At 43.3% G+C, this 243,793-nt stretch overlaps 3 protein-coding genes across 5 annotated transcripts; 1 reads left to right on the top strand and 2 right to left on the bottom strand.

The window, feature by feature from the left end:
- Window positions 1-1,221: 1,221 nt before the first annotated feature.
- Window positions 1,222-20,731, bottom strand: xrcc3 (X-ray repair complementing defective repair in Chinese hamster cells 3). The gene is made up of 7 exons (XM_084151055.1): window positions 20,533-20,731; window positions 13,100-13,237; window positions 5,382-5,594; window positions 4,950-5,104; window positions 3,085-3,297; window positions 2,635-2,681; window positions 1,222-2,291 (listed from the first exon to the last, which is right to left on the bottom strand). The coding sequence occupies exons 1-7, from the start codon at window positions 20,603-20,605 to the stop codon at window positions 2,057-2,059; spliced, it is 1,074 nt and encodes a 357-aa protein (XP_084007181.1). The 5' UTR covers window positions 20,606-20,731; the 3' UTR covers window positions 1,222-2,056.
- A 292-nt stretch (window positions 20,732-21,023) lies between these two features.
- On the top strand, window positions 21,024-143,086 carry brf1b (BRF1 general transcription factor IIIB subunit b). Its single transcript, XM_084151534.1, has 19 exons — window positions 21,024-21,262; window positions 21,701-21,909; window positions 40,978-41,058; window positions 47,291-47,464; window positions 52,650-52,681; window positions 57,648-57,720; window positions 75,130-75,279; window positions 76,939-77,032; window positions 77,502-77,628; window positions 78,150-78,189; window positions 78,482-78,577; window positions 78,949-79,254; window positions 108,804-108,865; window positions 109,217-109,298; window positions 109,921-109,973; window positions 111,459-111,742; window positions 128,923-128,974; window positions 140,216-140,405; window positions 140,806-143,086. Exons 2-19 carry the CDS (start codon window positions 21,726-21,728, stop codon window positions 140,841-140,843), a joined length of 2,118 nt encoding a protein of 705 aa, XP_084007660.1. The 5' UTR covers window positions 21,024-21,262; window positions 21,701-21,725; the 3' UTR covers window positions 140,844-143,086.
- Window positions 59,622-64,614, bottom strand: btbd6b (BTB (POZ) domain containing 6b). Of its 3 annotated transcripts, none has more exons than XM_084151537.1 (5): window positions 64,497-64,614; window positions 62,766-63,060; window positions 62,511-62,601; window positions 62,083-62,201; window positions 59,622-61,615 (listed from the first exon to the last, which is right to left on the bottom strand). In XM_084151537.1, exons 2-5 carry the CDS (start codon window positions 62,969-62,971, stop codon window positions 60,583-60,585), a joined length of 1,449 nt encoding a protein of 482 aa, XP_084007663.1. In that variant the 5' UTR covers window positions 62,972-63,060; window positions 64,497-64,614; the 3' UTR covers window positions 59,622-60,582. The 3 variants fall into 3 exon arrangements, with proteins under 3 accessions (XP_084007663.1, XP_084007662.1, XP_084007661.1); XM_084151536.1 differs by lacking the exon at window positions 64,497-64,614 and adding an exon at window positions 63,315-63,605 and having other exon boundaries at window positions 59,815-61,615; XM_084151535.1 differs by lacking the exon at window positions 64,497-64,614 and having other exon boundaries at window positions 59,815-61,615; window positions 62,766-63,301.
- Window positions 143,087-243,793: the final 100,707 nt, after the last annotated feature.

Raw genomic sequence — 243,793 nt, 5'->3', positions numbered from 1 at the left:
GCCGTGGCATACTGCATACTTTTTACTAAACATGATATCATACATAGTATGCGAAGATGAGTACATACTATGCAGTTTAAATATGTAGTACGCTAGTATGGGTATTCGGACACACACAGCGTTTTCCACCACCATCAACAAAACACCAAATTAGGGAATTTCTTGTGGAAGAATGGTATCGCATCCCTCCAATAGAGTTCCGGACACTTGTAGAATCTATGCCAAGGTGCATTGAAGCTGTTCTGGCTCGTGGTGGCCCAATGCCCTATTAAGATGCTTTATGTTGGTATTTCCTTTATTTTGGCAGTTCCTTGTATGTATAACAGTGGAACAGCACAGTTAAGAGCTGATACCACCTCTGTAACAGTGGAACAGCACAGTTCAGCCTAATTTATCAGAGAATCAGACCCATTGCTACTAGCGTTAACACAATGATATGCTAGCTGTTCCCATAGACTTCCAGTCATTGAGCCAATGACTAACCATTTAAAAGTATGTCTCAGCAGAAATATATACAAAATATGACATTTTTTGCAGGACACACACAGGGACTTAAAAAGACGCACAGCCGTACACACGGACATAGGGTCGCCATCAATAATGGCTGATCCCTGGCCGTGACCCCAGGGTGTATCAGGGGGAGTGGGATATGCAAAAAACTAATTGCCAATTCACACGTGTATAATATACACTTGTACATGTTAGGTATTACTGTTAGGTATTACTGTACTGTTGGAGCTAGGAACATAACCGCAACATCTGCAAAATATTTGTACGCGATCAATACAATTGAATATGATATAGAGCAGGACTGCCCAACCCTGTTCCTGGAGAGCTACCGTCCTGTAGGTTTTTGCTCCAACCCTAATCTAGCACACCTGATTCTAATAATTATCAGGTTGATAAAATCAATCAGGTTAGTAACACCTGGGGTTGGAGCGAAAACCTACAGGAGGGTAGCTCTCCAGGAACAGGGTTGGGCAACCCTGATATAGAGGAAACACTGTACAGTTATGATATTCCAATGTGGTCCTTCACCATCAAACACATTTTCCTTTCCACATTTGTTACCGTTTTGATAGAACCAGTGGTTTAATGGCGAGTAAATGCACGGAAATGCCATTTACTCACTTTGTTTGTGTGCAAGTGTTTACCCACCTATCAGGGAAAAATGCATTGAAAGTATAGAAAGCGTTACTTCACTCACCACCAACGGCGATCAGCGTTTACCCACCAATTTTATTTACCACTACACCACTGGATAGAACGTCATGTAACATATGAAACACTTTGGCCAGAATTAAATAATTTCAGATAGTTTTTTGCACTGTGTTTTCAGAAGTGCATTTGACTTCCAGAGTAGCATCTCTTGGTTGGAATGAAATTACACTATTTAGAAACCGGCAGTGCTGTTACTAGGATGTTCTGCAAACTTCTCAGCCAGGTTTACTGTCAGAACTGATTGGCATACACCACAGTCCTGCCGATTTCTAAATCAAGTGTCGGCTCCCTCCAACAGGCACACACTGCTGTGCAAATCAAACTTCAGAAGTGTCGTGCGAAAAACAACAACTTTTGCAATAGTCTATATTCAATTCTGTTGTGAAAAGAGAAGCAGAAAAATGTCTGCTGCTAAAAACTGAATTAGATTTTTTTAAAGGTATAGACATGGTTTGTCAGGAGGATTTCCATATCATTTGACTCACCATACTTCCATACTTTTTATACCATCTCTCTCCTTTTAAATGCATATAGGCTTCACTATGGAATGTCGAAGCACAAGGTAAGGCAACAGTCCTGCCATCCTGCAGTGTCCACTCTCCTCCAGTGTGCATGCCTTGCTGGAATCACCCCTGAAACCCCTGATAAAGTCCCTTTGTGGTTACAATATTGCCAAGACCAAACTACAGAGAGCATCTAAACAGTGTGCGGGTCCCTATCATTTTCACATTTGACACTTTTCTGTATCCTGCAACTGTAAAGGTTTGTCGGATTTAGGTACACTCGTTCAGTCCCACTTCGCTTGTGGTTTCAAGTCTCTTTGTAATGCTGTCGGTCACGGACCGGGGTCTGTGTTTGGCAGCCCTCTCACTCCTTCCTCCCACACCCCACACAGGCAGCTGACTCTGGGGAGGTGGGGGGCGAACACCACCTCCAGCCTGCGGGGTGCGCTGCTGCCGCCATGCTCCCCAGTGCCCACGCAGCCCGGGAGGCGGAGCAGCATCAGCCTCACCATCACCTGGTTGGCCCAGGCCATGCCCAGGGCGGGCAGCACCTTATTGTCCACCAGCCTGGGAAAGAAGTGCGCGCACACACACACACACACACACACACACACACACACACCGTCAATAATGTCTGATCCCTGGCCGTGACCCCACTCTCCGTGGGTGTCTCAGGGGGAGTGGGATATACAATCAACAAAATTCCAATTCACACATGTATTAACACACACTTGTACATGTGTGAAATAGGACAAATGTAAGCACCCAACTTATTACTACTACTACTACTATTATTCGAAGACACACACACCACACAGAGGTGCACACGCACACACACTAATGATACATGGGATCTATACTTGTATCTCTCTATGCTAGTAAATATAATCAGGAGACTCAAACAGCTTACCCAAAGTTACAGTGTGCTGGATCTGGGCCATCAATTACATCAGTCACCTGAAGAGGTACGGTGCAATAACTCATTACATTATTCTGAACATGCTGCTAGCTTTTGTTTATCTATAGGGTCAGGCTACTATAACAAAATTATATCATGCAATATCAATAGAACACATCCAACAACACATTATTAATTTGATATATCCTTTATTTAAACAGCAAAGTCACATTGAGATAAACATCTCCTTTTCAAGTGAGCCAAGAAAGCATAATACATAATCTAGGTTTGACATGCATGTGTAGCAGAACTGGGTGAAATACATGAAGTTTACGTATATACTCGAGTTTGCACTTTTGGAACTATTTCAGTGTTTCCCCTACTAGTACCAGGCAAACCTAAATAGTCTTTGATATAGTGCATTTAACCCGGGTCTGCTGAGCAGTTAAGGCTCTTCCCTACCTGGTTGATGCACAGCACCGGGGTACTGTAGTTGTGACTCAGGCGGTGGAGAGTGGCAGCAAAGGTCAGCATGTGGCGGGCTCTCTCGATGCCCTCGTCCGCCTGGAACTCGCTGCGGAACAGGGCCGCCACTGAGTCCACCACCACCAGCCGGACCAGGCCCCGGGAGAGCAGGATGGGCACCCGCTGGGACACGCAGGCCTGCAGTGCACCCTGTTGGGACAGCACAGAAACACTGGTCACATGTACAGTGCCTTCGGAAAACTGAAATACCTTATTTACATAAGTATTCCGACTCTTTCCTATGAGACTCAAAATTGAGCTCAGGTGCATCCTGTTTCCATTGATCATCCTTGAGAGGTTTCTACGACTTGGAGTCCACCTGTGGTAAATTCAATTGATTGGACATGAAAAGGCACACGCCTGTCTATATAAGGTCCCACAGTTGACAGTGCATGTTAGAGCAAAAACCAAGCCATGAGGTCAAAGGAATTGTCCGTAGAGCTCCGAGACAGGATTGTGTCGAGGCACAGATCTGGGGAACGGTACCAAAAAATGTCTGCAGCATTGAAGGTCCCCAAGAACACAGTGGCCTTCATCATTCTTAAATGGAAGAAGTTTGGAACCACCAAGACTCTTCCTAGAGCTGGCCGTCTGGCCAAACTGAGCAATCGGGGGAGAAGGGCCTTGGTCAGGGAGGTGACCAAGAACCCTATGGTCACTGACAGAGCTCCAGAGTTCCTCTGTGGAGATGGGAGAACCTTCCAGAAGGACAACCATCTATGCAGCACTCCACCAGTCAGGCCTTTATGGTAGAGTGGCCAGACAGAAGCCACTCCTCAGTAAAAGGCACATGACAGCCCGCTTTGAGTTTGCCAAAAGGCACCTAAATACTCTCAGACCATGAGATTCTCTGGTCTGATGAAACCAGGATTGAACTCTTTGGCCTGAATGCCAAGTGTCACTTCTGGAGGAAACCTGGCACCATCCCTACGGTGAAGCATGGTGGTGGCAGCATCATACTGTGGAGATGTTTTTCAGCGGAAGGGACTGGGAGACTAGTCAGGATCGAAGCAAAGATGAACGGAGCAAACTACAGAGAGATCCTTGATGAAAATCTGCTCCAGAGCACTCAGGACCTCAGACTGGGGGCGAAGTTTCACCTTCCAACAGGACAACGACCCTAAGCACACAGCCAAGACAACGCAGGAGTTGCTTTGGGGCAAGTCTCTGAATGTCCTTGAGTGGCCCAGCCAGAGACCGGACTTGAACCCGATCGAACATCTCTGGAGAGACCTGAAAATAGCTGTGCAGCAACGCTCCCCATCCAACCTTATAGAGCTTGAGAGGATCTGCAGAGAAGAATGGGGAAACTTCCCAAATACAGGTGTGCCAAGCTTGTAGCATCATACCCAAGAAGACTTGAGGCTGTAATCGCTGCCAAAGGTGCTTCAACAAAGTACTGAGTAAAGGGTCTGAATACTTATGTAAATGTGATATTTCCATTATTATTTTGTTTTAAATATAAATTAGCAAAAATGTCTAAAATCCGGGCCTCCTGAGTGGCGCAGTGGTCTAAGGCACTGCATCGCAGTGCTAGCTGTGCCACTAGAGATCCTGGTTAGAGTCCAGGCTCTGTCGCTGCCGGCCGCGACCGGGAGACCCATGGGGCAGCGCACAATTGGCCCAGCGTCCAGGCTAGGGAGGGTTTGGCCGGCAGGGATGTCCTTGTCCCATCGTGCTACATATCTACGTCTGGAAAGCCAATTCTATGCGGACGCGTCATGAACTGCTCTCAACCTGTGCCAGTGGCGTTTTATAGGAATTCTCCACTACAGTGGGTGTCTGTTGCACCACTGTCTTACCAGATCGGCAGCGTGCTCTATATAGATGTTGTCGCTGAAACGGATGCTCCGTATCAGGGCCTGGGGAAGCTCTGGCCGCAACCGAGCCTGCTGGGTAATGAGCTGCCACAGACGCTTGATGGGAAACGAGTCCTCTGTGCAAATATACACAGCTCCTGCAGGTGTAAAGACAAACACACATACAACATTTCATGCCATAAGCAGCACTATCTGACAATAATTAAAAAGTTACAATATTTAGGCAATATGGGTTTACAGGCAGAACATCAGGACAAAATACTGTCAACAAAGAGCTGGGTCACGTTTATTAGGACATGCAATGGAAAACGTTTTCAAATGTTTTGCAACCGAAATTAAAATGAGTGTTCCTTATTGGACAGGCTAGTCCAGTTTGTCCCTCCCCGATTCAGTCCGATTTATCCATTAGGTCACCTGAATTGAGCCCTCCATACTCCAGTGGGTACTGCACAGAGAGACACAGCTGCAAGCCAAACTGGGTCTTTCCTGCACTGCTCTCCCCTGCCAGTTCTGTGATGCCGCTCAACGGTACACCACCTCGCAGTAGAGCGTCCAGAACGGGGCAAGCCAAACTTAGCTTGTACCCAGTTTCCAAAGAGGGAAACTCTCCGCGGTGCACTTGTAAGGCTGTGTGAAAACAAACAGATAATCAGTTAGTTTGAATAATAGACTATAACTTGTTTGAACCTAGGATTGTAAAGCCTAGGCTACAATCACTTCCGGGTGGCTAGATACAGTGATAGAGTGAGACTCCAACTCTGGTCCTCGTGAGTTACTGGGTGTGCAGGCTTTTGTTAATTAAAGCAATGCTGCAGAGGACTGAAAACAACTTTGTTACTTTTTAAACCTCCTGTTTTGGACTCAACCTTAAATTAACTAGGCTACTTTTCCATTCGCTAGTCAGAAGAAAAAAAAAGTATGCCCTGCCCTCTCCCACTAGAATGAACTATATGCATCTTCTAGCGATCTATTGATAGGACAGGGACATGTCAGTCACAAAGCGAGCGATGACAGGGAAACACTGCTGGTTTGACAGTCTGGCCCCCCGTCCCGCCTCCCAGTACCTATGGGCAGTGTGATTTGTGTGCGCTGTGGTTGGCTGCAGTCAAATTTCTTTACATGGAGGAGGAGGAGAGCATGATGCTCCTTCATCGTCTCTGTGAGTACATTTCAGGGCTCTACAGTGCGACCATTTTACTCGCATATGCGCCTAAAAATAGATGTGTTCGAACTGAAAAAGTAAAAAGTATGACCAGGTGCGAGTTGTGATTTATAGCAAACAAAAATCCTGCCGTAGCTATTTTCAAAGTATTTCTGCCGTTTTGTTTCATAGCTGGTAGCAAATGACACAAACATAGAAATAAGAATGATTTCTTATTTCTATGCAAAGAACTACGTAGAGTCCCATATATTCCACCTCGTGTGCAGCATCTTTCTTAGAGAAGAGAAAGAGCAGGCGAGCCAGCGAGGGTGGGAGAGGGGCAGGCAGACAACCAGAACCGTGCGCATAGGCTATATCTTGGTAATCTTTATCGCAATGTCTTGCAATGCCTAGTAAATACACCAAAAGTATATTAAAGTACAGATTTTACTATCAATGTGTATGGGCTAATATATTTTACATAGTGCCAGTGAATTGAAGTTGAACATTGCCCAATGAGACAGTTTAATTAGGCCTAAATGTTAACTGTATATTATCCATGTCCATGTCACCCATGCCTCCAAGAAGCATAGCATAGTTCAATTCTTAATGTCCCGTTGATAGGATAGTCTCAAACGTAGTTCGTCCAGTTTATTCTCCAGCGATTGCACATTTGTCGATAGAACAGAGGGTAGAGGCGGTATATTCACTCACCGCCATAGTCTCATCAGGGTTACTGCACGTCGGCCCCTATAGCAACCGTCTTTTTCACTTCCAAGTGTCAGGGATGAGCAATATATGTCCTGTGCCGAAGACTCATTGAAGGATCCTTTCAGACCACTGCAATTTATCTCATACACCATTGAAATTTAAATTGAATTGACATTTTAACTTGTAGTTACTACCACAGACGGCCGCCGGTCCACCCACCGTCGAAAGTCAACATAAATGGTCATGTCTATTATATTATATACATTTCAGTTTCCTATTGAGGATTGACAGTATAATTTAAAACAGATACAGTGCCTTCGGAAAGTATTCAGACCCCTTGACTTTGTCCACTTTTTGTTACAGCCTTATTATAAAATGGATTAATTAAATAAGAATCCTCAGCAATCTACACACAAAACCCCATAATGACAAAGCGAAAACAGGTTTGTAGAAATGTTTGCAAATGCATTACAACCTGTAATTTAAATGGATTTTTATTTGGATTTCATGTAAAGGACATACACAAAATAGTCCAAATTGGTGAAGTGAAATTCAAAAAATTACTTCTTTCAAAAAATTATTTAGAAAATAATGGAAATGTGGTGTGTGCATTAGTATTCAACCCCTTTGCTATGAAGCCCATAAATAAGATCTGGTGCCACCAATTACCTTCAGAAGTCACATAATTAGTTAAATAAAGTCCACCTGTGTGCAATCTAAGTGTCACCTGATTTGTCACATGATCTCAGTATATATACACACACCTGTTATGAAAGGCCCCAGAGTATGCAACACCACTAAGCAAGGAGCACCACCAAGCAAGCGGCACCATGAAGACCAAGGAGCTCTCCAAACAGGTCAGGGACAAAGTTGTTGAGAAGTACAGATCAGGGTTAGGTTATAATAAAATATCCACAACTTTGAACATCCCACGGAGCACCATTAAATCCATTATAAAAAAACTGAAAGAATATGGCACCACAACAAACCTGCCAAGAGAGGGCCCCCCACCAAAACTCAGGGACTAGGCAAGGAGAGCATTAATCAGAGAGGCAACAAAAAGATCAAAGATAACCCTGAAGGAGCTGCAAAGCTCCACAGTGGAGATTGGAGTATCTGTCCATAGGACCACTTTACAGAGCTGGGCTTTACGGAAGAGTGGCCAGAAAAAAAGCCATTGCTTAAAGAAGAAAATAAGCATACACATTCGGTGTTCGCCAAAAGACATGTGGGAGACTCCCCAAACATATGGAAGAAGGTACTCTGGTCAGATGAGACTAAAGTGGAGATTTTTGGCCATCAAGGAAAACCCTATGTCTGGCGCAAACCCAACAACTCTCATCACCCCGAGAACACCATCCCCACAGTGAAGCATGGTGGTGGCAGCATCATGCTGTAGGGTACAAAAAAATGTCTGCAGCATTGAAGGTCCCCAAGAACAGTGGCCTCCATCATTCTTAAATGGAAGAAGTTTGGAACCACCAAGACTCTTCCTAGAGCTGGCCGCAGGGCCAAACTGAGCAATCGGGGGAGAAGGGCCTTGGTCAGGGAAGTGACCAAGAACCCGATGGTCATTCTGACAGAACTCTAGAGTTCCTCTGTGGAGATGAGAGAACCTTCTAGAAGGACAACCATCTTTGCAGCACTCCACCAATCAGGCCTTTATGGTAGAGTGGCCAGACGGAAGCCAATCCTCAGTAAAAGGCACATGACAGCCCGCTTGGAGTTTGCCAAAAGGCACCTAAAGACTCTCAGACCATGAGAGACAAGATTATCTGGTCTGATGAAACCAAGATTGAACTCTTTGTAAAAATTGTTTGAACTTAGACTTTTTTTTGGAAGTACACTACATGACCAAAAGTATGTGGACACTCGAACTGCTCGTCGAACATTTCATTCCAAAATCATGGGCATTAATATGGAGTTAGTCCCCCCTTTGCTGCTATCACAGCCACTCTTCTGGGAAGGCTTTCCACCTGACGTTGGAACATTGCTGCGGGGACTTGCTTCCATTCAGCCACAAGAGCATTAGTGTGGTCGGGCACTGATGTTGGGCGATTAGGCCTGGCTCGCAGTAGGCGTTCCAATTCATCCCAAAGGTGTTCGATGGGGTTGAGGTCAGGGCTCTGTGCAGGCCAGTCAAGTTCTTCCACACCAATCTTGACAAACCATTTGTGTATGAACCTCGCTGTGTGCACGGGGGCATTGTCATGCTGAAAAAGGAAAGGGCCTTCCCCAAACTGTTGCCACAAAGTTGGAAGCACAGAATCGTCTAGAATTTAATTGTGTGCTGTAGTGTTAAGATTTCCCTTCACTGGAACTAAAAGGGCCTAGCCCGAACCATGAACAACAGCCCCAGACAATTATTCTTCCTCCACCAAACTTTAAATATTTGCACTATGCATTGGGGCAGGTAGTGTTCTCCTGGCATCCGTCAAACCCAGATTCGTCAGTCGGACTGCCAGATGGTGAGGCGTGATTCATCACTGCAGAGATTGCGTTTCCACTGCTCCAGAGTCCAATGGCGGTGAGCTTTACACCACTCCAGCCGACACTTGGCATTGCATATGGTGATCTTAGGCTTGTGTGTGGGTGCTCGGCCATGAAAACCCATTTCATGAAGCTCCGGACAAACAGTTATTGTGCTGACATTGCTTCCAGAGGCAGTTTGGAACTCGGTAGTGAGTGCTTCAACCGAGGACAGACGATATCTGTGCGCTTGTGTGGCCTACCACTTCGCGGCTGAGCTGTTGTTGCTCCTAGACGTTTCTACTTCACAACAACAGAACTTACAGTTGACCGTAGAAATTTGACAAATTGACTTGTTGCAAAGGTGGCATCCTATGACGGTGCCACATTGAAAGTCACTGAGCTCTTCAGTAAGGCCATTCTACTGCAAATGTTTTTTATGGAGATTGCATGGCGGTGTGCTCGATTTTATACACCTGTCAGCAACAGGTGAAATAGCCGAATCCAATAATTTGAAGGGGTATATATATATATAGTTTTTGTATATATAGTGTATATTTTATGGAAAATACATACAAGGTTTCTGAACAACGCATCATGCTGCTTCAAGGCATTGTTGACATGACAGAGCAGTGCAGATTATTATTAGATTTGAGAAGGGTGCTCATGCCTCTCTGCTTTTGCCCGTTCACGTTACAATATTTTTACCATGGCAAAAATGAAAACATGAAGCAGACCAAACCCTTTTGTCATTTAAAAACCTGCTGTATGTAAAAATCAGGGGTGCACATGGCCCCCTCCACATTCTGAAATTGCATTTTTGTCCCCCCCAGTTTTATCATTGAAATGTGATACAAAACGAGGCAACAGTGTGCTTTAGGAACATGCAAACGCCTCTGAGCGGTCGGGTAGGCTGTTTGGAGTGTTTATCCGACAAAAAACTAAACAAAAAAACACTTCTATAGCTTGGAAAATGTATAAATGTAACTCTGGAAGTCAACATAATGTTTCCAACATTAGGGCTGTTTTCCTAAAGAAGAAGTAGTTAATAGGAATGAGACTTTTAGATCGCATAAACGTCTATTCATACACGTCAGATTTCAATACTGGCCAATTTCATAACGCGGGAGGTTGTCTATTTTTGCGATATTCCTACCTCGAGAAATGTGTAATTTAACAGAGGGTCCACCACATTACTCCCATTTGTCTGCCTCTTCAGTCAGCGTGTATTGTATGGTGCCGTTGCGAATGTCAGACTCTACTCTGCGAGGCACATCGATCTGCAGGTTGAACATGGTTAGATTATAGACTCCTACATTTATAGTGCAGTTTGTTTAGGCGATTTTATAGCTAACTAGCTACTTCACATGCTGATATTGACTGGTATTATTGTATTGTACCATCACATATTTAAAAACGGGAGGCAACAGTCATAATATAACTGTCTTAACAGCCAATGTGTATTATTTAACACTACCATTAAAATAGTACTCACTTACAGGAATGGGTAATTGTTTACAAGTTGCTAACTATCCCATAAAGCCATCACCGAAAACCACATATTGTCATCTTCTTCTGTGGTTTGGTAACTTCCTGTTCTTCGAGTTTGAAAGATTTAAATGTATGCAGCGTCCGTCTCGCAATGAAGCCTTCAACAGCAAGGGGGTATTGCGACTCCATTCCATTGAAATGCATGACATCCGGCGCAACTTAACTGAGTGCTTATGGGTAATGTGAATGAGGCGAGCAATATCCACCAGCTGGAATGTGAAGCTGAACCTGGTTAGCTTTAGAAAACCCTGATTAGATCTAGCTTGTTTGTAGGATACCCCTCAGGTGTTGTGACATACCTTTGAGTTATTTAGCAGACGCTCTTATCCAGAGCGACATATCGTAGTGAGTGCATCCATGTTCATATTTTGTTTTTACTGGTCCCCAATGGGAATCGAACCCACAACCCTGGTATTGCAAGTGCCTTGCTCTACCAACTGAGCCACACGGGACTGTGTGTATATCAGACATCAGGCTTTAAAGGGTTAGCCCGCACTAACACACCTGTCTAAACGTAGCTAGTTACAGTTGAAGTCGGAAGTTTACATACACCTTAGCCAAATACATTTAAACTCTGTTTTTCACAATTCCTGACATTTAATCCTAGTAAATATTCCCTGTCTTAGGTCAGTTAGGATCACCACTTTATTTTAAGAATGTGAAATGTCCGAATAATAGTAGAGATAATGATTTATTTCAGCTTTTATTTCTTTCATCACATTGCCAGTGGGTCAGAAGTTTACATACATTCAATTAGTATTTGGTAGCATTGCCTTTAAATTGTTTAACTTGGGTCAAACGTTTCAGGTAGCCTTCCACAAGCTTCCCACAATAAGTTGGGTGTATTTTGGCCTATTCCTCCTGACAGAGCTGGTGTAACTGAGTCAGGTTTGTAGGCCTCCTTGCTCGCACACGCCTTTTCAGTTCTGCCCACAAATGTTCTATTGGATTGAGGTCAGGGCTTTGTGATGGCCACTCCAATACCTTGACTTGTTGTCCTTAAGCCATTTTGCCACAACTTTGGAAGTATGCTTGGGGTCATTGTCCATTTGGAAGACCCATTTGCGACCAAGCTTTAACTTCCTGACTGATGTCTTGAGATGTTGCTTCAATATATACACATAATTTTCCTTCCTCATGATGCCATCTATTTTGTGAAGTGCACCAGTCCCTCCTGCAGCAAAGCACCCCCACAGCATGATGCTGCCACCCCTGTGCTTCACGGTTGGGATGGTGTTCTTCGGCTTGCAAGCTATCCCCTTTTTCCTCCAAACATAACGATGGTCATTATGGCCAAACAGTTCTATTTTTGTTTCATCAGACCAGAGGACATTTCTCCAAAAAGTATGATCTTTGTCCCCATGTGCAGTTGCAAACCGTAGTCTGGCTTTTTTATGGCGGTTTTGGAGCAGTGGCGTCTTCCTTGCTGAGCGGCCTTTCAGGTTATGTCGATATAGGACTTGTTTTACTGTGAATATAGATACTTTTGTACCTGGTTTCCTCCAGCATCTTCACAAGGTCCTTTGCTGTTGTTCTGGGATTGATTTGCACTTTTTGCACCAAAGTACGTTCATCTCTAGGAGACAGAACACGTGTCCTTCCTGAGCGGTATGACGGCTGCGTGGTCCCATGGTGTTTATACTTGCGTACTATTGTTTGTACAGATGAAAGTGGTACCTTCAGGCGTTTGGAAATTGCTCCCAAGGATGAATCAGACTTGTGGAGGTCTACCTTTTTTTTTTGGTTGATTTCTTTTGATTTTCCAATGATGTCAAGCAAAGAGGCACTGAGTTTGAAGGTAGGCCTTGAAATACATCCACAGGTACACCTCCAATTGACTCAAATTATGTCAATTCGCCTATCTGAAGCTTCTAAAGCCATGACATCATTTCCTGGAATTTTCCAAGCTGTTTAAAGGCACAGTCAACTTAGTGTATGTAAACTTCTGACCCACTGGAATTGTGATACAGTGAATTATAAGTGAAATAATCTGTCTGTAAACAATTGTTGGAAAAATTACTTGTGTCATTCACAAAGTAGATGTCCTAACCGACTTGCCAAAACTATAGTTTGTTAACAAGAAATTTGTGGAGTGGTTGAAAAACAAGTTTTAATGACTCCAACCTAAGTGTATGTAAACTTCCGACTTCAACTGTAGCTAGTTGGTGTGTTAGTGCTGGGCTGGAATCAAAACCTGCAAACCCAGTAGCTCTCCATGTTCGGAGTTGGAGAATCCTGCAATAGAATAGAGCATGCCTACCTGTTACAGGCGAATGTCTGCGGTAAGAGACAGCAACAGCTGTGTGCAGGTGTTGCACGTCTGACTTTGACAGGTGGGTGAGTCGTTGTAGATCCGGACCCGAGAGACTGAGAATCTCCCTCGCTGATTTCACATTAGCTAAGATCAACATAAATTCATTATGAGCAAAGACGCACCTACAGCATGCATTTTAACAACACAACGTTGACTAGCAAAGCAAAATGTTGTACAGTGCCTTCAGAAAGTATTCACACCCATTGACTTTTTCCACATTTGTTGTTGTTATAGCCTGAATTTAAAATAGATTACATTGATATGTTTCGTCACTGGCCTTCACACTATACACCATAATGTCAAAGTGGAATTATGTTTTTCAAAATGTTTCAAAATGTATACAAAAATGAAAAGCTAAAATGTATTGAGTCAACCCCTTTGTTATGGCAAGCCTAAATAAGTTCAGGAGTAAAAATGTGCTTAACATGTCACATAATAAGTTGCATGGACTCACTCTGTGTGCAATTAGTGTTTAACATTATTATTTTATGACTCATCTCTGTACCCCCCACACACAAAATTATCTGTAAGGTCCCTCAGTGGACCTCAATGACTAGTGAGGTTTTCCAATCCCTCGCAAAGAAGGGCACCTATTGGTAGATGGGTTAAAAAAAAGATGACATTGAATATCCATTTGAGCATGGTGAAGTTATTAATTACACTTTGGATGGTGTATCAATATACCCACTCACTACAAAGATACAGGCATCCTTCCTAACTCAGTTGCCAGAGAAGAAGGAAACTGCTCAGGGATTTCACCACGAGGCCAATGGTGACTTTAAAACAGAAAAAAGTTGAATGTGACAGGAGAAAACTGAGGATGGATCAACAACATTGTAGTTACTCCACAATACTAACCTAATTGAGAGTGAAAAGGAAGCCTGTACAGAATAAAAAATATTCCTAAACATTACATTTACGTCATTTAGCAGATGCTCTTATCCAGAGCGACTTACAAATTGGTTTAAACATGCATCCTGTTTGCAACAAGGCACTGAAGTAATACTGCCACAAATGTGGCAAAGAAATTAACACTTTGTACTCAGGACAAAAAGTTGTGATTGGGGCATATCCAATACAACCCATTACGGAATACCACTCTCCATATTTTCAAGCATAGTGGTGGCTGCATCATGTTATGGGTATGCTTGTAATCGTTAAGAACTGGTGAGTTTTTCGGGATAAAAAGAAACGGAATGGAGCTAAGCACAGGCAAAATCCTAGATGAAAACCTGGTTCAGTCTGATTTCCACCAGACACTGGGAGATGAATTCACCTTTAAGCAGGACAATAGCCTAAAACACAAGAAGACAGTGAATGTTCCTGAGTGGCCGAGTTACAGTTTTGACTTAAATCTATTTGAAAATCTATGGCAATACCTGAAAATGATTGTCTAGCAATGATCAACAACCAATGACAGAAATTGAAGAATTTTTTAAAGAATAATGGGCAAATGTTGCTCAATCCAGGTGTGGAAAGCTCTTTGAGATTTACCCAGAAAGACTCACAGCTGTAATCTCTGCCAAAGGTGCTTCTACAAAGTATTGACAAAGGGGTGTGAATACTTATGTAAATGAGATATTTCTGTATTTCATTTTCAATAAATGTGCACAAAAAATCTAAATACATCTTTTCACTTTGTCATTATGGTGTATTGTTTGTAGATGGGTGAGAAAAAAATTATATTTAAACAATTTTGAATTTAGGCTGTAACACAACAAAATGTGGAATAAGTCAAGGGGTATAACATTAGCTAAGTTTCCAAGTCATATGGCAATACAACTCAGGAGGTTGGTGGCACCTTAATTGGTGAGGACGGGCTCATGGTAATAGCCTACCACAGTATGATTCTGATGAGTCATAACACCCATATAACCTAGCGGTCAAACACAAATGGTTCCAATCGTTTTTCCACCATTCATTTTATCCATTGTGAATTTTAGAAACATTTAAAATAAGGGCTGTGTATCTGGCCCCACGGGGGGCCAGTATGAAAAATGTATGCACTCACTAATTGTAAGTTGCTCTGGATAAGAGCTTCTGCTAAATTACTAAAATGTCAATTGGATCACTAAATGTAGGCTTACCCTGGCGTGACGTTTTCATAACCATGTAAATCTCTCTCAGACAAGGTGACTTGCATTTATTTACCCCTCCAAAATTAAATGCTAATTAGCTGCTAATGTGGCTATCATACAGCACTACAAATGCCCGTCTCAAGCTTCACATCACTCACCAGGGCCATGATGACCTGGACGAGACTGTCGAATCGAGGTAAAGGTAAGAATCTCTGGATTAACTATCTAATGTTAGCTAAATGTATTAATAAATTGGCTAAAGTTGTTTAAATGGACAATTCTGTGAACTGTCTTAGGCAAGTTTTAAATTGAAAATGCCTGTTATCTAGCTTGCTAGCTCACGGTCAGCTAGTTAGCAACATTAGTCTGGCTAGATGGCTATTGTGACAAAACAAGCAAGCATAGTGTTGAGAATCATTGTACCAACTAAAACGCTGTGAAATATATTTTCTATAACCAGAAATATTGTATTTCAGCGGGAAGCATAGCAATAGCGCACATAGAACAGCTTTACTGCTACTTAGACTTGCTTTCAATGATAATGACAGATCTATAACTCCCATTTCTTTGGGAATTTGGTCCGGTCGCCCCAAAGGTTATATATTGCAGCTTTAATACAGCAGTGCATTCTGACACCATGAATTGAAATTGATTTGATATAGTTGGCAAAAATTATAAGCAATTAAATAAAGACCTCCACTGGGTGAAGGAGAAGAGGATCTGGTAAAATAAGGGTATGTTGCTAATATAATCTAGATCGGTCACTAGCTAAATAGCTTCGTTGCTAAATCTAGCCTCGTATTCATGGCATATTATTTTTACATTTTAGTCATTTAGCAGACGCTCTTATCCAGAGCGACTTACAGTTAGTGAGTGCATACATTTTTCATACTGGCCCCCCGTGGGAAACGAACCCACAACCCTGGCGCCGCAAACGCCATGCTCTACCAACTGAGCTACACAGAGCCATTTTATACACTACATGACCAAAAGTATGTGGACACCTGCTCGTCAAACATCTCATTCCAAAATCATGGGCATTAATATGGAGTTGGTTCCCCCTTTGCTGCTAGAAAAGCCTCCACTCTTCTGGGAAGGGTTTCCACTAGATGTTGGAACATTGCTGCGGGGCTTGCTTCCATTCAGCCACAAGAGCATTAGTGAGGTCGGGCACTGATGTTGGGCGATTAGGCCTGGCTCGCAGTCGGTGTTCCAATTCATCCCAAAGGTGTTTGATGGGGTTGAGGTCAGGGCTCTGTGCAGGCCAGTCAAGTTCTTCCACACGGACTTCGACAAAACATTTCTGTATGGACCTCGCTTTGTGCACGGGGCATTATCATGCTGAAACAGGAAAGGGCCTTCCCCAAACAAGCACAGAATAGTCTAGAAAATCATTGTATGCTGTAGCGTTAAGATTTACCTTCATTGGAACTAAGGGGCCTAGCACGAAACATGAAAAACAGCCCCAGACCATTATTCCTCCTCCAACAAACTTTACAGTTGGCACTATGCAGTCAGCGTTCTCCTTGCATCTGCCAAACCCAGATTTGTCCATTGGACTGCCAGATGGAGAAGTGTGATTCATCACTCCAGAGAACGCGTTTCCACTGCTCCAGAGTCCAATGGCAGAACGCTTTACACCACTCCAGCCAATGCATGGCATTGCGCATGGTGATCTTAGGCTTGTGAGCGGCTGCTCGGCCATGGAAACCTATTTCATGAAGCTCCCAATGAACAGTTATTGTGCTGACGTTGCTTCCAGAGGCAGTTTGGAACTCGGTAGTGAGTGTTGCAACTGAGGACAAATTATTTTTTACATGCTTCAGCACTCGGCAGTCCCGTTCTGTAAGCTTGTGTGGCCTACCACTTCACGGCTGAGCCGTTGTTGCTCCTAGACGTTAACACTTCACAATAACAGCACTTACAGATGACCGGGGCAGCACTAGTAGGGCAGAAATTTGACGAACTGACTTGTTGGAAAGGTGGCTTCCTATGACAGTACCATGTTGAAAGTCACTGAGCTCTTCAGTAAAGCCATTCTACTGCCAATGTTTGACTACGGAGATTGCATGGCTGTGTGCTCGGTTATATATACACACACCTGTCAGCAACGGGTGTGGCTGAAATAGCCGAATCCACTAATTTGAAGGGTTGTCCACATACATTTGTATATATCGTGTATCTGACTTCTAGTAGGATAGTATTCTGTACAAGACCAAAAGCATAAGACAAATATTTAAAAATATAAAACGCAACATGTTCATTTAAGGAAATCAGTCAATTGAAAAAGATGTATTAGGCCCTAATCTATGGATTTCACGACTGTGAATACAGATATGCATCAGTTGGTCACAGATATTGTCCAACTCCTCTTCAATGGCTGTGCAAATTTGCTAGATATTGGAGGGAACTGGAAAACGCTGTCGTACACGTCACGTCCAGAGCATCCCAAACATGCTCAATGGATGGCATGTCTGGTGAGTATGCAAGCCATGGAAGAACTGGGACATTTTCAGTTTCCAGGAATTGTGTACAAATCCTTTCGACATGGGGCTGTGCACTCATGCTGAAACATGAGGCGATCACGGCGGATGAATGGCACCACAATGGGCCTCAGGATTTCGTCACGGTAACTCTGTGCATTCAAATTGACATCGATAAAATGAAGTTGTGTTCGCGGTCCATAGCTTTCGCCTGCCCATACCATAACCCCACCATGGGGCCCTCTGTTCACAACGTTGACATCAGTAAACCGCTGCCCCACACGATGCCATACGCTGTCTGTCATCTGCCTAATACAGTTGAAACAGATTAATCCGTGAAGAGCACACTTCTCCAGCGTGCCAGTGGCCATCGAAGGTGAGTATTTGCCCACTGACGTTGGTTGCGACCCTGTTGAGGACGACGTGCACACAGATGAGCTTCCCTGAGATGGTTTCTGACAGTTTTTGCAGAAATTCTTTGGTTGCACAAACCCACAGTTTCATCAGCTGTTCGGGTGGCTCATGTCAGACTATCCCGTTGGTAAAGAAGCCGGATGTGGAGGTCCTGGGCTGGTGTGGTTACACCGTGGTCTGCGGTTATTAGGCCGGTTGGACATACTGCCAAACTGGCTAAAACTATGTTGGAGGCGGCTTATGGTAGAGAAATGAACATTCAATTCTCTGGCAACAGCTCTGGTGGACATTCCTGCAGTTAGCATGCCAATTGCACGCTCCCTCAAAACTTGACATCTGTGGCATTGTGTACATTTTAGAGTGGCCTTTTATTGTCCCAAACACAAGGTGCACCTGTGTAATGATCATGCTGTTCAATCACTTTCTTGATATGCCACACCTGTCTGGTGGAAGGATTATCTTGGCAAAGGAGGAATGCTCACTAACAGGGATGTAAACAAATTTGTGGGCAAAATTAGTGAGAAATAAGCTCAAGCATGAAAAGGGGGTGAATGCCCACATGCAGGAACGCCCCGAATTGCGGGCTGGCAGTTGCACATTATTGAGTTGGAATGCAGCTATACCACGATCAGGACAGTGCAGAGCTGGCCACGATATGGCTCAGAAAATGTACCTCAGTCCAGGGATGGGAGATGGCAGTGTACTTCTAATTATCCCAACTGACAAATCTAGAAGTTTGAAAAATTCTCGTCAGCATGCTAGCCTAGCTAATGCTATAGCAGACCATTGAATTCGACAACACTTTCGAGTAACTGCTCACCAACGCTAGTCGTCGCATTTTCATGGAATCCAATGAGCTGCTATAGCATTAGCTAGCCTTGCATGTTGACGAAAAATGTGCTGTATTTCCATCTTCTCAATTTGCCAGTTGGGATAATTAAGGACTGAAGTACGTTTTCTGAGCCAGATCCACGCTGTCCTGATCTTGGCATAGTCGCGTTCTGACTAGAGAATGTTTAAGTGATAATGTCCGAGAAGCCGGTGTTTGGAGGATATATTGCCAATAAAATTTGTTTTGATATTGGCACGGGTGTTAGCAGCAAACCGTGTCAATATATCCTCCAAACACCGGCTTCGAGGGCATGATTAATTTGATACAATTTTGATTAATTGATTCGTACTATTTCATCCTTCCACAAGATACAGTCCCGACACAAATCTAGGGCTGCTACCCAAGCTGGCTGGTCATTCATTCTATCGGTTCGGTTGCCAGCGACATGACCCAGTCGTTTTGTTGCGTATCTATGGACGCGATCCAGTCGTTCGTTCTAAAATGTTCCATTGCCATACTGGCTGGCAACGTTCTTATCCCTTGCTTGCTAGCTAGCCAACTACCTTACAGTCACGTCAAAAAGTGCAGCCAGAATAATAGCAAAGTAGCAGCATTTGCATAAGCTGTTTTCTAGTGACATTTATTTGGATACATGTATAACAATGAGCTAATGATCCGCGATTTTGCCTGGCATAGAAAATGTGCTCTCTCGTCAGGACACTGTTGTTCAGAGGAGCTAGCCAACAACACCGCTAACACAATCACTGGAAAGACAGCAAACTAGCTGCATTTCGTTTCACCTGTTTTCTATTGACATTTCTTTGTAAACATCCATCAAAATGATGCCAGCTGATTCATGATTTCAACTGGCTGACTAGATGCCTGTCCATCTCGTCCCGACACGTTCATTACTATGGGACAGCTGGAGATCGAATTTCAATATTGAAACAATGTTGCAAATGTCAGAGACAGAGAGCAAGGTTTAAACATATCTCTGCTGTTGAAAATCAAACGCTAGTCTAAACGAAATGGGAGATACTGTCTAGATGCTTTTTGTAGTGGAGATCAAATGTATAAATTGGCTGGCTGGGCTGATGACAGTGGATTGCGCAGTGAGATGGAACAAAGTAAATAGGCATTTCAACGTCATAGCTTTAGCTGGTGGTAACTTGTGGATTATAAAACAGTGGTTCGAGCCCTGAAAGCTGATTGGCTGACAGCCATGGTATATCAAACCGTATACCATGTGTATGACAAGACATTTCACTGCTCTAATTACATCAGTAACCAGTTTATAATAGCAATAAGGCACCTCAGGGGTTTGTGGTATATGGCCAATATACCACGCTAAGGGCTGTATCCAGGCACTCCGCATTGAGTCATACATACTAACAGCCCTTAGCCGTAGAATATTGGCCATATAGCACACCCCCTCGGGCCTTATTGCTTAATTATAGACACCGGCTGGTTTTAACCAATCAGCATCCAGGATTAGTCCCACCTGTTGAATAAAGTTAGCTAAATAACATCTAGTCGAATTATGGCTAGCTAGCTAACGTCCGTTTCTTTTACCTTTCTTTACGGCTGCTATAATCCTTGGGTTGAGCTCCAATTGTTCCCAATCCATATTTCCCACAAATACCATTTAGTCTGGGATACATTTCGCCATTCTGTGAGGCATCAGCAAGCAAAATGTGAACCGCTTGCTGGCTAACTATTGTGGCGGCAAAGAGCCTGGTGGACAGACGTGCGAAATACCCGCCCACAAATCGTCATCACAGAGCGCGTCGCACCCGGATTCGTGATGGAAGGAACTACATATAAATTTAGGGGTGTACATTAAAACACTTTTTTAAAAAGCAAAAGTAACTAACTGTAAAGTGATTACATTGGTTTTCGGTGTACATAATAATTGGGATACATAAATAAGGATACTCTGTGTACATAGTTTCAATAAATACAATGAAATACTCATCCTGAAGTTGTCATCCTTACCCTGAAAATAAACTATTTGGTTTAACTTACGCCGAGTAGGTTTTGCGAGTCAAAACACCAAAACATTAGCTACCTCGTCGAATGGGATATTATGAAATTTGCTAACAATTATCTTTTTAAAGGGCATATCGTTTTATCACGTGAACATATTTTGATAACAAGCTTTTAGCATATGCAGTCTTTTCACTATGAGAAACGAGCTAGCTAAGTATCAATAGCGTCTGAAGTGTTTCCTCCTGTCCTGGATTTCTTTGTCGCCATACAAGAACTAGCTACCGCGCTGGTATTAAACTTTGAATAACGTCAGGTAGCTAGCTAAATATAAAGATAGTACTAAGCTTATTGCTTTGAAACTTCAACGTAACCATATTTTGCCATGCATGTCTCCCCTTCTGCACTACATTACAGTAGTGGGCGTGTGATATCTAGTAGCTAGCTACACATGAAATGGGTTAGCTAGTTATAATCTTGATTTTGGTACGGTCTGCTGTGACATTCATGAACGCAAACCATGTCCCACGTTACTGTGATCTCATGACTTGCATGCGTTGTCCTCTGAACTAGTTCAGTAATAGCATGCAAAATCTTCTCTAAACTAAAGCAAAGTTCAGCAATGCAGAAATATATTGTTGGCTTGTCAATAGTGGCCTACTAGTATAATCAACACATTGCATGGGGAATGTGTAAATACGATTATGTAGCCAACGTTACACAGAAGTGACAAATGATCCTCTTTTTAATACAGGTTTATTTGGGCTGACACCGCAGACATGACTTCCCGCATATGCAAGAACTGTGGTTGTTCCGAGATCGACCTCGACCAGGCTCGGGGCAATGCAGTATGTACGAGCTGTGGGTCTGTGCTGGAGGACAACATCATCGTGTCCGAGGTGCAATTCGTGGAGGGCAGTGGTGGGATTTCGTCAGCCGTGGGGCAATTCGTCTCAGCAGATGGTAGGACCTGCATATTGCACAAGATTTCATTGTCATAAAATATATGTATATATCCTGTGATGAGGAATAGAGTGTACCACTATGCAGTACCACACAAATATCCTCTGCCCAGAGCCAAATTTAGAGATGCTAAATATTGCATAATATTTGTGAAAATGAACCATATTACATGCCAGCTTGTCTCCAATGTTATGCAGACAATGTAAGAAAAGTGTCACAAATAGAAAGACAACTGTTCAAATAAGCTTGACGGTATAATACAATTTGGAAGAATTCCTTGCAGTTAGATTAAACAAAAAGTATTTATAGTACATAATGTAATGTCTTCATAAGCACTAGGCTGCACAAATCAAAAAATAGCATTAGGCTACGACTGGTGCTTTGCTAAATATGTCATCAACCCCTTTAATATAGTATGAATAATTTGAGAAATATTAACTTCATAATGGGTTTGTGAAGAGTTTGACACCCAAGTGTTTCCCCTCCTTGAAGTTGGAACAAAATATACTTCAGTTTTAAATTGTGTTATGGTCAAACATTACAAATATTCAACATAAATATGGGAATTTTAAATAAATGAAATGCATATGGTTTTGAAGTCTGCAACCTTGTCACTAGCCCAATATTAGACCTCTGATTAATTAATAAGACAAGGTTTAAGGGCATTCCATAGCGACTGCGTTTAAGAACTCGCGGTCCAATGACTACCTGCTAGCAGCGTGTGCCCCATGTCCATAGCTACATCCATAAGATCGGTAGACTGTTCTGATAATAAAAAAAAGTCAGTGGTTCACACCGGTCTTAGCTAATGAGTCCCACAAAACGGGCAGGTGCTGCCCCAGATGAGAAGTAAAGGAAACACGTACGTGCAAAGCTAGAACAAAACGTTGGGATCCATATTAGATTTGGGAAGGGGACAGCATCTCAAAACTGGGTTTAATAGTTATTTACATTTTAGACATTTAGCAGACGCTCTTATCCAGAGCGACTTACAGTTAGTGAGTGCATACATTTTTCATACTGGCCCCCCGTGGGAATCGAACCCACAACCCTGGCGTTGCAAACGCCATGCTCTACCAACTGAGCGACACGGGGCCTATGTTCACTGCTCGGTGATGCAAATGGCGATTCTCCAATCAGAACCGTCCACCGATTACGAATGTCACTTCGGATTCAGAACACATGCTGCTAGCAGGTAGTCATTGTACCAGAAGTTCTCAAACGCAGTCGCTATGGAATGCCCTTAGACCTTGTCTCATTAAAATCAGAGGTCTAATATTGGGCTAGTGGCAGGATTGCAGACTTTGTCTTAATGAAATAGTTAAGAGATCTAATATTGTGCTACCCTGCAACTTCGTTTGCTATACTAAGATGGCTAGGGCTGGAAAAATATAACTCAAATGCAGAGATGGCGCTATAGTTTAACCATATTTTGAAGCTATACATTGTTTAAGACATTGTTTACAATGGTGTAAAACAACCCTATATTTTGGGTTATGAGCCAGTTTAATTAAGTGCATGAGGCATTTAAAAGTGACATTGAATCAAGGGGGCGTAAATGATTTTAATTTAAAATGGCTGTATATACGGCTGTAAGTTCACAGTGGGCCTTTAAACATAACAGTCTTGTCCAGAAATTCATTATACATTTCATTGACATGTTATTTCCACTAGGGTCTTCATCTTAGTTATCAACTTATTTCTATTCACTTTTTGTATGATGCTTAATTTACACTGAATATTAAGAATTAGCTCACATGACTTTTTAAAGATTAATATAGTAAAGATTAGTCCTAGAACCATGCAATATGTAGCCTAGAAACCCAGTCTGTGGGCTACATTTAGCTTACGTTCCAATCGAAAAATCATTGCGCTCGAATAGACAAGGTTAAATTTAAGAATGTTAGACTAAAATGCTCCAACAGAGCAAAATCTGAAATGGAATTGTATTGCAATAGAATATCTTGATAGGCATGGAAGATTCCCCAGTTAGCAACATTATCCTAGAGGAAAAATTGACAAGTTAATTTTGAGTAATGTTCCAAGGTGCTCAGCTCACCTTGGCTTTTTAACTTCATTGGCCACGCTTACCTGTGGGTGGAATACAAATTAAATGTTACAAAAGGTTCCACATTTTATATTATCCAGAAATTATGGCTACACAAGCACATTTTCAAAGCAAACTACTTGTGAAAATAAGATAAGCAATCTGCTTTGATCACTGCTATAGTCTAGTGCTTCATTATGATAATTATAGGACAGATTGCTTACCTCTCAAGATGCCTTCATGCACGCTACCACCGTAGCGGCCTGGGCCACTGCTCCTGGGGTTTAGAGGGTTATTTGAACTTGGCCCAGAGTTTTCATGTGATCCATCAGCATCAATATGGTTACCACTGATGACTTTGAGCAGGTTTGGATCTTGTCCTTTTTCTGTAGAGATGTAGTTCAAGTTGTTGGGATTATTCTCAGCTCCACCTTGGGTGCCTTTGAGTCTAGACAAGTACCCATGGTGATCTGAAAGAGTTTGTCCACTACCAAGACGGTTTGCACCATACTGACTATGTGGATGAAGGGTGCTAGGAGTGTTGGGGTTTCTGTCTCGTTGGATATTGCCTGTTTGTACAACCCCATATCTTGGTGATTGAACACTGGTTATTGATAAAGGTTTCTTAGCACTACCTTGAACAGCTCTATAGAAGCTTAAAGGTGACCCATGTTGACTACGATCAGGTTGGCCATTGCTGCCCTGGGCATTTTCATAGGCACTATTAGCCGATTGGACATCGCCGTAAGCATTCTTGCTATTACCATCTTGGTATTTACTGTAATGGCTGGAAGCTGGTTTTACTTGGCTGGGTGACAGCTGGGCACTGGCAAGCTGTGCAGACCCAAGGTGGCCTAGTGCAGTTTTACCTCTGTTTAATGCTTGACTATGACCACCATGCTGCACAGGCTGATGGAGGTTAGAAGTGGTTCCATGAATGGGGTCAGGTTGGCCATTTATGTTCCCACCCTGAGATGTTGGTTGGAAATGGCTGGGGGAATAACGGACAATGTTGCTCGGGGCAAAGTTCTGTTGCGTTTCCACTGATTGGGCACTACCACTTTGGGCTGACCCTTGGTTGAACAAACGATCAATAGGACTGACACGGCTGGGATTGTCTTGGGCACCAGTGTCTTGAGAAACAATAAGCTGGCCTCCACGGCTATCTTTTATAAAGTTTGAATTTCCTCCAGAGTTGCCCAGGGAACATTCCTCACAAGGGTCTGATCCATCAGAATCAACATGGCTACCACTTATGACTGCAAGCGGATTTCGCTCTTGTCCTTGTGCTGCAGACTGAACAGTAGCCTGTTGGATGCTGTGGTGTTGAGGGTTAGTATACTTGTCAGTGGCAGATTCATTTCTACCACTTTGTGAACCTTGATGTTTGTTTGGAGCAGGTTTGACACCGATCTTTTGAACAGCACCATACTGGCTAGAAGATTGCTGGCTGAGGTTACCTTGAGAAGGAGCATACCTGCTGGTTGTAGGTTTAACACTGATGTTTATTGGACCCCTGTCCTGGTTTGTAGCTGGTTGGATGATCTGTTGAAAAAAGTTAGCCCTTGTTGGAATAAGGTCAACACTGCTGCTTTGTGAGCCCTCATACTGGCTGGGCACTGGTTGATATCCACGTAGGGAAGCTATTTCATCACTGCTTTGGTGACCACCAGTAGTTGGTTTAACATATTGAACAGTAGACTGGATTGGAATAGGTTCAACTCTGTCACTTTGTGCACCATATTGGCTAGGCACTGGTTGCAAAGTGTTCGGAGCAGGATTAGCACTGCGGTTTTGAGCGGCATCATGGCCAGTAGTTTGTTCGCTGTTGTGATGTTGAGTGGTATTATACTTTCCTGTGGCAGGTTCATCTGTACCATCTCTAGGTTTGAAGCCTAAGTATTGAGAAGCACCATACTTGCTAGGAGCTGAGGTTACTCTGTGGCTTTGTGAACCTCCATACTGGCTTGTAGCTTGTTGGTCAATGTTTAGGTGAGAAGAAGCATACTGACTGGGAGAGGGTTCCCTTACGCCACTAGTGGCAGGTTGGATACTGATCTGTTGAGGTGGTGCTGGCTCAACTCTGTAGCTTTGTGAACCTCCATACTGGCCAGTAGCTTGTTGGTTGATATTACTTTGAGTAGGAGCAGACTTGTTGGGAGTAGGTTTAACGCTGACATTTTGTGGACCCCTGTCCTGGTTAGAAGTACGATGTATGATGTTCTGTTGAAAAAGACTAGTCCCAATAGGGGCTTGGTCAACTCTGCTGCTTTGAGAACCTTCATACTGGCTAGGCACTGATTGAGATGTGCTTGGGGCAGGTTTAGCACTACTGCTTTGAGAAACATCCTGGCCAGGAGCATGTTGGATGCTGTGGTGTTGAAGGGTTACATACTCGCTAGTAGCAGGTTCAACTCTATCACTTTGTGAACCTTGATGTTTGCTAAGGGCAGGTTTGATTGCAGTGTGTTGAGTAGCACCATACCGGCTAGTAGTGGGTTGGACGTTATGTGGTTGAGAGGCAGCATGCAGGCTAGTAGCTAGTTTCTGCAAAGTTCCACTGTACTGACCAGGTGTAACAATCCTGGTTTGCATTCCCACATACTGGTTAGAAGCTGGTTGGACATGATTGCTTTTGGAAGCATCATACTTGCTAGCCACAGGGACATACTTTTTGTCCTGGCTGGTTCCATAGAAGCTAGAGGCTGCACTACTATCAAGTTCGCTGCTTTGGCATGTACCATAGTGAACAGGTTTTGCATTACTTGGGTGAAGTTGAGTGATACTTCCCATTTGTGCAGGCTGATGGCGATGAGGGGTAGACTGGACATTGTCTAAAGATTGGTAGACTGTGCCCTGTGCTGTGTTGTAATAGTCTGTGTTAGGTTTTGCGCCACTGTGGACAATTTCAGTCCTGCCAACTGAGGCTCCATAATGGCCAGAAGCAGGCTTGGCATATTGTCCCTTGCTAGGTCCATATTCATTTACAGAAAGTTGGCTAGGTACAAGGATCTTAATTGGTGCCCATTGGGCTTTGGTGGGCTTCACTTCTCCTAAGGTGGTTTCATCATGGCCGAGACCATCATGACCAGGAACTTGAGATAAACCACTTTGGTTATCCCCATACATGCTGTATTCAGGGACTTTGCTGGTGGTAGGTTGACAATCTACACCTTGGACAGCAAAGTGGTCTTTGGAAGCAGGTTTCACATAACTTGAGGTACCCTGGGCATGGTCACCTAGTGGGACCTTGTGACTGGGGACTTGCTGGAAGCTGTTAGTTACTTGAGAAGAACCATACACATTATCAGGAAGGACTTGTTTCACACCAAAATGCTGGGCATATGTGTTGTAGTTGGAACCAGGTTGTAATTTAGTATTCGGGTTAACATAGGAAGCAGGGAAAGGGTTTACTTTGCTTGGAGTGTCATAGTGTCTTGGGGTCTTGACAATGTCAGGAGTATATTGTTCACTGGCTGGCTTGACATATTGCTGGGGGGTAGATATGCCATCAGACCTTTGCAAAACACCATATTGGCTATAGCGTCTTAAGCCAGAGAGGACATTACCTCCAGAATACTGCGGTGTGCTGCTACTTTGTGCAGTATAGTCACTTAAAGTGGCCTTATTGTTCACCGTTTGGACAGTTGCATGATGGCTTGGGGCTGGTTTGCTCAACTTCGCAGATTGTACAGTATTGTACATCTCCTGTTGGGCAGAATTGCTTGGTCTCTTACTCCCATCATTGTAGTTTGGGTGAGGTCTCAAATGTTCCTGTGCATTTTGAAAGCTGCCACCAGGAGTACTGTTTAAGTGGCTGGGAACTGGATTGACAACACTAGGAGGTTGGACATTGATAGTCTTTGCAGATGTAGGCCTATAGTGGCCTGGGATATCTTTGATCCCTCCAACCTGGACAGGGCTGTGGATGGGGAATTGCCCATATCCACTGAGCCTGCTGCCTCCATCAGTTTCAGGCCTGATTCCCATACCCTTTCGATGTGGAGTATTACCATCCTGGGTGGATCCATAAACGTTAAGGGCTGGGGTGTCATTATCACTTAAGTTGTGTTGGCCAGTACCATAAGCACTTCCACCTTGCACAAGTCCATAGCGATTCAGAACACTTTGTACATTGCTGGATGATTGTGGGGCACCACTGCCTTGGAGTGTAATGGAATGGCTGAGAGAAGGATCCAGGGTGTTGTCAGCAGTTGAAGAGCCATAGTTGGTACTATAATGCCCCCCTGTCTGTGACACCTCATGATTGCTTGGAGAAGGTTGTGTGCTGATAACCTGGACACTGTCAGTGTTGGTGGGAACTTGCTGGGGACAGCCAGGCACTGGTTTATTAGTTGCGCCATCTAAACAGAAAAGCATTTATTTTTAATTTCTCTCAAAAACATACTACATGTAGTTGTGTAAACCAATCTTACCTTTGGTGCTCCCTGTGAATTTGATTGAGCCAAACCCAGGCATTTCAGATTCGAAAATCATGTCCACAAATAGCCTACTGACTGAGTGGAGTGGGTAGAAGCATTGCACTGTGAGTCTGTAAAGAAGGAAAAGTAATTAGAGATGTGCCATATGCAATCACAGTTAATCCACATTTCTTGATCAGATTTATAATAATATGCCATTTAGCGGACGCTTTTATCCAAAGCGACTTACAGTCATGTGCGCATACATTTTAACGTTTATTAATGACATTTGGGACTACATGAATTTGACATGATCTGATTATTCACACCTAGGTCACCTACTGTATTCTTAAGTAGCTTATTGCACAAATAATCAAGTTACCATCTTCAGATCAGGGCATTGTATAATGAAAGTGACAGCATTGAAATGCTAAGATCGATCATGTTCCCAAATAACTATGACTGATCTTTACCTGAATTTAGAATCCCTGGAGATGAAAGAATTGCTGTCAGGTATGAGCTCCCTATAAGACAGGATCTCGTTTTCATACACTACAAAAGAGTCTTCAACCTATAAGACAAGTGGAAACTGCTGTTACTTTATAATGAGTAGCTCAAGTCAGTCAAAAGCTCATAACTGAATTTTCCCGCCATCAAGCCTATAGCATTATCATACAGCGTTTATTGTTCTATGGGATTGTCATTTAGGCCTAGATAATGTTAAAATCGAAACACCTCTCCCCCTCCTAATAAATTGTTTAAATCAATTAGGCTGACCTTTCAAATTCTGCTAAAAAGACTGAATTCACTATAACTAACAAAATTCCACAGGCTCCAAGCTTATATTCTAAATGAGATCATACCGTAACCGTGGTCCCGCACGTGTTCAAGCCAAACTCAAACAGAACTCTTGAGTCGTCCGATAATTTTGGTTTACAGGTTCTGTCCAAGAGGGTAGTACTGGCTGGAGTCACTGCAGGCCAGGTAGTTTTTGTACTGGTCACCACAGTCATGGTCCCGTCAGTTGAACAGACTGGAAAGACAAAAGGTCCATTGAAGAAGACAATACAAAAACAAAGCATGCGTGTTACGGATGGATACTCACTTATAAGCTGATCACGTCTGAAAAGACAGCGCGTTGCTGTTGCTGTCTGGATCTCCAAAGTCTTTGAATCTCTTGAGAGTACTTCAAATGTGCCATAAAAATGCCTCAAGTTGATATCCTGAAATGCAAATAAAAAAGTTTTGGCCCAAAGCAGTGAAGTAGGCCTATAAGCAGCTATTAAAGTGAGGGCAATGTCCTGCCAAATTTGGTTGATAGTCATGCCTTAGATCAGTGGTTCCCAAACTTTGGGGGGAGATTAACAAATGCCATTTAAAAATTAATTAAACTAGTCATTTTACCTTAAGCCTCTAGGGGGCGGCATAGTTTCAAAGCCGATGTAGTGGGCCGAGTCAATATTTTAACTTGTCGACCACCTTCCCAAATTGGCGCAAATGTTCTAACTACACTGAACACAAATATAAAAATGCAACATGTAAAGTGTTGGTCCCATGTTTCATGAGCTGAAATAAAAGATCCCAGAAATGTTCCATACACACAAAAAGCTTCTCTCAAATTCATTTACATCCCTGTTAATGAGCATTTCTCCTTTGCCAAGATAATCCATCCACATGACAGGTGTGGCATATAAAGAAGCTGATTAAACAGCATGATCGTTACACATGTGCCCCTTGTGCTGGGGACAATAAAAGGCCACTAAAGTGTGCAGTTGTCTCACAACAATGGCACAGATGTCTCAAGTAGAGGGAGCGTGCAATTGGCATGCTGACTGCAGGAATGTCTGCCAGAGCTGTTGCCAGATAATTTAATGTTAATTTTACTACCATAAGCCGCCTCCGTCGTTTTAGAGATTTTGGCAGTACGTTCAACCGGCCTCACAACCGCAGACCACATGTATGGTGTCGTGTGGGCGAGCGGTTTGCTGATGTCAACGTTGAGAACAGAGTGCCCCATGGTGGCGGTGGGGTTATGGTATGGGCAGGCATAAGCTATGGACAACGAACACAATTGCATTTTATTGATGGTAATTTGAATGCACAGAAGTACCATGATGCGATCCTGAGGCCCATTTTTTTAAAAAGGTATCTGTGACCAGATTAATATCTGTATACCCAGTCATGTGAAATCCATAGATTAGGGCCTAATTAATTTATTTCAATTGACTGATTTCCTCATATGAATTGTAACTCAGTAAAATCTTTGAAATTGTTGCACAGTTTCATTTTGTTCAGTATAGCTACTGTTCTCAGAGTCTGACACAGTTTAGCAAAATATGGACCGGTGGCTGATTGAAAAATAAAAGACAATCCAACCATTAATGAGGGTGAATCTACAACTGATTAACCGCCATCTGATAATGACACTGACCCTAGGCCGAGCGAGGCCGGTGGGAGCTGAGCCTAGGCCGAGCGAGATGCCGGCGGGAGAGACCCTAGTGCCAGTGGGAAAGACACTCAAGGATAAGCTGGCACTCTCGAATTCAGCAAAGAGATAAAGGTGATTACATTCAGTATGGTTTCATGTCTCATGGTCAATGGGGATCCACATCCACAATGCGTTGCGTGTTTAATGTGCTAGAAAATGAGTTTGAAGCCAGTGAAACTGAAGACATTTACAGAACACTGATAAACCGGTGGATTTTGTCTATCGCAAAGAGCAAGATATGCGTGGCCAAAAGCAGGTATTGACCACAAACTACAACCAAAGCCCAAGCTGCTTGCTATGAAAGTGTCATGATATTGCAAAATCTAAAAAGCCACATACTAATGAGACTCCTCGCAGCAATAGGCATGGTGAGAAAATAGCGAGTCAGCTCAAACAAATCCCGCTGTCTGATAACACCGTTGCCCAGCGGATATATATATTATGGCAAAAGACAAAGCGTCAGCTTATTGATCAAAAAAAAAAAAAAAGCATGACATTTGCTCTACAACTAGATGAGTCAATTGATGTCACATGCAGCTCAGCTTCTCGTATTAGTCAGATACTGCTATGAGGGGAAACTACATGAAGCGCTGTTATTTTGCAGTGCGCTTGAGGGGCCATTCAACAAACTTGATGAAAAGATGCGGGACGAGGGGCTGTGTTGGGAGAATTGTGTGGGTGTGTGTACAGATGGGGCTGGTACTATGATGGGTAAACATAAGGGTCTGAATGCAAAGGTACACGCCGTTGTGCCAAACATAGTATTCCCTCATTGTGTTATACACAGGGAAGCTCTTTCTTCCAAGGCCCTTGAAAATGAGCTTAGTAGCATGCTTCAAACAGCAATAAAAATGGTGAACTTCATAAAGGCACGCCCCATGTATACCAGACATATGCTGTCCTGTGCAAAGAAATGGGATCTGAGCACGAATCGCTACTGTTGCATACTGAGGTCAGGTGGTTGTTGTGAGGTAAAGTGCTGCTGCGTCTACTTGAAATGAGAGATGAAGTGTGCCTATTCATACTGGATACAGAGTCGCCCAATGCAGAATGCCGGTGATCCTAAATGGCTGGCAAACCTGGCAGACATTTTTGATAGACTGAATGGACTTAAGATGTCACTGCAAGGCCCCAATACCAACATTATGTCATTGGCCAACAAAGTTGGGGGGTTTGTAAAGAAGCTGGAGCGCTTGGCATGGGGTGGGGGGAGTGTGGAGATGTTCACTGGTCTCAGATTGAGGAGAATGAACTGCACCTGGATGACGCAACAAAAAGCAAGGATCACTCATCAACTCCGAGGACTTATTGGACATTTCAGGAGTACTTTCAAGAGGAGACACGAAAACCACGACTGGAGCCAATAACCGTTCATTGCCACCACCGCTGGCAGCTATCTGTCATCGGAGCTACAGTAGTCATTCCTGGAACTATCCAGTGACAGGACCTTGCGTGCAGCCTTTGCCACAACCCCGCTGGTTGAATTTTGGCTGTCAATCGCAGGAAAATAACAGGGATTATCTGAAATGTCATTGGATAAACTGATTGCTTTTGCGTCGACCCATCGGTGAAACTACTTTTTCCACACTTACATATATTAAAACAAATGGTTATGACTCACACGAGTGGAAGATGAACTACTTTTAAAATCGGTGTCAAGCATAAAGCCCAGAATACAAAATGCTGTGTTCCCAGCATCAGGCTCAATCTCATTAATTCGAGTGAGTATAGATTGATTAAGAACAGGTTTATGTCTAGAGAGATTCTGGTAATTACCCATGTTTATGGCCAAATAAAATTCAAACAAATATGTCTGTATGGATTTGAGAATAGGTGTACTGAGATTCTGGTAATTACCCATGTGAATGACCAAATAAAAGTATGAAGTGAAATGCAAACAAATATATCTGTGTATACATCATTGTACAGCGATTTCAAATATATAAATGGACATTTAAATATGAACACGTGAGTGCGTCGGGGGACACAAGCTGTGACCCAAATGGATAAGGGGGGCGTGAGCCAAAAAGTTTGGGAACCGCTGCCTTAGATCAGCGTCTCAATCCATTCTTTAGGGAGCCCAAAGGGGGTGCACATTTTTGTTCTAGACCACCATCAACACAGATACAGCTAATTACAGGCTTGGCAAATACCTGAATCAGTTGTGTTTTAGTGCTGGGCTAGACCAAAAATGTGTGCCGCTTGGGGGTCCCCCCAGGAATGCATTGAGAAACAGCGCTTTAGAATTGACAACATACTGTACCTCATAAGTGTAGCCAACAGTGAACAGTGGCACCTCCAAGGTCAAACTATGGCTTTCGTTTCGCAGGTTGTACCCTCTTTCAGCCACCAGCTCCGGTGTTAGAGGGTCATGCCCGACCCCGATCTCCCACAGGTATCCCAGTCTTGGCTGGTTCATGTCAAAGACAATTCCTCTTCCTGTGCAAACCCCTTTCAGCTCAGGAGGGACTGAGGGGGAAAATGCAGATTTTTTAAAAGCAAGTTACTTTGAAGACCTTGTTAAAGTAAAATGTTATGCTTGAAGTAAAATATAAAGACTTACATGCGTCGCTGAGCTGTTCCACAACAGAGGCTAGATGGTAGTAAGCCTCTTCCTGGGGCATGATGCTTAACGTGTAGTTTATGTCCATGGAGTACTGGAGGAGCCCCTCACCTAAGTACTATTGAGAAAAAAATAAATTTTTTGAAATCTCATATTATTTCAAAAGTTGGAATTCATGACTATAAGCTCAATTTATGGAAATGTGTTTGATCTAAAATGTACTCACTGTCCTATAAACAGCCTTGTCGTCAAAAGGAACCCTGAGAGTATAGGCATGAGTGCCATTGGCATGGGCGACCTTACTGATGGTGTAACCATGTTCTGCAGCGTCAGATACAGAGAACTGCTTTTCATTCAACTTCACTTCAATCAGAGCCACGTCGTGAGGAATGTTCCCCAAGTACACGTTGAACGCATGTTCTTCAACGCTGGTCTCTGGAGGAGTAATGGGAGGAAATAGTTAAGTAGCCAAGTAACCAGGATTAACAAGAACTCAGCAATGCCACAAAGCACATTGGAAATGACACCTCAGTCATTGTAACTATATGTTTATGTGCGAAAAGGATGAACATACTGTGGTATGGAGAAAGGGCATCGACATCAACAGTGAAGGGGTGCCGGCACAGCAATGGAGTGTCCACTACCCTGAGCAGCCGGTGTCTCGTTTCAACAGTGCTACCATCAGTGTAGACATGAGAGAACACATGCTCATAGAACAGGAAAGCCACGTACATCTCCCGGTAGATATTGTTTGTCACCAAACTCTAAAAATACACAATTTACTGTGTTAACTTACACTTCAAGCTGTCGTGAATGAGCAACGATCTAGTTAAATAATTCATTTAAAAAACGCACACTAGGTAAACGTTGTCCTATGAATATATTATACTGAACAAAAATATAAAAACGCAACATGTAAAGTGTTGGTCCCATGTTTCATGAGCGGAAATAAAGAGATCCTAGAAATGTTCCATATGCACAAAGCTTATTTCTCGTTTGTGTACACATTTGTTTACATCCCTGTTAGTGAGCATTTCTCCTTTGCCAAGATAATCCATCCACCTGACAGGTGTGGCATATCAAGAAGCTGATTAAACAGCATGATCATTACATAGGTGCACCTTGTGCTGATACAATAAAAGGCCACTCGTGCAGTTGTCACACAACGCCACAGATGTGTACATTTTGAGGGAGCGTGCAATTGGCATGCTGACTGCAGCAATGTCCACCAGAGCTGTTCCCAGAGAATGTAATGTTAATTTCTTCACCATAAACCGCCTCCAACGTCATTTTAAAGAATTTAGCAGTATGTCCAACCAGCCTCACAACTGCAGACCACGTGTAACCACGCCAGCCCAGGACCTCCACATCCGGCTTCTTCACATGCAGGATCATCTGAGACCAGCCACCCTGACAGCTGATGGAGTATTTGTCTGTAATAAAGCCCTTTTGTGGGGAAAATCTCATTCTGATTGGCTGGGCCTGGCTCCCCAGTGGGTGGGCCTATGCCCTCCCAGGTCAGCAGCCCTGCCCAGTCATGTGAAATCCATAGATTAGCGCCTAATGAATGCGTTTCAATTTACGGATTGTAACTCCGTAAAAGTCATTGAAATGTTGCATTTATTTTTATTCACTATAGATCAGGTCTCCCAACTCCAGTCCCAGAGAGCTACTTGGTGTAGGCTTGTTTCAGCCAAGCACAAAAATACTTGCTCAATTGTGGTCCAGATGAAAGATTAGGCCTAGTTGATTTATTTAAAGGCCCAGTGCAGACAAACTAGATTTTCCTGTGTTTTATATGAAATATAACAATTATAATGCCCTTTAGTGCAAGAGCTGTTTGATAAGTTTCAGCTTGTTTTGGTGGGATGAATTTTTGCCTTCCATGGTGACGTCACCATGCGGTAAATTACTTAGACCAATAACATTTTTTTCCAAACCTCTGCCAATAATAGCTAATTTTCAGATTTCCCCTCCCCACTCAGACCACTCCCACACAGTACTAGCAAAATGATTTCTTGAAAGATTGCCCTTTGCTAAGAAGCCATTTGTTTCTTTAAATCACAAAAATGTACTTAAATTGTTACCAAGAAATTGTTTGATATTGCGATAAAAACATCAGCAATGGACCTTTAAACAGGCATTAGCCTAGTGCTGGGCTGGAGAAAAAAAAGCCTTCACACCCAGTAGCTCGCTGGGGCCGCAGTTTGAAAACACTGCACCAATTGAATCTAGCCTGGTCCCAGATCAGTTTGTGCTTTTGCCTACTCCATTGTCAAGCTATGTTTGGCATGGCAACTCCTTATGGAATTGTCAAGAAAGCAGACTGTCACCCAGGCTAAGCTGAACCCAGATCGAGCTAAAGTCCACAGTGGCCTTTACCTTCCTATATCCTCCTTTGGCACCAAAGGGGATACCCATCTGTACCATGAGCCCGTTGACTTCTAGAGTGTAGCCCCTGGCCCTCGCCGTGCCCTCATCCAGCAGTTGGCTCTCCACACCCACGTTGATCTGCTTGCTCTCAAAGCCAACGCCGCTGTGAACCAAGGGGGTCATGATCCTGGGGGTGTCCCAGAGTAGCCTGGCCCCGTCAAAGTATCCTGGGTCTGAGAGCGAGAAAGCAATACAAAAGCCTTTAGAATGGTAGACACAGAGACGGATTTAGAGTTTCATTATCAGGTAGAACGGAACCAGTAGTAGGCCTAGTCCGGACCTCCAGGCTCAGATTTTAATAACCCTGGTTAACAGTGTAGGGATGAGCACAAGTACTCGATTGAAGGTTTGTACATGATCACTGAATGAGTACTCTATTTTCAAATGCCACTACGTGCTCACAGTAGGTAGATTACTTTAAACATGCAAGTACTCGAGTAGGCTAATTGAAATAGTTCAGAGATTACAACATAATTTCTTTCAAATGCCCATACCTTCTGCCTTTCAAGAAGCAGTGGATGATTGATTGTATTTACAGCAGCTATGTTTCCATCCAATTGGCAACAGATTTTCATACGAATATTCTAAAATCTGCATAAAACAATATGCCCATTTCTCCAGAGATTTTTCCAGCAAATTGATTTGTTGCAGATGTAAGGCTGTGCGTGATGACATAGTTCATATAAAAATACCCTTTGCAGTTAAATCCCCATGTACTGAATAAAAAAACAAGTTAAATGGGTTTCCATTGCATTTTCAACTAATGGTTCTCAAAAGAAAAATGTGTTATAAAGAGAGCATGCCCACTCTGGTATTGGCACGTTCTCTCTAGCCAAAGCACGCAGATGCTGCTGTTGGCTAGAGCACACGTATAGCCTACATGAATACTATTAATATCATCATCAAAAGAGCGACTAATTATTTGTCAAACGGAAGCCAAGCGTCAATTATCATGTCACCAGAATAAGACCCTCGATATTTATTGGAAAGGAGCGTCAAGCTCACCACCTTATACTTTCAACACCCTGTGAAGTTCATTTATTTCATAAGTAGCCTAATAAACTGTGTGCTTACCCGATGAGTTGTAGTGGGAGGACCACACAACATGCCATCACCTGACACGTTTTCAATATGGTTATTCTATCAATATTTGTGCCTAAAAGAGTTTGACATTTCTCACATAATTCATTCCGACAAAAAGATCCCGCCTTGTCTAGCGTATTTTGTTTTGTCAACATATGGAAAGTTCAACGAAAAATGTTCAGTTTCCATCAGGCCTGTCATTACATTTTTTTACCCTAGATGTACTTTACTTGCATTATATAAAAAGGTTGTCTGGAACCCTGGTTGTTGATGCACAATTCATGGCTTATCTAAAGAATTCAGAAATTATTAATCTACAGTTGTCTTGAATTATTACTTGCATCATCTTTGAATATAAACATTTGCATGGCGTTATCAAAAGTCTGCTGCAGCTAATGGCATTCTTAAAGACCATTCTTTAGCGATATAGGGGAGTAGAAATTAATGTACTTATGGTGCAGGCCACAGATATGTCAATCATGACCACCATCATTTTCTGACGGAAGAACACTGTCCCATGAATGACCTCCACCGCAACACCGGCAACCTGAGAGGAGAAAGACAATGTGGTTGGGAAAAGGTCCTGCCAGTTTTAGGCCTTAAAATGACTTCTATTTTAGTAGTTCAACGTTTCTTGCTTTTCCTCATCTTTCCTTCATCTGCACTGATTGGGAATAATACACTGCTATAAGAGCAAGCATCTCGAGGGCTTCCACCATATATTTTTCAGATCAGCGCAGACGAAGGAAAGGACATGAGAAGAGGAAGCCGTTTCAGAGTACTGAAACGCATAGCATTTCTTGAAATACCCACCATTACGATTTCCGAATGGTTTTGTCTGTAGGGACAGCGGAAAACAACCCTTTTCGGAGTGGCACTCAGCTCGTAACCCAGTTGATGGGCTTCGGCGACAGGCATGGCGGCCATTTTTTCCTCATTCTTCAGGAACATTATCTGCCATGCAGAATTTGCCATCTTTTGGGCCTAAGAGGATTCAGTATTGAGTCAACATCAAGCTTGAACACGTTTCAATGCACAGATTATACTTTTAAAAAAACATGTTGAATGCTTCTAAAGGATGTGGCTTACAACAGAATGGGCTGCCCTCCATGCTTCCTTTGAGGTTCCTTCAGAGGTAGTACAAGGAACATCTCTCCCCACAGTTACCTAAGGGACATAGGACCATATGTCAATAATCTTGGGTGGCACATAGGAGGGGTCATCTAACTTTGTGTAGAAGAAAATAATTTGATGGATTTCTGGTGCTGGAGGCCCACTATATGCCAGCCGTAGTTCTAATCAAGCAATTAGTTTGAATCTTAAACGCTTAATTAATGGTCAAAAATCAACTTACTAATTTGAGTGGGTATTTATCAGAGTTCATCTGGCAAAGCAATTTGCGTTTCTGTTCAGTTGGTGTGAAACCCAGTATGCACACTGGGCCAGGCCCCCAGGACCAGGATCAGAAAAGGCCGCTTTACTGTACCTCCATGTAGTCCTCTTCACATATAACCTCCCGTTGGGACCAGGGCAGTGGCAGGGAGCAGGTCTGATACAAAGGGTAGCGCGACTGTTGGTCCTTGGCATCCGTGACAATGACATTGAACTGGAAGGTGAATACCTCATCATTCTGAAACGACAAATAGTTATTTGTTATCAGGTTTGATCAGCTCAGCAAGATGATACAAACAGGGTCCTCAGTTTGCACCTTTTTGTTCCATTCCTTAAACCAACACACCCGATTCACCACCACATTAAAAAAAAAAATCAAACCACCCTTGATTAGTTGAATGAGGTTTATTGAGTCAGTTGAATCAAGTTGGGCTAAGACTTTAGAACTCTCCTGCCCTAGAGTGAGACATAGGGTATGTCCCAATTCTCTCTCCTTTTTCCCCAAAGTGTGCACTTATGGTGGAAACTCCCACTAGCCCATGCCTCCACCAATCCAATGCTTTTAGATTTGCAGGAAGTAGTGAATAAGTGCACACTTCAGGAGGAACGAGATATTGGGATGCACCCATAGGCTACCTGGTTGTCAGTGTGACAGGAGAAGTAGGAAGCCCTGAGAGTGGTGTAGCCATCCATCTTGAAGGTGCTGATGGTGTAACCACACCGGGAAGCAGTCTTTTCATCTATGGGATGCACACCAGCCACACCTGCAGAGTAGAGGACATTACATTTCACTCTGCGCATCAATTACGTTAAACAAATGGCACATATACTCCTACATCAGACTATAGGATACTTATAGCCTACTATATCCTACTACTATCCCACTCATAGTTCACTAATGTTAATATTGAGGACCCACTATCTAGGACTGAGGGCACCAAATCTTTCAATCATAAACAGTTGAAATCAACTTGAGCCATACTTTAAGCAAGGTCTAAAGTAATACAACTAAAATACTAAAACCTTATGTCATCACCCCACCTACAGCCTCAAACTGAGGCGCGTTGCCAGACGAACCAACATGCACCCATAGGTATCGATCACGACATTCTGACTGTACGGCCACTCCTACACAAGAGAATACAGGTTAGGGTAAAATGAATAAATACCTGTGATATTGAGTCGGTTTTGTGAATGAACAGAGATTTATCTCTGCTTACATTGATAGTCCCCTGCAGTGGCTCACATGCCTGACGACTATTGTTTTTAGTACAATATTTGTGCTTGGGTACATTAACTTGATAAGACTCATGCAGACCATGATCAATGAAAAGAACTCAGCATACCTTCTGGAATACTGTAACCGTCGGGACTTCCAAGAACCCCCAAATAAAGGAATGATAGTCTGGGAGAAAGTTACATTAATGCCTGCCATTTCTCACTGGTAAAATCATGGAGAACCACAACACATCAAAATTGTTTTGCATTTTTCCAAATGATTTCCAACTCAGAATTTAAGAAAATCAAACTTACCCAATACTTACGCCAAGACTTGCAGCCATCATTTGGCTATAAAAATCCCCAGCTTGACTAAACAATACTAGTACTAGTCAGATAGTAGCAGAAAATAAAGACAGCAAAACTAGTTGCTTTGAAACTCCCTTGCTACTAACCAAAGGGCCAAACAATTTTAATTCAGTCACAGGTAGACTAATCACCACCGGAAGGAGGCGGAATGGAACCCAGGTGTGACTGATTGAACTTGATTGCTTTGTAAACTTTTGATGACTTCCATTGGCACCGTTGTCCTACGAAAGGAGTGAGGCTTATTTGGGTATGCATAGCCAACTGCACAAAATGTTATATTTGGTGGTTGAATATGAAATTGATTTAGCCTAGCACTACACAGCTGATTCAAATAATCAAAGCTTGATGATGAGTTCATTATTTGAATCAGCTGTGTAGTGCTAGGGCAACAACCAAAACGTGCACCCCTTGGGGTCCCAGGACCGAGTTTGGGAAACGCTTGCCTAGTAGAAGCAAAATGGAGGAGTTTTCCGCCTTTAGTGGTTGGGTTTGTAATCTTATGTTCATCACTGTAAATAGCCAGCAGAGGGAGGTAAATTGTCATAAGCCTGCATTTTATCTAGTCTCTTGCTGAGCTGTGCTGTCTAGCTATCCCAAACCACCAGATGGCAATGTTAATTGGTTTTACACCCTGAGATTTAGAACACAAACACAAACTTCTTCTGTAAATTAACATTGTTTTGCATATGCTGATTAAAAATAAACTCATTCAAAATAGACTAAATGTTTGGTAAAAGATATGGTCTCTCTTCAAATATGCTGAGTGGTTAGTGTAGTTATAATTTGCAATAATGACCTTTTAATTTGACAGAACATTTTTGTCAGCTCTTTTGTGGGTTTGACATCAGAAAGCGAATGGCTGCAGTGGCATTAGCCAGGTAGGTGCTTCCACACATTGGTAGTGGATGATGGTAGTTCTCCCCAATACAATGAAAAGTGCTTTGAGTACCTGAATTTTTTTTAAATAAACCCAAATCTATTATTGTGATTGTTATTATTTTATTTTGTATTATTAGTATTATTATAAATGATTAATATATTAATATCCTTCCAGGTCCAGTGAAAGCCCCAGTCCTGGGTACTGGGTTCCACACCAGCCTTGGAAAGGAGTCCCGTGCTCAGACGCTGCAGAACGGTGAGTCCTTAACTAAACCCACCATGCCCTCTCTCCTCAAAACATCTGGGGCTTGATCAGCATGTTGGAGATAGAAGTTCAACACATAGAGTGGACATTATTCTTTATTCCAACTAATATACATTCTTGGGTGAATCCTGCCACTTAAGACCTATTTTCACTTAATGCATTGATGCCAATGGGAGATTAAGTGAAAATGTGACTTAAATGGAATTTGGGATTCACACCTGTATGCATAACTCTTACTCTGGGGACCAAACAAAACCTGTTCAAGCAGGAAACGGAATGATTGGTTGTGAGATAGTGAGTGAAATTAACCAGGATGTTTTTGGTCTCATGTTTCCTGTTATCATATAAAATCTGAGATTACATCTTGGGAAGTTGGTTTACTTGACAGTTTCATATCCAATCATTGTATAGAAGACGGTTTTATGGAGAGGCCAGTTTGGTGCATGTCTCAAATTGGTGTGTGTGAGAGAGAGAGTAGCTAATAAAGCCCATGAGAGAAAGAGAGAGAGAGACTGAGAAACTGAGAGAGTGAGAGGTTTGATGAGAAATGTTCCCGGCCTTGAGGATTTATAGTTTGTGGTGATCACTGTGAACAAGCACATCCCTGTGAGAAAACACTGTGTTCTCAGAGCACACACCACACCTGGACCAACAGCAACACACACACACACACTGTCCCTCTCTCTATCACATTCACTTATTCGCACGCACCACACACACGCACACACAATCCGCCTCTAATCCGCCACTTTCTGTCATCCAAACACACCGGGATTAAACTGTCCTGAGGGGAGTTAGTGGGGTGGGGGTGGGGGAGGATACACACACAGAAACACGCACCAGTAGTCGCGTACACACGGTGGTTAGTTGTATACACAAACACATGCACACACAGCGGTTCCAGAATATAACAATTAATGCTCTTAAAAGCTTTTTGGTTTATTTCTGGCGCTGGGTTGGATGGTACGCTGACACTGGTGACCGGGCTTCACTCCACTCTGCATTCCAGATCAACCTGCCTGACACACAAACACACACACACACACACACACCCTTGGCGTTTTTCCTATTTTGTTGCATTACAACCTGTAATTTAAATGGATTTTTATTTGGATTTCATGTAATGGACACACAAAATAGTCCAAATTGGTGAAGTGAAATGAAAAAAATAACTTAAACTCAAAAAAATTAATAACGGAAAAGTGGTGCGTGCGTATTCACCCCCTTTGCTATGAATCCCCTAAATAAGATCTGGTGCAACCAATTACCTTCAGAAGTCACATAATTAGTTAAATAAAGTCCACTTGTGTGCAATCTAAGTGTCACATGAACTGTCACATGATCTCAGGTATATATACACCTGCTCTGAAAGGCCCCAGAGTCTGCAACACAACTAAGCAAGGGGTACCACCAAGCAAGCGGCACCATGAAGACCAAGGAGCTTTCCAAACAGGTCAGGGACAAAGTTGTGGAGAAGTACCCTACCTATGGCCTCCATAATACTCATCCCGTCCCGTCCCGTCCCCCATGCCCACAATGCATCTATGATTACCAGTCCCTGTGCTACCCAGCTATGCCACTAGCAACCTGCTGCTCCAGCTGAGGACTATGACAACCAGGCCTCCCCTGCTGAAAAGGTTAACCAACCTTGCCCTGCATTCCTCAGAACCACCTTTCAAAGCCACCATTCATCCTTCCTTCACCAGCCGTCAAGGATTTTTAAAACTCTCATATGGTAGTATAACGATAATGGTGTTAGGGCAGTTTTTGTAATTTTAAAGTTTCTTGTTTGAAGAGTGACTGAGTCTGATTTAATGAATAAACGGTTAGCTAGCTGCGCGGCATGGCTAGGCTGCTGGTGGCGTTAGCTCTGGCTGTGAGTTTCAGGAGTAGCTAGCCTCGTCTGATATGCAGCTACGGTAATATACTAACTAACTAACTAACTAACCACAGCTAGGAAAAGGACAAAAAAAGATGTCCACAGCCAGCCAACCCACTAGTCAGCATGGGGATGCTGTTGTTCTGACACTGTGTGGACCCATCACCCAGAACACACATCCCACTCCTCATGTCAGTATGAAAAATGTATGCACTCACTATAACTGTAAGTCGCTCTGGATAAGAGTGTCTGCTAAATGACTAAAATGTAATGTAAATGTAAATCTAAGTACAGATCAGGGTTGGGTTATAAAAAAACATCCCACGGAGCACCATTAAATCCATTATTAAAAAATGGAAAGAATATGGCACCACAACAAACCTGCCAAGAGAGGGCCGCCCACCAAAACTCACGGACCAGGCAAGGAGAGCATTAATCAGAGAGGCAACAAAGAGACCAAAGATAACGCTGAAGGAGATGCAAAGCTCCACAGCGGAGATTGGAGTATCTGTCCATAGGACCACTTTAAACCGTACACTCCACAGAGCTGGGCTTTACGGAAGAGTGGCCAGAAAAAAGCCATTGCTTCAAGAAAAAAAAATGTGTTATGAATAGTTATGCACGCTCAAGGTTTCAGTTTTTTTGTCTTATTTCTTGGTTGTTTCACAAGAAAAAATATTTTGCATCTTCAAAGTGGTAGGCATGTTGTGTAAATCAAATGATCCAAACCCCCCAAAAATCCATTTTAATTCCAGGTTATAAGGCAACAAAATAGGACATATGCCAAGGGGGGTGAATACTTTCGCATGTCAATGTACACACACATCCTGTGTGCATGCACATCCGACTCACACACACAACAGTATGCGTGAACACATTTAAATCAAATCAAATTTTATTGGTTGCATACACATATTTAGCAGATGTTATTGCGGGTGTAGCGAAATGCTTGTGTTCCTAGCTCCAACAGTGCAGTAATATCGAACAATACACGTGAATCTAAAAGTAAAAGAATGGAATTAAGAAATATATAAATATTAGGACGAACAATATATATACACTACCGGTCAAAAGTTTTAGAACACCTACTCATTCAAGGGTTTTTCTTTATTTTTACTATTTTCTACATTGTAGAATAATAGTGAAGACATCAAAACTATGAAAGAACACATATGGAATCATGTAGTAACCAAAAAAGTGTTAAACAAATCAAAATATATTTTATATTTGAGATTCTTCAAAGTATTTTGGGTCATTGTCCTGTTGAAAAACAAATGATAGTCATACACACAATACCCCATAATGACAAAGCCAAAACAGGTTTTTATACATTTTTACAAATGTATAAAAAATGTAAAACTGAAATATCACATTTACGTAAGTGTTCAGACCCTTTACTCAGTACTTTGTTGAAGCACCTTTGGCAGCGATTACAGCCTTGAGTCTTCTTGGGTATGACGCTACAAGCTTGGCACACCTGTATTTGGGGAGGGTCTCCCATTCTTCTCTGCAGATCCTCTCAACCTCTGCCAGGTTGGATGGGGAGCATTGCTGCATAACTATTTTCAGGTCTCTCCAGAGAAGTTCGATCGGGTTCAAGTCCGGGCTCTGGCTGGGCCACTCAAGGACATTCAGAGACTTGTCCCGAAGCCACTCCTGCGTTGTCTTGGCTGTGTGCTTAGGGTCGTTGTCCTGTTGGAAGGTGAACCTTCACCCCTGTCTGAGGTCCTGAGCGCTCTGGAGCAGGTTTTCATCAAGGATTTCTCTGTAATTTGCTCTGTTCATCTTTCCCTCGATCCTGACTAGTCTCCCAGTCACTGCCGCTAAGAAACTTCCCCACAGCATGATGCTGCCACCACCATGCTTCACCGTAGGGATGGTGCCAGGTTTCCTCCAGACATGACACTTGGCATTCAGGCCAAAGAGTTCAATTTTGGTTTCATCAGACCAGGGGGGGGGGGGGGTGGTGAGTGTGTGTATGCAAGTGTTAGTGTGAGTGTGTAAGAGTGTCAGTGTAGGCGTGATATGCGGATATACATGTAAACAAGGCTGAAAAGTGACTGGTAGCAGGAATATATAAATACTTATGGTAATATAATAATGGTAATACATGTAAACAGGAGTTACCAGTAAAAGGATATATAGATAGATGCTAATGGTAATGGAAGGCAATAATCAATGAACAGCAGCGTAGCGGTAATAATAAATCTAATCAATAATCATTTTAGCAGCAGCGTTGGTGTGACAGGGAGCAGTAGTTGTTATCCATTTAACAGTCTTATATGGAACGCCGTTTGGGTCTTTGCGTGTCAAAAAAGATACACATCAAATAACACTATTTGACGCGTCAAATAACAATATGCAAACTATATGCAAATGTTGGCCAATCACAAATAAGGCGCATGTGAAGCCAGCTATATGAAAAACATCTCATTCATCGTCAATCATCATCACCAACAAACAAGTAAGTAATGTCGAACCTTGAAAACATGAGAGACCGCTTTTTAAGTACAACCACCTTCACAACCACCCCAGCAGGATCGGGTGGTTCAAAGGTAGGATTAATTATTGTTGGTAATACCTGGCAAAAGTCAACATTGACCGGCACAGCGCCCCCCTTTCCATTATTAGCCTATCTAGCTAGCTATGTTATCGTTTGTTATTTAATAGTATGTCAGTTCGAGTAAACTAGGCATTTCTATTGCTGTTATGTTGTGTTATGATTTCGTTGACGTTTTCTTCAAATATCGCTTGAGAGAATGAGCAGTTATAGAATTGGGCGGAGTCCGAACAACCTTTATGCAAATGAGGATCATCAGTGACAAAATCTATGACTCATAGCACACATATAGGTGAATTGCTGTGACATATGACAAACGAGTGATAGTGTAATCAATGTGTAATAACTACGTACAAAATTTATGAACGTGTTAAATGATTATGTGATGTGCAGTCATATTCAGGTCCTGATTGGTCAACAAGCTTATTTGACGCGTCAAATAGTGTTATTTGACGTGTATCTTTTTTTACACGCAAAGACCCAAACGGTGTTTCATAGTCTTATGTCCAGAGGATAGAAGCTGTTTAGGAGTCTGTTGTTCTGAACCTTAATGCACCGGTACAGATGGTGATACAACCAGTCAGGATGCTCTCGATGGTGCAGCTGTAAAAGTTCTTAAGGATCTGAGGGGCCATGCCAAATCGTTTCAGCCTCCTGAGGGAGAAGAGGTACTGCCGTGCCTTGTTCACGACTATGTTGGTGTGAGAGGACCATGATAAGTCCTCAGTGATATGGATACAGAGGAATTTGAAGCTCTTGACTTGCTCCCCTGCGGCCCAGTCGATGTGGATGGGGGTGTGCACCCGTCCCTGTTTCTTATAGTCCACGATCAGCTCCTTGGTCTTGCTGACGTTGAGGGAGAGGTTGTTGTCCTGGCACCACAGGTCTCTGACCTCCTCCCTGTAGGCTGTCTTATCGCTGTTGGTGATCAGGCCTACCACTGTCGTGTCGTCAGCTAACTTGACCACGATTCTGCCTTGACTGCTCTAGAAGCCTAAAGTGTTTAGAAAGTGTGTTCTGTCCTTATTGTTTAAAATTCTGAGTCTTCCATCTCCCATCTTTGTGTAAAAGAAATGTCAATTGAGACGTGTTTATTGATAGCCTAACACAAATATAGCCTACTACGGGGAATGGAACTGAACTGGCATATGTTTTTATAGTAAAGGCCTATGTTTGTGTTTGGACTAGAGTTGCGGTATACAGTCTGTGTGTTCTGTATTACCATCTGTGTGGTCATGGAGTTTGCTTATTTGCGTGTCTGATATTGTGTGTGTGTGCGCCTGTGTATGTGTTTGCAAGCATACGTGTGTGTGTGTGTGTGTGTGTGTGAGGCTGTGCTGCAGATGGCTAGGCCTCCTGTAGCTCAGTTGGTAGAGGATGGCGCTTGCAATGCCAGGGTTGTGGGTTCGATTCCCACGGGGGGCCAGTATGAAAAATGTATGCACTCACTAACTGTAAGTCGCTCTGGATAAGAGCGTCTGCTAAATGACTAAAATGTAAATGTAATGGCTTCTCTCTGGTAAGTACACAGCTGTCTGTCTCTCGCTCTGCCTGGGGGAACCACAGGGGCAGTTTGTCAGGCCCTATTAACAGGGCCTGTCTGGCCCGCTCATGACATCACCGCTACTGGCAACCCAAAACACTAGTAGTCTAGTGTGTGTGGGTATACTATTTATCCGTGTGTGTGTGCATGTGCGTCTGTGTTTGTGTGTGTGTGTGTGTTACTACCTACCCATGTGTGTGTAACTATATACCCTAACGTGTGTGTGTGTTTCGGTCCACAGGCAAGCGGCAGATCCACAACCTGGGCAGCCAGCTGCAGCTCAACCAGCACTGCCTGGACACAGCCTTCAACTTCTTTAAGATGGTGGTGAGCAAGCACCTGACGCGCGGACGCAAGATGGCGCACGTCATCGCTGCCTGCCTCTACCTGGTCTGCCGGACTGAGGGCACACCCCGTATCCTTTGGACTGGGACGGCACCCCCTGCTGCCCTGAAGGGGGCCAAAGGGGGGGAGATTGTCTTTTACCATAGGGGGTTTGGGTGAGGGTGTTTCCAAGGCTAATCAATGGTTACAGATTAACATGTGTGAGTGTTTTTGAGTACTGTATGTGTGAAAGAAATGGTCATCTCTGTTTACCCAGATGTAAAATCTTTGGTCAGCTGCCTGATTAACTTCCGTGTTCATATGTGTTAGAAATTATGACAAAAACAAAGTCTCCACCCTCGCTAAAGGAAACTCTCATCCATGTGGGTACATGCGTGAAGGACTCGAAGTGAAGCACTCGAGGTTAAGCACCACCTTCGCCCAATCCAGATACATCAAAATAACCAGTGACGAAAACCCAAAAACCAAAACTAATGCTGTTCGTTATCTCTCGCATCTCATTCAGTCCCGGCAGATTCTTCGGTCTACACGCAGAATCTGCCCATTGGAGATTAGTGAAAGGGAGAAGGATTGTATTTGTGACGTATCATCTGTGTGTGTTATTGTGGATGTGTGTGTGTGCGTGTTATTGTGGATGTGTTTGTGCATCCATGTGTGTAATAGAGAGGGTGTGTTGTGTGAGTTATTGTGGATGGATGTGTGTGTAATAGAGAGGGTGTGTTGTGTGAGTTATTGTGGATGGATGTGTGTGTAATAGAGAGGGTGTGTTGTGTGAGTTATTGTGGATGGATGTGTGTGTAATAGAGAGGGTGTGTTGTGTGAGTTATTGTGGATGGATGTGTGTGTGTAATAGAGAGGGTGTGTTGTGTGAGTTATTGTGGATGGATATGTGTGTGTAATAGAGAGGGTGTGTTGTGTGAGTTATTGTGGATGGATATGTGTGTAATAGAGAGGGTGTGTTGTGTGAGTTATTGTGGATGGATGTGTGTGTAATAGAGAGGGTGTGTTGTGTGAGTTATTGTGGATGGATGTGTGTGTAATAGAGAGGGTGTGTTGTGTGAGTTACTGTGGATGGATGTGTGTGTAATAGAGAGGGTGTGTTGTGTGAGTTATTGTGGATGGATATGTGTGTAATAGAGAGGGTGTGTTGTGTGAGTTATTGTGGATGGATATGTGTGTAATAGAGAGGGTGTGTTGTGTGAGTTATTGTGGATGGATGTGTGTGTAATAGAGAGGGTGTGTTGTGTGAGTTATTGTGGATGGATGTGTGTGTAATAGAGAGGGTGTGTTGTGTGAGTTATTGTGGATGGATATGTGTGTAATAGAGAGGGTGTGTTGTGTGAGTTATTGTGGATGGATGTGTGTGTAATAGAGAGAGTGTGTTGTGTGAGTTATTGTGGATGGATGTGTGTGTAATAGAGAGGGTGTGTTGTGTGAGTTATTGTGGATGGATGTGTGTGTAATAGAGAGGGTGTGTTGTGTGAGTTATTGTGGATGGATGTGTGTGTGTAATAATAATATAATATGCCTTTTAGCAGACGCTTTTATCCAAAGCGACTTACAGTCGTGCGTGCATACATTTTTGTGTATGGGTGGTCCCGGGGATCGAACCCACTACCTTGGCGTTACAAGCGCCGTGCTCTACCAGCTGAGCTACAGAGGGTGTGTTGTGTGAGTTATTGTGGATGGATGTGTGTGTAATAGAGAGGGTGTGTTGTGTGAGTTATTGTGGATGGATGTGTGTGTAATAGAGAGGGTGTGTTGTGTGAGTTATTGTGGATATGTGTGCTCAGCACGTGCTTCTACACACCCATGTCCCAGAGACCCATTATTCCGATCAGGTCCAACGACACACCTCCTCCCGCTATCCAGCCACCTCAAACGCACACACACACACACACACACACACACACACACACACACACACACACACACACACACACACACACACACTGATATCCAGCCACCTCTTCTCTCCACGGCGCACCCAAGTCCTTTGAACATTTCCCAATCCCAAGGCAGCAGAAGACCTGGAATGTTTACTGCAGCGTCCAGATCAAACCGCTCGGTGATCAGAATGCATTATAAGCTTCCCCTCCCCCAATTCTAACCTTAACCATTAGTGGAGGAAATGCAAAACTGACCTAAGATCAGTGTCTACTAGGGGCAACGTCACCCTACTCCACATTATAAATCACAGAGGCTGTGTTTACACAGGCAGCCCAATTCTGTTATTTTTTCACTAATGTTTGCATACATTTTGAGTTGTGGCCCCAGCGGGGATTGGACCCATTATCCTTCGCGTTGCAAGCGCCATGCTCTACCAAATGAGCCACACAGGACCACCATAAGTAGATCTACATCAGAGGAGGCTGGTGAGGGGAGGACGGCTCATAATAATGAATGGAATGGAGTGAATGTAATGGTATCAAACACCTGGAAACCAGGTGTTTGATGTGTTTGAGACCATTCAATTAACTCCTTTCCAGCCATTACTATGAGCCTGTCCTTCCCATTTTAAATGTCACCAGCCACAACTGATCTACGTCAAGGATATTCCAATATAAGCCTGAAGGTCTGGAGTACCGCTGTTTGTCTTCCTCCCCTGGCAGTGAATTGATTAACGTCACAGTGATTGGTCGTGCTCAGTAGTACCTTTTGCAAAGGAACATGAAAATCTTCTTACTGACCAGCGTTTTCTTCGTATGTGTGTGTGTTTGCATGGACTCTTTTAGAATAACAAGGGTAGGACCAAATACGTTGTAGATTCTATTCTATTTACAGTCGAGGTAACCACATATGGTTAAGTGATAGGGAGAAAGGAATTACTGTACCTTACAGTGACTTGATGATGCCAGTATCTGGCCTACCTCTAGCCATCCCTCTCAGGTCGCTGTTGGTGTTAGGTTCACAGTGTAGTGATACTAAATCTTCATTTGTCGCTACAGTAGCCCACCCAGGTTCTGTACCGCCGTAACGTTCAATAATAATAATAATAATAATAATAATATGCCAAAGCGACCTACAGTCATGTGTGCACACATTTTTACGTATGGGTGGTCCCGGGGATCGAACCCAATACCCTGGCATTACAAGCGCCATGCTCTCCCAATTGAGCTACAGAGGACCACATTGAGCTACAGAGGACCCCATTGAGCTACAGAGGACCACATTGAGCTACAGAGGACCACATTGAGCTACAGAGGACCACATTGAGCTACAGAGGACCACATTGAGCTACAGAGGCCTGTACTAAAGAGCAAAGTGTTTGTATAACACCAGAGAATCTCACTAGTTGTCTGTGTATTGTGGCATTGCTGGGAGAAGGGTGCACACACACAGACAAAATGGGTGTAGCTCTCTTTCCTTGGGGGTTAGGCCGGGTTTGGGTTGGGCTCCTCCTGTTAGTCACAGGGGACTGAAATAGAAAGTGTCTTCATTCAATCCTATTGCTTCACACACACCCACACCCTTTTATTCGACTACAATACACACAGGCAACCATTGAAGGGAACCGTGTAGTCTTATCTACATGGATTCATCCTGTAACATTGACACAACTTGCCCAAAGGTGAATGCGTTATACAGGTTCGTCTAACCAATCACTCTCCTTGATATTGGGGGGGGGGGGGGGGGGGGTACGACGACAATTATTTAGCACATTTTGACAGCAAGGAAATATAACACATGTTCAGTGCAACCCTCCGGAAATCATTGAAGAACGAATTTGGCCCCGGGGGCACATTTTTTGAAACACCCCTACATTAGTGCATTCATCTTAAGATTGCTAGGTGTGACAACAACATATCCCAATCGTAGCAAGTATATTTTCTGTCAAAAAAGTAGTTATCAGTGCTAGTAGGAAAATATAAGTGCCTACACTACTTTTGACCAGTGCCCATAGGGCTATCTAGGGAATAGGGTGCCCTGGTCAAAAGTAGTGCACTAGTAGGGATAGGGTGCCATTTGGGGCACATCCCTAGTGTGTGAGGTTTAGCGACGGTGTGCATTATCTGTCGATGGTGGCGGCACTATCAGATTATCCTTTCCCTTTCTGTGGCGCTAATCTAATCTCACCCTGCTGGGATTAATGGGCCCTGTAATCTCGTGCTACGTGTGTGTCACCTCAGGTGTCTGTGTGTCCGTGTGTGTGTTGTTCAGGTACGAGCTTGTGTGGGTAGGTGGGAGGGCGGAAGGGAAGTGTGTATTTTCAACTGGCAGTTGGATTGTTTTCATGTAGCCTATCAAGTGTGTGTTGTTGGTGAGTGTGTGTGTGCGCGTTTCTTGGCTGTTGTTTGTTTGTAATGGTAAATAAGGGGTTGGTCAGGTGTGTGTATGGCTGTGAAGTTTGCAATGTGTATAGTAGTCGTATACACTAGGTATGTAGTAATTTACAGTATGTGTTTGTGTTCCAGGTGTGTTCGTGTTCCAATTAGTAGTGTTTGTTCCAATCTGTGTGTATGTCTGTGTGCGTGCTTGCACACTTCCGTCCGTTCGCAGCATTGTAAGGTGAGCGTCAGCCGACAGTCTTCCCGAGTCAATCCACCTCGCTCCCTCTCTCCTGTCTCTAGGTGACCTCGTCTGCAGGTTGCTAGGGTGGAGCTGAGGCACTGCGGGGCCAGTTCTATATTTAGCCGCGCATCGGCAGCTGAAGGGGCCAAGCATCAGGGGAGTTTGAGTCACCCGACGCTTGACTGCAGAAAGACCCGGCATCAGCGTATGCACCGTCTCACTCACCGTAGTGATTGGCAAGAAACAAACCCAGTGCACAATTCTAAGGCCCTAGACTTGTGTTGACGGTGTTAACTGAGCTTACTTGTCTAGAACACCGGATTTCATGTTTTTACATTATTTTCAGTGTTTGAAAGGACAGCATTCTCTTTTTAGATTTATTTTTCTTCTCAGTTTTGTTGATGGAAAATTACATTGCACCCCTTACTTAGCATTATTAAGCATAAATTTTTTAGGTTATTCTTAGAATGTTATTGACAGGTCGATTTGGGCCATTTCAGCAAAAAAATAGCCTTAGTAGCCTTAGGCTTTTTGAATACTTTGCTCTGAACAGTATTTGTAAGTGCTGAACCCATTGAGAAATGGGTCATGCTACTTAGTTCATATAGTACCCTGCAGTTTCAGACCATTTATTTTCGGTTTAGTGCCTACTGAACACAACCATTGTGTATCTCGTGCTGTTCTTTGCAGTAAAGCCCTTGTTGCTGTCACCTTTACTTCCTTAACGCTCCCTCCCCCTTCAGACATGCTTCTGGACCTGAGTGATCTCCTACAGGTACGTTTAGTCTCTGTCTTCGTCCATTACAAAGACACGATTCTCTACCCTTTTCCAGATGTGTGCACTTCACTCCTCATGCATTTACAGTGCATTCGGAAAGTATTCAGACCCCTTGACTTTTTCCACATTTTGTTACGTTACAGCCTTATTCTAAAATTTATTAAATTGTTTTTTTTCCCCTCAACAATACCCCATAATGACAAAGCAAAAACAGGTTTATAGAAATTGTTGCTAATTTCTAACAAATAAAAACTGAAATAATACAACTACGTAAGTATTCAGACCCTTTACTCAGGACTTTGTTGAAGCACCTTTGGCGGCGATTACAGCCTCAAGTCTTCTTGGGTATGACGCTACAAGCTTGGCACACCTGCATTTGGGGAGTTTCTCCCATTCTTCTCTGCAGATCCTCTCAAGCTCTGTCAGGTTGGATGGGGAACGTCGCTGCACAGCTATTTTCAGGTGTATCCAGAGATGTTCGATCGGGTTCAAGTCCGGGCTCTGGCTGGGCCACTCAAGGACATTCAGAGACTTGTCCCGAAGCCACTCCTGCGTTGTCTTGGCTGTGTGCTTAGGGCCGTTGTCCTGTTGGAAGGTGAACCTTCGCTCCAGTCTGAGGTCCTGAGCGCTCTGGAACAGGTTTTCATCAAGGATCTCTCTGTATTTTGCTCCGTTCATCTTTCCCTCGATCCTGACTAGTCTCCCAGTCCCTGCCGCTGAAAAACATCCCCACAGCATGATGCTGCCACCAACATCCTTCACCGTAGGGATGGTGCCAGGTTTCCATCAGACGTGACGGTTGGCATTCAGGCCAAAGAGTTCAATCTTGGTTTCATCAGACCAGAGAATCTTGTTTGAGTCCTTTAGGTGCCTTTTGGCAAACTCCAAGCGGGCTGTCATGTGCCTTTTACTGAAGAATGGCTTCTGTCTGGCCACTCTACCATAAAGGCCTGATTGGTGGAGTGCTGCAGAGATAGTTGTCCTTCTGGAAGGTTATCCCATCTCCATAGAGGAACTTTGGAGCTCCGTCAGAGTGACCATTGGTGTTCTTGGTAACCTTCCTGACCAACGCCCTTCTCTAGGAAGAGTCTTGGTGGTTCCAAACTTCTTCCATTTAAGAATGATGGAGGCCACTGCGTTCTTGGGGACCTTCAATGCTGCAGAAATGTTTTGGTACCCTTCCCCAGATTTGTGCCTCGGCACAATCCTGTCTCGAAGCTCTACAGACATTTCCTTCGACCTCATGGCTTGGTTTTTGCTCTGACATGCACTGTCAACTGTGGGACCTTATATAGACGGGGGTATGCCTTTCCAAATCATGTCCAATCAATTGAATTTACCACAGGTGGACTCCAATCAAGTTGTAGAAACATCTCAAGGATGATCAATGTAAACAGGATGCACCTGAGCTCAATTTCGAGTCTCATAGCAAAGGGTCTGAATACTTATGTAAAAAGGTATTTCTGTGTTTTATTTCGTTTTTATAAATTTGCAAACATTTCTAAAAACCTGTTTTCTCTTTGTCATTATGGGCTATTGTTTGTAGCATGGCTGGAGGGAGTTCCCACCTTATTATTGACACCAGTCGATTTCTTTTAAATCCATAAGGGGCTGTGTTCGAGTGTACACTTTGTGAGAGGGGTAGAGAAACAGAATGTAGCCATGCAGGACAACCATTCAGGGATCCTAGATCAGCACTCCTACTCTGAGATGCTTAAAACATATGGCCCCAGGTGATATGTATTATCCACATACTAATGCCATTGAGTATAGCCTCATCACAATGAATTATGTTGTCTGCAGGGAGTGTGACACAAGCAAGACTGCTAACCACCAAATTAAACAACTGACCTGCCTACCAAAAATGTTGCATTTGTAAAGAAAAACCAAATGATGTACAGATTAAGGATATTTTAAATTTATCTGTCATAACCAAACCATTTTCATTTCAGCTCCTCACGTATTAAAACCTCCCAAAACATCATTAAATGTATGAAGAACAAAGTCCTAATCTCCCATGGGGTATCCAGCCACTAGAAGACAGAGGGAGTATGTCAATTCAGTGCAGGGAATTTAATGTTGAGTTTTTGGGTCCCTGGGGGAAGCGTTTCTGTCCTACACAGCTGGCGCAGTGGGTTATTTTTACCCCCAGTCCAGGCCAGCTGTCCTAGGAGCACGGCCCCCACCCTAGACTCACCCCTGTCTGGTATTGGAAGGCCGTGGTCAGGCAAGGGTGGAGCCTCCCCAGAAATATGCCACCAATGCACTGAATTCCTTAGCCTGGTCCCAGATCTGTTTGTGCTATATAGTCCACTCCCATAGTGGCTGTCATGCCATTGATGCCAATTAACGAACATATGACTTTGCAAGAAAGCACAAACAGATTTGAGACCAGGCTACGGAATCCTCAGTGCTATGTGGCCCGTGTCCACCAAGACTGGACAGTGGACATACCTCTGCTCTGGGTCCTATGTTTCCCATAGACACTGATCTGGGAACAGCTCATGCTCCCCATAGCCTATCCTTAACCGTTAGCCGGGGAATACAAAATTGACCTTAGATCAGTGTGTACAGTGTGGGGGCAACTTCTCATGACACTCCAGAATTACTGGGCAACTGGAGGCTAAGGCACAGGGTGGAAGTGTTTTGAGTAATGTGCTCTTCACCCCCCTACACACTTTACGTCTATGAATATAATATAAACTTACTTTCTCTACCTACTCCAGTTCCATATACAATTCCCCAATTGTGCTGCTTTGAAATGTAATTAACTTTCATATGACTACAACTATTAAGCTTTAAATGATAATTAGCCTACAGCAAAGCAATCTCCCTTCCTTGTAGAAATCACTGATCTGCCAAGGTTTGATTGGACAAAGTAATTGGAAACATTGCCTTCACTTATCTACCCATGTACAGTTGAAGTCGGAAGTTAAGGTTGGAGTCATTAAAACTCATTTTTCAACCATTCCACAAATGTCTTGTTAAAAAACTATAGTTTTGGCAAATCGGTTAGGACATCTACTTTGTGCAGGACACAAGTCATTTTTCCAACAATTGTTTACAGACAGATTATTTCATTTATAACTCACTGTATCACAATTCCAGTGGGTCAGAAGTTTACATACACTAAGTTGACTGTGCCTTTAAACAGCTTGGAAAATTCCAGAAAACGATGTCATGGCTTTTGAAGCTTCTGATAGGCTAATTGACATAATTTGAGTCAATTGGAGGTGTACCTGTGGATGTATTTCAAGGCCTACCTTCAAACTCAGTGCTTCTTTGCTTGACATCATGGGAAAATCAAAAGAAATCAGCCAAGACCTCAGAATAAAATGTGTGGACCTCCACAAGTCTGGTTCATCCTTGGGAGCAATTTACAAATGCCTGAAGGTACCACGTTCATCTGTACAAACAATAATACGCAAGTATAAACACCATGGGACCACGTAGCCGTCATACCGCTCAGGAAGGAGATGTGTTCTGTCTCCTAGAGATTAACGTACTTTGGTGCGAAAAGTGCAAATCAATCCCAGAACAACAGCAAAGGACCTTGTGAAGATGCTGGAGGAAACCGGTACAAAAGCATCTATATCCACAGTAAAACAAGTCCTATATCGACATAACCTGAAAGGCCGCTCAGCAAGGAAGAAGCCACTGCTCCAAAACCGCCATAAAAAAAGCCAGACTACGGTTTGCAACTGCACATGGGGACAAAGATCGTACTTTTTGGAGAAATGTCCTCTGGTCTGATGAAACAAAAATAGAACTGTTTGGCCATAATGACCATTGTTATGTTTGGAGGAAAAGGGGGGACGCTTGCAAGCCGAAGAACACCATCCCAACCGTGAAGCACGGGGGTGGCAGCATCATGCTGTGGGGGTGCTTTGCTGCAGGAGGGACTGGTGCACTTCACAAAATAGATGGCATCATGAGGAAGGAAAATTATGTGGATATATTGAAGCAACATCTCAAGACATCAGTCAGGAAGTTAAAGCTTGGTCGCAAATGGGTCTTCCAAATGGACAATGACCCCAAGCATACTTCCAAAGTTGTGGCAAAATGGCTTAAGGACATCAAAGTCAAGGTATTGGAGTGGCCATCACAAAGCCCTGACCTCAATCCTATAGAAAATGTGTGGGCAGAACTGAAAAAGCGTGTGCGAGCAAGGAGGCCTACAAACCTGACTCAGTTACACCAGCTCTGTCAGGAGGAATGGGCCAAAATTCCCCCAACTTATTGTGGGAAGCTTGTGGAAGGCTACCTGAAACGTTTGACCCAAGTTAAACAATTGAAAGGCAATGCTACCAAATACTAATTGAGTGTATGTAAACTTCTGACCCACTGGGAATGTGATGAAAGAAATAAAAACTGAAATAAATCATTCTCTCTACTATTATTCTGACATTTCACATTCTTAAAATAAAGTGGTGATCCTAACTGACCTAAGACAGGGAATTTTTAGTAGGATTAAATGTCAGGAATTGTGAAAAACTGAGTTTAAATGTATTTGGCTAAGGTGTTTGTAAACTTCTGACTTCAACTGTAGATACAGATAATTGATTACCTCGAAGGAAGGAAAGATGTGTTTCAAAATTATTGGAACAGGGGCCAAGGCCCTGTTTGAATACTTTAAAAACAACCTTCCTTCCTCCGTTCCTTGACATAATCACTGATCTAACACAAATCGATAGGTCTAAGCAACGGTTCTATCACATAGCTTTCACTAATCCAGCCACGTCAGATCAGGGATTTCTTAAAAGAAGGGAGGCGGGAAGGATGTGCATTCTTTCCTTGATGTAATCACAGATCTAACACAAATTGATAGGTGTGGGCAACGGTTCTATCACATGGCTTTCACCAATCCAGCCATGTCAGATCAGGAATTTCTTCAAGGTAGGCAGGCAGGAAGGATGCATTCTTAAAGTTTTGGAACAGAGCCCAACTCTCCTCCGCTTTACAGGTGAACGTGTACATCCTAGGGAAGACCTTCCTCCTGCTGGCTCGAGAGCTCTGCATCAACTCCCCAGCAATAGGTAAGATCTAGGATCAGCTTCCACTCCCCTAATCCTAACCTTAACCATTAGTGGGGAAAATGTAAAACTGACCCAAGATCATTGTCTAAGGGCAACGTCACCCTACTCCTTATTTTAGCTCAAGGGCTGAATTCCAAAATCGATCCATAGCCCTCCAACCTGGGCAGTGGGCACTTGTTCAGATCTGGAAGAGATTGGATAGGTATAAGCAATATGGTACTTACTTAACTTCTGATAGGCTGGGTGGAACTTTGCCTTGTTGGTCACAGCTATCCAATCCTTTTCAACTGTAAACATATTTCACTCATCGTTTTCTTTAACAAAACAACTGAAAGCTAAACGGCTGTTTTATGTCCCTACACTTTAAATGACCTAAAATACCTTACGTATCTATTTCATTTCAATTATGGCCACTGAAGGAAGACTGGATAACAGATAGGTATTCTGGATAGATTAGTCATCTTCTAGAAAGGGAAAGAAACTATTGAAGTACGGGACACATCACAGTGAATCACAACAGAGTTTGTAAACCCAGAGGCGCAACATGAGACTTCCGGGAAAGCTTACGAAGCAGACCAGTCTGGGGTTTGAGAAGTCAAGGAGAGAAGTGAAAAATTCATCCATAGCTGTTCATTTTCTCGAAATCTAAAGGAACAACCTAGATTCGAGCCAATGTCTTAAGTAGTTGAACATATTACTCCAACCTCATTGTGACAAACTGACATGTTAATGAAGATATGTATTTGAATGGGGGTAGATGCTATGTTGGATCCTTGGGACATCCCTACCCTGAACCCTAACCATTTTAAATTTCAACTTCAATGGGGTGAAGTCAGAGTTGGACGTCCCAAGGATCTCCCTTAAGACTTTTCCATTTGAATAGCATACACACTGTGCAAGACAAGTGCAGTACCTCATATTACCATTTGACCAGTGGGGGCACTGTGTCCCATGTCTTTCAAGTGCCCGCCTCCCATCCCCTCCCATAAAAGATCAACATCTCTGCTGTGTTCTCATCTGACTAATGTAATGAGAGGGGTACAGAGCGTAAACAAGGGGTAATCATCCAAGTACACAACCTGGGGTTAATAGAATTAAAATCCCTCCAAGAATTATACCCCCCCCATATAATCTTATTCAGAGCGTCTGCTAAATGACGTAAATGTAAATTATGGTCTAAAAGGAAAAACTGATCCTATATCAGCAGAACTACTCTGATATGCTCTTTGAATACAGACCCAGAGAAGGAGTGCTGATCTAGAATAATAATACATATGGTGGGTGCTTATATTTGTCCTATTTCACACGTGTATTATATGCATGAATTTGAAATGTGTTTTTTGCGTATCCCAACTCCTCCTGAGACAACCATTATCAACGGCGAACCTGGAACAATTAGGGTTAAGTTCCTTGCTCAAGGGCACATCGAAAGATTTTTCACCTTGTCGGCTCTGAGATTCTAATAAGCGACCTTTCGGTTACTGGCCCAACGCTCTAACCGCTAGGCTACCTGCCGCCATAATATGTTCCCCCCTGTCCATAAATTAATATAGCAGAAAATGAAAAACAGTTCACTCCTACTCTGAAACTGTGAATATGGGCCCTGATTAGCAGGTCAGTGTGTCTTCCCTGCTAGGTGATTCCTATCCAGCTGCCTGTCAGCAGAAAGTCTGCCATTTTACAGTCTCCAACCTGCTCTAATGTTTACCCCTCATTAGAATGATGAAAGCACTGCAAGCACATTCAATAGGTTGAATTCAAAAATCCATCTCCCACTTTCACTTCACAACTTTGAGAGGTGGCACCCAACCAGAAAGATGAGCCAGAGTACCCTGAATATGTTGGAGGTGTGAGTAAAAAGCGTCGGTTGAAACAGGAAAAAAGGGCACTGCGAGTCGCTTCGTCGCCTCCGCAATTTATGCAAATAACTCTGTTTCGATTACAGAGCGATTATGTTGTTCTGTGGAACACTTGAAATCACAGCATGAGAGAAACGTATGAATCCGTTGTGATTTGTCAGGATTGTGCGAAAGTCATTTGCCTTTCAAGTTTAAATTGGTGATCAAACCCTCCTAAAAAGGCACAAGTGGCAAGCCAAAACATTGATTTTACTGTTAAAGCAATAACATGTCACTATAGAGGTCGTCAGCCTATTGGAAATGGAGTATGCTGCAGCATAATAAAGGGTAATATTCCGTTAGGCCTCATTTTGTGTCAAAAAATACATGACTGAGTATTTCAAACTCCAGACTACATGGTATGTGTCATTTCGCTACTGGAAGAGGTGGAGATTATGTAATGCAAGAAAATGGTTCCCTGGTGAACTGGTGACCTATAATTCTCTCTCATTGTCTCACCAAAGAACAAGTATCAACACCTTTGAGTTTGAGTCACAAAAACGTTTTCTTTATGTTCTGCAGTTCCATAAAGCTGCGCACTAAATACAAGACATGTCATTTGTCAGCCAACCTCAAGCTGTAAACAAATTAGCCTCAAGTTATGTACAAAAAACAACAACACGCTAACGGGGAGTGGCCCAGTAGGAGTGCAATAATACAACTTCTCTATTATTTACACCAGGCTGCATGCCACAGCGCTCAATAGTCAAAATCATAGGTTTTATCTATATCTCAATAAATAAAAACGGAAAGAGCATTCCTTCACTCAAACATTTTGCCAAAGGACTAACAGGCATGTTCACATTTACATAATTTCTCGCTGCTGCTGCTACATTATTGAAGAAGTCAAAGGAACTCTTTTGCTTTTGGACCCTCTAATAATCCCCAGCATATTCAACGAATCCAGTGGTAGAACGCAATTCCACGCAGGGGGAGGGGATGTGTTACAGACAAACCCCAGGGTTCATGCATAGAAGACCAGTTCAGGGATCTGCCCCCCCTGCACGCCCGTCCCATTGGTACTGTCCGAGGAGCACTGGTACTGGAATGTCACTTTCCCGCATTGCACCTCAGTCATGCCCTCCTGCCCAAAGTAGCTCAGCTCGTTGCCGTCCAGCACAACGCTGACCGTGTAGAAGGTGTCCTGTTCCACTTGGACCGGGTGCTCGAACCACACTGAGAATGTGCTGCTGGAGCCGTCCGACACGAACTTGGTGAGGTTCTGCGCCAGTGTGGCACCCTGCCGCTTCAGTTCAATCTTGACACTGTACTCAGCCTTGCCGCCGCTCGAGCCATACAGGCCCAGGCCGGCAATGAAGATGCGCTTGTCTACGGCGAACTGGATGCTGTCGCAGCGGCCCCGGTAGCGCCACTGGTTGCTCCGGTAGGCCGATGACTGGAAGCGATGGCACCGCTGCGGCGTCAGGCCCGTCCGCTGAGCCAGCGGGAACTCCAGCTTGGGCTTGTTGGCCGCTGTGTACCACAGGAAGATGTCGTGTGTCTCCTCCAGGGTGAGCACGTCCGACTGTGCCGCGCCGTCGGCAAACTCCTCCAGCGTCATGGTGGGGAGGCGCACCAGGTACAGTACCTTGCCCAGCACCGCCCGCTTGTTCCGTGCCGTTGCGCCCAGGCCCTGGCGCCGGCACTCGGCCACTGCCCACTCCAGCACTGCCTGGAAGACCACTGCCTCGCGCGTGTTCAGCGTCTCACGGCGCAGGATGATCTCCAGGGTCTGCAGGTCGATCTCACAGAAGCCCTCGGAGCGGAGGGCTAGCTCAGCCTGGGCGTCGATTACCTCCCAGCAGCGCTGTGTCAGCTCTGGCTCCTCGAAGAGGCGGCTCTGGGAGAGCAGCACACAGGCGTTCTTGGCCTCCAGGCTGGTCTCCAGGAAAGTGACGCAGGCCTTGGCCAACGCAGGCACAATGTACTTCTTGGCGGCGTACAGAGTGGCCAGCACCGTGTCCGCCTCCAGTTCAATCTCGTCGCTGTACATATACCTGGAAGAGGGGGGAAAAAGTGAGAATTTAAGAGCCATTATAACCACAACCACCATCACAATGTATGATAGAACAATTGCTAAACATCCAATCGATCAGGGTTGGGGACCAATTCCATTTCAATGAGACAATTCAATTCATATCCTGAATTGAAATTACATTGACCCCAACCACAGCAATACATGAAAAAATACTTGACTGTCCAACCCAACCCCCTGAAAAACAAACAATCACACCAAGGGGTTGAAAGGAAGTTAAAGGATTAAGTTCCTTGCTGATGGGCACTAGATATGAGACTTTGGATTCAAACCGGCGACCCTCCGATTGCAGGCCTGCCTCTCAAACCTCTAGGCTACTTGCCGCCCCTTTGTATTGGCTATATGACAAGAGCATGGCAACATTGCTGACAAAAAGGACTGAAATGCATAAGCAAGCCTTACACAGAGATGATGTAATGCGTTACTCACTTTAACAGAATTAAAAAAGCAGCAGGCTCCACGTCTGGGATGTGAATCTCAGACTCCCCTTCTGCCAGGTCTCCATAAAACATGGCACCAAAAACGGAGCTGCCCACCGCCAATACATACTGTAAACACAAGAAGGAAAGTGGGTTATTTCAATATGGCCATGCATATTGTTTGGGAAAATGTGATACATTCTTTATAAAGCATGTGCATATTACACAGCTGTTGTGCTTATATGTATGTCAATGCAAACTATATGACAATGTGTAATGTAATTCATTAAAAAAATAGAAAATCCGTCTCCAAATGGGCCACAATGGCAGGAAAAGCATGGTAGGCTACTACTATACATATGTCTACATGACCGCGTCAGGCTTCTTCTACACAGAGCCAACACGCCTGAGACTGGCGCATGAGAAAAGCACACTCACTTTGTGCGCTGGAACTTTCTGCGATTCACCAGGGGGACCCACAATGAAATGAACATCGGCCATATGTTCTTTATTGAACATCAAGGCATTCCTGAAAGAGTCGAAATAAGATAAATTATATCAGGCATTCGGCGTCGTACACGCCACGTTAAATCGATGGCATTTTTTAAGCACGGAGCGGCAATCACTACGCAAGGTTTTGCATAATATAATATTTGCATTATAAAATAGAACGAGAACTGAAGCTTGACATACCTTTCTCGCAATGTCGGGTGAGTGGACTGCCAGCTGGTAGTCTCGACGTTGTTGTTGTTGATATTTTGCAGAGTGGCAGTCGTAGTCGGCACGGTCACAGCTTGGGTGACCTGTACGATGTTTTTCTTGCTGGCTGCAGTCACTACCGCACCGTTGCTGTTAGGGAGGTTGGTGTTTAAGCTTGCAGGGTACAGTTCTGCAGCCATCTTCTTCTTCACGGACAAAGTCACGATTTCATAGCATACTGGCAGCTTGCCGGACTGCTTCCCACTCTTTTTAGTCCTTTTTAAGGTTTCTGGAAGCAAAAGCAAAAATGTAAAAAACTTCATGATTCGGCCATACAGGCAATCTGGGGGTTCTGGCATCAGCAAACAAATCCACCTGTCAACCTTTGGACAAGGCGACGTGCATTTAAAGTGAAAATAAGTATGTATAACAGTTCTGATTTTAAAATGTTTAATTCCACATAATGTAACAACACGTTTATAAACCGATACCCTCTGTCATCGGTCGTAGGCCTATGTACAATCAAACAAAACCCCTACGCACCCTGAAAATATTTGCACAGCAACATCAAGGTGTCCGTCCAGCGGAATTACATCCGAAGCGGTTACAATTTCATCTATCTCATAGCGTCCTCCTTTTAAGCGAAAATGTATCCCCTCTCAAATAATCACCTCCACGTTGCACCCAGCGCAAACTGTTACAAAGTGTTACAATGTTGCATAACTCCACTGCCGCGACGATGTTGTTGTCACAATTATTAGATATCCAGGCAGACGCGAGTTCAAATCATTATCCAAAGGGTACGTGATCCATCCCTGTGCCAACAATCATTCTACTCGTATGACTGTAGGTACTGTAGTTTTGTGTATCGAGGGCGGACGCCCAGTTCGAGGTTGACAAATCAGATTCACTGATGCCTTTGCACGTCAGTATCCGGCAGGCGCCTCCCACAGCTGATCTGTACGATATTACATGGCGAAGATCAGAGCAAGAGAGTTAACCCTTGCCGTAACGTTCATGTCACTACTTCAATTGCCCAGATAAATGGGAGAAATATGGTTCATTTCAGGCATATTTATATCAGAGGCCCCAGTTGTGATTTTGGTTTATAGATAACGTATGATATATTCTACATTGTAGCCTATCTATAAAAATCCATCTGGTTTGTACGCCACAGGAATAGTTTACTGCACAAAGTTACTTGAAAACTACGAATTATTAACCAAAACTCGCTCCACGAAAGCTGGATTGAACAACCATAAATATCCAGTGTGTTTTATAGAGCACATTGCCGAGCATATCAAGCTATAGCCTATTCAAGATGCAATAGCCTACTTGAGCAACAATTAATTTGCTAACAGTGCGGGACATGGCTCGCCAAACGGACGCCGTTTTTAATTGCGTTCCATGTAACAAATGAAGCGAAGTGCTTGCACAATTATGTAAATTCCATATAAATATTTGGATACAATTGTGAGACGCAATCGCCAGTCTTTCAGTTCGACACAATGTACATAATTTCAAGTTTTATGAGGCCAAAATGTTGCTCTCGAATCGGTGCATTTTTAAGAAGACGAAGTAGGCTACACATAGAAAATCTCTGCTGAAATGTCTTCCCCTAATCGCACAAGCTGTACAGTCGAAGTGATGCCAACCATAGCGTTCGATTCAGCAAAATTTCCATTCGTGGGAAACCCCCCGACCGAACAGTTAATAAATCTTTACCTGATTGAAATGCGGGACGGTCGTTGACAGAGAAAGGCGTTCAGGTTCGGTTACTGGACGCTTGCTCGCAGCCAGGAGCCATGTTAAAATCCGGAGGACTGGTAAACCGTAGGGAGAGAGGGGGGTTGGGCTTCAACTGTTTGTCCTGTTCCCAGGCCAGTTTCCCCCGTTATCCAACAGAGGGCCATGGCGCTACAAAATGGAATCGTTTGGAAGGGGTTTAAAAACGGACGGGCCCGCAAGTGAGAGGCTTATACTTAATACAATTTCAGACAATGGTATTTTGTCAGGCACATCTAGTGGTCTTGCTAATGTCTATTCTAAATAAATAGTGGCATGCAGAGGAAGTTAAATAAAGAATAGGCTACATCAATGCCACTGATAGTAGGCTATCCATCATCAAATGGTTGGCAATTGATACCCAGTGAGCACAGTCCGACGCCGACGTCCATGGACGTTGGAAAATACATTGACATTTGGTCCGTCTGCCATGGCTTGATTTCAACGTCTACAGATGTCGTTTTTTGGTCCGGATTTGATTTGGCCCAAACATAGACGTCAAGTCCATGATTGGTTCAGATTTGGTCTGGTCCAAATCTGAACCAATCGTAGATGCCAATGTTTCACAAGTTTGGATAGCACAGTACAGTACAGTAGAGCACAGCATAGTACAGTAAAGTAGAGTATAGCATTGTATCGGGTCAAATATCTGCGTTTCCTCCTGGTTGACCTGCAGAAAAATCATTTGGTGGGTGTAATGAAAACATTATTTGAACCCACGGCTCGGTTCGCGGTTCAGAACAATTATATTGAAGGTTGGAAATGTTTTAAATCAAGATAATAATATATTTTTTACAAACCCAGGAGCTAGTTGTGTTGCATTGTGTTGTGAATTCCATTCTGTGAGCGGTAGGGCAGACATACTGTATAAGCAGAACCTTAGCCACGCACGCAGTGGATCAGGGAACTGTCCATTATTTGTGTAGTGCTGAAACTTATGTTTCATCCCCCCACGTGAGAATACGTTGTCAAGTTTAGACTACTTTCCCTGGCTAGGCTAGCTCATGTGAAAATGCCTAACGTAACCAGATAAATAAAAATAAATGTTATGAAATACACCATCGTGGAAACAGGTCCTGCGCAAGTGAAATCCCCGCTTTGGTTTGGAAGGATTTACGAGTCATTGTGGACAAAGACAACAACATAGTAGATGGATACACAGCCTGCAAAAAGTCCAAGCAGGTATTTGTTTACGATAGACTAATTCAGTTTATTATCAGTTAATTATTAAGTTAATTCAGGCTTTCGTTCATTAAGACCAGGGGTGTCAGTTGCATTTTTATTTGACTGTCTAGCTTTAATTTCGGTGATTATTAGCGAGCTGGGCACTGTCAAGAAACTGTATGAATGTAGGTCAATTATCATTTCTACACAGTTTCGATTTGGTTTTAGTCATTTTAAAGTATATTGAGTTCGTTCCCTCTGCCCCCCCCCCAAAAAAACATAAAAATCATTCAAAAAATTCAAAACATTTTTTATTTTTTATTTTTACTCAAACCACCAGTGGGATGGATGTTTGAAACCCATGATTTAGATACGCAGGCCATATCATGTTTAAACCGGTGCAGCTGGTAAAAGCCTACTAAATAAATGTATTTTTGCAGTCTTTATTCGATTCTGGAAATTGTTTATTTAAGTTTCAATTAAACTATTTGAGTGGCGGATCCGGCTCCGGGCATGACCACCACTTACTCTCCACCTCTCTGTTGCGCCCCTGGTCTGGTCTGGACCTCGGCGCGCTGCTTCCCCTCTCCTGGCCCTGTCTGGACCCTGGTATGGGAGACCCCGAACCTGGAGAGGGGCTGACGTCATGGTCTGGACTGGAGCCGCTGACCGGTGCTGTACTAGGCACCGGTGGAGCGGACTGCTCTGGCTCCGTAGTGGAGTCGCTGACCGGAGCTGGATCAGGCACCGGTGGAGCGGACTGCTCTGGCTCCGGGGTGGAGCCGCTGACCGGAGCTGGACTCGACCCCGGTGGAGCGGACTGCTCTGGCTCCGGAGTGGCGCAGACTAGGAACACGCACCACTGGCTTGGTGCGAGGGGCAGGAACGGGCCGGGCCGGACTGGCGACGCGCACCACCGGCTAGGTGCGAGGAGCAGGAACAGGCCGGGCCGGGCTGGCGACGCGCACCACTGGCTTGGTGCGAGGAGTAGGAACAGGCCGGGCCGGGCTGGCGACGCGCACCACTGGCTTGGTGCGAGGAGCAGAACAGGCCGGGCCGGACTGTGGAGGCGGACTGGAGGTCTAGAGCGGAGAGCTGGCACAACCCGTCCTGGCTGGCTGCCCACTTTCGCACTACACGTGCGGGGTGCTGGCACAGGACGCACTGGGCTGTGCACGCACACTGGCGATACAGTTTGTAGAACTGGCGCAGGATATGCGGGACCGAGGAGGCGTCCTGGAGACCAGGAGCGTTGAGCCGGCACACCCCGTCCTGGCTGGATGCCCATCTTCGCACGGCACGTGCGTGGTGCAAGCACAGGACGTACAGGACTGTGCCGGCGCACTGGCGACACAGTACGTAGCTCCGCATAACACGGAGCTTGCCCAGTCATACGCTTCCTTGCGTGAGTACAGGGAGTTGGCTCTGCTCTAACCCTAGGCTCCGCCAACCACCCCGTGTGCCCCCCCCCCCCCCCCAACATTTCCTTGGGGCTGCTTCTCGGGCTTCCTCCTCGACCGGCCTCCTCCGTGTTGCCGTTGCTCCTCTCCTGCCTGGGCATCTACCTTAGCCCATGGTCCTTTCCCCGCGAATATCTCTTCCCATGACCACAATTTGCCCACCTGTGACATGGCTATTCGCTCCGCCTGGGCATGCTGCTTGGTCCTCGTTTGGTGGGATCTTCTGTCACATTCGTTGAAGGACGGGTCAGACCAAGGCGCAGCGTGATATACGTACATGTTTATTAAAGTAATAAACAACACGACAAAAGAAACGAAACGTGAAGTCCAAGGTAGCACACACAACATACCTTACAATGAACAAGATCCTACAACCCACTTGTGCCAATAGGCTGCCTAAGTATGATCCCCAATCAGAGACAACGAGCTACAGCTGCCTCTGATTGGGAACCACACCGGCCAACATAGATCTACACATAATAGATCGAAACATAGAAAACACACAACAAAGAACATACACACCCTGACTCAACATTTAAGCGTCCCCTGAGTCAGGGCGTGACACTGTCATTGGGTAAGAAGGCTAATTAGAAAGCCCTTTTTTCATTTTTTGAGTGATTTGAGTTGTCAATCCATAGGGGTCAAAAGCAGTGCACTATATAGGAAATAGGGTGTCTTTTGGGAAGCAACTCAGGTCATCCAGTTGGCATTCAGCCACCCAGTAGACTTACGCTACTCTGCTATTGTTTGAAGACCCTTCTCAACCCATTACCATTCATCACACCCTCTAATCAAAGTTTGACACACACATTATATTATCCATGCAGTTACAATGAAATAGTGACTTCCAAATTAATTTCAATTCCAGTGTAATATGGAGCTTATCCTGTGGTTAATTCTTCATTTAAGCTGCATTATTCTTTGTTGTGAATGGCTTCCTTGAAATGTCTGCTTCGGTGCTGATGTTGCTTGGAGAAAAATGTATATGATATGTATATGACTGAGTATACCAAACATTAGGAACACCTTCCTAATATTGAGTTGCACCCCCCCATTTTGCCCTCAGAACAACCTCAATTCGACGGGGCATGAAATCTACAAGGTGTGGAAATCACTCCACAGGGATGCTGGCACATTTTGACTCGAATGCTTCCCACAGTTGTGTCAAGTTGGCTGGATGTCCTTTGGGTGATGGACTATTCTTGATGCGTACGGGAAACTGTTGAGCGTGAAAAACCCAGCAGTGTTGCAGTTCTTGACACAAACCGGTGTCCCTGGCACCTACTACCATACCCTGTTCAAAGGCACTTAAATATTTTCTTGCCCATTCACCCTCTGAATGGCACACATACACAATCCATGTCTCAATATTCTCAAGGCTTAAAAATTCTTATTTAACCTGTCTCCTCCCCTTCGTCTACACTGATTTGAAGTGTATTTAACAAGTGACATCAATAAGGGATCATAGCTTTCATGGGGATTCACCTGGTCAGTCTTTGTCATGGAATGAGCAGCTGCTCTTAATGTTTTGTATACTCAGTGTATATCAGATCAAGAATTATAATCATGTCTATGGTGATAAAATATACAATTTTTATGTCTCTGCATGCAGTTTGAAGGAAGTTGCTAACTATCATTAGTGCAATTGCTAACTAGCGTTAGCGCAATGACTGGAAGTCTACAGGAACAGCTAGCTAGTTAGCATTGGCTCGAGAAACTACCTCTAACTTCCTTCATACTGGATGCAGAGACATAAAAATGTATCCACAAGTTCATCTGACTCTGGGGAAGTAGATAAAGGATTTGATTGCCTAAATCTCGAAGTATCCCCTAGAAACTAGAACAAAAAAAGACCATGACTTTTTAAATCCATAGAACTGTTCTTTGGAGGAAGGATTGTTGAGATATACAGTATTTGACATTTGTATCTTAAAGCATAATTTAAAAGTAATTAGGCTAATTGAAGTTGGAATATTTGTGACATTTTGCCCTTACCCAGGCCTCCTTTAAAACGCCATAATGTTTCATCTGTACGTGCTACAAAGTGAAAATTGGTGTCATATGAAGCTTTACTGCTTGCTTTGTAATATGAGTAGTATTTGGATTTCAATAACAATTTTCTAAGATTAAAGACATGCTCCGGTACTTTGGCAACTAGTAAGTATTTTTTAAACCTCCCGCTTTAGGCTGGATGTGTCACTATGTAGTTCATACATGCATAATTCATCAGCAGAATTACTATATTACCTCAATTAGCCACTAAATCCCTAGTTTGAAAGCGATTGTTTTTTGGATGCTGTGTGGCGCCATCTTCCATACATTTACCCCCAGGTGGGCCAGTCCCCTAGCAATTAGAGTTTTAGCCAATGAGCTTCAGCCCCTCGCCTTTTTAGTGGCAGCTAGCAAGACGCACACACATTAGAGCGAGGATAGAGAGAGCAATGACGTGGTGCACATATATGCACATTTGTGACGTAGTACACCATTTTCGGGGACCACTTATGGCTCGTGGGCGCTACTTTCAGAACTACAGGCAAAAAACGTATATAAAACTACCTGAGAAGATCTTTAATTTATGAATATTGAAATATGTAAACATGAATATGTAATTATATTATATAGATTTTTAATTTGACTTTTATTTTATATATATATATTGTTGAACATAATAAACTCTACGGGCTTATCAAAGTTCCACAGTAGGATCTCTGCTTCTTTTAGAATTATGATCCAATTTCTAAGCATTACCAACAGAGTGAATATGAAAATAGATTCAAAATGGTCGCCCTCTGCTGTTGATTTGCAGGATGTGCAATGATTCAAATAAAAGGAGGTCTCTGATTGGTTATATTTGCTAGTATGCCAATTGCTCTGTATTAAATGGGCCATAGCTTTAAAAGTAGCACTGGAATAGGGACTGCAGGGAAATATTAAGCCTTGGTGGGACAGCTACACAGTTTGCCAAGGATTTAGCTAGAACTAGGTGGTTCTATCTCTCACTCACTTTATATAAGATACTGGGAATATATCCTTGGTGTGACACCACACCCGCAGAGAACAACAGTCCCCACAGAGCAGCACTGCTCTACAAAATGGACCCAGATTTGCCCTGAAGCTGACGATGAGGACTTAAAACTCAGTGCTTTTCAACACCTTTTATTAATTCCCTGACATTTACCGAAACACATTGGTTTGAACCAAAAAATACATATTTTTCAACAGAACGGTCATTGTGCTACCAAGAGTTGCTGAATGTCTTTTCATCTTCTTCAAGCTCCTTTTATACAGTAGAAAGGACATAATTGAAAGGCACTGATGAAAACTCAAATTGAAGTCTGTTCTTTTATGGTATATGAGTATGGTATGAGCTCACCACCAGATCCAGTTCCCTATTTAAACTCACAGTTTCTTTAACCGCATTGTACTTTAAAAATAAAGGCCCTTATGGAATCATATTTCTTAACATAACACTACCTCAAGCCCTTAAGAAAATGCCAGTCTCTCCTTATTGCTTTATAACAGTAACCTTGGCGCCAGTGGCGAGTTTACAGTGGCGAGTTTAGAGTAAGCTGCCAAACATTTGTTAAGTTGCAAATGGAGTTGTATGTAAATGAGAGTTGTGGTTAATTTCATAAACATTCTGGAAGTTAATTGAAATGTCGATTTAAGAATTGAAAATGTCACTTTCTAATTCATCTCCTGAATTGACTGAATTAAAATGGAATTGACTCCAACTGTCACACCCTGGCTCTGGGACTCTATTTATATAATATATAATATAATATGCCATTTAGCAGACGCTTTTATCCAAAGCGACTTACAGTCATGTGCGCATACATTTTTTACGTATGGGTGGTCCCGGGGATCGAACCCACTACCCTGGCGTTACAAGCGCCATGCTCTACCAATTGAGCTACAGAGGACCACGGTAGACCAAGCAGCTGCCCCTGGACACGCTGCTTGGTCGTTGCATGGTGGGTTTTTCTGTCACGATCATCATATGGAACAGACCAAGGCGCAGCGTGATGAACAAACATACTTTAATTAGTTAAAGTTTAAACACAATACAAAACAAGAAACGACTCGTGACGTCCAACGGTATCAATGACCGAACACGGAACAAAAACCCACAAACACAAAGAGAAAAAAGTATTTGATCCCCTGCTGATTTTGTACGTTTGCCCACTGACAAAGAAATGATCAGTCTATAATTTTAATGGTAGGTTTATTTGAACAGTGAGAGACAGAATAACAACAACAAAATCCAGAAAAACTCATGTCAAAAATGTTATAAATTGATTTGCATTTTAATGAGGGAAATAAGTATTTGACCCCTCTGCAAAACATGACTTAGTACTTGGTGGCAAAACCCTTGTTGGCAATCACAGAGGTCAGACGTTTCTTGTAGTTGGCCACCAGGTTTGCACACATCTCAGGAGGGATTTTGTCCCACTCCTCTTTGCAGATCTTCTCCAAGTCATTAAGGTTTCGAGGCTGACGTTTGGCAACTCGAACCTTCAGCTCCCTCCACATATTGTCTATGGGATTAAGGTCTGGAGACTGGTTAGGCCACTCCAGGACCTTAATGTGCTTCTTCTTGAGCCACTCCTTTGTTGCCTTGGCCGTGTGTTGTGGGTCATTGTCATGCTGGAATACCCATCCACGACCCATTTTCAATGCCCTGGCTAAGGGAAGGAGGTTCTCACCCAAGATTTGACGGTACATGGCCCCGTCCATCGTCCCTTTGATGCAGTGAAGTTGTCCTGTCCCCTTAGCAGAACCCCCCCCCCCCCCCCCCAAAGCATAATGTTTCCACCTCCATGTTTGACGGTGGGGATGGTGTTCTTGGGGTCATAGGCAGCATTCCTCCTCCTCCAAACACGGCGAGTTGAGTTGATGCCAAAGAGCTCCATTTTGGTCTCATCTGACCACAATACTTTCACCCAGTTCTCCTCTGAATCATTCAGATGTTCATTGGCAAACTTCAGACAGCCCTGTATATGTGTTTTCTTGAGCAGGGGGACCTTGCGGGCGCTGCAGGATTTCAGTCCTTCACGGCGTAGTGTGTTACCAATTGTTTTCTTGGTGACTATGGTCCCAGCTGCCTTGAGATCATTGACAAGATCTTCCCGTGTAGTTCTGGGCTGATTCCTCACCTTTCTCATGATCATTGCAACTCCACGAGGTGAGAACTTGCATGGAGCCCCAGGCTGAGGGAGATTGACAGTTATTTTGTGTTTCTTCCATTTGCGAATAATCGCACCAACTGTTGTCACCTTCTCACCAAGCTGCTTGGCGATGGTCTTGTAGCCCATTCCAGCCTTGTGTAGGTCTACAATCTTGTCCCTGACATCCTTGGAGAGCTCTTTGGTCTTGGCCATGGTGGAGAGTTTGGAATCTGATTGATTGATTGCTTCTGTGGACAGGTGTCTTTTATACAGGTAACAAGCTGAGATTAGGAGCACTCCCTTTAAGAGTGTGCTCCTAATCTCAGCTCGTTACCTGTATAAATGACACCTGGGAGCTAGAAATCTTTCTGATTGAGAGGGGGTAAAATACTTATTTCCCTCATTAAAATGCAAATCAATTTATAACATTTTTGACATGCGTTTTTCTGGATTTTTGTTGTTGTTATTCTGTCTCTCACTGTTCAAATAAACCTACCATTAAAATTATAGACTGATCATTTCTTTGTCAGTGGGCAAACGTACAAAATCAGCAGGGGATCAAATACTTTTATCCCTCACTGTACATAAGGGCGCTCCAGCTGGTGACGCCTCCACATACAATTTAAGAAAATCATCAAGGATAAAACAATAAAGCTTAACAGCTTATTTCCATTGTGGTCCTTTTTATGAGGGAAGGGGGAATGCAACAAGGTTAGGTGGCGATTTTAATGGCAACAGACAATGACAGACACATTATTTTTATTTTTTTTCATAACATGAGATAATTAGTACAATTCCATTTCCTAATAAACAACTATGGACAGGTACATCTACCTTGTCTCATATACCCTTAATATATAAAACAATCAATCCCTAATATATACAAGACAATCACAATATGATAAACAACAGGCACCAAAAGGCAGACCATATGCTATCCCATGCATTTCCTTCTCAGCCACGTACTAGTATCTTACGACTCACTTATGAGACATGCTACTATTTAGCCATTTTTTCAGTGAGAACTTGAAACTACCTATGGAGGTTATACGTTTCAAATTCTTCGGAAGACTATTCCAAGGAATGGCAGCTGAGAATAAAAAACTTTATTTCCCCATACCACTTTGAAATCTAAACGTCAGTTTCACTTCTTCTAGTGGAATAGTTATGGTTATCCCTTACTAAGTTAAAGTAGTTACATAGGTACCTGGGGACCATACTGTGGACAATCTTATGTACAAGACACAATTTAATCTGAGCGACTCTCTCCTCCACTTTGAGCCATCTAAGGCTTTCAAATTAGGAATAGTCAAGATGCGTAAGTGCTGGTAATTGAAGAATAATCCTGACTAATTTGTTCTGTGATGTCTGCAATTAATTTTTTATTATCTTGGGGGCACTATTGTACCAGGAGATACAGGCGCCCTTCATCACTCAGTTGCTGGAGAGGAAGGAAACCACTCAGGGATTTCACCATGAGGGCAATGGTGATTTTAAAACAGTTACTGTTTAATGGTTGTGATAGGATATAACTGAGGATGGATCAACAACATTGTAGTTACTCCACAATACTAACATAAATTACAGAGTAAAAAGAAGGAAAGCCTGCATCCTTGCAATAAGGCACTAAAGTAATACTGCAACAAATGTGGCAAATAAATGAAGTTTTTGTCCTGAATACAAAGCGTTATGTTTGGGGCAAATCCAACATAACACATCACTGAGCACCGCTCTTCATATTTTCAAGCATGGTGCTGGCTGTATCATGTTATGGGTATGCTTGTCATCGGCAAGAACTAGAGAGTGTTTTAGGATTAAAATAAACAGAATAGAGCTAAGCACAGGCAAAATCCTAGATGAAAACTTGGTTCAGTCTACTTTCCAAAAGACACTGGGAGACAAATTCACCTTTCAGCAGGACAATTACCTAACACACAAGGCCAAATTTACACTGGAGTTGCTTACCAAGACGACATTGAATGTTCCTGAGTGGCCTATTTACAGTTTTGACTTAAATCGGCTTGAAAATCTATGACAAGACTTGAAAATGGCTATCTAGCAATAATCAACAACCAACTTGACAGAGCTTGAAGAATTTTGAAAATAATAATGTGCCAATATTGTACAATCCAGGTGTGCAAAGCTCTTAGAGACTTACTCAGAAAGACAAAGACGATTCTAACATGTATTGACTCAGGGGGTTGAATACTTATTTAATCAAGATACTGTATATTATTGTTTTATTTTCCAATGTTAGAATTATTCTTCCACTTTGACATTACAGAGTATTTTGTGTAGATCGTTGACATTACAATAGAGCCCCACAGTGGAGGTGTCATAATACACATCAAATCTAGCGGTCAAACTGGGAGATGGTTCCAATCGTTTTTCCACTATTCATTGGAAAAACTATTGGAACCATTTCCCTGTTTGACTGCTAGGTTTTATGGGTATTATGACTCATACTGTGGTACTCTATTACATCTATTTTAGTCCCACTTTGTAATACAACAAAATGTGGAAAAAGCCAAGGGTTGTGAATACTTTCTGAAGGCACTGTACTTAGGTATTATTATATTTCCGATCACGAGTATCATCCGATCGGACTATTAACTGTCAATTTACAGATACGAATACGAGTATGGCCAGGTCGGCACACCCCTAATGAAGAGTGCCTTCGTCCTCCTTGTATTTTTATGACGCTACATATTTGTATTGTTAACTTACTTGTAAAGATAAACTTCAATGACTAATTTCATCCTCCTCTCCTCCTTCCCTAAGACCCTTGCCTGTACATCCCTCGTTTTGCCCACATGCTGGAATTTGGGGAGAAGACCCATGAAGTGTCCATGACGGCACTGCGCCTACTGCAAAGGATGAAGAGGGACTGGATGCACACGGGCCGCAGGCCCTCTGGGCTGTGTGGGGCAGGTACGTCGGTTGCCACGGGGATGAACTTTAGGACCTGGCCTAACCTTTGGAGTGACCAGTCTCTCCACCTGAAGGTCTCGATCGGCGCAATTATTCTTATGCAATAATTCCTGTCCAAAAGTGCCAGCATGACACTTTTAGAATAGACAGAATGCTAGAACCATAGATTCAACTGTTTTTGTCACTGAAACACTAGTCTTAACTCAGATTGAAGTGACAGTTAATATTCCTTTATGAATGTGTTGTGGGTCGCAGAGAAGCAACAATCATGAAAGGCTGTAAAGCCTACTCAGTACCTAGCCTGGAGTCTAAGAACACAGTGTTCAAAACCTAACAGCTTGAGACCCTTCTGCCCCCTAAAGCAAGGCATTTAAGCTTCTATTCTATTCTGCGCTGTGCAGTCAGCAAGATCCCATGGTTTAGGAATAAATAGCACAACAAGCTTCCTCCCCACGTGTAAAGTTCAGCTCTTCTGCCACCCGCCTTCCCTCCCCAATATCTGCTGCCTGCTGCGATATCTAAATAATTCATAATTTATTCATTAATCATTCAAAATATTTGGAGCAATGGAGGGGAAGTTTAGACGAGGACACGGTGGCTTTAAATGGCTCCTGTCCTCTGTCGGTGGAAGATGCGGTGTACAGAAAAGCCGTCTCCTCTATCCGTGAGGTCTGTTCAGATATAGAACGACAAAAGTGTGCGCAAGTGCAACGCGGTGACAGCACAACAGCCTCTTGTGTCTCTTCTCGCATGGAAAGAAGAGATTGGGTCTAACCTACTTATTGCAGTCCCAACCAGTGTGTACAGACCATTAGGGTATAGATACTCTGGTCAAAAACACTTGTCACGAAAAACAAAAGCTAAAACATGACACTGTCCCTATTGACAATTATGTCAATACTCATCCCTCAATCCTTCCTTTGCCCTTTTTATCTTTCAATTGTATTCCCTCAGGATTCTTTTGTTGGGTGCAAACATTTCACTTAGTCAAAGTTGATGCTTAAAGCCCTAAATCAATCTATCGAAGTGAGTCTAGCGCACAGCAGAAAAAGGGTACTGTACCTACACAAGGACTTCATAACACATTCAGAACCCATGCATACAGCATTCAAAAACAGTACATAAAGATTTTTTCATGTGTTATGGACTACCTCTGCTGCGACACGCTAAAGACTGGGCCATTGTGTAACTCCTCCTGCACCTCTCAGAGGAGTAAATTGATCTAGACAAGCATTCATTTTATTATTGCTGGCTAAACATAGTGGAGGCGGCGCACAGAGAAGAAAAAACGTGTACTTGCAGAGCAGGTAAAAGCGTTGGGCGGTATGCCAGTGTAGACCTTCACTGGTGCAGAAACTATTGAGTCAAGTAGGGACCCATTTCCAATACCACCAGTATCTTTGGAAGTTACACAACCCAGAGATATGGTTTATACAGTGTGTGTGTTTATTTGATTGTGTTTTAGGTAGTATACACTGTTTTCTAAATAGCTAATAAAAGTGTGTGTGCGTGTGGACGTATGCACTTGTGGCTTACTGTGGGTGATAGAGAAGATCCTATGTGTGTGTTTGTGTGTGTGTGTGTGTGTCCTTCTGTGGGTGAAAAAGAGAGGTGTGTGTGTGTTGGTTGATCACCGTGTCATCCCCTCCTCTTCCCCAGCCCTGCTGGTGGCTGCCCGGATGCACGAGTTCCGCCGCACCGTCAAGGACGTGATTGGAGTGGTGAAAGTGTGCGAGGCCACACTGAGGAAAAGGTACGAGCTAAGGAGGGGAGCAGATGAGGGCATGTCTCTGTCATGGCTAGAACCCTATTCTGGACAGGGCTCATATCCTCTCGCTATCCACCAAACCTACACTAGCCTAGCTTAGTAGCTCCCATCATGTTGGCAAATGCAGTTTGGTCCATTGAAGACTGTTGGTATACACTGTTGGTAAAGGCCTACACTTTCCCTAACCCCACACCCTAACACATACGCTGCTAGATGACCATGCAATCTCTGGGGTTAAGGTTAAAGTAAGGCTTGAAGTTGGTGGTAAGGTTTGAGTTAAGAAAGAAATACATTTTCAAAGTTATTTATTGCTTTTATTTGGATGTAACAAGAGCAAAATACAAATGTTTCAGCTGTTAGGCCATCATCAGTGTGTATAGAGAAAATGTCTACATCCGTCCTTTGTAACTTGACCAGATAGTGACAACTCTCCGCCTCTCCTTCTGTTGTCAAGACTGACAGAGTTCGAGGACACTCCCACCAGTCAGCTGACCATCGATGAGTTCATGCGGGTGGACCTGGAGCAGGAGTGTGACCCACCCTCTTTCACTGCTGGACAGAGGAAGGTCAAGATGCAGGCGGTACGTTATCTGACTCTGTCCAGACATTGGCTTGCTTGCCCTGTCAATCACCTGTCAGTGTGTTTGATTGGCACAGCAGCATGTCTCGGATGGAATTGATAACCAGGCATTGGCTGGCTTGCCCTATCAATCACATGTCAGTTCGTTTGATTGGAACAACAGCGTGTCCCGGATGGAATTGATGGCCAGGCATTGGCTGGCTTGCTCTGTCAATCATATCTCAGTGCATTTGATTTGCACAGAAGCGTGGCCCGGATGGAAGGAGTTGACACTTGATTTAGAAACTTTTAGTTCCATGGCGTGACTCGTTCAGTTCTTACGACAAACGTGGATGAGAAGTAATCTGGTATGTGTGACCAGACTGCCAGTTTCCTTATCAAGTGTCAACTCATCCATCCAGAACATGCTGCTGTGCAAATCAAATACACTTCTGAAAGCACTATCCGTAAATCTGCAGTTGACTGAATCGTTTTTTTACCAAGGAGCTTTTTTCACTTTGACTCTCCCTTACCCCATTTTAGCTTGAACAGGAGTTAGCCAAGAAGCTGGATGAAGTGCAAGGTATGTTTGGTTTATATTGTGGTAATAGGTAGCCTCAGCGCAAGCGTTCCACAACCACAAAGTTTTGGAACTTTAAGACTGAGAGCGTTTTTGTTTAGACCTTTGGGCATTTTGTAAGTAAATAAAACACAAAACCTCATCAAATAATTGTGATGTAATGTAAAATGTAAATGAAATGTAAAATGTCATATAAAATGCATGTGATCAACTAGGTCACTGTACGATTGAGAGAATTGTAAATGTGAAAACAAACACTGTCATTCTCAGTTTCACTGTCTCTCTACCCCTGCAGGTGAAATCAGTTTGTACCGAGACGAGATCGAGACGGAGCTGGAGAACAGCAGGCCAAAGCTCAGAGGGATCTACGCTGCCTATGCCAAAGAAATAGGTGTGTGTGTGGCTGTGTGTTTGCTTGCGTGTGTGGGTGTGTGTGCCCACTGCCTTTAGTGTGTTTTTTTACTAACTCAACAAGAAGCACGTCTATGTGGCTTCTGTCGTTTTTTAATCAAGGCGATGCTGTAGGTCAGTCCTGACAAGGTGCTTCATCAGTGTCATGAGGTCACACTTTTGCCCTTTGAAAATGGCAGGCGGAGAACTGCGGATGATTGTCATTTTGAGTACTCTGAAAAGAGCAGCGTGTGTGTGTGTGTGTGTGTCTAAAGTACAGCTACGCACATAACACCTATGTGACTCAATCCCTGAATATGTGTATGTACTGTATATATCCCCAAGACCCATCCTCTCCCCTCTGACCCTCAGACCCGCTGGATGAGGTGCTTTCTCAGGCCTCATGCGCCAGCCCTAGGGAGGTGGACCCCGAGGAGGATGAGGAGCTGGAGGCAGTCGCCCAACACCTCAACCAGGACTTCCTCTGCCAGGTCATCCAGGGGGAGAAGCAAGGGGACGAAAGAGGGGGAGAAGGAGGGACAGAGGAGGCACCCCCTCCACCTCCACCACCCAGAGGAGGCCCCTCCCTGGCTTCCATCCTGGGTCCCCTGCCTAGCGCGGCTAGCCTGGGGCTCAGTGAGTCCATCCAGGAGTGCATTGCAGAGGACAAGGACAGCGGTGAGTCCAAGTTACATGGCCAAATCAAATCAACTCCATAGTGTTTTGGTATTTCTTTTTTGTTGTTGTTTTTTTTCATTGCACAATTGCTCCTATCACTTCCATTGATTGTTAGCTAGCGGTGGCTTATGTTAGCTGAAGTTTGTGAGTCAGATGAACTAGTGGATACCATTTTTATGTCTCTGTGTCCAGTATGAAGGAAGTTAGAGGTAGTTTTGCGAGCCAATGCTAACTAGCGTTGTCGAAATGACTGGATGTCTATGGGTATCTGCTACCCATAGACTTCCAGTCATTACTTTAATGCTACTTACCAAGTGTGCTAGCGCTAGTTAGCAACTTCCTTCAAACTGCACGCAGAGACATTGCCAAAATCCCAAAGTATCCCTTTAAAGAAATGGATTTTAGTTTCTCCAGGCCCATAGACTAATTTTAGGGTGAGGAACCATCTAACATCGTGTAACCGTGTAATAACCCAAGATTCCCGTGCGTGTCGTTACCGCTAACCAAAATCGTCCGGGAAAAACCTTGAGCTGTGCTTGAGTGATATTGTGAGTCAACCACCAAACTGGTACGTAAACTAGTAATGCCAGTGGGCAAAACTGGTTGCAATAACGTCAGGGTGACGTCTTTTGTGATGTCACAGTCAGGTTGTATACTGGTTGTGAAAAGACTTCATTTAGATGTCTTTTTAGTGTGTCTTTCAGCATGACGTTTGGTCAGAATCTCCTATTGAGCGCTTGTCAGTCAAGTGATCCCCAAAGCGCTCTCTCTCCCTCTCTCTCACTCTCTCTCTCCTCTTTGAAAAGGTCTCTCACCCCTCTTAATAACTGCCATTTTGGCCTGAGAGTTCTCCCCACACCCCACTCACATCAGTCGTGGGTTGAGGGGTCATTCAAACACAACTTAAACACTCTACCCACCATACCCACTGACTCCCCTATAGCCCTGACTACTTTTGACCACATGCCTTAATTTGGCTTAAGAGGGCTCTATATTTTATTTAACATACTGGATCAATGATGTGAGCCAGACTGTGCTGAGCGAAAGGCTCTCTGGCTCTCTGCTCCCGGCTGGATAAAGATATTAACTCCAGCGCATCCCACAGCCTCACTTAACCAATCAATACGCCCACCACCTCTCTCTCTAGCTGCTTTAAAAATTGCACCCTATACTCTATGAAGTGAATTGATGGGGCTAAGTCTGAATTTCTTGAAGTACATAATGTGTACTACAGGGATTGGAGTCCACCTGTGGTAAATTCAATTGATTGGACATGATTTGGAAAGGCACACACCTGTGTATATAAGGTACCACAGTTGACAGTGCATGTCAGAGCAAAAACCAAGTCATGAGGTCGAAGGAATTGTCCGTAGAGCTCCGAGACAGGATTGTGTCGACGCACAGATCTGGGGAAGGGTACCAAAAAATGTCTGCAGCATTGAAGGTCCCAAAGAACACAGTGGCCTCCATCATTCTTAAATGAAAGACGTTTGGAACCACCAAGACTCTTCCTAGAGATTTTTGTTGTTGTTATTCTGTCTCTCACTGTTCAAATAAACCTACCATTAAAATTATAGACTGATCATTTCTTTGTCAGTGGGCAAACGTACAAAATCAGCAGAGGATCAAATACTTTTTTCCCTCACTGTATTTATCAGTGCAGCTGCTACTACTCGCGCTAGGAAAATCTGCTTTTAGTTTTGATGCACCGTATTGATGGAACAAAATTCAAAATACATTTAATCTTAATGTTCTGGTGCCGTTCGGGCAATTTAAAGTATTGATTGGGGACTTATTTGTGGAGGAATGTAATTGTTTTTCTGGGTGATTTCTGATGTTTTATTTGTGCTTACCATGACTGTGTTTTTGTATTTTATTTTGTGTGTGTATATATATATATATATATATACACTACCAGTCGAAAGTTTGGACACACCTACTCATTCAAGGGTTTTTCTTTATTTTTACTATTTTCTACATTGTAGAATATAAGTGAAGATATCAAAACTATGAAATAGCACATATGGAATCATGTCATGACCATCAAAGTGTTAAACAAATCTAAATATATTTTATATTTGACATTCTTCAAAGTAGCCACACTTTGCCTTGATGACAGCTTTGCACACTCTTGGCATTCTCTCAACCAGCTTCATGAGGTAGTCACCTGGAATGCGTTTCAATTAACAGGTGTGCCTTCTTAAAAGTTAATTTGTGGAATTTCTTTCCTTCTTAATGCGTTTGAGCCAATCGGTTGTATTGTGACAAGGTGGGGGGGTATACAGAAGATAGCCCTATTTGGTAAATGTCCAAGTCCATATTATGGCAAGAACAGATAATAACAGATAAGAACAGTTAAGCAAAGAGAAACGACAGTCCATCATTACTTTAAGACATGAAGGTCAGTCAATCCGGAAAGTGTCAAGAACTTTGAAAGTTTCTTCAAGAGCAGTCGCAAAAACCATCAAGCGCTAGGATGAAACTGGCTCTCATGAGGACCGCCACAGGAATGGAAGACCCAGAGTTACCTCTGCTGCAGAGGATAAGTTCATTAGAGTTACCAGCCTCAGAAATTGCAGCCCAAATAAATGCTTAACAGAGTTCAAGTCACAGACACATCTCAACATCAACTGTTCAGAGGGGACTGTGTGAATCAGGCCTTCATGGTCGAATTGCTGCAAAGAAACCACTACTAAAGGACACCAATAATAAGAAGAGACCTTCTTGGGCCAAGAAACACAAGCAATGGACATTAGACCAGTGGAAATGTGTCCTTCGATCTGGAGTCCAAATTTGAGATTTTTTGTTCCAACCGCTGTGTCTTTGTGAGACACGGTGTGTGTGAGCAGATGATCTCCGCATGTGTAGTTCCCACCATAAAGCATGGAGGAGGAGGTGTTATGGTGTGGGGGTGCTTTGCTGGTGACACTTTGCTGGTGGCCACAGCATTCTGCAGCGATACGCTATCCCATCTGGTTTGGGCATAGTGGGACTATCATTTGTTTTTCAACAGGACAATGACCCAACACACCTCCAGGCTGTGTAAGGGCTATTTTACCAAGGAGAGTGATGGAGTGCTGCATCAGATGACCTGGCCTCCACAATCCCTTGACCTCACCCCAATTGAGATTGTTTGGGATGAGTTGGACCACAGAGAGAAGGAAAAGCAGCCAACAAGTGCTCAGCATGTGGGAACTCCTTCAAGACAGTTGGAAAAGCATTCCAGGTGAAGCTGGTTGAGAGAATGCCAAGAGTGTGCAAAGCTGTCATCAAGGCAAAGGGTGGCTATTTGAAGAATCTCAAATATAAAATATATTTTGATTTGTTTAACACTTTTTTGGTTACTACATGATTCTATGTGTTATTTCATAGTTTTGATATCTTCACTTATATTCTACAATGTAGAAAATAGTAAAAATAAAGCAAAACCCTTGAATTAGTAGGTGTGTCCAAACTTTTCACTGGTACTGTATATATATATATATATATATATATATATATATATATATATATATGCAGTTGAAGTCGGAAGTTTACATACACTTAGGTTGGAGTAAGTAAAACTTACACTAAGTTGACTGTGCCTTTAAACAGCTTGGAAAATTACAGAAAATGATGTCATGGCTTTAGAAGCTTCAGATATGCTAATTGACATCATTTGAGTCAATTGGAGGTGTACCTGTGGATGTATTTCAAGGCCTACCTTCAAACTCAGTGCCTCTTTGCTTGACATATTGGGAAAATCAAAAGAAATCAGCCAAGACCTCAGAAAGAAATGTGTAGACCTCCACAAGTCTGGTTCATCCTTGGGAGCAATTTCCAAACACCTGAAGGTACCACGTTCATCTGTACAAACAATAGTACGCAAGTATAAACACCATGGGACAGCGCAGCCGTCATACCGCTCAGGAAGGAGACGTGTTCTGTCTCCTAGAGATTAACGTACCTTGGTGCGAAAAGTGCAAATCAATCCCAGAACAACAGCAAAGGACCTTGTGAAGATGCTGAAGGAAACCGGTACAAAAGCATCTATATCCACAGTAAAACAAGTCCTATATCGACATAACCTGAAAGGCCGCTCAGCAAGGAAGAAGCCACTGCTCCAAAACCGCCATAAAAAAAGCCGGACTACAGTTTGCAACTGCACATGGGGACAAAGATCGTACTTTTTGGAGAAATGTCCTCTGGTCTGATGAAACAAAAATAGAACTGTTTGGCCATAATGACCATTGTTATGTTTGGAGGAAAAAGGGGGATGCTTGCAAGCCAAAAATCACCATCCCAACCGTGAAGCACGGGGGTGGCAGCATCATGCTGTGGGGGTGCTTTGCTGCAGGAGGGACTGGTGCACTTCACAAAATAGATGGCATCATGAGGAAGGAAAATTATGTGGATATATGGAAGCAACATCTCAAGACATCAGTCAGGAAGTTAAAGCTTGGTCGCAAATGGGTCTTCCAAATGGACAATGACCCCAAGCATACTTCCAAAGTTGTGGCAAAATGGCTTAAGGACAACAAAGTCAAGGTATTAGGGTGGCCATCACAAAGCCCTTACCTCAAACCTATAGAAGATTTCTGGGCAGAACTGAAAAAGCGTGTGTGAGCAAGGAGGCCTACAAACCCACTGGGAATGTGATGAAAGAAGTAAAAACTGAAATAAATCATTCTCCCTACTATTATTCTGACATTTCACATTCTTAAAATAAAGTGGTGATCCTAACTGAACTAAGACAGGGAAGTTTTACTAGGATTTCATGTCAGGAATTGTGAAAAACTGAGTTTAAATGTATTTGGCTAAGGTGTATGTAAACTTCCAACTTCAACTGTATATTGTGTATATTTATATTGTATTATATAGGGTGCATTTGGAAAAGAGACCTAGGTCTCAATATGTTTTCCCTGTTAAAATGTAAAAGTTAAACAATTTAAAAGTGCAGTACTTTTGACGAGAGCCCAATGGCTCATTAGACTCCCTTGTCAAAAGTAGTGCACTACATAGGAAATAGGGTGCCATTTGGTACAAAGCCTGTCTCTGCCTCAGTTTCAGTAGCTCAGTGAGGAGAAAGGCTGTAATGTTCCTGACCAGCGGTCACACTATGTGTGTGTGTGTGTGTGTGTGTATACACGTTTTACTATACTTGTGAGTACCACAAGTCCTCACAAGAATAGTAAACCAACAAAAATTCAGAGAAGTGAGAACATTTTGCTGGTTCTCACTTGTAAAAAGGCTATTTTAGGCTTATGGGCTAGGTTTAGGGTTACGGTTAGAATTAGGGTTAGAGATAGAATTAGGGTTAGGTTTAGGGTTAGGGGTTAAGGAAAATAGGATTTTGAATGAGAATTAATTGTTGGTCCCCAAAAAGTCCTCACAAGTATAGTAAGACATAACTGTTTTTGTGTGTGTGTGTCTGTTTGTGTAGAATTTGTCCTTGCATCCGCGTGTTTCAACAAATCGTAGAAAGAGGAGATACATTAGGCCTACATTGTATAGAGAATAGGTTCTAGACACTCAATACGTAAAGGGATACTGCGAGATTTTGGCAATTAAGCCCTTTACCTACTTACCCAGAGTCAGATGAACCTATGGATACCTTTCCCTATTTGTATGTCTCTGTGTCCAGTGTGAAGGAATTTAGGAGTTTCACGAGCCAATGCTAACTAGCGTTAGCGCAATGACTGGAAGTCTACCGGAAACACTAGCATTCATTCCCAAAATATGCTGGATACTGAGAGCCAGTGTTTGGCACTTCATAGGAGAAATTCCATTGGCTATTAGTGAGGATGATTCATAGTAGACTATAAATAATTAAATACACAGACACATTAGACATTTAAGGCATATGGGCCGAATGCCAAATGTGACCCTGCCTCACCCATCGGCCAATGATGACCACATAAATGGACAGCATTAATCAACTCATAGGTTGTGTTCCAAATGGCACCCTATATGGTGCACAACTTTTGACCAGAGCTTTGACCAATAGGGCGTAGGGTGCCATTTGAGATGCATCCCTAGTTCTGTGAGTGTAAAGGGACCCTTGGATGGTATTGTAGAACATTGATTGTCATTTGAAGGGTTGTATGCGAAGCCTTTAGTCCAATCAATTCCTTCAGATTTATTGGGGACTGATGTTGACCTTCTTTACACTCTACCAGTCCATATAAACTGCCTAATCATTTTTCTATAGTTCTGCTGCTTCCTTTTGACTATGTAGGCTACATTGTAGTAGTTTGTCCTATCTTTAAATTGTATTTAATGTGAATAGAAACCGTATTTAATGTGAATAAAAACAGTATTCAGGCTAAGAGCATCATTATCAGGGACAAGCGAAAAAACACTTCATGAAATAACAAGTTATTTTTCTTTGTGATAGTATGATATTATTGATTTGGAGAAATGCCACATTCATTGAAATGGTCATGTGCGTGAGAAGTGAAATATGAAAGTTAGAGTAGTAGATCATTGGTCAGGCCTTGCAGATCCTCACAGCTGCTCGCCTCTTGACCCGACCCTCTTGACCCCTATTTGACCTCCCATTTCCTTCTCCACTTGGCCACTGGGCTCCGGCTACAACCGGAGTCGCCTGTCCAAACAAACTGGCTCATATTTCCTTGAGGCACCCTAAAGGGCTAGCCCTAGCACTGACTAGCAACACACTTCTGAATTACAGTAACCCTAGTAAAAAGCTAGCGCTAGCATTACTAGCACACTTCCTGAATAATGGAACCCTAATAAAAGAGCTAGCGCACTAGCACTACTAGCTAACATGCTCCCAGAATACAAGAACCCTAATAAAAGTCTGTGATGTGAAATGTAGTTGGGCTAGCGTTCTTTATAGGTTGCTAGCTAGCTGGTAACGGGACCTGTGCGGAGTGGATGGATATTATTCTCTGTCATCATTGTCCTTGTGCCCAGGAAGCTGAGGGGTGTGTCCCAAATGGCACCCTATTCCCTATATAGTGCACTACTTTTGACTAGGACCCATAATGCTCTGGTCAGAATTAGTGCACTATATAGGGAATCATTTTGGACGGACAAAGCAGAGCGGCTGGAGGGAGAGAAAGCTTCTTTGGGAGAGGCTCAGGCCCCAGGACTCGTAAACATTGGGCTTTATTGGCTGTAGCAGGGATAAATCTCCCCACTCCCACTCACACACACGCAGCAATATAGGCGTGTGCTCACTGGCTCAGTGTCCTGCTCACTTAAAACCCTGCCGTGTATGTGTCGGTGTGTTTAAATGAGTGAGTGATAATGTGTTGGTGTTATTTATTTATTTATTTCAAACAATACAAAACATACACATACAAAAGACAACATACAGATAGATGCACACAAACATCAACGACATCACACCTGCCCAGACCCACCTGTTCTCACAGACCCACCTGTTCTCCAGTGCCTGCACTACTCTCTGCCACATGTCCTCAAATTGCACCATGTTGTTCCTCTCCAACCCCCACGCTCTTTCAATATTTAGATAATGAAGGATATGATTTTTCCATTGACTTAACGATGGAGGATTGGTTGATTCCCCGTTTTTAAGTATACATTTTTTCAAGATAATTGACGAGAAGAGTATTGTCCAACCCATTGCGTATCTCACTGCATGTCTTGAAATATGCAGACAGATGGATTAAAGTACATTTACACTGTAATACCTCTGACAGCCAACTTTCTAACTCTGCCCATAACTTTTGGAATTCATAGCATTCCCATAAAGTCCAAAAGTGAGAATGTGTCTGCGCAGGTATTTGCCTGAAAGTGTGTGTGTGTTGTTCGTGTGTGGCGGTATATGAATCTGTGCCTCCCTGCCTGTCTGTCTCCACAGTATCTGTGTGTGAGGTCTGCTGGGCGCCCCCACCCCCCCCACTCTTCAAAGCTGACAGTCCGGGGCCATCTCTCTGCAGGCTGTCTGTACAGTAGCACCCCGCCGACTCCCTTTTATTTCCAGTCACCCCAGCATTCTGGCAACACTAAAGTGCATCTGCCCTCAATAGACGCTCCGTGATGAGCCAAAATGACCGATGATGTGACGACCTCCTTCGAACCCAGTGCCTATTTAAAGCAGTCCCACTTTCCCAAAGAGAGAACGATGCGTTTAACTCCCCAGAGGCATCTCCCTCAGAATAAAGTTGTAACTAGTTCATGCTGATGTCATCAAAATGTCTCTTCACACTAGATCTAAACAGAAGTCACTAGCCTAAATACAGGATAAGGAGAGACCTATTCCCCAAAGTAGAGCAGCGGCTGTTCACCTGACTTTGACGGGGATAGCCAGGTATAGCATTATCCAGTGAATCCAATCCAAGACCAGTGAAACATGGTTATATTCTGCAGGGTTTGAGCAAACTTGTCTTTTGTTGTAGACTGTTTTAAAAAAACGAGGGTTGGAATTAACTTTATGTGAACTCTGCCATTTTGAACAAAACTGTGGCAGACACTTAGACTACAGGGCTGAGTTTAGCAGAATTTACCTCAGACAGACAGACCGTCTCTGTGAATTACAAACCTTGCTTGGTGGTGTACTGCAACGTGGGTTTGAGGCTACGGTTGCCAATCCTCCCGATTCGGCCTGGAGTGTCCCGGAATATGCTTTCCCTCCTGGCGAGTAGGAAAAACTATTCCGGGAAATTTATTTTTTGTCTTTCTTTTTTTCTTTCTTTCTTTGCAAACAATGAATTTTTATTGGAATCACATAAACAACATAATCAATCAAAATTACAGTACAATTGCCCAACCCCTCCCAGGCCCCACCTCTGAGCGTTTCTTCCATTACCTCAATGAAATTAACAAATGAAATGTAAACAGTGTTGACTGACTTTTAGAATAAAACAATTATAATGTGAATTTCTTTTACAATCCAGCAAATGCAATACCAACAATGTTGATGGACTTTTATAATCTCTCGAAATGAGTTCGGTCCGAGTACGTCTCCCTGAGTGACACCAAAGCATTTTACGTTGACATCATGGAGTAACATGCAAATGGTGTGGCTTATAGTCTGAAGGGAAAGCATGGACAGTGGTTCACTTGATGGTATTCCTACTAGTGGCTATACCGGCTGCTTGTTGAATTAGGTTTTCTGCCTTTTGAGCCAATATGCTCCTATTAGCTAGTTGCATTATTTCCGAATATAGACTAGACTTACATGAAATCTGGAACTTGTTGCATTCAGGAACCTCTTGAATTTTTTTTTGAAGAAACAAAATGATTTACTATAAGATTTTCACAAATATGTATTTGGTACTTCAAATGCATGATTAGCCAGGCATGGCTTCTAGCCATGTGTTGCCGAAAGCTCTCACTAAAGATGGAATACATTTTCCTTTCTTTCACTGCAAATATTGAGTGCAGACCTTCCTCATGTTCCTTTTCAATGCAGAAAGCAGTACTATGGTCAATGTCATTGAGTGACTTTCTAGGTCTCTATTACACTGTCCATGCAGACGGTCCCTTCCGCTCATCCTCTGTCCTCTATTTGAGCTGGAGGTGTGTCGGCGAAGGAGGGTGATTGGCCGTGGCCTGACCTCCTGCCGTGATGTAATTAGACAGCTGCTCCGGCCACCCTGCCTACCCCCCTGCCAGTGACATTACAGCTGCAGCTCCGCTCTGCTGTACCGCCTGGCCTCCATCTTAAAGGGACAGGAAACACTGTTCCAGGTTGCCTTTTTTGCAGTCGTATCTCAGAAGATTTGCTATATCTTATATCATATTAATGTGGTTCCTGAGACAGAATATGCAGTGTTTGTGTCTGTGTGTGTGTACACACTGCATCTGCATGTGGAACTAACAGCTTGCCATAGAGGAGCTCACCTTGAACGGATGACAGGAAGGGAGACAACAAGCGACACCCTCCTCTCTTTCTCATTTTTTACATTTTAGTCATTTAGCAGACGGTCTTATCCAGAGCGACTTACAGTTAGTGAGTGCATACATTTTCATACTGGCCCCCCGGTGGGAAACGAACCCACTACCCTGGCGTTGCAAGCGCCATGCTCTACCAACTGAGCTACAGGGGACTTTCTCCCCCCCTGGTGTACACAGTCACACACACATCAGCTACACTCAGGGCCTGTCACGCAGAAAACATACTAGGGCTACAAAGCACAGAAGCCTGGATATTATCCTGAGGAACATTTGCTGCTTATAAGCGAGAGAAAGTTGAAGGGGAGGGGAGGGAGCAAGGGGAAAGGGGGGGAAAGGTGTGGGGTGAGCTTTACATGCTCCAGTAATATGATGTAATGTGTCATGTTACAAACATTTGAAATTGTGTTTTTTACATTGGATAAAAGTAGAGACTCAGAGCTAGAAGATAGTATATCATACACTGCAGTTGAGGAACAATGGGAAAGTAATTCTGCTTTGAAGGTTGAACGTTTTGGTACACCTACTGGAGAGCTCTTCTTTGTCTACACCCATTCAGCATCATTCACACCCTCTTAAGCCTTAGCCCCACCCATCTCTTTAAGGATTCACGTGAGGCCATGTGCTACACAGAGTGAGTAGCATAGTAAACCAAAGATTTTAAGACTAAAAGTGGCAAAAGTAGTAGCCTACAATAAGGAAAAACTCCAGGTCCTTGGCCTGTATCCTAATCTGACTTTGGTGCAGGTCATGTTGTTCTTCACATTACCGTCTCTGGTTAACAAACACTATATCAAATAAAATCTAAATGTATTTGTCACATGAACAGGATACAGAAGGTGTAAACGGTACAGTGAAATGGTTACTAGCAATATCAAAAACAGAAAGTTTCCAGATAAAAATAGTTTATAAATAGTTTATAATGATTAGATTACGCTTATCCGACACACTTGTCTAAATTGATGCTATAACAACCCCCCAGCCACATCTAGCTAAGTGGATGGGTCACTATTGTCTAGACATGTACACATGTTCATGAAATACAATTGAGGGCTGTAATCACCCCCAGACACACCTGGCTAACTTGATGGGTCATGTAATCATCTGGCGAAGTGGATTCTTTTGTTTAGACATGTAGCTAGCTAGCTAGCTAAACAATGAACCGGCATAATCCCAACTCATACTACTACCAATACAAACATTGTCAAAGCTGCAGTATGCATCTGCATGTAGCTACAGCAAACCAATTAGGTTCAATGTTAGCTAGCTAACATTAGGCTATAACTAGCAATGCAAATTGTTTTTTGATTTGAATAATATTACTACACAGATCATACACATAACGTTAGCTAGCGAGGCAGCAAGCTAACGTTCGCTCGCTTGCTCACAGCAGGCTTTAACTTGCAATGAAAACGACTTTCTGACAAAATTAGAAACTTATAATATCAGAAAATGTAGCTAGACTCTTTTTTTATATACAGTGGGGAAAAAAAGTATTTAGTCAGCCACCAATTGTGCAAGTTCTCCCACTTAAAAAGATGAGAGGGGCCTGTAATTTTCATTATAGGTACACTTCAACTATGACAGACAAAATGAGAAAAGAAAATCCAGAAAATCACATTGTAGGATTTTTTATGAATTTATTTGCAAATTATGGTGGAAAATAAGTATTTGGTCAATAACAAAAGTTTCTCAATACTTTGTTATATACCCTTTGTTGGCAATGACACAGGTCAAACGTTTTCTGTAAGTCTTCACAAGGTTTTCACACACTGTTGCTGGTATTTTGGCCCATTCCTCCATGCAGATCTCCTCTAGAGCAGTGATGTTTTGGGGCTGTCGCTGGGCAACACAGACTTTCAACTCCCTCCAAAGATTTTCTATGGGGTTGAGATCTGGAGACTGGCTAGGCCACTCCAGGACCTTCAAATGCTTCTTACGAAGCCACTCCTTCGTTGCCCGGGCGGTGTGTTTGGGATCATTGTCATGCTGAAAGACCCAGCCATGTTTCATCTTCAATCCCCTTGCTGATGGAAGGAGGTTTTCACTCCAAATCTCACGATACATGGCCCCATTCATTCTTTCCTTTACACGGATCAGTCGTCCTGGTCCCTTTGCAGAAAAACAGCCCCAAAGCATGATGTTTCCACCCCCATGCTTCACAGTAGGTATGGTGTTCTTTGGATGCAACTCAGCATTCTTTGTCCTCCAAACACGACGAGTTGAGTTTTTACCAAAAAGTTATATTTTGGTTTCATCTGACCATATGACATTCTCCCAATCCTCTTCTGGATCATCCAAGTGCACTCTAGCAAACTTCAGACGGGCCTGGACATGTACTGGCTTAAGCAGGGGGACACGTCTGGCACTGCAGGATTTGAGTCCCTGGAGGCGTAGTGTGTTACTGATGGTAGGCTTTGTTACTTTGGTCCCAGCTCTCTGCAGGTCATTCACTAGGTCCCCCCGTGTGGTTCTGGGATTTTTGCTCACCGTTCTTGTGATCATTTTGACCCCACGGGGTGAGATCTTGCGTTGAGCCCCAGATCGAGGGAGATTATCAGTGGTCTTGTATGTCTTCCATTTCCTAATAATTGCTCCCACAGTTGATTTCTTCAAACCAAGCTGCTTACCTATTGTAGATTCAGTCTTCCCAGCCTGGTGCAGGTCTACAATTTTGTTTCTGGTGTCCTTTGACAGCTCTTTGGTCTTGGCCATAGTGGAGTTTGGAGTGTGACTGTTTGAGGTTGTGTACAGGTGTCTTTTATACTGATAACAAGTTCAAACAGGTGCCATTAATACAGGTAACGAGTGGAGGACAGAGGAGCCTCTTAAAGAAGAAGTTACAGGTCTGTGAGAGCCATAAATCTTGCTTGTTTGTAGGTGACCAAATACTTATTTTCCACCATAATTTGCAAATAAATTCATAAAAAATCCTACAATGTGATTTTCTTGATTTTTTTCCCTCATTTTGTCTGTCATAGTTGACGTGTACCTATGATGAAAATTACAGGCCTCTCATCTTTTTAAGTGGGAGAACTTGCACAATTGGTGGCTGACTAAATACTTTTTTCCCCCACTGTATATACTTATTATGGACACAGTATGCTAGACTTGTCACGATCGTTGGAGGAAGTGGACCAATGCGCAGCGTGATGAGTGAACATACTTTTATTATATTTACCACACGAAACAAAACAACAAAACGATACGTGAAGTCCTAGGTAACAGACACAAACCATACACGGAACAAGATCCCACAAAACACTGTGGAAAACAGGCTGCCTAAGTATGGTTCCCAATCAGAGACAACAAGCAACAGCTGACACTCGTTGCCTCTGATTGAGAACCACCCCGGCCAACACAGAAACACATGAGCTAGATAACGAACCTAGAACACAAATACATAGAAACTACACACCCTGGCTCAACATAACAGAGTCCCAGAGCCAGGGCGTGACTGTACCCCCCCCCCCCCCCAAAGGCGCGGACTGCGACCGCGCCAAACATAAACTGAACAGGGGAGGGCCGGGTGGGCATTCCTCCTCAGAGGCGGTTCTGGCTCCGGGCTTGACCACCACCCTCCAACAATCCCCCCGTAGCGCCCCTGGTCCGGTCCCGCTGGCTGGAGCTGGACTGGACATCGGTGGAGCGGATTGCTTAGGCTCCGATGTGGAGCAGCTGACCGGTACCTGACCAGGCACCGGTGACCCAGGCACAGGCTGTGCCGGACTGACGATGCGCACCACAGGCTTGGTGCGGGGAGCAGGAACGAGCCGGACCGGGCTGACGACGCACACCACAGGCTTGGTGCGGGGAGCAGGGACGGGCCGAACCGGGCTGACGAAGCGCACCACAGGCTTGGTGCGGGGAGCAGGAACGGGCCGGACCGGACCGGGCTGACGATGCGCACCACAGGCTTGGTGCGGGGAGCAGGAACAGGCCGGGCCGGGCTGGCGACGCGCACCCCTGGCTTGGTGCGGGGAGCAGGAACGGGCCGGACCGGGCTGGCGACGCACACCATAGGCTTGCTGCGGGGAGCAGGAACAGGCCGGGCCGGGCTGGGCTGGCGACGCGCACCACAGGCTTGGTGCGGGGAGCAGGAACGAGCCGGACCGGGCTGACGACGCACACCACAGGCTTGGTGCGGGGAGCAGGGACGGGCCGAACCGGGCTGACGAAGCGCACCACAGGCTTGGTGCGGGGAGCAGGAACGGGCCGGACCGGGCTGACGATGCGCACCACAGGCTTGGTGCGGGGAGCAGGAACAGGCCGGGCCGGGCTGGCGACGCGCACCCCTGGCTTGGTGCGGGGAGCAGGAACGGGCCGGACCGGGCTGGCGACGCACACCATAGGCTTGGTGCGGGGAGCAGGAACAGGCCGGGCCGGGCTGGGCTGGCGACGCGCACCCCTGGCTTGGTGCGGGGAGCAGGAACGGGCCGGACCGGGCTGGCGACGCACACCATAGGCTTGGTGCGGGGAGCAGGAACAGGCCGGGCCGGGCTGGCGACGCGCACCGTAGGCTTGGTGCGAGAGGCAGGAACAGGCCGGACCGGGCTGGCGACGCGCATCACAGGCTTGGTGCGAGGGACAGGAACAGGCCGGACCGCACTGGGAACACACACCACTGGCCTTACCCGGGGATCAGGAACGGGCCGGACCGGACTGGCAACACACCTCAGTACCTCTCGCCGTGCCTCTACATTTTCCTTCCCTCTACTCGCCAATGGCTCCCGTAACCCGGTGGCCTTCTCTCCTCGTCCACTAACTCGCCCCTTATCTGCCTCCAGCAGCCCCGTCGTCCACGGTGTGAGCCCCCCCCCTAAAAATGTATTGGGCTTGTCTCTCCCCCGTGGATATGAAATGGCCTCCATGGCTCTCGCCAGACTCTCCATCCTCTGCTCCCAGGTCCAACCTCTCTCCTCCTCACGCTGCTTGACCCAGTCGAGGTGGATATCCGCTAGAGTTACCTCTGGCGTTGGCTCCTGGACACGCTGCTTGGTCCAGTTTTGGTGGGATCTTCTGTCACGATCGTTGGAGGAAGTGGACCAATGCGCAGCGTGATGAGTGAACATACTTTTATTATATTTACCACACGAAACAAAACAACAAAACGATACGTGAAGTCCTAGGTAACAGACACAAACCATACACGGAACAAGATCCCACAAAACACTGTGGAAAACAGGCTGCCTAAGTATGGTTCCCAATCAGAGACAACAAGCAACAGCTGACACTCGTTGCCTCTGATTGAGAACCACCCCGGCCAACACAGAAACACATGAGCTAGATAACGAACCTAGAACACAAATACATAGAAACTACACACCCTGGCTCAACATAGCAGAGTCCCAGAGCCAGGGCGTGACAAGACTCTTACCCGTATACACGGATGAACGCTTCACGGCAGACAGGAACCATTTAACTCAGTTTTGTTTGTAGCTAAACTGAACAAAAATATAATCGCAACATGTAAAGTTTCATGAGCTGAAATAAAAGATCCCAGAAATTTTCCATACGCACAAAAAGCTTATTTCTCTCAAATGTTGTGCACAAACTTGTTTACATCCCTGTTAATGAGCATTTCTCCTTTGCCAAGATAATCCATCCACCTGACAGGTGTGGTTATCTCACACTGTGTGTTTGTGTGCGTTCGTGCATGCGTACGCACTCACTAACATCTCTTCCCATACACACACATACGGTAGATACACACATATCTTACGCTCTGTTCCCCACACACGTTTTAAACAGCTTGTGGCCTGAAATGGTCTTAAGGCCTACAGACTACCGCACACACACACACACACACACACACACACACACACAGACACACACACACACACAGACAGACATTCTCCCACACACATAAACTCGCACTCATATACCCTCTCCCTTGATGCCCTGTACACCATGATCCGCACTCCGCTGAAATTTCACTCTGTGTACTTTGAGGTGAGCTCTTATAGCTCTTATAACCATTACTAGGCATTTTGCTACAAACGTAATATCATAGCATGTTTTGGGATATTTTTATTATTTTAATCATATTTAGGCTATTTAAATTCACATGTGTGTGTCTGTGTGTTTGTTTGCCTGTGTGTGTTTGTTAGTTCATACAAGTAATTTTTCACGGCGGTTACGACAGCAGTGCCAAGGCTGATTCATTTATAATGCATAATTATTTACATAATTTGTTATGTAATTTGGGACAATGCTCAGTCAAGTGTACAGCCATATGCTGACTGTCGAAAAGGCAGCCTTACTGTAGGCCTGTTCTAATGCGGCCTGTTCCTAGCATGGGTGCCATCATGCCACTCCTTGCCACTCCTTCTTTGGCTTGAATGGCAGCATGGATAAGGCAAGAACACAAACAGATCTGGGACCAGGCTAGCCAGTTCCCTTGTCTTGGTTTGTGCTACTACCTAGCTTAGTGATTCCCAGACTGTGGTAGGGGGAGCGAAGGGGTCGGCAGGGGGGCGGGAGGGTTTTAAAGGAACTCAGTCCGGCTTTAAAAACGTACTCTTGAACGTTGTAATAGTAGAATGCTTAACGTGCAATTTCGAAATTGGGCAGTGCATCATCAGTTCCTCTTGTCATGTTAGTCATTGCATACCTTAAAGAGCTATTTATAACTTTTCAGAAATGTCCAGATCAACTATCCCATGTCAGCTAACGTTTTTTATTTAGGAATTTTTTAGTCACTCAAATAACACATGAATACACAGTAGACATGACAAAATGTATAGAATTGCAAGAAAATGTGCTTTAAAATGGCAACATTTTCTTTGTACCCCATGACAAAATGTGTAGAATTGCAGGGAATAAGCTGTAAACCTGCAAAATTCTCTCCACCAACAAGAGAAGTGTGAACAGTTTGTGTCATGAACAGTGCTTGTGCCCATAGAAATAGACGTGACGCGTGCGCGCACGCAGGGGCGCGGGATGTTCCCCAATGCTGGAAGGGGGGCCCCGAGTGAAAAAGTTTGGAAACCCCTGACCTCTCATTCTTGCCGATATGTTCTCACTTTTTTGGCGTATATGGCTTCTGTTTAAAAAAAATAAGACAAAATAGGTTATTTAGCGAAGACTTTCAATCAAAGCAATCACATAGAGTATTCAATATGCACCCCAAATTGGAAGTGAACTCACAACCTTGGGGTGGCCAGCATTACACTGTAACTCACTGAGCCACCCAGAGGCTGTTTGAATGTGATCCTAAATAGCCTCATGCTTTGTACATTATGTAGGCCAAGTCATTGTTTAAGTCTTAATTTATGTACATAGGGACAGACTATGTCTGCTCAAATTTGTTAAAACCTTACAGACCTTTTTGTGAAGTCAGTGACAAATACAGTTCCTACTTGCACTGAAGTATGCTACTCCCCTTTAGGTGAGCTTGTGTGGCGTATGAGGATATTTTTCAATCACTTTCAACAAAGCCAACTTATAGATATCACAGACAGTATATTCAATGTGGTCCATGTGGGACGTGAACTCAGAACCTTAAGATTGCCCTTTCTGTGCTCTAAACCACTGAGCCACCCAGAGCCTTTTTGAATGGAAGTCCAACAGTGTTATGATTTGTATATTGCCATTTGAGATTTTATACAAAGCCAGTGGTATTATACAGACACTTGGACAATGTACTACATAGACGCAATAGTATGTAGGCTAGACTTTGCTGTCTATTTGGGCCCTACAGGTCTATTAAGACCCTACATTGCATCTTTACATTATGCACGACAGAAAAACATAAAAGCCCATAGATGTATGCTCTATTGGGTAAATAAATTAAACAAGCCCCAGTAATCTTTTTATTATGGACTGCATAACTGTATTGTATTGTATTATGCTGTATTATATGGACTGGAATTACGCACCTCGTTCAAACCATGAAGCTGGGAAAGAAAGTGTTTAAGGTTAAGTTTAGGCAGTAACTCTGAATTTTGAAGGTTAGGGTTAAGTTTAGGAATTAACTCAGAATTATTAAGGTTAGGCATTATCTCTGAATGGATGGTTAAGGTAAGGGTTAGGTGTGAGATAGGCTCAAAACTAAAATATCAGAAACAACTTTCTATCGCTGGATTCGAACATACAACCTTTGGAACTAGATCCAGATGCTTATGTTCTATCACTGGATTTGAACATGCAACCTTGGGAACCAGAAGCAGATGCTTATGTTCTATCGCTGGATTTGAATATAGAGGTGTTACGCCCATCAGCCATCCCCGTCCACAACACCCTAGCAAAACCAAAGCCTACTTGAAGGTAACAGCGCTCACTGTTGCCCCTAGTGGCCCGTTTCCACGTCATCTTCCGACATCCTCAGACATGGATGGATGTCGAATACTGACTTGTATCACAGGTGACCTGCCTGATTAGCCTATAGGCTAATTTGATTTTAATATAGAAATATAAAAGGGAATATTTTACATTTGTATAATTAGTAGGCTGACACATTAGACCTACCTTTCATAATATTTCCCCTAATGTTGTGCGACATGCTTATTACCTCCTCTTTCTCTCTCTATTGTTGATTAATTTCTTCCTTGCTCTTAACAGTCAAATGAAATACGTTTTGTTGTCCTTATCTTCATCATTTTATTGACATGCTTGAATAATATAGGACTACATTAAGATGCAGACGGCTTCCGCTTCTCTTTAACGAAGATTGAATAATTATGGGTCTGAATAAATAACTGATATTGCCTAGGGCTGGGAGATTTATCAAATTAATTTGATTAATTAGAATGTATGTTTTTGTGTTATATTCCAAATGCCTGTATCGCAAGAATCAATGTTTCGTTATTTTAAATTTTTTTGAGTGTTTATGTCCACTTGTTCTCGTGCTGTATTTTTGGTCTCGTCTCTTTCGCTCCTTCTGTGCTGTGTGCACCTCCCCATTTACACCAGAGATCTGTATATAGTGAAGAGATGCACGTCTCCATCCTAACAATGGGAGTTGTTGTCCTAAAGGCAGGAAAGCAGGTGACAAGCTTAGGTCCAAAATAAGCCTGTAGAAACGCATTGGGCTTATTTTGGACAGATTTTAGCGAGGGTGAAACCTCTCGCTTCCCCTCTTCCTCTATGGTTAACCTCCCGAGTGGCGGAGTGGTCTAAGGCATTGCGTCGCAGTGCTAGCTGTGCCACTAGAGATCCTAGTTCGAATCCAGGCTCTGTTGTAGCTGACCGGGAGACCCATGGGGCGGCGCACAATTGGCCCAGGGTAGGGAAGGGAATGGCTGGCAGGGATGTAGCTCAGTTGGTAGAGCATGTCGTTTGCAACGCCAGGGTTGTGGGTTCAAATCCCACGGAGAGCCAGTATGAAATAATAATAAAAATAATGTATGCACTCACTAACTGTAAGTCGCTCTGGATAAGAGCATCTGCTAAAATGTAAAATATAAAAATATGGTTTACACAGACCAAGCCCTTGCCTCTCACGCCAACTAAGTTGAGAGATCACATCTTCCTCTCTGACAAGCGGTTTCAACTCGCTATTTGCATTTGAGATTTGGTCCAACAGAATTGGTCATATGGACACCAAAACACATTGAGACATTATTGTTCAGTCGTGGTCAAAAGTTTTGAGAATTACACAAATAAAAATTTTCACAAAGTCTGCTGCCTCAGTTTTTATTATGGCAATTTGCATATACTCCAGAATGTCATGAAGAGTGATCAGATGAATTGCAATTAATTGCAAAGTCCCTCTTTGCCATGAAAATAAACGTAATCCCCAAAAAACATTTCGACTGCAATTCAGCCCTGCCACAAAAGGACCAGCTGCCATCATGTCAGTGATTCTCTCATTAACACAGGTGAGAGTGTTGACGAGGACAAGGCGGGAGATCACTCTGTCATGCTGATTGAGTTAGAATAACAGACTGGAAGCTTTAAAAGGAGGGTGGTGCTTGAAATCATTGTTCTTCCTCTGTTAACCATGGTTACCTGCAAGGAAACACGTGCAGTCATCATTGCTTTGCACAAAAAGGGCTTCACAGGCAAGGATATTGCTGCTAGTAAGATTGCACCTAAATCAACCATTTTATCGGATCATCAAGACCTTCAAGGAGAGAGGTTCAATTGTTGTGAGATGGCTTCAGGGCGCCCAAGAAGGTCCAGCAAGCGCCAGGTCTCCTAAAGTTGATTCAGCTGCGGGATCGGGGCACCACCAGTGCAGAGCTTGCTCAGGAATGGCAGCAGACATGTGTGAGTGCATCTGCACGCACAGTGAGGCGAAGACCTTTGGAGGATGGCCTGGTGTCAAGAAGGGCAGCGAGGAAGCCACATCTCTCCAGGAAAAACATCAGGGACAGACTGATATTCTGCAAAAGGTACAGGGATTTGACTGCTGAGGACTGGGGTAAAGTCATTTTCTCTGATGAATCCCCTTTCCGATTGTTTGGGGCATCCGGAAAAAAGCTTGTCCGGAGAAGACAAGGTTAGCGCTACCATCAGTCCTGTGTCATGCCAACAGTAAAGCATCCTGAGACCATTCATGTGTGGGGTTGCTTCTCAGCCAAGGGAGTGGGCTCACTCACAATTTTGCCTAAGAACACAGCCATGAATAAAAAATGGTACCAACACATCCTCCGAGAGCAACTTCTCCCAACCATCCAAGAACAGTTTGGTGACGAACAATGCCTTTTCCAGCATGATGGAGCACCTTGCCATAAGGCAAAAGTGATAACTAAGTGGCTCGGGGAACAAAACATCGACATTTTGGGTCCATGGCCAGGAAACTCCCCAGACATTAATCCCATTGAGAACTTGTGGTCAATCCTCAAGAGGCGGGTGGACAAACAAAAACCCACAAATTCTGACAAACTCCAAGCATTGATTATGCAAGAATGGGCTGCCATCAGTCAGGATGTGGCCAAGAAGTTAATTGACAGCATGCCAGGGCAGATTGCAGAGGTCTTGAAAATGAAGGGTCAACACTGCAAATATTGACTCTTTGCATAAACTTAATGTAATTGTCAATAAAAGCCTTTGACACTTATGGAATGCTTGTAATTATACTTCAGTATACCATAGTAACATCTGACAAAAATATCTAAAAACACTGAAGCAACAAACTTTGTGAAGACCAATACTTGTGTCATTCTCAAAATGTTTGACCACGACTGTACTGTAATAGAGGAGAAGTGAACTTTTCTAACAATACCCTTTTTATGTCTCAACTACTCAAATTGTGTGCAGAGCAGACACTACTAAAACGAGGGTATCAATGAACATTGATTCTGTAAAACGAATGCTCAGTTTGACGCGTGACGCATTGGGGTAACACATACCGCTAGCAGTATTTTAGCCGAAGGCTGTTATACTAGCTGTCTTGTCTATGTTTTATAAATGTGCAATAAGCATAAAACACAATTATATAAGGAATTGGCAACTCGTTCTCATTCTGATAAATAAATGCCAAGAGTGTGCAAAGCTGTCATCAAGGCAAAGGGTGGCTATTTGAAGAATCTCAAATATAAAATATATTTTGATTTGTTTAACACTTTTTGGGTTACTACATGATTCCATATGTGTTATTTCATAGTGTTGATGTCTTCACTATTATTCTACATTGTAAAAAATAGTAAAAAAATAAAGAAAAACCCTTGAATGAGTATGTGTGTCCAAACTTCTGACTGGTAGTGTGTATATATACAGTGCCTTCGGAAAGTATTCAGACCCCTTGACTTTTTCCACATTGTGTTATGTTACAGCCTTATTCTAAAATTGATTTTTTTTTAAAAAGCAATCTACACACAATACCCCATAATGACAAAGTGAAAACAGGTTTTTTGAAATTAATTAAAATAAAAAAACTGAAAAACCTTATTTACGTAAGTATTCAGAACATTTGCTATGAGATTCGAAATTGAGCTCAGGTGCATCCTGTTTCCATTGATCATCCTTGAGATGTTTCTACAACTTGATTGGAGTCCACCTGTGATAAATTCAATTGATTGGACATGATTTGGAAAGGCACATCCCACAGTTGACAGTGCATGTCAGAGCTAAAACCAAGCCATGAGGTCGAAGGAATTGTCTGTAGAGCTCCGAGACACTGTGTCGAGGCACAGATCTGGGGAGGGTACCAAAAAAATGTCTGCAGCATTGAAGGTCCTTAAGAACACAGTGGCCTCCATCATTCTTAAATGGAAGAAGTTTTGAACTACCAAGACTGTTCCTAGAGCTGGTCGCCCAGCCAAACTGAGGAATCGGGGGAGAAGGGCCTTGGTCAGGGAGGTGACCAAGAACCCGATGGTCACTCTGACAGAGCTCTAGAGTTCCTCTGTGGAGATGGGAGAACCTTCCAGAAGGACAACCATCTCAGCAGCACTCCACCAATCAGTCCTTTATGGTAGAGTGGCCAGACGGAATCCACTCCTCAGTAAAAGGCACATGACAGCCCGCTTGAAGTTTGCCAAAAGTCACCTAAAGAATCTCAGACCATGAGAAACAAGATTCTCTGGTCTGATGAATCCAAGATTGAACTCTTTGGCCTGAATGCCAAGCGTCACATCTGGAGGAAACCTGGCACTATCCCTACGGTGATGCATGGTGGTGGCAGCATCATGCTGTGGGGATGTTTTTCAGCGGCAGGGACTGGGAGACTATTCAGGATCAAGGCAAAGCTGAACATGAGCAAAGTACAGTGATATCCTTGATGAAAACCTGCTCCAGAGTGCTCAGGTCCTCAGACTGGGGTGAAGGTTCACCTTCCAACAGGACAACGACCCTAAGCACACAGCCAAGACAATGCAGGAGTGGCTTCGGGACACCTCTCTGAATGTCCTTCAGTGGCCCAGCCAGAGCCCGGACTTGAACCCGATCGAACATCTCTGGAGAGACCTGAAAATAGCTGTGCATCAAAGTTCCCCATCCAACCTGACAGAGTTTGAGAGGATCTGCAGAGAAGAACAGGAGAAACTCCCCAAATACAGGTGTGCCAAGCTTATAGTGTCATACCCTGTCACGCCCTGACCTCTAGAATTCTAGTTAGTTTGGTCAGGGTGTGCATGTTTAGTTCTATGTTGTTGTATATCTTTGTTTAGAGTCTAGTTGTTATACTTCTATGTTTGGCCGGGTATGATTCCTAATCAGAGGCAGCTGTCGCTCGTTGTCTCTGATTGGGGATCATACTTAGGCAGCCAGTTTTCCTGCCTGGGTTGTGGGATCTTGTTCGTACTCTTGTTTGGCTTGTATGTGTTTTAGCCATAGTGAGTGTCACGTTACGTTGCCTTTATTTTGTTTTTGTCGAGTGGTTATCCAGTTTAATAAACATGTTCGCATACCACGCTGCACCTTGGTCTGACCCGTCTCTCAACGATCGTGACATACCCAAGAAGAATCTATGCTGTAATCGCTGCCAAAGGTGCTTCAACAAAGTACTGAGTAAAGGGTCTGAATACTTATGTAAATTGTATATTTCAGGAATTTTTTTATTTTTTTTAGCAAAATGTTCTAACAACCTGTTTTTGCTTTGTCATTATGGGGTATTGTGTGTAGATTGATGAGGAAAAAAATAAATACATTTTAGAATAAGGCTGTAACGTAACAAAATGTGGAAAAAGTCAAGTCACTGTATATATATCAATCTTGAACAGTGTTATCTATTTTGGATGCACTGATTTAAAGAAACAGTGATAGGCTGTTTTAAAACTCTGCAGCTACAATAATAAAAATTGGATTCAAATATATTAGTCCTAATATTATTGTAGCATAGGCTATGCTGCAGCAAATGTACCTGTCACAAGAAGAAAAGCTATCAGCTGATGAGATGATACATGCATTGTGAACTACATTCCATACTGAGATGTGCTGTCTGTCCCCACCCTGAGCGTTGATGACTGATCATGCAGATAATATAGCAGAGAAGGTCATAGAGAAGCCAGATTTAGACATCACATATCATTGAACAGTTCCATTTCACATCATGCTGTTCATAGAAATAATGTATTATAATTTGTGCCCTTAACAAATTGTATGACTTGCTGTCTAACTATGCTAAATGCAAATTATGAATAGTGGGTGATCTTAATCTGGATTGGTTGATTCCAGTATCTGATGGGCTGAAAGATATTTGTACTGAGCTAAATCTAACTCAGCTGATAACTAAACCAACACCCTGAAAAATCTACTCTCTTAGATATTATTCTAAGAAATACCCCTCATGAGTTTACAGCCAATGGGATATATGAGCTCAGTGACCATTGTCCTGTTGCCTGCATAAGAGATGTTAAGCTACCTAAATCTCACTCATGCATTATTACAAAGAGACATTTTTGGAATTTTAATTAGATTTTTTTTTTTGTCTGAGCTAAAGTTGAGTGACTGTTGGGTTGTGTCAACTTTCACTGACTCGGATCAGGCCCTTAATTGTTTTATTTCCCTGTTTAACTCAGTTGCAGATAAACATGCGCCGCACAAAATGCTAAGGGTGAAAAACAGATCTAATCCTTGGTTCATGCATAAACTGTCTGAAATTACAGGAAATACATTTAGTTTTGGCTAAGGCTAGACTGACTGATTTGAATCAAAACTCCACCCCTTCTTGCCCCAGCAGGGTTTGACAGCCTCTGGTCCCATACTAGACAAAATGGAAATGTGTAGTGCTTTTAATAACCATTTTGCTTCAGCTGGCAACCTATTTGAAAGGATAATCTCTGAAAATTAATATCATTCTACTAGAGAGTCCTCTAGTCACCTCAGAACAGATTGTAAAGAATGATGCTCTAACACACTCACATACTTTATTTTCATTTCAACCATTTGATGTCTATGATGAACTAAGTGCTTTGCTAAAGATTGATGTTTAAAAAAATCCATATGGGCTGACTCACTTAATCCCTTCTTACTGCAGCTCTCTGCACCACTTATTGCAGAACCATTGACCTATATTTTTTACTTGACAATTGTTTCTGTTGTTATCCCTAAAATCTGGAAAGCAGCACATGCCCTCCCCCTACATAAAGGAGGAGGTCCTTCTGACTTAGATAACTACCATCCAATCCTCAAATTATCTTGTCTTTCCAAAGTTTTAGAATCCCTGGCCAACTGTCAGCTAAGAACGTTTTTACTTCTCACTCTATTCTTAATGTGCACCAATCTGGTTTTAGACCTGAACATAGCACCATTTCAGCTGCTATGCTTGTTTTAGATGATGTGTTAAATTGCTTAGATCATAAAAATCTTTCCAAGGCCTTGGACACTGTTGATTATTACATTCTCATTCAAAGGCTGACTGAAATAGGCTTGGATCAGGCTTCTTGCAACTGGTTTGAGAATTATCTGTCAGATAGGACACAATGCGTGAGTTCTGATGGTGTCAAGTCTAGTTTCTTAGATATTACAAAAGGTGTACCGCATGGGTTGGTATTGGGACCTGTTCTCTACTATTTATATAAATAATATTGGTCTATCTGTTAAAACTTGTAATATTCATCTGTATGCAGACGACACTGTTATGTATGCCATTGCCCAGGCTATGTTAGCGCTGCAATGTGACTTTGTTGCCTTACAGAAAGCCCTGGTTTGTTTAAAACGTGTACTTAATGCGGGTAAGACTAAATATATGTGGTTCTCTAATTCTCGCAAAAAAGTTTCAGATGAACTACATATTTATTCATAGGATGGTTCTCCCATCGATCGGGTTCCTGCCTATAAATATCTGGGTATTTGGATTGACAAAGAATTCATGTTTAAAAAATATATGGATGAGCTAGTTAAAAAGCTAAGATTCAAAGTAGGCTTCTTTTTTAGAAATAGATCTTGGCTCTCCCTAAATAGCAGGAAGCAGATCGTACAGTCAACTTTCCTGCTAGTTCTTGACTATGGTCACACCATTTATCAGATTGCATGAGCCACTACTCTTAAACCTTTGGATGCCGTCTACCATACTGCCCTTCGCTTTATCACAGGTGACAGTTTTAAAACTCACCACTGCATCCTGTATCAAAAGGTTGGCTGGTCCTCTTTAAAGTCCCGTAGATCACTTCTACACAAGATTCCAATTTACCTAGCTTTGTTGCTAACGTATAACTTTGTTGCTAACGTATAAAAGAATGAGCTCCCAAACTCGCTCGCAGGATTGGTTAGCTCTTGAGGTCCCTCTGGTCTCAACCAATTTAGGTAAATCCTCCTTTAGTTTTAGTTCCCCCCAATGTTGAAATAACCTACAAAATGTCTTGCATCTTGATTCCCTGGTGCCACTAGGGCAGTTTAGGACTCTGGTTTTGAATTAATTAATTGCAGTTGTTTCGATTGATTGTAGTGATTTATTTGTTGAAATTGTGGTGTTGAGGTTGTGCCTTGTGGTTATTTGTATTCTTCTTGTTTTATTTGTAATGTAAATGTTTCTTACTGTTTGTGAGAAAAAAATTGTACTCAGGGCACCATTGGGAAAGAGACCCTGGTCTCAGTTGGGCTACCCTGAATAAATACAAGTTTATACAAATTTACCGGTTTCTAACAGTTAGTTATCCCAGGAAACGGGAGTGGGTTTGGGCGGTAAATCTCGGTAACCTGGTTCTCGCTATTAAATCCAAGTCTTTACCCTTTGGAACTTTCTCACCATCAATGTTCGAATATTGGAAATATCAGTTCCATATTGACTCCTCACTCTGAGAAAGCAATCCACACACACACACACACACACACACACACACACACACACACACACACACACACACACACACACACACACACACACACACACACACACACACACACACACACACACACACACACACACATACAGTATTCCTGTCAGCACACTTCATAGCCCTGTGTCTGTGCAGCCCTGTCCTGCCTTGTTGTTGACACCAGGGTGACCCTTGAACATGCAGGGATGTCTGTGCCTGTGTGCATTTGTGGCTAACACTTACTGGCAGCCCCAACTCCAATCTTACCCCTGCCAATATGCTGGAAATATATGCTGGAAACAATCTTGCTCTGCTCTGCTTTTTATTGCACTCCCCTTGCACTTCTCTTTTCATGTCTGTCGGTGGGTCTCTCTCTCTCTCTCTCTCTCTCTCTCTCTCTCTCTCTCTCTCTCTCTCTCTCTCTCTCTCTCTCTCTCTCTCTCTCTCTCTCTCTCTATTGAATTGGAAGTTAATTGAAAATAATTTAATTGAATGGAATACACAATGGAATTGATTGAACATACAGAACATTAGAGAGTCTGAGGTATGGCAGCTTTGTTGCCATTCTACATGGAAGCACAGTCCAAAGATGGTAGCTGCCTGTGACTAGATCTGTCACCAAGAAAGAGACTCCATATTGCTGTGTCATTTGGATTGAAATTCACAGTGACACTTGGATAGATAATCCCCAGATCTGTAAATTAATCTCTCTCTCTCGCTCTCTCTCTCTCTTTCTCTCGCTCTCTCGCTCTCTCTCACACACACACACACACACTCAGTCTCTCTTTCTTTCTTTCTTTCTTTCTCTCTCTATCCCCCACAACTGCTATTTTCATCACAGTACGACATCCCGTATCAGTCGTTGTAGCGTCCCATCCAAACCCCCCAAATGACAGCATAATGAAGGCACTAAGATGGCTGACAGATTGTGACCCATATCTAGGCTGCTATTTCTCGTGATGGGTTTCCACCAACCCCGTTCTCTGGCATTCCCTTGATCTTCTTGGCAGCTTGGCACACACGGCTCGCTCTTTTGAATGCTCGTTTCTGTTTGCCTTTTTCTGTTGCAAAGCTATCAATGAAGATCTGTGCTATGTGGCTACTTATGTAGTGAAGAAGGTGTCTTATACCTTATAGGCCCACATCTAAATAACATATTATTCTGGTTGTAAACTGGTTTTCTGGTTGTGAAGACTTAATTATTTAGTGATCAACGACAGAATTTAAGTGATCAAATCTGCGTAGACTGCCATGGCTGGTCCCAAAAAGAGCTTCTAAACCAAGAAGTTGCCCCAGTGTTTATGATGATGTCATCTCCCTAAGTCTACCATTACGACATTCAACATTTACCGAACCTGCTTAAGAACATCGCCATAGGTCCCTATTAGTAGATATTGCGCTAAGCTGTTAAACTATCCCAGTCTCGTTATTTTCATAGCTCTTAATGATCCAGAAAACCTTGTCTTTATCACACTAGAGAAGTCTTTGAAGTCAGGAGAGTTTCAGAAAAGGAGGAAAGAGATCCTGGGATAAGAATGTCAGGGATGATGCCTCTTATTTTAGAAATGGAAGCAGTTGGAAGAGTTTGAAAAATATGGGAAAGAGGGGTCAAATGAGATTGTGCGTTGCTGGTTTTGAAAGTTGCTCTGTTGTCAAAACCGTTGCTTACAGTTTAGTGAGGTGAAATTAACTATGGGGACAGGAGATTCTTATTTAGATTCTTATTTAGGTAGGCCTATTTGTGTTGTTGGTTATAGTGGTGTCCTGGTCACACAGTCCTTCTATGTAAAGAGTATGTGGACTGTATGGAGAGTATTTCTACTATATCAGTTTTGAGATTGTTATTCTCTTTCGCTAAGTAGAGGTCAGATCTCTTATGCCACAAGTCAACTTTCTATAATTTTTTTCCTCAGTTCTACCTTTGGACTTTAACTATTCATAGAGGGATATAGGCACTTTGATATTCAATACTTCTTAGCTTGTTGAAATAAGAATTTGCCATTTAATCTGCTCCAAATGCAATTTCACAGTTGAAGAAGGGTGATATTTTGATATTTGTTTCCTTACCTGAAAATAAGTATTTGGACAAGGAGTGTCTGCAATCCACACTTTTTAATTTTCAGACCAAAACCCCATGTAAATCAATATCCCCCATTTTCTGAATTTGCCCAAATCATCTCAGACTCAGATATCCATCTTTAACCCATGTTAAGCTACTGATAAACGTGAGCATATTGATAAACTGCATCACACAATATTAATATGTAATGGTGTCAAGTCATTATACCAAGCTCTCTATGTATTTCCCTTAAATCTGCCTAAATATGCAACATTATAATGGGTGCTGGAGATTAATACAAAACACACATTGCAGTGGAAGACAATTCCAAAATCTCTCCAAATTAAACAAAATCCTCTCAGCTCTCACCGCTAAGCCTGTTACGACAATTACAGTATACCACGAAGGCTGCCCGGGGTCCGCATACATTATTGATGCAACTTGGGTAAATACTAAACAGCGTAGCATCTCATTGTCTCAGAGACTCTGAACACTCCGGACTCCAGCGAGGCGGAGAAGATTATCTCTCTGTTTCAAAATGGCCTCCCTCTCCAATGAATTACCTGTCTGCGCAGTAATCACAGAGTAACGCCTGAAGGCGTGCAAGGTTCCGAGGGCACCAAAAGAAAATGGGAAAATCATTATCAGATAATCAAGCCTTTTGCCCCTTCCCCCTGTCCCCCTGGAAACATGGAAATCAAGTCCCTGTCAAATAAACGAAAAAAACCTGTGCCCTCTTTATTAAAAAGGGAAAAACCAGAGGCTTTGTGTGCATCCCAAATACCACCCTATTCCCTATATAGTGCACTACTTTTGACCAGAGCCTTATGGTCAAAACTAGTGTACTATATTGGGGATATGGTGCCATTTGGAATGCAACCCTTGATAAAACATTAAACAGAGCCCTATCTTCCATAAAATGTGAAGGCAAGTGTTGTTATTAGACTGGTAAATGTGTTGTTCTCTGTCTCTCTTCTCAGATGGCAAGTCAGAGAGCGGTGAATTGGACCTGGACGGCATCGACGATAAAGAAATTGAGAGGGTATGTGCTTCCTCTTAAGTGCTTTTGAGATAAGAATACTTTTAGCACAAATCATAATGCTTTTTCTTTAAGTCCCTTACATGAGATATTTTATTTTTGCATATTCCAATTCCCCCAGAGAATGGGGTCACGGCCAGCCATTGTCAACGACGACCCTGGAGTAATTAGGATTAAGTGCCTTGCTCAAGGGCACATCAACACATTTTTAACCTTGTCTGCTCAGGGATTCAAACTAGCAACGTTTCAATTACTGGCACAAAACTCTAACCACTAGGCTACCTGCCACCTACCCTAACACTTTACCCTTGTAGCACCTTACTAAAACCCTTACTTCCCCCTTCCTTCTTGCAGTATATCCTCAACGACAAAGAAGTGAGAGTTAAGACGGATCTGTGGATGAAGCAGAATGAGGAATATCTGAGGGAGCAGAAAGGTGAGCGAACAGACAAAACCTCTCATGCCCTATTCAAAATTCACATATTCATATTGATCCATCATGTTACGATGCAGTTCCCGACAGGTTTTCATATTAGCCAGCTCTGTAACGAACCAATTGTTCCCAATCCTCAATGGTCAAAAATATATATTTTTTTGTTTTTGTTAAAGAGTTTTTGCTGTCATCATGGTCATAAACCTCTTTGTTGAGCTTTTAAGTACTTATACTTCCCTTCAATATATTTATCTATGTTAATTCACCCTCGCCCAGTTGAACCATTGGGATTTATTGGGCTGTTATATTGCTGTAAGTAGCTTAATAGCTAGGGCCAACGAAAAAGGATGTGTCCCAAATTACAGCCTATTCCCTTTATAGTGTACTACCTCCAATAAGGTGCTGGTCAAAATAAGTGCACTATATAGGGAATAGGGTGACATTTTGGGACGCATCTTCTATTCCCTCTGAAATATAGCTGTAGCTAAGTATTCTATTTCTATCAGTACCAGAATACAGTAATTACCTATACTATACTATTGTCTATACATCATGACCTAATCATTCCTTACTGTCTATTGTAGAGGGATATATATTTAGTTGTTTTGTTCTTGTTTTTTTTTAGAAAAGGAGGAGAGGATAGCTAAAGAGAAAGAGCAGGGGACCTACAAGGAGAAGGTGAGGAATCGAAGGGTGATGGTGTGTGTGTCTGTCTCTGTCTGTCTGTGTTTTATGTGCGTTCGTTTCATGTGCATGCTTTTTCAGCAGTGTGTGTGCTCAAGAATCGGTGTGTGTGTAGAGGTGGCCCTTCCTCTGACACAGAACAGCTGTGTGTCTAGAGCTGGCACATATTTTCAGTTTGAGCCGAATCAGCTCTGCTCTGCTCTTCGGTTTCAATGCAGAGGCTCCAGAGACTATATGAATATGACTACTGTGGCAGGGGAGCGCTAACCCTGCGCTAACCTGTCTCGCCATCTCCACATCCGCCCGCATTCAACCCGGGCTGGATTAGCCGTACGGCAGCAGAGTAGCAGACTGCCTAATGAGGTGCAGAGAGGCCCTGATACCTATTCCAGATGCTCAGGGGTGAAGTTACCCTTAGGTACAGATATAGGATCAGCTTCCCCTCCCCCAATATTAACCTTAACCATTACTAGAGAAAATGTAAAACTGACCCAAGATCAGCGTCTAGAGGCACCCTACGGAGGAGGGGCTCAAGGTCCACAGTAGTCGGGGTCTCATTGTGGTCAAGGCAGTGGGGGTTTTCCCTGTGCTGATACACCGTTCTGTATGACAAACAGGGCTTGCGTCCCAAATGGCACCCTATTTCCTATATAGTGCACTACTTTTGACCGGAGCCCTGTAGGCCCTGTTCGAAAGTAGTGCACTACATTAGGGTGCCATTTGGGACACAACCAGGGTCTTTCGGAGATCACTTGTGAGTCACGGCCGACCGAGAGGCATGGAAAGGTTCCAGGGCCTACTGAGCTTCTGTCATCTCGATAATCAGACTTTTTTAGGGTGACATCATACTTCCCGACCCCAAAGGAAAGGGTGTATCGTCCATGACTTAATACAACACTTAACTAGCTACTGTTGTTATTACTATCAACAGTGATTCTTTTTAATGATTTTACCATTTGATACATTATCACTAATATCAATATATCAATCTGTGCACGTAACTCTCAACTTAAGTGTCCCATGGCTTGCAATGCCCTACAGCTGAGTTCTCCAACTCTGGTCTTGGAGAGCTACTGGTTGCTGGGCTGGAACAAAAGTCTACAGGCCCAGATTAGAGAATGCCGCTCTATACATCTATAATATCTGATATAGTAGTATGTACAGTATATCTGCATGGCATTATTATGTCCCCCAAATTCCTCCCTAAATAAAAAGAATAATAAAGGTAATCTTGATGCTTCCAACAATCTAATGGATCTCATTCAACCAATGTTTCGGTCCCCTAAATTCCTCCCAACATATCAGGGGGGTATTCACTAGGAACCAAACGTAAGCAAATGGCAGAAAGGGGGAGGGACTAACCTGAACTTGTCCAATAAGAAACGCTTGTTTCCGTTGCGAAACATTTTGCTACGGTTTACTATGGTGTGCACTAATGAACACACCCCAGATCTTCTCAACTCTCTCTTCCCCTTGCAGCCCAAGAAAACGTCCAAGAAGCGGGAGCCCATCCGTGCCAGTACGGCGGGCGAGGCCATCGAGAAGATGCTGGAGCAGAAGAAGATCTCCAGCAAGATCAACTACGACGTGCTGCGTGACCTTAACAGCAAGGTTGGCAGCGGCAACAGCAGCCCCGCCCGGCCAACCTCCACCGAAGAGCCACCCAGTGGCCCCCCTGGGCGGAAGAGGCTGACCCGCCGCAAGAAGCAGCCCAACAAGACCAACATGGGCCTGGCCACCACCGCCAGCATCATGGGCAAGAGGTAAGGGGATTTAAACTAGAACTGTTAGATGTAAGCTAGCCTTCACATATGGATGAGTGTGACTAACATTTACATTTTAGTAGACACGCTTATTTTAGTAGACACGCTTATTCCTGTGGGAATCGAACCTACAACCCTGGCGTTGCAAGTACCATGCTCTACCAACTGAGCCACACGGGAGAATTAGCTTTGGGTGAGCTAATTCTGTTCTCATTAGTAGGTCTGCAGGTTTTATTTTTTAAAGGGATACTTTGGGATTTTGGCAATGAAGCCCTTTATCTACTTTCCCATAGTCAGATGAACTTGTGGATACCATTTTTATGTCTCTGCGTGCAGTTTGAAGGAAGTTGCTAACTAGTGTTAGAGCAATTGCTAACAAGCTGTTACCATAGACTTCCAGCCATTGTGCCAATGCTAGTTAGCATTGGCTCGCGAAACTACCTCTAACTTCCTTCATACTAGATGCAGAGACATACAAATGGTATCATTGAGTTCATCTGACTCTGGGGAAGTGCCAGAATCTGCCAAAATCACAAAGTATCCCTTTAAGTGGAAGAAGTCACGTATGTGAGGAATGAATGTTATTCATGTCTGAGGATTGGCCTCACTATATAGGAGAAGGTACAGTAGTGAAATGCTAAGGTCAGGATTAGGCATCGACAGAGAGGGAATTGGAGTGACATACAAATGTTAAGATTGCGAAAAGTCCTTATGGTTGGAAAATAACCCAATAGCTGGGCTCTGAGAAGCACTTCTGGGATATAAAATACAACAAAGCTAATGTTGCTTATGATACCTGTATCTTATCGAGTCATTAAACATACAGGCTATTCAACAAGCCATTTTTATAATTTCCTGACAACATGGGAACACTTTCACATAACCACAGGAACCTGGCCCTTTTTACCACCAATAATAGGCACCAATTGTGGCGTAAAGGTCCCCCATTGCCTCTGGAGGTGTTAAAATCTTACACCCTCCTCAGTCGCCCACTACCACTCACCCACTTTCTGATCCCTAGGCTGGTTTGCCGAAGACGAGCCAATCTTGCCCTCAGGACGTCATGTCTGAGGTGTCCGTCTTCGCCCCTCTCTCCAATTAATCCTCCAGTTGGACTCCAAATGTCCTTGTAATGAACGCGGAGCATGAGATCACGACTTCTGCTACTGACACGCCGCGGCAGACCATTTCTCATTTTGCCAATCATTTCTCGATCATGCCACGGCCACATTAATGATAATTAACATCTTGGTAATGAATTCTGAATTGGTAATGAAAATGAGATGTGAGGCACTGTTGGAGAGCTGATGAGTAGACAGCTGGTAGAATGACAAAGCCCCCATCACCTACCCTACCCCCCCTTCAGCAGGCTCAGGTGCCGGGGTCGGTACTATCTAGTCTCTGGTCAACTCCATCTGATTGTAGCTATCCCTTCAGGCCTCGTTTCTTCATCAGAAGACAGATGCTGGGTTTATATTCAATTTTCTCCCCCTTAACAATGGATTGACTGTAATCAGTTATGAATATTATGTGTTCATGGAAGTAGAGCTCATTTGATGGAATCGTGTCACTTCTGGCTATTCAGTGTGTTAATGAATTAGATACAAACTTTACAGTAGGGATTTTTATGAATGTTGAAGACCTAGAAATCATGTTTCAACTAAGTAGGGTCCAGCCTTTCATTCATCATATTTAAGGTTGCACCTCTTCTCCTATTGTTTGAGCACAAAGCCTTGCAGTCTCGTTGATTAATGTACTTGTGTCCCATCACTGCAACCTTGAAGTTGCTGAGGCTCTGGGCTTCAACCAAACAGAACACCGGTTCTCAGTATGTGGCCAGCTTACGTGGGGGGAGGTGGGAAGAAGACGACTTGGAACAAATCTGACAATGAACTCGAGTTTTAGGTCCAGTGCTACAGCAGCGGATCTGAGCCTCCTGCTGGAGTATGGGAAAGCGGCTGGAACTCTGTCTATTGGGATAATGAGAGGGGGGTAGGATTAGTTTCCCTGTGTGCATTTTAGCTGGCCAGGGTTTGTCTAGCTTGGCCCAGCAGCCTGAAATATAAGGTATGCCTGCCTCACTTTTGTGCATAAAGCACCTTCTATTCCCATCAGTGAGAAACGGCTACGTTTTGTTTTTGTTTCCTACGTCTTTCCTCATTGAATAAAAAAAAGAATGTGTGCATTTTTTATGCTCCCTCAACTTTATCAAAGCATTTAGTATTGAATCACAGCCAGATATCTGAGACCGAGGGAACAGAGTGTCTTTCTATGAGTGTTTCTCTTGAATGTTTGAAAGCTAGCACTTGGTATGCGACTTGGTATCACCGCACAACACATTTAAGTTTGTTGTCACATAAAATGCTCAGTGCTTGTCATTGTGATGCATCTTACGTTAGTCGGAGGCAAGATTGCTCTCTTTAAAGTTATTCCTTCCTCCCATTTGTATGAGGAACCGCGGTGCGAGTCGAGCTCGTGGGATTCAGGTGGCTTAGCCTGCTCTTGGATCTGGCCGTTTAACCTGGCACCTCAGAGCGTGCGTTGTGTTTTAAAAGCCCCTAGAGGCTAGAGTGGAAAGGGAGAAGGAAGCCTGACAGTAAACCATTGTTGGCTGTCATCCTGTTGGTTAGTGCGCCGCTGCACTTACACATAGCCCCCCCCCCCCCCCCCCCTCCACACTCCTTCGCCTGGGATGACGCACAGCTGGTGTTGTTGATCATATCATCCTAGCCTCCCCCACTCAGAGCTGAAAACCTTGTCACTGAATTGAAATACTTTCTTAGACACAAAGTTGAAACGGTCTCTGATGCATGTTTTTTCATCTCATTTGTATTGAACCAGGAAAATGTATTGAGAAGTAGTTGTCATCTGCTGTTATGGCCCGGCAAGATGCACAGCACACATCAACAGAGACATCAACAAACACAACAGCAGAGTCAGTCCAATACAGTAATTAAACATCTATTTCCCCCATTACAGAGATGACACTCTTTTCTCACAGACAGAACTGGAGCTAACTGTCCGAGTTTGAACTTTCTCAGCTATCCATGGTCAGAGCAGAGACTTCATTTTCTGTCTCGCATGCAGACACACTCTGAACACTGAAACTTTCCCACAGCCACAGATCATGTGAAGTCTCACCCCTCCCCTTCACTACAAGTCCTCCACCAGCTGCCAGACGAAAGCCCCCTCCGCGCCCACCAAACTAACAAAGATGGAAAAGCACTCTTCCAGAATGGGCAAAACTAATTACCCTGTAGTTCTTTGTCCCTCATCAACTCCCCCCTCCCGCCCAATCCCCTTCTCTTTATAAAAGCTGCAATTCCTGACTAGTCAAGGCTGGTTGTTTTAAGTGTAAATCGTAACGAACGGTGGCAGAAATGTCTGTGTGCTGATCTCTTTTCAGGGAGTCCCACAGGAGCCTCTCAACCGTACCCTCTACGTAACCTTGATATGATCTTTGTTTTACTGGTAGTATTCGGGACCAGTGACACAGCAGCAAACTTGAGCAGACACACAGAGCTGCTGTTCTGCGTTTGAAAGGGCTCGTAATTCCAGCCTCCCGAATACTTTTTTGCTCCTGACTAGCTTTCGATACAATAATGTTTGTTTGTGTCTTTATCGACCTAGCAAAGGGCAAAGTTTGGCGCAAGAAGAACAGGGTGTCTCATCTCACGCTAGCCAGAAATAGCAGTCCAGGATCTGGGGCACCCTGATGTGTTTTGCAGGGTTCGTCTCTGAGAGATTGCCTCTCGCCTTCTCCCCCTCAAACTATCTCCAATTTCCTCTTGAAATGTCATAATTTCCATCCGGCTGCTACTTTTCCCTCTGCTGTGACTCCCCCTCCCCCTTTGCCTGCTAACCCACTCCCAGCACCCGTGCGAAAGGCTACCTCTGCAGACCAACAAATGACACATATGCTCTGGGTCATGCCAAGGCCCTCAGATGCCCATCCGGTTGCTGCTGAGGGGACCTGGTATGGAGGCACCCGGGCGTGGAATGTGCTGTGTCTGTGTGTGAATGGTGCACCATACAGCCAGACCCCCTGGTAGGCTTCCCTAGACCACCACCCCCTTCCATACCCTCGAGCACAGCCCCCAACCGACAGATTGATTCGTCAACACGCCACAGCATCTCTGTCATGCCGTGCCACATCCCCAATATCCCTGCATTGGTAAACACTGGAGTTGTTGACAGATGATTTCCCCAGAGGGCAGGATCTGGCCTCTCGGTGTCTCCCTGAGCCATGCCTGTGGGGAGCGGAGGGAAGGCACCCTCTCTCCACCCAAAGCTTGCAGAGTGGCATGTGTGAAGAACAGGACCTGGATGTCTGGTTTTGTGGGCTTTCTTTTCTTTCCCATGGACTATACAGATCACATAGCAGACTGGGTAATGTTTGGTCTGCGTAATGCACCAGAGAGCTCTTTTCCTGAGATGTATTTTCCGGAACGCCTCGCATTCTTTCTGTTGTCAAACAGTCTGAGGGATGGCTGAAGCTCGCAGATGCATTTCTTATGTCAGTAAATCCCTGCCCACGCTCCACTCTCCCAGTGCCTCTCTTGTCAGGGGCAGCCACTTACTTGTGTGTGGAAGAATCTTAGCCAGACAGTCACCGTCTCCCCCACTGGCACCTCATGTCCGTCTGTGCCATTGTGTGGAACAGCAGCTAATCAAAGTCTTCTCTTAAAGATTAGCAGTGGAGACCGATGGTCGAGTGAAAGTCCTTCTCAAAGGAACTTTCTTCTGCTGCACTGACATCTGACCTCTCTGTAAAGTGAATCAGGATGGTGGTCGTAGATGGCTCACCCACTATTGTTCCACACTATTGAGGGCAGTGATTTATCTGTAGCTTGTGGTCAGGCAGTCTGGAGGGCACCTTGATGTTTGAGCTCAAAAGCCATTTCCTGCTGTTAGGAACAATGGCTGTGTCCCAACTCAAATCAAAGTGCAAAGGATACAGCAGGTGTAAAACAGAACAGTCAGACGCTTACTTGCAAGCTCTTTCCCAACAATGCAGTATTGAATATTACATTTTAGTCATTTAGCAGACACTCTTATCCAGAGCGACATACATCCAGAGTGCATACATTTTTCATACTGACCCCCCGTGGGAATCGAACCCACAACTCTGGCGTTGCAAGCGCCATGCTCTACCAACTGAGCTACAAGTAAGATGAAATAATATAAAGTTTAAAAAACGATACAATATGAGAATGTAATACAGGGTCAATACCATCATTTCAATGTGCAGGGATACTGGAGTAGAGGTAGATATGTACATGTAAGCAGGGGTCAAAACGTGATTGGTAGCAGGATAGATAATACAAATAAATAAATAATTATAATTATAATAATAATAATAATAATAGCAGCAAAGTGTGTGTGCAAGCGTGTCAGTGTCGGTGTATGTGAATGTGTGGGTAGAGACCTGTTGGTGTACATAGAGTCAGTGCAGATAGTCCGTGGGTGAGGGTGGACAGCCATTGTTTATCTGTTCAACAGTCTTATTGCTTGGGGGTAGAAGCTGTCTCGGAGCCTGATGGTCTGAGACCTGATGCTCTGGTACCGTCTGCTGGACGGTAGCAGAGAGAACAGTCCATGACTGGGGTGGATGGAGTCTTTGGCAATTTCTTTAGGCTTTCCTCAGACACCGCCTGGTATGAATGGGTAATGGTACCCCTATGGTACTGATAGGGCTCTGGTCAAAAGTAGTGCACTATGTAGGGAATATGGTGTTATTTGGGAAGCGCCCAATGTGGCAAAGGTGGCTTAGACCAGACAATCTCATTGGCTAGGAGCTTTTTGAGGGAATGCTACTTCAGTGGATGTAAGCCTATTATGATTTTAGCTGTCAATTTAGCCTTCCATGCTAAATGTTAACACTTATGTAGGACGTATGAAGGAAATTGCTTTTTCACCTTATGTATGGTGTGCATTAGTTAATGTTTATTAATTAATTCATGTTTATTATGTTTTAATTCATTTATTAGTGTGTACTCTTTATATCGTAGACAATCAGCCATTCAATTGGCTACATTTGTTAATGTGATAGGCAATATAATCATTATTACATTTGGTACGTTTTCTCTTATTTACCAATGGTAAATTACATTAATTCCCTTTCACAACAACAATTATTCACAACAGCAACCAGGTTGTTAACCATTTGAGGGAAGTCATGAATCCTTATAGACTCAGAGGTTAAACTGCTCAGGGCAACGGGCGAAGATAAATCACGGAGCCTTGGTGCTGCGAATCTATCTATTGTGAGCCACACACATTTCCGTGCCGGCCCTCTGTCTCCATCTGCTTCTCTGCATCGAGGGAAGGTGATGCAGACATTTCTTGTGTCTCAAGCTGTCTCCGTGGGAACTCCCTCCCACTCACCGGGTTGCCATGGGCACAGCTCTCAGCTGTAGTCTTACTAGAGAGGCCTGGGCTGAACAGGCATTCTGACCACTGAGAGTAAATAATCAGCGCAGGATAATAATAAAACTCCACCTGTTGTTTTGTTAGGAATGGAGATTTCTGTATAGAATGAGAACATGAGACTAAATGCAATTCAAGAACAGCCATTTGATATTACTGACTGGCAGTGTAGTCGCAGTGGTCATTAAATCTTCCATGATCATGACCCTGTAAAACAACATATTTCACTGCACTTATCTGGTGTATGTGACAATAATACAAAATAAAAATCAATCTCAGATGATCAATGTTTTGCGGGGGAGGGCATGGTGAACAGTTCCCTAGTGGACAACAAACCTGACCTGATCCACCAAGCAGTCTGTTCACAATACTATGTGTGAGAGTTAGAAAAATGTAGAGGGGGAGTGTGTCTGTGTGTGTTGGAGAGGGGGGGAATAAAGCCACCCACAGACAGTCCCATTTACAGTAGGAGAATACCAACTGTGAAATTGGGCGTGAAGAGATGGGGGAGAATGCCGTCACAACAGTGAGATACAGTGTGGGGGAGGGTAACTAAATCTCTCCCCCCTGCTGACCTTCTCAGCGGTAGCATCAGATAATCATCACTCCTTTCTACCTCCATTCCGAGGATTCCCCATCTCATTCCTATCCCCGAGACTCTCCGTGCCCTCCAGAGTGTGTCTGCAGGAAGTGTGATAAGGCCCGCTGGTCAGCCAGAGGGGGTGAAGTCACGTGTGCGGGGGAGAAACTGCTGATGCAAACTCACGGCCCCTGGTCGGATTGCATCTGTATTCTTCCTGGGTAGCCCGCATCGGCTCTTGGATTGGAGAAGTTGTGCTACATCTTTAATGGCTTTGTCCTTGGGGAAAGGGATGGCTTCATGTTCTCTGAGCCAGCCCCCCCTGAAAACATGTTAGCCTCCGTAACCTCGCTCTTCAGTGCTGATACTGGAGTGTGAAAGCAGCAGTGTGCTGGAACATGACAGAAGGCCTCGCTTCCTCCTCCAGCCTACAGCACTATCCTCCGGGCTGTCCCTGGCCGTCTGCTTCCCCTCTGCCTCGCACGAGGTGGCTTTAGCCAGAGCTCTACATATTGGCTCCGACTGCCCGTGCCGTATGAGCGTTTCTCCAGTCGCTCGGACACAGCGGTGGAGCTCCGACTCTCATGCTAGCCCATCGGGCCCACGCCCCAAAGGGCGTTTGCCTCCACCCACCAGATAGTAAGGGACCTGGCAATATTCGTCTTCCATCTGTGCTCACCCCTCTGCAGGAAGGCAATGGGGGAAAATAATCAGGGTGTGGCCCCTTCATGCTGGTACCCACACCAGCTGGACAGCAAGGACCAGTCCTAGGCTAGTCACATTGTGGGTGATCACTGCTACTACCACCACCCACTGTGGTATGCTCGAGTGCACACTCCTTTCATATATATTTATATCCACACATCTGCTGTGCGATATTGGCTCCAGTGAAATATGACTTCCCTTCCCCCGCTGTCAGATTGAATTGACAAGCATTATTGACGTGGTGACATATGGGCCTGCCTGGAAAAAGCTCTCGCTCTGAGCCAATGGAGGGGAGGGACATTCTAATAGCACCACCACACATTTTACAGTCAAGTCCAATGGCTGTCATTTAAATGCTTGCTGCAAAGCCCTCTAATATGTACCTCTCTCATTGATAACTGTGATGAAGTTTCCATGTTGCCATTATTGATCTGAGCCCAGATTTGGTTGTGTTCAAAGAAGACAGTACTTGTGTTACTTATGTTACTTTGACTAGTAAAGCCTTAGAAAGTGACTTACAAAGCCTTAATTTGAAAGCCTGAATCTTGGTAATACCCAGTGGTGGAAAAAGTACCCAATTGTCATACTTGAGTAACAGTAAAGATACCTTAATAGAAAATGACTAAAGTAAAAGTGAAAGTCACCCAGTAAATTACAACTTCAGTAAAAGTCTAAAAGTATTTGATTTTAAATATACTTAAGTATCAAAAGTAAATGTAATCGCTAAAATGTACTTAAGTATAAAACGTAAAAGTATAAATCATTTCAAATTCCTTATATTAAGCAAACCAGACGGCACCATTTTCTTATTTTTTAAATTGACGTATAGCCAGGGGCAGACTCAAACATTTAGACATAATTTACAAACGAAGCATGTGTGTTTAATGAGTCTGCCAGATCAGAGGCAGTAGGGATGACCAGGGTAAGTGTTCTGTTATTAAGTGCGTTTTATGGACCATTTTCCTGTGCTGCTAAACATTCAAAATGTAACGAGTACTTTTGGGTGTCAGGGAAAATGTATGGAGTAAAAAATACAATATTTTCTTAAGGAATGTAGTGAAGTAAAAGTAGTCAAAAATAGTAAAGTAAAGTACAGATACCCCAAAAAACGACTTAAGTAGTACTTTAAAGTATGTTTACTTAAGTACTTTACATCACTGGTAATACCCTAACCGACCCACATCTCAGACGGACATAACTCTAAGAAAATATCAGTACAAATAAAGTACATATTTTAAGCAGATGGGAACACCCATCCAACCCTCCCTAGCCCCTCATCTCAGAGGGGGGATACAAGGAGGAGCTTGGAGAAGCCTGGGAATTAATGATAGAATTATCTGGCAGATATGTCTTTGGTGTACTTGCTTCATTAGAGCTTGCATTGACCATCTGACTAAAGGCTGAGAGGGCACCTGCGGTGCACAGGGCGGGCATTTGGGCACATTTGGGCGCTGTCTCTATGCCAGCCAATTCCACTCATCCATGAAAGCCTGCCCTCTGGAAGATTCCTTTCCCCTTTTGTGTGACCCCTGTTTCACACGAGTGGTCCCATCTCCCCCTTTTCCCTCAAAAGATGTGCCTAAATCCTGGTTTGAAATATGACATGAAATGAAAGTCGAGGCTCAATTTAATGTATGTAGTATCTTTTTTCCCATGGTCAAATTAAATCAATGAATATTTTTGTTCCATTAGCCCATGAATGTCCTGCTTAATATAATGTTTGTGTCATCATTGCAAATCAACTGCATTATGCTTAAAAAACACTTCAACCAGTAAAATGTCTCTTTGGCTAGCTTTTGCTACAGCCTATATCAATGAGTGTTACCATTCTAGTTAACAACTGCTGCATCCAAAATAGTTATTTTGCAAAGATCACAACCAAATATAATCTTAGTGACTGTTCAAGCAAGAATCAAAACATCATTGTAAGCCTATGAGAACCCTAAAAAGTTATTTTGTTTAGCTTAAATCTAGATGTTGGATGGGAGCAGATGGCGATGGCTTTCTTACTGCCGCCAAGAGTCGCGCGCATCTGTGCATGTCGTCAGTGTGTCATGTACTGGAAAGGGGTCTATAGGAGAACCCTTTTTGGTTCCAGGTAGAACCCTCAGTGGAAAGGGTTTTACATGGAATCCAAAAGGGTTCTACCTGGAAGCAAAAGGGGTTCTTCAAAGGGTTATCCTATGGGGACAGCCGAAGAACCCTTTTAAGTTCTAGATAGCACCTTTTTTTCTAAGAGTGTATAGAAAGCTACAGAGTTAGATGCTAGTTAGTGAGCGAGACGTTTCTGCTATAAACTAGACTCAGAAGAAAGCAAAATATATCCAGTGTGCAAAGCTGTCATCAAGGCAAATGGTGGCTATTTGATTTTTTAACACTTTTTTGGTTACTACATGATTCCATATGTGTTATTTTATAGTTTTGATGTCTTCACTGTTATTCTACAATGTAGAAAATAGTAAAAATAAAGAAAAACCCTTGAATGGCGTATTTCCTATTTTGTTGCATTACAACCTGTAGTTTAAATTGATTTTTATTTGGATTTCATGTAATGGACATACAAAATAGTCCAAATTGGTGAAGTGAAATGAAAAGAATTACTTGTTTAAAAAAATTCTAAACAATAAATAACGGGAAAGTGGTGTGTGCATATGTATTGACCCCTTTTGCTATGAAGCCCCTAAATAAGATATGGTGCAACCAATTACCTTCAGAAGTCACATAATTAGTTAAATAAAGTCCACCTGTGTGCAATCTAAGTGTCACATGATCTGTCACATGATCTCAGTATATATACACCTGTTCTGAAAGGCCCCAGAGTCTGCAACACCACTAAGCAAGGGGCACCACCAAGCAAGCGGCACCATGAAGACCAAGGAGCTCTCCAAACAGGTCAGGGACAAAGTTGTGGAGAAGTACAGCTCAGGGTTGGGTTCTAAAAAAATATCAGAAACATTGACACGTTTGGTGTTCGCCAAAAGCCATGTGGGAGACTCCCCAAACATATGGAAGAAGATACTCTGGTCAGATTAGACTAAAATTGAGCTTTTTGGCCATCAAGGAAAACACTATGTCTGTCGCAAACCCAACACCTCTCATCACCCCGAGAACACCATCCCCATTGTGAAGCATGGTGGTGGCAGGGACTGGGAAACTGGTCAGAATTGAAGGAATGATGGATGGCGCTAAATACAGGGAAATTCTTGAGGGAAACCTGTTTCAGTCTTCCAGAGATTTGAGACTGGGATGGAGGTTCACCTTCCAGCAGGACAATGACCCTAAGCATACTGCTAAAGCAACACTCGAGTGGTTAAAGGGGAAACATTTAAATGTCTTGGAATGGCCTATAAAGCCCAGACCTCAATCCAATTGAGAATCTGTGGTATGACTTAAAGATTGCTGTACACCAGCGGAACCCATCCAACTTGAAGGAGCTGGAGCAGTTTTGTCTTGAAGAATGGGCAAAAATCCCAGTGGCTAGATGTGCCAAGCTTATAGAGACACACCCCAAGAGACTTGCAGCTGTAATTGCTGCAAAAGATGGCTCTACAAAGTATTGACTTTGGGGGGGTGAATAGTTTGCACGCTTCTGTTTTTTTGTCTTATTTCTTGTTTGTTTCACAATAAAAAATATTTTGCATCTTCAAAGTGGTAGGCATGTTGTGTAAATAAAATGATACAAACCCCCCAAAAATCTATTTTAATTCCAGGTTTTAAGGCAACAAAATAGGAAAAATGCCAAGGGGGGTGAATACTTTCGCAAGCCACTGTAGGTGTGTCCAAACTTTTGACTGGTAGTGTATATAACAATTATTTATTACTTATAAATTATTATATATTATAGCATTTTTCTATGCATTCAGAGCAACAAATATGGCACACAATAGCTCACTTTTGGCATTTTATGACAGTCATTGCTTTTCAGGCTTGCAACCGTTCAGTGAAATGGGGCTATTCCTGAAATGACTGGAATGTACATAGATTGGAATTGACCCCAACACTAAAGTGAGAGTTTTTGACCCCTGCCCCCTAGACTCTTTGACTTGTGCTTGGGGAGGGAGGGTGGGAGGGGAGTGTCTGACAGCTGTGTGTCTCGTGCCACACTGTGAAGTTTCAGCCCCTGTGGGGGCTTCAGTGAGCGGTTCCATTGTGTCTCTCACTCCACTACAGTCAGCCACTGTCAGCTAATGCCACATAGCCTACTTCATCGTCAAAATCCACACCCACGTCCAAAATCCACCCCTAGGCTCCGAATGTCATTCACACACACTTAAACCCAAACGCATATATCTTAACTGTCTCGTGACCACACCTTCCGATCGCTCACACCCCTCACAGCCACATCCTGATCACATATACAATGCTTACACATATTCACACACATTCTAGAACCCTCGACAGCAGCATTGCACCCTCACCCTCCATCAGACCAATGCTCACACACCCCCAGACCCCTCGGCAGCCTTCCACCCCAATCCCCCTCATCACACACTTGCTCACACACAATTCACCCCCTCACAACAACACCTTCAACACATATGCAATGCTCACATCCACCTTGCTCCCACACACCCATCTCACACACACATTCTTGAGCACACACATACAGACGTGAAAGCATGCACATGAAATGGGAAAGGTACACAAAAACAGAGACAGACAGACAGACAGCCAGACCCAAGACACATACGCACACACACCAGGCCAAACCAGAGGGCCCCCAGACTGCAAGGCCGTCAGCAACTCACCGCGTGGCCCCGGTCACATGTCACCACCCCCGACAGAATGGGTATCACTCTGCATCGGCCTCACACAGTGTCAACTCAGCGCCCAAGGGCCTTCTGGGATATCATATCATACGAGGACATGTATCCGTCCCCAAGCCATCCCCTCCCAGGCTAGCGAGAAAAGGCCAGTGAGGTAAAAACTTTTTTTTTAAAGGGACACGAGGAGCAAAAGTTCAACAAATGTGTTTATAGTTATCCCGGAGAAACCATTCTGATATAACTGTTACAGTACTGAACAGTATAGCTGCTCGTCATCTAGACATGTCTGAGCCCACGGCAGAGAACGTCTGTGGAGTCCAACAGCGCAGTCAGTCTTTTTTAATCGGAGCCCCATTCATGTAATGAACTACCACATTGGTGAAGATTCTAGGGTGGAAATGGTCCTGATTTTAGGATGCCACACTAGCATTAACCACGTTTCCATCCACAGTTTTTATGCGAGTAAAGTCATGCAATATAAAAAAAATATCACGACAGGTGTGATGGAAACATGAAGTTCAATTTCATAAATGTCAACAGGCAATTTGTTAGTTCGACATGGTGGAATCTTTTTGTGCCCCCTTTGCCGTCAGAAGAGCCTCAATTCGTGTTGAAAGCATTCCACAGGGAGGCTGGTCCATGTTGGCTCCAATGCTTCACACAGTTGTGTCAAGTTGGCTGGATGTCCTTTGGGTGGTGGACCATTCTTGATACACATGGGAAACTGTTGAGCGTGAAAAGCCCATATCACGTTTCAGGAGAAGACCCAGATGCAGACAGTGTCGAAGTAACAAAAGTTTATTACAAAAACAGGGGGGCAGGCAAACGACAGGTCAAGGGCAGGCAGAGGTCAGTAATCCAGATCAGAGTCCAAAAGGTACAGAACGGCAGGCAGGCTCAGGGTCAGGGCAGGCAGAGGTCAATAATCCAGGGTGGTGTGACAAGGTACAGAACGGCATGCAGGCTCAGGGTCAGGGCAGGCAGAATGGTCAAAACCGGGAAAACTAGAAAACAGGAACTTGCGAAGACAGGCGCAAGGGGAAAACTGCTGGTAGGCTTGACGAAAAACAAAACTAACTAGCAACAGACAAACAGAGAACACAGGTATAAATAAACTGGGGATAATGGGGAAGATGGGCGACACCTGGGGGGGTGGAGACAATCACAAAGACAGGTGAAACAGATCAGGGTGTGACAGCCCAGCAGCGTTGCAGTTCTTGACACAAACCGGTGCGCCTGGCACTTACTACCATACCCCGTTCAAAGTCACTTAAATATTTTGTCTTGCCCTCTGAATGGCACACATACACAATCCATGTCTCAATTGTCTTAAGGCTTAAAAATCATTCTTTAACCTGTCTCCTCCCCTTCATCTACACTGATTGAAGTGGATTTACAAGTGACATCAATAAGGGACCATAGCTTTCACCTGGGTTCACCTGGTCAGTCTATGTCATGGAAAGAGCAGGTATCCTTAGTGTTTTGTATACTCAGTATAAGTTATGATAAACTTCATGGTGGTTAAGTGATGGACAGTGATGAGCTTGATGCAAATTTCCAATAAGTATCGACGGTAGGTTATTATTTGAATGCTGGTGACATGATGATCAATGCTTGGCTGCCAATTATCAAATAGAAATTATGTTGACCTTATCCATATCTCATCATATAACCTACCCTGTTCACTTTTGTCTAGAAAGCATGCACCAAAACCAGATTGGGCAAGTTTGCTGTTTATCGCAACCGTTTCTTTGTGACAAAACCATCGGTAGAGTTGAAAATGCGATGGAAACACATTTAAGTGTATATTAATACGCATGTGTGAATTGGAAATGTTTTTTTTGCATATCCCTGGAACACCCTCAGAGAGTGGGGTCACAGCCAGGGTCTGCTATTATCAACAGTGACCCTGGAGCAATTAGGGTTAAGTGCCTTGCTCAAGGGCACATCGGCTTGGGGATTCTAGTAATCTTCCGGTTAATGGCCAAACGCTCCAACCGCTAGGCTACCTGCCGCCCTAACTAGGCTACCTGCCACTCTGTGTCGTGTGTGTGTGTGTGTGTGTGTGTGTGTGTGTGTGTGTGTGTGTGTGTGTGTGTGTGTGTGTGTGTGTGTGTGTGTGTGTGTGTGTGTGTGTGTGTGTAATACGCTCATGCATCCTTCAAATGGATGCTCGTTATTGCATCGGCAACCGGCAACTCGTTCTAGGAAAATACCCTGATGCATTTTGAGAATTGAATTTGAAAACCATATAAATACCTGATTGCATTGGCAGATGCTTTCACTTGGGTCTGTCTGCGGTTTCACAGTTGCCCTCGCAGACAGCATTAAGGCCCAGTGTGCAGTGTGCTCTGTAGAATTGCTATTGATTCCCATCTATTCCCTTCCATTACTTTTGGACCAAAATGGAAGGTCAGAATACTAACTGGCGCTTCTACACACAACAAGCTGACCTTTTGACCTTTGTGTTCAATCAACTCAACCGAGCAGCTGTTTTACTGTATATGCACTGCATGTGACTAAGATTCCTCACACCTCAATTCTATTTCATGCTTGCATCCAGAATATTTCTGTATGTCTGCTGGTTAGCTGGCTGCACAGCACGCCATGATCCGCCTATGACAGGATTATGTAGCTATTTATGCATCGACTATATTTAACTTTAGGAAGCGCGAACCTCAGGCCCTGCGGGCTACATGGCTATTATCTGGCCCTGGCTGTAAGTGTATTAGTCACAGCTGGGCGAAAGAGAGCTAGCTCTCTGTCCAAGGCTATTGACTCACTCTACTCAGTTGTGTTACCGTTTGCTAAGCTCGCCATCCCACCCCAGGGGTGGTTGTGTTTCTCCAGTAATGGCGCACAGCAGTCCTAATGATAGTGTGGCACTGGTGAACTTGCTGGCATGCCGATGAAGGTTATTGTGGGCGTTGTGGGGAGGACGTAGACATGGGATGGCTAGAAATGACATGCTTCTTCTTTATATTCCACCCATTTTTAATAGGTCTTTCTGTGTGGCAGTGAGATTGAATTTGGAACATTTGTGTTATAAAAACAACAAACACACTGAATACTGAAAACTGTTGTGGCTAAAGCAACATGTCTAATGTGCCAACATGGCCTTCTGCTAGCCTAGAATCAAACTGCTAGCTCACCGCTAGCCACTGCTTTCAATGGAAGACGGAGGTTCTACCCACTGTATTTCTACAAGCGCGTGCCGTCGAACTAGGCAGATGGCTAATGCTGACAGTCTCTCTTAATGAGGATCGACAAAGGGAGAGAGAGAGAGCCCTGCTTGGCAAACAACGAACGCTATCCCTCCCACACCCCCTCCTCTTTTTCCCTCCTCCCTTTCCCTAATCAGATTATTAGTGGCACTTTCCCTTATCGGAGAGGAAAGCACTCCCACTGAGTCCTCAGGGAGACCCCCTATTCCTCTACAAGGGGGGTGGAAGAGGAGATGGGGGAAATTCTCTCTTCCATGCAGAGAGCGTGTTTGTCAGGAGGGAGTGAGTGTGTGTGTGTCGCGCTGGAGGGAGGGAGGATGTTTGTTTGTATTTGCATATGTTTGTGTGTAAAGTGTATTTAATGAATTAATTTGTCTGGGTATATGAGTTATGTTTGAGTGACTTAATTTTGTATCTGTTTGGGTTTGGTGTGGATAGGGCAACAATTGAGTGGACTGTATATGCATGTCTGTATGCACTTTTGTGAAAATATTTCTTGCTGCTTCTCCCTTTTAACATGCTACACCTGCCTTCTATAAAGGCATTATTACAATGACACTGGTGGATAGAGTAGTCAGTGGTATCTCATTTAGGCTGTGGCCACATTGACATTTTGTGTCTGAACATTCCATATTTAGCTAATCCTTTTTCAATCAGAGTCATCCGTTGATGTATGATGGACAACAGAAATGATTGTCAGACAAATAATTCACAAGTTGGTCCGTCTTTTATTTATGCAACTCATACGAAAATAGTTGACTTGGGTTGACGTTTGACGGACAAAAGCAGACAATTGATTAATGTATATACGATTTCATCCATGTTCATGCGTCCCAATGTGGCCGCTGTCTGAGTTAGATGAAACTCCCCAACTAGGTGCCATAAACAGCCTTACAGACGTAGCCTACCTTAGAGAAGTACAGTACCACCGCATTCTCCTTCTCCACACCAAAACACGTCAAGGTCATTTTCCATCCAACCTTCCAGAATACTTCCTTTCCCCCACTTCCCCCTTAAGACTAATTAACTTTGTAAGAGAGCGCTTTTTGACATAAGCCTTAAATAGCATTAGCTTTAAATAGTAGCGTTTGATGTTAAAAGCTGATTTCTAGCCAATTTAGCCCTAACGTTTCATCAATGCCAGAGGGTTTCTTGAACCCCAGTGGGGAAGGTCTTGGACTGAAATGTTTCAAATACGCATGTTTGAAAGTCAAAACGACAAGTAGGTTGAAGAGTGGGAGGGGTTGTTAATTTGCTGTAATAAATAGTTTCAGTTTATTTATTTATTTATTTATTTTTTGGGAGGAGAGGTTAGTGAGTCTTTTCCGTTCAATTAAAATGTTGAATGTAGGAGTTATGCTAGTTTGGTGAATTCTTGTGTAGCATTCTGTTGTTTCATCAAGTGTTAACTTAGGCTACTCATGCTTGTGCTCTATTTTTCAATTCTGATGGTTTAGACATTCTTCTCTCTTTCAGACTCCGTCCACTTATATCCTCTGCGCCCAAGAAGAAGAGAGCCGCTTCACAGGTGAGCCCCACCACACACAACAAAATCTAAATTGGGTAACCCTTTATTTTACAGCCCGGTATTTAACAGGTAGTTACTTTGAAATTACTTGTTAAAAAGGCAGTTACCTAATAATTGCATATGAATTACAATTGAGTTTCTTTGAGATTCATTGACATAAGCGTAGTTTGTACCATTTGGTACCAGGTAGTTACCAATTATGTGAAGTAAGTACCAGAAAGTATCCATTGTTACCACATAGTATCTTAGTAAATACCATGTAAATACCACATTAAACTGGGCCGTAAAATAAAGCGTAATCCAAAAGTATATTGGAAAAATTAGGATGATCATTTTCAGACCTGCCAACCTGCACGCATTTTGCGTACCATGCCCACAATTTAAGGTCAAAGTACTCTGGTTCGAAAAACTACTCTAGAATATGCAAAAAGAGGCTTCTAGTTGACACATTGTGGTTTTTGACTCAACTGTTTGAAGTTGGAGCTGAGCCAATCAAAGGACTCGTGCGTGGACTCAGGTGAGCCGCTAATTTCTCACACTCCGCTCCGGCCCGCCCGTAGTCGTAGTACTATTTTCCTGCCTCGAGCTGGATGGCAGCTCTCCACTTCGTCCATTGATACCACTGATGTGTGAGGAGAAAGGGAAAATGAAAAACGAACTGTTTGCCAAATACATTTTCCAAAATTGTATGTGTTAGTCAAACACATAGGCAATATAATTTCGTAGTTAGCTCCATAGCTAAGGCTTCATTACGAGGAAGGTAGCTAGCTAGCTAGTTAGCTACAGCATTTAGTCAACATAATCTCAAATATAAATTCACAAATAATCTCAATAATCCTAAAATTAAGTAGGAAAATAGCAAATGTTCGGTATCGCATTTTAGGCTTGTATTACATTTTTTTAAATTAAAGTTGACGCAATTGTTGATACAACTACTTCAAAAAAAAAAAAAAAACATGCACATTTGTTGTAGAGGTTGCAAGAATATCCTCCCATTATGAAGTGTGGCCGAAATGTATTTCAGATAGCATCCCGTTTGCAGCCACGCATCTCATCACGCTCCCAGTGCAGCACCTTGAAAACCACATTGACGAAGGTATGACGGTACGCTCTCGTCACGGTGTCAATGTAGTTTCGCTGTCAGAGAACACTTGTTTGCCTGCACATGCTTTGATCTCTTCAAAGGTACTAGGCACAAGCGTATTGACTAGCAAGTAAACGTGCGGTGTTGCGCTAGCTCAGTGTGCGTCGCTGCGTGTATGTAAAACAGACATGGCAGAGGGTTATGTTGGACTGTTAAAGATTAGTAGGCCTAGCTATGTTCATTAATCAGTTATTGAGCTGTCCTCTTGATATCATATCAAATTGTATTCGTCACATGCTTCGTAAACACCAGGTGTGAGCTAACAGTGAAATGCTTACGGGCCCTTCCCAACAATGCAGAGAGAAAGAAAATAAAGAAATAATAGAAAAGTAAAACGCGTAATAATAAAAGTAATAATAGATACACAATGAGTAACGATAACTTGACTATATACACGGGGTACCAGTACCGAGACAATGTGCAGGGGTACGATGTAATTGAGGGAGATATGTACATCAGTGGCGGTCGGTGCCATTTAAGATGACGAAGGACGATAATGTTTTGAATGAGCATTGCCTTATTTCTATTACAACATATTGGATGACTGTCATTCATATTCCATTCACCCAGTTCAATGTAACATGTATAGGTCTAGGCTACTAAATGATGCTAAAATTTTCCCTGTACCCATCATGAAGTTGCTACAACCTAGCCTATGAATGAAAGTTTACAACATAGGTGCACACAGGTTGACAGAAATATTTGAGGTGACAGAGAGTGACACATGGACAGAGAGTGACATATTCAATACGGCCTTGCATATTCTTGCCTGCATCTAGGGTGTAATCATTAGTCCAACAGTTACAAACAAGAGTTTCTATTGGACAAATTCAGGTATGTTTATCCCCGTTTCGTTCCGTTTGCTTCTGTTTAAGAAACGTTTTTCAACAGAATCGTCGGAATGAATACACCCCTGATCACACGCAAACGGTTCACCTTCATAGCAGCCACGATGCCACATACAAACAGCTCGTTGTATTACTTCTCGTATCTACGCGCTCTCCTCCTCTCACCTTTTTCCCTCGCTTGTGGACTTCAATGCAGAACACATCAGCTGTCAAACCATCATATTATAACCGCTACGCACAGCCTACATCGTTGTCAGCATATTAGCTAAAATAACGTCATAGTCAACATAGCTAATAGAACTAACGCATTAGTAAACCCGCTACAATCATGCAGTACGGTGTACAGTCAGTAAGCAGTTTAGCAGTTACACCGGCGGGCCCCGGTGGCAATAAATTAGTAAAACCAAACACTTACCTTGACTTGGAAGAGTTCCAGTGTTGGATAGTCATAGCCAGCTAGCTAACATAGCATCCCTCTGTTTGAGCCGGGTGTTTGAGTAGGCTAAGCTAGCTAGCTGCATTTGCTAACTAAGCAAGTGAAAGTGAAAAAAAGGACAACGTATAGCTAGCTCTCTCTCTCTCCTCCTCCTCAATTTCTGAATAAATTAATTGGTTAAAAACTGTTCATGTAAGGGTTGGTGTGAGGTGTGACCCAGGTGCGGTGCAGGATAGACAGTAGGCAGTACGCAGAGATGGTGAAACAAGGATCTTTACTGATGGTCCCAAAACCAGAATACAAAATAACGGACTTGTCATGATAAAATAAAGGAGGAGCAAATTGGTCTCCAAAAACAGGTTGACAGCAAACATACGAAATACTAACTACTACTGAAAACAACAATGAAACAGGGAGAACACTTCTCAAGTACCTGTACATACGTCTCGCGATCAGACACTGACTAGTACTGTTTGGCATCGAGAAACTAGCAGAGAAAACAGAGCAAGGGAACACAGGGAAGTGAGGGCATAAATACACAGGTGAACAGGTAGACACAAGTGACACCAATAGGGTAATGTTTAGTCCAGACTGTGAGTGAGGAGGTGCCTAAGGTTGTCGGAGGATGACACCTAGTGGGTTACTCCGGAACTGCGACCCCCTCCTGTAACAGTTCAACTATTGTCTTTCTCTCTCTGAGTCAACTACTCACCACATTGTATGCACTGCAGTGCTATCTAGCTGTAGCTTCTGCTTTTGGTACTAGATTCATTCTCTGATCCTTTGATTGGGTGGACAACATATCAGTTCATGCTGCAAGACCTCTGATAGGTTGGAGGATGCCCTCCGGAAGTTGTCATAATTACTGTGTAAGTCTATGGAAGGGGATGAGAACCATGAGCCTCCTAGGTTTTGTATTGAAGTCAATGTACCCAGAGGAGGACGGAAGCTAGCTGTCCTCCGGCCAGACCATGGTGCTACCCTACAGAGTGCTGTTGAGGCTGCTGTAGACCTTCATTGCAAAACAGTGTGTTTTAATCAGTTATTTGGTGACATTAATATATTTTGTATAATTTTATCTAAAAAGGATAATTTTTTATTAAATTCACTGAGGATGGTCCTCCCCTTCCTCCTCTGTACATATAATTAGGAATAAAGTGACAGATAGTAAACAGTAGCTGCAGCGTATGTAATTAGTCAAAACAGTTAGTGCCAGAAGGGCTTATGCAGATAGTCCAGGTAGCTATTTGGTTAACTATTTAACTAACTATTTAGCAGTATTCTGGCATGGGGGTAGAAGCTGTTCAGGGTCCTGTTGGTTCCAGACTTGGTGCATCGGTACTGCTTGCCGTGCGGTAGCAGAGAAAACAGCCTATGGCTTGGGTGGCTGGAGTCTGTTGTTAGGGTCTTCCTCTGACACTGCCTGGTATAGAGGTCCTGGGTGGCAGGGAGCTCGGCCCCAGTGATGTACTAGGCTGTCCGCACTACCCTCTGTAGCGCCTTGTGGTCGGACGCCAAGCAGTTGCCATACCAAGCGGTGATGCAGCCAGTCAAGATGCTCTCAATGGTGCAGCTATATAACCTTTTGAGGATCTGAGGGCCCATGCCAAATCTTTTCAGCCTCCTGAGGGGGAAGAGGCATTGTCGTGCCCTCTTCACGACTATGTTGGTGTGTTTGGACCATGATAGATCCTTAGCGATGTGGACACCGAGGAACTTGAAGCTCTCGACCCACTCCACTACAGCACCGTCGATGTGAATGGGGGGCGTGCTCGGCCCTCCGTTTCCTGTAGTCCACGATCAGCTCCTAACTCTTGCTGACGTTGAGGTAGAGGTTGTTGTCCTGGCACCACACTGCCATGTCGCTGACCTCCTTGCTATAGGTTGTCTCATCGTCGTCGGTGATCAGGCCTACCACCGTCGTGTCGTCAGCAAACTTAATGGTGTTGCAGTCGTGGGTGAAAAGGAGTACAGCAGGGGACTAAGCACGCACCCCTGAGGGGCCTCTGTGTTGAGGGTCAGTGTGGCGGATGTGTTGTTGCCTACCCTCACTACCTGGGGGCGTCCCGTCAGGAAGTCCAGGATCCAGTTGCAGAGGGAGGTGTTCAGTCCCAGGGTTCTTATCTTAGTGATGAGCTTTGATGGCTGAGCTGTATTCAATGAACATCATTCTCACGTAGGTGTTCCTTTAAAGATTGCGTCATCTGTGGATCTGTTGGGGCCGTATACGAATTGGAGTGGGTCCAGGGCATCTGGGATGATGGTATTGATGTGAGCCATGACCAGCCTTTCAAAGCATTTCATGGTTACAGATGTGAGTGCTGCGGGGCGATAGTCATTTAGACAGGTCACCTTGGTGTTCTTGGGCACAGGGACAATCAAAATCAAATCAAATGTTATTGGTCACATACACATATTTAGCAGATGTTATTGCGGGTGTAGCGAAATGCTTGTGTTTCTAGCTCCAACAGTGCAGTAGTATCTAACAATTCACAACAATACACACAATACACACAAATCTGAAAGTAGAAGAATGGAATTAAGAAGTATCTAAATATTAGGATGAGCAATGTCAGAGTGGCATAGACTAAAATACAGTAGAATGGAATAGAATACAGAATACACAGTACCAGTCAAATGTTTGGACACACCTACTCATTCCAGCGTTTTTCTTTATTTTTACTATTTTCTACATTGTAGAATAATAGTGAAGACATCAACACTATGAAATAACACATGGAATCATGTAGTAACCCAAAAAGTGTTAAACAAATCAAAATATATTTTATATTTGAGATTCTTCAAAGTAGCCACCCTTTGCCTTGATGACAGCTTTGCACACTCTTGGCATTTTCTCAACCAGCTTCATGAGGTAGTCACATGGAATGCATTTCAATTAACAGGTGTGCCTTCTTAAAAGTTAATTTGTGGAATTTATTTCCTTCTTAATTCCAAGTCTATGTGTTTAGGGCAGCAGCCTCTAAGATGCAGGGTTGGTTAGGCGGCTTCCAATGGTAGATGGTGCCGGCTTCCAATGGCGGCTTCCAATGGTGGTCTGTTTGAAACATATCGTTGCATGTCAACAGTAGGCTGCTAATGATGTGATAATAGCCTATAGTCAGTTCACCAATGACCCCTTGACCGTTTCCACATTTTTTAGGTTTGGTTTAATTGTTTTTTTTCCTCATCAATCTACACACAATACCCCATAAAGACAAAGCAAAAACAGGTTTTTATGACTGTTTGCTAATCTTTACATAAGTATTCAAACCCTTTACTCAGTACTTTGTTGAAGCACCTTTGGCAGAGATTACAGCCTCGAGTTTTCTTGGGTATGACGCTACAAGCTTGGCACACCTGTATTTGGGGAGTTTCTCCCATTCTTCTCTGCAGATCCTCTCAAGCTCTGTCAGGTTGGATGGGGAGCGTCGCTGCACAGCTATTTTCAGGTCTCTCCAGAGATATTCGATCAGGTTCAAGTCCGGGCTCTGGCTGGGCCACTCATGGACATTCAGAGACTTGAAGCCACTCCTGCGTTGTCTTGGCAGTGTGCTTAGGCTCGTTGTCCTGTTGGAAGTTGAACCTTCGCCCCAGTCTAAGGTCCTGAGCGCTCTGGAGCAGGTTTTTATTAAGGATCTCTCTGTACTTTGCTCTGTTCATCTTTGCCTCGATCCTGACTAGTCTCCCAGTCCTTGCTGCTGAAAAACATCCCCACAGCAGGATGCTGCCACCATCATGCTTCACCGTAGGGATGGTACCAGGTTTCCTCCAGACGTGACGCTTGGCATTCAGGCCAAAGAGTTCAATCTTGGTTTCATCAGACCAGAGAATCTTGTTTCTCATGGTCTGAGAGTCTTTAGGTGCCTTTTGGCAAACTCCAAGCGGGCTGTCATGTGCCTTTTACTGAGGAGTGGCTTCCGTCTGGCCACTCTACCATAAAGGCCTGATTAGTGGAGTGCTGCGGAGATGGTTGTCCTTCTGGAAGGTTCTCCCATCTCCACAGAGGAACTCTAGAGCTCTGTCAGAGTGACCATCGGGTTCTTGGTCTCCTCCCAGATCAAGGCCCTTATCCCCCAATTTCTTAGTTTGGCCAGGCGGCCAGCTCTAGGGAGAGTCTTGGTGGTTCCAAACTTCTTCCATTTAAGAATGATGGATGCCACTGTGTTCTTGGGGATCTTCAATGCTGCATATTTTTTTTGGGTAACCTTCCCCAGATCTGTGCCTCGACACAATCCTGTCTCGGAGCTCTACGGACAATTCCTTCGACCTCATGGCTTGGTTTTTGCTCTGACATGCACTGTCAACTGTGGGACCTTATATAGACAAATCATGTGCAATCAATTGAATTTACCACAGGTGGACTCCAATTATGTTGTAGAACATCTCAAGGATGATAATTGGAAACAGGATGCACCTGAGCTCATTGTCGAGTCTTATAGCAACGGGTCTGAATACTTATGTAAATAAGGTATTTCTGTTTTTAATTTGAAAAAAGTACATAAAAATATATATAAATAGAGGAGTATTTTGTGCAAATTTTGACAGCTAGGAAATATAACACATTTTCAGTGCGGCCGTCCGGACCTCATTGAAGACCGAATGTGGCCCCCAAGGCAGAATTTGTTTGACACCCCTGCATTAGAATTATCATTACCACTAAATTCTACCTAAAATCATGTGAAGGTGTCATTGAGACCACCTCAATTTAATTCAGGATCAAACAATAGACTACTGTGTTGGCTATATTGTTTGATATAATTTAATACTGTAGGTTTCAGGAAGTGGCGGTTACAGGTTTTTCAAAATTGCTAAATGCTCCCAACTTCCTGAGGGGGTCACAGACCTTAGGCCTACATCAGCACCACCTTGTCAGAAAATCCTAGGGAGAGTATCATGACTCAGGATAAGACCCAGATGCAGACAGTTCGAAATAGCAAAAGTTTATTTACAAAAACAGGGGGCAGGCAAACGACAGGTCAAGGGCAGGCAGAGGTCAGTAATCCAGAGCAGAGTCCGAAAGGTACAGAAACGGCAGGCAGGGTCGGGGCAGGCAGAGGTCGGTAATCCAGAACAGTGTCACAAGGTACAGAACGGCAGGCAGGCTCAGGACAGGCAGAATGGTCAAAATCCGGGAAAAACTGGAAAATGGGCTAGAGCAAAGCAGGAGTACGGGAAAACCGCTTTTAGGCTTGACGAGACAAGACGAACTGGCAAAAGACAAACAGAGAACACAGGTATAAATACACAGGGGATAATGGGGAAGATGGGAGACAAGCACAAAGACAGGTGAAACAGATCAGGGTGTGACAGAGAGCCCTGATTGAAAATGTATTTCTAATTAGTTTCTAAAGAACAGACAATTACCAAGTACCCATAACAGTCTATAACCTACCATTCCTACTGAGGCAGTTTTCTGCCAACATCATTATTAGGCTAAACGTGTGCCGTCGTGGGGTCTGGGGCCATGGGCACCTCCGCCGTGCTGAAGAGGTACTCATTAAAATGTCTGAAGTTGGCAGGTCTGCATTTTCAATACTTATTTGAATAGGGCCATTGATTTCCCTTGACCCCTAAACCAAATAGCACCTTCAATCTTACTCTTCAGATCACTTAATACCCTGTATTGTAAGTGACTACTTACTAGTGTATTGTTTTGATACAGTCTACTATACTCATTAGGTTAGCTCTTGGTCAACCTAGGGTCAACATTCGACATTGTATTAGCACGTAATTAAAGTCGGTAAGCATTTGGTTAATAGGGGATCAGCATGGGGCTAACTGTTGGTTATCACAGGAGTTGGCATGTTTGTGGTCTACTCTGGGCTCCCTCAGTGCTCTGACAACTGAATGAGACTTCACAGCTCACCAATCAGCGGTAGAAAGGACCTCACACAAGAACCTTGCGGGGGTCATCTGCCTGTTGCCAGGCAACCCAATGGCTGGAGCATAATGGCTGGAGCATAGTGTGCAGAATGGAAGTATAAGCCTACATTCAGGAAAGGAGAAACAGAGAGAGGAGAGTGAGACGTTTATAAGAAACGTCAAAGGTGCGTCTTTCGAAAGAGTAACGTTAAAGGTTCCCTTTGGAAGCCATGTGTCTTTATGTTGTCTTATTTTTTTTTACATATATATTTATTAGGAATTTGTACAAGTCTTATTGACAGTGACAGAAATGTAGTTGGGGAGATAGACGAGAGGGATACAGTACAGAAAGTAAGTGGCGGAACCTGCCTCTAGGGGCACGTGGTCCAGGGGCGGTAGTGCTACCACTAGACCAACCCCCGGCACTGGGTGAAGATTGACGTCTGTGCTTGTGTTTGCATTTGTGTATGACTTGAGCATCTTGAAGCTCTCTTCTACACTTAACAAAAATATAAACGCAACATGCAACAATTTCAAAGATTTTACTGCGTTACAGTTCATATAAGGAAATCATAAATTCATTAGGCTCTAATCTATGGATTTCACATGACTGAGAATACAGATATGCATTTGTTGGTCACAGATACCTTTAAAAAAAGGTAGGGGCGTGGGTCAGAAATACCAGTCAGAATCTGGTATGACCACCATTTGCCTCATGCAGCGTGACACATCTCCTTCGCATAGAGTTGATCAGGCTGTTAATTGTGGCCTGTGGAACGTTGTCCTACTCCTCTTCAATGGCTGTGCGACGTTGCTGGATATTGGCGGGAACTGGAACACGTCAATCCAGAGCATCCCAAACATGCTCAATGGGTGACATGGGACATTTTCAGCTTCCAGGAATTGTGTACAGATCCTTTCGACATGGGGCTGTGCATTATCATGCTGAAACATGAGGTGATGGCGGCGGATGAATGGCACCACAATGGGCCTCAGGATTTCATCACAGTATCTCTGTGCATTCAAATTGCCATCGATAAAATGCAATTGTGTTCATTGTCCGTAGCTTATGCCTGTCCATACCATAACCCCACCGCCACCATGGGGCACTCTGTTCACAACGTTTACATTAGCAAACCGCTCGCCCACACAATGCCATACACGCTGTCTGCCATCTGCCTGGTACAGTTGAAACCAGAATTCATCTGTGAAGAGCACACTTCTCCAGCTTGCCAGTGGCCATCGAAGGTGAGCATTTGCCCACTGAAATCAGTAATGACCCCGAACTGCAGTCAGGTCAAGACCCTGGTGAGGACAACTAGCACACAGATGAGCTTCCCTGAGACGGTTTCTGACAGTTTGTGCAGAAATTCTTCGGTTGTGCAAACCCACAGTTTCTTTAGCTCTCCGGGTGGCTGGTCTCAGACGATCCCGCAGGTGAAGAAGCCGGTTGTTACACTTGGTCTGCGGTTGTGAGGCCGGTTGGACGTACTGCCAAATTCTCTAAAACAACGTTGGAGGTGGCTTGTAGTAGAGAAATGAACATTCAATTCTCTGGCAACAGCTCTGGTGGACATTCCTGCAGTCAGCATGTCAATTGCACACTCCATCAACACTTGAGACATCTGTGACATTATGTTATGTGACAAAACTGCACATTTGAGTGGCCTTTTATTGTCCCCAGCACAAGGTGCACCTGTGTAAAGATCATGATGTTTAATCAACTTCTTGATATGCCACACCTGTCAGGTGGATGGATTATCTTGGCAAAGGAGAAATGCTCATTAACATGGATGTACTCCCTGTGGCGCAGTGGTCTAAGGCACTGCATCGCAGTGCTAGCTGTGCTCTGTCGTAGCCGGCCGCGACCGGGAGACCCATGGGGCGGCGCACAATTGGTCCAGGGAATGGCTGGTAGGGATGTAGCTCAGTTTGTAGAGCATGGCGTTTGCAACGCCAGGGTTGTGGGTTCAATTCCCACGGGGGGCCAGTATGAAAAATAAAAAAATATATAATGTATGCACTAACTGTAAGTCGCTCTGGATAAGAGCGTCTGCTAAATGACTTAAATGTAAACACATTTGAGAGAAATAAGCTTTTTGTGCATATGAAAAATTTCTGCGATATTTTATTATAGCTCATGAAACATGGGACCAACACTTTATAGTTTTGTTCAGTACACATGTCTCTGCTGCAGCTTCAAAAGTGATCCTCCCTGCCCTGGCCCAGCCATAGTGCTGTGTGTCCTCTTGGGTGTGAACCCACTAGTTAAGGCCAACTTTCCTTCACGCTATCCCAGTCTCCACTCTCTGTCAATCTCCCCCACTGGCCCAGGCCGGCTTCAACAATCCTGCCTGTGAACAGTGCTGGAGACCCCTGGTCAGAGCCCTGTAGGGGCTTGAGGGTGGCCAGTATCTGGGGAGGCTAGTCAACTTGTCCTCCTTGGCCATCTGCCATCAGGTCCCCTGCTGGTGTTCCTGACTTGACCGTCACCGCCTGGAGATGGTCCTCATTATGCCCTAACATGAATGAGAGGGAAAGAGGCAGCGACTGAAAGAGAGAGAGAAAGAAGGGAGAGAGGGCAATGCTATAATTAGTTCAAAGACCCTTCCCTTTTCCAGTACATTATGATTAATTAGGCCTCTTGCACCTCCCGGCGTTGCTTCCCTTCACTCCTGCAAAAATGCCTGCTGGGATATGCGGTCCTACTGTTCTCTCTGGCTTTAATTTTTATTCCAGACACTCCCTGATTTATCCCTCTCGCTCTCTGTTGCTCTTTTTCCCCCCTCCTTCCCTCTTTGTCTCCATTCGCTCTCTCTAATTCCCTTCCTTCTATTTCATTAATATTTTAATTTCTTTGCTAGAGACATGATTTAGCGACATTTCGGTGGCAGAAGTGATATCCAACGGCCATAGGGAGATGACAGATTTGCTTAACGTTCCTTTTCCAGGTGACCCCTAACCTGACCCCAGCTGCAACCCCTGCTCTGCCCACGTTATCCAGCCCGCCTACCCCCACCCCTCCAGGACCCACCATGGTGGAGAGTGGCCCGGTGGCCTATGACGAAGCGGCAGAGGAAGAGGAGGAGGAAGAAGTGGAGGAGCCCTGTGTCAGTGCGTGGCAGCTCCTGGGAGGAAATGGTGAGGAAACATACAGTGCGGCTCACGCACACACACACACACACACACACACACACACACACACACATTACAGTACAAAAACATCCACACGCCACCAACACACACACAAACACAAAGACACACACAAACACAGAAGTGAGCCATAGCATGTCAATACAGCTATAGAACGTATCCATGGCACAATAGGTAAGTAGCAATTAATTGCAAGCTCTTTTCAACGCGTATGAATCGTAGGTGTTATGGCTTATTTTCCTCAACGTTGTTAACAGTTGCATCAGCCCCGAAGGCATACCCCAGGCAACATAATCCTAGCGCTGTGAGCTTGCGATGCTGCTGATTGGAACGCTAACCCAATGGACCTGCACACTAGCATTTCACTCCTTTTCTCTTTTTCTCTCAGAGTACGGCTGTGAGGCTGAAGAGGAAGAGGTTTTCTAGGCTCCCCTTTTTCCTCTTCTTTCATCAAATACTGCCGATTCCTCAAAATAGTGGTCTCACCATTGACCTTTGAGCGGGGACAGTCGCCAGAGGAAGGGAGGAGAGGAAAAGGACATCCACTGTTCAGATGCACTGCTAAGGGGAACATGGAGTGTGGCTGGGTGTGGGGAGAGCTACGGGGTATGCAGGCTTTTGTTCCAGCCCTGCTCTAACACACCTGATTCAGCTAATCAACGTCCTGATCAGGAGTTGGTTAGTAGAATCAGGTGTGTTCCTGCACACCCAGTCACTCTCTATGAGGAGAGTTGGCCATCCCTGGTGTATAGTAGACGGTCTTCTAAAAAGACAAGGGGACCATTTTGGGGTTGGAAACTCTGGAGTGCATTAGCAAAAGAGACATAGACACGCGAAGCAGTGCAGGGTACAGTATATGCAGATTCCAAGTGACTGGCTTCAGTGAATGGCTTCACATTATCTTCAATGGCTACGATGTGGCTACACCCCTTTAGCCATCTCGAGGTGTAGGGTGAAGTTTCCCCTAGACACTGAACTTGGGTCAGTTTTGGCATTAATGAAGGTTAGAATTTTTTAAATATCCACAATCCTCGGTCACCCACTTTTCTACTCTGACAAGAGTTCACACTGACCCCTCTGTCCACTCAATGAGCAGTCGGCGAGAACAGCCAGGTCGTGCCAGTTCACTGGTACTGCAATGGGCCTTTTGTCATTGCCGCATTGCTTTATGCTCTGTAGAGAGGGGCTGCGTCCCAAATGGCATCCTATTATTCCCTACATAATGCACTATGGTCAAAAGTAGTGCACTATATAGGGAATAGGGTGCCATTTGGGAAACAATCAGGGAAAGGGAATACCAGGGTGTATCCACTCAACCTTGCTCGCCTTTCATAGCGGTGCTGTAATTGTCATAACGGGCCGTTGGCTTCGACTGGCAGGGCTATTCTATGGGCACTGAATAGCACAATGGGCACAAAATGCCCCTCACCATTAAGCTCTATCAACACCAGAGTTGGTCAGTCCATTTTCAATTCCAGTCTTTGAAATTAGCATTTGAAAGTTTTTTTATCTTGTTGTTTATTACCAAATGACATGGGGTTGAAATGGAATTGATGCCAACTATGCTTACGTCCATCCTTGTTTACTCCCGTCCTTTGATCTCAATAGAATCTCCCTTTATGATCGTCATCAAATGCTGGTATTCACAAATGCAGCTAGTTTTTTAAATAATGAAATGAACTGGCATCCATTTTGTAAAATATGTACCTAATGCAAAACTCAGTGGGTAGTATTTTGAAAAGACAAAGAAGTGCCGCTGTTGTCATAACAAACCGTATCACTTCAAATAAATTGTGTGCGTCATGTACAAGCGCTGACTGCTTGTTGTCGGCCTTTTCAGGCTGTTTTGATAATGAAAGATTCAGAAATAAAATGCTGCTACGATTATTACAAGTAATACGGTCACTTTCGACACTAGCGGCACTTTTATGCTTTGACAAAGTGGGGCCCGATGTATCCATGAAACCTAGGATAGTACAAGCACTCTGTATATCATTGTAAAAAAAAAAATGTTTTTACTGAAGTGCTTTTGTTTGTTTGTAGAAATGTCATTGTATTTTAGCTATTTTATCTTGTGTATACTTTTCAAAAGCAAATATGAAGAACTACAACTATGTAAGAATGTAAATATCAATCCTTGTTCAGTAGTCTGTTTGTATGTTTATATATGTTGTTTTGCCTCAAATGGCCATTTCAGATGAAATATTAGCCTGCTTTTGTGTTTTTTTATATTTACCTACCGTATGTTTTATGACAAAGTTCTGTCATTTTATGATTTTATATGAATTCACTGGTAAACTGAAAAGGATTGTAGATACTGTTGTTCTGTATATTGATATTCTACATGTGAACGCCACCAGCTTTTGAACAGAACTTTTCCAAACAGCATTCCAAGTTGATCTAGGCCTGGATTCAATCCAAGGCGCGTTATAGAGCACATCACTATACATCCGACAATGCGCCTTTTAAAGGCATTTTCCTTGACATTCGCAGAGATGGCATTCATAGTGCTCATGGCAGCTCAATCGTAAATTACTTTTAAAAGTCGGTTATAGTGTACTGTGGTATACAGTAACGTGCCTTGCATTGAATCCCGGCCCTAGTTAAGGAACAATAGTTCCTCACAACAACACAATCACACACATTCCCTTAATAAACTCATTTCAGTTACTGTGTATTCTTTCACTCACTGGAGGATGTGATCGTATCAGCTATGTGTCTCACTGTCAAGCAGGTGGGGGTGGGGGGGGTGGGGGGTGGCCACCAGAAAGGTTGTCACAGTTCAAAAGGACATCATAGCATCATGTGTGTTCACGTCACATCCACAGATCTGTCATGAGAGATGACAAGCCACTTGACCTGCTCAGTCCCTAGTGAATAGAGCTCCACTGGGTGGAAAAGGGGCTTGCATCAATAGAGAAAGAGAGGACAGGTGGAAAGAACGAGTCAAATAGAGAAATGAGGAATAGTAGCAAGAAAAAATTGAAGAGTGAAATTGGTGGGAAGAAAGGGTGAAATAGAGAAAGATATGAGTAGGCTGTAAGAAATAGTCAACTGACACTGACATTTTATGTGGCTGGTTGCTGAAATGAAGTGTTTGTCATAACTCTTACTCTTGTGAATTTGCAGCAGTATCATATTCCTCTGAATATTTAAAAGCATGACCTTGCTTTGGATTAGAACGAAATCAATACAAGGTGTCCAAACTTTTATTTGTCTAGCAGAGTTACATTACATTATTTTGGCTACCAAGGCTAGAAGAAGAGATCTCAGTGACTTTGAAAGTGGGGTCTCAAAGGAGCATAGGGGGTTTAAAGGTGTGTGTGTGTGTGTGTGTGTGTGTGTGTGTGTGTGTGTGTGTGTGTGTGTGTGTGTGTGTGTGTGTGTGTGTGTGTGTGTGTGTGTGTGTGTGTGTGTGTGTGTGTGTGTGTGTGTGTGTGCGTGTGTGCCAGCCACCAGATCTCAACCCAATTGAACACTTATGGGAGATTCTGGAGCGCGCCTGAGACTGCGTTTTCCACCACCATCAGCAAAACACCAAATTATGGAATTTCTCGTCGAAGAATGGTGTCACATCCCTCCAATAGAGTTCCAGACACATGTGAAATCAATGCCAAGGTGCATTGAAGCTGTTCTGGCACGTGGTGGCCAAACACCCTATTAAGTTATTATGTTGGTGTTTCCTATATTTTGTTGTTGGTACAGTCGTGGTCAAACGTTTTGAGAATGACACAAATACAAATGTTCACAAAGTCTGCTGCCTCAGTTTTGATGATGGCAATTTGCATATACTCCAGAATGTCATGAAGAGTGATCAGATGAATTGCAATTAATTGCAAAGTCCCTCTTTGCCAATGAAAATGAACTTAATCCCCAAAAAACATTTCCACTGCATTTCAGCCCTGCCACAAAAGGACCAGCTGCCATCATGTCAGTGATTCTCTCGTTAACACAGGTGAGAGTGTTGACGAGGACAAGGCTGGAGATCACTCTGTCATGCTGATTAAGTTAGAATAACAGACTGGAAGCTTTAAAAGGAGGGTGGTGCTTGAAATCATTGTTCTTCGTCTGTTAACCATGGTTACCTGCAAGGAAACACATGCCGTCATCATTGCTTTGCACAAAAAGGACTTCACAGGCAAGGATATTGCTGCTAGTAAGATTGCAACTAAATCAACCATTTATCATATCATCAAGAACTTCAAGGAGAGAGGTTCCATTCCACAGGTTCCTAAAGTTGATTCAGCTGCGGGATCGGGGCACCACCAGTGCAGAGCTTGCTCAGGAATAGCAGCAGGCAGATGTGAGTGCATCTGCACGCACAGTGAGGCGAAGACTTTTGGAGGATGGCCTGGTGTCAAGAAGGGCAGCAAAGAAGCCACTTCTCTCCAAGAAAAACATCAGGGACAGACTGATATTCTGCAAAAGGTACAGGGATTTGACTGCTGAGGACTGGGGTAAAGTCATTTTCTCTGATGAATCCCCTTTCCGATTGTTTGGGGCATCCGGAAAACACCTTGTCCGGAGAAGACAAGGTGAGCGCTACCATCAGTCCTGTGTCATGCCAACAGTAAAGCATCCTGAGACCATTCATGTGTGGGGTTGCTTCTCAGCCAAGGGTGTGGGCTCACTCACAATTTTGCCTAAGAACACAGCCATGAATAAAGAATGGTACCAACACATCCTTGCCATAAGGCAAAAGTGATAACTAAGTGGCTCGGGGAACAAAACATCGACATTTTGGGTCCATGGCCAAGAAACTCCCCAGACCTTAATCCCATTGAGAACTTGTGGTCGATCCTCAAGAGGCAGGTGGACAAACAAAAACCCACAAATTCTGACAAACTCCAAGCATTGATTATGCAAGAATGGGCTGCCATCAGTCAGAATGTGGCCCAGAAGTTAATTGACAGCATGCCAGGGCGGATTGCAGAGGTCTTGAAAAAGAAGGGTCAACACTGCAAATATTGACTCTTTGCATAAACTTAATGTAATTGTCAATAAAAGCCTTTGACACTTATGGAATGCTTGTAATTATACTTCAGTATACCATAGTAACATCTGACAAAAATATCTCATAACACTGAAGCAGCTAACTTTTTTTAATTTTTAATTTTTAATTTATTCTTTATTTTTTATTATTATTATTATTATTATTGTTGTTTTTTCAGGGGGTATATCAGCTTTAATATTGCAGATAGATTGTAACTTCCATCAATGTAATTGTCTGCATCACTTCCAATCCCCCATATGTTTTCTTCTCTCGCAAAAAAAAAAAAAAATATATATATATATATATATATATATATATACACACATATACACATACATACATATATACACTGCTCAAAAAATAAAGGGAACACTAAAATAACACATCCTAGATCTGAATGAATGAAATAATCTTATTAAATACTTTTTTCTTCACATAGTTGAATGTGCTGACAACAAAATCACACAAAAATCAAATGTATCAACCCATGGAGGTCTGGATTTGGAGTCACCCTCAAAATTAAAGTGGAAAACCACACTACAGGCTGATCCAACTTTGATGTAATGTCCTTAAAACAAGTCAAAATGAGGCTCAGTAGTGTGTGTGGCCTCCACGTGCCTGTATGACCTCCCTACAACGCCTGGGCATGCTCCTGATGAGGTGGTGGATGGTCTCCTGAGGGATCTCCTCCCAGACCTGGACTAAAGCATCCGCCAACTCCTGGACAGTCTGTGATGCAACGTGGCGTTGGTGGATGGAGCGAGACATGATGTCCCAGATGTGCTCAATTGGATTCAGGTCTGGGGAACGGGCGGGCCAGTCCATAGCATCAATGCCTTCCTCTTGCAGGAACTGCTGACACACTCCAGCCACATGAGGTCTAGCATTGTCTTGCATTAGGAGGAACCCAGGGCCAACCGCACCAGCATATGGTCTCACAAGGGGTCTGAGGATCTCATCTTGGTACCTAATGGCAGTCAGGCTACCTCTGGCGAGCACATGGAGGGCTGTGCGGCCCCCCAAAGAAATGCCACCCCACACCATGACTGACCCACCGCCAAACCGGTCATGCTGGAGGATGTTGCAGGCAGCAGAACGTTCTCCACGGCGTCTCCAGACTCTGTCACGTCTGTCACATGTGCTTAGTGTGAACCTGCTTTCATCTGTGAAGAGCACAGGGCGCCAGTGGCGAATTTGCCAATCTTGGTGTTCTCTGGCAAATGCCAAACGTCCTGCACGGTGTTGAGCTGTAAGCACAACCTCCACCTGTGGACGTCGGGCCCTCATACCACCCTCATGGAGTCTGTTTCTGACCGTTTGAGCAGACACATGCACATTTGTGGCCTGCTGGAGGTCATTTTGCAGGGCTCTGGCAGTGCTCCTCCTGCTCCTCCTTGCACAAAGGCGGAGGTTGCCTCCTGCTGCTGGGTTGTTGCCCTCCTACGGCCTCCTCCACGTCTCCTGATGTACTGGCCTGTCTCCTGGTAGCGCCTCCATGCTCTGGACACTACGCTGACAGACACAGCAAACCTTCTTGCCACAGCTCGCATTGATGTGCCATCCTGGATGAGCTGCACTACCTGAGCCACTTGTGTGGGTTGTAGACTCCGTCTCATGCTACCACTAGAGTGAAAGCACCGCCAGCATTCAAAAGTGACCAAAACATCAGCCAGGAAGTATAGGAACTGAGAAGTGGTCTGTGGTCACCACCTGCAAAGCAGTCCTTTATTGGGGGTGTCTTGCTAATTGCCTATAATTTCCACCTGTTGTCTATGTCATTTGCACAACAGCATGTGAAATGTATTGTCAATCAGTGTTGCTTCCTAAGTGGACAGTTTGATTTCACAGAAGTGTGATTGACTTGGAGTTACATTGTGTTGTTTAAGTGTTCCCTTTATTTTTTTGAGCAGTGTACATACATATATATACACATACATATACATTTCCTTTTTTAAAATATATTTCCCTTTATTACTTTCCAACCCCACCACCCCTTCCCTAATTGGAGTAAACTAGTGAACAACAATGCTTAGGCCTCTACTTCCAGCTTATACATACTATATACATTTTATGGACACAGTCAATTTTACAATAATTATATTTTGTTTGTTTTTACTCCTGAACTTCCTCTACCCTCAACCTCACCGATCATTTTCATGATGTCCATCCGATTTGCTTCTATATGCCATATCTTTCTAACTGTGCTCTTTCACAAAAGCTCTCAACTTATAACCTATATACTTATTGTGGACACAGTATGCTTACATTATTAGTTATCTTGTTGTTATTAGTTGTTGTTAGTTGTTATTAGTCCCATCCTTCAACTCCATTCAACACCACCCATCTATCTCTTAACACCATCCATTTCTATTTGCCATATATTTTTCAACTGTACTGTGATGTTTTACAAAAGTTCTGAACCTTTCTATTCTCATTGTTTCTACAGATTGTAAATTGAAAATATTTTTTTTTGCTAAAAGTATTATTATAGTATTGATCGATTGACTATTACTTTTCAGATCACCAGGTAATGCTATCTGCAGGGTTAGCTCCAGGTAAATATTGCAATCCTTTAGCCATTCCTGGACCTGTGTCCATAAACAAGCTACAAATGGACAGTACCAAAAGAAATAATCTAATGATTCTGTCTCTTCGCAGCAAAATCTGCAGAGCTGGGAAGATTGTATCCCCCATATAAATAACATAAATAACATTATATTGGTAGCAAGAATTTTATATAATAATTTAAATTGAAAAATTCTAAGTTTTGAATCCGGCGTCGTTTTGCGTATTAGTTCATGAACACTATGTCATGGGATCGATACGTCAAGAATCTCTTCCCAACTATTTTGCAATCTATATGGGATGGCTGTCAATCCTTTGGTCCTTAAATGAAACTGGTATACTTTGTTATTTATCACAGTTTTCTATAACTAATTATGTTCTTTAATGCAAGGCTGACAGACAAGTTCCTTACATTTTCCCCCTTCCACTTTCCTCTTCCATTTTTTTTGTCAAAAAAATATGTTTTTTTGTCAATTAGTATATTTGAGTTTAACCACAATATTTGTTGCATTATTTGTTCTGTCGTTTCTGGAGGATTAAATTGAAATCGCAAGCAACTTTCTATGGCTTTTTTTTTTTTTTGAAATAGTGATATTTGGGAGATGATTTCCTTTTCAAATAACTGAAAGTGTGAGATTGTAATCTGAATAAAGGAAAAAAGGCCATTCTTGAACATTGGGTGAGACAATCTTACTAATTTGCTAGAGAACCAGTTCGGATTTAAGTATAACTTTTGTATGACTGAAGCTTTTAGTGATAGGTCTAATGCTTTAATATTTAATAATTTCTGTCCTCTGAATTCATATTCATTATATAAATAGGCCCGTTTAATTTTGTCTGGCTTGCCGTTCCAAATAGAATTGAATATTTTTTTCTCATATAATTTTAAAAACTGTTTGCTAGGTGTAGGCAAGACCACAAGCAAATAGGTAAACTGGGATAATACTTAAGAGTTAATCAAGGCATATAGAAGCAAACCGGATGGACATCATGAAAATGATCGGAGAGGTTGAGGGTAGAGGAAGTTCAGGAGTAAAAACAAACAAAATGGAATTATTATAAAATTGACTGTATCCATAAAATGTATATAGTATGTATAAGCTGGAAGTAGAGGCCTAAGCGTTTTTGTTCACTAGTTTACTCCAATTAGGGAAGGGGTGGTGGGGTTGGAAGATAATAAAGGGAAATATTTTTTTTAAAGTATGTGTATGTATGTATGTATGTATGTATGTATGTGTGTATGTACAGTATCTCACAAAAGTGAGTACACCCCTCACATTTCTGTAAATATTTGAGTATATCTTTTCATGTGACCACACTGAAGAAATGACACTTTGCTACAATGTAAAGTAGTGAGTGTACAGCTAGTATAACAGTTTAAATTTGCTGTCCCCTCAAAATAACACAACACACAGCCACTAATGTCTAAACCGCTGGCAACAAAAGTGAGTACACCCCTAAGTGAAAATGTCCAAATTGGGCCCAAAGTGTCAATATTTTGTGAGGCCACCATCATTTTCCAGCACTGCCTTAACCCTCTTGGGCATGGAGTTCACCAGAGTTTCACAGGTTTCCACTGGAGTGCTCTTCCACTCCTCCATGACGACATCACGGAGCTGGTGGATGTTAGAGACCTTGCACTCCTCCACATTCCGTTTGAGGATGCCCCACAGATGCTCAATAGGGTTTAGGTCTGGAGACATGCTTGGCCAGTCCATCACCTTTACCCTCAGCTTCTTTAGCAAGGCAGTGGTCGTCTTGGAGGTGTGTTTGGGGTCGTTATCATGTTGGAATACTGCCCTGCGGCCCAGGCTCCGAAGGGAGGGGATCATGCTCTGCTTCAGTATGTCACAGTACATGTTGGCATTCATGGTTCCCTCAATGAACTGTAGCTCCCCAGTGCCGGCAGCACTCATGCAGCCCCAGACCATGACACTCCCACCACCATGCTTGACTGTAGGCAAGACACACTTGTCTTTGTACTCCTCCACACACTCTTGACGCCATCTGAACCAAATAAGTTTATCTTGGTCTCATCAGACCACAGAACATGGTTCCAGTAATCCATGTCCTTGGTCTGCTTGTCTTCAGCAAACTGTTTGCAGGCTTTCTTGTGCATTATCTTTAGAAGAGGCTTCCTTCTGGGACGACAGCCATGCAGACCAATTTGATGCAGTGTGCGGCGTATGGTCTGAGCACTGACAGGCTGACCCCCCACCCCTTCAACCTCTGCAGCAATGCTGGCAGCACTCATACGTCTATTTCCCAAAGACAACCTCTGGATATGACGCTGAGCATGTGCACTCAACTTCTTTGGTCGACCATGGCGAGGCCTGTTCTGAGTGGAACCTGTCCTGTTAAACCGCTGTATGGTCTTGGCCACCATGCTGCAGCTCAGTTTCAGGGTCTTGGCAATCTTCTTATAGCCCAGGCCATCTTTATGTAGAGCAACAATTCTTTTTTTCAGATCCTCAGAGAGTTCTTTGCCATGAGGTGCCATGTTGAACTTCCAATGACCAGTATGAGGGAGTGTGAGAGCGATGACACCAAATTTAACACAACTGCTCCCCATTCACACCTGAGACCTTGTAACACTAACGAGTCACATGACACCGGGGAGGGAAAATGGCTAATTGGGCCCAATTTGGACATTTTCACTTAGGGGTGTACTCACTTTTGTTGCCAGCGGTTTAGACATTAATGGCTGTGTGTTGAGTTATTTTGAGGGGACAGCAAATTTACACAGTTATACAAGCTGTACACTCACTACTTTACATTGTAGCAAAGTGTCATTTTTTCAGTGTTGTCACATGAAAAGATATACTCAAATATTTACAAAAATGTGAGGGGTGTACTCACTTTTGTGAGATACTGTATGTGTGTATATGTATACATTTACATTTTAGTCATTTAGCAGACGCTCTTATCCAGAGCGACTTACAGTTAGTGAGTGAATACGTGTTATTTATTTATTTTTCATTTGTATATATGCATATGTATGTATGTATGTATGTATGTATGTATGTATGTATGTATATATGTCTATGTGTGTATATATACAGTGGGGAGAACAAGTATTTGATACACTGCCGATTTTGCAGGTTTTCCTACTTACAAAGCATGTAGAGGTCTGTAATTTTTATCATAGGTACACTTCAACTGTGAGAGACGGAATCTAAAACAAAAATCCAGAAAATCACATTGTATGATTTTTAAGTAATTAATTTGCATTTTATTGCATGACATAAGTATTTGATCACCTACCAACCAGTAAGAATTCCGGCTCTCACAGACCTGTTCGTTTTTCTTTAAGAAGCCCTCCTGTTCTCCACTCATTACCTGTATTAACTGCACCTGTTTGAACTCGTTACCTGTATACAAGAAACCTGTCCACACACTCAATCAAACAGACTCCAACCTCTCCACAATGGCCAAGACCAGAGAGCTGTGTAAGGACATCAGGGATAAAATTGTAGACCTGCACAAGGCTGGGATGGGCTACAGGACAATAGGCAAGCAGCTTGGTGAGAAGGCAACAACTGTTGGCGCAATTATAAGAAAATGGAAGAAGTTCAAGATGACGGTCAATCAACCTCGGTCTGGGGCTCCATGCAAGATCTCACCTCGTGGGGCATCAATGATCATGAGGAAGGTGAGGGATCAGCCCAGAACTACACGGCAGGACCTGGTCAATGACCTGAAGAGAGCTGGGACCACAGTCTCAAAGAAAACCATTAGTAACACACTACGCCGTCATGGATAAAAATCCTGCAGCGCACGCAAGGTCCCCCTGCTCAAGCCAGCGCATGTCCAGGCCCGTCTGAAGTTTGCCAATGACCATCTGGATGATCCAGAGGAGGAATGGGAGAAGGTCATGTGGTCTGATGAGACAAAAATAGAGCTTTTTGGTCTAAACTCCACTCGCCGTGTTTGGAGGAAGAAGAAAAATGAGTACAACCCCAAGAACACCATCCCAACAGTGACGCATGGTGGTGGAAACATCATTCTTTGGGGATGCTTTTCTGCAAAGGGGACAGGACGACTGCACCGTATTGAGGGGAGGATGGATGGGGCTATGTATCGCGAGACCTTCCCTCAGTAAGAGCATTGAAGATGGGTCGTGGCTGGGTCTTCCAGCATGACAACGACCCGAAACACACAGCCAGGGCAACTAAGGAGTGGCTCCGTAAGAAGCATCTCAAGGTCCTGGAGTGGCCTAGCCAGTCTCCAGACCTGAACCCAATAGAACATCTTTGGAGGGGGTTGAAAGTCCGTATTGCCCAGCGACAGCCCCGAAACCTGAAGGATCTGGAGAAGGTCTGTATGGAGGAGTGGGCCAAAATCCCTGCTGCAGTGTGTGCAAACCTGGTCAAGACCTACAGGAAACGTATGATCTCTGTAATTGCAAACTAAGGTTTCTGTACCAAATATTAAGTTCTGCTTTTCTGATGTGTCAAATACTTATGTCATGCAATAAAATGCAAATGAATTACTTAAAAATCATACAATTTTGAAGAGTTCAAAAAAAAAATTGAAGAGTTCATCAAGGTGATTTTTCCACAAATTGACAGGTATTTACCTTTCCATGGTAGCAAGATCTTATCTATTTTTGCTAACTTTCTATTAAAATGTATTGGAGTGAGATCATTTATTTAATTTGTGATATGTATTCTAAGTATATCCACATCACCATCAGACCATTTTATTGGTAAACTACATGGTAATGTAACATTTTATTTTTTTGTGATCCAATACGTGATATAGTACATCCAGAGAGGTTAGAAAATGTATCTAGATCCTCTATTGAGGCTGTGGAAGGATTCAAGTTGTGGATTTAAAAGAAAACATGAATCATCAGCGTACAATGACACCTTTGTTTTTAAGCCCTGGATTTCTAATCCTTTGATATTATTGTTGGATCTGATTTGAATAGCTGACATCTCGATGGCCATAATAAATAGATATGCCGATAGTGGACAACCTTGTTTCACTCCTCTTGACAGTTTAAAACTTTCTGAGAAATAGCCATTATTTACTATTTTACACCTAGGGTTACTATACATGATTTTAACCCATTTTATAAGAGATTCTCCCAAATTGAAATGCTCCAGGCATTTATATATAAACCCCAGTCGTACTTTATCAAATGCCTTTTCGAAGTCTGCTATGAATAGCAGGCCTGGTTTCCCAGATTTTTCATAGTGTTCTATTGTTTCCAGTACTTGCCTTATATTATCTCCAATCTATCTTCATGTAAAAAACCTGTCTGATTAGAATGAATAATGTCCGACAATACCTTTTTAATTCTATGAGCTATACATTTTGCTAGAATTTTTGCATTACAACACTGAAGTGTAAGGGGCCTCCAATTTTTTTAATGAACTGGATCTTTATATTTTCCACTTGTATCCTGTTTCAGTAATAATGAGATCTTCTTCTTGAGTGTCAGATAATCTACCATTTACATAGAAGTGGTTAAAACATGCTAATAACGGTCCTCTTAGTATATCAAAAAAGGTTTGGTATACCTCGACTGGCATGCCATCCAACCCTGGAGTTTTCATGGACTTAAAGTCTTTAATTGCATCCAGAGGTTCCTCCTCTGTAATTTCACCTTCACATGAGTCTTTCTGTATGGCTGTTAATTTTACATTATCAATAGAAAAAAAATCTCTACAATTAGCTTCAGTTAGAGGAGATGGAGGCGACTGAAACGAAAACATATGCTTAAAGTACTTTGTTTCCTCCTTCAAAATATCATTTGGTGAATCATGGGTGACTCCGTCATTTGTAACCAGTTTCAGTAAATAATTTTGGTAGCATTCCTATGCTGAAGATTAAAAAAGAATTTGGTGCATTTTTCCCCATATTCCATCCAGTTTGCTTTATTTTTATAATATATTACACTTGATCTTTCTTGAATAAGTTTCTCCATTTCTTTTTGTTTTTCCTCTAATAAATTCTGAGCCGCTATGTTACAGATTTTATTGCTTTCTATCTGTTCTGTTAGACCTTCTATTTCCTTTGTTAGTATGGACTCTTTTGACCTAAATTACTTTTGTTTTCGAGATGAGTACTGAATTGCATGGCCTCTAAAGGCACATTTAAAGGTGTCCCATACAATAAGGGGATTTGTTGTACCTATGTTATGTCGGAAAAAATCTGTTATGAATTCCTCTGTCCTAGTTAAAAACAAGTTATCATCCAACAGGCTTTGATTACATTTCCAATATCCTCGCCCACGTGGAAATTCAGTAAGAGTAATGTATATGCCAATTATATGATGGTCCGACCGTATTCTGTCCCCTATCAACACTTTTTTAACTTTTGGTGCCAACGAGAATGACATAAAAAAGAAGTCAAGACGACTAGCTTGATTGAGTCTCCGCCATGTATTTCTCACTAGATCAGGATATTTAAGCCTCCATATATCTACTAGTTCTAATGTATCCATGACATTCATGATTTCCTTAAGAGCATGAGGGTGATTGTTTGTAGTGTGATTTCCTTTACGGTCCATTGAGCTATTTAAAACGGTATTATAATCTCCCACCATGATAATAGATTATTGAATTGCTTGCAGGGTTGATAATTTATTATATATATTGTCAAAGAAGTGTGGATCATCATTATTTGGTCTGTAAAGGTTAATGAGCCATATCTGTTTATGGTCCAATAACATATGTAAAATAATCCATCTACCTTGCGTATCTGTTTGGACAATTTGCACATTCGGATCGAAATTACTGTTAATTAATATCATCACCCCTTTTGAGTTTCTTTGCCCATGGGATAACTATATCCCCCCCATTCCTTTTTCCACGCAACTTCATCTAGAATTGTTGAATGAGTTTCCTGTAAACAATAGATATTATATTTATTCTCTTTGAGCCATGTAAATATTGTTATTCTTTTGTTATTATCTGCTAAGCCATTACAGTTATAACTGGCTATACTTATTTCACCATATACCATAATGAGATACAAGTTTCAAAACTATTTATTCTTATATATGTTTGTAAATTTACCCATAAAAAATACCATAGTGATACACTTAGGTTGGGGTCATTAAAACTTGTTTTTCAACCACTCCACAAATGTATTGTTAACAAACTATAGTTTTGGCAAGTCGGTTAGGACATCTACTTTGTGCATGACACAAGTAATTTTTCCAACAATTGTTTACAGACAGATTATTTCACTTATAATTCACTGTATCTCAATTCCAGTGGGTCAGAAGTTTACATACACTAAGTTGACTGTGCCTTTAAACAGCTTGGAAAATTCCAGAAAATGATGTCATGGCTTTAGAAGCTTCTGATAGGCTAATTGACATCATTTGAGTCAATCGGAGGTGTACCTGTGGATGTATTTCAAGGCCTACCTTCAAACTCAGTGCCTCTTTGCTCGACATCATGGGAAAATCTAAAGAAATCAGCCAAGACCTCAGAAAAAGAATTGTAGACCTCCACAAGTCTGGTTCATCCTTGGGAGCAATTTCCAAACGCATGAAGGTACCACGTTCATCTGTACAAACAATAGTACGCAAGTATAAACACCATGGGACCACGCAGCCGTCATACCGCTCAGGAAGGAGACGCGTTCTGTCTCCTAGAGATTAACGTACTTTGGTGCGAAAAGTGCAATCCCAGAACAACAGCAAAGGACCTTGTGAAGATGCTGAGGAAACAGGTACAAAAGTATCTATATCCACAGTAAAACAAGTACTATATCGACATAACTTGAAAGGCCGCTCAGCAAGGAAGAAGCCACTGCTCCAAAACCGCCATAACAAAGCCAGACTATGGTTTGCAACTGCACATGGGGACAAAGATCGTACTTTTTGGAGAAATGTCCTCTGGTCTGATGAAACAAAAATATAACTGTTTGGCCATAATGACCATCATTATTTTTGGAGGAAAAAGGGGGATGCTTGCAAGCCGAAGAACACCATCCCAACCGTGAAGCACGGGGGTGGCAGCATCATGCTGTGGGGTTGCTTTGCTGCAGGAGGGACTGGTGCACTTCACAAAATAGATGGCATCATGAGGAAGGAAAATTATGTGGATATATTGAAGCAACATCTCAAGACATCAGACAGGAATTTAAAGCTTGGTCGCAAATGGGTCTTCCAAATGGACAGTGACCCCAAGCATACTTCCAAAGTTGTGGCAAAATGGCTTAAGGACAACAAAGTCAAGGTATTGGAGTGGCCATCACAAAGCTCTGACCTCAATCCTATAGAACATTTGTGGGCAGAACTGAAAAAGTGTGTGCGAGCAAGGATGCCTACAAACGTTATTCAGTTACACCAGCTCTGTCAGGAGGAATGGGCCAAATTTCACCCAACTTAAATGTGGGAAGCTTGTGGAAGGCTACCCGAAACGTTTGACCCAAGTTAAACAATTTAAAGGCAATGCTACCAAATACTAATTGAGTGTATGTAAACTTCTGACCCACTGGGAATGTGATGAAAGAAATAAAAGCTGAAATAAATCATTCTCTCTATTATTATTCTGACATTTCACATTCTTAAAATAAAGTGGTGATCCTAACTGACCTAAAACAGGGAATTTTTACAAGGATTAAATGTCAGGAATTGTGAAAAACTGAGTTTAAATGTATTTGGCTAAGGTGTATGTAAACTTCCGACTTCAACTGTAGCTGTACCATGATATTTGCACTGAAGCAGCAAACTTTGTGAAGACCAATACTTGTGTCATTCTCAAAACTTTTGATCACGACTGTATGTCTTAGAAGGCGTATACTATGTTATGTCTCTCAATGCATAACATTTTCAACTGTCTCATCCGACAATGCTGTTATTTAGTCCGGATCATTATGAGATGATTATAAGACATTATAAAGAGGTAATGTATGCTCATGACAAGTCTTACAATGCATTATAACTGCATCATAATACATTATACTAGGATGCTACATTACACTACACATTTCCCAATCCATCACTGGAGGACCCCTAGGGTATGCACCAGGGCTTAATTTGTGAATCAGGAGGTGCTGGAACACAGCTTATAAGCGCACTGATTCAAAGAGAAGGGAGAGAGAGCAAGGCGGAGCTACAGTACAGTAAACACAGAAAGAAAGAGGGGAGAGAGAAAAATAAAGTGAAAAAGAAGGGAGAGCCTAAGAGAAGTGGAGGAGAGAGAGGCTGAAACTCATGAATCAGTCTTGGAACCCCCAGGGTGTCTGCAAATGTTTGTCTAGCCCAGCACTAACACACCTGATATGACGAATCACCAAGCCCTCTGACTTGTTGAATCAGGTATGTTAGTGCTGGGTTAGACCAAAGATGTGCACAGACACCCTGGGGGTTCCAAGACTGATTCAGGTGAGTCACAGCACGCCCCAATTGCACAATCTGGCATGATCAACTGTAGCCCAAACAGGAAAACATAGGTGTTTATCCGGGTGCTGAAGCCAAGTAACCCATCTTTAATGGATAAAAATCGGCAGCACTCTATATCTTGAATTGTACAATCACACCGGATGTTTTTAAGTGGGAAAAAACTAAAATGTAACGTTCAAATAAATTATCTGCACTCACAAATATGATTATTGCATTTATTTATACAAACACAAGTCTACTGCACTTATACCGAGTGGAGTAGGTTGGGGGGTGGGGGAGGCAGGAGGTGGTGGTACACGTGCATGCGCATGCACGCTTGTAAGCACGCACCCACAGAATATAGATGTTTAGACTGACAACTGCCATGTGCACACAATCCCACTATAGAATAAGCAGTACTAAACACACGCAAGCATACACACACACACACACACTCACACACACGTGGAGCAGATACACATGGCCTGCCCTTGACTTGGACCGGGCCTCATCCTTACCTGAGCTCCCTGAAATGAGGGTGATCGATGAGGGAGGACAGCTCTCGAGCCTCACTGCACATACTGATAAGCAGGGCAGAGGAGACAATCACTCTTCAGGAGTTTCAGCCTCCCCCTCTCTTAGGCTCTCCCTTCTTTTCACTTAATTTCGCTCTCTCTCCTCTTTCTTCCTGTGTCTAATGTACTGTATCTCCGCCTTCCTTGGCTGCTCTCTCAAGAACCTCAAGGAGGGCTAGACCCCTGCTTGTTTTACATTTGTATACATGGGGCATGATTATGTCTTGAGTTCATATGCATGACACATTGCAAAAATACTATGCATATTATGCATAAAATGGATAAAATGTCATCATCATTTGTATAGGGTATGGTGGCCATTGGCTCTACTTATCCCAAGGCATACATTGGCTGTCACTGCCTTTTCTCTCTTTTCCTCCGTGTGTATCTATCTGTCCCTCCCTTCCTTCTCGCTCTCTCTGTCTCCCTTCATCTTTCTTTCTCTCACATTCGCTGTAGGCCATAGAGCCAAGTATCAAGAGGCTACCACTGCTCCTGCGGCTACACAGACACACACACCTTCCTTCCTTTGTGATCCCTCGTAGTCGAGTATGATTTCCCTCCAGGTATCACAGGTCCGGGTTGTGGTGTGGCTGGCCATGGTTCCGATGATGGCTGAATAGGCCAATGCAGTGACCTGCAGATTTTGTCACAGTGGTGGCAGGGATGGTTCATCTTGTGGCCAGGGCTTGTTTTTGGCACCGGTGTCTGTCCTATGAGGCGTGCTCTTTTCCCAGCTAGCGTTATCTTATTTCGGCCTCGAAGAGTTGAGTTCCATTAGTGATTTTGGTCTTCCGTGAGGATCTGTCAAGGGCATGGATTTCCCAGTTGTTTGGATCCATAGGGAGGAGTAGGTTAAGTTGAGCCACCCCTTGTTTCTAGGAAACCATACACAAAATATTTCGGAAGAGGTCATCATTTCATGGAGTCTTTGAAGGAAGAAACCACATGGAAAAAGTATTTTCACAAAGTAAAATTCATTTATTATGTTTCATAATACTAGTATCTAAATCAAAATAGATCGTTTTAAGATTATTTGATACATCAGTTGGTGTATCTATAAGCTACAATATGAGGTCCTAAACCTAGCATGAAAGTGCATCCTTGTAGCTTCAGTGACTTCAGACTTTTCCCTCATTTTGTTGTTTTACAGCCTGAATTTAAAACGGGTTACATTTAGATTTGGTGTCACTGATCTACACACAATACCCCATAATGTCAAAGTAGAATAATGTTTTTAAATTCATAAATATTCAAAGCTGAAATGTCTTGTATCTAGTATTCAACACCTTTGTTATGGCAAGCCTAAATAAGTTCAGGAGTAAAACGTTTCTTAACAAGTCAGATAAGAAGTTGCATGGACTAACTCTGTGTGCAGTAATAGTGTTTAACATGATTTTTAATGACCATCCTATCTCTGTACCCCACACACAATTATCTGTAAGGTCCCTCAGTCGAGCAGTGAATTTCAAGAGACAGATAGAGACAAATTCACCTTTCAGCAGGACAATAACCTAAAACGCAAGGCCAAATATACACTGGAGTTACTTACCAAGACAACATTGAATATTCCTGAGTGGCCTAGTTACAGTTTTGACTTAAATCGGCTTGTAAATCTATGGCAAGACTTGAGAATGGCTGTCTAGCAATGATCAACAACCAACTTGACAGAGCTTGAATAATTTAAAAAAGAATAATGGGCAAATATTGTTCCATCCAGGTTTGCAAAGCTCTTAGAGACATACCCAGAAAGTCTCACAGCTGTAATAGCTGCTAAATGTGATTCTAACATGTATTGACTCAGGGCATTGAATACTTATCTAATCAAAATATATTAGTGTTTTATTTTCCATTCATTAAAAATAAATGTTCAAATTTTTCTTCCACTTTGACATTACAGAGTATTTTGTCTAGATCGTTGACAAAAATGACAATTCAATCCATTTTAATCCCAATTTGTAGCACAACATAATGTGGAAAAAGTCAAGGCGTGTGAATACTGTATTCAAGGTGTGTGAAGGCACTTTATGTGGACTAATATAGTCCAAATGTATACCTTGGGGTAAGTAGAGCCAATGGCCACCATACCCTATACAAATGATGATGACATTCTGTCCATTTTATGCATAATATGCATAGTATTTTTGCAATGTGTCATGCATATGAACTCAAGACATAATCATGCCCCGTGTATACAAACGTAAAACAAGCAGGGGTCTAGCCCCCCTTGAGGTTCTTGAGAGCAGCCAAGGAAGTGAGAGAGGGAAGAAGTCCATTTGAGCAGCAGCAAGAGATGAAAACATTTACTGAATGACACTGAAGAGGTACATTGACAAAAAAGAAAATGAACATGTACTGTACCTGTGCTAAAGAGAGGCTATGATAGAGTAGCAGAGGAACACAAGGTCTTGTCTGATGACAGACTCTGAGCTTGCTAAACATATTAAGAATCTCGCTGACCATTTTCATGGGCTTAGTACATTTACATTTACATTTTAGTCATTTAGCACTTACAGACTTACAGTTAGTAGCCTCAAATGCAGAGAACTTGCCTTCGAATTGGCACATCGACACAACATCCCTGTCCCAGACAACTAATCAAGAAATGGAAGGGTAAGTGATATTGAACAGCGAGATCTATATCTGAATGTAGGAATACATTTAAGATATACAATATACCACACCCCCATTCCATGAATTAAACTTTGACCTACCAGCACCATCACCCACTGTCACAGGACACCATCACCCACTGTCACAGGACACCATCACCCACTTACCCCAAGGCGGCTCAAATTACCCTGTCCCTATGCCCAATTTACCCCATACCCAGGGTAAGTTGTGCCAAGAGACAACTTTTTTTGGACAAGCTATGTTTTTAAAACGGCTATGCTTCATGAATTCTAATTAATTCCAGGGATACACAACATCCTGAAATATATGTAGATATCTTTGTTTGAAAGAATACTATATTTCCCTTGACATAGTGATGCTGAATGTAAGAAATCACTCAACATACCCCACTCTCCCTTATTTCTTGAGGTGTGCTTTGAGGTTGTCATGGAAATGTTTTTTCTGACCTCCAGGGGCACTGGATCCATCCCTGAGCTGGGAGTAGAAGACCTGTTTAGGAAACTTTGAGTTGCTCATACTCACGGGGTGACCTGCCCATCAGAGTTGATGTTTCACAATTGTGGCTTCTATACTGGAGGAGTTGGTTCGCTCCAGGACTTGGTTTGTCAGTCTTCCCAGCTGATGAATGTATTTTCCTGAGGCAGCGTTGGTGGACTTTTACGAGGGGATTGATGTGTTTGCGATACGCTGTCCAGGTTTCCGCACTGTATAGCAGGGTAGCAATGATCATGGCATTATAGACATCCACTTTGGTCCTGGTGGTAATGTTGTGATGCTAAGCCAAAGGCGGCGAGCAATCCTATGTTGGATTACAATATTGCTGGAGAGGTGACTACCTAGGTATGGGAAACTGGGAACGTAGCTTAGGGCGGCAGGTAGCTTAGTGGTAAAGAGCGTTGTGCCAGTAACCGAAAGGTCGCTGGTTCTAATCCCCGAGCTGACTAGGTGAAAAATCTGCCGATGTGCCCTTGAGCAAGGCACTTAACCCTAATTGCTCCTGTAAGTCGCTCTGGATAAGAGCGTCTGCTAAATGACTAAAATGTAAATGTATAATATTGTTGGCAGTGATCTTTGAGGGTGGCAGGTGTGCTCCCGGAGCATACTGGAAGAGGATCTATGTTTTGCTGGTATAGAGTGTTAGACCCATCCTGCTGTATGCTTCTGTGAATATGATGACAATGACCTTGAGGTCAGCTTCCGAGCAGCCACTGACTTGGGGGAGTCTGCTCTCTGTCAGGTGGAGCATTGCTGCCAGGAAGATGGAGAAGAAGGTTGGTGCATTGATGCAGCCTTGCTTTACTCCAGTCCTTACCTCAGGCTAGATTCAATCAGATTCACACTCAGCCGACTCCTACGTAGATGTTGTTTTGATGTGTCGGAGGTGGAACTGCGTTAGAGCTGTCAAATCCACAAGCGGCTCCCGGCATTATATCTATCACGGACATTCCCATTGGTCACATTAGTATAAGTCCCATGCTGGAATGTGTGATGTAATCTACACCTTGATTAGGCCGATAGAAAACCTCATTATTTTGCATTTAATGATTTTCAATTTGAGTGTCATTATTTCTATATAGCCTACACTTTCTCCTTCTGAACTTCTAGAGCGAGTGGGACGTGTGTGGCTTTGTAACAATGACCACACAAGCAGCCACTCACCAATTTGACAGCTCCAACACAGTTTCACCTCTGACATATCGCCTAAATAAAAACATATTATCGGGTTAACGCTGAACTGATTGAATCTAGGCCCTTGATTGGCTTTGTGGTTTAACCACCAGAGAGAATGACAGCCTTCATACTGCCATGCAGGAGGCAGAGGATGTTAACACATTTTGAAGGGCAGCCAGATCTCATGAGGATTCTCTGCAGTGCCTCATGGTTAACAGAGTCAAAGTTCCTCTGCCGGGTCGAAAGCCACTCTGGGATTCAGGGAGGGGTAGGAGTCTGTTAAGTAGGATTCTCACGTATTTTACCTTCTGTGTGTGTGTGTGTGTGTGTGTGTGTGTGTGTGTGTGTGTGTGTGTGTGTGTGTGTGTGTGTGTGTGTGCGCGCGCACTGGTTTCCACTCCTATTCCTCTGTGAATTAGCTAATTAGTCTTTCATAATTTCGTTCGATAAGACTAAATCGTTGGACATTTGAGAACATTAAGGCCTTGACTAAAAAATGCTATAGTTATACTGTACCTATTTCCTGATTGCAAATTACAACGAGAACATGTATGAGTAATTATGAACATGGACACTTAACAAAAAGAAAAAAAAAGCATATAGGAATCACGTGTCTACAGAAGTGTAAGAGTTTAACAGGAAAATATTGAAAAGAACAGGGGAAGAGAGTCCTGCCTTGGGAGAATTGGGACAGGTCCTTGTAGAGTGAGGCCTGCTAAAAAGAAATACACTCATCCCCTACCTCCATAAGCACACACAGTCACACACAATCACACAAGTACACATATTTACAGTATGTGTAGAAAGTGACTATCATCTCAATCTTTTTCACCAGGTTGCTTGGGGGTGAAGTTTCCTCTAGGTACAGATCTAGGATTAGCTTCCCCTCCCCCAATCCTAACCTGAACCCTTGGGGAGGAAAATGCTAAACTGACCCAAGATCAGCATCTAGGGGCAACTTCACCCTACACCCACCATGTGGTCTGGTCAATAATGCAGACACACTACAAATCTTTCAACCACCACACAAAAACCCTTAGCTAAAGAGGTCGGCCCACCCTTTGAAGGAGTCTAATGTGATACAGCACTACAAGGGGCACCTCAAACAAAGGGATCGGTTACCAGTATGATCAAACGGAGAGGGGTGAAAAAGAGATAACATCTGAGAGGAAAGAGGAGGACAGGTGGCGGTAATGCAGTTAGAGAAGCAGACATTTGCAGTGTCGTGTTACTGCGTAGGTCGGATAGCAACCTTTAGGGAACGTGATTCTTTCATTGACCATATTAACTTTGTGAACGCATTTTGGCACTGAAGAGTGGCGGGGTGGTCAGAAGTGTAGCCCATGCGGTAACATTTTATTTGGATAGTCCATCTGTACTGTAGATGCTCAACAGACTATCAGTAAAATGTCAACTACCTACTGTATCTACTAACCCTAATCTTAACTCTTACCCTAACCCTTATTCTAAACCTAACCCTAACCCTAACTCTAACCGTAACATTAGCAAGCAGTTGCTTATCAACAGATAGTTTGTTGATAGTATGACTATCTGTAGAGCATCTACAGATGGACTATCCGCCCGTGCTACCAGAAATACCTCCTTCCCTTCTACCTAAGGTCCTATAAACACTCAAGTTGTACAGCTGATGTACTATGCATTTGGCACAACCGTTGTGATACAACAGAGTTTTTCGGCACAAAAATAATTACACGAGTGTTGGAGATAAGCACAATGGCTGTGTGAACTTTTCTGTGCAGACAAACTTTCCATTGTATCACAAAAATATCAGTTGTATCAGAACCATTGTGTCAAATACGTTGTACATCAGTTGCACAACCTGAGTGTGTACAGGGCCTAAAAGAACAGTGAAAGAGATACATGAATAAGTCCTCCGTTAAGAGGCCCATATGGTTTTCAAATTCAATTTACTATCTTGCCGTTTGACGTTTTGTGTTTAGAGTTGCTCTTAGCCACAAGCTAATTCTGTCTGTCTGCCTTACAATGAACTCCAAAAAACTGTGGGTCGATGAAGACAAAAACCAACATGAACCCCCCCAAAAAATAATTGTACAAACCAGCTGAGCTGACAAAAGCTAATTAATTAAATGTTTTTTATGCAAGATTTGACGTACATGACTTCTCTGTTGAGTGTGATAATGTGACTCCATTGTTATTGATGATTGTGTTCTTAGGTTGGAAATAAACCCTATAGTTGTCACTAGAGTCTTTAAGCACACCTGAATGAATAAGGCAACAGGTCCTGATGGCATCTCTGCTTTTCTTCTAAAAGCATGTGCAGAGGAACTTACTACTGCTTGGTGCCCTATCTTTCAGAAGCCTGTAGACTCCCATACTGTCCCATCTCTGTAGGAAAAGGCCATTATCACTTCAGTCCCCAAAAAGCCTTGTCCAAAAGAAAATGATGACTACAGACCTGTTGCTCTGACTCCCCCCCCCCATTGTAATGAAGTGTTTTGAAAAGATAATGGTCTGCGAGCTCCGTTCAGATGTGAACCCTGTGTTAGATCCTTATCAATTTGCCTATAAGCAAAGTCGTGGGACTGATGATGCAATCAACACCATAGTGTATCTCATTGTTAAGCATCTGGAAAACCCCATGGCCTATGCTAGACTGCTGTTTATTGATTTCAGTTCAGCGTTTAACATGCTACAGCCACATGTCCTACTCAGCCAGTTAAAGTAGATGGGTGTTAACCGCTACACCATTAGGTGGTACCGCTTATTCCTGACTGGCCATACTCAACAGGTTAGAGTTAACAGTACCCTCTCTGAGTCTAGATATTAGCACTGGGGCCCCACAGGGTTGTGTGAGTTCTCCCATCTTATCACACTATACACAAATTAATGCAACACCAGTAATTCCGATAATTATAATGTCAAGTTCTCTGATGATTCCGCCATTCTTGGTCTGATGTATAAAGATGCTGATACTACTGGGTACAGGTCAGAGATTCAAAGGTTTGTCAAGTCATATGATGAGCACCATCTCATCCTTAATGCAAATAAATGTTTTTTTACTCCAAATCTGTGGATGTCCACAATGCCAACTTTACACATGTTAGTTGGTACCAGTACCTGGGTGTACATATGGACAATGTGCTGAGCTGGAGGGTCCAAGTAGAGAATGTCTGCTACAGAGTCCAACCAATGCCTCTATTTCCTACGTAGACTCTGGGTTTTTGGAGTTGACCAGAAGATAATGCTCCTGTTCTACCATGCGGTCATAGAGAGTATCCTGAGATATGGCATCACAGTGTGGTTTGGCAATTTATCAGTCCAACTGAAATCTCAAATTGCCCGCCTGATACAAACTGTCATGAAGGTCATGGGTGTGTGGCAGCATCCCTCCCTGCAGACTATTTTTGAACAGACTGTTACGACAAGCGCAGAAAATTATTTTAGATCCCTCTCATGTACTTCACTCTGAATATCAGCTCCTCCCCTCAGGCAGACATTATAGGGTCCCCACATGTAAGCTGAACAGTTATAAACACTCCTTCATTCCCATGTCCATCAAATACCTGAACAGCAATAACTAAAGCTGAGCTGTGTTACCATGCCACTGGCAGAGGAAGGGAATGTACAATGTATGTGGCTATATGAGAAGTGTACAATGTGTATGATAAGGGTAACGTGCAATGTATGTATTATGTTGAGTGTGTAATGTACAGTGTCTATTTTGTATACAGCAGTACCGTGTGTCAGAATCCCTGTTTATACCTGGTTCTAACCAATGGTTTTATATACACTAGATGACTGATAAGGACGCTGTGTTGAAGCCACCGTGCATTCATCTTGGCACTCCCCCACCGTTGTAAAAAATATTTTTGGAAGCTATAGAAATGCATTTATTAATGTCTACATTGGTTTTTGCCAAATGTATTACATTACAGACACCTTAATGAATACTTGTAAATTATACTATGTGAGCTAAACATACAAATTAAACATTAATATATACACTACCAGTCAAAAGTTTTGACAATCCTACTCATTCAAGTGTTTTTCTTTATTTTTACTATTTTTACATTGTAGAATAATAGTGAAGACATCAAAACTATGAAATAACACATGGAATCATGCAGTAACCAATAAAGAGTTAAAAAATCAAAATATATTCTATATTTGAGATTCTTCAAATAGCCACCCTTTGCCTTGATGACAGCTTTGCACACTCTTAGCATTCTCTCAACCAGCTTCATGAGGTAGTCACCTGGAATGCATTTTAATTAACAGGTGTGCCTTCTTAATGTGTTTGAGCCAATTACAGTGCCTTGCAAAAGTATTCATCCCCCTTGGCGTTTTTCCTATTTTGTTGCATTACAACCTGTAATTTAAATTGATTTTTATTTGGATTTCATGTAATGGACATACACAAAATAGTCAAAATTGGGGAAGTGAAATGAAAAAAACAACTTGTTTCAAAAAATTATACAAAATAAATAACGGAAAGGTGGTACGTGCATATGTATTCACCCCCTTTGCTATTATGCCCCTAATCAAGATCTGGTGCAACCAATTACCTTCAGAAGTCACATAATTAGTTAAATAAAGTCCACCTGTGTGCAATCTAACATGATCTGTCACATGATCTCCGTGTATATACACCTGTTCTGAAAGGCCCCAGAGTCTGCAACACTACTAAGCAATGGGTACCACCAAGCAAGCGGCACCATGAAGACCAAGGAGCTCTCCAAACAGGTCAGGGACAAAGTTGTGGAGAAGTACAGATCAGGGTTGGGTTATAAAAAATATCAGAAACTTTGACCATCCCACAGAGCACCATTAAATCCATTATTAAAAAATTGAAAGAATGTGGCACCACAACAAACCTGCCAAGAGAGGGCCGTCCACCAAAACTCGTGGTCCAGGCAAGGAGGGCATTAATCAGCGAGGCAACAAAGAGACCAAAGATAACCCTGAAGGAGCTGCAAAGCTCCACAGCTGAGATTGGAGTATCTGTCCATAGGACCACTTTAAGCCGTACACTCCACAGAGCTGGGTTTTACGGAAGAGTGGACAGAAAAAAAACATTGCTTAAAGAAATAAATAAGCAAACGTTTGGTGTTCGCCAAAAGGCATGTGGGAGACTCCCCAAACATATGGAAGAAGATACTCTGGTCAGATGAGACTAAAATTTAGCTTTTTGACCATCAAGGAAAACGCTATGTATGGCGCAAACCCAACACCTCTCATCACCCCGAGAACACCATCCCCACAGTGAAGCATGGTGGTGGCAGCATCATAATGTGGGGATGTTTTTCATCGGCAGGGACTGGGAAACTGGTCAGAATTGAAGGAATGATGGATGGTGCTAAATACAGGGAAATTCTTAAGGGAAACCTGTTTCAGTCTTCCAGAGATTTGAGACTGGGACGGAGGTTCACCTTCCAGCAGGACAATGACCCTAAGCATACTGCTAAAGCAACACTTGAGTGGTTTAATGGGAAACATTTAAATGTCTTGGAATGGCCTAGTCAAAGCCCAGACCTCAATCCAATTGAGAATCTGTGGTATGACTTAAAGATTGCTGTACACCAGCGGAACCCATCCAAGAAGAATGGGCAAAAATCCCAGTGGCTAGATGTGCCAAGCTTATAGAGACATACCCCAAGAGACTTGCAGCTGTAATTTCTGCAAAAGGTGGCTCTACAAAGTATTGACTTTCGGGCGGTGAATAGTTATGCACGCTCAAGTTTTCGATTTTTTTGTCTTATTTCTTGTTTGTTTCACCCCAAAAAATATTTTGCATCTTCAAAGTGGTAGGCATGTTGTGTAAGTCAAATGATACAAACCCCCCCAAAAAGCCATTTTAATTCCAGGTTGTAAGGCAACAAAATAGGAAAAATGCCAAGGGGGGTGAATACTTTTGCAAGCCACTGTATATGAAATGTTTTGTAAATCATCTCTAAGACAGTGTGTGTGTGTGAGAGGGAGTGTTTCTATCCAGTAGACATAACCTGCCATCCAATCAATGCACTTGTTACGGTATGCAGATGGACAAAAGGCAATCAGTATGCATGAACTTGCATAAGGGGTGTGTCTGAAGGGTTGTGAGGATCTGTCATAAAGGAATTGGAATGTCTGTATTGTTCAAGACAATGGAAGGAATTCACTGGCTCTTGGTCTAACACTCTCCCTCTCTTTCTCTCTCGCACACTCTCATTCCATCGGTTTCGTTGTGGATGATGAGCCAGTGTGTGTATGTGTGTGTGTGTGTGTGTGTGTGTGCGGAGCGCAGTCATACGAGAGAGACAGAATTTGAGAATGAAATAAAACACATATCTCTATTATCGCCATCTCTATGATCGAAATGTGTTCTCTGGAGTGATTAATCATTCTTCACCATCTTGCAGTCCGACGGATTAATCTGGGTTTGGTGGATGGCAGGAGAATGATACCTGCCCCAATGCAGTGTGCCAACTGTAAAGTTTGGTGGAGGAGGAATAAAGGTCTGGGGCTGTTTTTCATGGTTCGGGCAAGGCCCCTTAGTTATTATAATTATTATATTATTATTATATTATTATAATTATTATATTATTATTCCAGTGAAGGGAAATCTTAACGCTACAGCATACAATGACATTCTAGAAGATTCTGTGCTTCCAACTTTGTGGCAACAGTTTGGGGAAGGCCCTTTCCTGTTTCAGCATGACAATGCCCCCCGTGCACAAAGTGAGGTCCATACAGAAATGGTTTGTCGAGGTCGGTGTTAAAGAACTTGACTGGCCTGCACAGAGCCCTAACCTCAACCCCATCGAACACCTTTGGGATGAATTGAAACACTGACTGCGAGCCAGGCCTAATCGCCCAACATCAGTGCCCGACCTCACTAATGTTCTTGTGGCTGAATGGAAGCAAGTCCCCGCAGCAATGTTCCAACATCTAGTGGAAAGTCTTCCCAGAAGAGCGGCTGTTATAGCAGCAAAGGGGGGATCAACTCCATATTAATGCCCATGATTTTGGAATGAGATGTTCGATGAGCAGGTGTCCACATACTTTTGGTCATGTAGTGTATCATCCATGCAAGGATGAGAGCGAACGTATTTTTGAATTAGATGCTATTGTGCTCAGAGAAGGGAAAGAAAACAATTGAAACTGTACCTACATCCATTATTTTTCATCCAATTTGACACAACTGTAGCAGCAGTACTAGTTACTTGCTGTATTAGGCTTCCCATAGTTTCCTAGGACAAACTCAGACAATAAGGTCTGCACAGAAAGCATGCACAGAAAGCATACACTCATCCTACCCCCAACACACGTACACGCACGCACGCACGCACACACGCACACACACACACACACAAAGACACCAACAAATATACACACACACACACACTAAGCAAACATCCAACCTAACTTTCTGAGCATGTGTTTTGGGTGGAGATAGCAGCCTGCATCCTGGAGGCAGGAAACAGGGTCAGGATGGAGGCGGGGCTAGGGACAGAGGTCATTGGCTTATAATATCCCCATCCCTGACACTTGTAGTAGGTAGAAGTTGCCCTTAACCACTGATACAGGGTCAGATACTGTATAGTTTCATAATGTTTCATAAGGTTAGATTTGGAGGCAGTGGTTAATCTGATCCTAGATCTTTGGTTAGGAGCAATTTCTACCTGGAGCCTGTAACCTAATCATGTACTGTGTTCTGTACAGCTCCTAAACTCACTCATTTAGGCTGGTATCCTGAAAATGTGACTATGAGGAGAGTGTATGAAGACTCATTGCTCATTTTCTGCCACTCTGTTCAGCCTGTGTGTGTGTCAGTGTTAATTTTGGCAGCTATTTTAAATGTAGTTTTAGGCTTAAAATATATTTAAGTCACATTTTAGTCATTTCATCCTTTGTTAGTTTTAGTTATTATCAGTTGACTAAAACTCTGGAAAAATGTCTTGTTTTAGTCAGTCATTTCAGTCACGTTTTAGTCAGTGCATTTTCCATTAAATTATTAATATTTACCTCTAACTTCCATCATGTGCACATTCAGATAGCATTGTCCAGCTAGGCCTACTATCCCCTCATATACTGTAGCTGGCACATACTTTTCTTTATTTTTTCTTTATTTCTTTATTTGATTTTTTTAGGGGGTTGATCAGCTTTTATATAGCTAGCACATTGCTATTGTGGCAGACTGTAACCAATGCCAGCCATGATTTACCATATAGACTACAAACCTTGGCTTCAGGTTAAACAATTTAGGCGTACAGCTCTTTTTTTCTCCCAATCATAACCTTGCGATGGGGGTAAATAACAGTGCTTCCCTCAAAAGGAGGGGAATCTGAGCTTTCCAATAATTCCAGAGTTATTACTTTTCTCCTAATATTCAGCAAATAGCATGAATGTTTCCTTCTTTTTTTTTACACAACTTGCGAGAGCGAATGCAAATGGGAAAATGTTGCTTCTAATCTGATGTGATCAAAGCAAAAATAGCCTACATGAAAGTAAGAGAAAGTAAACATTATTGTTTCTAGTTGAGGTCCGTTACAATTGAAGTGTCCTGGCTTGCTGGCTGCGCATTAGTTAAAAAAACTGATGAGTGACTGAAGTGAATCAGTGACCTCCCGGGAGCTGTGTAGGAGACCTGGGCAGATCAGCTCAATCACACTGTGCAACTGAAAGACGTTAATTCTGCCAATGAGAGGATTGCATTAAATATTCTACAAAGGCATGCATGCTTATGATTGGATAAAACAGATGAAAAGGAGCTTCATGTCCAATTGAATGTCCATTAGTCCCATCTGGAATTCTCATCTCGTCACATTTCCACCAACTAAAATAAAAACCAATTTGTTACAGTTATGTTTTTTTCATGGCATCTCATCATTAGTTTTCGGCAGGAAAAATAGGTTGTGATTAATATTTTTCATCATAGTTATTGTTGACAAAATTAACACTGGTGTGTGTGTGTGTGTGTGTGTACTTCTACTCTGCCAACAAGCCAGTCTCCGGTTTGGTTTAAAATCGCATCGCATTCATTTTCTGTATTCCATTGTATTAATTATCTTGTCCGACTGACTTTTTTCACTTTGTATTTTCATGTTGTTGTTTTTTATCGACGGCTCCGAAAAGGGTAATGGAGCAAAATGGGTGCAGCCGACAAGTGAAAACAAAACAAGAGCAAAAGCGGAAAACGTCAATGCTGAATCTCCTCTCAATAGAGTTTAATTGGAGTCAAAACAGAGCTATAGACAAACAACAAGCGAAAAGAAAATACTAACTTTCATTATCTACCGACTGGCTGTTCTAGCAACTGGAAAATCCAACCACTTTTTTTCCACTGACTGGGAAAAATAATTGTGGTAGCATGTGTTCTTTTTGTCACAGATGAATTGGACAATCTCAACAAATCAATTGCTGCTGCATGCTGTGTGGCCGCCATGACTGTCATGACACGAGCAGTCTGTAATGCCTTGTCAGTGTGCTGTCTCTGGAGACTGCATGGTTGTCCTGATCGTTTGTTACCTCTGATGCTTAAAAGCTGCCATTAGAGATGTCAATCCCCCCCTACCCCCTCTGAAACCCCCCTTGAGGGGATGCATCAATGTAATTAATGGAAGGGGGAATGTGGGGGGACTTTAGGGGGGGTTGGTGCCCCGCTAAAGGAGATAAGAGAGAGGGGGGATGATTGGAGCTCAGCTGGGGGAGCTTGTGTGTTGTAATCATGAGGATTAGGGAGATTTGGGGAAATGTTAAAGGGGTCATCGTGCTTCCCCATAGGCAGACATGCACTCAGACACACACACACACACACACACACACACACACATAAACAAACACACGCATATGCAGGCACAGGCTTACAAACACACTCATACACACACACACATATGCAGGCACAAAAATACACACACATCCTCTCTGCACACACGCACACGTAAATTCACAGCAAAAGCTCTTACACACACATGTAACACTAAAACAGACGCCCTTCACACACCATTTGCACATGAAAATGTGGTGTTTGTGCACACATCATAAGTCACATCCACACATTCATTAACTTGAAGGTTAACATGCTCAAAAGGAAAGGCACACACACATACACACTCCCCACCTGCAAATAGCTTAAAAAGCTGATGGATGGCTGTAACCACAGGCCATAAGGGTTCTATTTTTCTTCGTCAGTGCAAGCCCCTCAAACGTGATTACCCCTGATTAATACCTGTCCCAACCGCGCTATTCATTACGCGCCACTCTGTCCCCAATGGAAGCCCATCATCACACCGGAAAAGCATCCCTCAGGGCTTTTTTAGTCCGTTCGGATTCGATATGCCATCAGCAATAGCCTCCTCATGCTTGCCCCACATGGTTGTGTTTGACGCCGCGGTGTCTTTCAAATTGTCCTGTGTTTAAAATTGCAGTGATGAGCACAAATGGGCTTCCACAGGGCTAAATTGAGGGTATCGCAGACAACTTCTGCGGAACTCCACAGTGCTTTATCTCTACGCCCACAGTATGTCAGTGCTGTGTTTGGGAAAATTATATGATGTGATGGATAGAAGGGATGTGACAATAGGTTGTCACGTTGAATTTCAGCACTTAAAGTGATAACAGGGTAGTCGATAAAACAGATGATTCCCTGAAGCTTGGTCTGTTGGGGTCAGAAAGTGTTCTGAGTGGCCTAAGGTGGCCTAGTGCAATGTTTCCCAATTCGGGTCCTCGAGTACCTTCAAAGGTATACATGTTTGTTGTAGCCCCGGACAAACATGCCTGATTCAACTCATCGAGGACTTGATGAATAGTTGACAAGTTTAATCAGGTGTGCTTGTCCAGGGCTACAATAAAAATGTGTACTGTTATAATAATAATAATATTATAATAATAAGCTGCTGCCTCTGGAACATATATGCATTATGGGTTCAAATGTGGCCCACTGCTATTTCAGCTACTTTCTCCATCTTTCCTCTCTCTATCCAATAAACAAAAATACAAGAGAAGTGGGACTACCTTACTACTTTAGAAAAATTAAATAAGTAAGAGGTCTGAGACACTGGCGGGTGAATAAAGGCGCTCGCATCCTAGGTTCGGTTTGCTCCTAGCAGATCTCAGCTAGGTGAAGCGAACGTCTGTGCCTCGCATATTCCCTTAAAAGACCTTGAAAAACAAGAAAAAGGTGGGAATATTACTTTGTCCCTCTTCAGACAATGTAGCAACAACATAGACAGTATACACTTCCTCAAAATATTCTGAATTAATCTAAGATAAACCAAGAAATTTGTGATTATATTGGACTTTTTTGCCGAGCATGTTGTAGTCGCACAATTTTACATCTAACTAAGATGTTTGGTGGAGTATTTCCCCTAATTAGTATGTGTATAAGTGTTCCCTCTGTTCCCCTTGTCTTTGTGAGTGATTGTTTCTTTTTGAGAGCGAGTAGCTCGGTTGATTTGTTATTGCCAAGGTGGAATATTTCCCTTGTGATAGTTTCGTTTTGACGCTTGGTGCGTTTTATTTATGTAAACGGAATAAACTCTGGACTTCAGTGTTTTACCTCCTGCGCCTGACTCCTTCATTCACACCTCATCACAGAATCACTCACCCGCTGAATGGAGTCAGCAGGAGAAGACCGCATGCCTGGAGTTGTGGATCCAGGATCCAGGAGCATTCCACGATGCTGGCCAGCTTGGGGGAAGCGATGGATCGGGTTCTTCAGGTAGTACAACGCCTGGAGAGTAGAGGACCCGATCTATCGAGACCAGCTGGTCAACCGGATCCAGCCACCTACACCCCAGCCCCTGGAGGGATCCAGATATCCCGGCCACCGCCGTTTGATGGGATGGCAGCGCGATGTAAGGGATTTCTGCTCCAACTAGAGTTGTATTTCTCCAGCATCAGGCCGGCGCCACTGGAGCGGGAGAAGGTATCTGTCCTCGTTTCCTGCCTTTGTGGCAGAGCCCTGGAGTGGGCCAACGCAGTGTGGAACAAGGGAGGTGCCGCGTTGCAGGACTACGGGGAGTTTGCTCGCCTCTTTCGGTCCGGTTTCGATCACCCGCCTGAGGGTCGAGAGGCGGGCGAACGACTTGTCCATCTGAGGCAGGGGATGAGGACCGCACAGGACTACGTGCTGGAGTTCCGGACGCTGGCAGCGAGGTCTTGGTGGAACGAGCGGTCCCTGATCGACCATTTCCGGTGCCACCTAAGGGAGGACGTCCAACGGGAGCTAGCCTGCCGTGCCGTGATGCCATGTTATCGTTCTCCCAAGTGGTGGACATGGCCACCCGGCTGGACAATCTGCTAGCAGCCAGAGGACGTCCTGGTAGGCGTCTGCCCGTTCCCACTCCGGACGACTCTGACCCCGAGCAGATGGAGCTGGGGGGAGCCGCCGGTCGAGAGAGCGCAGGAGGACAGCGACAGTGCCACTCTGGTGGCACGAAGGGACAATCCAACTCACGTCGCAGTCAACGTTCCTTTGGGTCTGGAGGCGGTAGGCAGGGTACTCACGCATCACCCCAGGTAACGAACACCCAAACTTGTTCAGAGCCCTTTGCGGCGCACTGTACCTTATCTATCTCCTTTCCCGATCACCTGGTTGTTTCCTAGTGTAAGGCGCTAGTCGATTCAGGGGCAGCTGGGAACTTTATGGACAGGGCATTTGCACGCCGTCAAGGCATTTCATTGGTTCCCCTATCCATTCCACTCCCCATCAGAGCACTTGATAGTGACGGTACCTCGATTTGGCGCACGCGTTCTCTAAGATGCGTGCGACTAAATTACCATCTCATCGGGAGGGGGATTGTGCGATAAACCTTCAGGTAGACGCTGTACCTCCCAGGAGTCATGTGTATCCCCTGTCGCAGGCTGAGACGGAGGCTATGGAAACACTTCACCGAGTCCCTGCGCCAGGGGTATATACGTCCCTCCACTTCACCTGCTTCCTCAAGTTTCTTCTTTGTGAAGAAGAAAGATGGTGGTTTACGCCCGTGCATTGATTATCGACCACTGAATAAGGTGACGGTACGATTTAGGTATCCTCTTCCCCTCATTCCTTCAGTGATTGAGTCAATGCATGGGGCCCATTTTTTCACCAAATTAGACCTCAGGAGTGCCTACAACCTGGTGCGTATTCGGGAAGGGGATGAGTGGAAAACAGCATTCAGCACAACATCGGGGCATTATGAATACCTGGTGATGCCCTACGGTTTGATGAATGCTCCATCCGTTTTCCAGTCCTTTGTGAACGAGGTGTTTCGGGACATGCTTGGTCGCAGTGTGGTGGTCTACATCGATGACATCCTGGTGTATTCCTCTAGAGCATGTGTCCCTGGTTCGCAAGGTACTGGTTTGATTCCACACTCTCATACATTCCGGGTACGAAGAACGTGAAGGCAGACACACTGTCTCGGCTGTATGACACAGAGGAGAGGCCCAGAGACAACACCCCCTTACTCCCGGCCTCATGCATTGTGGCGCCTGTAGTATGGGCGATGGACGCGGATATAGCGCAGGCATTACGCACAGATCCATCTCCACTGCAGTGTCCAGCGGGCTGCAGTACGTGCCTGCGCTTATCCGTGATCGTCTGATCTACTGGGCACACACGTCACCCTCCTCTGGTCATCCAGGTATCGGTCGTACAATGCGCTGCCTGACCGAGAAGTACTGGTGGCCTACCTTGGCTAAGGACGTGAGGGTGTATGTTTCCTCCTGCTCAGTGTGCGCCCAGAGTAAGGCACCTAGGCACCTCCCAGCGGGTAAGCTACAACCTTTACCAGTTCCACAACGACCATGGTCTCACCTTAGTATTGATTTTCTTACTGATCTTCCCCTCTCCCAAGGTAACACCACTATCCTGGTCGTTGTGGATCGCTTTTCGAAGTCCTGCCATCTCCTTCCTCTGCCCGGTCTCCCCACAGCCCTATAAACTGCGGAGGCTCTGTTTACTCACATCTTCCGGCACTACGGGGTACCAGAGGATATAATGTCCGACCGAGGTCCCCAGTTCACATCTAGAGTCTGGAAGGCGTTTATGGAACATCTGGGGGTCTCGGTCAGCCTGACCTCTGGATTTCACCCCGAGAGTAATGGGCAGGTGGAAAGGGTCAATCAAGATGTAGGTAGGTTCCTGCGGACCTACTGTCAGGAGTGGTCGGTGTTCCTGCCATGGACAGAATACGCTCAGAACTCTCTCTGCCATTCCTCCACTAACCTAACACCCTTCCAATGTGTTTTGGGCTACCAACCAGTCCTGGCACCGTGGCACCAGAGCCAGACTGAGGCTCCTGCGGTGGATGACTGGTTTCGGCATGCAGAGGAGACTAGGGACGCTGCCCACGTTCGCCTCCAGCGCGCTGTGCGTCGTCAGAAGGCGAACGCTGACCGCCACCGCAGGGAGGCCCCGGTTTTCGTACCGGCGGATCGGCTCTGGCTCTCGACCCGGAATCTACCCCTCCGCCTGCCCTGCCGGAAGCTGAGCCCGCGGTTTGTGGGGCCGTTTAAAGTCCTGAGGAGGAAAAACGAGGTTACATACAGGTTGTTACTCCCCCCTGATTACCGTATTAACCCCTTGTTTTATGTGTCTCTCCTCAGGCCTGTGGTAGCTGGTCTGCTCCAGGAGTCTGAGGTGCGGGAGGTTCCTCCACCTCCTCTGGACATCGAGGGGGCCCCGGCGTACTCGGTCCATTCCATACTGGATTCGAGGCGTTGGGTGGGGGGCCTTCAGTATCTCGTGGAGTGGGAGGGGTACGGTCCGGAGGAACGGTGCTGGGTCCCAAGGAGGGACATCCTCGATCCCTCCCTGTTGAGGGATTTCCACCGTCGCCATCCGACTCGCCCTGCTCCGCGTCCTCCTGGCCATCCCCAAGGCCGGGGTCGGCGCACTGCTGGAGCCGCGCGTCAAGGGGGGGTACTGTCACGACTTCTGCCGAGGCTGCCTTCCCTCCTTGTTTGGGCAGGTTTCGGCGTTCGTCGTCACCGGCTTACTAGATACTGCCGATCCCATTCTCATCACTCCACTTGTCATGTCTTGTCTTGTCAATCACACACACCTGGTGCTCATTCCCCTAATTAGTATGTGTATGTGTTCCCTCTCTTCCCCTTGTCTTTGTGAGAGCGAGTAGCTCGGTTGAGCTACTCTTCCATTTGTTATTGCCAAGGTGGAATATTTCCCTTGTGATAGTTTCGTTTTGACGCTTGGTGCATTTTATTTATGTAAACGGAATAAACTCTGGACTTCGGTGTTTTACCTCCTGCGCCTGACTCCTTCATTCACACCTCATCAGACCAATCACTGACAAAGGGGCGTAGACTTCGGCTACCGAACTTTGATTTGCCTAAAGAAACAATGTAGTGTGCGCGAACAGTCGAAAAAACCCTGCTGAACTCCAAAACTAACAAAAACGTCACAAAATTGTTTCGACTGGGAAGCATGCATAAACTGTTTCGACTGAGAAGCATGCGACAGGCTTTGCTTCTCATAGTCATCAGCCATTCTGATGACTGGGCACCATGCTGCCTGGTCCTGCCAAATTGAACGGTACAATATCAATGCATTGATATTCATGGAGTAAATGTCATACCTGGTAGATCTGAGAAATGGTATAAAGCTCTTTTTATTACTTTATTGAGCATCTGACTCAATATTAGGCCCGCTGTTTGCAAGTGTGTGTGTGTGTGTTGGTGTATGTGTGTGTGTGTTTGTAGCGGCAGTTTTCTTTATAGTATTTTCCCTAACATGAGCAAATCAAATCACATTTTATTTGTCACATGCGCCGAATAGAACAGGTGTAGACCTTACAGTGAAATGCTTACTTACAAGCCCTTAACCAACAATGCAGTCTTAAGAAAAATAGAAAAACAATAGAAAAATAACAAATAATTAAAGAGCAACAATAAAATAACATTAGCGAGGCTATATATAGGGGGTACAGGTACAGAGTCAATGTGCGGGGGCACAGGTTAGTCAAGGTAATTGAGGTAATATGTACATGTGGGTAGAGTTAAAGTGACTATGCGTAGATAAAAAACACAGAGTAGCAGCAGCGTAAAAGAAGGGGTGGGGGTGGGGGGGTGGGGGGGACAATGCCAATAGTCTGGGTAGCCATGATTAGCTGTTCAGGAGTCTTATGGCTTGGGTGTAGAAGCTGTTAAGAAACCTTTTGGACCTAGACTTGGTGCTCCGGTACCGCTTGCCGTGCGGTAGCAGAGAGAACAGTCTATGGCTAGGGTGGCTGGAGTCTTCAGCTTAGCCCCAGTGATGTACTGGGCTGTACGCACTACCCTCTGTAGTGCCTTGCGGTCGGAGGCCGAGCAGTTGTCATGCCAGGCAGTGATGCAACCGGTCAGGATGCTCTCGATGGTGCAGCTGTATAACTTTTTGAGGATCTGAGGACCCATGCCAAATCTTTTCAGTCTCCTGAGGGGGAATCTGCTTTGTCGTGCCCTCTTCACGATTGTCTTGGTGTGTTTGGACCATGGTAGTTTGTTGGTGATATGGACACCAAGGAACTTGAAGGTCTCAACCTGCTCCACTACAGCCCCATCGATGAGAATGGGGGTGTGCTCGGTCCTCCTTTTCCTGTAGTCCACAATCATCTCCTTTGTCTTGATCACGTTGAGGGAGAGGTTGTTATCCTGGCACCACACGGCCAGGTCTCTGACCTCCTCCCTATAGACTGTCTTATCGTTGTCGGTGATCAGGCCTACCAATGTTGTGGCGTCTTCAAACTTAATGATGGTGTTGGAGTCGTGCTTGGCCATGCAGTCATGGGTGAACAGGGAGTACAAGAGGGGACTGAGCATGCACCCCTAAGGGGCCCCCATGTTGAGGATCAGCATGGCAGGTCAAATCAAATCAAATCAAATGTTATTTGCCACATGCGCCGAATACAACAGGTGTAGACATTACCGTGAAATGCTCACTTACAGCCCTTAACCAACAATGCATTTTTTTTTTAATAAAAAAGTAAGATAAAACAACAACAAAAAAGTGTTGAGAAAAAGAGCTGAAGTAAAATAAAATAACAGTAGGGAGGCTATATACAGGGGGGTACCGGTGCAGAGTCAATGTGCGGGGGCACCGGCTAGTTGAGGTAGTTAAGGTAATATGTACATGTGGGTAGAGTTAAAGTGACTATGCATAAATAATTAACAGAGTAGCAGCAGCGTAAAAAGATTTATGGTGAAACTTAATGATGGTGTTGGAGTCGTGCCTGGCCATGCAGTCATGAGTGAACAGGGAGTACAGGAGGGGACTGAGCACGCACCCCTAAGGGGCCCCCGTGTTGAGGATCAGCATGGCAGATGTGTTGTTACCTACCCTTACCACCTGGGGGCGGCCCGTCAAGAAGTCCAGGATCCAGTTGCAGAAGGTGGTGTCAGTTTAGTCCCAGGATCCTTAGCTTAGTGATGAGCTTTGAGGGCACTATGGTGTTGAACGCTGAACTGTAGTTAATGAATAGCATTCTCACGTCGTTGTTCCTCTTGTCCGGGTGGAAAAGGGCAGTGTGGAGTGCAATAGAGATTGCATCATCTGTGGATCTGTTGGGGTGGTATGCAAATTGGAGTGGGTCTAGGGTTTCTCGGATAATGGTGTTGATGTGAGCCATGACCAGCCTTTCAAAGCACTTCATGGCTACAGACGTCAGTGCTACGGGTCGGTAGTCATTTAGGCAGGTTATCTTAGTGTCCTTGGGCATGGGGACTATGATGGTCTGCTTGAAACATGTTGGTATTGCAGACTCAGTCAGGGAGATGTTGAAAATGTCGGTGAAGACACTTGCCAGTTGGTCAGCACATGCTTGGAGTACACGTCCTGGTAATCCGTCTGGCCCTGCGGCCTTGTGAATGTTGACCTGCTTTAAAGTCTTACTCACATCGGCTACGGAGAGCGTGATCACAGTCATCCGGGAAACAGCTGGTGCTCTCATGCATGCTTCAGTGTTGCTTGCCTCGAAGCGAGTATAGAAGTGGTTTAGCTCGTCTGGTAGGCTTGTGTCACTGGGCAGCTCGAGGCTGTGCTTCCCTTTGTAGTTTGTAATAGTTTTCAAGCCCTGCCACATCCGACGAGCGTCAGAGCCAGTGTAGTACGATTCAATCTTAGTCCTGTATTGACTCTTTGCCTGTTTGATGGTTCGTCGGAGGGCATAGCAGGATTTCTTATAAGCGTCCAGGTTAGAGTCCCGCTCCGTGAAGGCGGCAGCTCTACCCTTTAGCTCAGTGCAGATGTTGCCTGTAATCCATGGCTTCTGTTTGGGGTATGTACGTACGGTCACTGTGGGGACGACGTCATCGATGCACTTATTGATGAAGCCAGTGACTGATGTGGTGTACTCCTCAATGCTATCTGAAGAATCCCGGAACATGTTCCAGTCTGTGCTAGCAAAACAGTCCTGTAGCTTAGCATCTGCTTCATCTGACCACTTTTTTATTAACCGAGTCACTGGTGCTTCCTGCTTTAGTTTTTACTTATAAGCAGGAATCAGGAGGATAGAGTTATGGTCAGATTTGCCAAATGGAGGGCGAGGGAGAGTTTTGTATGCGTCTCTGTGTGTGGGGTAAAGGTGGTCATGAGTTTTTTTCCTCTGGTTGCACATTTAGCATGCTGGTAGAAATTAGGTAGAACAGATTTTTCCCTGCATTAAAGTCCCCGGCCACTACGAGCGCTGCCTCTGGATGAGCGTTTTCCTGTTTAGTTATGGTCTTATACAGCTCATTGAGGGCAATCTTAATGCCAGCATTGGTTTGTGGTGGTAAATAGACAGCTATGAAAAATATAGATGAAAACTCTCTTGGTAAATAGTGTGGTCTACAGCTTATCATAAGATACTCTACCTCAGGCGAGCAAAACCTCGAGACTTCCTTAGTATTTGATTTTGTGCACCAGCTGTTGTTTACAAATATACACAGACCGCCACCCCTTGTCTTACCGGAGTCAGCTGTTCTATCCTGCCGATGTAGCGTATAGCCCGTTAGCTGTATGTTGTCCATGTCGTCGTTCAGCCACGACTCGGTGAAACATAAGATATTACAGTTTTTAATGTCCCGTTGGTAGGATAACCGTAATCTTAGGTCATCTCATTTATTTTCAAATGATTGAAGATTGGCTAATAGGATTGATGGAAGAGGCAGTTTACTCACTCGCCGTCGGATCCTTACAAGGCACCCCGACCTACGTCCACGATATCTCTGTCTCTTTCTCCTGCGAATGACAGGGATTTGGGCCTTGTCGGGTGTCTGTAGGATATCCTTTGCGTCCGACTCGTTGAAGAAAAAATCTTCGTCCAATACGAGGTGAGTAATCGCTGTCCTGATATCCAGAAGCTCTTTTTGGTTATAAGAGACGATGGCAGAAACATTATGTACAGAATAAATTACAAATAACGCTAAAAAACACACATAATAGTACAACTGGTTAGAGGGCTGTAAAAGGTGTGTTGTTATCTACCCTTACCACCTGGGGGTGGCCCGTCAGGAAGTCCAAGATCCAGTTTCAGAGGGAGGTGTTTAGTCCCAGGGTCCTTAGCTTAGTGATGAGCTTTGAGGGCACTATGTTGTTGAACGCTGAGCTGTAGTATTTTTTTATTTAAATTTTTTTAGGGTGTAGATCAGATTTAATATTGCAGATAGATTGTAACTTCCACCAATGTAATTGTCTGCATCACTTCCAATCCCCCATATGTATTAATTTTTTTCTCGCATATATACATTTACATATACAGTTAATTCATCACATTGTAAGGCTAAAGGTTAATGATAGCTCTGGGGAGAAGTTTCCCCTAGGTACAGAATCAGATCTTAGAAGGAAATATGCAAAGCTGACCCCAGATCAGTGTCTAGGGGCAACTTCACCCTACACCTAAAATATACAGGGATGGAAGAGGAATCCCTGGGTTTATTATGGGGCCAAAAGTTCATGGTTTTGGTTTAGGTAGTAGTGCAGTGACATTGTTAGCACCAGGGCTTCCCTGTAGAATTGACTCTGCCATAAATCAACTCATCACTGGGGTCCAGAGGGGAGCATCAGGTCCCAGCACCATCAGCATTGTCGGTTCACAGGTCTCGCACTCAGCAGTGGGTCTATATTATTGTGGGGGCAACAGCTAGAGAGAGTCCTCAATTTGCTTTGTTTTGAAGTATTTCAACTATATAACATAGAAACACAAAACCAGATCTGAATTCCTATACCTAAGGACGGGATTCAATCAAAGGTGCGTTGTCGACAAGCACATTGCATTTTAAATGCAATTTCCCTAAAGTTTGTGGGGATTGCTTATGTACAATGCACTTGAGCCCACTAAAGTACCGTGAGGAAAACCCACAATTTCCATCTAATGGGTGAAAAGATACGCCAACGCCGCAAGGTTGTTGTTTACTCTGAAAGCTTTTCTTTTTACCAGGGAAAATCTCTTATCTCAGATTGTTTTCCTGGTTTTCCCAGATGTTCCTGTTGGTAACTCAAATCTCCTCCTAGGTCCTTGGCCCCGAAATCATACTCTGGTGTGGATGTTATTTAATTAATTATAGGATTAAGGACCCCATGCCCTTAGAAATCGCCCTCCCCCTACACACACACACACACACACACACACACACACACACACACACACACACACACGCAGGAAAGCACATTCACACACACCCACATGAAAGAAAGCAGGTTCACACACACCCACATGAAAGAAAGCAGGTTCACACACAAACACACACCACCCCTTGGGGCTCAGCTGTGTGCTTCTCCCTTTGTCACCAGATCTTTATTCAAAGTGAACAACATTCATATGAATAATCAGATCCTACAGGCCCACACTTACCAACCAAACTTCTCCCCCTCTACCCCCTATACCTTCCCCTTATCCCCCTCAAGCCTAGACACTCTACCTCTCTAGTCTGCCTGGGCACTGACGCCATGGCAACACACACCGGTGCTTACTTGAGCACCCTTTGGGGTCAGAGGTGAATGATCCTCAGTGACCCTTGACATTAAGGCTTCTGTAGACATGCAGATGAGCACTAAGTCATATCCCTGTCTTTTATTTAGTACAGGTGGTGAGGAGAGCTCATAAACAAATAATTATGGGTTATGGAGTTGATGAAGCAGGTGCCCACTTGTCTGACAGCTTGGCTTTTAGACTGGATATCCTGAAGAGTGACATTATACTGAAGTGGAAACAAAATACATTCTGACATAGTTTGGAGCTTAAAATCAGACTCCATCATGCTTTTGGATTAAATGTTCTTATAGAATATTCTTATAGCTCACATTTTGAAATATGGTGTCTTTTGTCAAATAAATACCTATAAATAAAGATCCAGAAAACGGTCTTCTCACAAAATCGTCTATAGTGTCTGAACAGTTTGGCCTACACACTAATATGTGAAAGGTGAGACTCTCACGAACACGTACATGTCGGTTGTTTTGCTCTAGGACACCCACAGGCCTCACAAGACTCATCTGAATGTCCCCCGGTACCAGTTGAAATAATTAATGGAAGCAAATGGAGACTTAGTTCCAAAAATAAGGGGTTTACTGATCTTTCTTATATCTCTCAGATATAGGACCGTCACTTCAGAACAAACTTCCTTTAGATTTTTTGGGGGGAGTATATGTTGTTGTATGTAGTGAATATGTTATTCAATGCGTTTGTAAGGCCAAAAATAAATTTTCATCAAATAATGTTTTTTTTTATACTTCAAGGGGACTTAAAATTCTAAATCAAATAGCAAAATGATTCTTTGTATGACCTTCTTAAAACAATTCTATATAGCTTAGTAGAACCCCCCCATATTATTGGAAGCATTTGTAGTTTACTTTTCCATTAGTCAGCACTTCTCCAACATTTTTGTGTGTGCATCAATTCATGCTTTTTACACGGTTAATATAGTGTATTTTGACACTATAGCACTGCTTTTTCACATAATTGATCAACTGATCGAAGGTGATGTCTTCATAAAAACACTCAGAACCCTATTAGTTGTCCTGGGTCTGACATTCTATACGCGGATGCTTAACAAGCACATTTGAATGACAGCACAACCACGCTATGTGTGTTCAACATGACGACAAAATCAAAACATCACCAATATTCAACTACCAAGCTAATCAAGTCTAGGGAGAGAGAGAACGTTTTTGTAATGTTACCCATAATGATTCCCTAATGTTTGAGTGTCTAGCGTTCCGTTAGTTAGGGGAACATTCTATCTATGTTAGAAAAACCTTCTGAGAACCTTTTTAGCATGTTTTGGTGTTAAAGTTAAGAGAATATTTCTTAATGTCAAACAGAACTTAGCTAGAACATGGTTACAATGTTCTCAGAATATACAACATTAATGTTCTAGATGTGTTTTATGGGACGTTGCAAGAACATTAATGTGTCCAGTTTTCTGAGGGTTAGAAGAATATTCCATCAACGTCCCACCAAATATACACAGAACATTGTTGCCATGTTCTAACAATATAAGATAATGTTCTAGACACGTTTCATGAGAATGTTGCAAGAACATTCCTGTGTCGTTATCTGAGAGTTAGGAGAATATTCCATCAACGTCCCACCAAACATTCACAGAACATTGTTGCCATGTTCTCAGAATGTAAGATATTAATGTTCTAGACATGTTTCATGGGAACGTTGCAAGAACATGTCTGTGTATCAGTTGTCAGGACATCGCCTGATGGTCCCAAAGAAATGTTCTCCCTCGAAAAAATGTAATTACACATCACGCCTTGTTACTCTTACCAAGCCCATCAAGGCCCTGGTTGGTGAACCACTGATCCATTCACAGCTCTTTCTGTCTGATAATAATAAATAAATAATAATATGCCATTTAGCAGACGCTTTTATCCAAAGCGACTTACAGTCATGCGTGCATACATTTATTTGTGTATGGGTGGTCCCGGGGATCGAACCCACTACCTTGGCGTTACAAGCGCCGTGCTCTACCAGCTGAGCTACAGAGGACCACGATGGCAAGGTTAGGGATACTCACACAGCACTTTAAACATAGTGTTTTCAATGTATATTGTTGACATACAAGACTATATTGTGCATGTTCATTTATACAGTAATATTATTCAACGTGTCCTCACCTGGGTTTGGAACTCACAACTTCTTGGTTCATGGCATTTAGATCTTCCTGCTATGCCACCATATCCGTGTCAATTATCAGTTATTATGACTATTCTCTCATCATTGATTTGATTTACTTAATTCAACAATTTAAGGGCTTTCTGTATAGTTGTCTAATGTTGGTGGGGCATATTAACCTGTTTTAATGATCCTTCTGAATCACTATGATAAATACAAGTTTTTCTTGAGTGCACTTTTAACAGAACAGAGATAGATTCACCCTATTGCTTACACCTATCAAGTTGTTTCAGATCTACACAAGTGCCTAGGGAGGAGGGATTAGGGTAGGGTTCCCCAACTGGCGGCCTGCGTGCCAAATCTGGCCTGCCAGCAATATTATTTGGCCCCACAAAGCCCCACAAATTAATTATGAATATTTATTTCATTTAAAAAAATAATGATAAAAAGATATCGGACCTGAGATGCAAAAACTCCCAAATGCAATGTCCCAAGAAGGAAGTTACCCTACCTAAATAATGCAAAAGTTACATTTGAACTTAATTCATGAGGAGAGAGAATGCAGGAGACAGTCAAATAATAAAGCATGCAGCAGACCATTTTGTGATGCTGAAACGTGAAGCTGCAACCGCAACGCAATCAATAGGAAGTGAACAGCGCCTGGTGCTGAAATTAAAGCTAACTTGTTATGTAAGTGTTGAACAGCAACAGATGGAGAAAAACTACACCAGTCGAGTAATTCATTTCAACAATAATCTTCATTTTAAATTTTTCTTTACAAACAACAAGAGGGCTTAATTGGAGTATATTTCTTCCGAGCCTAGGCCTATATAATATAACTTAACTGGCTGAGGTAGGCTATGAGGCTTAACAGCATCTTTCACAAGAAAAAAAAAATGGCCTAAATTATTAGACCTACTTACAATCGCAACTGGCCAAAAATGTAGCATCCTACAATAAACAATCATTTAAAGAAAACAAGGCGATGTCTGTGTTTGAATGTCTGTATCGGGATAGCCTTCACCTGTAACGACAGAACAAACAGAAAGTACTGTCAGCTTGAGAACTAAATATCCCTGGATAAGCACTGACAAAAATGTTAGTATTTATTAAATACAGTCATATAGGCCACTAAGTTATTTAATCAATAGGAAAAGTTGCATTTCCCCTCAGACACGATCTTGTGGATGTCAGGTGAGATGGATGTGATTTTGATGTGCAGGCAGTCCTCGATTGACTTATGTGAAAGCGGGTTCCTGTCGTGAGTCTATATTGCGTTCATAGAGGAAAATGAGGACTTGCAGGTGTAAGTCGATCCAAACATTGTTAGATCATAAAATGCAAGTTTTGTTATTGTGCTGTATTCCCCAAAACGCACACAAGGACTCAGCACTCCTGAGCGCATCCCTGATTTGGCTCGATGTCTGGAATTCAATCAGCTCAGTTTGAATTGCGGCCTCATCCAGCGAGGGTATAGTTTTCTTAGCAAGGGAGGAGAATTCTCCACTTGGGCGGACTGTGACAGGATCATGTACAAACGCAATGATATCCTTGGGCATGCCGTAGTCTTCAAATCTGGTGGAGAAATTGTCCCTCAGCTGCTTGATGAAATCTTCCATCACCGCTGTGACAATGCTGCGGCCTGGTCCCTCTGCCTGTCGTTTCTTCAGTGTGCTGAAGTGCAGTAGCCTTCCAAATCGAACAACTCAAGCTTCCTAGTAAAGGCCTCAAGTTTTTCCACCATGTCCACGACTGTTTTCCCTCTTCCTTGTAACTGCAGATTTAACCTGTTTAATTACAGAATATGTCCGCAAAAAAATCAGTGTGTGTAGCTTGCAGTTAACGCTTCGATGTTTCTGCGTCGGGCCTCTGTCTGGGGCGGGAAGGCCACTTTGAAAGTTCTATGCTTAGACGTCTGAGATTTATTTATTTGCAAACAGTGACATTTTCATTGCAAATAAGACAAACTGGCTTGACATTGGGAAAAGATGAATGCATATCTCTCTGTACATTCTTCCCTGAAACGTCGATTTTCATTATCCACCTTTCTTTTGATACTTTTTGCTATCAAGCTAATTGTTCTGAATAAATGTTGACATTTAAAAAAAGTAGTGTAGCCTACAGTAGGCTACGTAGACCTGTTTTCCCCCACCAATCAACGCACAGAGAAATATCCAAAAATAATAATTGAATTGATCAAAATTATTATGTTGTTGTCACTTAATTTATTATGTACTAATCAGATGTGTTAAAAATGTTGTTCCATTTGTAGTGTAGGCCAATTCATTGTGCTAACATTATATACTAGTTATGTTCTGGCCCGCTGACTATTGGCTCAGAAAAAAAGGCCAAACCTAGTTGACAAACCCTGGGTTTGGGTTTCTTCTGGACAGGGCCTATAAGCACATGCCCTAGAGATAACCCTTATTAGGACAGTGGTTAGGGTGTTTGTCATTGGTCCTGGGTTTGACATTGCCCTCACATTCTTAGCAATATATGTTAATGTCATTATTTGGCAACAGTTACAACACCTATCTGATGTAATGAAAATTCGTTTTTCATTGAAAGATGGAAATCGGTAGAATGCTAGATAGTTGAGCTTCTCAAAGAGAACTCTGATGTCTTTTTGAAATCCACATCACATATACCATGTAGAACAAACGTGTTTCTGATAAAGAATCACATCAGCTCTCGCATTTCTATCTGTAACATTCCTAATTTGTTGTTAGCTAGCTAAGCTGCTAGCGAAGCAGCTAGCATCATGCTAACGAAGATGGCTGATTGGATTTGTCTGTTTTTGGGACTGCCTCTTCTCTTTGAGGCCTCCTCATTCAGAGGAATAGGGTTGTAGGAGTTGTGTTTACTATGCTATTTTCCCGGGACACTGTGGACCAACTGGATTTTCAATGCAACAACTGCCTACTTGCGGAGTACTATAGGACCGAGCTGTCTACCTTAAGCAAGCAAATCTCAGCGTTGCACAATTTGTTGGGGAAACCACGGCGGACTACCTTCTCTTTATCTACACCTCAGGCTGCACGCCGTTCCGATTTGGTGAGAGTACCACCACACTGTCACCACTCTTTGACTGACTGGCCAGTGTTTCACAGGGACCTCTCACTGGGGAAATCTCCACCGCCTGTGAAATATGGAACCGATCTCCGCTATCCAGCAATGTAAACACGTCACCCGCCATAAGCCTAATGGAAGGCAGCAGTTAATGATGAACAGGGCTTCTTTGGCTTCGCGCAGCCAAATTCAGACATCAAACAGCTTCACCCCCCTGGACTCAGAGGTTGCCGCGCCATCGTCCTCTACTGTGTCTCCAACCAAGGGGGATCCTACCTTGGGTTCAGACCTCCTGAGCTGCCCTCATTGGATCTTGAGGGAGATGCCGGCCTCTTCGTCAGCCACAATGGATTCTACTGATGGCTTGGGTCCCATTGGTCCTGAAAGGGCGAAAAGACGTCCGGACCTCCTCGGCCATTTTACCAGCTGTCATCATCGGCAGATCTATGGTGAGAAACATCTTGGTTCCCGGGGAAAAAACCCTATGATATCCTGGAGCATGAGTACAGGACATTAAAAGGCTGCTTCCTAACGTTCTACGACGGCTGCCGGGGGCTGACGCTGTCGTAGTCCATGTGGGATCAAACGACATTAGGAGAGCTAGCTCAGAAGTGCTGAAACTGGATTTTAAAGAACTGATTCTAGCTCTGAAAGACTCCAAAAAGCGGCTGATTATTTCACGCCCTGTACCATTGCTGGGCCGCGGCTGCGAAAGATTCAGCAGGCTACTGGCATTACACACCTGGCTAAAACATTACTGTAGCTCTGTTGGCATAACTTTTATAGATAACTTTGACACCTTTAGGAAACAGAAGATGCTCTACAGGAATGACAGAGTCCATCCAAATAATATTGGATCCTGAACCCTATCTGCGCACTTAAATTCTGCGTTGAGACAATGACTTATCAGTGACCAAAGCCCTGCTCAGATAATCCCTACCATTGTGTCGCTGAGTTGTCATAGTGCTGCTGCAAATGTACATTGTCCCAGGGGTGTTGGCATTCATAATGTAAGTCATCTAATTTCTGTCCCTCTATCTCCCCTAAATGCCTCTGTCAATACTACAGCTAGTCAGCAGTAATCATGTGCCTATGAACCTGAGTTATACTGCTAGCATTGAGGCCGTTTGCCCTAGTAGGAAGCCCACTGTGTGCAGTTCACCCTACACTATCAGCTCAAACATAAATATCCCTGTCATGTCTACCTCTGATAAGCCTTCGAGTAAGGGAGTGAATATTAATTATAATAAGGGTTACATGGAGAAAACCGGACCTCTCTGAAATGAAAATGGATGGCCCTCCATTCAGCAAAATATATTTTACCTAAACCCTCCCCTACACCCAAAATAATAATTCAAACAAAGTGGATAGCAGAGTACATGTCTACCGGTTACCTTCACTTCTTGGACAGTTCAGAGCCTATAGGCATTACATGGCAATGCAGAAAGCACACAGGGATGCGGGCCAGAAGGTTGTGGGTTCGCAGACCAGCGTAGACAAGAGTAGGGGTGGAAATATCTCCTTTATAGTAAAAGCATTGCATGAAACTATCATCGTATTGGCAGGTCTTGGAAAAAATTGCCTTTCATAAACATTTCATGTAATTCTACATAATTGCACATATTAACAGTCTTTTTTAATACCCACGGGGGACCAGTATGAAAAAAACAAAAAACATGTATGCACTCACTAACTGTAAGTCGCTCTGGATAAGAGCGTCTGCTAAATGACTAAAATGTTTTAAAAAATGTTCCATCACAATGTCTTCACTATTATTCTACAATGTAGAAAATAGTAAAAATAAACAAAAACCCTGGAATGAGTAGGTGTCCAAACTTTTGACTGGTACTGTATATTAAGGCTGTTTACACACAAAGTACGGCACATTAGAGTTGTAGCATTGTTAGTGTTCACGTTGAATTCACGTTAGTTGACAACTCAACCAAATGTAAATCAAAACTAGACGTTGAACTGACGTCTGTGCCCAGTGGGTTGTATTCACAGAGTAATGAAATAGTTTTATTAAAAATGTAATTCCCTGTACATCAGGTGTTTGGGTGGGTACGTTTAGGGGTGTAGGAGAGCGAATTGGATTTTGCTTGTGTAACTTTGCCTGCTATAAATATACTAATGCTGGTCTGCAGTACTTCAAAAGCAATTCAATCCTTTGCAACCGACAAAAAAAGTCAAGCTTAGCAATCACCTATTTGCCTGAACATGGCATACTCTGAGTCCTATAACGTGCACTCTCTTGTCAGATTACACTGTCAGTCTGTCGTCTCTGTTGCAGAGGGGGATTTGAAACCAAAGCTAGAGACTTTCTCACTGCTTTCAAAGGGGCCGTTTAATTTTGTCTGTTGGATTAGTAAACGTCAGTAAAGACTTATATTCTGAGCATAATTATGTGATATGAAACCCAGTGTTTAAGATATCCAAATTGTAGGGAGTTTCCATGCTGTAATGTGAGCTTGTCGTACAGACAGTGTGCAACATAAATTATGTACAGACATCATATTTTCAGAGTCAAATTCATTTTTAGCTCCTGTGAAAATAGCTCAACAGACAGGTGTGTATGAGCTAAATAGAAATTACATGACATGTTGAATATAAAGACTCAAAACTCCATCTAAAATAGCCATGTATTCTCTTATAGCAATTTGTTAAAATATGTTTTGAAGGCTTTAAAGGTGCAACACATTATACTTTTATAATTCGTTAACCCTTTGCTCACCCTTGAATCAGTCTCAATGTTCTGAAAATAATAATATATTAACCATAATACACTGCTCAAAAAAATAAAGGGAACACTTAAACAACACAATGTAACTCCAAGTCAATCACACTTCTGTGAAATCAAACTGTCCACTTAGGAAGCAACACTGATTGACACTAAATTTCACATGCTGTTGTGCAAATGGAATAGACAACAGGTGGAAATTATAGGCAATTAGCAAGACACCCCCAATAAAGGAGTGGTTCTGCAGGTGGTGACCACAGACCACTTCTCAGTTCCTATGCTTCCTGGCTGATGTTTTGGTCACTTTGGAATGCTGGCGGTGCTTTCACTCTAGTGGTAGCATGAGACGGAGTCTACAACCCACACAAGTGGCTCAGGTAGTGCAGCTCATCCAGGATGGCACATCAATGCGAGCTGTGGCAAGAAGGTTTGCTGTGTCTGTCAGCGTAGTGTCCAGAGCATGGAGGCGCTACCAGGAGACAGGCCAGTACATCAGGAGACGTGGAGGAGGCCGTAGGAGGGCAACAACCCAGCAGCAGGACCGCTACCTCCGCCTTTGTGCAAGGAGGAGCAGGAGGAGCACTGCCAGAGCCCTGCAAAATGACCTCCAGCAGGCCACAAATGTGCATGTGTCTGCTCAAACGGTCAGAAACAGACTCCATGAGGGTGGTATGAGGGCCCGACGTCCACAGGTGGGGGTTGTGCTTACAGCCCAACACCGTGCAGGACGTTTGGCATTTGCCAGAGAACACCAAGATTGGCAAATTCGCCACTGGCGCCCTGTGCTCTTCACAGATGAAAGCAGGTTCACACTGAGCACATGTGACATAGTCTGGAGACGCCGCCTGCAACATCCTCCAGCATGACCGGTTTGGCGGTGGGTCAGTCATGATGTGGGGTGGCATTTCTTTTGGGGGCCGCACAGCCCTCCATGTGCTCGCCAGAGGTAGCCTGACTGCCATTAGGTACCGAGATGAGATCCTCAGACCCCTTGTGAGACCATATGCTGGTGCGGTTGGCCCTGGGTTCCTCCTAATGCAAGACAATGCTAGACCTCATGTGGCTAGAGTGTGTCAGCAGTTCCTGCAAGAGGAAGGCATTGATGCTATGGACTGGCCCGCCCATTCCCCAGACCTGAATCCAATTGAGCACATCTGGGACATCATGTCTCGCTCCATCCACCAACGCCACGTTGCACCAGACTGTCCAGGAGTTGGCGGATGCTTTAGTCCAGGTCTGGGAGGAGATCCCTCAGGAGACCATCCACCACCTCATCAGGAGCATGCCCAGGCGTTGTAGGGAGGTCATACAGGCACGTGGAGGCCACACACACTACTGAGCCTCATTTTGACTTGTTTTAAGGACATTACATCAAAGTTGGATCAGCCTGTAGTGTGGTTTTCCACTTTAATTTTTAGTGTGACTCCAAATCCAGACCTCCATGGGTTGATAAATTTGATTTCCATTGATCATTTTTGTGTGATTTTGTTGTCAGCACATTCAACTATGTAAAGAAAAAAGTATTTAATAAGATTATTTCATTCATTCAGATCTAGGATGTGTTATTTTAGTGTTCCCTTTATTTTTTTGAGCAGTGTATATGACTAATAATCATAACATAACATTTTCTTTAACCATCCCTCCAAAGGACGGACTAAAGAAGGTATTGGATTCAGAATCTACAGAAAATCCCATGGGTCTTTCACTATTCCCTGGTAGCCTGCTCAATCTCTCGGCTGTAAAAACAGCTTTCTCTGTTATAAAATGCAAATGCTTGACTACAGAGACAGTAAATCTGACACCCAATCATAAATAATGCCTGTTTATATGACTATCCTTCCTGAGTGAATCTGCTATGCGAGTGCTTTCCCACTGGGCACAAACTGGTTGAATCAATGTTGTTTCCACATCATTTTAACAAAATAAACCTATGTGATGACATTGACTCAACGTGGAAAACTGATTGGATTTGAAAAAAGTAATTTAGTCTTTTTTTCACCCAACTTTTAACCTAAATCCAATGACATGGTGTTTTTTTTTTGTTGATTTCACGTTGAATTCACGTTAGTTGACAACTCAACCAAATGTAAATCAAAACTAGATGTTGAACTGAAGTCTGTGCACAGTGGGTTTGTTCAATCAACGTGCATTGCATTTTCATTGTGTATGTCCATGTGTGAGAGAGTGCCGTGTGTGTGTGCCACTGTGTGTGTGTGCCACTGTGTGTGTGTGCCCCTGTGTGTGTGCCCCTGTGTGTGTGTGCCCGTGTGTGTGTTCCACTGTGTTTGTGTGCCAATGTGTGTGTGAGTGCTTGTGTGTGTGTACATATGCATCTTAAAATCTAATCTATTCACAGGATTTATATATATATATATCTGAAAGATATGTGCAGTAGAAGAATGTACTGTATGTGTCTATGTATCTATATTTGTGTATCTGGACAATGTTCGCGTTGCGTGTGAATGGTTTGTGCATGATCAGTTTTGGAGGAGGATTCTGTCTACCGATATCACTAAATTGCTGAAAAAATATGTAGAAACATGCTCCAAAATATGTTTAGAGGCTTTTGTGTGTAAGCACAGTAAATATAAGACTGCCTATTAGCAGAGCACACACACACAAAAGACAGCTTTGGAGGATTTGGTGTGCATCCCAAATGGCACCCTATTCCCTATATACTATAGTGCACTACTTTTTGGTGTGCATCCCAAATGGCACCCTATTCCCTATATACTATAGTGCACTACTTTTGACCAGAGCCCCATGGTGCACTATATAGCGAATAGGGTGCCACTTGGGACACAGTCTTGATGTTTAACAAGTGCATGTTCTCTTCATGTTCGCAAATATGGCTATGCACAGCTTTTTTTTGTCTGGGTTTAAACCACCCATTATCAATTTTTCAATCTCATAAAGTATTTGACTAGGTTATTTTGAAGTCTGCAGTGTGGTTCCATCTAGGAAATGGTATGGACTGGTGAATGCTTTTAAACTTGTGGGGAGTAGTGAACGAGTGCACACTTCAGGAAGAAGGAGATATCATTGGAAAGCATCCAGAGTACTCAACGGGCTAGGTGTAATCATCTCCATGTTGCTTTTACCTTTCTGATCCCTACAGATCTGCAAACATCGGAGGGGAAGGGGCTTTAGGGACCAACATGATTGTTCGATGTCATGACATGAATAAAAGAGAGGATGAGCAATTAAAGTTGTGTTATGTAGCACATTTCTGTGACTTTCTGTCATTTCTACCAGTCACTCAATCGTGCAGTGCTTTGGCTGTATTTTAATCATAGTCATGCCTACAAAACATATCTCCATAGAGAAAATATACGGTGTAAGAGAAAAACTAAATGGAGGAGGCAGACAGTCAGTGACAGGGATAGACATCTCAAAACATAACCATGCCACATCAAAAGAAAGATATTCCCCGGTGTTCACATGAGCCAAACCCGATATTTCCACTACCATCTGTCTCCCCTGCAAACTCCTCTCTAAGCACAGTCAGCAAGTAAAGATTGGGTGAGCTGTAAAAAGAGCAATGCCAAGTAACACGTATGCTCATATTTCATGTCAATTAGTTGATCATTGTTGCTATAATTACTTCCCTTTGGTCCTTCATCAATTCGATAATGATCAGAGTTCTTTTTTTAACATTACATTTAGCTGCCGCTAATGAAAAAACATTCAACAGTTATTTAGTATTGACATGTGTGCACTGTTCAACTGTGTCAAAACACATTTTCCCAATCAGAATTCTGTCTCCATCGATTTAATGGTTATGACAATACACATCCACAAGGGCCATGTGGTAGTTAGCATGAGTGACCCCCGGCTAACCCATGTGGCCTCTTAGCACTATGCTAACCACACTGGGAACACATGAAAACAAGGCTAATTGACGCCACTAATAACGCAGAAATTTGCATTCGCGCTAAGGCCACAGTTGGTTTATAAGTGGCAGGCTTTTTCCTGTAAACTCACTGGAATTGGGCTTGCTTAATTGGAGAGAGCAAGATGGAGGAAGGTGCAGCAGATGGCGTGGTAACATGGTGAGGTTAGCGTGAGTGGCGCTGCCAAGGTCTCCCAGTGCCTTCTGCCACAATGGGAGTTGAGAAATATAGCTTCTTTTTTTTATTGAACTGAGATGGTTGGTAGAGGGAAGAGTAGGCGACCATCTTGATTTCAGAGAAGGGGAGCATCCGTGGAGCAATTTAACATAAATATAAACGCAACATGTAAAGTGTTGGTCCCATGTTTCATGAGCTGAAATAAAAGATCCCAGAAATGTTCCATACGCACAAAAAGCGTATTTCTTTTAAATTCTGTGCACAAATTTGGTTACATCCCTGTTAGTGAGCATTTCTCCTTTGCCAAAATAATCCATCCACCTGACAGGTGTGGCATATCAAGAAGCTGATTAAACAGCATGATCATTACACAGGTGCACCTTGTGCTGGGGACAATAAAAGACCACTCTAAGATGTGCAGTTTTGTCACACAACACAATGCCACACACAGTCTCAAGTTTTGAGGGAGCATGCAATTGGCATGCTGACTGCAGGAATGTCCACCAGAGCTGTTGCCAGATAATTGAATGTTCATTTCTCTACCATAAGCCACCTCCAACATCATTTTAGAGAATTTGGCAGTACGTCCAACCGGCCTCACAACTGCAGACCACGTGTAACCATGCCAGCCCTGGACCTCCACATCCGGCATCTTCACCTGCAGGATTGTCTGAGACCAGCCACCCGGACAGCTGATGAAACTGTGGGTTTGCACAACCAAAGTATTTCTGCACTAACTGTCAGAAACCACCTCAGGGAAGATCATCTGCGTATTCGTCGTCCTCACCAGGGTCTTGACCTGACTGCAGTTCTGCATCGTAACCAACTTCAGTGGTCAAATGCTCACCTTCGATGGCCACTGGCATGCTGGAGAAGTGTGCTCTTCACTGATTAATTCTGGTTTCAACTGTACCAGGCAGATGGCAGAAAGCATGTATGGCATTGTCTGGGTCGAGCGGGTTTGCTGATGTCAACGTTGTGAACATAGTGCCCCATGGTGGCGGTGGGGTTATGGTATGGGCAGGCATAAACTACAGAGCACAATTGCATTTTATCGATATACCTTGATGAGGTCTTGAGGCCCATTGTCGTGCCATTCTTCCGCCGCCATTACCTAATGTTTCAGCATGATAATGCACTGCCCCATGTCGCAAGGATCTGTACACAATTCCTGGAAGCTGAAAATGTCCCAGTTCTTCCATGGCCTGCATACTCACCAGACATGTCACCCATTGAGCATGTTTGGGATGCTCTGGATCGACGTGTACGGCAGCGTGTTCCAGTTCTCACCAATATCCAGCAACTTCGCACAGCCATTGAAGAGGAGTGGGACAACGTTCCACAGGCCACAATCAACAGCCTGATCAACTCTATGCGAAGGAGATGTGTCGCGCTGCATGAGGCAAATGGTGGTCACACCAGATACTGACTGGTGTTCTGATCCATGCCCCTACTTTTTTTTTTTTAAGGTATCTGGTGACCAACATATGCATATCTGTATTCCCAGTCGTGAAATCCATAGATTAGGGCCTAATGAATTTATTTCAATTGACTGATTTCCAAATTTGAACTGTTACTCAGTAAAATCGTTGAAATTGTCGCATGTTGCATTTATATTTTTGTTCAGTGTATATCAGAACTTGATTTTTGCTCTGCCTTAACTTAATGGACAACTGTCTGGCCTATATACTTTTACCTGATTATCCATTGGAAGATCATAGAGCCATTTCATGACATCAGCTGCTATTTTTTATGTATTTTTCTGTAAGCGTTCGGGGGAAAAAACATATTGTGTGAGTGTGTGCACTGTCTCTCTGATCACCCTTCTGTTGTATTTGATCTTGTTGATGCCCGCAACCACTAGTCAGATCATCCATTATCATTCCCACCACTAATGAAGACATCTGTATGTTTTGTTGGGAGCAGCATGGCACCCAGTGTGTTCGCATGTTGCCGTCTGCTGCGTCTCCCGTGCCAGAATGTGCACGTGCGTGGTGAGGCAGGCACTGGGCACCAGGCCCTGGGGACTAGAGACTGTCTCAGTGATGCCAGCAATGCCAAGGGGCACACTGGCAAGGCACCCTCTCCTACTTCCTGATGGTTGCTAAAGGAATCTAGCGCTACATGGCCGTTCCTGGCTGAAAGAGGAAGTGACACGTTACTGTTTGAATACTTTGAAAATGAAAATACATCCTTCCTCCATCCCTTCCTTCATGCAATCACTGATCCAACATGATTGGATTGGGTAAAAGCAATGTAATGGAACTCTTTCCTCTTGCTTTAACCTAGCCAATCATTCTAGACTAGTGATTTCATCAAGGAAGGGGAAAGGAAGGATGAATTTTCAGATATCCAACCCCAAATAGAGGTGTAAGCAATATGTTAATAGCGCCACCTTGCTCTCTGACTATGGAACGCCGTTTGGGTCTTTGCGTGTCAAAAAAGATACACGTCAAATAACACTATTTGACGCGTCAAATAAGCTTGTTGACCAATCAGGACCTGAATATGACTGCACGTCACATAATAATTCAACACGTTCATTAATTTTTTACGTAGTTATTACACATTGATTACACTATCACTCGTATTTCATATGTCACAACGATTCACCGATACGTATGCTATGATGCTGGTAAAGTTTTGTCTCGCGGACCTGCCGCTGCCGCACGAGCGCAGACACACTTCCCCAAGCTAGCTAATGGATGCAAACAATGTTTTCCTATTTTGTTGCCTTACAACCTGGAATTAAAATGGATTTTTTGGGGAGTTTGTATCATTTAATGTACACACCATGCCTACCACTTTGAAGATGCAAAATATTTTTTGGGGTGAAACAAACAAGAAATAAGACAAAAAAAAGAGAAAACTTGAGCGTGCATAACTATTCACCCCCCCAAAGTCAATACTTTGTAAAGCCACCTTTTGCAGCAATTACAGCTGCGAGTCTCTTGGGGTATGTCTCTATAAGCTTGGCACATCTAGCCACTGGTATTTTTGCCCATTCTTCAAGGCAAAACTGCTCCAGCTCCTTCAAGTTGGATGGGTTCCGCTGGTGTACAGCAATCTTTAAGTCATACCACAGATTCTCAATTGGATTGAGGTCTGGGCTTTGACTAGCCCATTCCAAGACATTTAAATGTTTCCCCTTAAACCACTCAGGTGTTGCTTTAGCAGTATGCTTAGGGTCATTGTCCTGCTGGAAGGTGAACCTCCGTCCCAGTCTCAAATCTCTGGAAGACTGAAACAGGTTTCCCTCAAGAATTTCCCTGTATTTAGCGCCATCCATTATTCCTTCAATTCTGACCAGTTTCCCTGTCCCTGCCAATGAAAAACATCCCCACAGCATGATGGCCCAGCGTCGTCCGGGTTTGGCCGGTGTAGGCCGTCATTGTAAATAAGAATTTGTTCTTAACTGACTTGCCTAGTTAAATAAAGGTAAAATAAATCAAATTCACTGTGGGGATGGTGTTCTCGGGGTGATGAGAGGTGTAGGGTTTGCGCCAGACATAGCGTTTTCCTTAATGGCCAAAAAGCTCAATTTTAGTCTCATCTGACCAGAGTACCTTCTTCCATACGTTTGGGGTGTCTCCCACATGCCTTTTGGCGAACACCAAACGTGTTTGCTTATTGTATTCTTGAAGCAATGGCTTTTTTCTGGCCACTCACATGACAGATCATGTGACACTTAGATTGCACACAGGTGGACTTTATTTAACTAATTATGTGACTTGTGAAGGTAATTGGTTGCACCAGATCTTATTTAGGGGCTTCATAGCAAAGGGGGTGAATACATACAGTGGGGAAAAAAGTATTTAGTCAGCCACCAATTGTGCAAGTTCTCCCACTCAAAAAGATGAGAGGCCTGTAATTTTCATCATAGGTACACGTCAACTATGACAGACAAAATGAGCATTTTTTTTCCAGAAAATCACATTGTAGGATTTTTAATGAATTTTTTGCAAATTATGTTGGAAAATAAGTATTTGGTCAATAACAAAAGTTTCTCAATACTTTGTTATATACCCTTTGTTGGCAATGACACAGGTCAAACGTTTTCTGTAAGTCTTCACAAGGTTTTCACACACTGTTGCTGGTATTTTGGCCCATTCCTCCATGCAGATCTCCGCTAGAGCAGTGATGTTTTGGGGCTGTCGCTGGGCAACACAGACTTTCAACTCCCTCCAAAGATTTTCTATGGGGTTGAGATCTGGAGACTGGCTAGGCCACTCCAGGACCTTGAAATGCTTCTTAAGAAGCCACTCCTTCGTTGCCCGGGCAGTGTGTTTGGGATCATTGTCATGCTGAAAGACCCAGCCACGTTTCATCTTCAATGCCCTTGCTGATGGAAGGAGGTTTTCATTCACAATCTCATGATACATGGCCCCATTCATTCTTTCCTTTACACGGATCAGTCGTCCTTGTCCCTTTGCAGAAAAACAGCCCCAAAGCATGATGTTTCCACCCCCATGCTTCACAGTAGGTATGGTGTTCTTTGGATGCAACTCAGCATTCTTTGTCCTCCAAACACGACGAGTTGAGTTTTTACCAAAAAGTTATATTTTGGTTTCATCTGACCATATGACATTCTCCCAATCCTCTTCTGGATCATCCAAATGCACTCTAGCAAACTTCAGACGGGCCTGGACATGTACTGGCTTAAGCAGGGGGACACGTCTTGCACTGCAGGATTCGAGTCCCTGGCGGCGTAGTGTGTTACTGATGGTAGGCTTTGTTACTTTGGTCCCAGCTCTCTGCAGGTCATTCACTAGGTCCCCCCGTGTGGTTCTGGGATTTTTGCTCACCGTTCTTGTGATCATTTTGACCCCACGGGGTGAGATCTTGGGTGGAGCCCCAGATCGAGGGAGATTATCAGTGGTCTTGTATGTCTTCCATTTCCTAATAATTGCTCCCACAGTTGATTTCTTCAAACCAAGCTGCTTACCTATTGCAGATTCAGTCTTCCCAGCCTGGTGCAGGTCTACAATTTTGTTTCTGGTGTCCTTTGACAGCTCTTTGGTCTTGGCCATTGTGGAGTTTGGAGTGTGACTGTTTGAGGTTGTGGACAGGTGTCTTTTATACTGATAACAAGTTCAAACAGGTGCCATTAATACAGGTAACGAGTGGAGGACAGAGGAGCCTCTTAAAGAAGAAGTTACAGGTCTGTGAGAGCCAGAAAACTTGCTTGTTTGTAGGTGACCAAATACTTATTTTCCACCATAATTTGCAAATAAATTCATTAAAAATCATACAATGTGATTTTCTGGAGAAAAAAATTCTCAATTTGTCTGTCATAGTTGACGTGTACCTATGATGAAAATTACAGGCCTCTCTCATCTTTTTAAGTGGGAGAACTTGCACAATTGGTGGCTGACTAAATACTTTTTTCCCCCACTGTATGTACGCACCACTTTTCCGTTATTTATTTTTTAGAATTATTTGAAATAAGTTATTTTTTTCATTTCACTTCACCAATTTGGACTATTTTGTGTATGTCCATTAAATGAAATCCAAATAAAATTTCATTTAAATTATAGGTTGTAATGCAACAAAATAGGAAAAACGCCAAGGGGGACGAATACTTTTGCAAGGCACTGTATGTGTATTGAACACTATTCCAGAGGAAAAACAATACAACGTGGATATTTTGGAGCCTGATAACTCTGAGGAGGACTTTGGGAAAATAGCACTTGGGTACTGAGTAGACTGATACCCCATTTAATTGATCCCCAATCCTTAGGTAAGGCTGTACAGTGCAATATGAATGTCAATACACACAATAGGCTGACTGGGGAGGTGATTTCCCACAGTCAAATTCCCGCAATAAGAGCTACGACGCTAGTATTTGCGTAAACTCTTCACAGTTGTGTTCTGTGGGTGTCACCGAGTAGACTGATACCCCATTTCATTGCTCCACATTCCAACACTAAACTTGTTTAACATTATCTAGTCTAAATATGGCATGATTCCAATTGCAAAAGCTGAAGAACATACGCACATCCAGGTACTTTCCGCAGGTGCTGGAGTTGTAGGCAAACAGAAAGGAAAACGCTGCACACTGCTGCTCATGCTCCCAGGTGATATGTATATATAATAACAATTGTAACCTTCTGCATCACTTTCAAATAAGGACTTTTATTTTGAAGCGAAAGGCAAATTCCACTATTGTGGCTAATCCTTCTTGTGGCTAGCTTCACAACACATAACCCGGTCCATTTTACATTTTAGTCATTTAGCAGACGCTCTTATCCAGAGCGACTTACAGTTAGTGAGTGCATACATAATTTTTATTTTTCATACTGGCCCCCCGTGGGAATCGAACCCACAACCCTGGCGTTGCAAACGCCATGCTCTACCAACTGAGCTACATCCCTGCCGGCCATTCCCTACCCTGGACGACGTTGGGCCAATTGTGCGCCGCCCCATGGGTCTCCCGGTCGCGGCCGGCTACGACAGAGCCTGGATTCGAACCAGAATCTCTAGTGGCACAGTCTCTAGTGGCACCACTGCGCCACTCGGGAGGTATACTAGCCAGATGAAGCTGGTTAGTTTTGGGCAACAGGGTTAAGTAGCTGGCTAGCTAGTTATTTCAATAGGAAAACAACAAGTGGCTACCTAGCTAATACTTACTCACATGGATTCCTAAATCATTGCTAAGAATATTGAAAATTACTGCAGTTTCTACTGGTCGTTGTTTACAGGCTGGTTGCTAAAGCTAGCTAGCTACCCCAGAAGTTGCTAATAACATCTTTATCAAAAATATTTGCAAACATTTTTGATCCTGCTTGTTTGATCCTGATCTAATTTCAAATGCTCACACAGACGTTTTCCCATTCGGTTGAAAAACAATGCCTTATTACCAACGCAGTATTGTACAGCTTTGACAGTAATGGTGGTACTTGGCTTGCACATGCAAATTCAGCACACACAACATTCTATAGTAGAATTGTGTTATTTGACATGTCAAATTAAAAGCTTATTTGACGCGTCAAATAGTGTTATTTGATGTGCATCTATTTTGACATGCAATGACCCAAACGGCGTTCCATATCTATAATATATAATATAATATTCCATTTAGCAGACGCTTTTATCCAAAGCGACTTACAGTCATGTGTGCATACATTTTTATGTATGGGTGGTCCCGGGGGATCATGCCATGCTCTACCAATTGAGCTACAGAGGACCAAATTGAGCTACAGAGGACCTGACAGGCAAGGAATTTTCACTATATTGCAAATACCTATGGTGTAAGGTCTATGAGGTTGACTTGGGATTGGGCCAAAGTATTTGGAACAGGGCCCTTGTCACTCAATATGTGTATCCCAATACTCCTGAAGTGTGCACTTGTTCACTACCTCCCACACATTTAAAAGCATTGGATTGGTGGAGGCATGGGCTAGTGAGAGTTTCCACTAAACCATTTGTTATATCAGCGATTTCCTTTCAAATCAATGATGGGAAGTGAACCAGTGCACACTTTGGTGGAAAGGAGAGATCATTGGGACATAGACAATGTTTCCACTTCCTGGTTTGTTCAGGTTTCCAGTGACACATTTCCCCACTTGGAACGGTGTTGTTTACTAATCTGTCACGGCCCACATGTTTGTTTATTCTTTGTTTCCTTGGCTGTTGTCTGACAGTAGAGGAGCTCTGAGGTTGAGGCCCTGATACAGCTAACGATGTGCATAAAACATGGATTGCTGATGCTATGTATTGGCCAATGAGAGGCTTTGAAGCCTTTGGTGGAGGAGTACAAAAATGGCTGCACAGTGGCTTCACAACAGCGCCCCGTCAGTCATCTAGGGTTTATACTAGAAAACGACCGCTAATCGGCCAAGCCGATATAGGTATTTTCTAGTATATCGGCTATCAGCCCTTCTCTATTGGCTTTGCCGATAATCCCTCTACATAGCAAAACTGCTGCTATGCCAGCCACCACTCACCGCCTGAGCAACGATCAATGCATCATCATCATCATCAGCAGCAGCAGCAAGCTATCTCATTCTCTAACAGAAAGGTGCAGTATTGAGAAATGGATGAATTGACACAATGTCCAAAATCGAACTCCTGTTGCAAATATTAATTTAGTTAATTCACTAATAATAAGGCTCATGTCGACATGCCCATACATGTATGCAATAAGCAAGCTAGCAAGTTAGCTATGTGCCCTGTTAGCAAAGATTACGATAACTAACCCTTTCATCTGTGGTGTTAGCTAGCTAGCTATATCAGCTACTATGCTGGCTAGATAAACATTGTGCTAGGATATCAGATGAGCTACAGTGAGGGAAAAAAGTATTTGATCCCCTGCTGATTTTGTACGTTTGCCCACTGACAAAGAAATTATCAGTCTATAATTTTAATGGTAGGTTTATTTGAACAGTGAGAGACAGAATAACAACAACAAAATCCAGAAAAACGCATGTCAATTTTTAAAAAATTGATTTGCATTTTAATGAGGGAAATAAGTATTTCACCTCGTGGAGTTGCAATGATCATGAGAACGGTGAGGAATCAGCCCAGAACTACACGGGAGGATCTTGTCAATGATGTCAAGGCAGCTGGGACCATAGTCACCAAGAAAACAATTGGTAACACACTACGCCGTGAAGGACTGAAATCCTGCTGCGAACGCAAGGACCCCCTGCTCAAGAAAGCACATATACAGGCCCGTCTGAAGTTTGCCAATGAACATCTGAATGATTCAGAGGAGAACTGGGTGAAAGTGTTGCGGTCAGATGAGACCAAAATCGAGCTCTTTGGCATCAACTCAACTCGCCGTGTTTGGAGGAGGAGGAATGCTACCTATGACCCCAAGAACACCATCCCCACCGTCAAACATGGAGGTGGAAACATTATGCTTTGGGGGTGTTTTTCTGCTAAGGGGACAGGACAACTTCACCGCATTAAAGGGACGATGGACGGCACCATGTACCATCAAATCTTGGGTGAGAACCTCCTTCCCTCAGCCAGGGCATTGAAAATGGGTCGTGGATGGGTATTCCAGCATGACAATGACCCAAAACACACGGCCAAGGCAACAAAGGAGTGGCTCAAGAAGAAGCACATTAAGGTCCTGGATTGGCCTAGCCAGTCTCCAGACCTTAATCCCATAGAAAATCTGTGGAGGGAGCTGAAGGTTCGAGTTACCAAACGTCAGCCTCGAAACCTTAATGACTTGGAGAAGATCTGCAAAGAGGAGTGGGACAAAATTCCTCCTGAGATGTGTGCAAACCTGGTGGCCAGCTACAAGAAATGTCTGACCTCTGTGATTGCCAACAAGGGTTTTGCCACCAAGTACTAAATCATGTTTTGCAGAGGGGTCCAATACTTATTTCCCTCATTAAAATGCAAATACATTTATAAAATTTTTGACATGCGTCTTTCTGGATTTTGTTGTTGTTATTCTGTCTCTCACTGTTCAAATAAACCTACCATTTAAATTATAGACTGATCTTGTCTTTGTCAGTGGGCAAACGTACAAAATCAGCAGGGGATAAAATATTTTTTTCCCTCACTGTAATAGCCAACGTAGCTAGCTTACATTAGCTGGTTATCATTTTGAACATGCACCATTTTTGGCAACGGGCCATCTGACTTGCAGTGTAAGGTTAGCTATTTACTGGTGTGCTGATCTGACCACCTGCAATCATATTCGTAAATTGACAGTTGATACACGAATTAGATGATTGTCATAATAGGGAAAGAATTAAGTGTTTCAAAAATGCCTAAATAAAGGTTGGCAATAGGTTTAGCTACCTAAGAATCTTCATACCTACCTAAGACCAAGAAAGCTGTAGATCAGCACACGTGTGTGTGCACGTTCTCACTTCTCCAACTATGGGCAGATTTGAGTCATTAAGACAGAACATGCATCGTTGTTTCATATCTTTTCCTACCCTCGCTCTCCTTGTTAGATATTATGCACATTTATGGCTTGGTAGTAAATGTCATCGCCATTGAGCTAGTTCTCATAGTAGCAGTAAACATCAGCAAGTTATATGAGTGATGGAGAGAGTTGTGAGATGTGAAAGGGAGTGGCGTTACAGCCTCAGTCTACCCAATCGTAGCAGTAGGATCAAGTTAAAAACCGCCCATTTCTGGACAGATAGCTGAACTAGCCAATTTAATTGTTTCAAATCTCGGCCTGGCAGCTGAGTTGTTTAGAGATGCATCCTGACAGCTGAAATAAATACTTTTTTCCGATCACAGAAAATGACAAATCATGACGTTACGTTGGATCCGTTTGCATTAAATATATGTTATTTTATATTCTCAAACTAACAGCAGTGCCTATATGATGTCCTTCCATACAGTTGTGACATGCTAGAGTGATGCTTTTATGCAAATGTTGTTGATCAGTAGGCTAATATAAGTCCCAAATGGAAGGCAAACAGATTGTTTGTTATCTGTAGCACCATAGACTCCGCTGATCAGCCAAAACAAACTCAATAGCTCAATGCATGCACACACTCCTATTGAATATGCATTCACCCGTATTGTGAGTAGGACTATGCCATCTTAATTTAACCAGTTTATCAAGCGATTTGCCATTCAAATACAATTATTACCATTATGTTGTTATGTAGCTAGATTGGTACAAATAAATTCAAATGTATTGTTTGATTTTAAAATGTATGCATTAATGCACACATGGCTGTTTCTGGGAAATTTTCTAATTTAATGATACCCTAGTCAAAAAATCCTATAGGATTCCAAGACAAAAATGCTATATACTATAGGTTCCAATTCGAATCCTATAGGACCTATCCTATAGGATAGAATCCTATAGGAGTCCAATAGAACTGGTTCCAAAATCTGATATGATTTTTCTATTGGATTATTGTATTGGATTCCTATAGGATATAATCCCATAGGAGTCCAATAGGACTGGTTCCAAAATGTGATAGGACTTTTCTATTGGATTATTGTATTGGATTCCTATAGGATCCTATAGGACTCCATAAAACTGGTTCCAAAATCTGATAGGACTTTTCTTTTGGATTCTTGTATTGAAATCCTATAAAATTCAATCCTATAGGATATAATCCCATAGGAGTCCAATAGGACTGGTTCCAAAATCTGATAGGAGTTTTCTATTGGTCATACAGCAAATGAACTTGCAGCCTTGAATCACTCCCATATTGTGATGGTGTGTTGAAGAGGTTGAGAACCTCAGGGAATCATCACTGGTATGAGTAGGCAAAGATATGGAGATTGTGCTCCGGAGACATGGGAGAGAGGCTGTTCCTCAGTTTACTGGTCTTTGATCTTGATTGCAGTTTAACATAAATGTTCAGGTTTCTGTGAGATATTTAGCTGTGAGATTGTCCAATAAAGCTGTATTTATCCAATTGTAGTGTTTATATACTGTGATCTGAAATAACAATGAATAGAGTATTATCAATACTATGGCTTGATAGGTTATAATATTGTAAGTAGGCAGGGCGAATGAACGGGCTGCTGCACACTCACTATGGGAGCTTTTTGTAGAGCACCCAGTTAAATTGTGCATAAGAGCATTTTTTTACTCTGTAAATTGTTAAACTAGTGAGGAATATATCTGTACACTATCAGCCTAAATTTAAATGTTGATTTATTTTGACATATTCTATTATTTGATATTGCGCTAATTTCTTGTACGTGGACAGTATGTGTTACTACATTACACAACCTTGTGTTTTGACCACATCGAATTGAGGGTAATTGCACATAATTTTTGACCTCAGATTAGTGATGTTAGTATAAACGTTTATAGTAATCACAATGATACAAAATCGATTGCTGGTTTTGTACCGTCATACGGTCTTAGGACTTAGAATTCTACTATAATTTTCAAACTCAAATGGCAGGGAAAATTCGGAGTGCTCTCTGTATAAGTCTCTGGCATCACACCTATACATGGATTTGAGAGTCAAACTATCACTCAAGTAACAGCCAACCCGTGTCACTGTTGATATCCTATGGTGGGTCGTGATTCGTTAAAGTTAAATAACAAAGTAACTGATTTGTTTCCTTCCCTGTTTTGGCAGCCTCCCAAAACTTCCATCCCACATTCTAGAATTTAGATGAATGTCTTCAGTAAATTCTCTTCTAACCAGTGATATGGAAATTATTCTCAGATTCAGTGTGGCCTTTCAGTCTTAGTTTTAACAATGCATACACCCCAAACTTTTGCCCCTGCTCTATTGATTTCAAATTGATATGAGTGATTAACAAAATAGTGTTGCGTTTACCTTTCTGCATTGGCGAAAATGCAACTATCCTAAATGTAGCTGGCTATCTTCTACAAGTTGTCCTCTAACCAGTGACATACATATTATTCCCAGATTATGTGTGTTTTTTTAGTAAGGTTAGTTTGAACAGGATGTACAACCCGACTCCCCCCTCTCATTCGATTGATTTCAACATGATATCAATAAGAGTGATTTGACAAATTAGTGTTGCATTTCTCTTTCTATTTTGGCGACCCCCAAATCATATTGCATCACTCCAAAATGTAACTGATTGTTTTAAGCAGGTTGTCAGCTAACGAGCCATGTAAACGATATTTACAGTTTCCATGTGGTTTTTGAGTTGTGTTAGTTTCAACAGTGCATACAACCTGATTTCCCCCCTAACCAATATGAGTGATTAATTGCCACCGCAGTTATGGTGTGTAATTTTTTTTATAAAATGTTATATGATTACTATTGTGGCACATGTATGTGTAGGTAGTATATTTTATGTTTAAGTTTTCAGTATATCACAAACTGTTTATTGATTATTGCTTTGGACACTTCAAAACGGTGCTTTGATATTGGGCTATTTATCAAAAGTTATTGTCAACAAGAAGAACCAACCAACAGCATCATTTTCAATTTACAGTATGTTTTAGGAATATAAATGGAACGTTCAACATGAATCTCCAATAGTATTCTACTTAACTAGGTAATAACTACTGAACGAGTCCATAAACATGACGTGATTTATTTATTTAGATTATCTACCAGAAATCATGAAAACGGGGTTGACTTGCCTAAAATAAGGCACATATACTGTATTTAGCAATAACAAACAAGTAAAAACATTTATCATCTGTTATAACAATACAGTGAATCAAAAACGACATTCAAATGGCTACAAACTAACTAGCTAGTAATCTGACAGGCAAAATGTGACTAACAGTAGTTTCTTAGCTAGCATAAAAACAAGTGCATAAAATGCTGTACAATGACAAAAATATAATATCGACAACTTTATCAGGAAACATATGGAAACAAATACTGTACTCACAGTTCTTGCATTCATGCACAGTAAAGGATACAACAGTTAGAATAATAATGTTAGAAAACTGGAGATTCTTTGCACAGCCACAGGTGGCAAGCTGAGTTAGGCTAATTAACACTGCAAGCTTGCGCTAGCTGTGACGTCATCAGTCACTCTTAAAGGGACAGGCTTTCTTACAGGTGAATAAAACAGAAATGAATGTAGAGCTGTTGTTCCGATCAACAACATTTTTGTAATTAATGTTGTTGTATTGTACTGGAACTAATGACAACAAACTATAATTTAATGGATTCAATTAAGAAAAATAGTTCTAATAGGATTCTGATTTTGGTGACAAAATCCTAGAAAACGTATCGAAAACCGATAGGATCCAATCGGATTTCTTTTGATTTCCAATAGGAAAAAAAGTAGTCCAATAGGATTCCAATAGGATTCTGATAAAGGTGACACAAAATCCTATAGGATTGTGAGAATTCTATAGGATTCTATTGGAAAAATCACTAATCCTATATAATTTTTTGACTAGGTATTGAATATCTGCCAAAAATATCTGCCATTGGCCTCCTTGACCCTCAAAAATTGGTATCGGCCCTAGAAAATCCATATCGGTCATTCTCTAGTTTATACACATCATTGGATACAGCAGTCATTGATCAGGTTGACCCTATAGAAATATAATAATTCCATTATTTCCATGGTTAACCGTATGGAAGATGGAGAAGTCTAATTGGTCTAGTAGTTGACTGTAACCATCTTCAGTAAGCAGGGCTAGCGCCGGTTATTGATAAAGAGACAAGCTGACTACCAAATCCATTCGTTTAATGGAGATGATTGTCCAACATAAAATGCACAAACTGTCCGTCTTTTTACGAATGCAACTCGTCCGAAAATAGCTGGTTTAACTTTGTCTGACAAAAACAGATTGATGAATGCATATATCCGTGTTCATGCCTCCCAGTGAGGCCGTAGCCTAAATGTGAACAAAACTCCAAGTCACAAATACTAACATACATTAACTGCAGAGCTTTGTAGGTAATAAACATGTTGAAATCTAATTTTGCTGAGCAGAGGTGGTGGACAATCGACAACATTGACACACTCGTTCAAATTAATATCAAAGATTTATATTACTATGATCCTATAAAATACACCTGCCCTTGAGGAGACAATACCTTCCAACCAGAGTTTTGGAGGAAAGTAATTCCCCTATAGTAAGCAACTTCCATGGTCACACAGGCTAGATGGGAAAAGGGTAATTTCCTTTTTGCTGGGGGTCCTCGTGGTCCCAAAAGCCCTAGGGAAGGGGCACATAGAAGGTGCCGTGGTCATTATCACAAATCACACACGAAGTCTGTGTCCCAAATGGCACTTTATTCCCTACATAGTGCATTACTTTTGACCAGGACCAATAGGGCATTTGGGACGCAGCTGAGGAAGACAAACAACCATGTCTTGTATCTTTATAAAAAACATATTTCTCATCTCGCTGTGGAGGGGTTCTTACACCAAGCTGACAAGTATTACTGCCAGTACACCCAGTGTGTGTAGTGTGTACTGTATGGAAGCATGGGACACACAGATGCACAGAGTGATTTTTGTAAATAGTGAAATGTATGTTTAGTGAAAACACATTCATAGAGCAGGTATAAAGTACTGATTATTGTACACACACACACTCACACACACACACACACACACATGCAAGCACACATCAGTTTATTTTGGATGTGTCCATTTATCCCCTCCTGTGAGGGCAGATCTCCAATTGGCCCCCTGCCTTGTCACATTCCCACAACAAAGTGTCACGCCCTGGCTCTGGGACTCCGTTATGTTGAGCCAGGGTGTGTTGTTTCTATGTGTTTTGTGTTCTAGGTTGATTATCTAGCTCATGTGTTTCTGTGTTGGCCGGGGTGGTTCTCAATCAGAGGCAACGAGTATCAGCTGTTGCTTGTTGTCTCTGATTGGGTACCATACTTAGGCAGCCTGTTTGCCACAGTGTTTTGTGGGATCTTGTTCCGTGTATGGTTAGTGTCTGTTACCAAGGACGTCACGTATCGTTTTGTTGTTTTGTTCGTGTGGTACTCTAATAAAATAAGTATGTTCGCAAATCACGCTGCGCATTGGTCCACTTCCTCCAACGATCGTGACAGAAGATCCCACCATAACTGGACCAAGCAGCGTGTCCAGGAGCCAACGCCAGAGGTGAATCTAAGGGATGTCCACCTCGACTGGGTCAAGCAGCGTGTCCAGGAGCCAACGCCAGAGAGGTCTCTAATTGGATATCAACCTCGACTGGGTCAAGCCGCGTGAGGAGGAGAGAGGTTGGACTTGGGAGCAGAAGCTGGAGAGTCTGGCGAGAGCCATGGAGGCCATAGCCACGGGGGAGAGACGAACCCAATACATTTTTAGGGGGGGGCTCACACCGTGGACGACGGGACTGCTGGAGGCAGATAAGGGGCGAGTTAGTGGACGAGGAGAGAAGGCCACCGGGTTACGGGAGCCATTGGCGAGTAGAGGGAAGGAAAATGTAGAGGCACGGCGAGAGGTACTGAGGTGTGTTGCCAGTCCGGTCCGGCCCGTTCCTGAACCCCGGGTAAGGCCAGTGGTGTTTGTTCCCAGTGCGGTCCGGCCTGTTCCTGTCCCTCGCACCAAGCCTGTGATGCGCGTCGCCAGCCCGGTCCGGCCTGTTCCTGCCTCTCGCACCAAGCCAATGGTGCGCGTCGCCAGCCCGGCCCGGCCTGTTCCTGCTCCCCGCACCAAGCCAATGGTGCGCGTCGCCAGCCCGGCCCGGCCTGTTCCCCGCACCAAGCCAATGGTGCGCGTCGCCAGCCCGGCCCGGCCTGTTCCTACTCCCCGCACCAAGCCTGTAGTGCGCTTCGTCAGCCCGGTTCGGCCCGTCCCTGCTCCCCGCACCAAGCCTGTGGTGTGCGTCGTCAGCCCGGTCCGGCCCGTTCCTGCTCCCCGCACCAAGCCTGTGGTGCGCGTCGTCAGTCCGGCACAGCCCGTGCCTGGGTCACCGGTGCCTGGTCAGGTACCGGTCAGCTGCTCCACATCGGAGCCTAAGCAATCCGCTCCACCGATGTCCAGTCCAGCTCCAGCCAGCGGGGCCAGACCGGACCAGGGGCGCTACGGAGGGTGGTGGTCAAGCCCGGAGCCGGAACCGCCTCCGAGGAGGAATGCCCACCCGGCCCTCCCCTGTTCGGTTTATGTTTGGCGCGGTCGCAGTCCGCGCCTTTGGGGGGGGGGGGGTACTGTCACGCCCTGGCTCTGGGACTCCGTTATGTTGAGCCAGGGTGTGTTGTTTCTATGTGTTTTATGTTCTAGGTTGATTATCTAGCTCATGTGTTTCTGTGTTGGCCGGGGTGGTTCTCAATCAGAGGCAACGAGTATCAGCTGTTGCTTGTTGTCTCTGATTGGGTACCATACTTAGGCAGCCTGTTTGCCACAGTGTTTTGTGGGATCTTGTTCCGTGTATGGTAAGTGTCTGTTACCAAGGACGTCACGTATCGTTTTGTTGTTTTGTTCGTGTGGTACTCTAATAAAATAAGTATGTTCGCAAATCACGCTGCGCATTGGTCCACTGTGTTCGACGATCGTGACACAAAGATGGGGTCAGTACAGAGTGGAGTGGAATGGGGGAAGAAGAGGAGTAGAGGGGTGAAGGGGATGGAAGAGGAAGGAATTTGATAGAAGAGGGACAGGAGAGGAGCTGTGAGAATGAACTGGACCATGGAGTGTGGAAAGGAGGAGAGGCAAATAGATGAAAGGATGAGAGGAAAGAGAGAGAGACAGGATACAGATATTCATCTTAAGTGACATTGGCACACTGCCACAGACTCCCATAGATTATGGTATAATGAATCCAATCTAAACATCATATCTAAGTGGGTATTTCTCAGTGGTCCACTTCATCTGACCCTGACATTAAATGTTTTGGGGGATACATAAATGTTATATCCAGACACGGATTACATATCTGAATGACATGTCATGAGGGGTTATACCATGTTACTACATGTCATAACACAGTTATGAACTAGTAAAGTGCAGTCCGCGAACAATTTGTTAACGTTGAACCACTCTTTTTACTGACTTGAGAGTCATGATTCGTTTTGCGAGTGACTCGTTCATTTTAGTCATTCGTTTGAACTGCTGGCCACAATGAATACAGCAGGATTAATACACGCTCTTCCAGTTCAGCAGCTCCGGAGACATGCTCCGACCACAAACTGTCTATCATATGTGTGCGCAGCAAAATGTTCTCGATGGAAACGGCCCAACAAGCTCGAACTCGAGAACGAATCGTTTTGGGGGTGTGCTGCACAATATTGTGCTTTCTTGGGCAGTCAAGAAATTGCATTCCGCCAAGAGTCGTTCACAATCTAGACCAGCCGCAAATAGACCTCATTTCAAAGGTATCAATCGTATTTGTAGGCTATGCAATTTATAAGTCTCAGTCACAAATGACAGCGCCAATAAGCCCTCTATGGTGAACGAGAGGCTTGTAGAATCATGATTCTTTCGAGTTTTTAGTTCATCGTTCTCCGGTAGGGGGTCCTGCGTGCTCTGCGCATTACTGAACCAAATGAACGAAATTAGTTGAAAGATTTGTTATTTTGACTGAACGAGTTGAAAAGATCTGAGTTAGTAAAAAGAGTCGAACTCCCATCACTGTTATGAACTCATTCTGGTAGGATAAGTATGGTAGGACAAACAGAGGACAAGTTCCTTGCAGGAGGTCTCGTTACTCGCATAATCGCCTATGACATTTTTCACGCTGGTTTACAGGAGACATATTTAAACCCCTTCACCAGCATCAGCCAGTTATTGAAAGGAAGAGATAGCGAAAAGGATTGAACTGGAGCGAGGGCTAATTTAATTGGGTAATGCAGTTTGGGATTTACCTCATGTTGTAATTAGCTTACATTTCTACAGTGTGGTGGCGTATTGAGCTTTACAGACATGCTCCATTACAGTGCTAAAGATCCTCCTCTAAGCAATGTGACCACTGGGTCATGATCATTAGGGTACACAATGGACAATGTTTTAAAACCTTTCACAACTAAAAACTAAAAATTGAGTTTCTCATTGTTTCAGTCCATCTCTTCCATTTGGTGTCTAATGAACACAAAGTGTTGTGGTTACAGGGAATCACACTGAAGAAAAAAAAAACATGAATGAATGAAACTGCTAATGGAAGACAGAATCAGGAGAATTGATTCACCAGTGGCGGTTGGTGCTGTTTAAGATGAGGGAGGACGATATTTTTTTCTATGAGCATGGCCTTATTTCTATGACAGCAAATTGGATGACTGTCATTCATATTCCATTCACCCAGCTCAATGCAACATCGATAGGTTTAGGCTACTACATGATACTTACATTTTCCCTATACCCATCATGAGGTTGCTACAACCTAGCCGATGAATGAAAGTTTACAACATACTCTAGGTGCACAGGTCGCGTGGAGAAGTTTTAGTAATCAAGGTGACAGACATTGACACATTCAATACCGCCTTGCACACTCTTGTCTTCATCTAGCTGATCTAGGGTGTAATCAATAGTCCAACAGTTGCAAACAAGAGTTTCTATTGGACAAATTCAGGTATTTTTATCCCCGCTTCGTTTCGTTTGCTTCCGTTTAAGAAACGTTTTTCAACAGAATCGGAGGAATGAGCAGCCACATACATACAGCATGATCCCTTGGATCATTGTATAATTTCTTCTTGCATCTACGCACTCTCCTTCTCTCACCTATTTTTCCCTTTGCTTGTGGACCTTAATGCACAACACAACAGCTGTATGCGGCCAGGCGACAAATCCTTTCCAAGCCAAACCTTCATATCATAACCGCTAACCGCTACACACAGCCTACATCGTTTTCACCATATTATAACGTCATAGTTAACATAGCTACTAGAACTAACACGTTAGTAAACCCGCTACAATCATGCAGTACAGTGTACAGTCAGCAAGGAGTTTAGCAGTTACACCGGCAGGCCCCGGTGGCAATAAATTGTCTTGACTTGTTTGAGTTCCAGTGTTAGATAGCCATAGCCAGCTAGCTAACATAGCATCCCTCTGTGTTTGAGGCGGGTGTTTGAGTAGACTAAACTAGTTAGCTGCATTCGCTAGCTAAAATACAAAATATAGCTATCTCTCTCTCTCTCGCTCTCGCTTTTCCTTCATTTTGAATAAATACTTTCTTTCAAAACTGTTCAACTATTGTCTTTCTCTGTCTTTGAGTCAACTACTCAACACATTTTATGCACTGCATTGCTAACTAGCTGTAGCTTATGCTTTCAGTACTAGATTCATTCTATGATCCTTTGATTGGGTGGACAAAATGTCAGTTCATGCTGCAAGAGCTCTGATAGGTTGGAGGACGTCCTCTGGGAGTTGTAATTACTGTGTAAGTCTATGGAAGGGGGTGAGAACCACGAGCCTCCTAGGTTTTATATTGAAGTCAATGTACCCAGAGGAGGATGGAAACTAGCTGTCCTCCGGCTACACCATGATGTTTTCTTACAGAATCCTGTTGAGTCTACTGTAGACCTTCATTGCAAAACAGTGTGTTGTAATCAATTATTTTGTGACGTGAATATATGTAGTATAGTTTTATCTAAAAAGGATAACTTTTTTATATTTCACTATTTACATCTTTTGAAATTCACTGAGGAGGATGGTCCTCCCCTTCCTCACCTGAGGAGCCTCCACTGACCAGAACCTTTTTAAACTGAATCAGTAAATTATTAGAAAACACCATTGTCTCTGAGTCACAAAGTCACAAAGTGAATCGATTTCTTGACTCATCTAGACATTGAATGTCAAATCCCTCTATCCGAGACACTTTGCTGTGCAAATCAAACACACATCTGAAAGCACTGTGTGGAAATTACATTATATGCAACAAATGAATTCTAACCAGAGAGAGAGATACGTTTTTCAATGGGCTATAGCATGGGTACTCAAATACTATTTGAGAAGGTCCAGTGACACAAATTTCCTAGGTGGCAAAGGTTCAGACGGATATCATAATTTACCAGCGTTGTGTTACAGCATAGTGACAAACATACATTCATCTATGACTTGTTGTTACAAAAATGAATAAATGAATTATAAACGTCTTTATTTTGAACGTGAACCTGTGCATCATTGCATCAAAGTGGTTGCATAGTTGTCTTTATGCAAAAAAGCCCTGGGAACCAATATACATGGGCCTTGAATTAGTAAATCATATTTAAATAAAATAAAGTACATGTTTTCTGGTGAACAAAAGAGAGTTCAGTAGAAAAATAATAATAATCTGAATGCACAGAAAGTCACTGTGGGCAATGCAATATGCATGTATTAGTCACTAGGGACCTTGCCCTTGCATCACTGAGAGAAATGACACCTTCTGTCTCCTGCCAATGATTTGAACTTTAGAGCAATTCTGAGACACTGGTGCAGGTGTTCATTGGTGAGCCTGGCGCGGTAATTGTTTTTAGTAAAGTTTGTTGTAGAGAAGGCTGATTCACAGCAGTATGTGGAGCCAAACATGGTCAGTATGTGTAATGCCATTTTGTTATGAACAGGGACATCAGCTTCAGGCACCATCTTTCCCCAGCCTGCTCTTTCAAAGACACATTTTCATGCAGCTGAATCAACTCCATTTGCAGTGATGCAACATTTCCCATCTGAAGATCTGTTTCGCTTCCTCTGAAAACTTTGTAACAAAGCATTTGTTACAAAGCATGGCGCTTGCAACGCCAGGGTTGTGGTTTCGTTTCTCACAGGGGGCCAGCATGAAAATGTATGCACTCACTAACTGTAAGTCGCTCTGGATAAGAGTGTCTGCTAAATGACTAAAATGTAAATGTAAATTTGACCAAGAAGGGGTTCTGGATGAACAGCAGGTTTCTTCCAAGAGTAAAGTCATCAAAGCGAGCATTGAAGTTATGCATCAGCTTGACCCTTCTCTGGGTCAGGTTTATTGAGTTTGGCAGGGCCATAGGATGCATCAGGAGGTTTATTTTCAACTGATATAGGTCTTTAGACCGGATTTACTAAAGGATTTCACGTATGCACACATCAGCAGCAGCTCGACATCAGCCCTCCTGGAACATCAACACAAGGTCAAACCTCTCTTTACTGTCATACCTCACTGTCAGCACCGTCACATTATACCCAGGGACTGCCCCGGGAGAGAGAGAGTGAGGGAAGGAGGGAGAGACAGAGAGAGGGAGTGTGTGTGAGAGAGAGATGGAGGGAAAGCGACAGTTAGAGAGTGTGTGTGTTTGAGAGAAAGGGAAGGCAGAGGGAAAGCGAACAAGCAGGGAGGGAGCAAGAAAGAAATGTCTGAAAAAAAGAGAATTGAAAGGAGGGAGGGAGAACAGGATAGATGTTATATTTGAAAAGAAAAAGAAATAAATATATGGTGGGAGAGAGAGAATAGAGACAACTAATGGAAGGGGAGAAGGGCAGTTACTAAATGGGGAATCTGCTGGCTGTCATGTATACTGAGACCTGAGAAAGATGACAGATGCCCCTCCCCCCTGGTGAGTGTGTGATGTTACGGAGTGTCTATGCAAAGTATGTATTTAAAAGAAAATCATATTTGCACTTTATTTTCCAGTGCCGAAAATTACCACCTATTTTACTAATAAGAAATGACATGGTAAATGGGTAATGACAGAGTAAAAAACTGCAAATGACATGTTTGCTCTTTGGGATTAATTACAATTATTAGGCAACATGCATTTTTGATCTATTTCATGTTCCCTCTGACTTTTCAGGAGATCAGGGGAGTCCTGCAAAACACTTGCTGTGTGGCAGGCACCGGAACCCCCAAACCCACATACAAACTGTAGCCCAAGGCTGACATGGGGGTCAAGTGGAGTGATAGGGAGAGAGACAGAAACTGTGAAATCTGTATACATGTTTGCTGACATTTATTAATAAAGATGGAAATGTGTGAGAGGATGAGTGAGGTATAAAAACAAGAGAAATGGAGAAGGGAAAACGGTGCAGGGGGAGAGAAATGGAGTGAGGGGTTTAAGAGAGAGCAAGTGAACTGTGCAGTAAGAGACATAAGTTGAGAGAAATAAATGGAATAGTGCGAAAGGAGAGGTATGGAGAGAGAGTGGGAGCAGTATGGCGAGAGAGATTAGTATGAAGAGAGAGGAAACCATATGGAGAGAGAGAGAGCGTGATAGAGAGAAAGAGAGAGAGAGCGTGATAGAGAGAAAGAGAGAAAGAGAGAGAGAGCGTGATAGAGAGAAAGAGAGAGAGAGCGTGATAGAGAGAAAGACGGAACAGCATGGGGAGAAAGACCCCATTCATCTTTTAGCTGGGGAACCTGACAGCTGTTAGCAGGCAAACACCTGCAAATGGAGTAAGGGGAGGGAGGCACTGTGCAGGGCAACGGTGGAAATCCATCATGACTGGGGCCAGGGGAGAAAGGAGTTATGTTCTAAATGGCACCCTATTCCCTTCAAAGTGCACCAGTGCCCATAGGTCCCTGGTCAAAAGTAGAGTGCTATATAGGTAATAGGGTGCCATTTGGGATGGAACAGAGGAGTGTGGGGAATATTGGTGGTGGGGGTCATTGCATGGGGGCATATAGTCTAAACTCTCTGTTCTCCAGAAATCTGATTCTGCACTTAGTGGCATCCTACCTCCAGCACTGGGGGCATGGTAGCAGTTAAGTTCATGTTTAGCCAGACAGGGCCTGTGACCTTGGTCTGCATAGAAGACTTAGGCCAAGTCTATATTTGCCAAGTCAATCAGTCAGGTAAACAGCAGCCGGTCCTCCTCTTCCCCAGACAGTGAGAAGAGGCTATGCAGTTTTTAGACCAAGGCCCTGTATGAATACCTTTGAAATGTATACTTCCAGGGCCTCCCGAGTGGCGCAGTGGTCTAAGGCACTGAATCGCAGTGCTTGAGGCGTCACTACAGACCCGGGTTCGATCCCAGGCGGTATCCGGTGACCGGGAGTCCCATAGGGCGGCGCACAATTGGCCCAGCGTTGTCCGGGTTAGGGGAGGGTTTGGCCGGGGGGGGCTTTACTTGGCTCATCGTGCTCTAGCGACTCCTTGTGGCGGGCCGGGTGCCTGCAGGCTGACTTCGGTCGTCAGTTGAACAGTGTTTCCTCTGACACATTGGTGCAGCTGGCTTAAGAAGCACAGTTTGGCGGGTCATGTTTCGGAGGACGCATGACTCAACCTTTGCCTCTCCCGAGCCCGTTGGGGAGTTGCAGCGATGAGATTGGATCGCAATTAGGGAGAAAAAGTGGGTAAAATACAACAACAAAAAAAGAAATGTATCCTCCCTTCTTCCTGATCTGTAAGTGAGTGGATAGGTGAAGTAATGGGTTGTGTCTGAAATAGCACACTATGGGCCCTGGTCAAAAGTAGTGTACTATATAGTGCATAGGGTGCCATTTCAGACACTGCCATGGTCTCCACCCAATTGCTTTCACAAATCCAGTGTCAGATCAGTAATTTCCTCATGGAGAGAAGGGTGCACTTTAAAGTATTCAAACACTGGTTCTTAGTAGAAGAGTACGGATGAGCTGTGTGTAATTGTGTGTCTTAACCAGCTTCTGTTGTGATGTGCTGATGTTGTTGTAACAACGTTGAGGGGATAAAAAAATGTCAGTTGATGGTGTGATGAATGTGATTATGTTTAGGAGAGGTTGTGTTAAGGTTATGTTAGGGTTAGGTTTCTGATTATGCTACTCGACTGCAGGGTTTCTCTGTTCAAGTTGTACTTTAGTAAGGCTGTGCTGAGGTTGTACTGAGGTCGTCCTAGGTTTGCGATGAGATTCGGAATTAAATTGTGTCAAGGTTGCATCGAGGTTATGGTCAAATTGCACTGGGATGCATTGAGTTTGTTGTGGAGTTGTATTGGGTTTGTGCAGAGGTCCTTGCGAATCACACCGCCAAGCCCCCATTTGTCAAACCTGTCTTCAGGTGCACAGCTCAGCAAACATAGAAAATGCAATTCTTCCTCATTCCCACAGTGCATCAGGACTGACTACCGCCCCAGAGGTTGTCGCAAGGGTAATGAACATATATCGAGTCGTATTGGCTTGATAATCACTTACAGTCTGCCCTCTCTCTACCTGTTATGAATGTGATCGGTAATGAGGAAAATCGAACAGCATTACTGTACTGTCTCAAACTGAAGGCTAAAGCACTGTTCGTTGTCCTTACATAGACAAGAGCAGACATGTCAAACCTGCACTTCACCCAAGGCCTGTCCATCTGGCAACAGTGAATTTCTCAGCTCCAACTTTCTCTAATAATTACAATGGCCGTGTCCGTGTCTTGCCTACTACTTATTAAAACGACATACTGTGTACTTATCGTACTACATACTATTTACATCCACTGCAGGGAAAAAATAGGATTATTTTTTGCTAGAAATAATCTAGCGAGCTAGCCAGTTATAGTTATATTGCTGTCAGAGAAACCCAGCCCTCACTACAATAGCAAGCAACACATTGCTTGGCAACCAACATTTAAAGCTGCAATATGTAACTTTTGGGCGACCTGACCAAATCCACATAAAAATATATGTTATAGATCTGTCATTCTCATTGAAAGCAAGTCTAAGAAACGGTAGATCTGTTCTATGTGCATTGTTTCTATGCTTCCCGTTCTTAAGTTTTGTTTTTGCGTCTTTTACTTTTGGTTTTGTACACTAGCTTAAAACAGCTGAAAATACAATATTTTTGTTTATGAAAAAATATATTTTACAGCGGTTTAGATGGTACAATGATTCTCTACACTATCCTTTATTGTTTTGTCACATAAACTGAAATTAGCTGAACTATTCAAATTTGGCAGAGCGATTTCTGCATAGTGCATCTTTAACATTAACTAGCTAGCTTTGGCAATTAAATTATATCTAACACATACATTACATATTAACTCAGAGCTTTAATATCCCCAATTTTTGGGATTGACTGACCTTCATGTCTTAAAGTAATGATGGACTGTCATTTCTCTTTGCTTATTTGAGCTGTTCTTGTCATAATATAGACTTGGTCTTTTACCAAATAGGGCTATCTTCTGTATACCACCCCTACCTTGTCACAACACAACTGATTGGCTCAAACACATTAAGAAGTACAGAAATTCCACAAATTAACTTTTAACAAGGCACACCTGTTAATTGAAATGCATTCCAGGTGACTACCTCATGAAGCTGGTTGAGAGAATGCCAAGAGTGTGCAAGGGCTATTTGACCAAGAAGGAGAGTGATGAAGTGCTGCATCAGATGACCTGGCCTCCACAATCACCCGACCTCAAGCCAATTGAGATGGTTTGGGATTAGTTGGACCGCAGAGTGAAGGAAAAGCAGCCAACAAGTACTCAGCATATGTGGGAACTCCTTCAAGACTGTTGGAAAAGCATTCCTTATTAAGCTGGTTGAGAGAATGCCAAGCGTGTGCAAAGCTGTCATCAAGGCAAAGGGTGGCTACTTTGAAGAATCAAAAATATATTTTGATTTGTTTAACACTTTTTTGGTTACTACATGATTCCATATGTGTTATTTCATAGTTTTGATGTCTTCACTATTATTCTACAATGTAGAAAATAGTAAAAATATAGAAAAACCCTTGAATGAGTAGGTGTGTCCAAACTTTTGACTGGTACTCTATGTACATATTTTATAATACATGAGTTTTCCATATGGGAAATACTGAAAATAATAATAAAAATAATTATTCACACAAAGAAAAAGATTGTAAATGAATTCCTACATTAACAACTATTGTTCCTCATAGATTCCAACATTTATTTCAAATAAATGCTCAGCCTCTCTCAACTCCAGCCTTTCACACAAGCCTTGCAGTGGTGGAATCTTCTTTTCGCAGTTGCACTTCCTCGTCTTGGTTTAGATTCTACAGTGTTACTGAATTAGCTGCAGATAAAGGGGTTACTGTAGCGTGACGGGGGTCAACAAACTCTGTGCTGAAGGACTGACAGGTCTATGGAAGAGGATTATTAGTGTGAAGCTGGAATCAACCAACGGCAGGTCGAAAGGCAGAAAGACAGGCAGAAAGACTGCCACCTGCTTAAAACCTGATTGTTCTGTCACTCTAGTCAAACGTGTCATACTACTCTAGACTGGGCTGGGTGTTGGCTATGTACAGTATGATAGGAAATTAAATACATGGCACTGTCCGTGTGCAAAGCCCAGGAAAACATGTGTACACAAGTACATAGCCAAATGGCACTCGTTTCAAACAGAGAAGGATATTTTCAGAAAAGTGAAGAGCACGGACAAAGAGGAGGTCTTCACTACCATGGCCACAGACCCTTGCGTTGAATATGGAAAAGACAGGAGGTCCATGGATGTCCCACTGTATCCTGCAAAAGGGAAGGGACTGGATCAAATTGCACAGTATTTGTTTTTAAAGAATCTCAGAAAGGTAATCCTCACTGGATGCCAACAACTTACATTTCACTTTGGCTCCATTGGGCTCCCAATGCTCTGTGGTCCTGTGTGGATTTCCAAGGGCCCAGGATGCACCCAGTGAACTTGGATGATATATCATCATGGACGCTGACACCGCTGGGGAAAGCATTGGCCTCTGCTGACCGTGTATATTATAGCTGTGCTTTGATCTATACCAGGAACCACTTGCCCCAATCTTCCTCAATCCCTTCTTTCTCAGTACAATTCCAGAGGAGCCAGTAAGATATGCCGGTGCCCTGGAGACACCGAAAGGTTATTGGGTGAATTGTAACTACATATAGAATTTACTGAAAGGAGGAGGTGAAATATTAATACCAACGTCATGATGCGGCAGCCATTTTATGACTCTTTTGGGCATACCTTATGTTATAATTGCTCTTGTAAGTCGCTCTGGATAAGAGCGTCTGCTAAATGACCAATATTATTATATATATTATAATATATTAATATATTATTATATTATATATAATATATATTATAAGGTCCCATAGCGAAAGCTTGTCTCTTTAGCAAAGTAAAAATGCATGACCAACAGCCTGTAATGTCCTTTTCAAGAGCCTGCATGATGGGGGTTTCACCAGAGAATGGTCTGAATACAAAATATATCCAATGACATCATACATAAGAGTCTGTTGGCGGGACTATTTTATTGTCAATGCATCACCTCCTCACCTGTTTAATATAAAATGAACCTCTAGTTCAGCAGTGTGTCAGTTATATTTGCCCTCTGTTTGACCTACAGTACTCTGAAAATGAGTATTTACTCAACAGAGTTAATTCAGGGTTCTCTAATGTATGATCCGTAAACAAACCCTTATGAGAGGAACATGAACAAATGCTACAGCCCTACGACGGAAATCGTTTTAGAGTTTGCTTTGGTCATATGAGCAGCCGTCCCTTTAAACGTAATTCTTCCAGGACTTCCATTTGTCAAAATCAGAGCGCATCTCGTGGCATATCCATCAAAACCAGTCAATGTAAGTAAAGAATAGTCCCACTATTCCTGGAAAAATAGATATGGTGCACTATTTCCTGGGGGAGTATGAGGGGCTCTCTGTAAACAGAGTTCATTTTTTAAAAGCTTACCTTTTCCATGCTCATAAAGGTCAATGTTGGACAATGTGTATACACTCCAATCTCCACAGTGGGCTAATCCAACTAAGCCTGACCTTTTGCAAGTGACCTTTGAAATAATGTCTAATTTTTTTAAACAAGAAAAGGGAGTTCACATGTGACTTGCTCCATCATTATCAGTCACATGGACCCCAACATACATTTTGAGGTCTATATACTTTCAAAAAGTATAATGCAGCGTCTATTCGATTAAATTAAAATTGTAAACTTATGTTTCAAAAATAAACATTTTGTGGTGTGGATACCACTTTATTTTTGTTTGTTTTACTTATTTTAGAAAAATGCAATGGTGCCAATATATTTGGCCGTAACTACAGTATATACCCTATTGTGCTAAAGACTCTCTCACTGGGGACAGAGGAGGGCGGTGCAGTCAGGAACCTTCTGGCTAATGGAGACAGCTTCTACCACTGCAGGGGGTCACCTTAGGATGATAATACAAATAAGAATAGGTTTACATTTTATCGAGAAAAACATTTCTGTTCATTAAAGAGAGAAAACATTGAAGTGGTTTAACATACTTGTTTGGCCATCCAGAACAGATTCTCTAAGGTATCGCGCCAGCTCCTCATCCAGACCCCCAGGTGCCTCTGGCTGAGTCCGTCGTCATATACAGGTAACTGCCTAAATAAAGGAATCACCAACATAAAGTGTCTTAATAGGGTGTTGGGCCACCACGAGCTGTCACAGGAGCTTCAATGTGCCTTGGCATAGATTCTACAAGTGTCTGGAACTCTATTGGAGGGATGCGACACCATTCTTCCACAAGAAATTCCATAATTTTGTGTTTTGTTGATGGTGGTAGAAAATGCTGTCTCAGGTGCCTCTCCAGAGTCTCCCATAAGTGTTCAATTGGGTTGAGATTTGGTGACTGAGATAGCCATGGCATATCGTGAAACATCAGCAAGTTGAGCAGTCTTCGTTGCTGAAGTTCCTGCCAAATGTGCCCAAAAAATCACCGCTCTTCTTCTAGCAATGGTAGCCAAAATAATGGGCAGCTGGGCCTGCCTAGCATTTTTATACATGACCCTAAGCATGATGGGATGTTAATTCCACACCTGTGTGGAAGCACATGCTTTCAATATACTTTATATCCCTCATTTACTCAAGTGTTTCCATTATTTTGGCTGTTACCTGTAGGTTGTCTAACAGACTTTGTCTCTCCAACCTTGACCTTTTGTGATCCGCTTCCTCACTGGTGGGCTCTGAGCTTGCTGAGTGTGAGGCTTTCTTTGCCTCTTCCTTTAGCCAGGTTTTGGCCCTTCTGGTTCTCTATCTGAAAAGGGTCACTGCTTGTCGCGAGGATCCAAGAAGCAGGCCAGCACCACTTCCTTGGTATCGTACATCTTTGCAAACTGTCAGACCTTCGATAGCGATTCAGAACTTCAATTGTGGGAATAATGTATGGGACAGAGGCCTCAGACTTGTTCATCACCAGGGTGATTTCTTATATTGGGTTCAATGTGTGGATGAGCTTTGCTACGTCCCACTACTCTATGTCACCACTACTCTACACTTCGACATGTGAAATGTCCATAGTCCCCAGAGTACACCGTTAGGTCAGTCTTTTGCTCAAGTTTCAAGTTTTTATTAGTCGTATGTATGGCATACACACGGTATACACCTTCCAACTAAATGCTTACTTGCAGGTTCCTTCTCGACAATGCAAAAACAATAAGAAATGATAAAAGATAAGAATACGAACGTAAAGTAAATGGCTCAGTAGAATAGAATATACATGTTAGTTAAGTACAGTGAGGGAAAAAAGTATTTGATCCCCTGCTGATTTTGTACGTTTGCCCACTGACAAATAAATTATCAGTCTATAATTTTAATGGTAGGTTTATTTGAACAGTAAGAGACAGAATAACAACAACAAAAATCCAGAAAAACGCATGTCAAAAATGTTATAAATTGATTTGCATTTTAATTAGGGAAATAAGTATTTGACCCCCTCTCAATCAGAAAGATTTCTGGCTCCCAGGTGTCTTTTATACAGGTAACGAGCTGAGATTAGGAGCACACTCTTAAAGGGAGTGCTCCTAATCTCAGCTTGTTACCTGTATAAAAGACACCTGTCCACAGAAGCAATCAATCAATCAGATTCCAAACTCTCCACCATGGCCAAGACCAAAGAGCTCTCCAAGGATGTCAGGGACAAGATTGTAGACCTACACAAGGCTGGAATGTGCTACAAGACCATCACCAAGCAGCTTGATGAGAAGGTGACAACAGTTGGTGCGATTATTCGCAAATGGAAGAAACTCAAAAGAACTGTCAATCTCTCTCGGCCTGGGGCTCCATGCAAGATCTCACCTCGTGGAGTTGCAATGATCATGAGAACGGTGAGCAATCAGCCCAGAACTACACGGGAGGATCTTGTCAATGATCTCAAGGCAGCTGGGACCATAGTCACCAAGAAAACAATTGGTAACACACTATGCCGTGAAGGACTGAAATCCTGCAGCACCCACAAGGTCCCCCTGCTCAAGAAAGCACATATACAGGCCCATCTGAAGATTGCCAATGAACATCTGAATGATTCAGAGGAGAACTGGGTGAAAGTGTTGTGGTCAGATGAGACCAAAATGGAGCTCTTTGGCATCAACTCAACTCGCCGTGTTTGGAGGAGGAGGAATGCTGTCTATGACCCCAAGAACACCATCCCCACCGTCAAACATGGAGGTGGAAACATTATGCTTTGGGGGTGTTTTTCTGCTAAGGGGACAGGACAACTTCACCGCATCAAAGGGACGATGGACGGGGCCATGTACCGTCAAATCTTGGGTGAGAACCTCCTTCCCTCAGCCAGGGCATTGAAAATGGGTCGTGGATGGGTATTCCAGCACGACAATGACCCAAAACACACAGCCAAGTCAACAAAGGAGTGGCTCAAGAAGAAGCACATTAAGGTCCTGGAGTGGCCTAGCCAGTCTCCAGACCTTAATCCCATAGAAAATCTGTGGAGGGAGCTGAAGGTTCTAGTTGCCAAACGTCAGCCTCGAAACCTTAATGACTTGGAGAAGATCTGCAAAGAGGAGTGGGACAAAATCCCTCCTGAGATGTGTGCAAACCTGGTGGCCAACTACAAGAAACGTCTGACCTCTGTGATTGCCAACAAGGGTTTTGCCATCAAGTACTAAGTCATTTTTTGCAGAGGGGTCAAATACTTATTTCCCTCATTAAAATGCAAATCAATTTATAACATTTTTGACATGCGTTTTTCTGGATTTTTGTTGTTGTTATTCTGTCTCTCACAGTTCAAATAAACCTACCATTAAAATTATAGACTGATCATGTCTTTGTCAGTGGGCAAACGTACAAAATCAGCAGGGGATCAAATACTTTTTTCCCTCACTGTATAATACATGAAGGCACAATTTATAGTCCAATATTTACACGTGTTTTGGGGAATGGGGTGTTGGGGGGCAAGTGTTTAAATTGGCCATTATTTAGCAATCATAATAAGAGTCTGGTAGCAGCAGTGTGATTTGTGTGTAGCATCAATGTACACTATAAAGTATATACAAAAGTATGTGGACACCCCTTCAAATTAGTGGATTTGGCTATTTCAGCCACACCCATTGCTGATAGGTGTATAAAGTTGAGCACACAGCCATGCAATCTCCATAGACAAACATTGACAGTAGAATGGCCTTACTGAAGAGCTCAGTGACTTTCAACGTGGCGCCGTCATAGGATGCCACCTCCAACAAGTCATTTCATCAAATGTATGCCCTGCTAGAGCTGCCCCGGTCAACTGTAAGTGCTGTTATTGTGAAGTGGAAACGTCTAGAAGCAACAACGGCTCAGCCGCGAAGTGGTAGGCCACACAAGCTCACAGAACGGGACAGCGGAGTGCTGAAGCGCGTAGCGCGTAAAAATCGTTTGTCCTCGGTTGCAACACTCACTACCAAGTTCCACACGGCCTCTGGAAGCAACGTCAGCACAGTAACTGTTTGTCGGGAGTTTCATGAAATGGGTTTCCATGGCCGAGCAGCCGCACACAAGCCTAAGATCACCATGCGCAATGCCAAGCGTTGGCTGGAGTGGTGTAAAGCTCACCGCCATTGGACTCTGGAGCAGTGGAAACGCGTTCTCTGAAGTGATGAATCACGCTTCACCACCTGGCAGTCCAACGGACGAATCTGGGTTCCCAAACTTTTTCACTCGGGGCCCCCCTTCCAGCATTGGGGAACATCCCCTGTGTGAGCGCGCACCAGCCACATCTATTTCTATTGGCACAAGCACTATTCATGACACAAACTGTTCACACCCCTCTTGTTGGTGGAGAGAGTTTTGCAGGTTTAAAGCTTATTTCCTGCAATTCTACATGTTTTGTCATGGGGTGCAAAGAAAATGTTGCAGTTTTAAAGCAAATGTTCTTGCAATTCTATACATTTTGCCATGTCTAATGTGTTATTTGAGTGACAAAAAAATTACAACAATATCTATGGGCTAAAAAACCTAAATAGAAAACGTTAGCTGACATGGGCTAGTTGATCTGGACATTTCTGACAAGTTATAAATAGCTCTCTAAGGTATGCAATGACTAACATGACAAGAGGAACTGATGATGCACTGCCCAATTTCGAAATGGCAACTTGTGCATTCTACTATTACAACGTTCAAGAGTAAGTTTAAAGCTGGACTGAGACTCCCCCGCCGACTCCTCGCACCCCACAGCTTTGGGAACCACTGCCGTAGCAGAACACGTTAACTGTCCATGGCCCACTCGTGCAACATCTCTAGAAATGGGTTCCCAATGTATTCTTCAGTGTGGGATTGGGTCATAGTTTTAACATTGAGGACAATCTGGACTCTGTTCCAGTCCTTGTTGATAAAGTGAGCAGTCAAGCTCACAGGAGACTCTTTGGACCCCGACCAGCAATCTGTAGTGAATGCAATACTGTCTCCAGCATTTTCAACAGACAAAACTTGTTTAATCTTCTCCATTACCTAGCTATACACTTGATACAACTTTTCTGTGTGATAGAATTTCTCAGACTTACGTGTGGCTCACACCCGAGAACAATAGGATATAGTTGCCGGCGCTCTGTTCACAATGGCAAAATGTGACACGTAGCAGGTAAAAAAGACTGTTTTCCCCCCACTCTTCCAGTAGTGTAACATGTATATATTATGTTGTGTTGTACATATTGTAAGTATTGGTGTGTGTGTGTGTGTTTGCAATATGTGGTTGAAATTTTGTAAGGGTGTGTGCAAACGTGTGAATGAGTGTGTGTGTGCCTATGTATGTGTAGTGTGTGAATCCCCTGTAGTATCCTGCATGTTTATTCATTGTTGTGGGCTGCCAGAGCTTTCGAGGGAGAAACTCTTTAAAGCTGATACTTCAAACCCTTTTGCTGTCAACATTAATGGCCTTCCTCCTCTCGGCCTAACCTGACATATTGCCTGAGGCCTGGGTGAAGAGTTGGGACCAGTCCCGCTCCAGATGTGTGGCTAGAGGGGAGTTGTCGGAAGCCATTTTGTTGGGTGGATCGGGTGATAGCATTCCGACAGGCTATCTCCTCCCATTGGAGTACAGAACAACAGAGGCAAGGATCTCGGTGTTGTCGGATCATATACTGTATGTTCACTGCTGTAAACCTAGTGCATATCAAAATGGCTGCCAGTGATTGCCTACTGAAAACTTTGAGAATGGGAGAGTTGGGTAAGTTGAACCATTTTTTACATTCAGCATCACTATGTCAAGGGAAATATAGTATTCTTTCTAACAAAGATATCTACATATATTTCAGGATGTTGTGTATCCCTGGAAATAATCAGAATTCATGTAAACATTACAGTATTGAAAACATAGCTTGTCCAAAAAAAGTGGCACAACAGTAAGTTGAGCCACGGGACAGGGTAAGTTAAGCTGCCTACAAATGTATGTACTGAATGAAATTACCACAACCTTTTTGAAACCATGTTTATCTTTATTTCCAAAACACAATTCAACACAATCACAATCACTTGTTTTGTCTTTTAATCATTTTATGCATATTTTAACACAGGCTTAAAACCTAACAAACACTTTGTACATTTTAAAAACACTTTTAACATAAGCGCTGTTGTTACCTCATATCCCAGCGATAATGCATTCCACTTTGCTCAACTTGCCATTGGCTCAAATTACCCCATGGCCATTGGCTCAACTTGCCACAAGGCAAAGACTTTATTAGCCCACACAGCTACAAGGTAGCACTTTCATGCTAGGTTTAGGACCTCATATTAAAGCTTATTGAGATCCCAACTGATGCATAGAAGAATCTTTAAATTATCTACTTTGGTTTAGATCAATTATGTGTATAAACCCTGGATGACTGACAGGGGGCGCTGTATTGATATCACCGCGCAGGCATCGTGTTACTGTTAGAAATGCATCTATAAATGTCTCCATTCATTTTTGACACATTTATTCTATTACAGACACCTTAATGCATCATTTAATATTATATTATGTGAGCTAAACATACAAAAATGAAATAATATATAAAAACATTTTTTCTTTATAACTTTTTTTTAGAGAGTACTAATGTTAAAGTCCCCACTACAAAAAAATATTGTTTTGTCCTTGAAACATTTAATTGAAATACTGTAGAATTCCATTCATTCCGAAGGAGGACTGCTCTCAATGGCCAATACATAGCATCAGCAATCCAGGGTTTATATACATCATTGGTTTAGATACAAGCATCATGAAACCTTTAAAGGTTCAATATACAGAAATCGCTCCGCCATTTTCTGGTTGCAAAACTTCTAATAGTTTGCCTAATTTCAGTTTATGTGACAAAACTAGTGTAGAGAATCATTGTACCATCTAAACCACTGTGAAATATATTTTCAATAACCAAAAATATTGTATTTTCAGCTGTTTGAAGCTGCTGTACAAAACTGAAAGTAAAAGATGCAAAAACTAAACTTAAGAATGGGAAGCATAGAAACAGAGCACATAGAACAGATATATCGCTTCATAGACTTGCTTTCAATGAGAATGACAGATTTATGACTCACATTTCTATGTGAATTTGGTCGGGTCGGGTCGCCCAAAAAGTTACATATTGCAGCTTTAACACAATATATTATTTTGACTTGGTGAAAATCAGTTTTTTGGACCTAACTTGCTTACCACTTTTTCCATGTGGTTTCTTTCTTCACAAACTCCTTGAACTGATGACCTCTTCCTAAATATTTGGTCAAATTATAGATTTTGTGTATGGTTTCCTAGAAACAAGGGGTGGCTCAATTTACCCCACTCTCCCCTATTTGATTTACCCGGTCTGTAAAATGCCAATTACATATTAATTACCTCATAATAACTATTCTGTTTCTAAGGGATTCTTTAAATAGGTAGGTTACTGAAATTGTAAACAGTTCTTAATCGCTGTCATACCTCGAAAGGATTTCTTGGATGACTAGTCCCAGCAATCCACTGTTTTAAAATCTTTCTCTGTTGGATCTGAACTCTGGCTTGTTGCTTACACTCTTTGTCTTGTTTCCTTGAATCTTTCCTCCTCACTAGACTACCTGAAGGATATAATTCCGTAGTCACTGAGTCTGGATGATGGATTGAATCATTACACATGCAATTAAACACTACCCTCATTATCAATGAAATCAGCAGCACACGCCTACACAAACAGCACTTTTTCTCAGCACATTATAAATAATGGGACCTGTGTGCCCTGTCACATGTGCAGTAGTAATGACCCAGTATCTCTACCATGTGTCAACGTTAGACTGGAAATTAATTCAAATTAGACTTGTAATTCGGGTTCAAAGTTCAAATGCGGTTTGGATAAAAATTCTGGGAGCCATTTATGTGTTGCAAATTGGAGTAACCAAAACCTTGCATCTCACGCCCCGCATAATCAATCCAAATACTTTTTTTGATTGGCTCTGTCAACTACAGTAAGATTGCACACACACTGCTAAAGGTGTTGTTACTTTACCCTGACGAGATGGATATTAAATGTCTGAATTAGTTATGACTCCACTGTTCCCGCCTGTCTGTCTCCTCACCAGGCCCGAGCCGCTGTCACTCCAAGGTTCTGAAAGAAAAGGCTTTTTTCCTGGACCTCGCATGCCTTGTGCATCGCTAATTCAATTCCCGTTCACTTCCTGTTAATCAGCTCAGCCAGGATTTTTGCACTCCCTGCCTTGTCGGAGTGTCAGAATTACAGAAAATGGATTCCGAAGGGTGGCCGGGGGTGGCTAATGTTCTTTTCCCCCCAACGCTTTGAAGGGTTTTGAGAGCCAATCAGGTTGGTCTTGTGTGTCAGATGAATTACAGGCTCAGTTTTCTGGGCAGTGTCACCAGGGTCCCCTGTGAGTTGACAGGATTAGAAATCCAAATTCATTTCACTCACATGCTAAATGTGTGTGTAATGAATACTCAGGGAGAAAAAGGTGTAGATTCACTCGCAGAGCGCGGCAGGTGTTTATTACACCTTCGCAGAAGGCAGGAATCATGGTCAGAGGCAGGCAATGGTCATACACAGGTAGGCAAACAGACAGGATAATCAAAAACTAGGACTGAAGGCTATTTCTGGTTCTCACAAACGAGCTAGGAAAAGGCTTATTAGAGTCAAAACGAACAATACCTCACAAGGCACAAACAGAATGAACTGAACTAAATAAGGAGCTGATGAGACCAGGTGAGTAACTAACACAGGTGAAATCAATGAACAAAAATGAAAGACAGGGCTACGTTCAAGAACACAAAGAAACAGGGCTACGTTCAAGAACACAAGGATGACTAAGAAAATAAATACAGAACCTTACAGTACCCCCCCCCCCCCCCCCAAGGGAGGCTCCTGACGACCCAACGGCACCGGAGGGTGGAGTGGGTGGGCGGGGGAGCAGAGGCGGCCGCCTACCTCGGGGGCAAGGTCCGGCAGGCTGGTTCGACAGGGTCGTGGACTGCCCCGACATTCTGCGTCGAGGCTGATGTCCAGTGGATCTGTACGGTGGTCGACCCTGAGGTCGGGGAGTGGGATGATCTGGACGGTTACGGTGGAATGCCTGAATCATCTCTGGGTTGAGGATGTCCTGATCGGGAAGCCAGGACCGGTCTTCAGGCCCAAACCTTCCCAGTCCACTAGATAGTGGATGCAACCTCTCAGGCGTTTGGAATCAAGGATGGCCTGAATGGCGTAGGCAGGTTTTCCTCCGACGTTCAACGGTGGGGGCGCACTGCGGGTTGAGACTAGAGGATGAAGAGGACTGTAGGTGACCGGTTTTAAAAGAGACACATGGAAGGACGAGGAGATTTTATACTGACGGGGTAACTGGAGGCGGTACATGACAGGGTTGATGCGTTATGGGGTTATCTCTTTTTGCAAGGGAGGCGGAGCCGGATGTCTCTGGTAATAATAATAATAATAATAATATGCCATTTAGCAAACGCTTTTATCCAAAGCGACTTACAGTCATGCGTGCATACATTTTTTGTGTATGGGTGGTCCCGGGGATCGAACCCACTACCTTGGCGTTACAAGCGCCGTGCTCTACCAGCTGAGCTACAGAGGACCACAGAGGTAGAGAGCCACACATGCTGTCCGGGGTGAAAGAGTGGCGTAGGTCGGCGGCGTCTGTCGGCAAAGCGCTTCAGGGTATTAGAGGCTTCCTGCAGATGCCGGTCAGCGGTCTCCCATACCCGCTCACTATGCCGAAACCAGTCATCGACAGCTGGGACAGTACCAGGCTCCGCCTCCCAGGGAAACATGGGAGGTTGGTAACCAAGTACACACTGAAACGGAGTAAGGCGGAGGGGTGAATGCAAGGGTGAGTTCTGAGCGTATTCGGCCCAGGCCATATACCGACTCCAGTCATGTGGAGAGGCAGAACATTGTTGGCGGAGGTACTTCCCTATTTCTTGGTTCAGGGGTTCCGTCTGCCCGTTGGTCTGGGGATGGTACCTGGAGGAGAGGCTGAGGGTGACCCCCAATTGGTCACAGAAAGCTCGCCACACCCGGGAGACAAACTGGGGCACGCGATCAGAGACGATGTCCTCCGGAATCCCATACAGTGGGAACTCTGCTATGTGGGACCAGGGTATGTGAGGGATTGGCAAAGGTTGAAGCTGACTGGACAGGAGAGTACGTAATCCTTTACGTCGGATGCCAGTGAGGACCACCAGAACTTACGGGCTAGAAGTTCGGTGGTTCGTGTAATGCCCGGATGTCCTGACCCCAACGACGTGTGACACCTTTGCATCAGTTGAGGTCTAACAGCTGCTGGTACGTAACTCTTCCCAGCTGGTGTCTCAGGAGGAGCCGGGTCTCCCACTGTACAGGTCTCATTATGCAAGAGGAAGGAAGAATGGGTGTAGGGTCTGAGTTACTGGTCGGAAGGTCAAACTGGCGGGAGAGCATCAGCTTTTACGTTTTTCTTTCCAGGGATGTAAGTAACATGTAAATGGAAGCGTATGAAGAAGAGAGTCCAGCAGGCTTGTCTGTAGTTTAACTTCTTGGCCCCTCTGATATATTCTAGATTACGATGATCTGTTAGGACGAGAAAGGCTGTTGTGCGCCCTCCAACCAGTGGCACCACACCTCGAGAGCCAGCTTGATGGCGAGGAGTTCTCTGTTCCCCACATCGTAATTCCTCTCAGCGTCGGATAACTTCCTGGAGAAGAAGGCACAGGGATGTGATTTTGGAGTTGTTCCCACCCGCTGAGAGAGTATGGCTCCTACTCCTACTTCGGAGGCATCCACCACCAGGGTGAAAGGAAGGGTCGGATCAGGTTGGTGGACAGGAGCTGAGGAGAAGAGGCGTTTCAAGTCTTTGAAAGCAGTCAGGGCGGTATCAGTCCATTGAAGGGTCCGGGTCTTTTGGCTGGTAAGGGCAGTAAGGGGTGCGGCAGTAGAACTGAAATTCCAAATGAACTGGCGATAGAAGTTGGAGAACCCAATGAAACGTTGGAGTTCCTTAACATTGGTGGTGGGTTTGGGCCAGTTACTGACGGCGGTGACTTTGTTCTCATCCATGCTGACCCCTCCAGGTGTCAGTACGAAACCGAGGATGTTTACAGAGGTTACATGGAAGGTGCTCTTTTCAGTCTTCACATAAAGTTTATGGTCAAGGAGCCATTGAAGAACCTTTTGTACATGTTGTATGTGTTCCTTCAGGGAGTGGGAGTAAATCAGGATGTTATCAATGTAGACGATGAGAAAGCGGTTGATCATATCCTGGAAAACGTCATTCATAAAGGATTGGAATACGGCGGGGGCGTTAGTAAGGCCGTAGGACATGACCAGGTATTCGTAGTGCCCTCGCGCAGTGATAAAGGCAGTCTTCCATTCGTCGCCCTCACGTACAGTGGGGAAAAAAAGTATTTAGTCAGCCACCAATTGTGCAAGTTCTCCCACTTGAAAAGATAAGAGAGGCCTGTAATTTTCATCAAAGGTACACGTCAACTATGACAGACAAATTGAGAAAAAATATCCAGAAAATCACATTGTAGGATTTTTAATGAATTTATTTGCAAATTATGGTGGAAAATAAGTATTTGGTCACCTACAAACAAGCAAGATTTCTGGCTCTCACAGACCTGTAACTTCTTCTTTAAGAGGCTCCTCTGTCCTCCACTCGTTACCTGTATTAATGGCACCTGTTTGAACTTGTTATCAGTATAAAAGACACCTGTCCACAACCTCAAACAGTCACACTCCAAACTCCATTATGGCCAAGACCAAAGAGCTGTCAAAGGACACCAGAAACAAAATTGTAGACCTGCACCAGGCTGGGAAGACTGAATCTGCAATAGGTAAGCAGCTTGGTTTGAAGAAATCAACTGTGGGAGCAATTATTAGGAAATGGAAGACATACAAGACCACTGATAATCTCCCTCGATCTGGGGCTCCACGCAATATCTCACCCTGTGGGGTCAAAATGATCACAAGAACGGTGAGCAAAAATCCCAGAACCACGCGGGGGGACCTAGTGAATGACCTGCAGAGAGCTGGGACCAAAGTAACAAAGCCTACCATCAGTAACACACTACGCCGCCAGGGACTCAAATCCTGCAGTGCCAGACGTGTCCCCCTGCTTAAGCCAGTACATGTCCAGGCCCGTCTGAAGTTTGCTAGAGTGCATTTGGATGATCCAGAAGAGGATTGGGAGAATGTCATATGGTCAGATGAAACCAAATTATAACTTTTTGGTAAAAACTCAACTCGTCGTGTTTGGAGGACAAAGAATGTTGAGTTGCATCCAAAGAACACCATACCTACTGTGAAGCATGGGGGTGGAAACATCATGCTTTGGGGCTGTTTTTCTGCAAAGGGACCAGGACGACTGATCCGTGTAAAGGAAAGAATGAATGGGGCCATGTATCGTGAGACTTCCATCAGCAAGGGCATTGAAGATGAAACGTGGCTGGGTCTTTCAGCATGACAATGATCCCAAACACACCGCCCGGGCAACGAAGGAGTGGCTTCGTAAGAAGCATTTCAAGGTCCTGGAGTGGCCTAGCCAGTCTCCAGATCTCAACACCATAGAAAATCTTTAGAGGGAGTTGAAAGTCTGTGTTGCCCAGCAACAGCCCCAAAACATCACTGCTCTAGAGGAGATCTGCATGGAGGAATGGGCCAAAATACCAGCAACAGTGTGTGAAAACCTTGTGAAGACTTACAGAAAACATTTGACCTGTGTCATTGCCAACAAAGGGTATATAACAAAGTATTGAGAAACTTTTGTTATTGACCAAATACTTATTTTCCACCATCATTTGCAAATAAATTCATAGAAAATCCTACAATGTGATTTTCCGGATTTTTTTTCCCTCAATTTGTCTGTCATAGTTGACGTGTACCTATGATGAAAATTACAGGCCTCTCTCATCTTTTTAAGTGGGAGAACTTGCACAATTGGTGGCTGACTAAATACTTTTTTTCCCCACTGTATACGGACAAGGTTATATGCACTTCGCAGGTCGGGTTTTGTATAGATGTTGGCGCGGCCCACTTGCTCAAGGGTCACTGGGATCAGAGGAAGAGGGAAACGGTTCTTGACTGTGATGTCATTCAGGGAACGGTAATCAACACATGGATGGAGACCACCATTCTTTTTTCCAACGAAGAAGAAGCTGGATGCAGCCGGGGAAGAAGAAGGATGAATGAAACCGTTTGAGTGCTTCCTCAATGTAGTTCTCCATTGCCTCATTTTCCGAGATAGATATTGGGTAACACGGCCCTTAGGTGGGGACACTCCAGGGAGTAAGTCAATAGCACAGTGCTCTGGGCGATGTGGTGGTAGAGTGGAGGCCTTGGTTTTGCTGAAGACATTGCTGTACTGGGCGTATTCAGATGGTATGGTGGGTGGCACTGCAGAGGCCTCAATGGTGGTGGCTCTGCAGGGTAGGCTGAGACAACTGGTGAAGCAGGTAGAAGACCAGGACAGTAGTTCACCTTGTCGCCACTTGATGGCAGGGTCGTGACGACAAAGCCAGGGGTGTCCGAGGATGAGTGGCTGTTTGGGGGATGAGAGTTCCACAAGTTGAATGGTTTCGGTGTGGAAGACTCCAATCTGGAGGGTGACGCTCTGTGTCAGGTGCGTAATGAAGCCTTTGCCCAATGGCTGCCCGTCCAGGGCGTTAATCTTTAAGGGAGGGGTGACAGGTGTTAGATCAATGTCAAGCTCTTGTACTAGCTGATGATCGATAAAATTACCTGCTGCTCCCGAATCTATCAAGCCCTCTACGTACTTAGTAACCCCCTTCGCGGTTATCAATACTGGGATGGAGAATTGCTTCTGGGAGATATTTAGAAATAAGGATACGCCTACCTGCATGGCAGCGGAGGGACCCTTCTCATCTCTCTGTGGGGGGCGAACAGGGCAATGGCTGAGTAGATGATCTTTCCCTCCACAGTATAGGCAGAGCCCTTCATGGATCCGCCTTTGACATTCGATACACGGGAGAGGAGCATGGCCCAACTGCATGGACTCTGGAAGACTTGGACGGGATGACGGAATCATGGAAAGAGAAGGTTTCAGGTTCCTGGGTGGCAGAGTTCTTCGACGGTCGGCGATGAGGTGGTTGATGGAGATGGACATACGAATGTATTGATTTCAATCCTGAAGGTCACCTCTACAGGCCAGCTCCGCCTGAAGTTCCCTGTTGAGCCCTCTTCGGTAGACGGTAAGTAAAGCAGCCTCACTCCATCCACTCCCTGCAGCCATGGTGTGGAACTCGAGGGCATACTCGGCAGCTGAATTGCATCCTTGTTGAAGTTCTATGAGGATGTCTCCTATAGGACGACCGGAAGGAGAGTGATCAAATACCTATTTGAAGAGGGTGTGGAAATGAGTCTCAGATCCGAGTTCTGTGGTGTTGGCAGTCCATATGGCGGTGGCTCAATCCAGGGCTTTGCCTGTGAGTAGAGACACAACAAAATCCACCCTGCTCTTGTCGGTGGCGAAGTTAGTGGGGTTGTGCTCAATGTATTTGCTGCATTGCAATCCCAGGTGAACCGTCATATTTTCCAGGCATGGATATGAATGAAGGAGGGCTATGGGTTACGATACCTGGCATCGGAGAAGTAGGGATAGGCTGGCGGAGAAGATGGCAGATTTCCTCCATACACTCCTCTTGCTGGGTTAGGCGCCGCTGTAGCTCCGCTGAATCCATTCCGTTTTTTGGGTGAGATATTCTGTAATGAATACTCAGGGAGAAAAAGGTGTAGATTCATGCGCAGAGCGCGGCAGGTGTTTATTACGCCTTCGCAGAACTCAGGAATCGTGGTCACAGGCAGGCAATGGTCATACACAGGTAGGCAAACAGGCAGGAGAATCAAAAACTAGGACTGAAGGCTATAACTGGTTCTCACAAACGAGCTAGGAAAAAGCTTAGTAGAGTCAAAACGAACAATACCTCACAAGGCACAAACAGAATGAACTGAACTAAATAAGGAGCTGATGAGACCAGGTGAGTAACTAACACAGTTGAAATCAATGAACAAAAATGAAAGACAGGGCTATGTTCAAGAACACAAAGAAACAGGGCTACATTCAAGAACACAAGGATCACTAAGAAAATAAATACAGAACCTTACAGTGTGTGTGTATTTAAATATTGCCCCTGTCAACATGGAAGTGACATGTGTGTTAGTGTGTGCGTGTCAGTTTATATGTTCATGATCACAAGTGCATGATACCTGTGTTTGGGTATTTGTGTGACTTTGGATGTGTTTGGCACAGGGTAAATGTAAAACAAACTTGCCAGTGGTGCATTCCCATTACATTGCATGCAATAAACTCAAAGTATCAATGTAATGTTAGAATTACAATAGGCTTTCAGGGAACTCATGAAGCAAGCCATCTTTGGCTCTTGATCTCTCTCTACTTCCTTTTCTCTCTCTCTGGACAGCAGCGTTGAGTGACCTCAGTCAGTGACCTTAGTTCCTAGTGGCAACATTTACATAGAAGATTGCTCCTCCATCACATCTTCTTCTTAGAGTAAACCTTATTCTGTTTTCAAATATATCACCATATATCTTCTTACACTCAGGCTTTATTCCATGATCAGAGGCACACAGGTATACTGACATTTTCACGTCAAATGGCGTCTTCCTCAGAGTAACAGGAGCACTCCTCCATCACAACTCTATGTCGAAGAGTATAGTGCACTCAAAAAATGCTGGGTTAAAAACAGTCAAATTTGGGTTCTTTGGTAAACCAGCGCTGGGTAAATATTGGACAGAACACACGCTGGGTTATTTTGACCCAGCCAGTTGGGTTGTGAAAAAGAGCGCCACCATGTGGTGGTCTCAAAAAGAGGTGTCGGTTTAGATTATAGGTACAACTGTCCCAGTGCCCCAGTTAGAGGACATAAATGACCAGTAGTAGACAGGGCTACAATTCACAATGGTCATGTATGCACTACACATTAGAGAATGTCCAGAGAGGGATGTGTCCATGGGGTGAGCTGTCACCAGGTGAGTCCTCAGAGTGTTGATGCAGCCAAGAGGTTGGTCAACTAGCTGTTGGAGCTGCAGAGAGAGACTGAGGTACAGATAGTAGTGGGGGTACGTTAGCCCACCAGATAGAGCCTGTGATTGGCTGACCCCAGTCAGCTGACTTGTTCAGGAGAGCTACATAAGGCAACCCTAGCAACCTGGCCTAGCAACAGAGGTGTGAACCATCGGTTTACAACCCATAGGGGGAAGGCCGCCTATTGCAGCAGTCCCAAAGTTTGTCTCTTGTCCCAGGGCCAGAGAGAGTGAATGTGATGGGGTTTTACCATCAATTGGGTATTTTTTACTTTCATGCTGGGTTGACCTAGCAGCTGGGTCTTTTAAAAAATGTAATCCTTAGGTTATTTTCAGGAGGTGTGGCTTATTAGGGCGTGACTTTCAGATAGGTCTTATTGGCCACCCATGAGGGTAAATGTCAGTCCTGTTCATTATGTTAAGTTTACATACTGAAAATATTATTTGTTTTGGCATTTTACACATTCTTCTAGAATATTAAGATGATTTATTACATATTATAATAGATTATAATATAAAACCGTATTGCGTAGTAAGGTATACCACCTTATTGCATCCCAAAAATGGGATTTACATAGGCTTAAGGGAACTCAAACACTTCTGTATGCATCATTGACGCAACAAAAATGTAAATGTTAGACCTTAACATGTGATAACTATACAACAGAACAGATTAATAGGAATGACATTTAGTCTCACAGGTGGCTAAAAATACCTATCTGAAAGCCATGCCCCTACTAAACTACGCCTTCAGTCTTCTGATATTATTATTATTATTATGATGATGATCTGACTCACTGGGTCATATCTCAATAACCCAGCACAAATAACCCAGCAACAACAATCCAACCTTGTTCTTTTTAAAGAAAACAACTCAACTAAGTGACCCAACGTCTGCAACCCAGCAGTTGGGTCAACCAAACAATCCAACTATATTTCTCAATCACATGGCTAATAAGCATTGGCATGCAGAGGCTTTCCCCACCTCTTTATCTCCCCTCCAATCATCCCTCGCTCATTTCGGAACAGCAGTCACGTTCCACAATGTCATGCTTTGGTGAGAAAACCATCAAATTAAATTCTTAAAACCAGGAAGCATCACACAAGACTCTGTGATGTTAAAAACTCTGTGATGCTCTCTATGCACCATTCTGGCCTGACATAGTTTACTGTGTTCTTAGCTTCAACCTTACTCTGTTTTCATATACATTTGATATCGTAATGAATGTCTAATGAATTCATAACCCTTCCCTTTACCCTGACAGACCACTCTCTCACTACTTACTATGGTATGTCTGACACTTTGGCTCTAATACTGTGCTCTCAGACCCTCATTGGATCCAAGAATGCTTCCTTTGCCTTTAAGGAGAGCGATGCTTAATGACACCGTAAATTGAACAGGAACCGGCACCCTAACAGCAAATCCATGAGTGATATGTTTAGAAGGGAAGGTGAGGACTTTGTTATTTTGCTGTAATGGCTGATTGATTAGCGTGCCACCCGGCTCTATATGGGGTCTCATTAGTTTTGTTGGCAATATTCAGGTGAAATGCACCAGAGTTTAACAAGCCCAACCTTCTGACTTACAACCTTATCGTTCGTGAACGGACCCGAAAGTTAAAAGCCCTCTCATTGAACTCGCTTCAAGCGAGCAAATCAGAACAACCCTTCTTTCCCTATGGATTACGCATGACTAAAAAAGGCTTTATCAAAAAAAAATGATAGTGCCTGGACATCAGACATAACTGTCAGTCAAATTCTAAGTATGCTAATCCACCAGTGCTGCCCACCAATCAGAAAAGAGAGGGGGTGTTTAATCTATTCACCCAATGCAGATCTGTCATGCAAATTAACTGCGGGGAGGATGAGAATATTCCTGACCCTGGCATGACCTCGGAATGAGCGCTGTTTTATTTATCAGGGTGGCCATTTACACACTCACATACACACACTCACTCATTCATGAGCGCATGCTCGCAAACACCCATCAACACAACTTCCAGCAGGTAAATTAACATTCTGTTTCATAATTACATTTTCTTAGATGTCATCGATCATTCAAAAGGATAGAAAACCCCCCACTTTATTCTTTAAATTGAACCCATCGGTTACAGTATATAATTATGGGAAACATAATGCAATATAATGGAATTCAGACTTATCACACAAACAAGGGAGCGGAGGTAGATCAGCGATGCAAATGTCTGACATTCAAAAGACGGACTCATGGGGATTTGGCTTTACCGTTGGACGGAAGCTCATTTCCATTTCTTAATACTCACTTTAGGACTCTAATGTCAACCTTATGAATCAGGCCTGTATCAATATGTGTAGCAATTTAACAAGCATATAACCTGTATGTAATTACCAATGATTGAAAACAAAAGCTTTATAATTATCCTCTCGTTAGTTATTAGTTTGCCTTTATTTGCCTAATGGACATAGTTACCAAGCTTTTGATTAGTATTATGTACTGTTGCCATTTGAAACCACATTTAAAGGCTGCATTGATTACATTCAAACACACAAATATTGTAATGGAATTACTACAACAATTATATTCTGTATGGAAGTACATTAATAAACATGAGGGTCTGTCAGTAAGGATAGACAAGTATGGCAGAGTCATTAATATGCCATGGTGCATATAGATGAGTGCATAGCTTAGACAATCATGCAGTGTACTGTGGATTGACAGTTGTGCAAGACAATGACCTCGTATCCTAGTGTCAAGGTGTTATCAAATGGATAAGTCGAGCTGACAGGGTGAGTATGTCTTTAAAATAAATATGAGACATTACAGAGTGGATGGTCAAAGCTCTAATATGATGTAAGTATGTATCTTAAGTGAGTGTGCAAGGTGTTACAGAGTAGATCAAGTAATGGTGTACATGGTGTAGACATCTATACTCACCAAGATGACCCAAATCCCTAGCTTGATCGCTGCATACTATTTTATTTAAAGTAAAACAGAATGGTGAACACAGCGATCAGGCTTTTTCCACCAGACTACCGCATCCCCTCCTCAGTTGAAACACTATAAAATGTACAGTAAAATATGGCTTTCTGTGAGATTCAATTTAAAAAAAGCATTCTTACATACTGAAACAGGACTGTAAAATACAGTGCAACAAATCCACACCCAACCAAATGGTGCCGAAATCAATGGAATAGATCCGTACGTGTGCGTCATTTCCATTGACGTGGCCTGACGTTCTTTCACTACAGCTGAGTTGTGTTTTTTTCTCCCTTAACTGACTCAAGACTCCTTTGATATTCAAAACTGCCTCTGGGGTGAGAGAGAATATGTTTAGCTCATGTTCCCCCTCTCTTCAGCTGAGATTATGCAATGGGGGCGATGCAGTACAGCGCTGAGAAGAATATCAAACAAAATGCCTGGGTGCATGCCGTCATACTTGGACTACAAATGTGCTCTTTTTGCCAAAAAGCACTGAAGATTAGTTTAGGGATGGTGCAATTCATCTGACTGTTGTATTAAATGTTTCAATGTTTTAATAGTCTGTCCCTGTTTAAATAAACTATTGAAATACAAAGTATCCTACTTTTGAAATGTTTTCAAATGGAGTTGAGATATAATGATGTTAAATACAGAACAGTAGCGGTAGAAAGTTTCAAAATATACAGTTGAAGTCGGAAGTTTACATACACTTAGGTTGGAGTCATTAAAACTCGTTTTTCAACCACTCCACAAATGTCTTGTTAACAAACTATAATTTTGGCAAGTCGGTTAGGACATTTACTTTGTGCATGACACAAGTAATTTTTCCAACAATTATTTACAGACAGATTATTTCACTTATAATACACTGTATCACAATTCCAGTGCGTCAGAAGTTTACATACACTAAGTTGACTGTGCCTTTAAACAGCTTGAAAAATTCCAGAAAATGATGTCATGGCTTTAGAAGCTTCTGATAGGCTAATTGACATCATTTGAGTCAATTGGAGGTATACCTGTGGATGTATTTCAAGGCCTACCTTCAAACTCAGTGCCTCTTTGCTTGACATCATGGGAAAATCAAAAGAAAATCAGCCAAGACCTCAGAAAAAAATGGTAGACCTCCACAAGTCTGGTTCATCCTTGGGAGCAATTTCCAAACGCCTGAAGGTACCACGTTCATCTGTACAAACAATAGTACGCAAGTATAAACACCATGGGACCACGCAGCCGTCATACCGCTCAGGAAGGAAACGCATTCTGTCTCCTAGAGATGAACATACTTTGGTGCGAAAAGTGCAAATCAATCCCAGAACAACAGCAAAGGACCTTGTGAAGATGCTGGAGGAAACAGGTACAAAAGTATCTATATCCACAGTAAAACGAGTCCTATATTGACATAACCTGAAAGGCCGCTCAGCAAGGAAGAAGCCACTTCTCCAAAACCGCCATAAAAAAGCCAGACTACGGTTTGCAACTGCACATGGGGACAAAGATCGTACTTTTTGGAGAAATGTCCTCTGGTCTGATTAAACAAAAATAGAACTGTTTGGCCATAATGACCATCGTTATGTTAGGAGGAAAAAGGGGATGGCTTGCAAGCCGAAGAACACCATCCCAACCGTGAAGCACGGGGGTGGCAGCATCATGCTGTGGGGGTGCTTTGCTGCAGGAGGGACTGGTGCACTTCACAAAATAGATGGCATCATGAGGAAGGAAAATTATGTGTATATATTGAAGCAACATCTCAAGACATCAGTCAGGAAGTTAAAGCTTGGTCGCAAATGGGTCTTCCAAATGGACAATGACCCCAAGCATACTTCCAAAGTTGT

This window comes from Coregonus lavaretus, assembly GCF_964263955.1.
Source record: "Coregonus lavaretus genome assembly, chromosome: 33".
Taxonomy (NCBI): domain Eukaryota; kingdom Metazoa; phylum Chordata; class Actinopteri; order Salmoniformes; family Salmonidae; genus Coregonus; species Coregonus lavaretus.
Note: the sequence above shows the minus strand (reverse complement) of the source record. Positions and strands in the feature narration are given on the sequence as shown.

Bases quoted from the DNA above. Each gene is read 5' to 3' on its own strand.
- xrcc3 (XM_084151055.1), bottom strand. From the start codon at position 20,605: ATGGTATTTGTGGGAAATATGGATTGGGAACAATTGGAGCTCAACCCA. The intron at 5,595-13,099 runs GTAGGCATGCTC...GTTTTCACACAG, and splicing joins CAGACATTCGCCTGTAACAG to CCTTACAAGTGCACCGCGGA. The intron at 3,298-4,949 runs GTAAGACAGTGG...CTGTCCCAACAG, and splicing joins TAGAGCACGCTGCCGATCTG to GGTGCACTGCAGGCCTGCGT.
- brf1b (XM_084151534.1), top strand. From the start codon at position 21,726: ATGACTTCCCGCATATGCAAGAACTGTGGTTGTTCCGAGATCGACCTC. The intron at 21,910-40,977 runs GTAGGACCTGCA...ATATCCTTCCAG, and splicing joins GCAATTCGTCTCAGCAGATG to GTCCAGTGAAAGCCCCAGTC. The intron at 47,465-52,649 runs GTATCCTTTGGA...CTCCCCCTTCAG, and splicing joins CCGGACTGAGGGCACACCCC to ACATGCTTCTGGACCTGAGT.
- btbd6b (XM_084151535.1), bottom strand. From the start codon at position 63,130: ATGCCAGAACCCCCAGATTGCCTGTATGGCCGAATCATGAAGTTTTTT. The intron at 62,202-62,510 runs GTGAGTGTGCTT...TTGTGTTTACAG, and splicing joins AGAAAGTTCCAGCGCACAAA to TATGTATTGGCGGTGGGCAG. The intron at 61,616-62,082 runs GTGAGTAACGCA...CCCCTCTTCCAG, and splicing joins GCTTTTTTAATTCTGTTAAA to GTATATGTACAGCGACGAGA.